This window comes from Tachypleus tridentatus, chromosome 3, assembly GCF_004210375.1.
Source record: "Tachypleus tridentatus isolate NWPU-2018 chromosome 3, ASM421037v1, whole genome shotgun sequence".
In the NCBI taxonomy this organism is placed as follows: Eukaryota; Metazoa; Arthropoda; class Merostomata; order Xiphosura; family Limulidae; genus Tachypleus; species Tachypleus tridentatus.
In genome coordinates, this window is record NC_134827.1 from 74,399,206 (window position 1) to 74,687,563 (window position 288,358).

The window sequence follows — 288,358 nt, forward strand, 5'->3', positions numbered from 1 at the left end:
AAGTTTATCATTGAAATGTTTGCCATCACAGTAATTTTAGTTCATCTTCTAGTCTGGGTTCAATCCAGAATTTTGAGCTTGTCACTGGACGCACATTTATGTATATTTAACTGTCCACAATAGAATTCCATGCTCCCGAGTTGTATTTGAAAGGCAAATATAAATTAAAGTACATAAGGAAATAATAAAAGCTTTCATTAATTGTATAGTCAGTACCACTGAGATGACAGTATATCATGTGTTGTTTTAAAGCTGTGATTAGTCCTAGAGAAATAATCAGTACGACTGAGATTACAATATATCATGTATTGTTTTTAGGTGGCAGTTGGGCCTAGAAGTATCACTTAGACTATTTACTTATTCGTCGTGCGTTAATTTTTCCATTTTTAGTTTCTAGTCATTCATCTTTCTAATGCAACTTTCAAGTGTTGATTTAACAATTTAGAATAAAGAAATTTATCATTGTAAACAAGTATATTTGAAGACGAAGTTATAAAATATAATTAGGTATTTTTTATTATGGATCGTGCTGTTTGTTTTTGTTGTATCCAAAAAAAGAAAATTGCCAATAAAAAAATCACAAAAGAGACAGTCGTGTTGTTTAAATCATTCGGAATGGGGCCCAGCATGATCAGGTGGGTTAAGATGTTCTACTCGTAATCTGAGAGTTGCGGGTTCGAATCCCCGTCGCACCAAACATGCTCGCCTTTTGAGCCTTGGGGACGTTATAATTTTACGGTCAATCCTACTATTCGTTGGTAAAAGAGTAGCCCAAGAGTTAACGGTGGGTGGTGATAACTAGCTGCCTTCCCTCTAGTCTTACACTGAAAAATTAGGGACAGCTAGCGAAGCTAGCCCAACTCTTGGGCTACTCTTTTACCACCGAATAATGAGATTGGCCGATACATTATAATGCCTCCACGGCTGAAAGGGCGATCATGTTTGGTACGATAGGGATTCGAACTAGCAACCCTCAGATTACAAGTCAATGCCTGAACTACCTGGCCATGCAGGGCCAGGAATAGTGGGATTGACAGTACGTTACAATATCCCCACGGCTGAAAAGGCGAGCGTGTTTGTTGAAGAGGGTTCGAACCCGCAACTCTTAGATTGTGTGAGTCGAGCGCCCTAGCCAACAAGCCATGTCGGGCCCTTATCGGAATGTATAAAAGCTTATAAAGCTAAGGAACCAGGTTTCGATACCCGTGGTGGGCAGAGAACAAATAGACTAATATGTATCTATGTACTTAACAACAAACAAACACATGGAAACTAATTATGTGTTGTATTTTTCCAGGTTAACATATTTATCTGTGAATATTAATAAATACGTTTTCTTTATAAAGCGTTATTGTCTGCGTTGTACTTTTTACAACAAACATGACCCAATTCCGTTGTCAGTAATTTTTGTGATTTAAAAAAAAAAATCGTTGTTTGAAAATTAACCATAGATAACAGTAAAATAGCCCTTTAAGGTTAGTCTAATATGATTTTTCAATCATTGTGCTATTTGACTTAAAAGATCATATATTTGTAGTTAGTCTTAATATTTTCAAAAATTTTAAGACTATAACATTTATTTCTGTTTTTTAACGCATTTTGATACTCCAGATATGAAATAAAGACAAGCTTTCTATTGTAGTTTTATCATATTAAATGAAAAATATTACTTTTTTAAGCATAGTGTGTCGGTGATGAAATATCGACATTTGTCGTTAGATGGAAATGAAATTGAACAAAATTAGTACATTAATCCGCAGCTATTTAAGAAAAAATTGGGAAGTTTAAAGGCCAGTAAAGCTCCTTGGCAGGTAATATATCCCCAAGGATTTTCAAGGAGATTAAGGATTAGAGCCACTGACTGCTTACTATTTTTTTTGTAAGTTCTTGAATAGTGGGGAGGTACCTGAGGATTGGCAGTTAGCTAATGTAACTCGTTTCTTCAAGGGAAGTGATAAAAATTGTCATAGTAATTATAGACTCATTAATCTTAAATCAGTTATGGGAAATGTTTGGAAAGTCATTTAACAAAGTTTATAATTTTACTGGATAGTCAGAATGGTTTCACAAAGAGAAAATCTTACCTTAAAAATATTTCGACATTTTTTCGAAAGGTTTCTGATTATGTAAGTGAGAATAAAGGTGTAACTCTAGTATATCTGGATTTTCAGAAAACACTTTAGAAGGTGACACATGAAAGATTTATAAAATGCCCCTAAAGCTATGGGGGATAAATTATCTAATTGTTTAAAAGGATGGTAGAATGGAAGAAAGCAGTGGGTTGTTATAAATGGATTTCAGTCAAACTGGATTAATGTCACAAGTGACGTACGTAACGGCTCAGCCTTAGGACCTTTTTTTTAATTATTTACATAAATGACACAGCGGAAGTAACTTATTAAATTACTTAATTTCACAGATGATATTAAGGTCTTGGATGTTGGTGGCTGTGCAGAGGATGCTGCTGATTTATAAAAGGACTTAAATCATTTAGTGAGTTTGATAAATAATTGACAGATTGGTTTTATTTATAATAAATGCATGATAATGTGTGGGCTATCATAATTATCATAATTTGAATTACAAGTATAATTTGGATAGGAATGAACTTAACAGTGTTATGAAAGAAAGGAATTGTAGTGTAATAGTTGATCAGTTTCTAAAGCCATCCAAACAGTGTGCTATTTGTTAGTGTTAGGTCAAATAGGATTTTATGTTATATCAGCAGTAATATTGAATACAAGTTTAAAGAGGTTATAGTTTTATTGTCACAAGGAATATCGTGTTTTGTCTCGGGCTCCTTATCTTAGGAAAGACATTGAACTGTTAGAAAGGGTTCAGAGAAGAGCTGCTAAAATAGTATCTGGGTTGGAGGGTTTGTCATACGAGAGTAGATTAAGGGTTCTTAATATAGTTTTCTCTTGAAAAAAGAAGAGTTAGAGGGGATCTGATTGAAGCGTTTGAGATTGTAGATTGAATTGATAGTGTTGACTAATTATCTTTTAATATTTAATAGTGAGAATAGTAGTAATACGGGACACAAATATAAATATGGCAGTTGTTTTAACAGAGTGTTTAGCCCTTGTAGTGGGTTGTCTTCTGATACTGTGGATGCAACAACTAATGTGAGTACAAGATAATGTTTGGTAACTGTATGAAATACAAAGACTGACGTTGGGGATTTTTAACTTTTATTTAATAGTTTTAGTTTAGTCTAGAGAATGGGACAACCCAAAAAACCAATAGGTCTTTTATTGCCTCTAATCATCGTGTTATATTGTTAATCTTAGTATCCAGAGATGGGGAGTGTATATTTTTAGATTGTTTGTTTGGTTTGAATTTCGCCCAAAGCTACACGAGGGCTATCTGCGCCAACCGTCCCTAATTTTGCAGTGTAAGATTAGAGGGAAAGCAGCTGGTCATCACCACCTACCGTCAACTCTTGGGCTACTCTTTCACCAACGAATATTGGGATTGACCGTCACATTATGACGACTTACGATTACGAGTCGAGTGCCTTAACTATCTGGCCATGCCGGGGCTTATTTTTAGATATAGATTATTCTTAACGTAACAGAATGTATTATCTTTAAAAGCATATTTCATATCGATCAAAGACAAAAAAGAAGGGAACCGACATATAACTTATCTTTCATGTTATAGTTTAAAGGCCACACATTCTAACTACGTTAGTTTGTTCAGTGTTTTGAACAGGAAGTTATTATCAAGAGAAAAATATTTTGCTTTTATAGTCTAAAAAATATCTGTTTCTATTTTGGCTGTTTATTTGTTACCGTGGAAATGTTGTCTACATGATACTTTCATTATCCTTGTTTTTTACAGTGTTGGAGTTGTGTGTCGATTTTTAGTGGCAGTTAACTCGTAGTGCTTAGAAATCTCGTCATCATTTCTCGTCAAATGTTTTTTACGTAATCAAAATGTTGTAAAAATAATTTTGCCATAAATCTTTATTTTTTTCTCTTCGTAGAAAGATGTACTGACCTAAAAACTGTCAATAAACGAATAGTAGTAATCTAGTAAACGTTTTGTACTCGTATGAATAAAGAAATCATCCACTGAAAACGTTTTGTTTAGTGGCTGACATTCAACTTTCTGAATTTATTTCAGTTAAAACAAAATCGGAGGCTGATATAAATCCAAATTGACCCCGTAGTTAAGACACTCGACACATATTCTGAGGGTCGCAGGTTCGAATCCCCGTCGCACCAAAGTTACTCGACCTTTCAACGGTGGGAGCGTTATAAAATGATAGTCAATCCCACTATTCGTTGGTAAAAGAGTGCTCCAGCAATTGGCGGTGGGTAATGATGACTAGCTGTCTTCCCTCTATCCTTACACAGCTAAATTAAAGACGGCTAGCGCAGATAGCCCTCGTGTAGCTTTGCGCGAAATTAAAAAAAAAAACTACGTTAGAAATGGTAATTATTAAATTACTCCAAAATAGTTCTTTTTAACGCCTTCTTTACTTTTAGTTTTAGGATTAGCGTAATGTTTATATAGCTTTCACAGATATCTATATTAGTAGACAAAACGTATGTGTTTAGTAAAACTATGATGACAAGAACAACATTATTTGACCTTATTTAACTTTACTGAAGATAATACGATGAAGCGGATGATAAAGTTAATAGACTTTGAACAATGTCAGTATTTATATATATATATTTTCGGCTAGAATGTAGTCTCACGTTTCAGTATTTGTTATTAAATGTTAAAGTGAGGCTCTGTTAAGCCTAAGTTCAAGCATGTTCTCTTGACTACACATTCTGCGAAAACGTATTATTGTAGAGATACCACTAACCAATTCATCACTTCACAGTTCTACGCGAAATCCAACGGCTTGCGTTTCCGTTTCTTATATCCGTCACTCAGCTTCAGCCGAGACACGCAGAGCGACTTCATATACTCTCGATAAAATATCTGACGTAAAGTCCGGAATTTATCCGGAAATCAACATAATGAAAGTACTAAACCTAACAAATCACAATAACTTCTCACATTACCGCTAGAGGGTTCCTGCAGACTGAAATGACTTTAAGCTTCTTTGTTTCTTTCAGATTTTCGCACAAATATACGAATTTTATCTCCGCATAACAATCTGTAATATGGAACTGATAGATTATGATGAAAGGAAGCTAGTCAACAACATCTACAGATCTTGGTTTGATCTTGTCTATCTGTGAACTGGAACTGATAGACTGTGATGAAAGGAAGCTAGTCAACAATATCTAGAAATCTTGGTCTGATCTTGTATATCTGTGAACTGGAACTGATAGACTGTGATGAAAGGAAGCTAGTCAACAATATCTAGAAATCTTGGTCTGATCTTCTCTGTCTGTAAACTGGAACTGATAGACTGTGATGGAAGGAAGCTAGTCAACAACATCTACAGATCTTGGTTTAATCTTGTCTATCTGTGAACTGGAACTGATAGACTGTGATGAAAGGAAGCTAGTCAACAATATCTAGAAATCTTGGTGTGATCTTCTCTGTCTGTAAACTGGAACTAATAGACAGTAATGAAAGGAAGCTAGTCAATAACATCTACAAATTTTGGTTTGATCTTGCCAGCCTGAATAACTGAAATTGAATTCCATTATAACAGTAAACCCGCCAGTTTTGAGGGCAAGGAGAGGCGAACTGTAAAACTATAGTTTACAGTCCGGGTACCATATCCTCTTGGCTACGTGTAGTTTGGCGTTAGCATATTTCAAAAACGAATCTAAACACGAGATCCAAAACTCGACGATCGTTCGACATCAGTCTTCAGCTTTGCTTATTTCAGTATTAATGTGAAATCATAAAAACAAGGACTAGATAGAGACTGAAATCTAAGGTAAGAACTTGTCTTTAATTGGAAACAAATATTAACATAGTATGACTGACGTCTCTCGCACTGCAGGCTCTGTGTCGCGAAACGTATTTCGGATGTAAAGAGTTTAATTTTATAATTTTAAAAAGTGTTTTTTTTTGTTTTATTAATTAACCAGAAACGATGTAAGTTTTAGGGGAATATTTCGGAAATTTGCTCACTTTGAAAGTGGAAATTAGAAAAATATTTCCTCAGGCAAAGCAAACGTCAAGATATACTTTTATTTGCTATTGCACATGTCGAAATATACAGTCATGTGAAAAAGTTAGGTCACCCTATGAAAGCCTGTGTATTTTTGTGACATTTTTGGACATATAGATATTTAATCTCAATTTTAACAATACTGAGAGATTATAGGAATATAACTAAACAATTAAAACTGAAGAAAAGACTTTTCAAGATCTTTTGTAAATGTAATTCTACAAATATGCATATTTTAACTGAGGAAAAAGTTAGGACACCCTACCCCCTAATAGCTAGTGTTACCCCCTTTGGCTGAAATAACTGCAGTGAGACGCTTCTTGTAGCCATCTACCAGTCTCTGACATAGGTCTGAAGAAAGTTTGCCCCACTCCTCAATGCAGAATTCTGTCAGCTGTGAGATGTTTGAGGGGTTTCTTGTATATACAGCCCGTTTCAAGTCACCCCACAGCATCTAAATGGGATTAAGATCTGGGCTTTGACTCGGCCATTCCAGGACTCTCCATTTCTTAGTTTTCAACCAGTCCTTGGTGGATTTTTTGGTATGTTTTGGGTCATTGTCGTGTTGCAGGGTCCACTTCCGCTTCAGCTTTAATTTTCTTACAGATGGTCTCACATGATCCTCAAGCACCCTCTGATACACAGTAGAATTCATGGTGGATTCTATGATTGTGAGCTGTCCAGGTCCTGCTGCAGCAAAGCAGCCCCAAACCATGACACTTCCACCTCCATGCTTCACAGTTGGTATGAGGTTTTTTTCCTGGAATGCTGTATTTGGTTTACGCCAAACATGTCCTTTGTTTCGGTGTCCAAATATTTCAGTTTTGGACTCATCTTTCGAAAGAGCATTATTCCAGAGGTCCTAGTATTTTTCTACATTCTCTCTAGCAAACTTCAGTCTGACCTTGATGTTTTGCTTAGAGAGCAAAGGTTTCCTCCTTGCACACCTCCCATGCAAGTTAAACTTGTGCAGTCTCTTTCTGATTGTAGAGGCATGCACTTTTCACATGTCAAATGTTAGGGTGTTTTGAGACCTCTTTTAGGATCTTGCGGTCTGCTCTCGGGGTGAACTTGCTTGGACGACCAGACCTGGGCGTGTTTGCAGTTATTTTGAAAGCCCTCCACTTGTTGACTATTTTCCAGACAGTAGAATGGCTGATTTCAAAATCTTTTGGGATCTTTTTAAATCCCTTACCAGACTCATAAGCTGCTACAATTTTCTTTCTGAAGGCCTCAGACAGCTTTTTTGCTCTCACCATGGTGCTCACTCTCACTTCAACAGTCAGGAGCCCACCAAACTAAATATCTGAGGTTTAAATAGGGAAAGCCTCATTCAAAATGCTGAGTAACGATCTTCTAATCATGTGCACCTGGTGTGATACACCTGTGTGTGAGTTGAGCCATTTTAAGTGGGTATAAATGTGGGGGTGTTCTAACTTTTTCCTCTATTAGAATATGCATTTTTGTAGAATTACATTTACAAAAGATCTTGAAAAGTCTTTTCTTCAGTTGTAATTGTTTAATTATATTCCTATAATCTCTCAGTATTGTTAAAATTGAGATTAAATATCTATATATCCAAAAATATTACAAAAATACACAGGCTTTTATAGGGTGTTTTAACTTTTTCACATGACTGTATCTACTCAGTAAATAACGAGGCTTAACAACAACTAGTAAGAACGAAGGGATAGGAGTAATATTGTGAAACTCCATGAGTGGAAACAAAGAATGTGCTATATATAGTACGAGAAACACACAACATATGCATTATCCAACACGGACGAAGTTTATCGCCAAATATCATAACTTACATTTGTTCATAAAGTAACAAAGAAGGCAGCTAAAAGAGAAATTAATGTTCCTTTTGGTACGTTTAGTGATTAACAATACTTACTAAGTTAGAAGGAATTTGATGTGAACCGTCTGGTTGATATGTTATTATTTTCTCGTCTGCTACGTAATAATAGAATAACTTAATCTCTTCTTCGTTAAAAAATTTTAATAGGTTTAACGTAGAGTCATCTCTATATTCGAACCTTCTAAAACTCTACACAGGTATCCAGAAATGACGTCAATTATCAATGACTCGACAGTTAAATGCTCAGTTTTTGCCAGCTTCGTCTAAAGATGTTCAGTCTGGTTTCAGTCTGGTTGAGTTTGTTATACTCCATCTTAGATTCTTTATAAATAAAAATCAACAGTTATAAGCATTTCACGACCTTATATCGAAACACCTTAAAAATATTCATTCCATTTGGTAAAAAGAAATACTTTAATCTTAATTGTCTTCTTAGTGTGGAGTTACGCAAGAGCCTATCTGCACTCTCTTCAACACGGGAAAGTGAGCCCTAGATTTCAGCGTCATAGGTCGGTAATTTACTGTTAACCCACCAGGGGCAAAAAAACCCATTAAACTAAAGTGGTCACATCAACAACTCGCGTTATCCAGCAGTGTATTAGAAACACTTTTAAACTAACCACTAAACGATGTAGTTAAAAGATACACAAAGAACGCAGCTCTATAAATGTTTTCTACAATTCTTTAGCTTGATGGATTAACAAAACAGGTCCGCAAAGAAAATAGAAACCCATTTTGGTTTTTTAAGTGTCTTCTTTCTTTAAACTAATAAATTATTTGATTTTCCCTCCATTAACGTAAATAAACGATTTATTTAAAAAAATATTTTTATTACATCTTGAAAATTGTGTATTTTATCTACTAAAATGTATAGAAGTTTCTGAAGAAGTCGAAACACTTGAAATAAAATAACCAATATTTTTCATTTTAGCTGAAGATAAAAGGTATTAAAATTTCATATTAATGACCAAGTTATTGTACCAAGCCGATTTCTAAATTCCAACTTAATGTTTCTTGGAACAAAAATCAAAGGGCTTTGGATTAATTTCATACAATGTAGTACAGTAGAAATATAAAACATATAAGGACGGTTGAGCGGGTCATATTAAAAATATTTTGAATAAGTAAATTGCTGTTAGAACATCCCCTTCCTACTAAAATTATTCTACAGTCAGATGATAAAGATTTGTTCAAATTGAAGATGCCTCCACAGCATATCTTTATGCTGGGAACTCGCAACTTCCTGCATTAACTGAATTTAGGAATTCAAGCAAGGACGTGTGGTATGCTTTAAATATCACAGACTTACCATGAGCCTTTTGTATTCGAAAGTACGATGCAGGACTATATACAGTATGCACTATCGTCAGATAAAGTATGAACAGACATAAAATTTAACGACGTGGCAAGAACCTAAATTCTTTTTAATATAGTGTTCTTAACCTCTATAAAAACAAAACGATTTATGTATTTTAAATCACGGACTGAACAGTTGTAAGATCAATACTAAATTTTTTCTCTATGGTTTTGTGAACATGAATTTCAATTCTGTTATCGCTGTACGAAAAATACAGTTTGTTAATAATAATATTCAATTTTGAAGAAAACTCTAACCAAGGATTAGTGCCTAAGAATATTAAAATTCATATTAAACAGCTAGGCGCGAGTTGTTTTAATTAAAAGGGCTGTTTGGCCTCGTTTTCGTGATTGGTGCAAGAAATGAATTCTGTAGCCTTTTCCATTGGTCTTGTACATATTAAACAAATGAAGCAGTGAATTATGGTCCTTGAATTCGCAAATAAAACATATAGAACGTGTAGTAAACCAAATTCTCTTAATTAAAATACGAAAACTACAGTGTAATGCTAAATTGAAATTCGCCTCCCTTTAATGAAATTATATAGATCTCAAGGATGAAGTAAACAGCTAAGGTTTCATCTTCTCTAAATAAAAACAGGAGCACTCATCTTCACAGTATCGAGTTGTATTATTAGATTTTGCGTCTAAAAATTATAATTTATTGAAACTTCCATCACTTAATTTCAAGAATAATTAGTATGATATAATATCGTGTGATTATTTGTTTGTGACTATATGTTCATAAAAAACCTTTTTTTTCCAAGAGCTGTTACTAAGATGTGATATACATTTGTTTATTTAAAGACACTCAACACGTTATTTGTATAAATATTTCCGAGAGGCGATAGGATACTTCGCTAGTTTTTAGATATTTTAGAGTATTGGAATATATCGTAAATGAACAGCGTCTGATTTGTTTGTTATTAAAGAAAAGTCCACCGGCGAGACAGCGGATTTACAACGTTGAAATTGGGTGTTCGATTCCTCTGTAGAAACAGCCTAATGTGGCTTTCTTATAAGAAAACATACATCCACGTTAAACAAAATCTAAACAATGACTTATCTGTGCTGTGCTCACCACAAGTATGGAAACCCAGTACTTGGCGCTTTATACTAACTACCTTCTGACATTATTTTGAAGATTTAGTAAATATAAAATTACAGTGTTTTAATGATTTAGTAAATATAAAATTACAGTGTTTTAATGATTTAGTAAATACGAACTTACAGTATTTTAAAAAATTAGTAAATTTAAATTTACAGTTTTTAATGATATAGTAAATATAAAATTATAGTATTTTAATGATTTTACAAATATATAATTACAGTATTTTAAAGAGTTAGTAAATATAAAATTACAGAATTTCATGATGTGGTAAATATAAAATTACAGTGTTTTAATGATTTAGTAAATTCAAAATTACGCTGGCTAAATGCTATAGTAAATATAAAATTGGAGTATTTTAATGCTATATTAAATATATATTGCAGTATTTTAATGATTTAGTAAATATAAAATTGGAGTATTTTAATGCTATATTAAATATATATTGCAGTATTTTAATGATTTAGTAAATATAAAATTGGAGTATTTTAATGCTATATTAAATATATATTGCAGTATTTTAATGATTTAGTAAATATAAAACTACAGTTTTTAATGATTTGGTAAATAAAAATTACAGCATTTTAAAGGTTTAGTAAATATAACATGAGAGTAATTTTTGTGATTCAGTAAATATAAAATTACAGTAATTTTATGATTCATTAAATATAAAGTAAGAAAAATTTTATAATTCACTAAATATAAAATTACAGTATTTAATGATTCATTGAATATAAAATTACAATATTTTAACGATATAGTAAATATAAAATTACAGTATCTTAATGATATAGTAAAATATAGTGAATTTTAGGTTTTCACAAATGTTTTCTGAAAGACAGTTAATAATTACAACAATAATGATGTTGAATTTTAGGTTTTCACACTGATTTGTTGAAAGAGTGTTAATAATTAAAACAATAACAATGCTAAATTTTATGTTTCAATACTGATTTGGTGAATGTCTGTTAATAATTTCAACAATAATAATGTTAAATTTTAGGTTATTACACTGGTTTAGTGAATGACTATTAATAATTACAAGAATAATTATGTTAAATTTTTGGTTTTCACACTGGTTTAGTAAAAAACAGTTAATAATTACAACAAATATATGTGTTAGTTGTTAGGTTTTCACACTGGTTTGGTGAAGACTGTTAACAATTAACACAATAACAAAGCTAATTTTTAGGTTTTAACACTGATTTGGTGAAAGACTATTAATACTTTCAACAATAATGATGTGAGTTTGAAGGTTTTAGCATTGTTTTGTGGAAAGACCGCTAATAATTACAGCAGTGATGTTAATTGTTTATTTCATCGATGGTTTGGTAAAAGATTTTTAATAATTACAACAAGAATGACGCTAATGTTTACGGATATCAATCGTTTATTGCAAAACTGTTAATATATACAACAATAATGATGTAGAATTGATGATTTTCACACTAATGTGATGAAAGACTGTTAATTATTACAGCAGTGATGTTTATTGTTAGTTTCATCGCTACTTTGGTGAAAGATTTTTATTAATTACAACAATAAAGATGTTATTTCTTAAGTTTTCACATTGGTTTTTATTAAGGAATGTTAATAATTACAGAAATAATTATGTTTAATTTTAGGTTTTCACCCTGGTTTGGTGAAACAGTGTTAATAATTAGAAGAATAATGATTAATTTTAGGTTTTCACACAGATTTGGTGAAAGACTGTTAATAATTAAAACAATAATAATGTCAAATTTTAGGTTATCACACTGGTTTAGTGAATGACTATCAATAGTTACAAGAATAATGATGTTGAATTTTAGGTTTTTACCCTGGTTTGGTGAAAGACTGTTAATACTTTTAACAACAATCACTTAAATTTCTAGGTTTTATCACTTCTTTCATTAAAGACTGTTAATTATTACAAAAATAATGACGTTAATTTTAAGGGATATCACTCGTTTATTGCAAGATTGTAAATATATACAACAATAATGATGGTGAATTTTTGATGTTCACTAATTTGTTGAAAGACTGTTAGTAATTACAAGAATAATGATCTTGAATTTTAGGTTTTGACATTGTTTTTGTGAAAGACTGCTAATAATTACAGGAATAATGATGTTATTTGTTAGTTTTAACGCTGGTTTGGTGAAAAATTGTTAATAATTATAATAATAATGATGTTAGTTCTTAAATTTTTACACTAGTTTTTGAATGAGTGTTAATAATTACAAAAGTAATGACTTTATATTTTCGTGAAAGACTGTTAGTAATTATAACAATAACGATGTTGAATCTTAGGTTTTCACACTGGTTTGGTGAACGATTGTTAATGATTTCAATAATAATAATGTCAATTTGTAGGTTTTAACACTGGTTTCGTGAGAGATTGTTAAAAATTACAACAATAATTTTGTTCGTTGTTGGGTTTCACACTGATCTGGTGAAAGAATGTTAATAGTTACAAGAATAATGGTGTTAATTGTTAGTTTTAATGCTCGTTTTGTGAGAGATTGTTAATAATTACCACAATAATTATTTTTAATGTAAGGTTTTCCCACTGGTTTGGTGAAAGGCTCTTAATAATTACAACAGTAATGATGTTGAATTTTAGGTTTTCACACTGGTTTTGGAATGACTGTTAATAATTACAAGAATAATAACATTAATTTTAAGGGTATTTCTCTTTTCGTGAAAGTCTGTCAATAATTACAACAATAATAATATTGAATTTTAGGTTTTGACACTTGTTTCTTGAAATAAATAATAATTAAAACAATAATGATGTTGAATTTTATGTTTTCACACTGGTTTGGTGAAAGATTGTTAATAATTACAACAATAATAATGCTTAATTTTAGGTTTTTACACTGGTTCGGTGAAAGACTGTTAATAATTACAACAATAATGATATTAGTGTTTAGGTTTTCACACTGGTTCAGTGAAAGACTTAATAATTACAACAATAATGATATTAGTGTTTAGGTTTTCACACTTGTCTGTTGAATGACTTAATTATTGCAACAGTAATGATGTTGAATTTTTGGTTTTCACTCTGGTTTTGGAATGACTGTTAATAATTACAAAAATAAAACCGTTAATTTTTTGTTTTGACACTGATTTTGTGAAAGAAATAATAATTAAAACAATAACGATGTTGAATTTTTGTTTTTTACACTGTTTTGTTGGAAGAATTGTTAATTTAAAAAATAATGATCTCGAATTTTAGGTTTTCACACTGCTTTGGTGAAAGACTGTCAATGATTACGACAATAATGATGTTAGTTGTTAGATTTTCACACTGGTTTGATAAAGACTGTTAATAATTAAAACAATAACAAAGCTGATTTTTAGGTTTGAACACTGATTTGGTGAAAGACTGCTAATAATTACAGCAGTGATGTTAATTGGTAGTTTTATCGTTGGTTTGGTGAAAGATTGTTAATAATTACAATATTAACGGTATTTTTTAGGTTTTAATCACTCGTTTCGTAAAAGACTGCTACTAATTACAACAATAATAATGCTGAATTTTAGGTTTTTGCATTGGTTTAGTCAAAGACTTAGTAATTATAGCAACAATGATGTTGAATATTAGATTTTCACACTGCTTTGACGTAAGATTGTTAATAATTACAACAATAATGATGTTGAATTTTTGATTTTTACACTGGTTTAGTCAAAGATTGTTAATACAATAATAATGAAGTTGAATTTTAGCTTTTCATACTGGTTTTGTGAAAGACTATTAATAATTATAACAATTATGATGTTGAATTTTAGGTTTTCACTGGTTTGGTGAAAGACATTTAATAATTAAAACAATAGAAGGCTAATTTTTACGTTTTAACACTGGTTTTGTGAAAGACTGTTAATAATTTCAATAATAATGATGTCAATTTAGAGGTTCTAACACTGATGAAAGACTGCTAATAATTACAGCAATAACGATGTGAATTGTTAGATTTCACACTGAATTGGTGAATTATTGTTAATAATTACAACAGTAACGATGTTAACTTTTAGGTTTTCACACTGGTTTGGTGAAAGACTGTTAATAATTTCAACAATAATGATGACAATTTGTATGTTATAACACTGTTTTTGTGAAAGACTGCTAATAATTACAGGAATAATGATGTTATTTGTTAATTTTAACGTTGGATTGGTGAAAGATTGTTAATAATTATAACAATAATGATGTTAGTTCTTAATTTTTTACACTAGTTTTTGAATGAGTGTTAATAATTACAAAAATAATGACTTTATATTTTCGTGAAAGACTGATAGTAATTATAACAAAACCGATGTTCAATCTTAGGTTTTCACACTGGTTTGGTGAAAGACTTAATAATTAGAACAATAATGATTATTTTAGGTTTTCACACTGATTTGCTGAAAGACTGTTAATAATTAAAACAATAAGAAAGCTAATTTTTAGGTTTTAACATTGGTTTCGTGAACGATTGTTAATGATTTCAATAATATTAATGTCAATTTGTAGGTTTTAACACTGGTTTCGTGAGAGATTGTTAAAAATTACAACAATAATTTTGTTCGTTGTTGGGTTTCACACTGATCTGGTGAAAGAATGTTAATAGTTACAACAATAATGGTGTTAATTGTTAGTTTTAATGCTCGTTTTGTGAGAGATTGTTAATAATTACCACAATAATTATTTTTAATGTAAGGTTTTCCCACTGGTTTGGTGAAAGGCTCTTAATAATTACAACAGTAATGATGTTGAATTTTAGGTTTTCACACTGGTTTTGGAATGACTGTTAATAATTACAAGAATAATAACGTTAATTTTAAGGGTATTTCTCTTTTCGTGAAAGTCTGTCAATAATTACAACAATAATAATATTGAATTTTAGGTTTTGACACTTGTTTCTTGAAATAAATAATAATTAAAACAATAATGATGTTGATTTTTTGTTTTTCACAATGGTTTGGTGAAAGGCTATTAATAATTTCTACAGTAATGATGTCAATTTCTAGGTTTTAACTATTTGGGTGAAAGACTGCTAATAATTACAGCAGTGATGTTTATTGTTGGTTTTATCGCTGGTTTGGTCAAAAATTGTTAATAATTACAAAATTAATGATGTTAATTTTTAGAGGTATCATTCGTTTATTGCAAGACTGTTAATATATACAATAATAACTATGTTGAATTTTATGTTTTCACACCGCTTTTGGAATGTCTGTTAATAATTACAATAATAATGACGTTAATTTTAGGGGTATCACTCGTTTCGTGAAAGACTATTAATAATTTTAGGTTTTCACACTGGTTTGGTGAAAGACTGTTAATAATTACAACAATAATAATGCTTAATTTTAGGTTTTTACACTGGTTCGGTGAAAAACTGTTAATAATTACAACAATAATGATATTAGTGTTTAGGTTTTCACACTGGTTTGTTGAATGACTTAATTATTGCAACAGTAATGATGTTGAAATTTTGGTTTTCACTCTGATTTTGGAATGACTGTTAATAATTACAAAAATAAAAACGTTAATTTTTTGTTTTGACACTGATTTCGTGAAAGAAATAATAATTAAAACGATAACGATGTTGAATTTTTGTTGGAATAATTATTAATTTCAAAAATAATTATCTCGAATTTTAGGTTTTCACACTGGTTTGATGAAGACTGTTCATAATTAAAACAATAACAAAGCTGATTTTTAGGTTTGAACACTGACTTGGTGAAAGACTACGAATAATTACAGCAGTGATGTTAATTGTTAGTTTTATCGTTGGTTTGGTGAAAGATTGTGAATAATTACAACAATATTAACGGTAATTTTTAGCTTTTAATCACTCGTTTCGTAAAAGACTGCTACTAATTACAACACTAATAATGCTGAATTTTAGGTTTTTGCATTGGTTTAGTCAAAGATTGTTAATACAATAATAATGAAGTTGAATTTTAGCTTTTCATACTGGTTTGGTGAAAGACTATTAATAATTATAACAATTATGATGTTGAATTTTAGGTTTTCACTGGTTTGGTGAAAGACTATTAATAATTATAACAATTATGATGTTGAATTTTAGGTTTTCACTGGTTTGGTGAAAGACTATTAATAATTATAACAATTATGATGTTGAATTTTAGGTTTTCACTGGTTTGGTGAAAGACATTTAATAATTAAAACAATAGAAGGCTAATTTTTACGTTTTAACACTGGTTTTGTGAAAGACTGTTAATAATTTCAATAATAATGATGTCAATTTAGAGGTTCTAACACTGACGAAAGACTGCTAATAATTACAGCAATAACGATGTGAATTGTTAGATTTCACACTGAATTGGTGAATTATTGTTAATAATTACAACAGTAACGATGTTAATTTTTAGGTTTTCACACTGGTTTGGTGAAAGACTGTTAATAATTACAAGAATAATAACGTTAATTTTTAGGGTTATCACTTATTTCGTTCAAGACTGTTAGTATTTACAACAATAATACTGTTGAATTTTAGGTTTTGTCTCTGGTTTGGAGAAAGACTTGATAATACAATAATAATGACGTTGAGTTTTTGGTTTTCACACTGGTTTGTGAAAACTTAATAATTACAACAATAATGATGTTAGTTGTTAGGTTTTCACACTGTTTGGTGAAAGACTGTTAATAATTAATACAATTATAATGTTAAATTTTAAGTTTCTGATAGTAGTATTTAAGTATATAAGGAATTATCTAGAAGACAATATAAAAGTTCTGAAGAACAAACACTTTATGGAAAACGAAATAGTTAAATATTTCTGTGTTTTAAAAGAAAGATCTGCCAGCGAGGAAAATGGGATAGCTAACTTAACATTGTTGTGTAAGAAAAAGCGAGTCTCTTTAAAGAGGAAAATGAAACAGTTAAACAATGTTATATACATACAGGAAATAGTTCTACTGAAGGGGAAAGGAAACAATTACAACTCTGTTGTATATATACATGAAACGGTCCACTAAAGAAGTCGCTATAACAACGATAATTCATAAGTAACTTCCAGAACAAGTACAATAATATCTATTGGTTTCGTTAATTTTTCCACAAACAACTATCAAAGTATGATCTAGAAAATACTTTGTACAATATCTTCTACCTTAGCTACTTATTGTGACTCACTTATTATTTGTACCAAAACTAATGTTTTCGAAATAATATTAAAAGCCTACATCTTAATAACATATGGGAAATATACGAAACTTGGTTTCATGGTTTTTAAACAACTGATACACAAGGTTTTCTAGCCTGCAAAAACAGTAGAAATACACTAAAACATATAATACAAAGACCAATAAAAATATATTAAAATCTTACACTATAGTTTCAATACAACTAGCACGCTTTTTTTATTTCTTCTTCAAATATGCCAAGTTAAAACAATTTTGGTTTCTGACATCATTATTCGTACCTTCAAAACTTTTATTTCAGGAAGCCTCTAATTCGAATCTTTGTTTATTTGTTCCCCAGTGGTACAGCGGAAAGTTTACAGACTTACAACGCTGAAACACAGAGGTTCGATTCCCCGAGGTGGACACATCAATGATGCTTTGCTCTAAATTAAAACAAATATTTTTTATGCTTCATAAAAGCTTCTTTGTCTAGAATATAATTATTATAACAGCTACACGTGTTCGGAGTTTAAAACATTTGAGTTAATTTGTTCTCTTCAGATGAAACTGAATACCAATCGAAAAGGTCAAGAATCAAGGACATTAATTCCAACGCGCTGTTCATTCATTGCACCTACTACTTGTTTTTGTGTTTTTAAATCAATCAGTTTTACAGCTGAATAGATCTCATTAGGAGATAAACGTTAAGTGTCCACTGATACATCTTACAATAAAACTTGTTATATGTTTCGAAATGATTTCTGTTCACGAACATCGTGCTACTACATTAAGAGTAAGAACTCTTTTTTTGTTGTTGTTGTTCAATTAAAGGTCGAATATTTATTATTTAATATAACCGACTAGTTTCTACAGCGTTAGTTTAGGCTGAATGACACTATAAATTCTTATTAGCCCTGATGATAGTAACTGTTATAACCGATTATAACAGTCACCGTTATCAGGGATAATTCGGTTATAATCAGTTTTATCTCGTCAAGCGAAGAAATCGTCGGTTTCGTGCGTGTTTTTCTCTTAATATTTCAGAATAGCGAGGAATTCTTGTAATATTTCGCAAAACTTTTATGAACACAGTGAGTTTACCATTTTTCTTATCACAAGAGTATTTAATATTCTGTTGTACTTATATATTCAGTACTTTCAACCCTAAAATCAGCTTATGAGACCCACATGGGCTATGTGGTTAGGTAAGAAATCTCCATGGTTCAGGCATTATAATCCCTAATTTAAAACTAGTGACCAGAAGGAGTGTAGCCTGTCAGTGTATAGCATCCTTATTCTTTTAACAATAGTTACATGAACAGGATGATACTGGTTTTGTTCAAGAAACATACCCTGTTGACCTCATCCAGTTTTTTCGCTTTTAGCATCAGACATTAATATCCTCAATTCGTCACACAACAATTCGAGGACAAGTAAAAACAGAAACATAGAACGTCAGGGATAACATTCATTAATTATTTCTATACATATGGCGCATTTATTTTAATCTTAGAATTAAAGAGGGGTTTTACGACTCTTCTCTTTACGTTTGGTTCGGCATTCTTTTGTTTGTATTCACTTGATTTTAAAGTAGATGTCAGGGTTCCATGACAGTTTATGCATCCTTACTCTAAACTGTGTTTCTCGCTTCTTTCCTGTGGTATCAAAATGTGTTTTGTCAGAAGAAAGTAATGCCACAACAAACGAACTTCTTATGAAGCACAACTAATCGATCAAAAGAGTCAATCGTGTAACACCGCTGGGGACGACGTCATATTGGTGACTGACATTTTTAGCCCAAAGTTTACACGTAATGCTGATTGCCACCCCAGTTTTTGGTTGGCGAAACCGTATTACTACTAGAGGCGGCATGTAATCAGGATGACTCGTGTATGGGAAAAAGTTGACAGGAAAACCTTGTTCTGGCATGAAGAGAACTGGGCCCATATTCTCCTTATCTATATCCGTGTCACCCTGACAGTCAATGAAGGCGAAGGCGGGGTTGTATCCGTAGCGAAGCTCCTTTGGCAAGTACCTGTTCATTTCTAGATCTCTGGTATTGTATGGTTGAGGCTTCCAACCTGTGATGTTTGGAAACTGAAGAAAAATGCACGGAGTCCCATCCTGATATCCATAAAAGTTATTTGCTCGACAATCCGGCGATATCTGGCTGGTGTCGAAATAGCACGCGTAGCCATCCGGAGGTAGCTGTCCAAAGCATTCCGTTCTATTTCGATCGATATTAAGTTTCGAGTCATAATTAGACATTAAGCTACTAAGTTCATTGACAAGAATTGGCCAAGCAGCTCCTTCGTGGGGAAGGCTTCCGTGCCGAAACTGGATCAACTGATAGGGTCCTTTTGGTCGTGGAAGAACCATCATCAGACGTGGAGTGGTGTCCTGATACGTCTCTGGTGAGTCTTTCATCGCCAGAAGTGTGATGATCAAAACGACGGTGATCAGTAGAATGGCCAACATGACAGCTATCCACCACATCACCCTTGGTTTAGCCAACCAGGACCGAAACCCTTTAACTCTACCTTCTTTACCAGGTCTGGAGGCTTTGTCTCTTTCTTTAGCTTCAATCGCAGAAGCTACATTAATATTTTCAACCTTAAAAGGAACTTCTTCTGTGGTTTCATCTTCCTTTTTTCCATCCATATTTTCCATTACAAATGCTTCTCTGTTCTCTTGTCTACTTGTATCAGTCATTGTAGGTAAAAGTTGGATTCGGAGTTGTACCAGAAGAAGTACAAAAAATTCTTCTTTCCCTTGTCTTAAATCTTTTTTGAAGAGAAAGTGTCTTCCTTCCTGTAAATAAGAAAGAGAAATGTTAGATGGTCTATGGAGTAAATTATAAGCTCATAGTCGGTTAATTGGATTGTGTTTTGTTTTGAATTTCGCACAAAGTTACTCGAGGGCTAGCCGTCCATAATCATCACCCACCGCCAACTCTTGGGCTACTCTTTTACCAACGAATAGTGGGATTGACCGTCACATTATAACGCCCCCACGGCTGAAAGGGCGAACATGTTTGATGCGACCGGGATTCGAACCCCTTAACACACTTGGCCATGCCGGGCTTAATTCGATTGTGTTTCATGTGTACATTTAATTTATCCTTACCAATAAAACCATTCTTGTAGTTTTATCTCGTGATAAATGGTAACTTAATTATTCCAAAGTATTAATTGGTTTGGTTTGAATTTCACGCCAAGCCACTCGAAGACTATCTGCGCTAGCCATACCTAATTTAGCAGTGATAGACTAAACCAGTGATTCTTAACCTTCTTGAAGGTACTGAACCCCGGAAGTTTCGTACTTGCATTCACTGAACCCTTCGTAATTGGAAAAATTCAAAACATAAGTAGATATTTTATTAGTGCACAAAATGAACCATGCATCAGTTGCACACAGTATCACTGTGTTCAAAGAACAAAACCAACAAAACATGAATTTCAACACAAAAACATATCTCAATGAATATTTACTGCAAATCAATGTGACTTTTGCTGTTGCCTTTCAAAGACAAGTTCAGAAATGTGCATCTTCACCTTGGCAAGTGCCACTCTCATATCATTTTCGCAACAAAGTGTGTTCCTTTTCTTCGTTTTTATGTCTACCATCCTCGAAAAGGATTGCTCGCAAAGATACGTTGTAACAAATGGTATGAGTATCTCAAGGGCTTTCTTAGCAATAGGAGGGTGCGCTACGATTTGGTGACACCAAAACGTTGAGAGCGTTGTTGTTCTGAAAAGTTGCTGTTGAACCTGGCTCTGCTGAAGTTCAATGATTTCGTCGAGGTATTCATCATTGACATTTGCTGTCGCAATACTAGACGTCAACGGCTGTCTCACCCATACTGGATATGACTCTCTGGTGGGGAAGTATCCGTCGAGAGACTTTGCGAGCTCATCTAAGTGCATGGCAATTGCTTGCTTGAGTTCCACGGGTACAGAAATGTCTCCGATTTCAGGCACATCTTCGATCTTACTTACACAGTCGTCCAGCAGAGGAAAGTTTGTAAAGTTATCATTCTCTGTTCGTCGTTTCCATAACGGTAGCTTTTTTTGAAAAGCCTTCAGATTTTCTTCCGCTTTGATGATGTTGACTCCACCACCCTGCATCTGTTGATTGAGAGCATGGAAGATATCGGCCATGTACGCCAAAATGAGAATGAATTCAGATTTTTCGAAGCAATCTGCATGACAATGTTGGTGCTCTCGCAAAAACAGGGCTAATTCCACACGCATGGCAAAAACAAGATTCATCACCTTTCCCCTGGATAACCACCGAACGTTAGAATGGCACAGAAGTACCTCGAATTCAGAGCCCATTTCATTACACAGCGTTTTGAAGATGCAGTGCTTCAGGGCACTATTTCGCACAAAGTTCACACATTCCACTACAATTTTTAATACTTCTGCCAGTTTTGAAGGCAAGGTTTTTGTTGCCAACGCATGCCTGTGCAAAACACAGTGCGTTACAATGATGTGTGGTGCATCTGCTTTCACCAGCGCACCAAAACCAGTTTCGTCTCAGCATGACTGGAGCTCCGTCCGAACAAACTGCAGAAACTATATCCCACGAAAGATCGTTGTCTCTGCAGAAGTCATCCACAAGTTTCTTCACGTCTGCTGCCTTAGTTGTTGTTGTGAGAGGCTTACAAAATAAAAAATATTTTATCTCGTCGTTCTTCACATAGCACACGAATACAACAAGCTGGCTCAGATTGGAAATGTCGGTGGTCTCGTCGAGTTGAAGGCTGAATTTTGCTCGGCTTGAAATCAGATCTGCAACTACTTGAACCAAGATGTCATCGCTCATGTCATCTATTCTACTGCTGATGGTGTCATTTGAAAGAGGAATTTGGGATAACTTATTTTAGCAGCTTTTCCCAGCATGATATTCGCCATCTTCAATGCAGCTGGTTTTACGAGTACTTCTCCAATGGTGTGTGGTTTGCCCTGCTTTGCGATCAAGTACGCAACTTCGTATGATGCTGTGAGAATCGGTTTGTCGATGGGTACAAAGCCGAGAACAGGCAAAGTAGCCTTTTCATCGAACCTGGCTCTCTTTACCTTGAATTCAGCAAGCGTTGTGTTCTTGTATTTCCCATCTCCATGCAGCTTTAGGGAGTGTTCTCTTAGTTTTGCCAGTGCTAGACTAGAATTGCTCAACTTGGCATTGCGAATCACGCATTGAGGACGCTGACTCCCATCATGTTCCGTTATACACGTGAATCCATATTGTACGTATTTGTCCGACAACTTTCTCTCGACATAGTTAGTATGAAGATATTGAAAGATGACGAAAAATATTACGAATGACGCACGATTACTACAGTCACAAGTCGACTGCTTAGCGCACGAAGTTCCCTGCAGCACAGATGTCAAGGTCAAGTGATGTGACGTGATCAACCGCAGCCAATGATGGCCAAGTTGAGCATGACGTCACGACTTATACGAATGGAACAAACGGAATGGACACACACAGTGTGTGTCTTGACCTCCGCCAAACACCTGAGACTGACTCACCGAACCCCTGAGGTTCGATTGAACCCAGGTTAAGAATCACTGGACTAGAGGAAAGGCAGCTAGTCAACACCACCCATCGTCAACTCTTTTACCAAGAAATAGTAGGATCGACTGACACGTTATAATGCCTCACAATTAAAAGGTTGAGCATATTCGGTAATTATGATTCGTACCTACGATTTATGAGTCAAGCTCCCCTTAACCATTAGTCCAGAAGTATTAATAAGAATTCTTTTGTTTTTGATATTTGATCAATAGGAGAATTTCTCTTATTTTTATAAATGCTCGTCTGCTATTTCTTGGATGTGAGATACTCGAATCTCGCAGTGGTCGACGGTAGTATCACCGATTTACCAGGCTTAAATATGAGGTTCGATTTCCCACGGTGGACACAGCAGATAGCTCAATGTGGCTTTGCTCTGAAACCAGCAACCAATTTCTTCGAATCCGAGAAATTCCTTGATTGTGGATCCACTGAAAACATTTCTGCACCACGACTGTGACATCCTTCTCTTTATTTCTTGTTTTGGAAAATAATTTATGTATCAAATTTATTGTTGTCGCTGGTTTGTACTTATAACGTAAGAAAAGTTCAAAGAGGAAAAGAAATCCCCTAAATTTACTGCGATTAATGTTGGCGTGACTAATTAATTTTAGAATAAGCCTCATTTGTAAATTGGTTAAATAGAACAATAAGCGAGAAAACAGTTCGAGAGTTTGTTTTTTTGCCAGACCTCGATACGAAGTCGTCCTTCATCACACGCTTGTAATTCGTGAAAAGGCTCAGATAACCAAATCTCCTCTCGTGTTTCACTTAATCGCTCTGTTTAAATAAAAAAACAAACAAGTATCAGCCTGCGACATCTTAAAGTATAAAACGATGTTAAATCTGAACAAATTCTGTTTAAAAAATAGAAAAAGAAAGAAAAACGTTTACTGTATAAACATGTTGTCTCTCTGACATTTCTGAACTCTACAGTAGTTTCATATTCACCGATCCGTGTTCGCTTGACTAGTACAAACTCAGTCAGTGTAAATATTCAGTGTTACAATATACTTTAGTACGAACTCAGTCAGTGCGAATATTCTGTGTTATATTATACTTTAGTAATGAACTCAGTCAGTGTAAATATTCTGTGTTATATTATACTTTAGTAATGAACTCAGTCAGTGTGAATATTCTGTTATGTCAGTGTAAATGTTTTGTGCCATAGCATACCTTAAAACTCAATACTGTCAACAAATGAGTTGTTTTTTTTTCTGTCTTTTCTACACTACTCTAATAATAACAGCATATTATTAAAAACTGAACGTTATACGGTATACCTGAAAAATCGAAATATTTTTCTGGAATATATTTAGCACTTTCTTAGGTTTGAATATACATTAAGTTAAAATGATTTTAAACAGCCTTAGTTGTAAACATTACATCACTTAACAGACTTCTGAAGTATTCTGAAACTGCTTAAGTCATTTCAAAATTTAAATCACATTAGACCACCAGTAAGATTATTTTAATTGGAAGATTCATATACCTAATCACGTTTACACTGGTCAACTATCCATTTTATTCATTAATGAGAATCTAAATTAAAAGTAATAACTTTTTAGACATTTGAATTCGACATATTACTAAGAGTGTCATGCTGTTTCGAAACCTAAATTTAAAAAGTGACTGTAAAGTAGTCGTTAAATGTATTTACATATTATTTCAAATATTGAGTTAATTTGCGGAACTTTGTTTTCGCACTGCTGGTGATGTACCTGTGAAAGACGAAAAACAAAAACTTCTGTTATTGAAATACAAGCAGTTTAACTACTCTAATCAAATAGTGATATGTGGTCATTACTTTTATTGCGAACCTTCGGTCCCAAGGTACGGAGTGTAGTTTTAAGGCAACGAAACGTACTCCAAGCACGATAAGGAGAGCAACATTAAATTCCATTTACTACAGGTTGTGTCATAATAATAAATAACTGATGATAGCAATGTTAACTGTTACAAAAGCTAAGCGCAAGCACTACATTAAATTAACGACAGTTAATTAACACAAGTTAGGCCTAAAATGACGAGAGTGAAGTTAATCTAAACATGAGCTAAGCCTAAGTAATACATTAAACTAACGAGAGGAGTGTTAATCTGTGTATATTAGTTAAACCTAAATACTGCAAGTTGAAAAGAGGAATATTAATCTATATATCAGTTAAGCGTAAGTAATACAATAAATTTACGAGAGGAATGTTAATCCATAAATGACTTAAGCCTAAATACTACATTAAACTAACGAGATAGAAAGTTTAATCTATATATTGTGAGTTAAGCCTATTTTGAGCTTGCTGATTTTTTAATAGACACAATATTGAGGCTAGGGATAAAACGTAAGTTTATATATATTATTAAATTAAATTAAAACTAAAGTATAATTTTTAGAAACTAACACTTCCACGTAGTTACTGTTACTATACTTTTGTTGTTACCATAGTACTGATGTTTTATAACCCGTATTGAAAATATGCTTCCAACATGCAATGTTCTGGCAGACATAATTTGTGTCCAGCGATCCAGTATACATTTGAAATGTTTGCTTTTCTCTGTGGCTGAAGTAAACTAGACAAAAAAAAACGTAACAGCTGCATCCGGTTTTCGTTTGAAAATAAGAAAGGTTTGTCTTTGTTACTTAAAGACTTTAAGCGAGCGAAATGAATCTATCATGCCAGTGACATGGCCTTAGCAATTTTACTCTTAGTCCAATAATTTTTCTCTTACGCACAGGAATTATTTTGTTTCTTTGTTGTAAAGCAAAGCTACCTTGGACTACATGCTGTGTCCACCACTAAGAACCGAATCCAAGAGTTTAACGTTATATGTCAGAAAACGTATCACTGTTTCACTGAGACATCCCGGAATGAGTTAAATCATTACGTATTTTCATAACTTTGCTACTGGTTAAATTATTTTGCCATAAGGTATGGAAAATGACACTCCATACACATGTCCAATCTGACCTCTCCACTCTCACAGCTGTAGATTAATCTGACTAATTGTCCGGTGTGATCCCTCTTCTCCCACAGCTGTCTGTTAATCTTACAAGTCTCCAGTGTGACCTATCCTCTCTCACAGCTGTATATAAATTTGATAAGTTTCTGGTCTGAACTCTTCTCTTACAACTATTAATCTTACAAGTGTCCAGTGTGACTCCTCCTTTCTCACACCTATTAATTTGACAAGTTCTAGTAGGACCTCCTCTTCTCCAACAGCTGTCTATTGATCTGACAAGTGTCCAGTCCGTTCCCCTAATAAATCAAACTCGGACAACAAACAAAAGAAAGACAGGAACAAATTGTAACAAAGCATTCATTCACTGTGAATATTTCGGCTAATATACCTTATTTACAGTCCAGCCTGCGATCCTACTTAATCATACTTATCACACAATATTATGTTAAGCTTAATATATCTTTAACATCACTTAATCTAGTCCCTTACGGATTTTCAAATTTAAAAGAGTGTAACTATAACTATTTCAACTCCTAACATAATGTCGTGTGACACGTATGATTTATTATACTTATACTTCACCACCTTGTAAGAGGCATTCCCACCATTCACAAATGTTGTAACAAATTGTGTTTGTTGTACCTCAGCCGGCCTGATGAGCTCTGGACTGAACAAACTGCGTCCTCGGCAATGAATGAAATACTGTTATTATACACTTCTAATTATTGAAAATCTCTAAGGGGCTAGATTAAGAATGTAATGTTAGTTCAGTAACAGGCCTAACATAATGCCGAGCGACAAGTAAAATTAATTATAATCATACGTCGGTCTATAATTATGTTATCATTTAACTGTTCATTGAGGTTCGAAAAGAAGAGCACTTATTTAAAACTACCGCATCGAACAAACACAAATCAAATTTTTTATTTACCCTCAGATTTCAGACAAAATCAGAATCCATTTCAGCACAGAGTATTACGTGAATAAAAACCTCTAATTAATATTAATTAATCAAGTGTGAGAAACATCCCACAGATGATTCGCCTTTCCTCAAAAGGTTCGAACACAGATCAAAGTAATACGAATTGTTAGGTGTAGACGTGTACAACATTACCTTAGTAAATGTATTATTAAATTGTTACGACCGTTCGCTATTCGTTTACCAAAGAAAGGTTTTAAGTAGATACATGGGAATTTGAAATATGTTTTACTAAAGATATCTTCTAAACTAACTTAAAAGAGTGAAATTCGATTACATGAGGTATACGTAGATGAACAGGCTTTATATATTAGGGATGTACATAAAACAGACAGCTTTATGTACATTTATCATGCAGTAAGTGTGATGAAAAATTGCATGTCTAAAAGAAAGACATTCTCTGTTAAACATCATTCACAAAGATTCCACTTATCTGACTTAATCGAGTGAATGACAGAGTAGTAAAGGACAACCTATAAAAGTGATAAAATCTATAAAGCAATGTATATGATGACTTTTTTAAAAATATTTGAGTAAAATCTCATTCTAATTTGTTTAACCTTTATGAGAGGTTAAAGTTCACTACAGAGAATAGATCATCATTACGCATGAACAACCTACAACAGATCTTAGAAATTCCTACATTGATTCAAAATATTAACTGCAAAGGTTTTGAAATGATGAGTTGTAAAAACATACGTAATACAATAAGCCTAACATGGCTAACACATACGTAATACAATAAGCCTAACATGGCTAACACATTTATACGTAATACAATAAGCCTAACATGGCTAACACATTTGTTAAGATGTTAATTTCTTCTCTTCGCCAAGAGGTGAATTTCATTGGGGAAAAGATGTAAAAACCTAATTTGTTCTGTAGTCAGTACTGTTTACAGTCACAGTATGACTGAATAGTTAATAACCTAAAGACTTACTAAAGTAAATGATCAGTACTGTTTACAGTCACAGTATGACTGAATAGTTAATAACCTAAAGACTTACTAAAGTAAATGATCAGTACTGTTTACAGTCACAGTATGACTGAATAGTTAATAACCTAAAGACTTACTAAAGTAAATGATCAGTACTGTTTACAGTCACAGTATGACTGAATAGTTAATAACCTAAAGACTTACTAAAGTAAATGATCAGTACTGTTTACAGTCACAGTATGACTGAATAGTTAATAACCTAAAGACTTACTAAAGTAAATGATCAGTACTGTTTACAGTCACAGTATGACTGAATAGTTAATAACCTAAAGACTTACTAAAGTAAATGATCAGTACTGTTTACAGTCACAGTATGACTGATTAGTTAATAACCTAAAGACTTACTAAAGTAAAGAATCAGTACTGTTAACAGTCAGTGAAACTGACTGATTAGTTAATAACCTAAAGACTCACTAAAGTAAAGGATCAGTACTGTTTACAGTCACAGTGAAACTGACTGATTAGTTAATAACCTAAAGACTTACTAAAGAAAAGGATCAGTACTGTTTACAGTCACAGTGAAACTGACTGATAAGTTAATAACCTAAAGACTAACTAAAGAAAAGGATCAGTACTGTTTACAGTCACAGTGAAATTGACTGATTAGTTAATAACCTAAAGACTAACTAAAGAAAGAATCAGTACTGTTTACAGTCACAGTGTGACTGATTAGTTAATAACCTAAAGACTTACTAAAGTAGAGGATCAGTACTGTTTACAGTCACAATGAAACTGACTGATTAGTTAATAACCTAAAGACTTACTAAAGTAGAGGATCAGTACTGTTTACAGTCACAGTGAAACTGACTGATTAGTTAATAACCTAAAGACTTACTAAAGTAGAGGATCAGTACTGTTTACAGTCACAATGAAACTGACTGATTAGTTAATAACCTAAAGACTTACTAAAGAAAAGGATCACTACTGTTTACAGTCACAGTGAAACTGACTGATTAGTTAATAACCTAAAGACTTACTAAAGAAAAGGATCAGTACTGTTTACAGTCACAGTGAAACTGACTGATAAGTTAATAACCTAAAGACTAACTAAAGAAAAGGATCAGTATTGTTTACAGTCACAGTGAAACTGACTGATTAGTTAATAACCTAAAGACTAACTAAAGAAAAGGATCAGTACTGTTTACAGTCACAGTGAAATTGACTGATTAGTTAATAACCTAAAGACTTACTAAAGTAAATGATCAGTACTGTTTACAGTCACAGTATGACTGAATAGTTAATAACCTGAAGACTTACTAAAGTAAATGATCAGTACTGTTTACAGTCACAGTGTGACTGATTAGTTAATAACCTAAAGACTTACTAAAGTAAAGAATCAGTACTGTTAACAGTCAGTGAAACTGACTGATTAGTTAATAACCTAAAGACTCACTAAAGTAAAGGATCAGTACTGTTTACAGTCACAGTGAAACTGACTGATTAGTTAATAACCTAAAGACTTACTAAAGAAAAGGATCAGTACTGTTTACAGTCACAGTAAAACTGACTGATAAGTTAATAACCTAAAGACTAACTAAAGAAAAGGATCAGTATTGTTTACAGACACAGTGAAACTGACTGATTAGTTAATAACCTAATGACTAACTAAAGAAAAGGATCAGTACTGTTTACAGTCACAGTGAAATTGATTGATTAGTTAATAACCTAAAGACTAACTAAAGAAAGAATCAGTACTGTTTACAGTCACAGTGTGACTGATTAGTTAATAACCTAAAGACTTACTAAAGTAGAGGATCAGTACTGTTTACAGTCACAATGAAACTGACTGATTAGTTAATAACCTAAAGACTTACTAAAGTAGAGGATCAGTACTGTTTACAGTCACAGTGAAACTGACTGATTAGTTAATAACCTAAAGACTTACTAAAGAAAAGGATCAGTACTGTTTACAGTCACAGTGAAATTGATTGATTAGTTAATAACCTAAAGACTAACTAAAGAAAGAATCAGTACTGTTTACAGTCACAGTGTGACTGATTAGTTAATAACCTAAAGACTTACTAAAGTAGAGGATCAGTACTGTTTACAGTCACAATGAAACTGACTGATTAGTTAATAACCTAAAGACTTACTAAAGTAGAGGATCAGTACTGTTTACAGTCACAGTGAAACTGACTGATTAGTTAATAACCTAAAGACTTACTAAAGTAGAGGATCAGTACTGTTTACAGTCACAGTGTGACTATTAAGGGCGAATTGCATCACTTCAATCTGTAGTGTTTGTTTAGTTTGTTGTAGATGCACCATGTGTTTCGTTTGTCCGAGGTGTATACCATGTGTTTGATTTATTCTAGGTTTTGTGTTTATCAGAGCTCAAATTCCGGTTTCGATACTAGCGGTGGTTAGATTTGTGCTTAATAACAAACGAACTATTATTCTTTCTGAAACAAAACTTTTCAGAATGAACGAAAACCATTCGTTGTATAATCCCCGTGACATAACGAGAATTATTTCTTTACCCGAAATCATACAAGTTGAAAATTAATTCAGCTGCTGACATTTATTTTGAACACCTGAAGAAACCCCATTTTAAACGAAACAAGACTGCAAATAGCTAGTTGCACGTGGGCTAGTCAGCTCTAATTTTCATCTGATGGACCAGAGGAGTAGTCAAAAGCACTCGCTATCAGTTCTTGGACTACTCTAATAAAATAGTAGGATTTGACCGTCACTCTTATAACGCTCCCACAACCTCCTAATGCGGAGTGCGATTTTTTTTATTCTTTTTTGCTAAAACAGAACGCGAACCATGGATTTTCGGATCTACATTACGGTAAACTAAACATAAGCTACAACTGGCCCAATGACCACAGTAAAACAAAAACAAACATACTGATAGTTAGAAGCACGTGTTCCAGGATTTAGTTTCATTCTTTCACATAAATGATTATTATCGTTCAGTAAAATAATATTTCTTCCTGAAACACTAAAAATTGTTTGAAGTTCCACCAGACTTTTAACGTCTGAATGTGTGTTGAACTTAGTGTGTAGCTTTAACAGAACATTGGAAACTAGTGTGTGTGTTGTGTAAGGTAAGAAACGTCGCCTTTCGGCGTATCGTTGCCAGAACTTCATTCGCTTTAGCAGTATTTACAAAACCAGTAAGAAAGCCCTAAAATAACGCCATCTTATGGCCTTTTACCTAGAAAGAAAAAGCATCCTACAAAACTGCAAGAGTAATAAAGGTGGCAAGAACATTTCTTCCAGAAGAAAGCAAGTAATTGCCAAACATTGATTGGTTAGATCTCCAATATATATACATATCTTAATCTAAGAGCTTCAAACTTGGTTTGGGGACATTCTTGCTATAATTAAAAGTTTTTTGGTTGCTTAACAGAAGAATTCTTATCAACACGTTTTTAACTTCTTACATTTTCTAGAAAGTTACTAGTAAAGATAAACTACGTAGCAAAGATTCTTTAAAACGTATAGCAAAGTCTTCACAACTTACCACAGTATTAAGACTTGGAACACAAACAGCGTAATTTACATATCCGAAACTTCCGACAGACAACGTAACATCACTTCAAATCTTATTATATTCTCTTTATCGTAGTTTATCTAACACAGTACTATTTAAAACCGTAACTTTAGTTATAAAAGTCTTCGTTTAAAAATAACCAACCGTTTCTACACTTGGTGAATTCAAAGCATATTATTTAAATGCGTTTGTTCTATTTTTAAACAACGGAATACATCTGAGTTAAGTTATTATAAAACAAAAACAAATATCTGCAGATTCCTTGATGATTCATCATTAAGGGCTTTGGTCTTCAAGCTGTATATAAATTATATAAAAGACAGTATTAAAATTGTATTTGTATTAAACAACGGCGTATTACAACGTCATTAAGAATTCACTGAAATATACCTTATATAAAAATATGGTTGACATACTTTAATCGTGCTGGATTTATACTTTATGAGGAAGTTTTTGTTGCTTTTAATACGAAGCGTGTTCAGAAAGGTTTCTTTTGTTTTTTGAATATCGCGCAAAGCTATACGAGAGTTATCTGCGCTAGTCTTCCCTAATTTAGCAATGTAAGACTAGAGGGAAGACAGCTAGTCATCACCACCCACAACCAACTCTTGGGCTACTCTTTTACCAACGAATAGTGGGATTGACCGTAACCTTATAGCGCCCCCACGGCTGAAAGTGCGAGCATGTTTGGTGCGACGGGGATTTGAACCCGCGACGCTCAAATTACGAGTGGAACGCATTAACGCACCTGACGATGCCGGGCCGATGTTCAGAAAGAAACATGAGTATATTTTCCGTTGGCCAATAGTATAATATTACAACCAAATAAACTTGCGTCAAAAGTGTTAAAGGTATGTCTAACAAACACCCTAAGGAGACAAAAAAAAAACATAGAAGACTCAGGTTGAATATTAGAACATACACTTTCTCAAAGATTTATCTCACTTGAAGTTGCAAAGTGTAATTGTTATGATTGCCATCTCGTGCAAACGAAATACGTAAGGTGTCGGTAGTAACAAACATATATTTTGTCCTACTAAATTTTATTCAGTATGATTCATAATTACAAGACAAAGTTTCTCTAACTACATTATTAAGTTAAAACAATGAACATCAAAGAGTTTCAGGTAATTTTTATTTTATATTCCATAGTATACTGTAGAAGAAAGATAAATATATTGACAGCTCTTTTCTGTTAACACAAGTATAAATAATTGTTTCACGATTAACTACATTATAAATTTTTATCAGGTTTCCATTAAGTCGTCTTTTCACAGCAGCTCGAAGGATAATCGGTACCTCACACACGTCATGCGATTATGACGAAGACGAGCCTTTATACTGACGGATCAAAAGACCACGTCAAAGACTCTGTTGTTGTTTGAGAAATAAATTTGTTTTAATCTCGTTCCTGGCTTATAAAGTCACGTTGTTTGATAATTTATCGCATAACTACACGAGTCATATCTGTGCATGACCGTCCTTAGTTTTGAAATGATACATTAGAGGAAAGGTAAGTAATCAACCTCATTAGTTGGATAATCTTGTCTTACGAAGCAGTGAGATTTGACTGTCTCTCCTATAGCACACTCACACAATAAAAGTATATTAGTTAGTATTTACCGCAAAGGTACCGCAAACCCTGAACCCTCGGATTCACAGTCTAAGCAGGTTAAACTATGGGGCGCACTCGATTCAATGCTTTTTTTCTCTTTGACAAGAGTGATGTAGACATGTACTAAGTCACTGTTTCATTCCTAAGTATCTGTGGAACTGTTATTTGTTTATTAACCTTTATTATTAAACTTCCCTCACCTCACATTTATTTCCTACATCTGAAGCACTCCACTAGTAACAGTAATCCAGTTTCACAAGACTTCATTATTAGCAATCAAATTAACTAGAGTTTCACAAACCCTCATTCTTTCCTCGATCTTTTGGCTGGTGTGGCTTACTGGTTAAAGCTATTGCTTCAAAACTGAAGGGTTCGGAGTTCGACACGTGATGTCTTGACCACACTGTGCACTATTATCTCTAGTGCATTATAATACTAAGAGTCATTCCCGGTACTGAACTTTACAATTTTGGAAGAAAAAAAAGCTCTTGCGGTGAAAGGAACCGTTGCTTTTCTGCTTTGCGTTTATTAGATTTAACGAATAGAAATAGCTGTTACTTTAAGTATAGTGACATTAACAAATAGTAAGAGTTATCAATTTACGTTTAGTGGCATTAACAAATAGTAAGAGTTGTTACTTTAAGTTTAGTTGCATTAACAAATTGTAACAGTTGTTACTTTAAGTTTAGTGGCATTAACAAGTAAGAATAGCTGTTACTTTAAGTTTAGTTGCATTAACAAATAGTAACAGTTGTTACTTTAAGTTTAGTGGCATTAACAAATAGTAACAGTTGTTACTTTAAGTTTAGTGGCATTAACAAGTAAGAATAGCTGTTACTTTAAGTTTAGTTGCATTAACAAATAGTAACAGTTGTTACTTTAAGTTTAGTGGCATTAACAAGTAAGAATAGCTGTTACTTTAAGTTGAGTGGCATTAACAAACAGGAATAGCTAGTATATATGTAAAAACGGCTGGTATGGGTTGAAAAAAAATTTTTATGCAGATGAGCGAACAACGTTTCGACCTACTTCGGTCATCGTCAGGTTCACAAAGAAAGAAAGAGGTAACTGACCGATAGCTGATCACATGTTTGAAGGGGGTTGTGTAACTGAGTGTAGGAATGTGGAGGGCATGCTTAGAAGTTTGATTATATTTATTAATATAGGTATAAAGGTGTTTCTTTGTATTGGTTTATTTTGGGCTTGAGTTGATGTATGAGTAAGGCTTCTTTAATTTTGTGTTTGTTTATGTTTGTTTCTTTATTTAGTATTTGGGTGTTTTTTGTATGGTTATGTTGTGTTTATTTGTTTTACAGTGTTCGAAAACGTGTGAAGGTGACTTTTTGTGTTCTTTGAATCTGGTTTCCATTTCTTTATAAATAATGTTGGTGAGGTGTTTGTCAGTGTAGCTTTTACATGGTATAGACTTTAGTTTTGTGCCTAGTTTTTGAATAAATTTGATATTAACTGGAATGTCATATTTTGTTACTAGTTTTTGCCAAATGTTGATTACTTTTCTGCTGATGTCGGGAGTATATGGTATGCACCATTATATGGTTTCGTGATTTTTTTAATTCGTGAGATATATTTACTTTTGTTGGTTGATTTTCCTTTCTGTCTAGGTGTGTGCGTATAATGTTTTCACGGTTTGTGGAGGAAACTTATTGAGGTTGAGGAAGTATTGTTTTATTTTGTCTAATTCGTCGTTAATTTTATCTGGTGAGCATAGTTTTATGGCTGTGTTTATTTGGTTTTTTAGTATGTTGAGTTTTTGTTTTGTTTCATGTGCTGAGTCCCAAGGAATGTATAGTCCAGTATGGGTAATTTTTTGGTGGATTTCTGTTTTGAATTGTGTGTCGGTTCTTGTAATTTTGAGGTTTAGAAATGATATTTGATTGCTTTCTTCCTGTTCACGTGTGAAGTTAATGTTGGGATAAGTTCGCTTCTCTACATAAAAATATTTTTCAACCCATACTAGCCGTTTTTACATGTATATTATTCTCTACAAGTGGGTTTTCTCGTCATCACGGATTAGGACAAGCTGGTACTTTAAGTTTTACCACACGTCTATCGCCCTCTTTTTCCCCACTTTTCGTCTTTTAATTTTTATTCTTCCCCTCTTCGTGTTTATTACAACTTTTTACGTTCTAAGATCGAGATACGTACAGAAAGTCTGAAAGAAGTAAACACTTCAAGGTGTTATAGTGCTGGTTCGTCATAGCCAGGAAGTTAGGGCGCTCAACTCGTAATCCGAGGGTCGTGGGTTCGAATTCCCGTCACATCTAATATGTGCGCCCTTTCAACCATAGGGGTTATAATTTTGCAATCAATCCTACTATTCGTTGGTGAAGGAATAGCCCAAGATTTGGCTGTGGGTGGTGAAGACTAGCTGCCTTCCCTCTAGTCTTACACTGCTAAATGAGTGACGGCAAGCGCAGATATTCCTCGTGTAGCTTTGCGAGAAATTCAAAAACAAAACAAGGTATTGTGTTCCATTATCTGCTCGAACAAGTCAAGGAAGTATATAATATATCATTTGCTAGATGGGATTATATAAAGACCAAACCATTTGCATATATCAACCGTTTTCCCCAAAGACTTGAACATATGAAAGAAGGTCAAAGTCTGCGTTCACAGACAAGAATCGAACTTGATTCATCCAATAATATCGAAATAAATTAAATCGTAAACGAGTTCACTAAAACCACTGATTATTTAGATTAAAAACAAAATAAAGAAACGTTCTTTTAGCTCCTGGAAAAAAGGAACTGCTAATTATTGGGCTTATAATCCGGGAATTTTTATCCTTAGATTTTACCATTTTCTTCATCAAACTAAAAGTAAGGTGGCACACTTTTCAGCTGTTGTTGTAAATCTAATGGTTCATGGTACGCGGTCCGTGACCTGAAAAATGCTCTGCGCACTTTGGAACTGAGGGTGTGCTATAAAATGAGTGATATCTCACTGTTCGAGTAGAATAGTGTAGGAGTTGGGGTGGTTGAAGTCGATTAGCTGTCTTCGGCCCTAGATTATCAGGTTAGTTCTCTTTCCTACAAGTTTATCAGTTCAAAATGTAATCGTCTGTGAAAATTCAGTCCTAACGAACATGTTTCAGGAGTGGTTAAGGCTGTTGCCTGTGTCTGAAGTGGGGAGACTTTTACACCGGGTCCTTTTTCAGAGCAACTTACGTCCCATATCCCCCGAGTTGCATGACATGACACCCTCTGTTGAAGACAATTGTGTATTTAAACTCTCTGTCCAATAAAATTTTGTAATATATTATTCAACGTATGTTGAAAAACAGTATTAAATTTCTCTGTTGAAGGAAACTATATAAATGATAATTTATCAAATGTTGGAAAACAGCGTTAAAAATTTCTCTGTTGAAGGAAACTATATAAATGATAATTTATCAAATGTTGGAAAACAGGGTTAAAATTCTCTGTCGAATAAAACCGTGAAAACAGTTTAACATCTGTTAAAATACGCGGTGAAAACATTCTTTCAAAATTACTTTTGAAATTCTATCTTCATTTTTCTCATCTCTAATTTGATTTGCTATCTATCATTATCAAACAACTAACCATCTTTGCATTGTTCAGTACTTCAACGTATCAAACAACTAGCCATCATTTCTTTGTTCAGTACTTTAACTTATCAAACAACTAGCCATCATTACTTTATTCAGTACTTCAACTTATCAAACAACTAGCCATCATTACTTTATTCAGTACTTTAACGTATGAAAGAACTAACCATCATTACAAAAATTTACTAGTTATTTTTGAGATATTCTAAGCCATTAATACGGCCATTATTACTTTGCTCAGTACTTTAACTTATCAAACAACTAGCCATTATTACTTTGTTAAGTATATCAACTTATCAAACTGTTCACACTGTGTTGATGTATGAAATATTTTCACATTTTATTGACGTTAAAATTTCACACGAGTTAGTGTTTGGAAGCTGCATTCACAATGTGTTAGTGTTTAAAGGTTACTCACTCCACATGATTAGATTTACATCATACCATTTTTAGGTGTAAATTGTTTAACAACAGGAAACAAATTCCCACATCAGACTTGGTATCGGTTGAAGATTATATGCTGGAGTATTTTTACAGAATTAGTTTGACAACTAAAAGATTTCCATATCACACAAACATTGTTAGGTTTTCCTGACATTCAACATTGTACAGTTGGTGCTGCTCTATTCTAAAACCAATTACTCTAGCATCTGAACCAACGGCACCTCAAATTTGGTTGTGACTCCCAAATTAATAAACACATGTTAAACAAACCAAGTGAACGCACGAACTTCGTTATCATAAATTTACATATCCGAGAAAGTATATATATTTAACCCGTTCTACAGAATAGCAATGAGACAGCTTCTTCTATAAAATAACTTTATTTATTTCGACTTAAAAGTCCTGAGGCACTATGGACTTGTTATCGTTCTAATAGGAACCCATCTTTTTGTGAAGGCCTTTAAATACTGCTGTTGAAGTATCTGATATTTCTGTGTCCTTAATTATTCTATTTCCCCATTAAACAATTTGTTTTCATTTTTATCTGTACTATGTTGATGGATAACGTCTACAATACTGTTTGATATTATATATTACTGTATTAATGGATAAAGTCTACAATATTGTTTGATATTATACAATACTGTACTGTTGGAAATTATATAATACTATATTGATGGATAACGTCTACAGTATCGTTTGATATTATTTTCAGTGCTGTTTGATATACAGAGAGAATGAGTGTAATAAAACGTTAAACTTTATTGGCTGTTGTAGTCTGATAATAATTGTTCTTAAAATCTGGGATTTTTTCGTATAAATCAGTTTAGGATCGGTCAGGAAATTTAATCTTTACTGTGTTCGCAAATCATAACTGAGGTGAGAACGTTAAACGGAACTCATAAAAAAATAAAACATTATCTTTGACTAAAAACGCACGAACTTTAGAGCATCGAGAGTGGTAAACTTTCTTTTCTTATTGATTTACGATTTCAGGGTTGAAATCCAGCCAGTTGTCAAATAACGAGGTCGTCATTTACCTTGGTGTACAGGAGAGAGAAAAAATACGACTTTATTGTATAGTTCATTGGCCAGTGCGACGCTACGATAAATCTGGCAACCAAGCTTTCTTCAGGATCAATGATAACCCTGTCGTCTCTTTTCTCAGAATAGTACATTGGTGAAACAATATTGGACGAATGATCGTGTTATGAGCGTTGCTGGTGGTACACAGATAGATTGTATCGTATAATAAAGGTTTGGTAACTAAAATGGCTAACTATTCTCACAGGGTATACATCCTCATGTCTTATAGCTCTGGAAGGTATACATCCTTACGTCTTATAGCTCTGAAAGGTATACATCTTCACGTCTTATAGCTCTGGAATGTTTAACTCTTAAGTGGTATAGGTCCTCAAGTGTTTTATAACTTGAAATCATATGCCCCATGAATCATAACTCATGAGGGTATATATTTTAATGTGTTACTCAAACGTATAACGCTACGGCGCTAACAAACAATCAGTAACTTGAAATTTGTATACTCATTTTAAACCAGTTATACTGAAACAAATGGCTTAGTAATCAAATTGTTTCAGTATAACAATGACTTCATGAACAGCAACAACAAAATGTACTTTGTTAACTAGAAGTTTCCTCCCATTTGACTGGAAATAAAAAGTTCCAGCATGAAAATAAACTGAACCTATAGAAGTTACCAGGTGCCAGCATGGAAATACATTGAACCTGTAGAACTTACCAGGTGCCAGCATCAAAATAAACTAAACCTATAGAAGTTACCAGGTGCCAGCATCAAGGTAAACTGAACCTATAGAAGTTACGAGTTGCCAGAAGCAATTTACTTTGAAAAAATTGAAAACCAAATATGGATATTACTCGGACAACAAACAGGATTCGTGAATAAATTTAGTTTTACCATTTTCAGAATTTCACGACTTGGGTTAGAGTGAAACGTTTGAAATTTATATAGATGTTATAGCGTTGATCCAGTAACATTTCTTTTTAAACGCTGTACAATTTTAATTCTATCTATTACTTACAATAGAAAGATATTAGTGAAAAACTGTAGATTTTCAACGAAAATAGATTTTTCGCTGGCAAGAAACAATTACTAAGATTAAATATGGGGAACTTTATATTAAGCCAAAATAATATTAATCATACCAAGCGTTTCAAGTACCGTAATTTAATACAGTGAAAATACCGTGCGTGCGTTAATGGTCCTAACGAAACCTCAAAAACGTGTTGTTTTCTCAATTTTCTCATAGCTTAAGAAGGTAACAGACGTTCTTAAAAATTATCCAATACCTCTTTTTTTAAAACTTCAATATCCTTCACTAATTAGAAACTTATAGCAACAATTTTGTTTTCGACAAGTAATGCTTCAAAAGTGATTAATTCCTTTCAGTGGGGTCGCTCAATTATAATGGAATGCTCAATGTTTTCACCACCATGGAAGAGATTAAACTTTAGAATTAATGGCGAAACGAAAAAAAATATATATTTTATCAAGGAGCGGTCGACGAAAGTTTTTGAACAGAATATCTATAACTTCGAAAGTTCGAGCAATTTTGTTTTGAAGCTGCATATTTATGTTTACAAAATATAAGTATCACGTACATTAAACATTACAATCATACGATGGATAAATACGGTTTTTAAAGACCAAGGAATAATATGCCATTGTCACAAAAAATATCTTTGTTAATTACATCATTAGTACAGTAATTTATTTTTTCTGCGTTTTCTTTAAAGTGTGTTTCAGATCTCTTTCATGTGACGTTTCAGACTAAAAATGCATAAATTTTAATAAGTTCAAATCAGGCAAAGGCTATCGCAGAAAAAAACATTAATTACGTTCAAGAAATTACTGGAAATATTCGGAGTGTTCTTTTAAACATAAAACCTTCTTTTCGTTTTATGGTTTATTAGAAACGGTGCTAACACAACACAGGAAGAGATGAGAAACTTCATATTTATAAGGATATCTGTCTTCGGGAAGGTGATATAACTACCACTACATTAATCAACCTAAAGATATCCACAAAGTAGCAAATCTTATAGAGGAAGGTTAAATAACCACCAATACATTAATCCACCCCTACAGATCCTCACGCTAACAAGTCATTTATATATATAGGAAGCTGATATAACTACCACTACATTAATCTATCTAAAGATATCGACACAGTAACATATCTTATATAGGAATGTGATATAACTACCACCACATTAATCTACCTAACAGATCCACACACTAACAAGTCTTACATAGGAATGTGATATAACTACCACCACATTAATCTACCTAAACAGATCCACACACTAACAAGTCTTACATAGGAAGGTGGTATAACTACTACTACATTAATCTACCTAACAGATCCACACACTAACAAGTCTTACATAGGAAGGTGGTATAACTACTACGACATTAATCTACCTAACAGATCCACACAGTAAGAAGTCTTACATAGGAAGGTGGTATAACTACTACTATATTAATCTACCTAACAGGTCCACACACTAACAAGTCTTACATATGAAGATGGTATAACTACTACTACATTAATCTACCTAAACAGATCCACACACTAACAAGTCTTACATAGGAAGGTGGTATAACTACTACTACATTAATCTACCTAACAGTAAGAAATCTTATATAAGAAGGTGGTATAACTACCACTACATTAATCTGTTGCGTTTTCTCACAAATACATCTTTCTAATCACGTAATGGTTTCCAACCTCTGATTACGGTAAAGACTATGGCAATTTAGAACACTTCCTCAAACATTTATTTTTTTTAACAGATGACCTTGTTAATAACCTCAGTAGTGACTACAACTCCCTCTGTAATTTTATGTGTTTAAGTAATTTTACAAGATTCAATAGATAAATTTATTTATTTATTTTATTCGTTTTGAATTTCGCACAAAGCTACTCGAGGGCTATCTGTGCTAGCCGTCCCTAATTTAGCAGTGTAAAACTAGAGGAAAGGCAGTTAATCATCACCACTCACCATTAACTCTTAGGCTACTCTTTTACCAACGAATAGTGGGATTGGTCGTAACATTATAACACCCCCACGGTTGAAAGGGTGAGCATGTTTGGTGTGACGAGGATTCGAACCCACAACCCTCAGATGAGAAATCGCACGCCTTAATACGCTTGGCCATACCGGCCAATAGAAAAGAAATATTGGTTACTTGATAAAAAAGAAATATACTGCTTACTTGATAAAAGAGATTGGTTACTTGATAAAAAAAAAAAAGAAAGGCTGGTTAGTTGATATGAAGAAAGAATATGGTTACTTGACAAAAACGAAAGATACTGGTTAATTGATAAGAAAAAGAAAGAGACTGGTTACTGGATAAAAAGAGACAGGCTACTTGATAAAATACAATGGCTACTTGACAAAAAAGAGAGATACTGTTTACTTAATAAAAAAAAGATATTGGTTAATAAATAGAAATGAACAATACTGGTTACTTGATAAGTAGAAAAGATACTGGTTTACTTGATAAAAAGAAAGAGACTGGCTACTTGATAAAGAGAAAGATATTGGTTACTTGATAAAATGAAAGAGACTAGCTATTTGACAAAAAGAGACTGTTTACTTAATAAAAGAAACTGGCTACTTTACAAAAAGAAAAGAAACTGGCTACTTGATAAAAAGAATGAGACTAGCTAATTCATAAAAAGAAAGAGACGGGATACTTGATAAAAATAAAGAAACTGGTTACTTGTAAAAATAAAGAAACTGGTTACTTGATAAATATGGACAGATTACTTGGTAAAAAGAATGAGATAGGTGTGAGGGCTGCGTACCACGTGGTCTAGCATTTGGATGGTGACCTGACGCTTGAGAGTTAGCGACCGTTATACCTGTGGCAGTTGATGTTATTATCCTGTTAATAGTAGTAGTGTAGGCGGCAAGAGTTAAGGCACTCGATTCGTAATCTGACAGTCGCGGGTTCGAATCGCCATCACACCAAACACGCTCCTCCTTTCAACCGTGCGGGCGTTATAATGTGCAATCAATCCCACTATTCAAAGGTAAAAGAGTATCTTAAGAGTTGGTGGTGAGTGGCTAGCTGCCTTCCCTCTAGTCTTACATTGTTAAATTAGGGACGGCTAGCGCAGATAGTTATAACAATAGTTATATATATATACCTCTTTACACCAAAAGTAGATGTTTTTTATGCTAGATTGTAACACAAATAAAGAATTTTTTTTTCTTATTGTCAGGAGAGATGTCAAATGTTAATTGTTTGAATTCTATCGGGAGGGTTATGTTGCAAAACAGAACGACAGAATCGATTAAACAAACTTCCACGTACACTGGTTATTCAGCCAATGTATGTTAAATTGCGATAACAATTCTGCGAACGCGTCTTTTAGAAATGTTACTTTCCCTCCCCTTTTTTGAAGTATAAAATACAACAATTTATTCAGACTCTCAGTCTCGTCAAAGGTAGGTCGACAGAAAAAAGTTTTGAAGGGCGAGTCAAGAAATTGGCTCATCGAGTTAATCAGGTTTTGTTTTAGAGTGGAAATTTACCATACAATAGGCAATGATAACAAAAAAAAAAACACATAGGATGAGATGTCTAAGTTAAGTTCACAGACACCACATAAAAACTATTTTGACATGTAGATCTGTCTTGTTCTGTTTTCTTTTGAAACTGATTGACCTCGGAAAATGTATAAAGCAAATATACATGTAGTTTAGTTGTTTGTTTATTTTGAAGTTAAGCAGTGGGCTATCTGTGCTATGCCCACCACGCATATCTAAACCCGGTTTCTAGTGTGTGGTTCCGTAGACACACCACTGTGCCATTGAGAGGCTTTTACATGTAGTAAATGAATCATATGATATTTGGTGTAAAACTATATTTTTAAAGTATTCACAATAATTGATAACAGATTATTCCTCATATAACAAAAAAAAAGATGAAATTGGTGAGTTAACAGAAACTTTAGATTTTATAACGCTATAGTTCGAGGTGCGATCTATGCGAGCAGACGAGGCAAGTGTAACTTTACATAAAGAAAATGCATCATTCTGACGAATATGGTTCTCATGATTTATTTATGTATTTCTATAGACTGTATAACAAACGAAATTGTTTTTACCAAACTACTCATCGGTTAAGCTGTTGGCAATTTCAGTATTCCGCTGTGCAATTTAATACGTTATAATAAAGTGTAATGGATTTACTATTACATAGTTAATTTAATTGTTTGTTTGTTTCAGTTAAATATATATTTAGAAATCCACGTAACTTATACTGTTAAACGTCCAATGCGAAATTATCGTTTATTCCCTAAATTTCCTAAGGTTCTCGAGTGTGAGAATCAACAATATATATATTTTTGAAAGTACTAGCGTATTGTTGGGCCAACTGAAATTTCGAAGACCTTGCCTGTTAAATCGACGCCGATAGACAATATCATATTGTTGGTTTGTTGCAGTTGGTATACATTAAACCTCGGAAGCTATAATAGTGATTAACGCTTAATAATCTGGAAACTATAGATATTTAACCAGGAACGTTTATATATTTCAAACATTACAAACTGGTTAACTTCAGTGAAGTCATATCGGACATCAGTATTTTAAGAAAACGTATCTCAGAACGGCTGGTATGGGTATTAACACTTTTCCTAATAAACAGAGAATAATGTTTCTTAGGTTATCTTCAGGTTAACAAAGAGAGTTTTTACGAAAACACTGTATAACCTCAGTGGTGAAAAGTCAGCTTGTAAACGGCGTGAGACCAGCGACTAATATAGAGCTAGCTAGCTTCCTGTTTAGTAAATTGTACCTACGTTAACTCGGAATTAATTCGCTCACCGTTAACCCTCGATAATATATCAAGGAAGTTCCAAACCGAAAAGAGGAATTAAAATTGTCTGTGAGTTTGTTAACCTTTTATATGAAAATCATTGTCTGTAATAACCGTTATTATAAATTGTATTATTATTTGTACATTAAAATATATTTGTATTAAGAAAGAAGACCAATCTTATTGACACACATCACAAATTTTTAAGTTTAATAAACTTTTGCATTAAAATTTAGCTCATTTTGAGGCTATTTAAAATCGTAATGCATAACAAAAGGTGCAGTGATTGCTACAATGTTGCTGATTTCGGAAGTGTGAATAAAGATATACAAGGACTATTGGTACTAGTTGTTTGTAATTTGTAACTCTTAGACTAGAAGAAAAGCAGCTATTCAACAGCACTTACCGCCAACTATTGGAATAATCCGATCGAGTAGTGGAATTTGACTGCCACTCTTATAACATACTCACGGCCCAAATATGTGTAGCTCGTTTTTCTTTCAACATTGAAACGCGAACAATGAATCTTCGAATTCACGAATGGCCACATTAGCCACTAGCACAGGTTCTATGCAATAAATCAGTGGCATTCAAAATGTATTACACGCTAATTAACGCATGTCACATACCACCTCCACAGAGATTCTAAGGTAACCTACCAGGTTTGGTGATAATCGTTACAGCAGTTCATTTGTTATTAAGAGTACCCACGTACACGGCAAGTGCCAATGACAGAAATGCTTTACTGTGGCTTTAGCTCAAAATTATGTGCCACTACGTTACAGTTTAGTAGACTCTAATCTGGCCATGTTGGAAATGATGTCGTTCATGTCGAAAAGAATATTAAATATCACGAAATATTAGCTCCATACTCCACAATATCCAATTTAAGCCCTCTTCCATCGTCATATTTTCTTTTAAACGTCTAAAACAAAAACTAGAAAGTAAATAAAAACAAACATTTATCGAGCTAAAAATAATTAGCCGATATAAATTCACCATGTTGTAATTATCTCATCGATTCACCTATATCTTACTATTGAAGCCCATCGCACCGAATTAAAGTTCCAACTTTGGTTTTATACTTTTAGGTGTGAATTAAATATTTTGCATTCAATAAGAATAATTGTTTCGCTCTTGGTCGAGAAATTCATGTTTAATCCAGATAAGGAAATAAACATTTATTTCTTTTAATCGATGACACTGTTAATAACCTCAGTAGTGAGTACAGCTCCCTCTGAAATTTTATGTATTTGAATAATTTAACAAGATTCAATAGATAAATAATAATCCAAGGATACCTAAGGTTTATATACACTTCTGGCTAAAATCTCAATAAAATACTAATGCTTGAATACAAATTTCGTTACGTGTTTACCGATTAACGCTTCGTTTCAGTATGGTCTTAAACTTTTGACCAGCTAATATTTAGGCTAATTTCATAGTGTTTACATTTTCCCTATTAAATGCTAAAAAAGGCAAAGGCTAAAAAGTTTAAACGTGGCAGAATTGTCAAACTACAAAAGCGAGGTCTCTCTCAACGTGCCATCGCGGGTGAGATTGGGCGTAGTAAAACTGCTGTTGCAATTTTCTTAAAAGACCCTGAGAGATATCGAACGAGAATTTCAAGTGGTCGCCCCAAGAAAATTTCGCCGGCGTTGAGCAGGAGGATTCGACGGGTTGTTCGGCAAGACACAAGCCGATCATCGTACTAGATTAAGGCCCAAACGGACGCAGAATGCAGCTCAAGAACAATAAGATGGCATCTACAAGAGAAAGGCTTTAAAAACCGTAAACATCTTCAAAGGCCACGCCTCCTTCCACACCACGAACCAGTTCAGTTAAAGTTTTTTTTTCCCCCTTTTATTATTTTCATCTTTCGAATATCGACTCAAATAAGTGGTTGAGTCAAACAACGCAAAATGCACATTTTTTCTCCATGTTCATTGGCCTTAAGATTTTGGCCAGCAGTGTATATCCTATAGATGCTCACTGCTTGAAAGTAGCCTACGTCTTACCCTATCTTACTGACATGCCCAGGTGGTTAAGGCACTTGACCCGTAATCTGAGGGTTGCGAGTTGGAATACCCGTCACAACAAACATGCTTTCAGCCGTGGGGTCGTTTCAATGTGACGATCAATCCAACTATTCGTTGGTAAAAGAGTAGCTCAACAGTTGGTGGTGGGTTGTGATGACTAGCTGCCTTCTCTCTAGTCTTACACTGCTAAATTACGGACGGCTAGCGCATATAGTCCTCTGGTAGCTTTGTGCGAAATTCAGAATAAATGAAACCATACCTTACAAACACTAATTAATTCTAGAATATTAAGGGATTATCTGACTTCTATAGTTGATTATCAGCTGAAGTTATCTTAATGCTTATCTTTGTCTAACACATACTCATTAAACCAAGGAAATGTAGGGTTTACCTTCATTCTGTAGATGCTAATTAAAGATAACTTAAGGCTTAAATATATTTTACAGATATTTGGTAATCCAAGGAAACTTAGGGTTTACTTTATCCTTAACCCAACTTCCTAGAGATTTATATACATTATTAAAACAAACAAACTACTGAGCAAAGGTATTGGTTTGAGATTTAGCTGTAACTACAATTATTCATTTATCAAAGGTTATCTTATATCTAACGTTTGTCCCGAGTGTCTCTAAATATTATGACTCCATATCTTAGAGATGAAAGGTGGGTTTAGTTAAACTTTATCCACGTTTAAAGATAGTCATTAACCCATTAAAAATGGGAGATTAATTAAATCATAGCTGGGTTCTGATGACAACTTCTAAACGTTAGACGTCATTAAAAAGCAAGAAATAATTATTAGTAATTAAATACGTCAATTGAAAGGTATCACTGTTTCTTAACACGAAATGTGAGATGTTTATCGATTGATTGTTTAAATTCGAGTCTGTTGCTACCTCAGGGCAGTACGTCATTAAATGTTTCGTGATGTTGTCTGCTGAAATACTTTACTGTATCATCGTTTTTGCAACAGGAAATCTGCAAAAGGAAGCCAATGTTTTAACGCGCACATATAGAAAGGCAACTTTAGAATGTGAAATGTACGAAGTTCCTCAGTGCTGTGTCTGACAATAAACTGCTGGTATTCTGTTAATAACTCTATGGTATTACATTCTGTGAAGTGTAGGAAATGCTCGTTGTAAGATTTCAGTTGATGCTAGGGTACGGGCAATGGCGTATGTAGTAAGGTTTAAGGGAGATTACCCGTTTCCAGAATAAACCAAAATATACACGTATTTGAATAACCGATAATTATTTCCATACGATTAATGACCAACATAACACCATGTTCCTTATTATAATGATTAAGATATTGATGGTTGATGAGCACACTATTAAGGAATTATTTTTATCATTAGAACAAGGCCTTTAAGGCACTAAACTATCACACTTGTCTTGGAAGGGGACTCAGCCCGCTTTCTCATTTTCTGTGACTGCACCCATAACTTTTTCTTTATTTAAATGTTGTTAAGCACAAACCAATACAGTGAGTTATCTGTGCTGTACTTGTCCACCACGTGTATCGAAACCCAATTTTTAGTGTTATGAGCCTTTAGACTTACTGCTAAATCACTGTGGGGGAGATCGCCTCCCGCAACCTAAAAGTAATAGAAATACGAACCATTAAGCAATTGTCTACCTGCGGTAACATATTTTCACTGTTGTTTTTTACAGTTTCAGAAAGTTTACTGTTAAACTTAATCAAATCCACGTTGACATTGTTGTTTTGGTTACTATGTGTGTTCGTTATTTGCGGAAAGCTACACAAGGGCTAATTGCACTAGCTTGGAAATATTATCATATTTTACAAGGTTAAGTGATTTGTTTGTTTTTACAGTAGAGGCCAGGTGGTTAGGGGACGCTCGACTCGTAATTCGAGGGTCGCGGGTTCGAATCCCCGTCACACCAAACATGCTGGCCCTTTCAGCCGTGGGGTCGTATAACGTGAAAGCTGTCCCACTATTCGTTGATAAAAAAGTAGCCCAAGAGTGGGCGGAGGGGGGTGGTGATGAGGAGTAGTTGTCTTCCATCTAGTCGTTCACTACGAAATTAGGGACGGCTAGCGCAGATAGCCCTAGTGTAGCTTTGCGCAAAATTCAAAAACCGAATAGGTTTCAGACAGTTCCCAATAACGTTCCTATCCATTGCAAGCTGAAAGTACTTTTGTTTTTCCAGGTACTGTACCAGTTACTGTTCTTAACTCTTGCACAATGAAATTCTTGTTGCTGTTTTTTCAGACACTCTTCTCACGTTCAAATGTATTTCTTTTATTTTCTATCATATCCTTCTCTTCTGAATTTCTTGCTTCTTACAATTTATTTTTTTAATTTAAAACAATTTTCGTTTTAAAATCTCATCCATTTTACGTTGATGAGTGTTTCTCCATTTTTCAGAAAAAGCAAAAACAAAAAATGTTTCTTTTTCTGCAACATTTACGATCCAAATACTACTCACGAATATCTAGGCCCAAGACGGCTAATGTTCCTTTGTACCCAGGGAAATACCGAACTCTTTATGTGATGAATAAGATTTTTATGTTTTTATTTTTTTCAAACACGCTTAGCGCACAATCTTAATTTACCTTTGTTGTTTGTTTACCGTACTGACTAGTTTCAGTTTAGTTACCGCTGGTAGTTATTCAAGCATCCATATATATACACTGCTGGCCAAAATCTTAAGGCCAATGAACATAAAGAAAAAAAATATGCATTTTGCGTTGTTAGACTCAACCACTTATTTGAATCTATATTAGTCATCACATTTTTTATAGTTAACTTTACACTTGTATTTTTTATTCTTTACGTAACTTAGAATCAGATTTTGTCTATCTCATTTAGGCCTTGCTTTAATTTCAAATATTATTTATCTATCAAATGTTTTTACAGTTCACTATGCATTTCTGTTTGTTGTTCCTTACTTATCTTAGAAGTATAGATTTTTTGCGCCTTAAAATTATTCCTAGTTACGTTTCGTAATTTGATTCTACTGATCATCAAATGTGTTTATAGTTGCTGTACATTTTTTACTTGTTGTTCCCACCTGAACTTAGATTAGAATTAGTTGTAACTATTTTAGGCCTAGTTACTTTTTTAAATTGAGTCTTTATTGTTATCAAATGATTTGCTGGTTAGCGAAACTTTTTGTTAGTTGATCATTAGTTAACTCAGGATATAACTTAACATTTTTTTCAGTCTAGTCATTTGACAAAACTAAACTAATTTGGCTTGCAAATTTTAGAATTTGTATTTTTAGACTAATTCTATTTATACTTTTAATTCTTATCTATATTTCTGTGCGTTTTAAATGTGATTAAATTTATATATCTAATAGATTTTGAAGACAAATTAAATAAATGTTTCAATGAAAATATGAATATATTCTTTCTTCTCTTTTAATTATGATACTTTAAATTCCAGGTTAAAATATTTCACAGTAGTATTTTTATAATGTTTGCATTATAACCTCGTTACTTGTTTTTAAAAATATTTGTAGACGCTTCAATGTTGCGACTACAAAATCAGACACGTGTATTTTTCTGGAAAAGATAAACAGATACTTTTATTTAACGTCTAAGTTACAACCTTAGCTGTTTTCGTATGCTTTTTACCTTCACTAAAGCACTAATTCTGTAATTTTACTTTAAAAATGGAGTTGTTCCTCGAATCTATGAGCATTGTTAAATCTTCGAATCTTACGACTAGCAACACCAGGCATTTTTTGTTTGTTTGTTATTAAGCACAATGCTACACGATTGCCTTTCTGTGGTCTGCCCATATCGAAACCTGATTTCTAGCGTTGTAAGTCCGGATACATGCAGCTGTGCGACTGGGGGGCGCCAGGTAATTAGTTGCATTCTCTTGTATACATTTGTATGAGAAAACACAATCTAAAGCGGTCTTTTTTCTTTGTTGTTCTTCAAGCCCTTAATTATAACATTCTTGATGTTTTAACCGTGCGCTCACCGTGCCAAAACAACCAGTTCGTTTTTGTTCTTTTTACTTGTCTTTCTGTTTGAGGCAAGACGAGAAGCTTGCATTCCCTAAAGTGATTCTCTGGTATCCGTTAAAATCCGGAAGAGAAAGAAAGAAAAAGAAACAATAAGTAAAATAAGAAATGATGTAACGAGGTATCTGTGTCAGTTGTGAAATGAAAACTTTACATACGTCACAAACAATCAAGGAATTCCATCTTTTAAACCAGCTAATTTTATTTCTTTGTTTAATACACATGATTAACTGGATACCAATTTTTTTCCATACTTAAACATTCCTAATAAACTGAATTATCACGTTTCAAATCTGGAAATTAACTTTCAAAATATGAGATAATAGTACAAAAAATCAGGTTGACGTGAACTTTATTACTGCTACAATGATCCACTTTCTGGTTTATTAACCCGTGGATAATTAGTTTTGACTTATTTCCCTTTCTCGTAAGGAAATTAAAACAATATCGTTTCACGAAAGAACTCATCACACGCCTTAACATTGGAACTCTGGCCTCTTCTCTCACTGTGATAATTTGGTTCCGCTTTTCGACTAGTTAAATCAATAAAAGTATCACATAGATATATTACTCTGATATTGATCAGAACAATATTGGTAACGTGCTTTTATTGTAATAAAGTTATTTCATGTGGTTTATATTAATGAAATCATCAGCTTTTACAAGCTATGATTTCAATTAAGAATTAGGGCGATTAGCAAGGCACAATGTAATTTATTATTTTATCTCAATCAGTAAATTGTTTTTGTTTATGAATTTCGCGCAAAGCTACACGAGGGCTATCTGCACTAGCCGTCCCTAATATAGCAGTGTAAGACTAGAGGGAAGGCAGCTAGTTATCACAACCCACCGCCATCTCTTGAGCTACTCTTTTACCAACGAAGAGTGGGATTGACCGTAACATTATATTGTACCCACGGCTGAAAGGGCGAGCATTTTTGGTGTGACGAAAATTCGAACCCGCAACCCTCGGATTACGAGTCCAGTGCCTTAACCACCTGGTTATGCCGGGCCTCAATCAGTAAATTAATCAAAACAACACGTTTTCTGTAAATACGCCTATTTATCATTTAGATTGTAACGTAGTGGAAAGATTTGTTTAAGATACTTGACGAAATTAGTGATCTGGCAAAACATTGTGGTCAGGGCACTCAGCTCGCAATCTCTGGATCAAATGTTCGAATCAGGTCACTGAACGTGCTCTCCTTTTCAACAATGGGGGCGTTAATATAAACGGTTAATTCTACTATTAGTTGGTAAGAGAAAAGCCCAAGAATTAGAGGTGTGTGATGTTGACTAGCTGCTTTCCTTGCAGTCTATCACTTCCAAAGTCCAAACGGCTATTGTAAATAGCCCTCGAGAAGCTGTGTGCGAAATTTAATAAACAAAAGAAATCATTTAAAAATACATCAACTGTAAATTCCTGGAGGTGTGACTTATAAGTTCTTACAAATAGATTTTCAAGCAAAAAAATATCAACTTTTATTTACTAGAGTAAAAATGTAACAGCTGTTGATGGGAAAATCCTCACACACAAAATGTAATGGTTGCCATCTCTGTTCAAACCTATTTATTAAAGTATGTCTTCGAAAGTTATGAACTGGGGAAAATATATTAAACCAAACAGTTTAAATACATCAAAAGTTGTAGAAAAACCGCTTATACGCCTACAAGATACAAGGCAGATGTTAATCCATTTTAAGAGAAAGAAAATATCCATATGCACCATATTTCAGGACTATTTGTGATATTACTGTAACCAAGGCTGATAAAAATTAATATTGAGTTATATTCTATATGAATGTAAATATCTCTCCATGCACAACTGTAGTAGCAACTGAAATAGCTTTCGACGTTTCCTTCAAGAACAAAGCCACAGTTTTATGTAAATAGAAGAAAGAAAGTTTTATTATGAATGTAACATAATCACGTATGTGTTGTCGCTACCTTGAAACCAATGTTTGGCAGTCATGTAATTAACGTTTAATTATAAATATAACGTTATGTATGTGTTGTCGCTACCCTAAAACCAATATTTTGAAATTATGTGATTAACGTTTTACAATTAAAGTGTAATGTAACTTGATATATTTTTAAATGAGGTTATATATTTATTTATTATAAACTTTATATGTATACATTTTCTTCTGAAATGAAACGTTTCTTTCTTCAATTGTACTTTTCCCTATTTTTCTTCACAATAACCAAAATGTTTGGCCTGAGCTTCTATCTCAAGTACTACACTACTTGAAAACCACTTTTTGACCGAAGTAATTTATTCCTAATTCCAAAGCATCACCTAAAAGATCTAAACATATTCTAGCCAATAATACTAATTGATATATTTAATTCCTAACTCCAAAGCATCACCTAAAAATACTACAGCCAATATTACTCATTGGTGTATATAATTTCTAACTTCGAACCATCGCCTAAAAGGAAAACTAAGAAAAAAAATGTTCTTAGTCAGTTTTTTTAATTGATGTATTTTAAAAGAATTTTCAAAAACATTTCAAACGTTGACCAATTATACTGCTTATAGTTAAAGAAAAGTATTTAGAAATCTAATAGAAAAGCAATAATTCTATTACGTTCTTGTTTACATATTGTTTAACGGCACAAATGAATACTTAGTTGTGTTTGTTTTGTTTTTTGGAATTTCGCACAAAGCTACTCGAGAGCTATCTGTGCTAGCCGTCCCTAATTTTGCAGTGTAAGACTAGAGGGAAGGTAGCTAGTCATCACCACCCACCGCCAACTCTTGGGCTACTCTTTTACCAACGAACAGTGGGATTGACCGTCACATTATACGCCCCCACGGCTGGGAGGGCAAGCATGTTTAGTGCGACACGGGCGCGAACTCGCGACCCTCGGACTACGAGTCGCACGCCTTACGCGCTTGGCCATGCCAGGCCTACTTAGTTGTGAGGTAAAGGTATTTTAAAGAAAGGATTGTTTGTTTTGTTTTGAGTTTCGCGCGAAGCTACTCGAGGGCTATCTGCGCTAGCCGTTCCTAATTTAGCAGTGTAAGACTAGAAGGAAGGCAGCTAGTCATCACCACCCACCGCCAACTCTTGGGGTACTCTTTTACCAACGAATAGTGGGATTCACCGTCACTTATAACGCCCCCACGGCTGAAAGGGCGAGCATGTTTGGTGCGACCAGGATTCGAACCCGCGACCCTCGGATTACGAGTCACACCGGGCCTAAATAATGTTAACTAGCTCCTTTCCTTCTTTATGGTATCTCACTTTAAAAATAGAGACTGCAAGCTCACACAGTAATGACCACACAAACTTCATCTTTTTGTAATTACCGAAAAACCTTTTAAAGAATTATAATTAAATTAGGTAGATTGATATATAATAAAATAAAGAGACAGGGGCTAAAGGTAAGTTGTTTATGTCAAGGTAGTAGCGCTACCTCGACATTTCACTTGCTTCTCAGCCAACACAAACTTATTTCGTTTTACCACAACTTTCTATCGGTCATCTCATTAACATCATCATAAGCCCATTGTGAAGTTTTGTGCTTAACTCTAAACAAACAAACATTATTTGTAGTGAAATCATTGTAAACTACTGTTTGTCTGAGAATAACACATTTTCAATAGTTATGTCACATCAGAAGTTCTGCACACAATCAAATCTTTGTAAAAGTAATACTCTAAATACAAATATATATATACCGTGTTTCTCCGATAATAAGACCTACCCATAAAATAAGACCTAGTGTGATTTTTGGGGATAGTTTTAATTTTAGCCCTACCCTTAAAATAAGCCCTAGTTAAGAGTGGCAGGAAGAGGAAAGAAATAAAAAAAATAATTTATTAATTAGTTTAATAGTTAGTTAATTAGTTTGTTTAAGTATTAATCAAATTGAGTTTCTGAATGTTTTTCGTAATTTCTATTTATTTAGAGGTCTTATAATTTTTAATTTGTAACTTCATTTTTTTAATATATCAAAATAAGACATCCCCCGAAAATAAGCCCTAGTGTCATATTTTGGAGTGAAAATTAATATAAGCCCTGTCTTATTTTCGGAGAAACACGGTAGAAAGAAAGAAATACAGTGGAGCGCCGTTAAGCCGCGGTATTTGTGGGGTCAACCTGCTTAACCGCGGCTTAAGTGGTCCGCGGCTTAAACCTTTGTGACTGAAAAGTCGAAGTCGCCAACGGCTTTGCCTGGGAGCCTCATGCGGGCTCTTGCGTGATCATTATAATATTAATGTATAGACTATTCAGATACAATTGATAAGTGCCGTTTTAACACAAACGACCAATGCATTGCGATGGTTCGCTTTTCCCCTTTTTAATAAATAAAATATACAACACAATTTTGACAAGGAGAGTGTGAGAAACTTTAAAAACCAGGTAGTAGATTTAATACATCAAAAATTGTGGGACAAGACTTGCTACAGCGGCTTAAGCAATTTTGCGGTTTACTAATCCGCGGCTTAATGGCGCTCCACTGTACATAGCTCAATAACCTTCCATTACAATTATTGCTAACAGGAGATTTAGATCAGCACCATTATTTTTTTTTTATGATGGTCAACTTATTTAACTTTGGAGTTTTAAATTTGGATTCACAGATGGAATATCACAATCCGGATTCACAGATGGAATATCACAATCCTTTTTTCTGGATGCTACTATCATAAGCTTTAATCTGTTATGACTATAAATGAACGACTAGGAATTATAATAACTTCATTAAATTATGATATTTATTATTTCCTTTTATGGCAATACATCTTTAAGCAAAGAATTATAAATCATGAGGTTTAAAGAAATATCCATGTCTTTTTTCACAAAATAAAATAATTTGATCAAATAACACAATTTTAAGAAATAATTTCATAAGAAAAAACAAAGGCCCGGCGAAATTATGTTATTTCTTTTTGGCTTTTTAAAAACTCATTTTTCCTATAATTAATGCAATATGATACGTCATTATTCTAGTTACAATGGCTTCAAAGTATACTTATATAGAAAACGTTCCTCTAATAATTATGAAACTGTTCCATTTCCTGTTTAATCGGAAGTTTCCGCTCGATACATAGACCAGAGCCATTGTCATCAACAAAGGTGGTGTAATAACATGTCTTGTTAATTTCTATTACGTTATTGTAATTTAATTCAAATAACTTCTACTATCGACTGCTAAGTCTACACATCTACAAATGCATAAAAAGCACGCATGTTAGACTCACAAGGAAAAGAAAATCCACTCAAGAAGGCCCATTTGTAAATCTTTTTGTTAGTATTTTCTATCCCAACCTACAACAGAAATGCTTAGTGTATTGTATCCAAACCTTCTGTAGAATACTACATACCTGTACCTAAAAGTCGATTTATTGTTTTTATATTTCACATAACATCATAATGTTAGTGTAAGTTATCTGATATTCCTTCAAAGCTATTAAGCACAGGGTGAAATAAGAATTACCAGTCAATAACAGATGAATATTAGATGGATGTAACATGTAGAAATTCAACGATTTGTACACAATACAATTAGTGTCTTTTGGAAGTTAACCCCTATATTATCTATGTGAAGGATTAAAAAGAAAATAATAAAAAATATAATATTAAAATTTATTATTATACAAATTCTTAAAATAATTACCTTAAAACATACGAAGGTTTATTTAACGCGAGGTAGCCCGGCATGGCCAAGCGTGTTAAGGCGTTTGACTCGTAATTTGAGGGTCGTGGGTTCGAATCCCGGTCGCACCAAACATACTCGCCATTTCAGCCGTGAGGACGTCATAATGTTACGGTCAATCCCACTATTCATTGGTAAAAGAATAGCCCAAGAGTTAGCGGTGGGTGGTGATGACTAGCTGCCTTCCCTCTAGTCTTATACTGCTAAATTAAGGACGGCTAACGCAGATAGCCCTCGAGTAGCTTTGCGCGAAATTCAAAAGAACAAAGCAACGTTTTAGATGTATATGTTTTATTTGAAAAATTCTGCATTTCTATTGTTAAACTTTTATACGTACCTAGTGGAAGTTGTGTATTAGTCTATGCAAATATTTTGCTAATCACTACGCATCATGTATAGAGAATTTATTTATACAGAAACTATAAATGTTCACGATATTCTCCAGCAACTCTTCATGACAATTTCCAGCTACGAACTTAACACTTTAGATTTCGAATTAATGCGATCAAATAGCCATTAGCTGCAGTAACTCATCATGAACCATATCAGCTTTTAACTAGCTGTGTTTACCATCATTACAATGTATAAAGTTAGCCACATTAGAATAATAAAAATACCAGTAAACAAAGTAAATAAAATATTAGGAATTTAAAATCTGCAACTAGGGATCATAAAACAATTAAGAAAACAAGTCCGGAGATATTGTGAACATTATTTAATCAAACTACAAATCTCTATTTCTGACTCCACGAAATGTAATTTTAGATAACAGCATGAAGCGAAAATAAGAGTTTGTAATTTGAGTAAATAATGTCTATAGTATCTCCGACTTTACTTCTTTTAAATACTTTGTATACACTTTAAAATTACCAAATTTTTGTCTAACTTGTATTAAAATGTTTACCAGTTAGTGCATAGTTGTTTGTTTGTTTGTTTGTTTTTTAATTTTGCGCAAACCTACACGAGGGCTATCTGCGCTACCCGTCCTTGATTTAGCAGTGTAAGACTAGAGGGAAGGCAGCTAGTCATCACCACCCACCGCCAGCTCTTGGGCTACTTTTTTACCAACGAATAGTGGGATTCACTGCACAATTATAACGCCCTCACGGCTGAAATGGCGAGCATGTTTGATGTCACGGGGATTCGAACCCGCGACCCTCGGATTAAGAGTTGAGTGCCTTAACTACCTGGTCATGCCGGGCGCAGTGTACAGTGTTTCATGGAACACAAGATTCGGTTGGAGAATATTTAATATTATTAATGTTTCGGCCAAGTCAAATTTTCGTCCTTGTTAGAAGCAAGAACTCTGAGGAAATATTTTTCCCTTCATATCATATTCTAGGGATATTTTAGACAATATTGAAGAGTGAAAATTCACCATCAAACGACACACTCTATTCACACAGCATTCGGTTTTTTAACGGTAAGTTTACGGTGTAACGGATTTAATATTATTCTAATACCTACCTATTTAGAAAATTCTGTAACTTATATTTTTAAATGTATACTGCCTGTTCTCTAAATGTAGAGGATCTCAAGAGTAAGAATCAATAATATATGTTTTACAAAAGTACTAGCGTACCTTCGAGTATTGTTGCCAACTGAACTTTCTAGAGCCTCACCTTAAGAATTATAATTCGACACGCCAAGAGACAGTTTTGAGAATATTGTTGGTCTGCTACAGTTAGTTAGTTTAAGCCTCGGAAGCTATAATGTGATAATCGCTTATTAATCGGGAAACTACCGTATTGGACAGGGAATATTTATATATTTCAAAGGTTTCGAACCCTTCAACTTCAGAGAATTAACTTCTGACGTTAGTATTTCTACGAGGACATTAGATATTTAACTCGGTAAAAAGTACGCTTACAAACGGTGTTAGACCAACAAGAATAGAGCTAGCTAGCATTCCCGTGAAGTGAAGTGTATCTGTGTATCAACATAAAATTAATTTGCTCGTCGTGGATCTGGACCGTCGATAAGATATTCAGTCCAACACCAAACAGAGGAGTACAGTTTTAATTGTTTTTGTATATAAATAGCACTATGTAACACAAACTTTGTTCCTGGATAGTAAGTGTTACTTCTTAATTGCTTATGTTGTAAAAGTACAGAAAATGGCCATTATTCCCTTCAAAATTTGCTTTTGTGACCTGGATAATTAAATTTAGAAATTATCCTATTTTCTATGCAAAAACGAGCAAATTTGCACATTTTCATTTTCATAAGGTTTGAATAAAGCAACATATGAATCAAAATTTACATGTGGTTATACTAAAGTTATAAAAAATGTTTAGAAGTGAGTAGTTTTTCGAGATTTGCGACTGCAATGTAAATCACGTTCACGTATCAGCCCCCAAATATAGTCTCCAATCATGTCTTTGTTATACACTCCCAGATCATAAAAGCAAAGTTTGAAATGAAAAGTAGGTCTTTTCATTTACTTTAGGCATTTGGGAAATAACACTTTCTGCCCAGGAACAATAAAAAGTAACAATTTTGTTACAAAGTGTAATTATTTGTAATAGCTGTTGTTGTTTTGAATTAAGCACAAAGCTACACAATGGGCTATCTGTGCTTTGCCCACCACGGGTATCGAAACCCGGATTTTAGCGTTGTAAGTACGCAGAAATGCGGCTGAGCCACTGGGGGGCGAATAGCCATTATTATAAATTGTATTGTTGTTTGTACATTAAAATATATTTGTGTTAAGAAACAAAAGCTGTGTATATCAGCAAATATAATAAATTTAATACATAACAACATTTAGTTAATTTCTAAATTCAAATTTCTGGTTATTTAAAATCCTAATACGTAACATAATCAATCGGAGATTCGTCCGAGATAAATTATAATACGTAACTTAATAGCGCACTTACACCGCAACAATTCGGTGTTCCAATCTCCGCAGTGTGCAAATAGTGTAGTTTTGCACTATTAAGAAAAGGACAACAACAGTTCGCCCAGAAACACGTATGATTCTACAGAGTCACAAGCAACTCAATATATTTCTCACAATGCCTCAAAGCAACAATGTTTTCCTATTTATCATAACCCTACAGTTACGACTGAAAACGCAAGATATATAATCGAATTTTACTGATTTGTAAAATGAGGAAAAGAAAGTTAATTTAAATTGATTTGCTTGGAATTTTTCAAACAGAATTCGCAACAACAATTAATTAAAAACATGATTGAACATTAAGGTTAAATACAAAATATGGTTTGGGAAACCCCAATATAAGATTTATCTTTTCCAACGGTTCGACATGGCCAGGTGGTTAAGGCACTCAACTCGTAATCTGAAGGTCGCGGGGTCCGAATCTCTGTCACACCAAACATGTTTGCCCTTGCAGCCGTGGGGGCATTATAATGTAATGGTCAATCCCAGAGCGTAAAAGGACGTGAACCAAAGAATCTCATCTCGACAGCCCTGCAGGAAAACACTCGGCCCTTACCTATAATTAAAATTAGGATATTCTAAATTAAACTTAAATATAATCCCAAAAATTCTCTTGCACCTAATGTTCAACACGGTAGTTGTCATTAAATAACAACTATGACGCACTTATTATTAACCAGCTAACTGAAAACTGTTCAGTGTTTTACCATTTTATATTCATATGACCCCTTGTGGCTCAGTGGCGAGTCAGTAGGATTATAATGCTAAACTTTTGACTTCACCCGTTGTGAACAAAGCACAGAATGGTCATTGTGTAGAATAGTGCTTTAAAATAAACAAAAAACGGAGCTAAACAACTCGATATTAACAGTTTAAGCCTAGATTCTTGGCGCTAAGTCACAGGGAAAGACTGTCATTTTTTAAAACTATTTATTACTAAAATTTCGCAGGAAATGACGCAGGATTTGAGTTTAGGTCGAAATTTCACAGATGTTGTCAGTTGGTTCTACTAATATTAGTAGCTATAACGATACATTATTATATCTACACTATCTTATTTCACTGACTTTCTTTTGGAATCAGTAACATTTTTATTGTGCTGGTTCTTTCCTCTCCACGTCCGGTACCATTTTTTCACAAAATGCGTTTGATGTTTCAAGAGAAATATTAGACCTGAAGCAAAGTACTCAACAAAAAACTCCAAACCAACAAACCGATCAACTTAACAAAAACGTGAGAATTTGTTTGTCAGTTTCAAATTTGTTTTGTACAAACTGGCATGAAAACTATTTGCGCATAGCCATCTCTAACAAATCGGATATACTACTGTTAACAGTACACACTGCCACCTTTCGGACTACAACTTCCTGATGGAATAGTGGTGGTACTTAACCATCAATCAACTGGCACACCCACAGTCAAAAATATAGAGCGTGTCTTTGCAGCAGTCACAAGTCTTGGCCACACCCGCCCATATATTGTAACGTAACAAGATAATCCCAGGTACTATTATTTTTTGGAAACATTTTCTTTTTTCGTATTGATTTTTGTGAACTATTTCCTACTCTTATTGCATTACTTCTTTTACGTTCTGTTCCGAACTTTGTTATTTTATAATGAATAACTTCAGAAAGGAAAAGTTTCAAAACAAATATTTAATGAGAATATTTTCACGGGTTTAGATACTAGAGAAGATAAGAGAACTAATGAAACCTAATCCATCTGTTACATTAATAGTCCAAAAGAGTCAAATATACGACGTCCATACTTATCTACAACTATTTTTTCTTTTATCCGTTAGGGAAATCAAACTTAGGTACAACAGGCCTTAGGCGATGTAGTAGCGTTAACAGTTATCCCTAAAATTATTAGACGTTCGAGTCTCCCAGACCGATATTTCTTTTCGTCTAAACTTTTATTACTACATTTGTGTGTGTGTTTGTGAGACAGTGTAATACTATACAACAATATTATCTAGGTGTCTATATCACATCTAAACTTCACTTATCAACAATATATTGAAATGAAAACTGGCAATTTTCTTTCAGAGATTTCCACACAAAAAATCTCGTTAGCAGAGGATTATGGCGGATAACAGCCTAAGACACTTTTGTGAAGTACTGATATTTACTCTGATATCTTGCGGCTATTTCCAAACATGGTGTTTTCGGGCATCGTTCTGCGTATTGTTGGTAGGCGGAAAACCACTCAACAGATTGCCTGTCTCTTCTTTGTCTGCCACGGTATTGAAACCGGAGAGCCATTTCAATGTACATTTGATTTCTTTTTCCTCGTATTTACTAAGTGTTTCAATGAAAGAAATTATTATTTACTGAAATATTTCTCGTTTTGTTTTACAGTAAAACTAGAACTTTTAAATACGCGGAATACAAGATTAAAGTCACCATTACAGATTAAAAATTAAACCACAGAAAGTGTGTATTCTTAGAGCAAAGCCACATCGGGTTATCTGCTAAGTCCACCGAGATGAATCAAACCTCTGATTTTAGCGTTGTAAATCCACACTTACCGGTGACCACAGAATGTAGAGAAATATTTTGAAGCATGTTATTAGTAACCTACTAACAGGAAATTGGTAACATTGAAACAGATCAAAGTTAAGAAAAAAGCCACCCTAACACTCCAGATAGATATAAAATAATATATATATATATTAAATTTAAACCAACGTTTCGCTTTTACGGTTTCTTTAGGGTTAACTTTTATATTTATTTGGAGTGTAAAGGTCGTTTCTCTTTAACTGTTATCGAACTCTGTAAATCTATGCTACAAATATTGAAATAGATCAAATAGCACAAAAATTATTTTAAGAATCCTTGTTCCCAGAATTATTTGTATATGAACAATATCGACCGGCAGAAAAAAATTAACAAAGCATTGTAACAATGCTAGTTACTATTACAATACAAGAATTCAGTTGTAGGGTCATACCAACAATGCTCATTTCTAATACTGTTTCTAACGTCTTTCTCTTACTACCATACTTATTATTACAATACAAGGATTCAGTTGAAGAGCTCTGTCAACAATGCTGGTTTCTAATAATGTTTTTGAACGTATTTCTCTTATTATAATAAATACTATAGCAATACTGAGATCAAGAATTCGCACTACTCCCTATTACTTTCCTAATAGCTTAGACACTTAATAACATTCATCACCAATGTGTCATTATTCTATACGCCCAGAGAAGTGAAACGAAACTTAGAAAAAAAAGTCCTGTCGTTATTGTTTTCTAAACTGAGCTAAGCCTAGTGGTTAGTGTGACAGGACCATGGATCGTCGGATTCACTGTTCAAGTCCCTCTTCCACAAAAGTACGTGATTGCGCCTTGACAGTGACGATGAAAATATTCCTACTATTCATAATAGAATTGTCCAATAGATGTCAACGAATGGTGTTAACTAGGTGCTTTCCCTTTATGAACTAGTTCAAAGCCAAGGACATAGGATTCTAAAGCAGTCGTTATCCGTAGGTAACATACACAGTTTTGTTTGTTCGTAGCGAAGTACAAACTTTAGAATGAGCTATCTGTGCTCTATCCACCAGAGGTATCGCATATCGGTTTTTAACGTTATAAGTATTGCAAATTTGCAGACTTGCCCCTCAGCAACTGTAGGATATTTAGCATACAATTATATATTTTAATGCATATTTCCTTATCGGTGATATTTTGGTTAGTGGCACATAATGAAGGTAAATAAATACTATGAAAGAGAAAATATTTAGCTTGGCCCATATTAATTTATAGTTTATTAAGGTTTCTCATATTTTTCTCATGTCATTTCTTAAACAATATAAACTATGTATATGCAGTGCCACCTGTTGTTTATATTATCATTCTTCACCTTGTATTAGCATTCAGGAAGTGACATGTTTTCCAACTGAAATACAAATATATAAACTGTAAAGACAAAAAAATGTTCTTTCTCTTCAGTTGCTACCCATTTATCATAAGCTATCTTAACCACGAACATATTGTCGTTTTAACAAGTGCATAATGCTACAGATTTCGGACTTTTATTTATTTTAAAATTTTTCCAAGAGATTCATACCTTCTCTCCCACTTACATTAAAATTGTTTCACATGCAAAAATCAACAATTTTGTTAACTGCTCACACTAAATATCAACTCTATTTGCTTTTCCACAAACAGCAAAACAATTGTTTGTTTATTTTTTCGGGCAGCATGGCTCGAAATAAACTACGCATACATATATTTCATGTTTTTATCGTTCCTGTATCACCATTCGACTGTTCTTTCAGGTAACGACGGATATTATTCGAAAGATGACGTCACACACCTTTGTACAAATGACAAGAGGATAGCGGATAATCACGGTTGCTATGGTAACAGTGCATCTAGTAATACTCGACTGAATTTGAACAGAAACAGTTGCTATTAGAACACTGTATATAAAAATACATTGTGATGCTCTTAATGTAACTATAATTGTACACGGTTTGGCTAAAGACAGATATAGTTATTCAACAGTGACAGTTCACAATAAATATTATAGGAAATATAATTAATTAATAGATTTATGACAACGTAATTAGCGTCATTAAACTTAGTATTGCCCTAAATTCAATCGTGATAAAATATACATCTGTTGTGTTGTCTCATCTGTAGGTAAACAATATCCAAGGCAGATATAATCTAGCCACCTACTGGTGAATCACAGAGACTAATGAGTGAGAATCATTCGTTGGTTGCTCGTCTTCCATCAACACTCTGTTAGCTTCCTCTTCAACCTTACCAAAATACATTACACTGAAACCTTCCCAGTAAAACCAAGATATGAAAACAATAAATTTCCAAACTGATACTAGGTACACTTGGAGCAGGGGTGTACGACATAGAAAACGATGAAATCGTCAACAGATGATAATCTTAGAATAATATTTAAAGGAAATACTGAAATCGTCAACAGAAGATAACCTTACAATAATGTTTAAAGGAAATACTGAAATCGTCAACAGAAGATAACCTTACAATGATGTTTAAAGGAAATACTGAAATCGTCAACAGAAGATAACCTTACAATAATGTTTAAAGGAAATACTGAAATCGTCAACAGAAGATAACCTTACAATGATGTTTAAAGGAAATACTTAAATCATCAACAGAAGATAACCTTACAATAATATTTGAAGGAAATACTGAACTCGTCAACAGCGAATAACTATACAATAATCTTTAAAGAAAACAAAGAAATCGACAATAGAGAGTAACGCCCAATAACCTTTAAAGGAATGAATGACATCGACAACAGAGGATAACGCACAATAATATTTAAAGAAAAAGAAATCGACAACAGAGGATAACGCCCAATAACCTTTAAAGAAAAGAATGAAATCAACAACAGAGAGTTACGCCCAATAACCTTTAAAGAAAAGAATGAAATCAACAACAGAGAGTTACGCCCATTAATGTTGAAAAGAAACACTAAATCATTAGCAGGTTAATTTAGAATAACCATTTATGGAGATGTTGAGTAAAATCTCTGATCATTCAACCTCTTTCAACGACTGCTTCCAGAACTTCGACTCTCTTCAGATAGTTTCTGTAATTGACTTTGTTTTTTTTCAGTGACGTCTACAGTTGGCTAATGACAAGTTGCACTCATTGTTTGTCTTTTTTACATGCTAGTAGTTAACGGTATATAGCACATAGGGCAACATTTTCTTGGAAACTTTTATCCGTTCCTAGTGTTACAACGCTCCAAAAGAATTTCAGTCTGTTTCTTAGAGAGAAACAGTTTTATGACATATCATGCATAATTTATCAGCAGGGGAAAACTACTGCTAACAGCTTTTTTGTATTTTTTTCTACAGTATTTTTATTGAGAAAATTACGTAAATCGATTTTGCAAATGTTTTTGGTGGAAACGTTGATTTGAATATCAAACGGGAAAAAGCAGTTCATACGTCCAAATAGATGTCAAAACCACTGATATGAACGTCATCAAAACATAGCAATGTAAAATTGAAAAACATTTACGATTTGAATACCTTCTAATAAAAATAGCAATGCTCAAATTTTCATAAAGCAGGGGAGACAGTGAATGTACAGTTCAAATCCTACCCTAGTTTATATCTTCAGAAGATGAGAAATCCCATAGACCAGAGGGTAACACATATATGTATGAATTTTTATTGTAAAAAAAAACACAACATTAAAATCTTATTCGAAATGTACATGCCTGCCATGTAGCTTATGTGCTTTTCCATTTAAGTAAGATAAAATAAATAATGAAATAAAACTTTATTAAAACAATAACAAAAAGTAATGAAAAAAAAACAAGTATTGGACATACTGTTGAAATATGTTCACCATCTTTCTGAGTAGGCCATCCTCTTTCAACTTTAAATCTCAGAAAATAACAAACTAAGAAACTCTTTCTTTATCCTTTCGAATTTAAATATTTAAGGATAACAAAATCTGGAAGACATATCGTATTAAACACTTTTATCAGAATTTAACAAAAAATGGTGTTTAATTGAAAATTAAATTACACATATCTCAGATATGGCGCTATCATTTTCTATTACTTTATTTTTATATACACATGGGTAATAAATAATAGGTAAATATGTATTATGTATGTTACTTTATAACACACAAATATCACGTAATCATTTTTACCGTTATTCAAAGTCCCCAGATGGGACAGTGGACTTACAGTACAATCTGAAATATATAAACTTTGTTCAAATCAATGATTATGTGATTTGTGTTAAAAACAACAACATTTAATCATTGCTTCAGCTATCGGTTAATTTTCTTTTCTTTATTTGAAATATCTTTGTTTTGTGTAAGTGTAGACGTAAATTTGCACAATGTGCTGTCTACGGTTTGCCTCCTGCGGAAATCAATATATTAGCGTTGAAAGCTCTCACACGTGTAACTCAGAGAGAAGAAAAATATGATGGTTCTATAATGAGAAATTATTTAAAAAAACAAAACGGATTCCAACCATTTCCACCTGTAGGTTCCAAAACGTCTTACCCTACAAGTTGTTGCCCTTATTTAAGTCAATCCCCTCGAGTCTTATTATGATATCAGTTTACACTAAGCCAATCTTTATTAACCTCGTTATGACGTCAGTCCTCGTTAAACAAAGCCCGATGAGTATTATTAAGCCATTTTAAATATTCTAATATATGCAAATTATCAATTTTTTATTCAAGAAATTCAGGTATAACGACATGAATAGTGTTGTTAGCTAGAAGACTGGAAACAGTGTATATAAATATATAAGCCTTTTCTTCCACAACCTGTAATAGAAACACACACGTGTTGCAATAATTATCATAACAATACCTACTTCAGGGCGTTAAACCATTTTCGTCACATATACATAAACTCGTTAATGGATGATGTTAATGGAAATTAACAATATTTGGTAAAACGTGCACAAAACTCGAAATTATTCAAAATAATGCGACATTCATTAAGTACATGGATTAAAAAATCACTCCTTTCTATTTAACATTTTAGCATTTTTAAAACCGGTGGTTTCTTTTACTTACTTGAAGATTTCTGTTACACTTCGTAAACCATTGCATTTCTGAAAATTATTTATTTTTCCACAGTGCCTCCTGGTGGTTCATCGTAAGAATTGGAGCTTTATAATATTAAAATTCAAGCTATTTTTAATAAGTCAATTAAAGTGTTAAATCTCAAACACTGAGCCTATTCTGAAAAACAAAGGGGATGTTATCTCTACGTCATATTGTTTCTGATAAACATAAAGACTCTCGTACAAGCTGATTTCTACACATTTTTGAATAAAAGAAGAATATGATGCTGAAACGTAACTTACCGGTTTCTGGTTAAACAAACTCCTACCGGTTTCTAGTAAGATAAACCGTAACAAGTTTTTGGTTAAACAAGCTGAAAAAAACTGTTATCGGTTTCTAGTAAGGTAAGCCGTTACCGGTTTCTGGTTAAATAAATTGCTACCAGTTGCTAGTAAGGTAAGCCGTTACCGGTCTCTGGTTAAATAATCTATTACCAGTTACTAGTAGGGTAAACCGTCACCTGTTTCTGGTTAAACAAACTGTTACCACTTTCTACTAAGGTAAAACGTCACCAGTTTCTGGATAAACAAACTGTTATCGGTTTCTAGTAATGTAAACCGCCACTGGTTTCTGGTTAAATAACCTGTTACCAGTTTCTAATAAGATAATCCGTCATCTATTTCTGGTGAAATAAAGTGCTACCAGTTTATGGTGAGATAAACTGCTTGATACCAAGATTGGTAGATAGGAATCAAACAACGATTCTGGCTTTCGCAAATGTTGAACTATAGAGGGAATAACAATCGCAGGTTTCCCTGTAGGGAAGGCACTCGTAAAAACTGTTTATTTCAAACAAGAGAATTGCTATTACAAATAATGAAGACACTACTGACAGCAGGAAGTAAGAACCCAGAGCGACACGAGGAAACATCCTACTGACACCCTAAATCGACTTCTTGTATTCTATAACCTTTTAACGTTTGGAATTATTTTAATGTGAACATTTGTTTAGATACATGTCTTGTATCTCCTAATAAACTTAGTATATCTATCGTACTTCCTTTTAATTTTCAACATGGGTACTTGAGAAACGCCAAGTGCGTAGGTAAGATCGTTTTTGAAGTATTAACGCGAGGGCGTGTTAACTTGAGGGCGTATCCGCATCCACTCGTTACAGACAACGTTGATAAGGATTGCAAAAAAAAAAAATCTTAAAAATAAAACTTTGCGAGTATCACATTGAAGGCTGTACAACTGAAGGATTATTCCGTTTAATTATTATTGAATATAAATAATATCATAATGGAAAAACTACAATTCAGAATAAAATAGTGTAGCGTTTCTTGAGGACCTCATTTCTAGTTATAACAGTGTCACAAAACTTAAAAATGTTTCCTTATTGGATGGTGTTTAGCTACGAGCCTGATTACTTCGTATATCAAGGTGAACTTGTTAAAAACAAAGATTTGTTTGTTTGTTTTGAATTTCGCGCAAAGCTATACGAGAGCTGTATGCGCTAGCCGTTCCGAATTTAGCAGTGTAAGACTAGAGAGAAGGCAACTAGTCATCACCGCCCACCACCAACTTTTGGGCTATTTTTTTTCTAATGGATAGTGGGATTGGCTGTCACATTATAACGCCCCCACATTTAAAAGGGCGGACATGTTTGGTGTAACGGGAGACTCGAATCCGCGACACTTAGATTACGAATCGAGCATACAAACCACCTAATCATAAAAATTTGTAAGATATATTTATAGTTTTCGTTTGATACAAGGCACTTATAAGTAACATCAGGATAAGAAGTTAATTACTAATGCAATATATTGAAGTCATGTCTACTTCAATACTTGTTTTCAAGCTTACCAGCGACACGTGAGCAAAGGTCAGAGACTCCAAGGTTATGGTATAACCATCCTTAATTTACAACTACTGACAAAGAGGGAAGACAACCATAAAACAGCAACCACCATCTACATGATTACTCTTTAACATAAAAATTGGTTTGACTCTCACTTTCATATCGTACCCAAATCGGAGCGTATTCAGTCTACCACGACAACACCTAGACCAAGGGGACCAATAACATGAAAGAAAGAAGAACAAAGACGTAGACCTGAATATCACCGTGAACTGATGTTTAAGATGTCTAAAAGGACGAAAAAAGAAAAGTGTTTCGGAACGTTGCGCGCGACTGTAAACGTACCTTGGACTATAAGTATGTTCTTTACATGTTTAAATGTATGGAATGGAAATGTCTGGTGTCGAGAGTTGTCTTTATTAAACCAACGTACTCGGAGAATTTTTTTTTCTGTTATTTCAAATAACTTACGTCGTCGTCTCGGCTTTTCGCAATTAATGACTTCGACTTACCAGAAAAGAACACATCGTTACCTAGATGCGATAAAATTAATTACCCCAATCACATGGATTCACGTAATCTTTCACAATTCTACACAGTGGAAATGAAGACGATTTCTGTCACACTAGTAAACCATATTAGAAGATTATTGGTTGGAACTGATACATTGATGCGTAATCATACTTATGGAAGCCAAAGCTGTATGTTTTATGGATACTTGCTAAATTGTAAAATTTATACACTTTATTAAATGTTATTTTTATAAAATCTGAGGGAAGCTGATGAGATCTACGAATTTTGTTGCGCTCTTCTTTCCTTATATTCCAGTGAAAAGTTTGGTACAAACATTCCAAATACAAGTATTAAAAAAATTACTGTAAACTTTTATCTAACCTATATAAAAAAGCTCCGTGTGTCATGTCACGCTCAACTTCTCTTGATTTCTCGATTATCGTCAGCTTGAGAATAATTCACTTTTTCTCCACAAGATGGCTCTTTCTAAAAACACAGTCTTGAAAACTACGTTATTCTTCTCTGTGTCGTTCCAATTTAAGTATATGTACTGCTAAAGTACAGGGTATACAGAAAGTCACTGTGCAGTTTTGTAATCATATTTTATTCAGTCTATTTCAAGCCAATAGCGGTATTTAAAAACAAAATAAGAAGGATCCAGGCCTGTATTGATGCCACCGGGGGTCACTTTTAACATTGTTTATAATTGTCATTCATATTTATCTCTTGTATTCTATATTAAAACATGTCTGTTAATAAATATATAAGTGCACAGTGACTTTCCGAACACCCTGTATATGTACTGATTATGCTGTTCAAGAAACAAAAATCAACTACGCCAGTTATACCGCTGGTAATTGTCGACGGTCTACCGTCCATCGCCCAAGCTAAGCCAGGGGTGACCATTGAACCTTCCAGGACCAGAATCCTACACCGGGGCGGAATTTTCATCCAGCCCGCTACTCCCGCTGATGAAGTTTATCTATGTCAACCATGAAACACTGATATCAAAGTAAGTTGTTCCCCAACCAAAAGTCCTGTCAGCCTTTACTCAGTATTCCTTAGGGGCGTCGACCCAACCATACAACCATAAGAAATCAAATAAGCCATAGAATCTCAAATTCAGGCCAAGTTACATGTTGTATATCGAATTTTCTCCAGGAACACCAACCTACCAACGTACTTCATGAAGATAGTGACAACGTTGATGTACAGTGCTGACTGTATTTTACGTGACGGGTGTTACTATCACATATTTCACTTTAGAGCCGAACGCCCGCATCGCTAACCCTTCAACTCATGGACAAACAAAGTGCCCAGACAACAGAGACAATCAAACTTTCAACGGAAAACTACAGAAATACCGCCGAGTCCAGAACCAGCCAGAAAAAACACGAATGCAGATTTAGGCAACTCAACTCCGAAGACGACAACTCTCACTGTTAACAACATGTCAAGACTTAACAATCCAAGGAAGACAAGTGATAGTTCCTGCCAGACCTCAGTTCCAGTTTCACGTAATACAACCACCAGCCAGACTCATACCATTCACATGACAACTATCGACGCGTCAGTTCAAATAGAGAAACAAAGTATCCCAGACAAATGAAGAACAATTCACTGAAGACGAACAGTCAGTCAATTCTCCACCAAGCTCACGTTTTTCTCCATCACCACTGGGCATCAGGTGTGAACGCAAGTTCAACCTGAAGTTCCTACCTGTTATACAAGACCGCAGCTAGTAGTTTTCCTAGTTACCAGATAACCAGCTACATGTATACCATTGCTACAATCCATCAGTTTTCTTTTTATTTCAAAATGTTTCAAAAGCCATAATTTTCTTCCCAGCTACTTCCGGGCACGGTCTGGTTAGATTTTTCTGCGCCCAGGCTGTGAAAGTGGGTTTTCTCGGGGCACTCCCTTTCCCTCCCACACCTAAAACTCTGGCATTGGATCTCTAGATCTCAGCCAAGGCAACATTCTTGCCTAGTCCTGAAAAGAGCCTTTTAAGTCAATCTTAAGTCAATGTTTAGTAATCGCCAGCCGTCAGGTTATTCTGACCACGGGCTCTGGCCTGGCTTACTTCTCTTATGCCGCCCTCACCCAGGTCTCCCTCCACACAAGTCACTTTCATATCCCCCACCCCACTTCTTCACCTTAAATAAGCTAAAACAAAATAAAGACAAACTCCCACGTAAAGTTCAATAATCCTCTCATAAGAGGGGACGAAGAGGGGCCACAACGTTTCTGACGTTGGAGGGAGAATTCTTCAGACTTCTCTAAACTAAACCCCTGCCAAGTTCGTTTGCGTAACTAGGTTATTGTCCCCACGGTGGTACAGCGGTAAATCTTCATACTTCAACGCTAAAATCCGCGATTCGATTCCCCTTGCTGAACTCATTGATAATATTATTATTTTCTTAGAGTATAAAAGTTGCTTCTTCTTCTACCCTCCCCCCCCCACAAAAATCTAACGTTTAAGTCACGTAAGGAAGATAAAACTCCCTTCTTAGTAAAAACAAACGAAAACTTGTGACAAACGTTTCTGGCGATACGTAAGTTCATTTAGTTAACCCTCTTGTTTCTATATCTACAGCTTTCATTCAATGAAGTTCCACTGTCAACTGAAAATGTACGTTTACTCTCCTTCACCCTAAATCGCACGTCCTCACCCAGTGTGGCAAGTAGAAAGTGCCAAGAAATCCAAGAGTTTACGTGGACATCTGAATAAGATAGGTGGGCAACTTTTCCCACATTTTCAGTGAGGGCTATTAATGGTTTGTCCTTCGACTTTGTTTAGAAGCTTCTTTTTGGTGTGACGGTACCCCAAAATCTGTTTGAAAAGATGGTCACCAAAATCTTTCTTAGTATTTCTAATGTTGGTCCTATTAGCTTAACAGTAACATAAATTGATTTTTCAGTCTGGATTCTTTATTTTTTACCATAATAATATCACTTCTAACACCCGTGTTGTAAATGTTGCTATTACTGGACGCTTTTTTGAGAACTTTCAGAAAAAAAAAAAAGTAAAACGTCCAGTCTGCTTAATACGAACGAAGGTGTTTTATTTCTTCGACTACAAGTTCTTTTCGACCATAAATAACTGTAAACCATTCACTTAGTTGTTAATTTATACTGTATCTCTGTTTCTTCGTCACAACACAGTGTTGTTCAAACGTAAAGTAACGGACAAACACACAATTAATTGCACTCTAGTTTTGTTTCGATTGAATCGAGTTCTTGTTTTATTTGTTTTTGAATTTTTTTCGCGAAGCTAATTTTGAACTGACAGACTAGAAGGAAAGCTGTTCGTCAATAGCACCCAACGCTAACTCTTAGACTATCCTCGTTTAACCGAACAGATGGATTAGAATGCCACTTTTAAAAGGTACCCATTGCCCCCTTCCCTCCCTCCCTCTCCCCCGAGGACGGAGCGCGATTATTTTCTTTGAAAACGATTGACCCATAGCACCATAGTCCGGCTCGTTAACAACTGGTTCGACTCCAAGTTTTTCCTAAACTTTAAATAAATTTCAGTCATTAAGCTACGCGATCTTTGCCTGGCATTAACTCTCTTACCGGTAAAACAACAATATTAAACTCTTAAAAACACAGTCTACAAACATATTATAAACTCAGAACGTATTTGAACTCCTATTTATTTAATAAAAATTATGTTGAAAAAAGCGTTAAAAAATAAGAATAATCTATATTAATTCTGTCATTTTATCTCCCACAAAAGTCGTATTCACCGATGTCCAATTCTTCGCCCGCCAGCGACAGACAGTGTTTGAACACATAAACAATGTTAAAGAACCTCGAGAGAGAAATATATGTCACTGTGGTTTTCGCGAACTAAGAGGAAACCCTCTCGGTTTTCCATGGTCTTTCTACACTATCACTAACATGGTCAGGAGCTTACGCAGGGAGTTTGTTTTTGGTTTTGAATTCGCGCAAAACCATACAAAGGCTATCTGCGCTAGCCGTCCCTAATTTTGCAGTGTAAGGCTAGAGGAAAGATAACTAGTCATCACCATCCACCGCCAACTCTTGGGCTACTCTTTACCAACGAAAGGGCGAGCATGTTTGGCGCGACGGGGATTCGAACCCGCGACCCTCGGATTACGAGTCGAATGCCTTAACCCATCTGGCCACTCTGGGCCCATACGATGCGAAGGAAATTCGAACTCGCGACCCTCGGATTACGAGTCGAACGCCTTAACCCACCTGGTCATGCCTGGCCTATACTCGGGGAGTAAATAGAAAAGTATCTGCAACGTTTTCTCGTCGGCGAAATGAAAGATAAAAACAAAAATCGTGGTTTATGTTTAGTTTTTAGGAGCTTAGAAATATGTTTTTCTCCGTATATATATATATATATATACTATTTGATTCTATATTTCAAATTCGGTCACACTAAACGTTTTACTTTAGTTTCGTATGAGATCAATAGTTCAGTATCGTTTTGTTTAAAAGTCCCTGCACTTCATTTTACTTTCAATGTTTCCAAACTTGTTATCAGATAACGTTTGAAATAAGATGAATGAATTTTGGTTTCAAGCTTTTATACATGTATGAAGATTGTGTGAACCATTGATTTCAGATAAGGTTTTGAATGATTTAATTGTACTAAGTCATTAAAGTTGGGTTGAGCTAAATCATTTCAAATATTGAACAAGTTAGATTGAGTTAAACCTGATGACGAGAAACTCACTTGAAATAAAAATGTATCTCAGAAAGACTGGTATGAGTATTAGCACTTTTATTGATAAGGGTAGAACAATGTTTCGACCTTCCTTGGTCATCTTCAGGTCGAAACGTTGATCTCTTCTTTTCAAGAAAAGTGTTAATACCCATACCAGCCGTTCTGAGATACATTCTGAGTTAATCCTACTTTGATTTTGAATAAATTGGATTGAACTCAGTTTGCAAACTACAATAAATTCTATGAATTATTTCAACTAAAACCTTGAATAAACTGAATTGAATAGTGCCAACAAATATATTGAATAAATTAACGGAGCTAAGTCGATTATCGAATACGATAGAATGATAAATTGTTCTAATATCTTGAATAAGTCTTGGATCATATAGTGTGTCACCAGGAAAAAGTGGTAGAATTAACTTGTTAAAAATAACGTACTGACAGGTATTTCATTTAAAAACTGTATTTTTTGTTAACTTAATCTATATTAACAAGTTTAGGATATATCGGACAAAGCATCGTCTCTTTCTCTAAAGACTAGAATTCATAGATTCTCGTAACATGTCATGCCGTCTGATATTAACTATACTTTCCTTTAATAATCTACGAAACACTAAGACTACATGACTACACAGAGAGGATTATAAAGTAACCAAATAACGATGATAATTCATTTCTTATAATTGAAATAAGTTAATACAGCAGCAAACAGGAATTCTTTTACCAGAAGAAATGCTCGAAGCACAAAGGCATTATTTTACATTTCTCATTATTTTACATTTCTCATTATTTTACATTTCTCATTATTTTACATTTCTCAGCCGACCTTTCTTGCATTATTTTACATTTCTCATTATTTTACATTTCTCATTATTTTACATTTCTCATTATTTTACATTTCTCATTATTTTACATTTCTCATTATTTTACATTTCTCAGCCGACCTTTCTTGCATTATTTTACATTTCTCATTATTTTACATTTCTCATTATTTTACATTTCTCATTATTTTACATTTCTCATTATTTTACATTTCTCAGCCGACCTTTCTTGCATTATTTTACATTTCTCATTATTTTACATTTCTCATTATTTTACATTTCTCATTATTTTACATTTCTCAGCCGACCTTTCTTGCATTATTTTACATTTCTCATTATTTTACATTTCTCATTATTTTACATTTCTCATTATTTTACATTTCTCATTATTTTACATTTCTCAGCCGACCTTTCTTGAACTTGAAAAAAAACAAAAAACGTTTCTAATTTATGTAATTCTCAAGATGCCTGACTGTATGATTATACATTTTAATAAACGGACTTTCTGTGTTTTGATCTATGAACATCACTATTTAACAGTATTTTGATTAATAAGTTATGTTCCACACAATCATTTGGTTCAAGAAAGTGTGAAGTCCAACACGAAACCATCCACCACGTTTATATACCATAGTTAACTTACATTGTTCGGAAAACCAGCTCCCATGTTTAGGTACCAAGGTTAAATAGTCAGTCAAAACCGTTTCCCCGAACGATGGATTTATATGGCCTGTTTACTTCATAATAATCGATGCACGACATTCAGACAAACGCACGTTTTTGTAAAGCTTAAATGATATTATCGCCTGTTGCAAACCTGAAGTTTTCGTTTGTTTTTAACTTTCTACTGTAATAATTCTTAAACCCAAACTAACGCAGAACTGATTACGTTGGTGAAAAAAACTAGCAGAAAATCGTAAAAACCAAACCAAAAAATTTTTGCGCTACGAAACAACTCGACTTTCTGCACTGTTTCGTTAGTGCTTTGAGGCCAGATGAAGCCTACTTGTTTGCATACAAGACTGTGAATTAGAGAGTTCATGTTCGCGTCCCGTAGCCGCGGCAACAACAAAATAAAACCTAAAACGTGCTCCGTACTTTGTGGAAGTGGGTACGTGATAACAGTGACAATAAAATTACTTCAAAATTAGGAACGACTAATATAAGTAACCCTTACGTAGCTGTGCGCGAATTTCTGAAACAACCAATCAAAGAATTTACTGTTCTAGCCAGTGAGTGTCTATCATTTTGAGTAAGACCTTTTGAAATATGTTGTAAACTGAATTAGTTGTAAAGCGCAGAACGCAAGGAATATGAATAAAATAATATATATATAATATAATATATAATATAATAATATTATATATTATATTATGAAATATTACATGTTTCAGTTATAAAGTATTAAACTTCAAGATTAACTGGTTTATTTCTTTACTGTCAATGCGCTCTCTGCTGTGTCCAACGCAGGGAATGGAATCCCAGATTTTAGCTTTGTAGGTCCGTAGACTTACCGCTGTCCAGCTGAGGGTTGGTAATTAACTAGAAACCTTAGTCAAACAAAAAGTGTGATCAAGTATTAGTTATATACTAAAAATTATAAAACTAAGACTTAAACGCATTCACGTATTTATCTAGAATGTTATAACATATATCGTTCATCAGGTGTTTCTGAAATAATCAATATTCAATACTTATAAACGAATCAACAAACAATTGTCAAAAATACCTAACGACTACCAAAGCAAAATTAACAGACTCTCAAATAATAATTTGCGATACAAACATACGGCTTGTTTTTAAGTAATACATTTCAGAATCATCACACACTATTCCAGACAAGTCAACAGTCATAAGGAACACTGAGAAGAGTTAGCTTTAAGTTAACCAAAGCACATAACCCAACATCATCACAGTAATCCAGTCTGTCTCACAGCAAGTACTAATTTTGTAGTAAGCTCAGGACATTTCGATCTCGCAGAGTTTCTAGTTCTCTGATAGGCTTAGGATAAATATTTTCACAGGGAATTTGTTTATGTGATAGGTTGCGGAAAATCTAGCTTGTTTCTAGTTATTTTATAGGCTAAAAGTTGAAAGAATTTTTCTCCATTGTTTTAGAATTATCTTAGAAATCTTATTTGATTCTCCATCAACGTTAGTGTTAACAACTGTCGAGTCCTCAAGAGTTTGTGATACATTTCTTTGTCTGTGAGAAATTGTTGGCACTTAAAGAAAATGTGAACTGTGATACCAGACTTACACTGAGTAAGAAACACCTCGCTTCTCTCAGTCATCGCCCAACTAAGATACAAGAATTGGGGCGTGAAGAGTTCCTTCGTGAAAAAAAAAAAAACAGATTACACCATTTACTCAATTCGATATTTGTGGGCTCAGCCGTAAACAGTCTTTACGACACGATAACCAGGTCTGTTGTGTTTTGTTATAGTAATACTAACAGAGCTTTAAGGGCCTCAGAGATTAGAATCTACCAATATAAGACGGATTAAAACAATGGAGTGAAACGTCCATACTTCGTTTCTAGTAAAATATAAAAAAAAAATACAACAATGAAATAAAACTACATTACAGAAACGAACCGGTCTCAATTTTTTTTTTTAAATATGAGTTTCATTTGACAATATTTTTTCACACATATTAACAAAACTGTTCACATTACTAATACATTACCAATAATATGTTATGAAATAATTCAAACTGTTTTTAATGGAACGTGGGTACAACTTTATGAAGAACAATCATTTGGATACAATGAATGATACAGGCTTACCGAAAGATAAATAAAAAAATGGATACAATGAATAATACATCCTCGCTGAAAGCTAAATCAAACAAATGAATACAGTGATAATACAGGCTCATGAAAAGCTCAAGCAAACCAATAGATACAGAAAATAATACAGCCTCATTAAAAGCTCAAGCAAACAAATGGATACAGAAAATAATACAGCCTCATTAAAAGCTCAAACAAATGGATACAGATAATAATACAGCCTTACTGGAAGCTTAATCAAATAAGTAGATACAGTGAATAATACAGCCTCATTAAAAGTTAAATCAAACAAATGGATACAGTGAATAATACAGCCTTACTGAAAGCTAAATCAAACAAATAGATACAGTGAATAATACAGCCTCATTAAAAGCTAAATCAAACAAATGGTTACAGTGACAAATACAGCCTCATTAAAAGTCAAGCCAAAGAAATGGATACAGTGAATGATACAGCCTTACGGAAAGCTAAATCAAACAAATAGATACAGCGAATAATAAGCCTTATTGAAAATTAAATTATTAGCACCATCTTTCACATTTTCTAAATGCTTTTGGTTTTCATAGTTACTTTACACATTTAAAATATTAGGTTGAGGAATAATTCGTGAGCGTTTTTTAAATAATTTCATTCAAGCATTACATGCAAGACTATACAATACTTCAATGCATGAACACATTACACCCAAAACATTTATTATGATACTTTATTTCATGTAATACCTAGGTATATAGTATGCATTGTTGTAAACGAAATTGCAAGAAATTAAATGCGAAAAGCAGATGGTGTCGAAAATGCTCGATTTTGTCCACTTGACATTCCATTTAATGAGCTGAAAATGAAAGCAAAAATTAAAGACATATGAAAATCAAACACACCATCTATTAGAGCAAAAAATTATCTACGAAATGACATGAAATATTTTGCGAAAGCGTTTCATTTATGAATATATTTTTTTAACTTGAAAAAACGCTCACGAATTATTCCTCAACCCAATAGTATCATATTATGGTTTTCATAGAACAAATTATCCATTTATAGCCTAATGTTTGTTTTTACATTTATGCTTAAAGTATGATGTTCCAAAATTATTTACTTGAATAAACATTTCCGACAGCCGTGCCCAGTGGTTCAACAGTAAATTTGGAGACTCATGAAGCTAAAAGTCGGTTGATCTCCGTGGTGGATGCAGAAAAGATAGTCAATTGTGCAGCTTTACACTTAAGAACCAATAAACAAACACTTTCATAGATCGCAGCCTTGGGAAAGGTTTGCAATCCATTTTGGCGGAAGAAAAATGTATCTGATTCTAAAGATAGCTTTAGTGAAGGTGTTTATTTTTGGTTTTAGAGTTTTTCTCATCATTTTTATTTTGGCACAAAGAAACTATTCCTTGGGGGGTAGCAAACGTATTGACCAACTGCTGTTAAATCCAATCAATGAGTCAATTATAAAAGTAAAATCGTTGAAATTCACTTTCATGTACTATAAATAGATTATCTAGAAAACACTGATGGTCTCTTTCTCTTACCATTACATCTCGTTCTGTTAAAATAACCTAAATAAACCAATTCAGTTTTTTTTTTTTTAAATATTATCTCGATGTTAAAGTTTCCTTTTCTGTAACATATTACATAAGGAAATGGAAAATAAGATTACATGCTCTATAAATAAAATGATAGCCTTACTCCTGTATCTACACAATTATATTAAGAATAATAATACCAAGATGGAAGTCGTGAGGTATGTGCTTTGAAAAGAATGGGTGACATACCTTGGATCTAACTTAAAATATAAATAAGAGAGATAAATTAAAGTGGATTGTTGAATGATGTCCGTTTAAAACTGAGCGTATGTTACAAAAACGTGGTGTTACAAAACAAGAGTCAGCTTATTACAGTCTAAAAGAGGGACATCTTTCAGGATTGACGTTCCATACGAATAAATAAATACGTGTGAAATCTAATTGAGAAAGGCCAGTGAAGAAGGTGTGAATGTGGGAAGGAGATGGTTAAAAGTAAACAACCCCTAAAGCTGAAAACGTTTTATTGGTTGATTGTTTAGTTCAAAGCAACATTGGGCTAAATTAGGAGAGGATTAAACTTTGGATTTTAGCGTCGTAAGTCTGCTGACTCGCCGAGGGAGGTAAAAGTCGAAAAGGCGTCAGATGTCACAGCTTATAAAAAAATAATACCAAAACATTTACTAAAAGCTATCATGTTTTCTATAAGAAAATTCTATACTGAAAACTACTCGATAGATTCTAACGGTAAACAAAGCGATTTTTTGTAATCATCTCCTTTAACAAAAGCTACCAGACTGCAACTTTACGATGTTTTAGGAGTAATTTTGAACTTATCGCTATCTTTCGTGATGATTTTGATCAGAGCATCGAACAATCCAAAGAACCATTTTAATTAAAGGCGATTAAATATTAGTTAAATTATCGATAGAAATTCTTATCTATCGGTTGGTTCTCTTTGATTCTTCAGTGTTAACTGTGTTTAAACCTACAGAAATAGTTCAGACTGTATCCAAACCTGTATCTGAGACAATGTTTAAACTTGTAAAAATATCTGAGATTGTGCTGAAACCTAAAGAAATAACCGAGGTTGTGTTTAAACCTGTAGAAATAGCTGACATTGTACTTCAGTCTATGGAAATAGCTCAGGTTGTATTAAAACCTGTATAAACAGCTGAAATTTTACTTAAACTTAGAGAATTATCTGAGATTGTGTCGAAACCTATAGAAATAGCCAATACTTTGTTTAAGCCTATAGGAAATCTGAGACTGTGTTTAAACCTTCAAAAATAGTTCAGACTGTGTTCAAACCTGTATCTGAGACAATGTTTAAATCTACAGAAATATCTGAGACTAAGTTTAAGCTTATATAAATATCTGAGATTGTCTTTAAACCTATAAAAATAGCTGAGACTATGTTTAAACTTACAGAAATAACTGAGACTGTGATTAAACTAATAGAAGTATTTGATGTTGTGTTTAAATCTATCAGAATAGCTGATACTGTGCTTCAATCTGTAGAAATAGCTCAGGCTGTGTTAAAACCTGTATAAATAGCTGAAATTGTGTTTAAACTTACAGAATTATCTGAGATTACGTTGAAACCTATAGATTTAGCTGAGTTTGTGTTTAAAGCAATCGAAATACCAAAAACACGTTGTTTTAAGCCTATAGAAATATCTCAAATTGTATTGAAACTTAAAGAAATAACTGAAACTGTGTATGAATTTATAAAAATGGCTGACATTGTGTTTAAACCCACCCATATAGCTAAGGCAGTGTTTAAACCTACCAAATACATAACATAACATAGAAAATATTAAAACAAGATACCCTATAGTATATTTAGGATTTTCAATCCACTAAGCTCCCCCGAGTGGCATAGCGGTATGTCTGCATACTTACGATGCCAAAAACCGGTTTTTTATACTCCTGGTGGGCACAACACAGATATGTGTAGCTCTGTGCTTAACTTCAAAAATAAACTTACCCAACCAATCCACCAAATTAAAAGACGTAAAAGAAATTCAAAGCCAGTCAATAGTTATAAAGCCTTCCCTTAAACTTACTACATCTCAAGGAAACTTATTTCAGAAGCCAAATACCCTGGTAAAAAAACAAACCTTCCAAAGTTAATATTTTTGTGTCCCCTAGTTCTACCACTCTCTTTCAATTAAAAAAAAAACAACATCACTATATCCAATCACTTATCTATTTCTCAGGAGATAATTATCGTTGCATCATTTCAAATTTTACTTTTTTTTAACTTGTAATACAATAAAACATTATTTCTACAATACGGCCTGAATACAGTTACAGATAAACTGGTTGATAGATGACAACTGAGTCTTGTCATCTTTGGTTCGATGACGTCGTTTGTGTGTGTGGCAAATACATGTCGTAGGTTTTGGACAAAATGAACAGGTTTTTAGAATACCACAGAGTTAGAAATGTGATGTTTCATACACGCACAAAAAACAACTAAGTCTTGTGTCATAAACTTCGTTTGTAACGTAGCATCCTCTAGCAATAAATACTTTCCTATAGACTTAAAAATTTGAACTAAACCTTGAAAAACCACAGATGAATTAGTACATTTTTCAAATAAATTATTTGATGGGTGCGAATTGATAAATCTCCGAATTTCAGAGTCGGGAAGTGAGATTCGTATCCTTGCGATATCACAGAATATTCCTCGCACTTTAAGGTGTGGGTATGTTGTAAAAGCGACAGTCAGTCCCTTAGCTTGGATGGCAAGTAACAGAACGCTAATGAATAGCTGGCAGTAATTCAAAATTATGGACAGCCACAGATAGCTTTAATAGCCTTGCCATAAACAGAAATACAAACTACTTAACATGTGTTTTTAAAATTTTACTTTGTATTGAATCATCACCTATTTCTAGAGAGCACATTCTAAATATATCACTGTTATTCAATTAATACACCAACATTCCAAATTTAACTATTTTATATAACAACAGCTACTAATTGATTATTATTTCAATACTTCGTCTACCGCCTATAAGCACATTCTATTTGTTATTTATATCTTTTTTATAAATCAAGCTACCACATTGTAAAGTTAACTCAGTGTACAACTGTTTCCATTAAAGTTTATAACTCGTTTTTTGTTGTTCTTGTTTTTTGGTAGAATTTACAAATTCAAAGGTTTAGCTATCATTATTTTAAAAATGGTACTCGTTAAAGCACTTGTTGAATTCAATCAAAGAGACGTTGAGAATAATAAAAGTTAGCCATATAATGTATATGATACCACCCAGACTTTTTTGTTCTGTATACGAAATTAGCCAGATGCTCTTGTCCTGTAGACGATATTACTCAGATGTCCATGTTTTGTAGACGATATTAACCAGATGTCCTTCTTTTGTATACGATATTAACCAAATATCCGTGTTCTGCAGACGATACCGAAAAAATGACAACCAGATATCCTTGTCTCTTAAACAATACCACAAAGGATGCCAGCTCTATGTCCTTGTCGTGTGCATGATTTCATAATGGTACCAAGCAGATGTTTTAGTTCTGCATATGAAACTAAACAAATGTTTTTGTCCTAAAGATGATAATAAACATGTTCTTTTTGTGCATATAATTCTGGCCAAATATGTCCTGCAGAAAGCATCAAACAAATGCCCTCATCAAAGAGGTGACCCAATCAGACGTTCTTGTCTTGTATACGATACTGACCATCCGCCATTGTTCTGTAGATAACAACGATATGTTCTTCATATCAACCATTCGCCATTGTTCTGTAGACGATAACGATATGTTCTTCATATCAACCAGCCATCATTGTTCTGTAGATAATAACAGTATGTTCTTGATATCAACTAGCTGCCATTGTTCTGTAGATAATAACAACTATATGTTCTTGAACTGCAGATGATATCAACATATATCTTTGTCTTGCAGGTAATACAACAGATATTTTTGTATTTTAGGAGGTATCCACCACATGTCTTTTTATCTTTTAATAGGTTTAAACATGTAATAAATGGAGCATGAAAAATAATAAGAAACTGCTTTTTTACCACTTATATTTCCGGACCCATCAGTGGCACAGTGGTATATATGCGGACTTATAATTCTTGAAACCGGGCTTCGATACTTTCCAATTTTCCAACTCATTTAGATGTCTCAAATGCATTGCGTACTGATGCAGCTTGTTATATTTATGTCTTTACGTATCCTGAAATTAAGAAATTGAAAATGGAATACCAATTACTATAATTTTTAAGATTACAAGATATTTAAGATATAAATAACATTTTTGAAACTATGTAGACACTTAAGTTCTGCGACAGCAGAAACTGATACAATCTTCTAAAAGACGATTACACGATGTCACCATTCTTGATTCTCTTTTGACCTAAGTGTTTAACCTAAGACTGTTTAGAGAAACTGCCTAACACAGGGTCCTTTAGGGAAGATTAAGTCTGATTCAAAGCCCTTTACGGAAGGTTATGTCCGACTCAAGGATCTTTAGTAAAGGCTATGCCTGACCTGTCTGTTCAATTTATGGTCTACTGAATTGTTTCTATAGTATTATTAAACGTGAATACAGAATGCATGTGTGAAACCCACGAAGACTCTCGTGGCTTTGTATATTTAACACTAGAGGGCGCTAAAAGAAAGTCATAGATTACTTCATGTAACGAAATTATGAAGACATCTTATTTGTTGAATCAAACTGTAACAATTAACTTAGAAAGAAGATTAATGTACAGTGGCAAAAATAAATCTGACAATTGTTTCTAAAACACGGTCATCCTTTACCACTAGCTTCTGGTAGCTCCATGAATAAATGTGTTGTTATATCTCGTACTTAGCAGACATTTTGGAAATATAAATGGTTCAGTAGATCGGTGCCGTGAGTTGTTTGTGGAGGAAGAAGTGTTGAGGTTATTAAGTCTTCCTACTAAACTTAGTTATGATATATTATTTAACAGTAATAGCAATACTTCAAAGGCAGGTTCGATTCTCCGTATCCAATAATGCTTGTTCTTTAGGGTCGCTGGAAGGGCTAGGCACACCAATGTAAAAAGTATTGGCTACTACAAACTACCCGAGCGGACGACCTCAAAATCAGATGACGTTAAGGTCGAATGAAGAAAAAAAAACAAAAGTACCATTTATATTAGATGTTGAAATTCGTGTTTCTTCATGAATAAGAACTTATAACATGAATTGTATCAAATGAAAACTGCTCGAACAATATGTAATTAAACCATACAGGTAAGAAGGTTGAATAGTTACTGCATTACGACCTGTAGTGTGTCAGAAATAGCTCCGTAGAGAAAACCAGAACAAAATATGGGTACAGAACTGCTCTATAGAGGAAATCAAAACACAGAATGGTTACAACGCTTCTCTCTAGAGGGAGAAAGAACAGTGACTGTATAATTGCGTAAAGCTGTTATAAGAACAATATATAAGAAAACAGTTATTATATTGTTGTATAAGGCTGTTATAAGAACAATATATAATAAAACAGTAACTGTATTATTGTGTAAGACTGTTACAAGGACAATATATAATAAAACAGTTGCTATATTGTTGTTTAAGGCTGTAACAAGATGACACATTTAGAATGTTTATTGTTGCCTTTATCCCTCATTCTGATGTATCCTAACTTGACAGTGACAATAGGAAGAGAAGGACACACGCCTTTAAAGTACTTGTTTGGTTTATAAAAACAAAAACAAAATCTCAATTAAACGGCCATTATTTACGGTGAGAAATAAAATAAACTTCTTCTTCATTTCGTTCGAGCTAGAAATTATTTTTGTCGTATTTGCGAACTGAACATGTTTCCAAACTTACTTCTTAAGTAGTCCCTAAGATTACACTATGTAACACTACTTTTGTTCCTGGATAGTATGTGTTATTTCTTAATTGCTTATTTGTAAAAGTACAGAAAATGGTCATTATTCCCTTCAAACTTTGCTTTTATGACCTGAAATTTAGAAATTAACCTATTTCATATGTAAAAACGGACATATTTACACAATTTCATTTACGTAAGATCTGAATAAACAACATATGAATCAAGATTTACATGTATTTACACTAAAGTTATACAAAAATATTTAGAAGTGAGTAGTTTTTTTAGATCTGTGACTGTAATGTAAATAACTTTCACATATCAGATCCCAAATATAGTCTCCCATCATGTTTTCGTTATACACTCCCAGGTCACAAAAGCAAAGTTTGAAGAGAAAAACAGGTCTTTTCCATTTACTTTAGACATAAGTAATTGGGAAATAACACTTTGTGTCCAGGAACAAGAAAAAGTAAAAATTTTGTTACTCCCCTGTCTTGAAGAGTGCATCAGAATTATCGTGTTCTTTATGGGTTTCTTCATTAAACAAAACTGAATTAATCACCTTTAAAACTTGAATTCGATGGTGTAAAAGCAAAGAAACAATAAATTAGCAAGCGTTTAGGTACTAGGTGAAAGAGTGAATATGAAAGCGATATAATCAACATAGCTCTCTGGAAGCTGTGACTTTCATCCTTTACTTCCATCAAGATGATAGAGAATATTACTAGCCTGAAAAAAATCATTTATATTGAATAAAACTTAACTTTAACGTGAAGCGAAACGAAGCGGTATCAAGGGCAGAGGTGACGTCACGTGCTCCAAAATGAGTCAGCACATAGTACTAACTTTTTATACGCACAAGTCCTGTGTATACGCACAAACACATATATATATTAATGATAAACCTGTAAACTCCCTCTAGACGCTAGAATGTTTTTCCTTTGATGTAGTTTCAAACACTTATCTATCAACAGAGTAGTAAAGTCTGCGGATATTGATTTGTAACGTACAAAATGGAGAACTGCATTAAAGTAGAAGGGATCAAAAGAACCTTGGTGATATAAGAGCAGACGATATGATCAAGTGAGGGAAACATTATAATGCTATACGTCTGCGAACTTACAACTTTAGAAACCGAGTTTTGATACCCATTGTGCTTAATTCCAAACAATCGATAAACTTACCCTTTACGTTATAAACAGATTACACGAATTAATTAGATGTCGCTGTGCGTATAAACAAATTCAATAAGCGTTCCTGTGTTCACTTGAGCAACTCAACATTTTTTTCTTCTATATAAAAATGTATATATATATATTTCATACTTTAAACTAAATAATTATATATAACTATGCTTCACAATATACTTTATACCTTCCCCTTTTCCGCCAATCGAATTCCTTTTACTAGGGTAAGGATTTAATTGTTTCTACCCCATAAGGTATATTTATGATATTGTGTTCTCAGAGAGGGGGGTATAGTTTTAAAAATGAAAATTTTACTATAAACATGACACACGATCTCTATTTCAATGTAAATTTAATAGTTTATGACGGAAAGTATCCACGACCACTCATAGTTCCAGTGTTCATAGAGAAAACTAGAAAGCCTAAGCTGAATTTTTTTATTCATTCTACTCGTATCTGAAAGTTCTTTCTAATTAAAGTTATAATTTTCCAAACTTAAGGTCCTGACTGTCTTAAATTAAATACGTTTAATTATTCGAAGTATGACACATTAAAAAAAGTTTGTTTTTCGAATTCCGTGCAAACTACACGAAGGCTATGCGAGCAGCCGCCCTTAATTTAGCAGAGTAAGACTAAAGGGAAGGCAACTAGTCATCATCACCCACCGCCAACTCTTGGGTTACTCTTTTACCAACGAATATTGGGATCGATCGCACATTATAATGTTCCCACAGCTGAAAAGGCGAGCATGTTTGGTGTGACAGGAATCGAGCACCTTTGGTGTCAGGAGTTGGCTTAGTGCGTCTAACAGATCTCGAAACATAAGCACATATACAAAGATTTAATGATGTACTAAACTGACAATATGTTGGTTTATTGCTTTTAACAGATTTAGAAACACAATAACAAAGATTTTCTGATGTACTAAACTAGAACAGAAACTTAATTCAACCCATTCAACAGTTCACCATTATCTGAAGCAGCTTGGAAAGGTGTAAAAACTTGGAAAATTGGTCCCCCATGATTTGACAGAAGCCAACATTAGTGCAAGAGTGGACATTTGCACTTCTCTACACTCTCGCGAATGTAACTCACCTTTTTTGGATAGGTTAGTGAGTGGAGATGATAAAAATAGAAATTTTATAAAAATGTTAAACGCTGCAGACTATAGCTCAGTGTAAGTAAACTAGCTAAAGCAGAGCCCAAAATGGACCTCCACCCTAAGAAAGTCTTGTTAAGTGTTTGGTGGGATATTGTTGGTGTGATCCACTTTATATTGCTGCCACTCAATGTAACGATTACATCAAACTTTTACTGTCAACAGTTAGAGCGCTTGAATGTTGCAAAGAAAGAAAAGAGACCTGCTTTGATCAATCGTAAAGGTGTTGCGTTACACCAGGATAATGCATGGCTCCATACAGCAAAGATCACATCTTAAAAGACTGAAGAGCTATGATGGGAAAAACTTCCAGATCCTCCTTATTCTCCAGACCTTGCCCAACTGATTATCATATATTCCGAAGTTTGCAGAACTATCTTGATAGAAAAGAGCTTGGAACACATGAAGATGTGTTCTACCCTCTCTACATTCTTTTCCTCCAAACCCCAAGAATGTTATAGAAGTGGCATTCAGAAGCTTGTGAATCGTTGGCAGGAAGTAATTAATAATAATGGAAGATAAATTGCTAATTAAATAACATTAAAGCGTTTGAAATCCTTTCTCTTTTTCTGAACCTAAAATCGGACATTACTTAAGGAATGGCTTGATAGTTTCAGCTCCGCAGTTCGACTCGTTTCCAGATGTTCTATTCGTTTAATTGCCAGGTGGATAGGGCGCTTGACTCGTAATCTGAGAGTTACGGGTTCTAATACCCGACACACCAAACACTCTCACCTTTTCAGCGGTGGGGACGTTAAAATGTTATAGTCATCCAATTTCTTTGCAAAAGAGTAGCCCAAAAATGTTGATGGGTTGTGATGACTAGTTGCCTTTCCTCTAGTCTTACACTACAAAATTAGGGACGACTAGCGCAGATAGCCCTCGTGTAGCTTGTTTGTTTGTTTGTTTTTTGGAATTTCGCACAAAGCTACTCGAGGGCTATCTGTGCTAGCCGTCCCTAATTTAGCAGTGTAAGACTAGAGGGAAGGCAGCTAGTCATCACCACCCACCGCCAACTCTTGGGCTACTCTTTTACCAACGAATAGTGGGATTGCCCTCGTGTAGCTTTCCGCGAAATTAAACAAATAAATAAATAATTTTTAGAGCATTAACGTGTTATATGCCACGTCCGCAGGGACGTTTTAGAAGTTTATTAGAAGCGAATTCAAAACATAGCTGAAATGAGCGTGAAATGGACAAAAAAGCGATTGAAAAACAAAATATCGGGATATTTTGATCATTCAAATTACTGAGATTATCATGAAGTAATTCTAGAAAGTGATTTTTTTTTACATCAACGTCACATCAGACCATTTGCTGTCTCCATGGAGGAAAATCGTACGCTCAGTTTTAGCGTTGTAACTCCGAAGACTTACTACTGTCCGACCTTGTGATAGTTCTAGTGAGGGCCACAAGTTAGACTACAAAATTGAACAGAACTTTTGAAACTATTTTATACACAATTAAAAAAGCATAAACAGATACAAATCAGGAAATGATATCAGGTACAGAAACCATCTGAAATAGAAGAGAGACCAGTCAATATAAAAAAAGATCACTATGAAAACTAGTTAGGATTCGAGAAATATCATAAGAGGTTAGAAGTATATCATCACATAAACAAGTTAAGATGATAGAGACACCAGTAAAGGTTAAAATGATATCATTACATAAACTAGTTACGATGATAGAGAGACTAGTAAAGATGAAAGTATATCATTACATTAACTAGTTAAAATAAATAAGACACCAGTAACGGTTAAAAGGATATCATTACATAAGCTAGTTAAGATGACAGACAGACCAGTAAAGGTTAAAAGGATTTCATTACATAAACTAGTTAAGGTGATAGAGAGACCAGTAAAGGTTTGAGGGGTGTCAATACATAAACTAGTTAAGATAATAGAGAGACCAGGAAAGGTTTGACGGATATCATTACATAAACTAGTTAAGATGATAAAGATACCAGTATAGGTTTGACGAATATCATTACCTAAACTAGTTAAGGTCATAGAGAGACCAGTAAAGGTTTGAGGGGTGTCAATACATAAACTAGTTAAGATGATAGAGAGACCAGTTAAAACGCGAACTAATATTAAAATGAAAACACAAACCAATTTCGGCATAAAATGTGGATTAAAAATATTCGAGTGCTTTAATTTTGTGAAAGTACTAAAATTTGTGTTGAATACGAGCATTTCAAACTGTTGACTAAAACACAACGCGTGAAAAATCTGTCTATATTTATTTATCCTTTCTTAGAAATTCCATGGGAAAATATAAAAACAAAGGAGAAAGAGAGATAAAACTGTAAATATCTTTACTTTTTTCTCTCAATTACAACGAATTGAGAAATATGTCACGTAGGATGCTAGGTAGATGTCATGGTATGAAAAATGTTTTTACTTTGTTCAATAAACGGATATTAAAACAGCAGTCACTCTTTAAGTGTATATTTCGAAGCGCCTGAAGTCTTTTCCGGTGGTTCGTGATTTAGTGCAACGTATCTTTAGGTATAACGAACACCCGTCTAAGTATTTCTTACAATAAATAGGTTTAGAAGATCTTTCGCTTTCAACATACTTCATAAACGCTGAGCGCACACTTGCGAAAGAACACGCTCAGTGTATGGTGTTTCTTTTACTTAACTGTCCTTTAAACCTTTACCATTTGCTAAGATTAGGGCATAACCTGCTTATGATGCTTTATTCACCATTCCTTGATGGGTTTATGAGTTGTAGTTAGTTGTATTCATAAGGCAGCTGGAAGGGTATTAAAACTTTAATTAACATGAAGTACAGAACAAAGTTTCGACATTCTTAGTTCATCTTAGGTTAACAAAGAGTTAGGTTTAGAGTACAGGTTAACTATACTTTATTTTAATTAAAGTTTTAATACCCATACCAACCACCTTATGAATATTATTTTACTTCAGGTGGGTTTCTCGTCATCATGATTAACTGAACACAAGTTCAGCAACGCAATAAGTATTTTAAGGTTAATATTATTCTATAACGTTTCTTCGATATCCATTACCCTGCAGAAAATGTTCTTTCTAATACATCGAATAAATAGAACAAAGTGGAACTATTCCCTCATTTGACAGAGTCAAATGTGATCATACATATCTTAGAAACCGTTCTTGTTAACCCAAAGTGAAACCATTAAGTTCACTCTGTAAGATACCTGTTCGTCCGTAATTTTTCTCCATAGGAAACACTCGTATAATGCCAAATGATACGTGTTAGTAGGGTATTAATATGGTGTATTTAACTAGATACTACATTGAGGGCTTATAACACTAAAACCAGGGATTATTCGATCTCTCTGGTGTGTAAAGCGCAGATATCTCCACTGAATAGGTCTGGGTTTAACAACAAAACAAACAAGAATCAACTAATGAGTATACAATAATATCTTCTTAAACAGTCAAAAACTAATATGATCAACAGAGGAATAAAATAACGTAATATTAAAGAATAAACAACTAATATGATCAACGGAGGGATACAATAACGTAATATTACAGAATAAACAACTAATATGATCAACAGAGAGATACAATAACATAATATTTAAGAATAAACAACTGATATGATCAACAGAAGGATACAATAGCGTACTATTAAAGAATAAACATCTAATATGATTAACGGAGGGATACAATAATGTAATATTAAAGAATAAATAACTGATATGATCAACAGAGGGACACAATAATGTAATATTAAATAACAAACAACTTATATGATCAACAGAGGGATACAATAATATAATATTTAATAATAAACAACTAATATGATCAACAGAGGGATGCAATAACGTAATATTAAAGAATAAACAACTGATATGATCAACAGAGTGATACAGTTATGTAATATTAAATAATACATAACTCTTATGATCAACAGAAGGATACAATAATGTAATATTAAAGAATAAAAAACTGATATGATCAACAGAGGGATACAATAGAGTAAGATTAAAGAAAAAGCAACTGATATGATCAACAAAGGGATACAATAATGAAATATTAAATGATAACTTACTGATAGATCAACAGAAGAATACAATAATGTAATTTTAAACAAGCTATAACCCATTATAAAGAATCGAGTAATACAATAATGTGATATTAAAAAATCAAGAACCCATTATAATCAACTGGAGAATGCAATAACATAATTTTGAACAGCCAAAACCCATTACAATTCACTGAGAAACACAATACAAATGTGTAACACTTCTCTTCAACCAAATTACTTGCCAAAAAAACACACAAAGTGCAACTAATTTATAACTGAAGATATGTCAGTCCCAACGACACGATCTTATTTAAAACGTTTTAAGTTGAGAACTTTAAATCTCATGCTAATAAACAATAATTCCAACCGATAATCATGTGGAGTGTGTGCACGTAATAAAGTGAACAGTTTCTACATATTATCTGTATTCGCAACTACAAAAATATAGCTGTGTTCCAGTATCAAATGATCCATGAAGTAATAAACAAGCATGAGAAAATGTATTAGAATTAGATAAATTTATCACAGTAAAAACTGTTATTTTAATAAATCTAACTCACAGCTTTAAAGCATGTTTCATGATGTGTTTTCATTTTTTTTATTATTTCACTTTTTCTAAATAATCGTCTCATCTGTAGTTACTCTTAAAGTTGTATTCAGCCGATCTTTTAATTCATACAAACGCCACTGGGTGGAATATATTTGGTTATTTGTTTTTGAAATTTCGCGCAAAGCTACAATAGGGTTCTCTGCGCTAGCTTTCTCTAATTTAGCGTGTAAGAGTAGAGGGAAAGCAGCTACTCATCACCACCCACCGCCAACTCTTGGGCTACTCTTTTACCAGCGCATAGTGAAATTGATCGCACATTACAACACCCCCACGGCTGAAAGCATGTTGGGTGTGAAGGGAATTCGAACCTTTGACCTTCAAATTACCAGTCAAGTGCCTGAACCACGTGGCCATGCCGGGCCGGAATATATACTCTTCAAAAAAAGAAACGCAAAAGGCAAAATATGAGACACATTGTTAACAAGTTTATTCCGGATAGTTCTGTATGACATGTGTGAAACTTTGCACATTCACTGCTGAACATCCAAAGTCTGCAAAGGCAAAGTCCACGCTCACTAGGTGAAGTTTAACGTCACTCAACGTCAATAACGAGTATGCCCCCCCGTGAGCATCAATAACTGCTTGGCATCTCCTGCCCATGGAAGCGATGACGAATCACATCCTGTGGAATGGCTGTCCACTCAGCCTGCAAAGCTGCTGCAAGCTGAGGTAGAGTCTGCGGTTGAGGTTGTCGCCGTCGCAGACGTCGGTCCAACTCATCCCAAAGATGTTCGATGGGGTTTAAATCTGGTGATCTGGATGGCCAGGGAAGAACGTTGATGTTGTGGTGTCTCAAGAAGACAGTGGTGAGTCGGGCTGTGTGAGGACGGGCGTTGTCATGTTGAAAAACATCGTTGACCTTCACCATGATGGGTTGCACATTGGGCCTAAGAATCTCGTCGACGGTTGCGTACGGTCTGATCGGAAATCGTACGCAGCCCTGGAATGGTTGAGGCAGTAGACGTCGCAGTGGTGGTCCTATCCCGAAGGTGACGTAACCGGATGTAGCGATCTTGTGCGGGCGTGGTCACACGAGGTCTGCCAGATCGTGGATGGTCACGAGTTGATCCATGTTGTTGGTGACGGTTCCATAGCCTTATGATGGTGCTTGTGTGGAGATTCACAGCTCTGGCAACATCTGATCGAAATTCGCCTGCTTCCAAGTGACCAATGACGTTGTTGCGTTGTGCTTCAGCCTGTCTTGGCGTAACTGTATTGCGTGTCGGTGGCTTAACACTGAGCTATGGAAAGCGAGAACTCGTCACTTTTATAGGGATGTTGCACATGTTGCACTTGAAGAACATGCAGATCTCTCAAACACATTTATTGGACACGCATGCGTTTTGGCGAAAAATCCGATATTTTCCTCCGTTTTCAAAGTGCACAACTTTTATTGTCATTTTGGTTTGACAATCAGTGCCTTAACACGTAACATCACATACTCTGAGCTTGTAACGTTATTACATATATTTCTCTTTGAAGTAACAAAAATATCCCTTTTGCGTTTCTTGTTTTGAAGAGTATATTTAGGGCCTGACATGGCCTAGCGCGTTAAGGCGTGCGCTTCGTAATCTGAGGATCGCGGGTTCGCGCCCGAGTCGCGCTAAACATGCTCGCCCTCCCAGCCGTGGGGGCGTTATAATGTGACGGTCAATCCCACTTTTCGTTGGTAAAAAAGTAGCCCAAGAGTTGGCGGTGGGTGGTGATGACTAGCTGCCTTCCCTCTAGTCTTACACTGCTAAATTAGGGACGGCTAGCACAGATAGCCCTCAAGTAGCTTTGTGCGAAATTCCAAAAAACAAACAAACAAACAAGAGTATATTTAGAGCTAATATTATATATGTAAAAACGGCTAGTATGAGTAGAGAAAGTATTATGTAGAGGAGCGAATAATGTTCCAAACTTATTATTTTGTGTGATTCATGACTGAAGCATTATCGCTGGAATTATCTCATAATCAACGCTGGAAATTGTGCATAGATCTATTAGGTTTCATCAGAAGTAGACTTCGCGTATGAAAAACTAAGTATGTAAGATTGATCCTCAAAAGACTGATCTTCCGTTTAGTTTCTATTCATATCAAACAGAGTATAATACCAAGTTTCCTCTTCAGTCTGGTCTGTAATACCATCATACAGCAAGTGCACTACCATGATTTGTCTTCCATCTAGACCATAATACCATCATACAGTGAGTACAATACCATGTTTTGTCTTCCATCTAGACCATAATACTATCATACAGTGAGTACACTACTATGAATCGTCTTCCATCTAGATCGTTATACCATCATACAGTGAGTGCACTACCGTAATTCGTCTTCCATCTACACAGTAATACTATCACACAGTGAATGTTCAAAAATTTGTTTTTCATTCGGTATTTAAAAAAACTCATCTATTTTTGTGCATTCATTGTTTCAACCGGATACTGCATGGAGTGTGATTTCGTAATGCACTCTGAGCAGAAGGTATAGAGCTTGTTTAGTGCTTTCTAGTTTTGAACAACAGGCCTTTCGATCCGCAGCCCAGAAAAGTAATGACCACTCACAACTACACAAAACACCTAAGTAATGCTTACTCCTCATAAAGAAACAAAAACGATACCATACATCTAAACTGGTCCATTAGTTCTTGGCTGATGGCCCCCGTCTTATTGGCGTGGAAGTGCTACAAGGTCATGTTGAATATAGACTGCAGCAGTGTTAATGTGTTTCTAACGTTCGTTTCTTCCAAGTTCAAGCAATGGGGTGAAATACTCTACGATTATATAGTATATATATTATAGACTGCTCTCATTAATACATATGAATATGTACATAACTTGTTCCTAACTGAACAAATCGGTCATACAAACGTACACTACAATCCAGCACTTGTGACGACAGATTTCTTTTTAACTACTTGTAATTTTAACGTCTGGCGTATATAATGGTGTAATTTAAATTTCATGTAATAAATCCCTCCAGACTACGTGGACTCTTTTCGCTTTCCCCAACGGGACAGCAGTAAGTCTACAAATATATAACGTTAAAATTTGGTGTTCGGTATCCTTGGTCAAAGCAGAAGATAGTTCAATGTGGCTTTTCTCTAAAATAAACAAACAAACAATTCTGCACACAGGAGAATATTTTAAGTTGCAAATTCAACTCAATAAAATAAAAACAAAAATTTTAAACAAACGTTTTGAAAAATACTTCGATAATGAACGTGCGTCCGGTTTTAGTTATACTGATATGTATGTACGTGTCCAATTCACGATTGGACTAATTCTTATACCCGTGTCTGATGTGTCGCAAATATCATTTAATAGAAAATGTTCAGATCTTTGGAAACATTTTGTGACAAAAACCATGGATCTTCTGATCCACAGTCTAGGACACTAACCACTAGACTAACCCTGGTTCTATTTGAAAACAAAACAAATATAGTGAAGAAAACAAAACAATACCTGTGTTGTTCAATATACATAAGCTGAAAATAATAATAATTCATTAGTCAAACTGTCAACGGAAATGTTGTGTAATAACTTCATGTTGAAACCAGGTTTCAATATTCTAGATGAGCAGAGTAAAGAATGACCTTCGTGTAGCCTTGGGCTTAATAGCGAACAAACAACAAAAACTCCGTGTTTCTGTTAAGACCTAGAACACGTTTAAAGCCATATATGTATATAAAAGAAACAATTTAACCAGTAACAAGCAAACAGTTAATATCTTGAGATATCACTTCTCCAGGAATCACACGACACACGGTGTACTTATTAAATGGACAGAGTCAAACGTTCTATTGAATTATTCTAGTGTTAACTCAAGTGAGATATTTCATGAAATATAAATATTCTCCTTTCAAAACTTTTTCTAATGTTTACTCTTAGAAAATGTTCGTATGTACCGCTCGTTTATTGTTGTTGTTTTTATAAAGCGAAAATAAACAAAAAAAAAGTATGTTATAACATCCTATCGGTAGAACTGCCTTTATAGTTTAATTCTATTCGATCGTTTTGAAATTCAATTTATTAAACGTCATTTACTGAAGAGAGACTTGCTTGTTGTTTTTTCAACTTAAGGCTACACAACAAGCTGTCTGTGCAACGGCTACCGCGGAAATGAAACCTTAGATTTTAGCATTGAAAGTCCGTAAATGACCCACTGGGGAACTTCCTCTTATATGTAACAAAGAATATTTTTGTTGTTGTTGTTTTTCAACTTAAGGCTACACCACAAGCTGATTGTGATATGGCTACCGCGGGGATCGAGACTCGGTTTTTAGCACTGAAAATCTGTATACGTACTAATGATACACTGGGAAACTTCCTTTTATAGATATTGTAGAATCACTAAGTATATATTTTTAAATTCTTAAAACCGAAATATTTAAAATACATAAGTACAGTTTGTTTAGAAGAACGCAGGCAACAACATTAAATTAACAGAATCGAGAAAGCGCAACGTTACTCGCATAATGCAAACTTTGCGAAACTGTTGACAAATAAAAAAACTACAAAACATCTTTTGTGTAAAATGCTGACATTGTTTTTATTACAATTCAAAATAGAATTAAACTGATATTTCAATTAATCATTGTAGTTATTCTGAAAAGACAAAGAGGGCGTTTTACTTTCATGTCTGAAAAGGTATAAAGTATTTAATAATCGAATGTTTTACAGCTTAAAATTATCTGTCTGTCTGTTTATTGATCTATCTTTATTAATTTGTCTGACTGTTTATGTATCTGATTATCTATCTATCTCTCTTTCTATCTATGTATCTAATCGCTTGTCTATATTTCTTAGTTTTGTGTCCATCTTTCTTTTATATCTAACTGTCTATCACTCTTTATAAATGTATTCTTATCTATCTATCTAAACAGCTTTCTGCTTATCTGTCTCACTGTCGGGATGTACGTCTATCTCTCTAACCATTTCTTTACTTGTTTATCTTTTCTTCCTTCTAAATTTGTTATTCTATTTCTCTATCTGTCTATCATATTTTTCTTCTACATTTTCTCTATTTTTCTGTTTCTCTGTGTTTATCTTCCTGTACTAATTTATTTGTAAACATATTTTTGCCCATCTATTTAGGGCCTGGCATGGCCTGGTGGTGAAGGTACTCAACTCCTAATCCGAGAGTCGCAGGTTCGAATCCCCATCACACCAAACATGCTCGCCCTTTCAGTCGTGAGAGAGTTATATGTGACGGTCAATCCCACTATTCTTCGGTAAAAGAGTAGCCAAAGCGTTGGCGGTGGGTGGTGACGACTAGCTGCCTTCCCTCTAGTCTTACACTCCTAAATTAGATACGGCTAGCGCAGATAGCCCTCGAGTAGCTTTGCGCGAAATTCAAAACAAACCAAACCCACTTATTTAATTGTTTATCTGTCTATCTTCTTTCTAAATATTTGTTATTCTATTTCTCTACATGTCTATCAATGTTTTATTTCTAAATTTCTTTCTGTCCATCTTTCACTCTGTCTATCTCCACCTGTCTTCCTACCTATCTCTGTCTCACTGTCTGTTTCTATGTGTGTCCGCCTAACTATCCGTCTATCCGTTTTGTTGCTCAATATTTTTCGTACATTTTTCTTCCTATCTGTCTGTCTAACTAGTTATCTCCCTCTCTTTCTATCTAATTGTATTCTATCTATCTATTTCTACTAAAATCCATCAACTATCTGGTTGGCGAACGTTACACAGCGATAACAGTACAGACTCAACAAAGTAATGGGAGTTGTCATTTGTAGACTGCATGAACAAGTATGGTGTGCAACTGATTTATAGATACAGGCTCAGGTTTATTCTCGTCTCGAGTGTTCTGATCTGAGTTTATATCTGTGCAGACAAAAGAGTAAAACAAAGTTATTGTAATGCATTTTGAACAGTGCATTGCACAATGGTGATCATTGGATTATAGTCTTGAAATAATTCTGTTCGTGGGCGTGAATATGCAGCAGCGAGTAGCAGACATGACTACCAACAACACTTCGCTCTTCCAAATAAATCAGACCTAATCTCTGCCTCTGAAATATTTCCCACACCATTGTACCATCTCCAGCATATTTACGCTATCAGAATAAAATATGTAAATCGTACCACTTGCTTTAATATATTCATTGTTAATAGTTTCTTTTCTAAGCACCAATGACTCTATAGCAGTAGTGTATGGACAAATAAAACTCCTTCTACGACACAGTGTGAAAAAAAAAAAAATACTATTCGTGACAATCTCTTGGAACCTGCATGCAAGCAGACAATGTCTTTAATTACAAAGCTCCGCCTTCTCTAAAGTGTGAAATGTTTCACCTTTCACCTCTTTAGAAGCAAAAGAAATTATACCTGCGCTAGTCAGTGAAGATGTCTCGTGGAAAGTTTTTACCTAGATTGGTCGAAACGTAGAGGAATGACTAGCCAAAAGCTGTTATTCCGCGAAACAGTTTCATCTTTGGTCCCTTTAAAGTCGTAAATATCGTAAATCGTCTCTTGTAGTGATGACCGTCGCAAGGTATCCTGTGGCGAAGACTTTTACTGAGTGGTCTCTGAGGACTGTCGCAAGGTATACTTTGGTGAAGACTTCTACAGGGTGGCCAAAATATAAAAGAATGGCAGACCCGAAGCCCTAACGTTGTGAAATATTTTTACCTTTGATCCCTGTCAATTCGAAAAGAAAGCAAAAGGCACGAATATGACACCTGTCTGTTGAAATTGTAGCAAGCTGAGCACGTCAAACAATGTGTTATTTCCAATGTTCACGTTTGATCCTTAAAAGTGGAATAAAGATACTCTAAGGTATTAAAATACTATGTATCCCTCACTACGAAGGGGAGGGAAAACAGTTTGCTTTTTCTTGGGCTAAACTTGTAGTCAAGGTTTAATGATACTATTAGAATGACTTTACTAAAAACCACAGTTTCTCACGCTGTTACGAATATATAAACATTTACAGTGACCGGATGTACGTCCAGATGGTTCACGTATTACGCACAATAAATTTTTAAAGCTTTTATCATATATTTAAGTGTCACATCAACACACTGTTTCCATATATAACTCGCTCACTAAATAAGGCTTACTTTCAACACACTGGGTTATTTTAAAAGCATCTATAAATCGGAAAGCTAAACATATATTCACGCTTCAACGTCAGGCAATACGTCAGCCACATCTCACGGTGGACCGCACTGGTTAAGATGCATATAAGATTAAATATCTACCTATTCACAGGATCGGACATTGACGATTGTGTCGCTTGTTTGAGACACACCCTTCAAGAGAGTCGCTTATAATCGTCAATAACTTACAGAGTACAAAAACCAAACCTCTCTTCTTTAAAATATCTCAAGAAAGACATCAAATGCCTCAAATATTAATAAATGAATAACATTAAACATTAAAAAGGATAAGAATTAATGTATTTTAACACAAAGATTTTATTATATATTAATATATGAGCTCACTAAATATTAAACAGAGATGGTGTTGGTTATTAACTACTACATAACGAATTTAATTACCATTAACAAAAAGGTTTAATACTAACAACGAGATTTAATAGATATTAAAAAAGTTCTGGTTCAATTTTAAACAATTATCTGTTCACATTATTAAAGGTATTGTGTCAAACACTACAAAAGTAATTTATTTAAAAAGGTGTTTAAATAAATACCTTTTATGTTTCAATATGGTTCAACTTGTAACATTATCAGACACTAACTTTTGTCTACTGTTCAACTTGTAACATTATCAGACACTAACTTTTGTCTACTGTTCAACTTGTAACATTATCAGACACTAACCTTTGTCTACTGTTCAACTTGTAACATTATCGGACACTAACCTTTGTCTACTGTTCAACTTGTAACATTATCGGACACTAACCTTTGTCTGTTGTTCAGTGATTCCCAAAATTTGCTAGAAACACAAGTTACAGACGACACCTCTCTAGTATATATACATATAATTTCGTTTGCAACCTGGACTTAAGTTCCAGAACTGCAAACATATTATTTCTAAAGCTCCCCTGAATAGCAACGGCAACAATGGCAAGTCTGAAGGCTTATGACTCTAAGATTCGGGTTTCAGTATCCGTCTTGGTTTGTTTGTTTGTTTTGGAATTTCGCACAAAGCTACTCGAGGGCTATCTGTGCTAGCCGTCCCTAATTTAGCAGTGTAAGACTAGAGGGAAGGCAGCTAGTCATCACCACCCACCGCCAACTCTTGGGCTACTCTTTTACCAACGAAAAGTGGGATTGACCGCAACATTATAACGCCCCCACGGCTGGGAGGGCGAGCATGTTTGGCGCGACTCGGGCGCGAACCCGCGACCCTCAGATTACGAAGTACACGCCTTAACGCGCTGGGCCATGCCGGGCCCGATCCGTCTTGGGTGCAAACAAATAGCCTATTGAGTAGCTTTGTGCTTCATAACAAACGACAGCTTATTCTGACTTGAGGGTTTATAACGCTAAACCTCAAAGTTCGATTCTTGTGCTAAGCACAGTGCAGATAGCCTGTTGTTTAGGTTTGTCCTAAAACAAACAAATCTCCAACCGGGAGAGAGTTCATGTGTGTTAAAAGAGGACTTAGTAAGAGGTAAAATTTTTACGTGAACAACAACTATGTGCTTAAACACCGAAAACACGAAAAAAAGTTCATGAGTTTTGTTGAACGTACGTACAATTACTATTAAGAATTGAAACTTCACGAAGAAACTAGCATATTCTGTTTGCATTTGCTACAATGTGTCACATTAACGTCGTAAAGTATGCACACTCTAGTCCACATTAATTAAATTGGCAATTTAAAAGTAGTAAGACATTTTCTTTAACTAGGGATTTGAAAATTAACGCATCTCACAAAACGCTCCACGAAAACACGTTACAGATTACCATAAAGTAAAATACATATATTTTCTTATAAATATATTTTCACTTTAGTTACAGATTACCACAAACTGTGACTTCGATTTTTAATAAATATTTATGCCATACTTTCATCTCTGTTATAAATTACCATAAACTATGACATCGATTTTCCAATAAATGTAACTGTGATATTTTCACCGTTGTTATGATTACCATAAGCTATGACATCGATCTTGTAATAAATATTTATATGCCATATTTCACCTACTTTTATTTTTATTTCTCTCAGCTCTGAAAAAGACTTTATAAAAACCACATATTCCATATTTTTGTTTTTTATAGATTCTTATGAACTCTCATAACAATTTTTCTAATTTTCTATACTTTAATCTTTGTTATAGTCTATTACGAACTCTCACAACGCTTTTCTTACATTTCATATCTTCATCCTTGTTATGTGTAACTATCAATTCAGGAATCTAATATTTGTTATGGATTACTATTACTTAGACAACGCTTTTCTCATAATAATCTCTATTTTTATCAACTCGTTATTGAGATAAGTTGCATTTGACAAGTACACCGAGTGTGCTCTGTCTAACAACCAGTATAAACATTGTTACTTTAACCCACAATTTATGTTGCAACAACTTTCTGGAAAAGACAACGAGATTAATTTTATATCACACATACTGACAACATTTTCACAGGTTTCTCAACCAAATTTACGCAATTAAACAAGTCAGTGGTCTAACAGAAGTACATTAGGGAATTTGAAATTCAGTGATTTCAGTTTACTTGATTTCGAGATGGGACTGGAAGCTCTAAGCCTTCATTAAATTGAAATCCTTAATTATTATTCTATTAACTGTAGCAGGAAATATGGCCAGCATCAATACAATTAGATTTTTGTATAATTGGAAGGTTCTCTTTCGTTACCTTAACCTTTTTAAAATGAGAACGTTTCTCTGGATTGGCTTAAGATGTGGTTGTGGAACTTCTTGCTGTTTTCCTAAACGCTCTTCACGAGTTTTATGGTTCTCGTGGAATTAATTGTAAGCTCCTTTATTTTACAGGTTCCATCCTTTTGTTCTATATCGTTTGACATTCTTACTATTTTAATGTTATTCCTATGGTAGAACTGTGACATGCGTCTAACTTTGGTAGTATCCAGATCGAATGGTCGATATTTCATAATGGTCTAAAAAATGTAACATATTAAACATGTCTGTCGACACATACTGCTTTATTATTATACAAGCAGATCATTCGTACATACTAAAGGTTTTATGCAAATAAGTACGTAAAATTTATATACATTCGTCATAAACTATAAAAATTAATTAAACAAAGGGTATTTTAGTTTGTTTTGAATTTTGCTCACAGCTACACAAGAGCTATCTGCGCTATCCGTCCCTAATTTAGCAGTATAAGACTAGAGGGAAGGCAGCCAGTCATCACCACCCACCGCCAACTCTTGGGCTACTCTTTTAACACAAAATAGTGGGATTTTCTGTAACATTATAACGCTCACATAGCTGAAAGGCCATGCATGTTTGGTGTGACGGGGATAAAAACTCGCGACCCTCAGATTACGAATCAAGTGCCTTAACCACCTGGCCATGCCAGACCTATAACGGACATAAAACGTGTTATAAGAATTATGTTAACTACAGATGTTTTGTTTTCCACTATATTCCTTTTAATACAACAATTACGGAATCAAAACGAAAACAGGTAATAGATGTAACAGACCTGCTTAAGCGAATGGTATCGTACACTTACAACAAGTGGATCAATTTTAAACGAACAAGCACAAGCATATAGAATAAAACTTTGTTTTACTATATAATAAAATACACTCCGTCATTACAAGCACTTCCAAGATAGTAAAACACAAGAAAGTATTCAGTACAGAAACGTTGTTTAGAAGAAAAAATTTATACGTCCAAATATATACGTTTTACTCTCAATGTTCGTCGATGTCATCTTTGATCCGAAATGTTTCGTCGTATCCGACTCAAAATACTGCTTATCTAATTTTATTTTTCCTATGCGTTTCTTAACCCCTTGGAGCAGAGCACAGGCAGTCCTTTGTGCTTAATAGCAATCTATGTTTTTAGTTGTATTGCCTGTTTGTTTTTGACGTAATGTATCGAAGTCTGGAAGTTTTGAATAATACTTCTGTAGGCAAGAGTAGATGGCGCTGTTGGTTGGTTATTGAGTCCATCAGTTAGTCCAACGCTGTAAAGTTTGTGTATTCATTAAAGTACTAAATATAAGTATCGTATTTCGTGAAACTTAACATGTGGAATTGTATTCATTTGTGACATCAGACTGAATCCTTAGTTCGTAAAACCGAACAGACAAAATCTGTACCACTTGTACCACGTGTGTTCGTTCTTCTTAGCAACTACGGAATTGTGTTTGTACCCCATAGTTTATAGATTTTTTTCGTTTGTAATTCTTATCCAAAGTTTTTATTTGTATTTACAATAACAAACATGCTCGTTTTTAACTTTCTGAGGTTTCATCGAATAAATTTGTTTCCACTTGATGATTTCGTATGTCTTTTTGTTTTGTTTGCCCTGTAATTTATTTTGTGAACTTACAATTCCATAAGTTTCTTCGAAGGTTGTAGCTAGAAGGTCAATATCTATTTCACGTTTCTCTAAACGTGGTATCCCTAGTTTTTTGTCGTAATAATACTGCGTTAGTAATTTATAAATCTCAGCTTTAAGTTCCTAAATTATTGTTTTTTTCTATCTCAAAATATTCATTGATTGTTTGGAATTAAGTACAAAGCTACAAAATAGGCTAGCGGTTCTCTGCCCACAAGGGGTATCGAAACCCGGTTTCTAGTGGTGTAAGCCGCCAGACATACCGTCATACCACTGGAGGTCACCTCAATCGAACATTTTAGTTACTAACCCTACTCGTGTATTTGTAAACATCTGTTCTATAAGTTTTTGTGTTAAAATGATTACCATATTGTAAACATAACTCCATTAGTCTATTTCTAGGTAGTTATTTTTATTAAGCTGTTTATAAAAACAAGTTTCACAGTTCTGTTGCGTCATATATCTCTAATATTATGTTTAATACTCCACAGACCCAATAAACTTATTGACATAAATATTTACGTCGATATGCCTAACAGTTCAAATATTAATACACTCGTGTTTCTTAAAAGTTTCATAAAAACGTATTTTCTTGTTAATATTAATGATCTTACATAATAGCAGCTCTTATTACGATCTATTAAATTCAACTTCCGTTTGCGTTTAACATTGTGACAACATTACTTCGGCACTACATGACAGTGATGGTTGTTTAAAACAGAAAATAAAACAAAAACGAATGAATATGCTGTAAAAATACAAGGAAGATAAAGCAAGTGTGGTGAGCTCTTATATTATCGTGGCAAAGAGCGAGAAACGACTTATTTTCTATATTTTTGTTCTATTTTGAATAAACTGTTTATATCTTATAAAACGTTTTTAGCTAGCTATACATATCGTGAATTCTGTCTTTTTTTTTTTTCCTGTGTGATAGAGTCCCACTAAAACACCATAAAACAATACAAGCTTACCTTAAGAAGCAAGTTCATGTACCGATATGTTTCATAACTTACAATGTTACTACCTCACTTAATGATTGATGCAAGTGCGTCAATCTATTTAAGGTCTTCTTTGGACAACACTTTCTTATATAATGAATGACCCGTCTAAAACAACACCGCTGCGATAAAATTGTAGCTGTACTTACTGTTAAATATATTTTGATGTATGTTGAAATATATAGACCTGTTTTTATATGGAACCACTCACCTGCTAGGGTAATTGAAGCTCGATGGTTGCTACGGTAACACCTCAATCTTCAGATGGAGACGAACACTGAAAAAATCGAGCACCTCCGCGGCTCCCGAGCTCTATACTTACTTCGTAGACGCGCAGCATAAGAGAAACGCTAAACCGCATCCATACGAGACGACGAAAGGCTCAGACAAGAACGCCACCTCTTTCTCGAGTACGTCACTATGTTAGATGTCGAAACCGTTTTACAAATACACAGTGAACAGGAAGAGGGTGAACCCAGACCTCTCTCTAAAGCTTAAGCCTAATCTTTCCAGGCATTCCTCTTCACAGATTTTTTTTTTCTTATCATTATACCCTTAGTGACTGCAACTCGTAGGTATTTCGATATCTGAAACTTGGATGTATCGTTTACGTACTTACAGACATACGGACACATTTTTCTTAGTTTGATGATATAAAACTGTCAACAGTAATACGAACAAAATAACGTTACAGTAAAAATACTTTAATTTCGCTGCAAAAATAATAACACAAAATAAAACGACAAATTTAATTTTAAAAATTATAACAAATAACGATGAACAAAATATTAATTTGAAGGACTAGATACAAAATATTAAAGCTAAGCGAAACATTACATTGAAACATGAAATATAAAAGAATGAGATAAAAAATCTGAAGTTTTAAAAATGTAAAAAAATGCGTAAGTAAAAAGATGCGGTTTTACGTCTATTGGATAAAATATTAGATTGAAAGAGAAAACATAAATATAATAGCACTGTTTATTGTATGTCCATGTAACTACTTCGTATGATGTAGGTTTATTAGGTTCACTCTGAGGTACGTACAAGTTTCCAGTTTGATGTTTTACAGTTTTATTAAAATGTTTACGTTTTTTATCACTACCTCACCTACTGCTGATAGATCTTTACCAAATTTCTCATGACGATATATGCAAAGTTGTGGTTTCACATGTTGTGATTTGCAAAGCAACTTTTCGTGTGTGTTTTTTGTTGTTGTTGTTGTTTTACAATTCCATATAAGGAAAACAACTTTTCTTTCCCTGAGACAAACTTTCATCAATCATGAATTTACATAACTTCCGTCCAGTGTGGCTACTCCATCCAGCTTGTATAAAATCTTAATAGAAGATCAAATATTGAATTGGAGTATCAAAGATATACAAGTAAACAAAAACATTAACTGCGAACTCAAACAACTGAAAAGAGTTTAAAACATCTAGAAACTTCAGTAACATCTGCATGTATACAAACAAACATTAGACTCAAATATTTAATTCCTTGTTCTCCATCATGTACAAAGGTACAAAATGTTTTTAACATCATCAGTCTTTAGATTTCCGCTGAGCCGCTAGAGGGCTTGAGTGAAGGAATAAATACAAAATATTAACGAAACATTGAATTGGAATTGGAAACATGCGAAGTAGTTAAGAAACAAGTCGGAGAAGCTCAGGCTTAATGAATGTAAAAAATGCCAAAATTTCACAAATAAAAAGATACAGAAATATGTGTGTGAGCTTTTTTTTTTTTTCCGATGTTAATTACACTCATAGTTAAAGACACTTTATAGAATCAGTTTTCTGTTTATAATTCTATAGCTAGTTGTTTATTTCTGTAATTTGAAAACGCGGGTTGCCCTTGTGATAGAACGTTAGGTTTCTGAGTGAGGCCCAACATGGAGAGGTCCTCAGGACGCCCGACTCGTAATCTGAGGGTCACGAATTCGAATTCTCGTTACATCATACATGCTCGCCCTTTCAGCTGTGGGGCGTTACATTTCAAAATCAATCCCTTTATTCGTTGGTAAAAAAAATAGCCCAAGAGTTGGCGGTGGGTGGCAATGACTACATGCTTTCCCTCTAATCTTTACTGCTAAATTAAATTTGCGCGAAATTCACAACAAACTTCGACGACACTTAGGCCTAAACTTTCACCTATGTCATTAATTTTTCATCTACACCTGAAAATCAACTACATTAAATAATTTATTATTATTATTATTTATCGATAGCCAAGATCAAAATAATTATAGTTACATACTGTTTGTTTTTAGCTCAGGAACTCTTACTTTTTCACTTAAGTGTGTGTGTGTTTTCATATAGCAAAGCCATATCGGGCTATCTACTGAGCCCACCGAGGGGATCAAACCCCTAATTTTAGCGTTGTAAATTCAGAGACATACCACTGTACTAGCGGGGGGCTTTTTCACTTCAAATTATAATCTTACCCATTCGGGCGCAATCAACGCAGCATGGAGACCCTATTTTCCAACCACTCTGCACAGGTTAAAAACAACTTCAATTTTTATGTTATTTAATTTATTTTAATTGTATGCAATTCTTTATTGTCATTATTCTTCTGTGTCCTTTTACGACAAAGTTTTAATGTAAATAAAAAAGCCTAATATTGATATTCGTTTCGATGTCTTCTTGGAAGGTAGTATTTTAACCTTTAACGAATAGGCCTAACTATCAGCATAAACTCTGGTCAATTTTGTATTAAATACAATGCTACACAATTGGCTAATTACTCATGGTGCATCCTTCGAGAGCCCATTAGTATGAAATAAATCACTGGAAAAAAAAAAAAAAAGTTTAAATCCGCGTCACTGGAAATGTGATTTCTAAGAAATTAATACTATGTAACGCTACCTGCACGTCACTACGCTAACAAGACTAACAAGCATAAGCCTAATTCAGCAGTTTTTGCTATTAGTATTACAATTATGAAACGTATTATCAATATAATAAAAATAAACCGAAACATGCTACTTACCTTTAAATTTTAAATGATCCAAACGTACTAGTAACTTTTTTTCTTTTATTATATAATTTTAATTCCTAAAGTGTGTCATTATTAACATCTTAATTAAAGTTAAAAACGACTTACGGTGTACCAGCAATCTCTTCTATGGCCTGGAATAGCCAGATGTAAATCAATCAATATTGGCCCGGCATGGCCAAGTGTGTTAAGGCGTTCGACTCGTAATCCGAGGGTCGCTGGTTCGAATCCTGTTCGCATTAAACATGCTCGCACACTCAGCCGTGGGGGTGTTATAATGTGACGGTCAATCCCACTATTCGTTGGTAAAAGAGTAGCTCAAGAGTTGGCGGTGGTTGATGATGACTAGCTGTCTTCTCTCTAGTCTTACATTGCTAAATTAGGGACGGCTAGCGCAGATAGCTCTCGAGTAGCTTTGCACGAAATTCAAAAACAAACAAAAAATCAACCAGTAACGAATTATTCCCTAACTTTTCACATCGGTAGCATTACAAGACAATAAATAATTTTTAATAAAATGGTAGAAGGTAAGTAAACTGAACCCAAGTTGACAATTGTATTCTAACATTTTTAGGATATTATAAAGAATATTAATTGCAATTTAAATGAAAAAATATTGAGAGCTCAGAACGTCTTCTCTCTCTGATTATGTTGTTAGAATTACAGAGGTAGTAAAGTATCGATGTGTAACAAAATACATTTAGTAGATTAGTTCATCGAAATCTGTCTTACCACTATACATTACATAGATGGATGATACCAGGTTCTATCACAGGCCGTGTAAAACTGCAACACCAGGAGACAATTGCTGCACAATTGAGATTATTTTGTTCGTTTGTTTTGAATTCCACGCAAAACTGCTAGGCAACTATCCGTATTAGTAGTTCCTAGTTTAACAGTGATATACAAGAGGTAATGTAGCTAGTGAACACCATCCGCCCCCAACTCTTGGGCTACTCTTTTTACCAACGAATAGAGGGATTTAAAATCACATTATATCGCCTTACGAAGTGAGGACGAATATGTTTGATGAGATGGATATTCAAACTCATGACACGTAGATTGCGAGTCGAGCTCCCTAACCACCTAGACATGGTTATTAAAAGTATCTTATTATTAGAAAATAAAGAGTTCACTCTTATTTCTGTGGGTAAAGCACTTTCTTTACGTGAGACTTACACCTGGTGTGATTGCTTTTGTTCTTAAAAAGTAACTTGCTAAGGATAAGTATTTTTATTTCCTAACTTGAAAATGAAATTGACTAAAACCACAAAATTAAACCAAATATTCTGTCCTTTTATATATATATATATATAACATGCTTTTCATTATAGACTATCTTTGTGAAAATCGCTCCCGTGATTATCCTGGGCTTGCTCGTGGACTCGATCGAATCTGTGATCGTTAAGAAAGTGCTTTATGAACAAAGTTAAAGAGTTACCTCTCTAGTAAACACCTATTAAGACACCTTAACGATTCAAACTGTTTTTTTGTTTTGTTTTAATTTCGCGCAAAACAACACGAGGGATAGCCGTCCCTAATTCAGCAGTGTAAAGACTAGAGGGAAGGCAGCTAGTCATCACCACCCATGTCTCTGCTATATATTTTTATTTAACAAACACGAGTTACAAGTTGACTATTGCAATATCCTCAAAAAAGTTATTAATTTTTATTTAGTACAAAAACGCATCAGTGGCTATCTTCTCACTGCGGGGAATATAACCCCTGATTTTAACGTGAACTTACCGCTGACCCGTAACTTAACCCGTGGAGTGTTATAATGTGACAGTTAATCCCACTATTGTTCGGTAAAAGAGTAGCCCAAAAATTGGCGGTGGGGTGGTGATAACTTGTAGCCTTTCCTCTAGTTTTAAACTGCTAAATAAAAGACTGGTAGCGCGGATAGCCCTCGTGTAGCTATGTGCGAAATTTAAAAAAAAAAAAAAAAAAAAAAAAAGACCTATAGTAATAACGTATGCCCCTGTGTGTTTCTTTTGCAATATCTGTTTATTGAATATTTGTGGGAGCTTCTCACTATCAAATTAAATGTACAAGTTGCGATAATCTAACGTGAACCTTTAGGCACTTAGTGATTTAAAGTGAGGTTCAGAAAGCGTCTGTTTATATGTTATAAAGTAGTTTCCGATGAGCATTAACAAAATAATATAAAACTGTAACGCAGCTGAAGAAAAATCAATCAATGATTTTAAACTAGTAGTAATTAATCATAACCATTTCAAGCCTGTATTAGGCCGGCTGTGGCCTATGACCTGTAGTTTGCGTAACCGACTACTTTTCAGATGATCTGGGAATTGAACGCATTATAGGATTAAGATTAAATCCCGTTTTCGACTCAAAAAGCCGATATAGCCCTTGAAATGGCCAGATCCACCGATAGAGGGAGGGAGAAAAGGGGCAACTGCCCAGGAGCTTGGGCGAATAAAATCTGGTCACACATTAAAGCTTGCAAAACACCTTTGGGCTACATCTTCATTCAATCATAGAAAGCAGTTTGGCTTTTCTTTAGATGTAGAACTCGGAATAGTAATTTGAGTAATAATTTAATACATATTCCTTATTTTATAGATTTAATAGATATTTGCTGTTATTTTACGAACGTTTTTACGCTTATACTATGAATTAAAAATGGCTGCTTTTATAATATGACCTTATTTTGAGTGCGCTGCTCTCCTAATTCAATATTTTTTTTAATAGGTTCTTTAAAATGTTAAAAAAAAAGATAGAGATAAAAGGACCAGTGCTGTCTCTCGACACGTTTAAAGACGGTACTCTTCCCTCTGGTCAATATTTAAAAACTACAGATGGTTAGACGTCAATCATAGAGGTTTCTGACCTGATTCTTTGGTCTGTGAGATTAAACGTTTAAGTTCCTGTAAAACAAGTTTCCTTGGAGTTCATTCTTAAGATAATTAAAATATTTCTGAATATTTCCAGTAAATTAAGCTGGTTGTGGAATTTTCAAGGAAATCAAACCGATTAAGCTACTTGATTTTCCATCTTCAAATAAGATTTCAGAGTAACAAAATTTGAAAACACGAAATAAAAAAGGCTATGATTCGTACCTTTTATTCATATTTACTAAGACTGGCTTCTTTATCTTACCATCTGAATAAAACACTCGTTTACATGAAAATGTAGGGATCGTCTTTGCTGCCACTTATGAACCAAGTTCTTCTGAAACAAGTGACCATTCACAATTGTTTTTCCCATCATACGTTTTTTAGCGCAACATATGACTTATCTGATCCTGAACATCTATATAAATATAATAGTACTGTCTGATGTCTGTTGTATATCCATGTAACTACTTCGCAGGGTGTAAACGGATCTTCACCAGAATTGATATGGAGGCTCATTAAGACCATGTGGAGTTACGTATTTTAGTTTGTTTTGAATTTTGCTCAAAGCTACACAAGGGCTATCTGCGCTATCCGTCCCTAATTTAGCAGTATAAGACTAGAGAGAAGGCAGCCAGTCATCACCACCCACCGCCAATTCTTGGGTTACTCTTTTACCGAAGAATAGTGGGATTGACCGTCACATTATAATGCCCCCACGGCTGAAAGGGCGAACATGTTTGGTGTGACGGGGATTCGAATCTGCAACCCTCTGATTACGAGCCGAATGCCTTAACCACCTGGCAATGTCGGGCCCTGTAAATAGTAATTCAGGGAACTTTGAATTTGCACTTCACTTCAGTGAGCATTCGAAATAGCTACTTAATAAACAGATAAATGGGTTTAAAAACAGGCGGGTAAGGGTAAAGTGTTAGAATATTTTGTTTAATGTTTATCTGGCTTTTTTTTCGTTCTTAAAGTGTATTTCACTATTTTAAGCGTTATCTGTTTTTGTTTGTTTTCTTTTGTGTAGAAAATCCATTAATATAACAATTACAAATTAAAATTATTTGTAATGTCGCACCATTTGTAGACTTTCTCAACAAAGAATTTTATACTAAAAAGAAAAAACTTCGAGTGTTTAGAAATATGAATAAAATCTACAGCTCAAGTTGTAACAGGATTTATTTCTTGATTCGTTCGTTTGTGAAACGCTTTAAACTCTCTCTCGCTCTTTTCTACGCCCCCCGCTAGTACAGCGGTATGTCTCCGGAAGTTACAACGCGAAAATCAGGGGTTCGATTTCCCTTGGTGGGTTCAGCAGATAGCCCGATGTGGTTTTGCTGTAAGAAAACACAAACACTCTTTTCTATTTTTCTGACTCAAGCCAAGTTTACGTGTTGTAGACTGTATTGAAAACTGCCAAGGGCAAAGAGAGATCCATCAATTATAGGAAGACCATATAAGTTTCTAGTTCACTCTTTCAAGTGAAAGATGCTGATAACTTAAGTCCTATGCATATAGAAAACCTGGTTCTTAGTTTACATTTTAAGTTTGAAAATTAGATTTTAATGTATAAGCTACTTTAAATGAACAATCTACCCTTACCGATGTGAGAAGTAACATCTGCAATCAAAAAAAAAAAAATAAAAAATTAAGATTATAACTAGAGTGAACTATTAATGGTAACCTTTAAGAATTTGTTTTTGTTTTTGTAGTTAGTCACAAAGCTACACAAAAGGCTATCTGTGCTGTGACCATCATGGGTATCGAAAACCGGTTTCTAGCGTTGTAAATCCATATACTTCATGATGACGAGAAATTCACTTGAAGTAAAAATGTATCTCAGAATGGCTGGTATGGGTATTAACATTTTTACTAATAAAGCAGAGAACAATGTTTCGACCTTCTTAGGTCATCTTCAGGTCAACAAAGCGAAAGTTTGACCTAAGAAAGTCGAAACGTCGTTCTCTGTTTTCTTAGCAAAAGTGTTTTGTTTGTTTGCTTTTTAATTTCGCGCAAAGGTACACGAGAACTCTCTGCGCTAGCTGTCCTTAATTTAGCAGTGCAAGACTAGAGGGAAAGCAGCTAGTTATCATCATCTACCTCCAATGCTTGGGATACTCTTTAATCAACGAATAGTGGGATTAACCATAACATTATAACACCCCCACGGCCGAAAGGATGAGCATGTTTGATGTGGATAGGATTCGAACTCGCGACCCTCAGATTACGAGTCGAGTGTCATAAGTACTTGGCCATGCTGGGCCATAAAAGTGTTAACACCCATACCAGCCGTTATGAGGTAAAATCCATAGACTTATTGTTGTCGGTAGACTCAGTAGATAGCCCGATGTTGCTTTACTCAAACAAAACACACACACACTTACTGTTGTACCACTGGGGAAAATAATTCGCACATGTATATCTTTATTTATAATAGAAAACAATAAGTGATGTTTTTATTCACGAGAAAAAAGCTTTTTTTTCTTTTAATATATATCTTAAATTAACAATGAACTGATATATTTAAAAACTAAGACCGATAAGTAAAACGATAAAATATTGGTAATTGAGTTGTTGTTTTCTTTTGTTGTTAAAATAACTTAATTTTAAAACTCTTTGTATGTATGTGTAGCAAACGTTTACTTTCCTTTACTTTATGTCAATTAGTCCACAAGTGTATGTCTACGGACTTACAATGTTAGGAAACGAGCTTCAATACTCGTGATGGGCAGACGACATATAGCTCATTGTGTAACTTGTTGCTTAACAACAAAAAATTCATTCTAGCTTAAAAAAAAACTCAATTTTAGAAAAAAATATTAATTTAACTCGTTTAGTGTGCATGCGTGTGTGTGTTTTTCTTATAGCAAAATCACGTTGGGGGAATTAATTCGTTTATTTATTCACGTTTCTTTTAATATAAAATGTCAATACTAGTGTTCTTAAGTTTTGTTTTTATTTTGTTACTTTTATTTTATTCTTGTGTTGTTTTTGTTTTTTTATAATTTTAGCGAATTATTCCCTGCTGGTATCAGGTGACGCCTATGACGTAATTATAAATTTTGTTTAATTTGGTTTCTGAATTTCTCGCAAAGATAAACCAGGGCTATTTGAGTTAGCTGTCCCTAATTTAGTAGTGTAAAAAGGCAGCTAGGCATCCCCACCCATCACCAACTCTTACATTACACTTTTACCAACGAATGATGGAATTGACTGTCACATTAGAACGCCACCATGGCTGAAAGGGCGAGAATGTTTGGTTTGATAGGGATTCAAACTCACAACCTTTAGATTACAAGTCTAGTGCTCTAATCCATTGGCCATGCTAGAGCCTCTAGGAATGTCACTTGTAGTTGTTTATGAAGCAAATGAAACAATGGACCAGCAAGTGCTATCAAATATCGATCCATCATGATATACTCTGCAGTTTGCATGTTATTGGTAAAAGATCTTACTGCCAAAAAGATAATGATCCCAAACTCTCTTCCAACCTGTGCAGAAATTACGTCACATTTATTTTTACTTTCCTTCTTCGGCACTCTTCTTCTTTATTTTCTTTTTCAAAAATAAAATATTTATTTTTCTCTTTTATATAAAAAAGGAGGGAGTAGGGTGTACTTAAATTATGGACAAAAGTTCGATTGTAGCTATATTGTTGAAAGTGGTCTACATGTGCCTATCATCTGATGGTGAAAAGACGAAGTTTTATTCACGTTTCAAAATATAACATATTGACTTACGTCCATAGTTAAGCAAATATTTCCGAATATCTCTTACTACTTATTTTATTTTAAATCTCTTATATACAGATGTTAAATATTTATCAACAAAATAATATAACCTGGGAATTTTAAAACCTGGAAATAGGAATCATAAAAAAGTAAGGAAACAAGGCTGTAGATACTGCAGATATCATTTATTTAAACTACAACCTCCTAACTTGGCTCCATGCCGTTACTCAGAATTACATTTTATGAAGTTAAAATATAGATTGTAGTTTGAGTAAATAATGTCTATAGTATGTCAAACCTTGTTTTCTCTTTTTCTATGCTTCCTATTTGCAGATTTTTAAATTCCCAATTTTTGCTTATTTTGTTTGCTGGCTTTTGTATTATGCTATGGGCAGACGATTACTTGATATGGTAGCTAATTTCATACCGTGTAATGATGATAAACATAACTAGTAACTAGTTGATATGGTTTATGATGATTTAATGTAGCTATTGACTGTTTGATCGCCTTAATTCGTTATGTAAAATATTGAGCTGCAGCTTGAGATTTTCATGGAGAGTGTTTTGAGGATGTAGTGAGCATTTAGTTTCTATGTAACTAAATCCTCTTTCTATATATAATTCAACGTAATGGCCAAATATATGTCTCGGCTAACACACAACTTCCTCTAGGTACGTATAAAAGTTTAACAATAGAAAAGCAGTATTTTCAATTAAAACATATACATCTAAAATACCGTTTTAAATAAACCTTCGCGTGTTTTAACATAATTATTCTACGAATCTGTATAATAAAAATTAGTAATATGTGTGTTGACTTTCTAATTCCTGCATTTCATACATAATATAAGGGTTTGCTCCCTAAAGACATCAAATGTATAGTGTACAAAGCACTAAGTATCTACATGCTACAGTAATCTAATTATTTGCTGGTAATTTCTGTTTCGCTAATCCAATCCGATCTTGGAAGGTATTTAAGTTTGAAAACCCAGGGGTGGCCAGAAATGTATTAACTTTTTTTTCGTATCTAAAAATATATATGCATCAGATGCTGTAAGAAAGTTAACTTCAAAGGACAATGTTATTTTGATTACGTAAAATATGAAAGAAACAAATCGACTGTTCAATACACCAAGTACCTTCCAGTATCTTATTTAGTATTCTACAAAAGGCTTGAGTACAATATACCAAGTAGTTTTTGTAACGCTAAAACTCACGGTTAAATTCACCCGACGGACTGAACCAAGATAGCCCATTGTGAAGCTTCGCCCTACAGTGCAAACAAACATCCTGGCTGGTAGATATCCTAGAAATACAAAAAGTAAAATAAAATAACTGCTTCTTCCTTTACAAATCTTTATTTGTATTTACCTCTAATTACATTTTCTATTTGATAAAAAATAAATTACAGTGATAATTAAATTACTTAAATTCACAGAATATATTAATGTCTTGAGTGTTGCCAGCTGTGAAGAGGATGTTGCTGATTTATTAAAGCATTTAGATAATTTAGTGAGTTGGGTAAATAAATGGCAGATTGGTTTCATTTATAATAAAAGCAAGATAAAGTATGTGGGTTAGCATAACTTAAATTATAGCATAATTTGGACAGTAATAACTTTACTGTGTTATGAAAGAAAAGGATTTTGGTGTAACTGTTGATTAGTCTCTAAAGCCATCCCAGCAGCGTGTTGTTGCTTGTGGTAGAGTTGTTCCTGAACATTATGTTGTTTTGATATATATCTAAATGTGTTGTCTAGACTCTAGAAACTGGGCTTAGATACCCGTGGTGTGCAGAGCACAGATAGCTTTTTATGTAGCTTTGTGCTTAAAAACAAAACAACAACAAACAAGTATACTCTACAGCTCTTGATAGGACTTCACATTCCAAATTATGTTGATTTACAATTTAAAACTTCTTATGGAGAAAAATAGTCTTATTAACTGTTGTTCGGAATTTTTATAATAAATCTAAGCAAGCAGAAGGGCAGTGTTTAAATACATAAATATATATACACCCACACAAACAGTGATGATGTGACGTCATTTAGCTTTTGGTTCTGTTCGCGGTTGCCCTAGGTTCTATATGTCTCTTAGGTTTTACAAAAAATTAAACTACACGTGAGGTGTGGGGTTTCTAGCTTAAAGTTATTGGAAGTGTAGAATGCCTTCCGTTTCTGCCAAACTCGAAAAACAAGCCTCAATTGAGGCTTCGGATCCTGTCAAACAAATTGTCACCGTACTGGAAAAGAAAGTTCGAAATTTAGAGAAGAGAAAGGTTGTTTGTTTTTGGATTTTTTTTTTCTATCAGTTTTACTTTTCCTAAGCGTTGTTTGGGGTGATGTGCTTAGGAGTAAGCCTAATATTAGGCCTAACGTTACTTTTGAGTTTCTTGATGTTGGCGAGCTATAGGTTGTGCAGTTACTGAGTTAGTGTTAGGTGAACAAAGACTTTTCACAAAAAAAGTAATGTGAACTATAAGATCCGTATATCTATGTACGTTAAACGAAACATTAATGTCGACTCCATAGAGTTCGTTATTATTAATAATACTATTTTTATTAATAATATTACAATAGTGCTATTACCATTACAGTAGTGATCACATTTCTTCAGAGGAGTGACTATCCTGTCGTTTGATGTCTTTAGAATTTATTAGATATACGATTTACATGTAACTTATTAGCTTGAAAAGCTACCTATAGTATAACATATAACCCTGTTTAATAAATTTATGGATGGAGTACCTTTTTATCTATTCTAAGGTATTAGCCAAATACAAAAAGTATTTTATAAATGCATGTCCTAATGGACTGTTTTAAACACAACTCTTGACAGTTTTCTTCTAACCTAATTATTTTTTGTAATTTTTATATTTTTAATTAGTTAAGCTGATATACTTATCAGTATATAAGTGTTAGTAAAATAATGTCTTTGCTTCAGAATTGAGGTATTTTTGTTCTTGGAAGCCAGTGTTTATTAATTCTGAGTATTTCACACATGGTTGGTCAAAAAATAATTTGCGTACTTTTCAAATATGTATTTTAAAATACCAAAGATAGTTTGAACAGTGAAACAGAATGCCACAAAATTGCTATAATTTTTTCTGGCTTTTTAACTGACTTCTAAAAAGATTTTAAAAAATTTGTTACTTACCAAGACACCAACTTTTGTCTTTATTCAATAAAATCTGTTTGGCAAATGGTGCCTTTTACTAAATAAATTAAAGATGTTTTAATCATATATTTCATGAAATAACCTTTTAATTGGTTATAAAGTAGAATGAGTTGGGAAAAACTTCTGTGGTGGGTGTAACAAATTTATTTTTTGATATCTCAGAAAATAAAAAATTGTTGTTCTTTTAAATTCTGGACTACCAATATCTATATTTCGTGTATCTATTTGTTGGAAATTTTGAGGTCTGAGAAGTGAATAGAGTCTGAAATGAAGAATTTGGAGCAGAAAGGCATCATGGGATGCCTAGAAGTGGAGAATGAGAAATTAAATATTTTTTATTATTGAGATAGGAAAAGTTGTTTTCAAGTTTGTAACATAAGCTACATTTTGATGCTAATTTTATTGATCTAAGTTGATTAATAAAGTTATACATTTTTAATGTAATTATGTGGAATCTATAATATGAACTGTTTAATTTCCACCTGTGTATTTGAGCTTAAAGCTTTCTGTATGGTACTAGTTCAGCTGTTAAAATAAGTAACATGTTTAGATTAAAAATAGTTTATTATATTTAAGACAGTTGAGAATATCAGATTTGTCTTCCACTAGTCAACACTGTTTCACAAAGTTACAATGTTCACTGAAGAATTTCATAAATTAATGATCTTCTTTAAAAATAGAAGTTTATGTGTAAAAAGGTTAGTTGTAATTAAAGCCTTGATGAATAATGTTCTTTATTAGATGTTGGAATCACCATTTACAGATTTACATAATACAGTGTTAAATAAAACTTGTTTTAATAGGAAGTATGGTGTGATGCTAATATACTTGTCATTGGTTTTACCTGTATTACATTCTACAATATGAAAGACATAACTTGCAAAGTCAATCAGCCTATTAGATCCAACTTCCTTATTATTTTATTGATTTTAATTAAGTACAATGGCAGGGATTGAAATATTACATTTCTAAGGAATTTAAGTTTCCTTGATTGGTTCTACTCCATGTGATTTGTCTGGAGGTTTGTGTTACAAAGAGAATGTGTCTAAAGAACAAAGGGATTGTTCAAATGATTTATTATAATTTTCTATGAAGATTTGCTTTTAGTTACCTGAAACCTAGAAGTAGATGTTAAAACTAAACTATGGAATAGTTCAGTATCTGAATTTCACAGTATTCATTATTGTTTCAAGAATGTAGTATGAAATTTAATGGATTAACATAACACCATAAAATTTGTGTAAAGGTATAGTTCAATATTAAAATCACTTATAATAATGACCTGTTGTTTGAAATATCTGATAAAGATGTCATTATCTGTGAATATTTGACACATGCTTGAAGATTCAAGGTTTAATTTTTGTTTCTATTTACACATAGGGAAAGTTGGATGGCTACAGAAGTGAACTCAACAAAGGAAAAGAGTTGAATGACGATCAACTGGTGGGTACAATTTTTTTTTTTTTTCTCTTGCATTGTTATTGATAACTTGTGTACCTTGTAGTGGAAATGTTCAGTATACTTTGCATGTATATTGCTTGCAATATCTCATATATTGATTTGATACATAAAATACCACAAATGTGTGTATATAGGCACAGATGCGCACATGTCATAGTTAATGTAGAAAAACAGAAGTACATGGTCCAGTAAGGTGTGGTCAAAGATATTGTGCTCATTTGTTTAACAAGCCACTTTGATTACACTGATTTGAATAAAGCCTGGATATAAATTTATTTCAATCATACAGTAGTGCAAAATGTGTATAGAAGTTTCTCCTTTTCATAAAAAAGTTCCTTCTGGTTGAACCTAACCACATTTTGTAAAGGACTGAAGAGAGAATAATCAACATTCATCTAAAATAAAAGTAAAATAAATGTAGGTTAACTAGTAGGTATAACTAGTAGGTGTAAAAAAGGCTTAAAAATATTCTTGCTTTTGATGTGTAGTATGTGAAAAAATAAAGCAGCAGATGATAAAATTAAAGGTCATTTGGAGCTTTAGGAATATATTAGATGTTATTATTGATAAATGCAAGTTGAAAAAGTTACCACCTCTCAAGTTGAACACTGTTTATTCAAATGTCCATAATGTTCTTTTGATATTGGTTAACTCATTTTTCTTTTCCACTTTCTCATTCAAATTTAGTTGTTTTTTTTTCACAAGGATGATTTCATCCTGCTACTAATTTTATATTTCCATCTTATCACTCCATTTTCAGAATGCCATTCGGAAGTATGAGCAAGTTTTAGAAGTGCTAGATTTAACAAAAGAACTCCAGAAGAATTTTCACACTATAATTCAAGATGTAAGTATGGGGTTGTATGAATTACTGCTTTAATGAAGAGAATAATTAAGGCTCTTGAACAAAAATTTGGTTTCAGTTTCATTCCATTATCAACATGTTCCATTATTTTGTCAAAAATTAGTTTTGTTATTAACTGACTTGAGATATTTAGATGTATTTTCTTTCATTATATACCCATATTACAAATGACTCGTGAAGTAGCACGAGTCACTGTAAGGATTTACCTTCAGTAGTGGGTTGAAAAGGAGCCATAATAGATGACTCATTCATTATTAAAGATGGGATTTTGACCAAAGATAATGTTTTATGTTTTGTTGAGATCTCCATAAAAGATGCAGTGTTTTGTTGTTTGTTGGGACCTCAACAAAAGATGTAGCATTTTGTATTTTGCTAAACATCAATACTAAGTTTTCATACTTTGTTTTAATAAAGTTCTCTGCTTTTATTTTGTTCATTTGTCTAATAGTGACATGAAATTTTTAACTTGTTTATACTAATGTAGGAAAATATTTGAAAAAAATCTTTAACCACAGTGAGTGCAGTTTTTAATAATCGTGAGAAGAGAAGGGGGATGAGACTTCGAGATACTTTATACTAATTTATTTTTATTGAAATTATAGAACAATTGTTGAGTTTCTCTGTGTTATTTTCTTATTGTCATTTTTGTTTGACAAGAAGTAATACCATTTAGTTTTTGACAACTGAGAGTAACATTATGGTAAAAATAATGCAAGTACATTGTAGGAAAAAGAAAAATGTAGGGATGTGAAATTATTAAAACACAGAGATAATAATTGAAACTAGTATTTTTCTTCAAGCCAATGTGATAGTAGTTTTAATTTCAAATGACACTTGCATAGCATTGTGGTTTTGTTGTTTTTTCTGTGGTGCCGAGAAAACTCGCTTTGAGAGAAAATTATTTATTTTGAAGCAGCTGGTATGGGTAGAGAAGGCACTAATGGAGGAGCGAACAACATTTTGTGAACCTGACAATGATCGAAGAAGGTTAAAACATTGTTTGCTTCTCTATTAGTGTCTTTTCTACCCATACCAGCCATTTTTAAATATATAATTGTTGTCTTTTGTTGTGTTTTTTTTTTTCAAACAAGTTAATCCTTTTTAATTAATCTGTGCTGGCTTTTTTGCCTAAAACAGCAACTTGCATTAAAGTAATCTAAAACTTCAAAAACTGATTAACATAATAAATATTTATGTATGGGTGGGTAAATGATATCATTTAATTATAACAAATGAGAAATATTCAATATTAGCACCTGTTGTTGTCCATGTCCATTAGTACAGAACACAATTGATTACAGGGTTCTAGGAGTGCTTAATACTAAATATGCAGTGACATGTTAGATTTTTTATCTTTATTCTAGTGTTTCAGTTTTGAAAAAATTATTCCTATTTAATCCATCATGTTTTTCGTTTTATTTTCAACAAAAATCTCATAACAGAAAAACTGAATTTTAATCAGATTTAGATATTCTTAGTGAATAAATTTTCTTAGGCTGCTAAGCATCAGAAGAAAATGGCAAAAAGAGAGCAGTTGGAGAGACAACAACAGGACATGCAGAGGATAAAAGATATCCTTCTCTGCCAGGACATTCTAAACAGAATGGATACTGATGGTGTTCGAAGTGACTTCATAGCAGGTTCAAATGGAGCTATTGTAAGCAAAATAATTTCATATAATTTGTAAAAATGTTATATATTGTTTTTATTCAATATGTTTATTTTTAGTGTCTATACACAAGGTGAAAAGCTTAATTTTAAATGTTTTGAGGTTTCTTATTTAAATATCGGAACCTTTTCCAGATTGGTGAGTTTTCAGTTGTTTTATTACTTTTTGGTTTTTCTATTCTCATAGTAGAAATACATAACTGCATTGCATGAAACTTAATAAACAGCTTACTAAAATGGTAATCTAGTTCCAAGTTTTTAAAAATTGTATTATTTTTTTATTTTTTACTTTGTATAATTTCCAAAGATTTGAACATTGTTTGAAAAAAAAACATTAAAAATAAATTTATTTTAAAATAAGTTATTTACCAATGGTTGAGAGTTCATATTTATATATAGAGAGTCATTTTGGTATTGATTGATATTCATTAATGGATTTATTTTAATAATTTATTTTGCCAACTGTTGTAGTCACCAGTTGTGGCTATAAATAATGAGAAACATTGAAAACTGATAAAGGTCTTTCAGTGACCTTCAAACTGACCTGTCACAGTGGCATCAGGTTGGGCTAGGTTAACAGTATTTTTGCTTACTATATTCTTGGTTGAAGTTAGTTTATATCCAGTAAATATAATTTCTGTTATGTGTGCTATTTGAGTATGATAAATTTAATACAGTAAAACCTGTTTAAGGCAGAATCGCACGGGACCGAGTAAAATTTCTGGCATAAGCAGGTTTTCCAGCTTAGACAGTGAATGTGAATTTCCTTAATTATATATAATTTTTGAGAGGAACGTTATACTTACTTAACTCAAGGGAAGTAAGACGTTTGTGAATGAAGCTATTATACTGTTTGTGCTAAATTTATTAGAATAATAACAAAAATAGATGTTCATGATATACATAAGCACCCAAAATCTTAATCAAATTTATTTGAAGAGTGTCCAGTTTCAACTGTTTCAATGGGCTTTCTCATGCGGTTAAAAGAGAATACCAATTCTACACCCTTTTCATGAAGTTCATTTTCCCCTTCATTTTTGCATACAGTTTAATAGCGTTAATATAACTTAACACTTGCGATGAACTAGAAATTTCTATTTCCTCACTGTCTTTTACATTTTATTCATCTTCTGAATTTCTCACACTGTTACCATCTTGTGATTCTATTATAGATTTTAAATCAGTTTAGTCTGTTTCTATTAAACCATTCTTGTCAACATTCACAAAACTTTCCATGTTCACAGAATCATTTGCGTCGATCTTCTCAGAATTTGGATTTCACTAGAATCATCACAACAAACAACTTTTCCACAATCTCTGCTATTATCAAGAATAAATCCACAGTTTTAAAAGCACTTTATTATGCATTCATTTTTTACACATTTGATTGAATGACTTAAAATGCAATTGCATCTCGCACGTCAATTTTCATGGCCATTTCAGATGCTCTCTTACAGTTGTGCATGTTTGCAATAATATGCTGAAGCATCAGTTTTTTCTATTTCAATTTTATACACTGTATAATTCATTATCTAGTGGCTGTAGAACTGATGTTGTACATGGAGGTAAAAAGACTAAACAAACATTTGAAAGTTGAACTTTTGGGTGACAAGTTACGTTATCTAGGAGAAGTAGAATATTCCAATTTTCTTGTTCCATTCTTTTGTTTAATTTAACTGCAAAAATAATGATGACAGAAAAAGAAAATATATTTAACCAATACTTACTGTAACAAAATATTGAAGAATTTATTAATATTTAAAGAAATTATTAATCAAATAAGAAATTAATATTTAATCATAAACATTTTTTCTGCTTTACTCAGGTTCTAATACTACTTGTTGATAGATGAGGTAGGTTAAAGATAGTTCTCCATCTGCATTACACAGGTTCTGCCATATAGAGGGTGTTTTATGAGAGAAATCTCAAGATAATGTTGCAAAATGTTTATTTCCGGCTTGTGCAGATTTTACTATAACACACAAGTATGGTAAACTTTGGTAAAGAATGAGTACGGTAAACTTGATAATGTACGTGCGTGGTAAGAATGATAATATGTAAGAATTGGAATTGCTGAAATATTTTGCTGCCACCTACCACACTCTCTAAGCTTAACTATTTCATTCATAGAATAAAATTTCCAGAGGTTTCAAACAATTATAACTTAACATTTTTGGGAATGACAGAAAGAAAACAAGAAACTATAGAAGATTTACCATCTCTGGTTTTTTGTTTGCAGAGCTAACTCTGATGCAAATTAATCTCACACCACTTTATTTACTCTACACCAGGGGTCACCAAACTACGGCCCTCAAGGTCATTTTGTCCGGTCTGCCAGCAGCTAGCTGCTTGGTAATAAAAAATGACATTTCATCAAATGTCCGACTGTCATAACAAATTAAATCACACTGATGGTTGTTTTAAGCTGGTAAACATGAGACGTTGTGATAAAAAGAAACAAGGCTGTCACGCGCATTTTTAACCAATAGGAAAATTCTTCTTTCATCCTTGCTGTCCGTTTATTCATATCGAGGCACGTATCTATGAAAGCATTAGGATTTTGAAAACATGTACAGACTTAACCCTCGTCCTATCGACTCTTCTTGTAAATTCAGCGGCCTAGGGTAACCACTTCAGCAAGCTCATTTCTCTTAGTAGTTGGGCTATGCACTTTTCGTAATTCGTTCTTAGGTAAGTATCATGGTAAACATATGTTTCAGTATATTTTATTTGTGCGTTCTTGGACCAGTACAATACTTTTCTCACAGCGTTCTGCATTTTTCATTTTCAGATCCTGTTTATTTTTCACCTATTGTTATAGCTTCTTTTAAAAAAAGAAAAGTGGACTCTGAGTGTCGTGCTTTCAAAGAAGAATGGGAAGAAAAGTACTTCTTTATGGAAACAAAAAACCAGAAAGCTACTTGTGTGATATGCACCGAAGTGTTGCCATTTTGAAAGAGTACAATCTCTGGGGTCACTATGAAACAAAACATCTATCATCATATTTAAAATTTTCAGGAAAGTTCTGTTTTGAGAAATTTTAATCTATGAAACGTGTATTTGAATCTCAAAAGAATCTCTTCACGAGAAAGTTTGCTGAAAATGAATCTTTCACTTGTACAAGTTACAAAATAGTGCATAGGATGGCAGAGCAAAGAAAACCTTTTACTGACAGCAACCTCATCAAAGAGTGTATGATGGAAGTAGCAAATGAGCTGTGTCCTGAAAAAGCCAATTTCTTTGAAAGTATCAGCCTTTCAGCAGCTTCAGTTGTACGGAGAGCAGAAGAACTTGAAGAGAACATTGCATTACAGATATGCCAAAAAGCTAGAAACTTTCTATGGTATTTTCTGGCACTGGATGAGTCTATCGATCTCTCGAGTACATTACAACTTCTTGTGTTCATTTGTGGAGTTAATTTGGACTTTCAGATCACGGAAGAGTTAGTATCAGTTTGCAGCACGCACGGAAGAACAAGTGGAGAAGACATTTTTATGGAAGTGCATAAAACTTTGCATGACTATAACCTTCAGTGGAATCAGCTTAGAGGTGTAACAGTTGATGGAGGAAAAAAACATGGATGGAGTAAAGAAGGGTCTGGTGGGGCTGATCAGGAAACAGCTGGAAGATCTTCAACTCCCAAGCACTTTGTTCGTACACTGCATCATATATCAGCAAGCACAATGTGGAAAAGACTTAGATATTTCTTGTGTACTGAAATCAGTCATTTCTGCAGTGAACTTCATTCGGGGTCATGCACTTAATCATCGCCAGTTCAAGGCGTTTCTTGAAAAAATTGATTCAGATTTCTATGACCTGCCTTATCACATGGCAGTGAGGTGGCTCAGCTGCGGTAAAGTCTTGTCTCATTTTTATAAGCTGAGAAGAGAAATAGATATATTTCTTATTGAGAAATATAGAGCTTATCCACTTCTGTCAGATCTAACCTGGTTGTCAAAGTTGTCATTTTTAGTTGACATCACATCCCACATGAATGAATTGAACTTGAAACTTCAGGGGAAGAATAACCTTGTATGTGATCTCTATAGAATCATTAAAGGATTTTAGAGAAAGTTGTCATTGTTTGAAGCACATTTAGAAGGAGGAAACCTCTCATTTTCAGTGTTTCAATGAGTTTCATGGTGGAATCACAGAAGATGTCAACCTGGAGTTTCAGAAAAAGATTATTTGTGATTTAAATAATCATTTTTAGAGAGATTTTCAGATCTCGACAGAATCGAAAGTGACATTCTCCTTTTTCAGAATTTTTTTTATTGTGTCATTGATGACGTGCCAGTAGAACTTCAGCTGGAGGTCATCGATTTGCAAGGAAATGACTTGTTGAAAGCAAAACACAGAGATGGGCAACTTGTTAAATTTTACAGTTGCATACCTGAAGATGATTTTCCAAAGCTGAAGCAGTTTGCATCTGGTATGGCATCAGTGTTCAGAACAATTTATGTCTGTCAAGAAACATTTTCAAAAATGAGGTATATAAAGTCGGTACATCAATCAAGGTTGACTGATGAACATTTGAAAGCAATTCTAATGATTGGATGCAGCAATTCAAAACCGAACATTGAAGATATTTTGAAAGCCAAATGCCAATGTCATAAATCTCACTGACATTTTTGTGGCTTAGTGAAATTCAGATATGTACTCACTGTGCGATGTGACAACTGTTTTTGCTAATGTCACCTTCTTTGATAATCTTTTGGTAAATAAAAATGTTGGTTGTATTTCTGTTTGTTTTTTATTATATGTGTGTATTGCATGCTACTCCCACATGGCTAATGTGGCATCCTAAACTTAGTGTTAAGTCTTTTACTGAGAGCTTTCGTTCTAGCTTATGGGTATTGAACATAATGATCATGAGGCCCGCGCTTCTCATTCCCCAAGTACTCTGGCCCCCTGTGAAAAAAGTTTGGTGACCCTGTTCTACACTGACTTAAATAGTTTATAATCTTCTGTTTTCAGTAGTATTTAAGTTTTGTCTATGGCTATTCTTAAAACCATTCCATTAATAAATTTTCAGAACACATGCTGTGATTTTGCAAACGGATGTGATTGATATGTACTTATGAACTCAGATAAAGAGAAGGAAGAACCACATTAGAAACAAAAGCATGAGAATTATATTCTTAACTAATATAAACCTATACTTTGCTAAGGTAGACATTTTTTTTCTCAAATTGATAAGTGCATTGTACTCTTAAGTGCTCTACAGAACTGTGATATCATAGTCTTAAAATTATTATTTGCAAATAACACTAAACAAGTATTAAGAAATGACAATGAGAATTTTGAAATTTGGTAAACAGGTTTGTTCTCGGCGAGTGAAAGATACTCGCTAATAAAGATAGTTTTATACACATATATATGAGAGAGATAGTTCCTTACTATATAAAAGATAATGAAGTAACATACTTTGTGTGTTTAAGCCTCCATGAAATGTGAAAGTTTCGTATAAATTTCTGTAAGTAGCTACATTGTTTTTATATTGTTTTTTCTTTCATACAGACACTAACGGAAGATGGCCTTAACAACATTGATGAGCTTTATAAGCTTTTGTCACCAGAGAGAGGGTCAGAAGAAGAGTGAAAGATACTCGCTAATAAAGATAGTTTTATACACATATATATGAGAGAGATAGTTCCTTACTATGTAAAAGATAATGAAGTAACATACTTTGTGTGTTTAAGCCTCCATGAAATGTGAAAGTTTCGTATAAATTTCTGTAAGTAGCTACATTGTTTTTTCTTTCATACAGACACTAACGGAAGATGACCTTAACAACATTGATGAGCTTTATAAGCTTTTGTCACCAGAGAGAGGGTCAGAAGAAGAGGTCATTCCATTTGAAGAGCAGTTGAACACATGTAGTGAACATATGCTCTGTCTGATTGAAGGGAAAAACAAAGAAATTCTAGGAACAACATGTATCCTTAATCAACTATTCAGTTTTCATGTGGTGAATGTTTAGTGTTGGGTATTAAATGGAAACATTTTGTATAAATTTAAGATTCATAGCACAGCACAATGTTGACTTACTTTGTCTTGTGGTAACAGTCATTATTATGTGACTTATTTGTTAAATTTTTTTTAAACTTACACACACACTGACCTGAAGACAAAAGGCAGAAGACTTTTGAAACATTGTCCTCAACACTTGTGTCTCCATGATAGGCAGTTGCTGTCCATTCTACAAAGTTTTATTATTGGAGCAGGAAATTTGGTTTGTTTTTATGTATGTCTATTTTTGTAAACTTGAGCTGCTGGATCTTTTATGTAACTTGTTTCATTGTACATCAGATTAAACAAACTTTGCTGTAGCAGCATTTTGTTTTGGTTATTTTCAGTTGTAACACATTCATAAAGTGATAATAAAAGTTTGTTTGTTTGTTTTTAATATAAAACACAAACTAATATCACAGTTCTTGTATTGTTTTTGATTGTGGAAATATTTGTACTCTGTAAAGATCAGTTTGTAAAGGAACAAACAACTATAAGATATGCTGTAAAAGCTGTAAGTTTATTGCTATTTCTACAGGATAAAGATTTAACAACTGAAGGATATGTTGAAAAAAGGCTAAACGTTTCTTACTATTTATACAGGATAGTGTTTTTTTTCCTTTCAGGGAAGGCTAAGAGTTGATTCTTCTATAGAGGGTAATGTTTGATTGCTTTTAGGATTGTCTATAGACTGACTGCTCTTTAAACAGGATAGTGTGTGATTGTTTAAGGCTGGACTGATGTCGACTGTAAGATGATTGCTGTTTACATATTTTGAATGTTGACTTTTTTTTATTTTTATAATGTAATGTTTTATTTTTTGTATCTAATATATTCTGTATATGTGGGGATAATCACTGCTATCTCTAGATTTTCTTTCTCACAGAGAAAATGCTTATATTGCAAGAAATACACTAGATAGGAATGCAGTGTTGACTTAATTCATATAGCTTGGTATAATTACACTGGTTTACAAAAAAATATTTTTTGTCTGAGGCAAGAATGTGAATAGGTGTTTTTTACTAATTTGGGTGTGCTGAATTCAAATTTATAAACAGTTTTGCTCTATCACCTCTAGTTTTCTGGCTTTTAAATAGTCTCATTTTAGTATATACAGAGTATATACGTGCTTATTTCAACAGTTGCAGCAGCTTATTACAGATAAAACAGGATAGATAAAGAACTTTGACGGAATAAATATACTTGGATGACACAATGTACACAATTCATAGTACCGCAGACAGTTAGAAGTGTGTTTTCTTAGATGATCTGGTGTATTTTGCCTCCGGTATGTCACGCAAGAGCATCCAGCAGAAGTCTCCCATTATGCTGGGGTCCCACTTGCCTTGGTAGTTGCTCTCCATCTTCGTAATATCTTGGTGGAATCTTTCTCTGTGCTCATCACTCACTGCTCCAAGGTTTGGAGGGAAGAAGTTAAGGTGGGAATGGAGAAAATGAATTTTGAGTGACATTCGGCATCCCATATCCTCATAAGTCTAGCAACTTCTCAATACAGGCTTGGTAATTTGGTATGCGTGTGTTACCAAGGAAGCCACTACAGACTGACTTAAATGCTTCCCATGCTCTCAGTTCCTTTAAGGTAAGAAGCTCCTCAAAATCAGTATCCTTCAGCACTTCTCGGATTTGAGGTCCGACAAAGATGCCCTCTTTGATCTTAGCAGCACTGAGCCTGGGAACACAGTAGACAAGTGTTGGAAGGCAGCACCATTTTTGTCCATGGCCTTCACGAAATTCTTCATCAAACCAAGCTTGATGTGAAGAGGAGGAAGAAGCACCTTCTTCATGTCAACCAGAGGATTCTCCTTGACGCTGTGTTCGCCAGGAACGAAAGTGCTTCTAGACCCCCAGTCTTTCTGCTTCTAATGCTGGAATACAGCCCGACTATCCCAGAGACAGAGAAAGCAACAGTACTTTGTGAAGCCCGCTTACATACCCATAAGAAGACCAATGACCTTGAGGTCCCTACACAGACTCCACTGGTACTGCTTGTACTTAACAGCTTCTAAAAGAAGCTCCATATTGTCATAGGACTCCTTTAGATGGACAGAGTGTGCAGTGGGAATGCTGGGATATTTATTCCCGTTGTGCAGAAGCACAGCCTTGAGACTTCGCTTGGAAGAGTCTATGAAAAGATGCCAGTCTGAAGGATTATGTGGCAAACCAAGGAAAGTGAACAAGCCAGGTACATTTGTGCAGTAGCACAACTTGTTTTCCATGTCGAAAAATGAAGCAAGGTCTTTGTTCCGATTCCTGAAACTGGTGATCCTTACATCTTCCTGGACTAGGTTCCACTGTTTAAGCCGAGAAGCCAAGAGCTCTGACTGCTGTTTTAACAGATACAAATCACGAGCAAGGTCATTCAGGTCTTTTTGCGTGATCCAGTGTGGCTCGTTGCCACTTGTTCCTGAATAAGAAGAGTCAATATCTTCGGAAGAGATTGATTTGGCAGAATCTTCCCTTGGAGGTATTTCTTCATCTGATGAGGAAAGAAGATCCTTATTTACTGGAGGTGTTGGGACAGGAAGATCATCTGAATGGGGAACGGGTCTCATAGCAGATGGAAGGTTGGGATATTTGATCTTTTTTCTAGAAGATGCATTGAAACCAGTTATATTTGTTAGACAAAAATAATAATCATCTGCATGGCTTCGTGGCTCTCTCAAACCATCGGACTGCAAAGTTGAAAGCCGCTTTCTTGCCATTAAACCAAGCAGTTAGTCCATTGTAGCAGGGTTTACAACAGATGTGTGGAGCCCAAGATTTGTCCTGATCACCAATTTTACAGTCAAAATAATGAAAGTAGGCAGTTCTGAGGAGGGAAGTGATGGTTCGATGCTGTGGAACTGTCGTGAAGTCCCCACACACGTAGCAGAAAGAATTGGCCTTGTTGAGGCATCCTCGGTGTTTTGACGAGCTTGAAGCCATTGGAGAATCTGAAAAAAAACAAAGTAAAATTAAATCATATGTAAGGCAATAATAATTATGTGCGTCGTTGGAAATTGTAATACAAATATATACCCAAAAGATTGTGTAACACAATTGTCGAGGGACACCAACCTCCTGCGCTGACTGCCAGTGCACAACTGACTGTTGATTGAGAGGTGTTGGCTACGCTTAACTGCCAAAATCCGTCTTGATATATAGCTATATATATATATAATGTAATGCTATCACTTACATTTATTGCATAATAACTAAAAAAGAAGACATAAGTCACACAATATTAGAAATTAACCCTGAATGCATATACGCCTTTATGTACAGTATGTGTACAAAATGTACAGTATGCATATCTAAAAAAACTAGAGGTGATGAGTAAAAACGGATTTCAAATCTGAATTCAGCACCCCCAAATTAGGTTAAAACAGCTATTTTTGTGCTTGCCTCAATTTCTTTGTAAACCAGTGTTATGTGACTTTTCATTTTGTGAAATTTTTAGAATTTAGTTGTGCAACATTTTTTGAAAAAAACACATTAGAATACTTTCTTTTGTTCTCTGATAGCTTGGTGGTAAGAGTGAATGAGGGCTTTTAACAATAAAAAATGTGGTTTTGATACCTGTCGTAGGCAGAGCATGGTCTATTGCATAGCTGTGTGCTCAAGAAAGAAAATAAGTCGTCACTTTGTCTTAAACTTTTAATTTATTTATTGTTGATTAGAAAGCTCAATTTCACATATCTAATCAAGTTCAACTTAGAAATTATTTTCTGATTCCTGTATTTGCTACTTCTGGCTATAAATTGTTAAAACTCCCACTTAAAGGAACAAAGATTTATTGGAAACCTATGATTTGACCCATCTCACAATGGCATTAGATCAGGGAAGGTGACATGTCTGTGAATGGAAATAACTTAAAACAGCTATAAGAAATTTTTGGATCTTTTAATTTGTTCCTAAATCTTTTAAACTTCACATCTAATTCCATTGTTGTTTGCAAAAGTTATATCTAATCATATTTTCATTAAACCATAAATTACTTCTTACACCACTTTCTTCACTTTACATTAATATCATTGTTTTATTAGTCCTTCTATTTACTGGTATTTAAACTTTGCCAGTAATTGTTTTGAAAGGTGTTCTTTATTCATGGTTTTCCCACCTTTTTCATAACTTAATGATAGTGAGACAGTGAAGAAAGAACCATGATACAAACAATATCTGGATAACTTGGTACTTTATAGTTAGATAAAATCCTATTATACATTGGAATGTGTTAAAAATATAAAACTCGAGTCTGTTACTTATAGCTGAGAGTCCTCAAAGTTAGGCAGAAATATGAATTTGAACATTTTTTAGATTTTATTTGTGAAGAAGGTACAATAATTATTTGTGCCTAAATTTTGAAATTTGGTAAGCATTTGTACATTAAACTTCTGAAAAGTGAACATGTTTTGTGTTGGGAATAAAAGTTGCAAGAAAATATTCTGATCACAATCTTAAGTTTCCTTAACAGCGTGTGTAGATAAAAACTTAAAAGATCTCTTATTGAGGATCAGTGAATCGGGCTACTTCGATCACACAGCAATCAATGGATCGGGCTACTTCATTCACAAAACTGAAGAGGCTGTTCAAGAAAGTGAGGAAAATCAAGAAAACATAAATCCTGAAGAGTACAAGTCTGGTCAAACCAGTAACAATGTTGGAGAAACCTATCCAGGGTTGGAGCTGAGAACAGAAGTTTTGGGAGAAAACCATCAGGTAGGGAGAAAGCCTATTGATTTTACATACATGATGTTCTTGTGCATTTTTGAAGGGTATAAAAATTTTGGGAATTTAATTTCGGTAATAAGAGTCGGTAACTGTCAATTTTATTGAAGATGGTAAAAGTCAGGGATAATTAACATTTGATAACATTTGATTATTATTTTTATTTGTGAAGAAATATTAGTAAACAATATTTTTCTGTAACTCTACAATTTGTTAAGAAGTAATTTATATTGTACTCTACATATGTAGTTTGACACTGTAACATTATACAATAGTCTACATGTATAGATTGACACTAACTGACCACTATAGCACTTTCACTTTTGTCATTCAGGGAAGTTATTTTGACATACTGATTCATTCTGGCTAGCCCTTACTTTGTTCTGTTGAACACCATAGATCAGTTGTAACCAGACATTTTTGGACCCTGAACAAATTTTACAAACATTCACTCTGCAGAGGTTCCATATAATGTAATGGACTTTAGGTCTGCCTAACCTTTTCGTTGTACACACCCTTGAAGAAGAAATTTGTTATTCATGATTGCTATTCCATCAAAATCAAGTATTATTATAACATAGATAGTTGAAAAATATATTTTAAAATTAATTAGTAGAACATGAATGAAGTACAATCCTCTTCACAGCTAGCAACACCCAAGACCTCAATATCATCAACATATTTAAGTAACTTTTTGACCATTCCTTCATCTGTCATTGATGTAAATCTAAAAGAGCAATGGTCAGAAGACTGAGCCCTGAGGTACTTCACTTGTGACATTAATCCAGTTTGCCTGAAATCCATTTGTAATGACCCTACAATTCTTTCCAGCTACATTTCTATCCAATTTGCTAACTTATTTCCCACACCATCTAGATATAATTTTTTTTATAAGCATTTTATATGGTACTTGTCAAATGCTTTCTGAAAATCCAGATACATCAAATCTACACCCTTACCCTCATCTGCATAATCAATGTCCTTTTCAGATAACATCAAAAGATTTTTAAGGCAAGGTTTCCTCTTGGTGAAACCATGTTAACTATTCAATAATATTCTTAACTGTGTTAAATGAGTTTGGAAAGCATTTTATAACATACTTTCCAAAACTTATTTCTTATGCTTCTAGCATTACAACAGTAACAATTAAACCTATCCGTATAACTAGCACTATACTCATTTCATGTACCAAACTTTTCTCTGCCTCTTATTCATTTTACGTTATATTATACCCTGCCCTTACCACTGTCTAGTCCTAATTTGAAACTTTTCTTACAGTTGAGTTAATAGCCTTGGCTAACAAGCCAGGCATTATACTACTTGAATGTAAACCATCTATTCTAAAAAGCTCCTTTCTTTTACAGAACTGATCCTATAAGTCCAACCAACCTATCTGCTTGTGCGTACGTACTAACATAAGTCTAGCATTTACCCAAAGTAACCTACTTATAACTTCATCCCCACAGTTACTTGACAAATTAAGTTATGGCTTTTTTTTTTAAATGCCTTTATCACAGTACTAATACCCATACCAACTGTCTTGAGAATACAGTTAGCTTCTGTGACCTACCTTTCCCTACATCATTAGCCCTTATGTGTGCCACCAGAACTGCATCTTTGCTAGTCCCCTTTATTATATTTTCTGCTCAGTCAATTATATTTTCCACCTAGTTAGCATAATCTAATTCTTTCTCCCCCTATTTACTCCACATGCCTCTTTTAAGTATGATTCATATGCATTTGAATGGAACTTCTTGAGTGTGTTATCATGCTTGAATTACTTTTTTTCTTAATTCAAGTCCAACGAGGAGAAGAAATTACATTATCAGGTGTCTCAAGTACTTTTCATTGAAAAGATTGGAGTTAACAATGAATAGAAAATGTTTTTGCTGCAGAAAGAGCAATATCTGTTTGGCCACATATGTAGAAATATCTAAAAACAGTCCAAGTATAAAAATCTGACAACTCGTCCTTTAAAACTGTTACAGAATTTGGTAATACTCCACTAGTTATTTCAAACCTATGTGCTTTATTTTAATAACAAAGTTTATAATAAAAATAACAAATTTTGAGTGTGTATCAAATTCATTGTTTGTTGCTGCTCTTTCTCTACTGGTGTCCTTAGGGTAATAAGAAATCTATTTAAATGGACTGTACGGTTGAAATAATAACATTTTTGTTTTTTCTTTAACCAGATTCAAAACTAAATGTTGGACTTGAAACCTTCATAAAATCATAAAAAAAAGCAAAATAAAGTTAGTGAAGGAAAAATTATGGATATCAAGGTAGCTTATGAAAGGTCTCTAGGAGTGACTGATAAACTGTTCACTCAGTTATTTAATACTTAAGGATACATATCATCTCCCTGTGACCAAGATTAATAGTTTCATATTGTGTTATGATATTTGAAAGTGTGTTGGAGAACAAAAATTATGAAGGATGTTTGGTTGTTACACTGATTAGTGATATGTCAATGATCAGTCTTGAAGATGATAAGAACAAAGTTGACAAGTGTTCTCAGAGTAAGGGCCACTTACCTGAGATCACAAAGCCAATTTTACCAATGAGTTACAGTTATTAGGTTTCTTTTCTGGCTGACTTTTCCCCATTACTCTTTTTTCTTTTCTTTTTTATCAGGAAGTACAATATTTTTTCTGTGTATAAGATTCACCGCTATTTTCAAAGCTATCTTCAGGAAAGAATATTTTTCACAGTTATCATTTATTTACTTGTTGAACATCACCATAATATTTTATTATTCTTTAGAATACTTTAACATGTGTGGGGAAAAAAGTGTATCTTATACACTGACAAATATGGTAATGAAATCTGACAACCTGAGAACTCTCATAAGCTAAATCTTTGTCTCTTACAAGGAGAATTTCTCTACCTTACAAACCCCTCAGTGTGGATTCCTGTACGTGGTGAGGGGACCTCCCAGGGAAGGTTCTGTTCTATCTGGTTACCTTCTCTGGGATCTAAACATCCACCCACGTGTTTGCCGTGCGTGGCGACCCGTGAAGGGGAGGAGAGGATCCTGGTGGTTGAGGGGTCCAACCCTAACACACCACTTTGGCCTCGAATTCCAGTAGAAGGGCGGCCTTTGGGTGGCCCCCCTTGGGTCAATCGGCTGGTCCACTTGGGCTAGAGTCAACCAAGTACCAGTGTTGGAAGTTCTTAACGGGTGGTGTAGACATTGTGCCTGATGCTGGTGTTTGGGTATAGTGCTCACAAAACCCTGGCGTTGCAGCATTGTCCTTGCATGACTTTGTAGTGCGTCCCCTTGTAGGGCTCCATGGTGGGTGGGGTCAGTGGGTACCGAAATTTTTTTCTTTTTCCTATGGATCCTCCAAAAAATTTAAATAAAATTGTAAAACAACAGTCAATGGGTAAGCGACCACATCTTGAATACTCAGAACAGCAATCTTCAACATCAGTAACACACGTACTTCATTTTCTTATATTACATTCTCTTTTGGAAAAACCTTTAGGGCAAATGTTCCCTTTTTTTATTCAAAAGGGACTAGAGGGACTTGCTGGCTCTCCAAAGTCAGTAAAGAAACTTCGATCTGGTGTCATATTGGTTGAAACATTCACATCCCAACACAGTGAACTCCTCTTGAATTCAAAGGCAATTGGGGATATACCTATTGAGGTTACACCCCATGCTACCTTGAATTCTTCACGAGGAGTTATTGTTGAAAGGGATTTGAAGAACGTTTCCGAGTCAGAGATTCTCGCTGGTCACTCCACTCAAGGAGTTTCTGCAGTGAGGCGCATCTCCACTCGCAAAGATGGAGTTACACTGCCAACAAATACCCTCGTTTTAACATTTACTTCACCACGTGCACCTGCCACCATCAAGGCAGGTTATCTCATTTGCAGGGTTCGGCCATACATACCAAACCCTCTTCGATGTTTCAGAGATTCGGCCACTCAAAGACATCTTGTCGTGGTTCCCTGACACGTGCTCGTTGTGGAGGCAAGGACCACGATGCCTATGACTGTGACATGAACCCACATTGCGTAAACTGCAATGGTTCTCACCCCCTCTTACTTTCATTCTTGCCCAAAATGGTTGGAGGAAAAAGAGGTGCAGCGTTTGAAAACAACACATAACATTAGTTATCCTGAGGCTCGGAAATTGCTGTCCACAACTACAGTGGGAGTGCAGACAGATCTCTCTGTGCCTCCAAGAGAATCGTTTTCAAAACAAATGAAAAGCCTTTTGACCTCCCTGGTTAAAAAGGTTGATGAATCGACTTCCACACCCATCTCTGTTCCTCCCATACCTTCCAACAAACCTCAAGATCCACGTGCTTCAGTTTCAAATACAGGCATTTCTTCTGATACATCTTTTTCTCCCACCACAAGAGACAAAACAATTATTCGTTCGTGTCCTCAGTCACTGGATTCCCCTTCCAATAAGAAAAACCTGCCCACCCGACCCAGAGCGGGATCCATGGAGATTGATAGACCTCCTCCGACTAAAGACAGTAAAGAAAAAATACGTGGTCGTAAACCGAAGGGTTCTCCAGCCACTTCACCTACCCGTTCTTAAAAATGACCACCTTGATACAATGGAACTGTCGAGGTTTACGTTCTAATCTGGATGATATCAAAATGCTGATTGCTTCCTACCATCCTCTTTGTTATTCTTTACAAGAAACATTTCTCAAAACTGCTGATACTGTCTGCATTCGGCAGTTTTCTCTGTACCGAAATGACAGGTTGTGTGATGGTCGAGTACATGGAGGGGTGGCACTGTTGGTTGATCAACACGTGCCCACCCTGTCTTTGTCACTCAACACACCCTTGGAGGCTGTAGCCATCCGTGTTTCCTTGGGTCATACCATCACTGTTTGTTCTCTGTACCTGTCCCCTGGAGAGACATATGATCAATCAGATCTTGATGCTCTCGTTGAACAGTTGCCATCTCCATTTCTAATCCTAGGGATTTTAATGGACATCATCCCCTCTGGGGAAGTGCTATTATTGATGGGAGGGGCCGATCTGTAGAGCGGATGCTCTCTGATCACAATCTTTCTCTTTCCAATACTGGTTCTTCCACTTACTTTCATGCACCTAGTCAGTCCTTTACCACTATTGATCTCTCAATTTGCTCCCCTTCATTATTCTCCCATTTTTCATGGAGGGTTGACAGTAAGCAGTGATCATTTTCCGATCCTTTTGAGAGAGACTGGCCGTGGTCGATGCCACCCTACCCGCGTGCCCCGGTGAAAGCTGGATCAGGCAGACTGGTCCACTTTCACTGCTCTCGCAGAACTTAATCCTGCCATTGTAAATCAGCCATCAATAGACGACTGTGTAGCAGCGGTAACTGACTGTATTACACATGCAGCTGCCCAGTGTATTCCTAAAACCTCGAAACGTTTTCCACGAAATCCTCGTCCGTGGTGGAATCCTGCTTGCCACTTAGCAAGGAAGGCTCAAAAGCGGGCCTGGGATACTTTTCGTAGATATCCCACACTTTCAAACCCTTGGTTGCTTTCCAACGGGCCCGTGCACATGCTAGGTGGGTAAGACGCCAAAGCCAGAAGGAATCGTGGATTAAGTTCACAACCAGCATATCTCCTATCACCAGTTCCAAGATCATATGGGTCAGGATTTGAAAGGTTAATGGGCACTACAATTCTGTCCCCCTCTCGATCTTATTCTCTGATGGTCAGGAGGTGACTGATGTTCGGATCATCGCTAACACTCTAGGTGAAAGCTTTTGCCGGGTATCTAGCACTTTTGCTTGTTCCTCCACCTTCCTGGCCATCGAGAGCGATCACCTCTTTCCTTTCGAACTGACTGTTTCTTTGACTATAATTGTCCCTTAACCCTGGTGGAACTAAAAATGGCCCTTCATCGGTCTGCCAGTACGTCTGTTGGACCTGATGATATTCATTATGACATGCTGCACCATCTTTCTCCTGCTTCTCTTGATGTCCTTCTGATTGTTTTCAACCGGATCTGGCAGGAGAATGTTTTTCCTGATGCCTGGCGCCAGGCTATTATTTTACCTTTCTCTAAGCCAGGGAAAGATCCCAAGATTCCTTCAAACTACCGTCCAATTGCTTTGACAAGCTGTCTCTGTAAGACATTAGAAAGGATGGTTAATGCTCATCTTGTTTGGTTCCTTGAATCAAACAACCTCCTCTTGGCCACCCAGTGTGGGTTCCGTCGACAGTACTCCACCACAGACCACCTAATTCGTCTTGAAACATCTATCAGAGAAGCCTTTCTCAACTGCCAACATCTTGTATCAATATTCTTTGACATAGAAGGCTTACGACACAACATGGAGGTATGGCGTTTTGCGAGACCTCCATACATATGGGTTACATGGCCATCTACCCATGTTTATTAAAAAATTTTTAATGGACAGGAGATTCCAAGTTCGTGTGGGTTTGACACTTTCCCGTTCTTTTGTACAGGAACTTGGAGTCCCTCAAGGCTGCATATTGAGTGTTACACTCTTCAGTATAAAGATAAATGCCATCACTGAACAACTCCCTCTCACTGTTGCGAATGGGCTGTATGTCGACGACTTTCACATCTCATGTCAGTCGTCAAACATGAGATATATTGAGCGGCAGCTACAAACTGCCCTCAATTGTGTACAGAAGTGGACTCTGGCGAACGGCTTTAATTTCTCTCTCTCCAAAACTGTATGCATGCACTTTTGCCGTCGACGGGGTATTCACCCTGATCCTGAACTTCATATCGGTGAAGTTTTGCTGCCAGTGGTCCCAGAGACCAAGTTCTTGGGGCTTATCTTTGATCGTAAACTGACCTTATTACCACACTTAAAGCAACTTCTGGTCAAATGCACAAGAGCACTGAACATCCTCCGTGTTCTCTCTTCTACCAGTTGGGGGGCAGATTGCTGTTCAATGTTAAAGGTATATCGTGGTCTTATTAGATCGAAACTCGATTATGAATCAATGGTCTATGGCTCTGCCAGACCCTCGGGCCTTAAAGATGCTGGACCCCATTCATCACCAAGGACTTCGACTCTGCACTGGGGCTTTCCGTACCTCTCCAGTTCAAAGTATATACATTGAATCTCATGAACCTTTTCTACACCTTCGCCGTTTGCAACTATCTTTACAATATACTTCGAAACTTCATTCCTTACCAAAGCATCCCACCTGGAAATGTGTTTTCCTTCCTCGGTGGGCAGTACTTTTTCAGAACAGATGATCTGTCATTGCTCCATTTAGCCTTCGCATTCGGACACAATTGGATGAATTGGGTCTGTCCTTGGATAACATTGCAGATTCCACAGGTCAGCCCATCCCACCATGGCTTATTACAGCCCCCAAATGTGACCTTTCTTTCAGTCACCTAAAAAAGGCAGATACTCCAGATTGGAATTACCGTCTTTTATTCAATGAATATCTTTCAAACAATCATTCAGTTCCCACTTATACAGATGGTTCCAAATCAGGTAACTCAGTGGGCTCTGCTATGGTTTGCTATGGGTCAGTAGTTGCGGGCAGAATCCCTTCTACAGCTTCTGTGTTCACAGCTGAACTGTATGCCATATCTCTTGCCCTGGATCATATTGCAGCTGAGCAGTACTCCAACTGCACTATTTATACTGATTCGCTTAGTTCTATACTTGCCTTGGAATCGCTACACGTTAGCTCACATCCTATTCTCGCTGATATTCGAAACCGACTGGCCCATTTCTCATTAGTAGCTACTTCAGTCCAGTTTTTCTGGATACCAGGCCATGTTGGTATTCGCAGGAACGAGCTTGCAGACATGGCAGCTAAATATGTCTGCTTCAGCACCATCACTCCTATGCCTATTCCGTATATGGACTATGGTGTTATCTTCAAGGCTCGGCTCCGTGCCAGCTGGCAGTCCACTTGGAGTGAGCAATGCGACAACAAACTTTTTAAAATCAAACCCAAAATTGGACTTTGGCCATCTAGCTTCCGTAAAGTTCGGAAGGAGGAACTTGTTCTCACTAGGCTACGCATTGGTCACAGTTTTTTAACTCATCATTTTCTTTTATCTGGAACTGATACACCAATGTGTAGTTTGTGTAACACTCAAATCACTATCAGCCACGTTTTACTTTCTTGCCATCGTTACAATTCTCAACGAGGGCAATATTTTAAACATATTTTTTCCCAGGGTCAGTCTGTAACATTGGACAGATTTATTGGTGATGGTGACTCTGTCCACCTTGATAATGTTTTTAATTTTTTAATGGCCATTAATCTTTTTAATCTCATTTAAGTGTTGCATATTTATTCATTACACCTTTTTAATTGTGGTTCCTTTTTTACAGTTTTAATCTCTCTCATTCAATTTGACATTGGACAATGGCCAGAACATTAAATAACTCGACACCAGGACTGGAAAGGCCAACTTCAGGTGACTAACACTACTGTTTGAACTACTCATTAGTCGTCCTGGCGAGTTGTTATTATACTTTTGCTGCATATCATTTCACACTTTTACTACTTTACTTTTTAGTACTGGCCATATTGACTCATAACCCAGAACCAGGACTGGAAAGACCAACTTCAGGTGACTGACGGTGGTTTTTATACTTACCTGTTAGTCTTCCTGGCGGGTTATGATCATTACCATTCTGCTACAGGTAGTCCTTTACAACTTTGTTGACTGGATGTCAACATTGGTTTTTACGCCATTTTCGGTTTTAATTGCCGTTTTGCTTTTATCTTCAATTACTTTTACAAATTTTACTCCATTTACTTGACTTTTATCTTTTTACTGGACATTTGGCTATTCATTATTATGATTTTGCGGAGTGTCTTTTAAAACTTTTATTCTTTTACATTTTGATACTGGTTGCTATGACACATAACCCGGAACCAGGACTGGAAAGACCAACTTCAGGTGACTGACGGTGGTTCTTGAATTTACCTATTAGTCTTCCTGGCAGGTTATGATCATTACCTTTTTGCTAGAGTAAATACCTTACAACTTCTTATACTCTGCCTTCTATCTTAACATTGTAGACTAGGTGTCAACATTGATTTTATACTTTTTGTTTTACCTTCATTTCCATTTATGTCTATTACTATATTTATTTATTTATTTTTATTTTACATTTTTACCGAATGTCTGGCGCAGATAGCCTCGCTGCTTTGTGCCATAAAACACTAAATCAATCAAATCAATCAATCAAACCTTACAAACATTCTTGGGTTGTGTATCACTATAATGAGATTTCTTGTTCTGTATTATTGTTTTTGTTTAGTAAATTTAAAGAGTTGTTGTACATAAGGACTAAAATCTTCCATTGCATGAAACATTTGTTATGGGTTTTAAAAAATATTTAAGTGTTGAAAGTGTTTTTAAGTAAGAGGAATTTCAAAATATTAACTTTAGTCCAGTGAAGAGTATACTGATAACATTTTCAATACCAACTGAATTCCTTATGTCTGTCTAGGAACTCGGGAGTTTGGAATCTTAATTAAATACACATAATTGTTTTTTATGATGGTGTATCATAATTAGTAAGCTAGTCTATGGTCATGTTCGTATATTATGTTTAATATTATCTTAGAAGTAATAAAATTTACCTTAGCCATTTCTGTCATTGTAAACCAGTGTTTCCCAACTGTTTTCACTGCAAAGCCCCCTTCAGTAAATGTGTGCTCATGTCTACTTCTAATAACTTGTTAAACTGTTAAGATACTTTATTAAAATGAAAATTGTAATAGTCAATTCTTATGGTTTGATTTTAACAAATATAACTAAAACCATCAAAACGTTTCTGTCCATTCCCATGCTGCTCCCTCAAAGTTTACTGCCCCTCTGAATTTTAAAAATGCACACCAGGGGGCAGTACTACCCTGGTTAAGAAACACTGTTGTAATCTGTGACATTGTGGCTGTAAATTGGGTAATTTTACACAGTTTTATTGACTTGAAATTTCAGGTTCAACATGATCACCCCCAACAAGAGGTTAAGACTGGAGATGCTTCAGGCCAGGTTGTGTATTTGACTGACACTACTCCTGTACCACCAACTAAACCTCTGCCTGAAGTTCTTTCTGGACAAGGAAACTTCAACTTTCTTCAAGAGTCTCAGATTGATCTTGAATGTAGGTTTATTGGATGTTCTAATTTGACTATTTTATAATATGAATTAGATCGGCTGTACTTACAAGTTAAGGACAAAAGAAGCCCTGCTCATCCATTGAAGCTATCCTCTCCACTCTAATAAACTCTAAAATGAGAACAAAACATCAGAGAGAGGTGTAATGACTATCCTCATTTACAGTTCACCCATTTTGTTTTAAAATAACTTAGACATTTTCTACTTGAAAAGTGAATTATGAATATTAACTAAAGAGTCACATTGCCACCATTTTATTTAACTTAAAAATATGAAGTTTTCCCTCTTTGGACATGCATAAATCAGATAAATTTATAATTAATTACAAAATACTTGCTTGGTTTATTATTGCCAAAAAGGTGATGTTTTTGTAGAAAACATACTATGAGTGCAATTGATACGAGTAAAGTTTAATTTAAACCCTAATCCCCATTACACCAAACATGCTCACCCTTTCAGCTGTGATGGTTAATTACACTATTTATTGGTAGCCCAAGAGTTGGTAATGAATAGTGATTATTGCCTGCATTCCCCTTAGTTTTACACTGCTATATTAGGGACAGCTAGTGAAGATAATCCTCGTGTAGCTTTGCGAGAAATTGAAAAACAAAGTACCTATTTACCCTCAAGTCTCATTCTGTGTTTGAAGTCGCAAATCATCTGTTCTACGTACATGTACAAATCAGTACCTTTTTCAGGATAAGAAAGGAATCACTGGGACCCCAAAACAGAAGAGATATGTTCATTTGTTTGAAAAAGTCACTTACTTACTTGGATAAAAATTTTGTTGAAATGATGAAGTTTTGATCCATTCTGTAATAATGTATATAGTAATTTATGCTGTTTTTATAAGTACAATAAGCTTTAGTTTTGTTCAGCCAGTACTGTAAAATAATCATTGTTAGTATTCAGATATTTTGAAGATGGTTGGTTTTAAAAAGGGTGATTTTTATGGAAACTATTTAGTTTTGTCACAGTCTTTACTCTTAAGTATTCTCATACTTAATTATAATTATCTATTTATTAATTTTTTCTTTTACTCTGTTTGAAATGAATAACATTTAATAAATAATGATTTCAGTCACCAGACAGTTTCCTGTTATGCCAACTGAAATGAACTTGTTATGATGTGATTTTATTTGATGAACGTAATCAAAAATCTTGTTTACAGATATTTCAACTGAAAAAAAAACTTATGTCCATTAAAAGTTCTAAATAAGATAGCTTTACTAAGTTATCTCTAGCCTTGTGGCTTTTGTTTCTTGCAATATGCTATTCCTCTTTCTAGGTATGTTTCTTATACTCAATGGTGGCAAAACAGTCTTTGAACTATTTGCTTTTGTTATTTTTGTTTTTGTGTAAGCTCATCTTATCTAAAATCTTTCCACTGAAGTCACTCTATATACCTTTCGACAGATATAATGTATAAAACAAAGAGAAAATAACATTAATATATTCTGTAAATTATTAGCTCATTACAGTTCATAATTCAGTAATTTTAAAGCTTATTTATTGTTTATTTTTAGTAGTTATTAATATGAAAATCAGTTAAACACACACATTTTAAACTTTTAATTAAAATTAAAAACTATTTTTTCTATAATCATGTTTAGAAATTAAATATATTTCTAACAGGATACAATGTTTTAAAAAGGTATTTATACAGTTATATCACTTGGATTTTTACTTGTTTTGGACATCAACATGATGAAACATTGGTTCAGTAACATGTTTGTTTAATAAGAGTTGCAGGCAATGTTTACACGATGAAAACAAATCTTTAAAGTCAAGACCCATTGTTAGTTCATCTGGATAAAGATATTATCTTAGAAATAATCGGTTACTGGATGGATTGTTGTAAAGTCCAGCTGTTTTGATTGCAGAAAGCCTTTAAAAAAACAAACACACACATTAACACTTGGTTTCATACTGATTTTCCATCAATATAAACCTGTGGTAAAGTTTAAAGCTATATTTCTTTTGTTTTCATTATACTTTTTTTAAATGATGGGAAATAAAATTTTGATCCAAACATGCTGTATCTTTAAATAATGTATTTTAGCACCACATATGGATCCAGCAGTTGTTGCTGCCCACCCAATGGCTCCAGCACAAACTATGGTCTACCATCCTTCTCAGTACCCAGCAGGGACTACAGCACTGCACACTTTAGACAACCATCAAGCACAGAGTCATATACCACAAGATGAAAATGCAGCAATGATCCAGGTTACGCAGCTACAACATGGCCAAGTTGGTCAGGTTTTTCTTTCAGAAATTGACCCATCGCAACCCATCCCCACACAAACGTTTACAAACCAGAACTACCCATCAATACAAAACGTGCTCCACCCGGCCGGAGGAGCTTCAGCGTACTCTGCTTATGTCCCTGTCACTCTCACCCATGAACAGCAAGCAGCCAGGATGGCCATGGCACCTCACAACCTCTCGGCCAGTACTACTCTATCTCCCTCACTGACAACAGAACCCAGCAGTTTAAAACACCCAGGCCTTATCTCTAACGTGAGCAGTCAGCAAGACACAAAAAATCTATATTCTCATATAGATGACTATAAGGTAAATGTTTTGGTATTTAATAGCTCAAAGTTTTTTTATGGATATAAATAAATTTAAACATGTTTTTTTAAAGGTACATAAGTGTGGAAAAACTCTACTTGACAGTTATAGTACACTGAGGTAACTTTTAACTTTTATTTTGAACATTAAAAAATGTCTGTAGAAATAGTTAGAAAATTGATTTTTTTTAACAAAATACTTTTCTACAAATTAAATTGTAACTACAAGATAAGTACAGTTTGGAACCTCAGATTTGATGTGATAATGTTTAGTTCAGATGTAATGCGATCAACTCTTGCTTGTATCATTTTTACAGAACAGGTTTTGCTACCTGGAATTTTTAAACTAACCTGATTATAAATGTAATATGAATAGTGTGGAAAACTCAAGTAAAATGCAGGTTAAAAGGTTTTAAATCTTCTGAGTCCATTGCTTGTACTGTGCAAACATTTGGGATATTCAGAACTAGTAATCTGTGAATGAAATAAGTTGTTTTACAACCTGAGCTGAACAATCAGTTAGTTAGGTCGCTGCATCCCAAACTGTGATCAACTCATTATGCCCAAGATGAGTAAGAATAAAAATTTTCATCCACCAGACAAATGTTATGCTAGAAACATTTAAACTTGTAACTTTTTATCCAAAATAAATCAAATAGCCACTCTTGTAGCTGTCCATTTCTTTCTGTAGTACAATTAATCTAATAATTAATTGTTGGGATGGGTTTATTTTCTTTTTTGTTATGTACATGAAATGTTTAATGAACCAAGACATATTGTCACGTAATTACATACTCTTGATTTAATAACTAGTGGTTAGGGAAGTGTGACATACTTGAAATGTTTAATAAACCAGGCCTGGTGGGTTAAGGCGTTTGTCTTGTAATCTGAGGGTCGTGGGTTCGAATCCACGCCACACCAAACATGCTCACTCTTTCAGCCATGGGGGTGTTATAAAGTGACGATCAATCCCACTATTTGTTGGTAAAAGAGTAGTCCAAGAGTTGACAGTGGGTGGTGATGACTAGCTGCCTTCCCTCTAGTGTTACACTGCCAAATTAGGGACAAATAGTGCAGGATAGCCCTTGAGTAGCTTTGCACGAAATTCAGAAAACAAACAAATAATGTTTAATGAACCAAGACATATTGTCACATAATTACGTAAACATGATTTAATAATTAGTGGTTAAAGGAGTGCTGAAATGTTTAGTGAGTGAAGACGTCACGTAAGTTACATAAACATGATCTAGTAATTAGTGGTTAGAGGAGTGTGGGTGTTACGTATTTGAAACGTTTAATGAGTGATGAAGACATTATGTAAGCAAGCAGAGAAGAACATGAGACAACCAAATTATACAAAAAATGGTTGAAGTTGAAGTTTCAGTGATGTTGAGAAACCCCACTTGTAGAGAAAAATATATATGTAAAAATGGCTCGTTTGGGTTGAGAAAATTTTTTACGTAGAGGAGCGAACAACGTTTCTACCTTCTTCAGTCATGTCAGGCTCACAAAGTTATCTCTTTCTTTCTGTCATCGAAGGTTGAAACATTGTTCACTCCTGTACGTAAAGAAGCTTAAGTTTATTAATCTACTTCCAACAGTAAAACTAAAGAAGTTTTAGTCCACTGTTACACCACTAAACTTACACTGGAACTGGTTGTGTTTTCATTGTTTCGGACTAGTGTATTTAACAGTTGTTGGTGAATTACATCTAGTTGTATTTTTCTGTACAAAACAAGTTGATTTTCACAGGAAACCTGATTATGATTTTCTGATATTTTAGACCACTTCTGTTGGAGAGGATCACCTGGAAGAATCACAGTTTTTATCAACTGGAGAGACCCAAGGTGAGTTCACTGTTTTTACTTAGCTAACAGTTAAAGGGTGACCTATGGGAGCAGTAAGTACAGGACATACCTCTGCTACACATTGTTGATCATATTTGGCTGAAAAGATAGGAAGTGTTTCCTCAAGTCTGTAACTATCAAAAGACACAGACCATTTCAGGCAAAATAAAGTCTGGTAATTTTTGTATGAATTATAGGACAGAAAGGGTATTTTAAAAACTTTGAAAATAAATTAATGGAATTCACCTAACTTTAAGAGTGAATTATGTGTATAAAAAATATTTCAACTATCTGGTTGTTTTATTTGTAGTGTGTCAGTACATAGGCACACGGTAAGTACTACTAACAAATTACTGTAGAACATCTCCACGTTAAAAGTTCCATTCCAACAGCAGCCACTAAACATGTACTACATTGTTGTAAATATCTTACAAAGAACACAAACTCTCATGGAGAAAAGCTGATATCTGAAATTAAGATTGTTTTGGTAAAGCTTTGAATCTTGTATATGGTATTCTAGTTAGTTTGTATTTTCTTTGCTTTTTTTCCCACACCGGAACTCATACAAAATTACCATTAACTGTTTTGTTTTTTACTAAGACAATACAGAAATAGAAAAAATTGCTTATACCTTATTACCAGGATATATTAAAATTCTCTTGTACTTTCCAGCTCATAATTTCATAATATAGATTTGTTTTTGTTGTTTTTTTCAGAAACTCCTAATTATTCACAACTACAGAGCTCCAACTTTGGACAGTCTCGAGGAAATTTCAGTCGTGGGAGTCAGAGAGGAAGAGGACGTGGCAGTTCTGTGAATGGTTTCAGTAGAAATAGCGGTAGTGGCCGTGGAAATTACGCTAGTGGGCGGGGTGAATATCTAGTGTCTACTTCTATCGTGGTTTTACATATAAATTATACAAGAGCAGTAGCTCAAATGTTGTAAAAGGGAATACATTTTTTTTGGTTGATGATAGATGTTAGTCATGGAATATTAATAACCAATTTTAATCTTTGTATGCAGTTAAAGTTGTCAGTAATAAGTTTATTATTGTTACTGTAAGTGGCACTGTTTATCTGAACTTTCAGACTTACTTTTTGCTAACTTTAGTTAGGGGAAAATATGTTGTCTTCATCCATGTCTGTGTTTTATACAGGTGGCTACCAAGGTTATTACGGTAATCGTGAAAACCATGGAAGTAGCATCAGGCGAGGAGGAGGAAGACAGCGTGGTGAATATAAACCTCATAAGCCCTTCTCACATTGACATGAATAGTTTTAAATTAAAAGCTTCATACAAGTACTAAGTGATCTTTTTTTTTTCTTCACAGTAAATTTAATAACTTGTATCATGATATATTTTGAGCTTGTTACATGGTTTAGGTTTACTTCTCATAGACTGAAATATTATGATACTAGAGTCCTGTACCAGTGTTTGAAAGTACTCGTAAATGTAGTAATGTTTAATCTATCGTTACATAGTCATGACATGAACAAATCTAGTATGTTGTTAAGTAACACAAGAGTACAACTGTTATAAAAATAACATGGCTAGTGTGTCAACGAAGTATATTTTGTTCATTTTTCCTTTCTTGTTTGTACTTCATTAAGGTCTTGCACCGACGTCAGAAAAGGCAAGTAGACTACAGTTTACTCAGTTATATTTGATGACAAATTCTTAAAGTGAAGAATTACACATTGATTCTCTAATGTAAAGTTATCCAACTGTAAATCAGCTATTTAAGTAATGTGTATAGATATGTATTTTGAGAAACTGAAAAGCCTTAGAATTTTGGATCTTCCTTCACAGGCATTGTTGATGCCTTTCACATTATGCAAAGTTTTATTGATATGGTTTGTTAGAAGGGAATTTTTGATGTCCAAGATGATGCTTTTGAATGAAACAAAGTCTGTGATGTCACGTTCAAGACCTCTATAAGTTTGTAAAGTGTAAAAGATATTAACACTTTGAATTCCACCTGCATCAAGTTTTTACATTAAACATTTTATCATAGTGATGCTACAAGTCAGTAGTATGAAATTCAAATATTTTCTAAGCTCAGACAAATTTTTATCAATTTTTATAAAGACAATATTTCTAGTTTTTATAGAACAAAATGCTTCTAGAATATCCTACTATGTGATATTTGTACACGCATTTAACACCGAAGCCATTGTTTCCACAAATCTGAACATTTTGCCTCTATGCGTTTGAAACATGAACCTATTTTGTTTGTGAATGTTTTCCTGTACAGTTAAGTCTCCTGGTCAGGAGAGCTTAAAAAAATGTGTAGGGTATGTTTTTAGGGTAGGAGAACTATGTTATATTGTATTTATTGTACTCCTTTAGTTCGAGGTGGACAAAGTGCAAGAGGCAACCCACGTGGAGGGTTCATGTCAAGAGATCAGTAAGTTATGTTTTCCTGACCTGCATTTCAGAAAGTGGACATTTAACAGAATATAAGAGCTCATGAACATGGCAGAAGTATTATAAAGACAGACTGAGATTTTTTTCTACCCTTGGTAAAGTTGCCGTCTACTTTTTTCAGAACCCTCTTGAATGTCCACAAGCTTTGGGAAGGTACTTTCACTTGGTAGTAGTAAACAGGAGCAAACTGTGTGTGTCTGTTTAGAATACTAGAAGGTTCTCAAATCAGCTACTCCTCATAGAACTTTTCAGGGACCAGCTGTGATATTATGGAGTACATTTACATCACCGAAACAGGAAGCTAGTCCTTATCAGGAAGTTCTGAAAGCTTGTGGATTGATTAATGAGAGTTAACAAGATTGTCTTTCACAACAACCATCTATCTTTCCAAATGTTTAGTGTTTAAAATAACTTAAATATTCTCTTTCTTTGTATTTGTGTGACTAAAATGTGGTATTACATGAGTAACATGCTTGTTATCCATGTCTTCATGATACAATTGTTCTGAACTTGCCTACAGTGCCTCTGTGGTACCCATACCTGAACACTAGTCTTCTGCTTTACAGTGTAATATTTATTTAATATTTACTCTGTCCAGTAGTCATACTATTTCATCGACAACCGAGTGTACTATCCACACTTCAGTTCTTTATTAGAACAAAGTTTATTTAGTTGCAGATGAAATGAAGTATTCTGATAAGCAGAGTTTTGTTTTTAATGTCTCTTATTCAGAAACTTGTACTTGATTTATTAATGTACCTTGTGCATAACTGATTTTACATCATTACTGTTCAAACTATGTTTAAGGTTAAATAAACACGGATTACAGGTGTCTATATAAACAAGAACACTGCTACGTCAGTCAACAGTTATGACAACTACCTCATGGTACAGAAATACTGTTTTTCAGAATAGTTGCAATTTCCAATCATTATATATAGATAAGTGTACATAAGTGATGGAAATATTATGAAAAATATTCATTTTATTAGTAATCTCTGATCAGACAAACTCCAGATAAAACTGAAACCTGTTACTGTACTTTAAGTTAACATAATTTCTGCTGTCATCACTGCCTTTAGACTAAACTAACTTCACTTTTATTACTAGTCAAAATGTTCCAAGCCTAGATTTTGAGTTTTTAAAAAAAATTCTATTGGTATTGTATTAAACTAAGAGTTTATATCAATGTTCAATCTGTCCTGCCAAGTTTTACTAAACTCACAAAAAAAGTGATAGTGGTACAGCAGAATCAGTGTTTAATGAGAACTACAACAAACTTATTAAAGTGGGTGTGTGGAAACAACATCATTTATGTGGATGAAAGAATAATTTATGTAAGTTTCATTTTCAGTGGAAACCTTTTTAGAAACTGTGGTACTATTACAACAACTCTGTGTCAGAACTTTACACCACGTATTTATTGAGCACATTTTAAGAACCTGGTCAACAGGAATTTATATTTGTTTGGAATTTCATGCAAAGCTACCCTAAGGCTATGTGCTAGCTGTCCCTAATTTAGCAGTGTAAGACTAGAAGGAAGGCAGCTAGTCATCACCACACCTACTACCAATGAATAGAGGGATTGACCATGGCTGAAAGTACAAGCATGTTGGGTTTAACTGGGATTCAAACTCACAACCCTAACCACTTGTTCATTCCAGAGGCTGCAGGAGTGTCACTTGAAGTCTTTTATGAAGCACATGGAATAATGGACCACTACACGTACTATCGGATACTGATCTATCATGGTATATTCTGTAGTTTGCATGTTATTGGTAAACGATTTTACTATCAAAAATATAATGACACTAAACTCTCTTCCAACCTGTGCAGAAATTACATTACTAAGAAAGAAGCTGCTGGGGTCATTCAAATGATACAATGGCCCTACAGATCTGGAATTTGACAAATCGAAAGTTACTTCTAAAGAAACTTTATGGGAGTGTATTAGAAACATTTGGAGTAAAATCCCAAAGGAAACAAAGTCTGATTATATATGATACAACAATATCTGAAAAAAACTTTCCAGCTATTAAAAGTAATAGGGGGACATATACTTCCACAAAATTTGTTGTACTAAATATGAATAAAATTGATCTTTCACCTGTGATTTACCTTCCAGTGAAACCTGTGTCCCAACACTATAGCACAATATCTCAATTACAGAAAGATGTTTTGATATACAGTTCTTATGAACCTGATGAAATTGTTACATCAGTTATCTTCTGCATTCAGAACTGTCACAATTAAATGTCTGAATAACTTAATATGGACTTCTCGGTAAACATTAATAAAAATCAAAACTACAAAATAAATAGTTATGGCTTAAAAAGTTCTTCACAGTAAAAATGTATCTACTTGATAATGGCCACACCAGTCATCAAAAAGTTGTACTTTTTCTAGAAACTGATCGTACTTACTGTAAATAGTAATAGAAAATACTGTTACATTTATTAAACCCTATGACCCATGACCTTCACAAATAATCAGGTCTAGGAATTTCTAGATAGCACCTTTTATATACTTTCATTCAAAATCCATTAATTTGAACTCGAAATATCACATCTCCAAATCAGCATGCCCTGCTTTTCGTTGTAGTGGTGGTATAGCAACAGTCAGTAACTATCTCACAAATGGATTTAACACGTTCAAACCCTGAACAGAATATCGAAACATCATTTCTTGTAACAAGTACAAATACTTTGTCAACTCTGATGTGTTAATTTGGCTGACAGTCAATAGATTATTTCACTCAACTCCATTACTGTGATATAAATATGCATTGTTTATCTTTCAGCGTTGATTGTTATTACAGAACACAAGTTATACTTACAGCAATATCATGAACTTTTCTTACCTTCATATAACATATCCTACCAGACACTTTTTACATGTGGAACAATTAATGCTGTACTTTGATTGGACTGTGTATTTATTGCATGAAAGAAATGAATCTATTTAATGTGATAATATAAACTGTTCACTTTATTTTCAGAATATTCTGATAAAATGCACAACTCGAAATATTTATACACATAAGCTGAAGTCTCATATTACTGTATAAATTATACACAACGTAACATGCAAATAATGATAGCATGTACGAATACTACATCTATAAACATAATTCTGTTTGTAGTAGGAAGGCCCATTACCTAAACATAACTAAGCATAAACGTATCAGCAATGTTGTTGTTTTTTTATTTAGAGAAAAACATTTCATTCAATATTACACATTGTACAATTTGAAAAGACTAAAAAAAAGGGGGACAACATTGCAGCTCGTGATAAGTTTTTTTTCCAAGTGTATTATATGAATACGTGTTTCCTTTCATGGCAGTTTGATACTTTAAGTGGAATTCAAACATACAGATTCATTACATTTACCCACATGTACAAGTTCTTACACATTTGACTTTTTTTAAACTTATTACAAACAAACACTTCTACTTTACAAATAGGTCATTGAACTTAAAAAAATTAAGTCATTTTTGAAAGGGTTAATAAAAATCCAACTACACCCATGCTAGAAAAACGTTAAAAGTAATATATGTAAAAACTACAGTCTTTGTAGACAACTGTAAGAATTTTAAAACCTAAACCATATAGTAACAGCTTGGTGTGCCACAAATACAATGAAAAAAGTGCTACCACCTAATGCATGACAAAGGCTTCTTAGAATACGTACATATATAATTACTTTCACAACAATTTTCTATGTACAAAATCACCATACTGATGACTGCAATAAACAGCCTTATTCACAATGAATACCTTGTTTAACTCGATTCAGTGTAAAAATTTAACATCTATAGCACTGTAACAACTGACAAATGTTTCTTTACTGCTCGAGTTTTAACCGACTTATGTCTAACATAATTAAGAGGCTTATCTTACCAAACCTAATCATTCTTCACAGTATCAGTTCCAACCACACTTTGAATTATAAAATAAAATAAAAAGCATTCCTGTCCTTTTATAGAAATATTTTTCGAAATGTAACTTTTGTTTCCCATCCAATATTACAGTGTTCTAATAATATACTGAAGTAAACAAACAAAAATATATCAAGGAAATGGCCCAACATTTATTTTGGCTAAATCATATTAAATGTTCCAAAGGTAATCATGTTTTTATTTTTGATGTTGCAATAGCAGTATTTCAGGATTAGCAACAATAAAAGAAAAAGTTGAGCACAATACAGACACAGTTATAGTAGGGATACAACTTATTAGTTCTACATATTACCCAGTAAACCATAACCACATCCAGAGATGAAACCACAACCCTGTCTTTTCTCAATTTTTTTTTACACTGAGTTATTAATTTATCCTGTTTCAGACATTTACAGTATCAAATTCACATGGTAACAAAGAAAAAGGACATTTCAAATCCAGTTTCTATTGTTCTTATTTACTACAATGGAAATTTCAGAATTTTTGCTTGTATCAACATACTGTATTAACTTTCATTTTCTATCTTATGGAAACCAAACGAACTCTTCTAGAACACTTAAGTTTCTTTGGCACTTACTTTATACTTTGCAATAACTGAGGTTTCAAGAAGAAACACACAAGAAACCTATTTCTCGGTTTATTTGTTGTGAAGTTCCTCTTGACTTATTTTCTAAAAAAATTTTAGGGTACATATAAAACTAAAATGTGACAGATGAACGTTTTCCTGTGTAAATTAAACCATTTCTTATTAAACTGTTTTTTTAAAAATACCAATTTCTTTCACTATTACCATTAACTGATTATAAAAATTGACATTAAAATTATAAAAAATCATAATATTTTGCTATATGAGAAAATACAATTATTGGAAGTTATATAATTAAAACTGTGGTAAACTCTTACACTTCTGAAAGGTTACTCTAAACTGAGTTGTGTCCTCATGGGAATGTCACAACAGGGTATCACCTAACCTGTGAAGATTTCTTCTCAGAAGTATTGAATAATCCACATGGAAGTGTTGAAACTACCTTCCTAATTTGTGTTCGAAAAATATGGTTTATTTTTTGTGATTAAGAACTATTGGTCTACCTAAGATGCAGAACAGACTACTGGTTTACCTCAAGTGTAGTACAGACTTTACTGGTCTACCTCAGGTGTAGTACAAATGTTAGTCTACCAATACTAGTCTCTAGTACCCATTACACAAACATCCCAGTAAATACGTAGTTTTACAATAAAAAACAAACAATGATTGTCTATTTTTAAATATGCAGTCAATAACAGTTGTACTTTGAAACCTCTTGAAATATGCACAAAAGAAATCTTGAGATATTCATACAAACTTAACATAAAGACAAATAAGGATGTTAGAGAACAGAAAATGCTGTAGAGAGCCTTAAAGTAACCACAATTCTCATAACTGAAATATTGTAGTTTAGACAGGAAATAATAAAATTATATTTATAGTTTCTATTGCTGTTAATTTAACACTTACATAACAAGCTTTCTCTGCTTTGGCCACCATGGGTAATAAAACCAGATATTTAGCTTTATAAGCCCTCAGACCTTATTCAGTTTCATGTAATAACTTGTATGTGCACATGAAACTGTTTAGTGATGTTAAACACTCAGCAGTGAGCACGATGTTGATACCATCAACATGTTAAAACGTTAACAGTTCACACCAAAACACTATCAGATAGCAGGATAACTGCTAATAAAATGACAAAAAGATTTTTTTTATTAACCAAACCTTTACACTGGTAAGCTGGTGATATCTAGTGTTACTCCTTAACCAAAAGAAGAGAAGAGAAAAATTGGATTGTGATCATTCAAAGAATTTCACTAGAATTTAACTCAGTGGTATGACGTAATACTGACACGAGCCATACACATTCAAGTCATTACATCAGTGTACAAAAAATTTTTTTTAACATTTTCTTTTGGTAATAAAAAAAAACACTACAAAGAACACTTTAATTCTTGTCACTTTCATACCCACCATAAAAAATGTAGTTTTATACAAAGCACTGTTATGCTAGCAGATAAGAAATAAACTAAACATTTTAACATTAAATGCATATCCAACAGTTTCAAGAATAACCCTCACAGCTTAACTTTCTAAATTGTGTGTTTCACTAATAAATAAATCAAATACTAGGGGAAAAAAACGAAAAACGACTCAAGGACAAAAAAAACAACAACATACAATAGGATTTCTTCTCACTGCTAGCACATCAAGCCTTTTAAGTTTTGAATTAAGAGGGAACTAAAACTACAGATAAAACTTTTCCAACTGTGCTTTTATTTCTAAACTTGGAAAACAAACTGTACTTCCACTGTTTTGACTATTTTGTTTCTGAGGTAAATATATTTCCAGCAGGAACTGTACAGTGTAAAGTATAATTTAGTACTTTTCTGATATTTGTATATGAAATATTTTGTTTTACTAAATATTGCATCATTTATGTTTGGTAGGTAACTGTTTACTAGTCCACACTTCACTGTATCAGCATTTTGGGAAATAACAAAACATTCTAAAATTAGTCAAACAAATTTGGCTAAGAACTTGTGCGTTGAATAAATTTCTATTTTCTGTACCTGAAACAAAAAAAACATTATAAATTATTACATCCTACAGCACAGGTTTTACAGGAATTTCCAAATGCCAGCATTTTAACTCCCTAATAGCTACCAAGCCTCAGTAAAAAGTGTTGGCATCATACCACATCAAAACATAAAGTAATATTACAGTAGGGATCCCAACCTGTAGAAAAATGCATCTAACCATAGCTTCTCCAAAGCCAAAAAAACAACTATTAATTAAGAAATCTGCAGAGAAAAATCTTCAGTACATTCCTGGCTGTACAGATGGTATAGTTCAATGAGACTGTACATTAAAAAAATTATATGGAGACAGTTCTTACTGTCATCTCCTCCAATCACACTCATTCCACATCTCCACGACTTCAGTGAACATCTGAAATATAATAAATACTGGCAGTGAGAACACGAAACAAGGAAGTCAAGCAAAAGTAACATAAATACTACTAAAAAAAAGTATGAAAGAAAGACAGCCATAGTGTTGTAAAATCAGAAAACACAAAGAAACTGTTGCAATGGAAAAGGATGCATCATTTTGGCTCCTTCCACGTGATTAGTACTATCTCTTTCTTCACAGACTGTTAAGCCAATACATAATTCTTAATTTTTTAAATAATAATCAGGATCAATTCTGAGTTGTGGCTCTCAGAACTTGATAAATATAACATATTAACAAAAACTGAATGCTACTACCGACAACTGTCTTCTCAAAACAAGAAATAAAACATTTATTAACAAGAGATGTCCACAAAGGATTCTCATCCAAAACATTAATGATATATATTTTCCTTTAACAAAATTTTGTATTAAAAAAAATTAGTTATGTACACACACATGAAAAATAACCTCAAAAATTTACAAAGTTAAATAATAAAACCTAAACAAAATTAGAATTATGGACTTTTTACATTCAAAGGGTGAGTGAATGTGGATATTTATACATTAACCAAATTCACCTTTGAAAGAAAACAAGCATTTTAAACCACATCATGTATACGAGGTCTGTTCAAAAAATACGCGGACTGACGTCATAAAACAAAATGTACTTTATTTAGAAGTTACAGGTCTGAGACCCCTTCAAAGTACTCTTCTCCCCAATGCACACATCCCAACGGTGTTTCCACTTGTTGAAACAGTCCTGGTACGCTTCTTTTGTAATGTCCTCCAGCTCCTTCGTCGCATTTGCCTTAATCTCGGGAATCGTCTCAAATCTTCTTCCTTTCAAGAGTCTTTTGAGTTTGGGGAACAGGAAAAAATCGCAAGGAGCAAGGTCAGGTGAGTAGGGGGGGTGGGGAAGAACAGTGATCGAATGTTTGGCCAAAAACTCACGAGTTCTGAGGGCTGAATTTCGAAGCAACGTGGTCCATCTTCAATTTTTCGGTCAAAATCTCGTAACATGATCCAACTGATATCCCACACTCTTCAGCAAGCTCCCTGACGGTCAGACGCCGATTTGCCCCGCACCAGGGTGTTGATTTTGTCGACGTGTGGGTCGTCAGTTGACGTGAAAGGACGTCTAGGACGTTCATCATCTTCAATGGACTGTCGACCATCCTTAAAACGTTCATGCCACTTGAAACATGCCGTACACTTCATAGCAACATCACCGTAAGCCGTGTTAAGCATAGCAAAAGTTTCAGTCGCAGATGTTTCAAGTTTAACACAAAATTTCACAGCAAGTCGTTGCTCCTTCAGGTCATTCATTCTGAAATCCGCCAAACGAAAAAATCACACTTCACTTAAAACCGCGTAGCTAATACACAAATGAAGATATCTGCAATCGGGAAATGGCGTCGTAATCAGCTGATCTGTGCGAACCTAGTGACACCAAGCGGATTCCCCTGGAACCAACTGGAGCCGCGCAATTAAAACAGTCCGCGTATTTTTTGAACAGCCCTCGTTATAAACACTAACATGAAATAATACTTTAACGTGATTAACTACACTACACTGTTTGATTCTTCTTTCACATTTAAATAAAATTACAAAACCTGATTAAAGAAACAGCATCTAACTACAGTAGCACACTAATTCTCATTACTAAATATTCAAATAAAGTCTTACTTTAAAAGTAATGAATATTAACACATCAACCAACAACACTGTTGCCCAAGATATACAATCACTATGGTCAGTACATAACAAAATTCTACAATACATACATCTGTTTGTATGAATAATGACAACTAGTTTATTGTTAACATTTGTTTCAAAAAAACAAAGTTACTTCTGCTAGTTCCACTTGAGAAAAGAAAAGGATAGCTTACAAAACAGAACTGATTCTAAGAATAAATATATACATCTTACACTGTTGACCCAAAATAAGGTACTGATTCTACAAGACTAAATATATGTATTTTACCCTGTTGATCCAAAAGAAGGTACTGATTCTAAGACTCAACATATCTGTCTTACCCTGTTGACCCAAAAGAAGGTACTGATTCTATAAAACTATATATCTTACCCTGTTGACCCAAAAGAAAGTAATGATTCTAAGACTAAATATATACATCTTACCCTGTTGATCCAAAAGAAAGTACTGATTCTATGAAACTAAATGTATATATCTTACCCTGTTGACCCAAGAATTATCTTCTAGACATTCCTCCAGAATAAGGTGAGATTCCTTATTATCATCACCCCCACGTACAGCACTGACCTAAGTGTTGAAAAATAAAACTTTCAAATTATTTTCATATCTATTAACTTGAGCTTCTACCATAATTCATTATACTTTGGCAGATTACTCATTTAACAAGCTCAAAAACTACAATAACTTTACTATAAACATAACATTATGGATTCTTCTTATTTTCAAAGCAAAAATATAAAAAGTATTGTAAATAATTTTGAAAAAAAGTAAGGAAAAAGGGTATAAATATACAGGAAAGTCAGCCCTCTGATGTCTGAAAATTTACCATGCTAGTGTATAGTCATATTTTGATATCTTACAGTGAGATTAACTGTCAAATGACCAGTTAGATACTACCATACCAGTACAAAGTAATTACAAGCAACCAATACAAGATTTGAGCCATCTCGACCAACAGTACTGAGTATCTGTGTGTAACTGATGGCACCAGGACTGTTGATATGTCAAAGCAGATTCTGATCCATCATTCCATTTTCTGAGGAGCAAAACTCACTAGATGAAGATTCATCTTTTTGCAAATAACTGTAGTAAAATGATAAAGATGACAACAGAACACACACAGCTGTAACTGGATATGAACAAGATTCCTCTACAAAATGTCCTAAACAGCTGAAAAGGTAAATAAAAAAAAGCAGCCAAACAACTTTGCTGAACTGTTAAAAGTAACAGAAGGAACAACAGTAATCCTCAACTGTATGTCAGAGTGAAAACAATATGTACTGCTCTGTGTAAAACAGAGTTCACAAGTTAAATATCAGTACACTGTAGAAAATATTCTTTTTCGTACTTAACATTTCATTTAAATTCACCATCTAGTCACCACTACTTACTGTTTGTGATATTACATTTATTTTATTCAAAGTTCAAAATTACAAATTAATTTGTGATGTAGGGCCATAACATTTTGTTTTATATGCTGTGTCCTCTACTGTGGACTGAAGTCTTGCCTACTCGATACTCAGTTGGGTCAATAAACTAGTAATATATGATAGTCTCTTAAAAATTTTACCTTTAATGAAAATAAATCTGTAATATCACCACAAAACTAATTGTATACAAGTCAGTAATTATTTTGGTAGAGTGCCATGATATTATTCATATACCTAAAGTAATTTAAGTTACTAGATAACTTAAAAATACCATAAATGCTTGTTTCTGCTGTACGTAAATTGGATGTGTTTAAGAATTACTTCCATTACTGTATACATTCAACAACTAGAAAAATGCGAGTTGCCTGAGAAATTATACAGTTTTTATTGACAATATATTCTGTGGAAAAATTGTCTCTTTGGAAATCTAATTTCTTTGGGATAAGTAGTTACTAAGTTATTATCACTGTAGCTCAGATATATTTTTATAACAACCATATACAATACTGAAATATTTTTAATATATAATGTTATGATACAAAATCAAAATTCTACCACTGTCTCCAGTTTACTAAGTTTAACTAAACAAAACAAGTTGTGAATGTTATTACTTTAGAAACTATAGCCAGAATAAAACCTTGGTAAATTAAGTGAAAGTCTGGATCTCTGCAAAGTATCTTTCAAAAGAGAAATAAAATTGTCAAATATTTCAGACAAAATATTGAGCTTAACCTTGCATACTTCCAAGATAACTAACAATATATACCTTGTTTGATAATACAAGTTTTTAAAACCTGTTTATTTCATGACTGGACAAAACAGTCAGAATTAAATATCACTTGGCAAAAACATTTTTAAGCTAAGCTGTACCATCCGTCCTTATGCAATAATATAGTACACTATGAAGCCTGACAAATAATAAAACAAAGTCTTGGCTATACAAAGCTGTAAGCTGTACATATATACCACTTAATCTGAATCAACTTGTATACCTCATACTTTTCACTATTTTAACCCTTTAGCTGCAGTATTCAAATATATTTAAATAAACATTTGTATCCACTGACTGCAAAATGTGGATTTACCCCATGGCTACAACAACAAAAAGTTTCCCTCTACTGTGTCATGTGAGAATACCCTTCTACACTTGAAACATTTGGCAAAATACTCATGCAAGCTGCCATCTGTGTTATGTGCTGTGAAACGTGGATGTTCATATTCCTCATTACTAAACTGCTAACTTTGCTGGAACACATATAGAATCTGTAAAAAGACAACTTCTTCATGTCTTGGATATTGTCACTTGAATAATGTGTTTCATATATTGTAAGATTTTGGTCTTTACTGTCTTAGTTTAGCTTTTTTTATGCTATTTACCCAAGGTTTTGTTCAACTCATCATTATTACATATAGAAAATACAGCTTTTTTCAATATTGAAAAACTAATACAAAAGGTCAAATTCATACTTTTGTTTTAGAGTGGATAACTGACACTTTATTAGGAATTATTAAATTTATTAAATTTAATCGTACAGTGAAAGAGTTAATATGGAAGCTCATACCTTCAGTCGACACTTCAGGAAGAAATTGTACTTTTGATGGTGGAGTCGGCTGAAAAGTGTAACTTTCTGAGAGCAGGATGTGCAGACAGAAAACTGGTTAACTTTGGGCTTCATGTTATCAGGATTAATTCGGTGACCAAGAGTGGTCTGATCGTAGACCTGTCCGTAAAACTGGACCAATTGGTCGCTCGACACATTCTGGCAGACCTTTTAAAGCAACATATCTTTTATAACAATAACAATAAAAACACTAACTAAAGAAGAAAGAATGATGATGCATTCTAAAAAATACAAATACACATGTTAAAATTAAACCTCAGCCAAACCTCTGTGGTGGGGGAGGAACAACAGCTAATACCAAGAAAAACAAACTTCTTATTTGAAATCCATAAAAAAACTTCAATAGATAAATGTTAATTAACGTTATACTAGTGGTGCTTTTCTTAAATTGTAAAGCACGAGCTGCACAATGAACTGTGCCAACCACAAAAATCAAACCCCAAATTTTAGTATTACAAGTCCTCAAACTTGCAGCTGAGTTACCAGAGGCCACTGATGTTTCAATACCTATATCAGAATGACTTGACAAAGACATTTTTCTGACAAACAAACTTTACAGACTGGATTTTCATATTTAATAACATTTTATACAAAAATTAAACTGGCTTTGAGTTATAATTTTTTAATTACTAATGCATAATAATAATAATAATAAACACAGAAAATAGGCCTTTTCTTGACAACTAATAATTTGGTACCTTCCAGTTCGTGCACCTCAATTTCTGTTTAATCTTTTGAGGGGAGTAATACCCCTTCCTTATCTTGTGTGCTTGAAGCCACACCTAAATTCAGATAGTTCCCATATCCATTATTGTTAAGTGAACTGTATCTCCTAGATTAAGATTCTTCACAATATAAGGTCAGAATATGGAAGAAACAATTAACTTAAAAACAGATAATGCACAAACTCATACATGTGGATGATCTAAGACATAAAAGTATTTCAAAATTGGTTCAAATCAACTGATGATAAAAATTTGCCAAATCACATACAAACATCAACTCTAATGGGTAACCCTAAAGAGGGTTTACATTTAACAAATGTTTTTAAATTTTTATTTTTGTGAGGGGACAAGTTAATATCTGTAGTTCTGTATAAATACTCCTCCTGTATGGATTTCATAACCTGCAAGATGGTTGTCAAAACGAAGTGTTTTAAAAAATAGATAAAGATATCTTGTTACCTGACACTTAACCAACTCAGCATCTTTTCGAGGCATTACATTAACACAAGGGTACATTTCAGCACACTGCAGCAGTTCTGGCTCCAAAGATGCCTGCTGGAATAACAGTTTCTTCTTATCTGACGTTATTCTCTCTATTCCCTTTACGTGGGAGAGGAAGTACTCATCTGAAAACAAATAAATAATATTCTGATTCTGGGCTGGCACTAATATCTTACATGAAGAAAACATTTTCTTCAGTGGGAAAAAATTCTATAATAAAAGCTTTGATCATGAGACAAATTTCTCAAATGAAACCAAAAACATTTTCCAAAAAGTTAAGAGAAAAACAAAACAAAAACACCAAATTGTTTTTAGTATGTTCAATGTTATATTTACTTCCCTTGAATAATTCAAAATAATAAACCACAATCCCCTATATTAGTAAAGTGTATCGCCATTGGAACATCGCTAAAGCACTACCTAACGTAGCTTCACACGCACACACTACCTAACGTAGCTTCACACACACCAGCATTAAAAAGATAAGAGTTGGTCTGTTACCATTTGCAAACTGGTCAACTGTCCTAAGCTTGAAGTGTCCATCTACAAACTATCTGTAACATCACTCAAAATCATGCCCAAAATGCCATGCTACATTTACTAAACAAGTCGAAACTAATGAACCTTACCTTCCCACAAGACCTAAATAAATACCATCTTCGACCAAGAAAGTGGGATAAAAAAACAACTCACGACTGCAAATTATTTCATTTCTTAGATCAATTAAGAAATTTTTAGTGTTTCATCAATTCCTATAATAAGTTGCTAGTGAGATAAGAGCATTCAAAGCAAACATGGACTAACATATGCGTTTCATGTAGGTAATCCTAATATAGAAAGTTTTCTATGGTTTGTTACTAATGATGAGATGACAGTAAATTTGCAATATGAACCAAGCAACCAGAGTTCCATCTGAACTACAATTAAATTATAAATAATTGTTTTCTCGATGACGAGAAACCCACTTGAAATAAAAATGTATCTCAGTATGGCTGGTATGGGTATTAACACTTTTACTGATAAGGAGAGAACATTCCAACCTTCCTAGATCATCTTCAGGAAGGTCGAAACATTGTTCTCTCCTTATCAGTAAAAGTGTTAATACCCATACCAGCTGTTCTGAGATACATATAATTGTTTTGTCAGTCAAAAACCACACCTGTGTTGAAGAAAAAGAGAAAGACTCTATTGTGCTCAACACCACAATATGCATTAGATGTATCAATATATTCTGCTGTTATGATATTTTCAAGTGCCTTTACAACAAAAGGAACCTTTTTAAGCACTTTCAAGAATGTTTATGCACCCTAAGCATGAACTTAGCCACATACATATGATATACTTGTTTCCTTATTTTTAATATAAAAATATGCAAAAATTAACAAGGATTGTGTTTGCTTTGTTTTTTTTAAAGCACAAAACTTTTAAAAGTCTATCTGTAGTGTTACCTACCATGGGTATTGAAAAAGTTTCTAGCATTATAAGCCTACTTGGAACTTGCTGCCAAGCAACTGATGGGCATAAAATAAACAAATATCTGTACAGAACTGGCCTAATTCATATAGTGAGATTTAACCATCACTGTTATACCGTACCCAAAGCCCCACAAAGTGTCTCTGCAGTAACTGGAAGCTAGCCACTAACCCTTATATTCACATACCATGTACAAAACAACACTAGGACAAGCCTATTCTTTTACAATATACAACTTGTTATATAACATCTGAACAAATTCATACACTTACCACTTTCTTTAATGATTTCTGAAATAAAGTTTGGATCAAGAACTTGGCTAATTAAAGTCTGAAGAAATACTTCAAAGTTCTCCCTTTGAGGATGGGTGTTCTCATCTTTTGTTAACTTGACAATGTCACCATTTCTGTGAGAAATGAGGTTGATATTTTATTAAAATAATGAACATTTAGACCAGTGGTTCCCAACCTTTTTTTATGCTCCACACCTCTAAAAATTTTTAATATGTTCTTGTACCCCTCACAGTAGTTATTTATTTAAGAATAAAGGTGAAGGTGGCCAAAAGAAATGTTATCTCGCACCCCTTGGGGGTGTGAGACCCCTGGTTGGGAACCACTGATTTAGACCAATATTAACATCCTTCAAACATGCATATATCTTCACATCAATATTAGCACTATTCAATTTCACACACTAATTTTTTCCAGTGTACGATGCTTATTGCACCTCTTCCACTTTGTTGAAAGGAAAAAACAATATTTACAACACTGAATTAACTAAATAATATTCAGAGATTTAGTAACTCAATAGTTAATCATTTACTCTTGCCTGACTTGAATTTTCTATACTGACCAAACAATTTCCTAAACTTTCAAACCACCCTCTAGCAAAACATTGTCTTAAGATAAAATTAAAATACAAACCTACAAAAAATACTTTTCAAATAATATTTTGCAATTGTTATTAATATTTAACAACACCTAATAAATGGAATAATTATAATACTAAGACTGTAATTTGTTCTCTCACAATTTCCTTAATAAATCTATTATTATTTCTTCTATTCTTTATTACGAATTGATCTCACGAGAAAAATTTAACTGGAAACTAATACTTCTGAAAATCTTTCCCAGAGTTACAGATTGTGTGGGTTAAATAAAATCTGCATTCTTATACTTCATGCTTACATCTCCTTATCTTCTTCTTTCTTCTGAACATGAAGAAGCTCCACGACAGTGTTGTCACGACTGTTTGAATGAACACGAACTGTGGCCGACAGGTATTTACCTCTCTCTGTCAGGTTCCAGGCCGTATACTAGAACATTCCACAATAATCTCTGGTCAGGTTTACTCCTTAAACTGTTTCTTCAAGATACAGATAACATGTGAAACTAGTATCTAAACATCAAATTAAAATACTGTTACTATCACAGAATTTCAAATAAACATAAAACCATTCAGCCAAAGAAGTACCAGAGAGAATTCTGGTTAACTACGATGGACCTGATTGATACAATACCTATTAGCCAGAGAAACACTGTGGCAAAAACCTGTAGATACCAGAATAAAGTGAGATAACTGGAAGTGGAAATATTTGATTGTCATAGTTGCTAAATATCATAAAAAGAAACAATAACTATGTCTTAACCTTTAGCACTAATTATTCAACTCCACTGCAGTTACTGTTTCATTAAATGAATATACTATAAATCATTCTTTTTGAATAGCTTTAAGACTAGGAACTTTGGGCTTATGTTCATAAAATTTATATATTAAAAATTCAAAGACTACAGATTCAAGACCTAAACTACCACCAATTCATTAATGTTACATATCCAAGCATGGCTCAGGATTCTAGCTACTCCATGCTAAACCATTCTTTAAGATCTAAGCACATCAATCAAGTACTTTTATTGGCTAGCTTATGAACACAGACTAATCTTCAAGTTCCCATGCAAGAAGTTAAAACAATATATGAGTGTTTTCAAAAACAATGAATATATATTAACCAGCAGTATAATAAATTATTTCACCTAAACATACGTTCAAGAATTTTTCTTTGTTCTTAAAATATGTAATACAAATTAAATACAAGACTAACCATGCAACAGAATCAATTTTTTCCCTCAAAAAAATAAAATTAAAAAAATTAAAAATTGAATTCATAAACCAAAACTTACTGACAAGTTTAGGAAACTTCTGATTTAAGAAAACTTTCTTAATATCCCATTCTTGAAAATCAGTTAAGAAAACTAATGTAAATATACATAATTACAAAACTAGGCCTGGCAACCTCTGATAGTGGTACATTTAACATTCATCTAAATACCTACAAAGAAATGGGTTTTGTTTGTTTCATAACAAGTTAGGAAACCACAAATTACTAAATACACAAGAAATCAAAATGCCAACATGTTGATATTCTCTAAGACTTTCACGTGTTTTTTGTGAAAAATTAAAGGTTTTACTTCCAATAAACTTAGCTGGTTTAGTATAAATACCAAAGAAATCAAAATTTTTCAAACAACTGTATTTTAAAATTCTCATCAGTGACATTTTCCTTCATACATCTTACAAACAGATGACTTGGTCATGAATGTGTGTGGCACAATGCTGTAAGCTATCTTCACTAAAGAAAAATAATGTGTTCTCCGTTGTCAAGTTGTACACTTGTACACATTTAATCATGGTCCCATTATTAACACATCGTGAGTTGCCAAATACACATTTAATGATGATCCCTTTACTAACACAAGGTGAGTTGACATGTACACATTTAATGATGGTCCCATTACTAACACATGGTGAGTCGTCAAGTTGTACACACATACACATTTAATGATGGTCCCATCACTAACAAATGGCGAGTTGTCAAATTAGGCACATGTGCACATTTAGTGATGGTCTCATTACAAACACATGGTAAGTTGTACACATGTACACATTTAACGATGGGCCCAGAACTAACACATGGTGAGTTGTACACATGTACACAATTAACAATGGCCCCATTTCTAACATATGGTGAGCTGTCAAGTACAAATTTAATGATAATCCCTTTACTAACACATGATGAGTTGGCACATACACATTTAATGGTAGGCCCAGTACTAACACATGGTGAGTTGTACACATTTAATGATGGGCCCAGTACTAACAAGTGGCAAGTTGTACACCTGTACACATTTAACGATGGTCCCAGTACTAACACATGGTGAGTTGTACACCTGTACACATTTAACGATGGTCCCAGTACTAACACATGGTGAGTTGTCACGTACACATTTAACGATGGTCCCATTACTAACACATGGTGAGTTGTCACGTACACATTTAACGATGGTCCCATTACTAACACATGGTGAGTTGTCACGTACACATTTAACGATGGTCCCATTACTAACACATGGTGAGTTGTCACGTACACATTTAACGATGGTCCCATTACTAACACATCGTGAGTTGACACGTACACATTTAATGATGGTCCCATTCCTAACACATGGTAAGCTGTTAAGTTGTGCACACGTACACATTTAACAATGGCCACATTTCTAACATATGGTGAGTTGTCAAGTACAAATTTAATGATGATCCCTTTACTAACACATGATGAGTTGGCACATACACATTTAATGGTAGGCCCAGTACTAACACATATTGAGTTGTACACGCGTACACATTTAACAATGGCCCCATTTCTAACATATGGTGAGTTGTACACATGTACACATTTTACAATGGCCCCATTTCTAACATATGGTGAGTTGGCACATACACAGTTAATGGTAGGCCCAGTACTAACACGTGGCAAGTTGTCAAGTTGTACACCTGTACACATTTAACGATGGTACCATTACTAACACATGGTGAGTTGTCACGTACACATTTAACGATGGTCCCATTACTAACACGTCGTGAGTTGACACGTACACATTTAATGATGGTCCCATTCCTAACACACGGTAAGCTGTTAAGTTGTGCACACGTACACATTTAATGGTGGGCCCATTACTAACACATGGTGAGTTGTCATGTACACATTTAATGATGGTCCTATTACTAACACATTTTGAGTTCTCAAGTTGTGCACATGCACACATTTAATGATGGTCCTATTACTAACACATGGTGAGTTGTCAAATTAGGCACATGTACACATTTAGTGATGGTCTCATTACTAACACATGGCAAGTTGTCAAGTTGTGCACATGTACACATTTAATGATGGTCCCATTACTCACACGTGTCAAGTTGTGCACCTGTACACATTTAATGATGATCCCAATACTAACACATGGTGAGTTGTCACGTACAAATTTAATGATGGTCCGATTACTAACACATGGTAAGTTGTCACATACACATTTAATGATGGTTCCATTACTAACACATGGTGAGTCATCACATACACATTTAATGATGGTCCTATTACTAACACATTTTGAGTTCTCAAGTTGTGCACATGTACACATTTAGTGATGGGCTCATTACTAACACATGGCAAGTTGTCAAGTTGTACACAGGTACACATTTAATGATGGTCCCATTACTAACATATGGTGAGCTGTGCCTAAAGCATAAATAAAATTTCTTCAAATGTCAAGCACTTACACTGAAGTTTAAATATAACTAAGTATTGTTCAAAAGAGAACTTTGAATAAATTCACTTACAGAAGAAGAATTTCGGTACAGGACTTTTCCATCAGCTTCATATGCTTCAAACCTCTGAAGCAAGGACTTCCCTTCTATTCTCCACAATGGAGGATGTTTATCTATTTCATAACCACTTGATAAGATGAAGTCCCCAGGCTACAAGAGAAAGAAATGATATATATTAGAGAGTTGTTTATCCCTTTCTCAAATGCATTATAATATTTGCAATCTAACAAAACCATCAAGCAGTGGCTCAGAAGGTGGATGAGGGCCAAAAGTAACAGCTTCTAATAAATACACACCATATATACAACAGAAAAATCTGAAGTCACATAGCTCCTATACTGTACAATGTTGTATATATTCCTAGAACATGAGACTTGAATAACTCATGAGCTGACACCTTATCATGGGGTGTCATCTTGTGCACTCCTCTCATGTCATTTGGAATTCCTCTTTTATAATAGTTGATTTGAAAACTTCTCTTTGAAAGTCACATGAGTTTTAATTTTAAGAAATCTTGGCATTATACACATATTTAAAGATTCAACAACCTGTTACAGCAAGGACAGTAACAGATGTCCACTGTTCTTACATTACTGGAGTATACCAATATTTACTGTAAGTAAACACAATACACATTATTTCCAAAAGACTCGCACCTACTTCTTGCAATGTAGTTGCTTTCCCTCTCATCATCAGATCAAATTGAGTTACCATAGTAAAGCCAAGATTAGTAGTTTGGTGAACTGAACTTGAGATCTTCAAATAATGAAGCCTCGTAAAACATAAATATCCTGAGATGCAAAAAAAAGACTACATTGAACTATTTGAGTTCCAAAATATCCAATCCCAAAACGTTCATTGATAATATTTTGAAGATTTTATGTGTCATTCAAACTAAATGGTTTTGAATGAATCACAATTTTAAAGATTTAGTCACATTCAAAAGTTAAATACTTTCAACAGAATAAGGTCAGTTCTAGAAAAATAGGGAATGCTGTTCAAATAGGATATCTCTTTATCATCTTATCTAACAGTTCATGTACAGCCCTTTCATTTTTTACAGCTCTGATTTTTCACATTTCTGCTGCCTAAGTGTTAAACCTAAATGTACTTAATACATACACACACACAGAAAATCTAACTACACTCAAATACCATCTAATTAAAAAAAAACAGAACTTGCTGGTTCACATAATATTACTTCAGTGATTTACAAACAGAAATTCATAAAAACATATATCTGAAACCATTAATTTTGAAAGATAAACATTATTTTAATTCATATGGATTATTTAAATTTCCTTTTCAATTTTTAACTATTACACACAGGCATAATTTTTACAGGCATATGTAATTTCAGAAGTAATTCAAGCACTTACTTCAAATGTATAAACACTTACTGAAATACATAAAAAGCAAAAAGCAGTATAATTTTTCACTTACTCGATACAAGCACTCTCTCACTTCCTGTTGCTTACTACGACGAGAATATCTCGAGCTGTGCCTTATCTGTTGTTCTACTTTTTCTTCACTAAGTTTTGTCTCAGTTTCTGAAAACGTGCGTTTACCATCATGAGCGTCCAGGTCAATATCATTCTTACACAGCACTGATCGCCGCCCAGGCCGTCTTCCCATCCCTCTTCTTCCCCTACCCCGTCCCCGATTTCCTCTTCCATGATACTAAAACACACAGAAACATATATAAATAACTATTTTTTGAATACTCTTTTATTATAAAGAATTGAACCACAGATATTTTTTATACTCACTAAAGCAATTAAAGATGAACAAAATTCATAGTCAAGAATTATTTTCTCAAAATTTCTCTGTCAAATACCAAAATTGATACATGTATAAAGAAAGTATAATTTCTGCACTTACAAAACTATAATAGTATTAACTTGACACAACAACAAGGGATTATTTACTAGTGTTCAAGCTATAGCATTAATTTCTGAGCTTTCAGAAAAAAACCAAAATATTCAACACAGAAGGCTGAAAACTTCGAAGAACTAAAGCACTAACATTTCAGAGAAAAAACAGGTCGTTTTTAGCCTTTGTTGGTAAAAAAAAAGTGAAAATACAGTTGATTAAAAATCTGAATTTCAGCTGCATTTGCCTTACAATTGAGGAAATAAACCTACAATGGCAAGAAGTGTGTAATAAACAATTCTCTGGTGTTAACATTATCACCTTGTGGCTGTTACTCAAAATTTTGAAAGGAACATCAGGACTACATTACCAGTGTCAAGGCAAGACACGCAGTTGAAGTTAAGAAACAACACATAAGCCCTCCATAATAAAGATGAAACTAGGATATAACAGTAAGGTTCTTGATAATAAAGATGAAATTAGGAAACACATAAGCCCTCATTATAAAAGTTGAAACTACGATATGGCAAGAAGGTCCTTGGATAATAAAGATGAAATTAGGATATGACAACAAGGTCCTTTATTATAAAGATAAAATTAGAATATGACAATAAAGTCCTTTATTATAAAGATAAAATTAGGATATGACAAGAAGGTCCTTTGTAATAAAAGTTGGAAGTAAGATATGACAATAAGGTCCTTGATAATAAAAATAAAAGTAGGATATGACAGTAAGGTCCACGATGGCAAAAATAAAATTAGGATACAACAGTAAGGTCCTTGATAATAAATGACTTAAGACACAGAGGTTGATACACAAAAAGCTAACACTGAATTTAAACAAAATTATAAAAGAAAATGGAATGAGAGGCTGAAAGGAAGAAGAAAGATCTGTATCCAGATAAAATGAACAATCTACAACAGAATAATGTTATGAAGCTTTAACCACACAGAAGATACAGAAAAGAACAAAGCATACTGTAAAACAGGACTTGACAAATAGTGGGTACAATAGCTATTAAAAATTTTATTTATTCATGCATATATGCTACATAGAACTCAAATCTCGAAGAGTTCTGGACTCTTTTGAGGGAAGTACAGAAGTATTTTGGCATTCTTCGAGTTCTAAATCAAACTTTGTTCTAGCATTTTAATGGTGGATCCAGCACTTTGTTTTTTCAGTATTGATGTGCTGTTGTTACATAACATGTTACTAATTTTGCACCATTTTATTTTTCTTTCTCTCAATACAACCAATTCGTGTGCAAGTTTAGACTCAGATGAGGCAATATTATCAAGTGGTTGTTGATACCATGTGATTGTCAGCATACACTCATTGCTTTGAAAGTAAATAAATATGGTCCCCACTTCCTGATACAAACACTAGTGAATTTATTTTAGGCTCATCATTATATAGTGATTAACAGATTAAACATATCCTGAAACAACATGCTTAGCCTACTGATATAGCTGTGATTATTTTTACTTTGTTTTCATTCATTACAAGTTACAGTTTAGTCTATTTTAATAATCACATATACTGAAGTGGTATAATGTGGTATCTTGTATAATACAATTTAATAATGAACCCTTTGTTTTTAGTGTAAAACCATGTCTGTGCTAGAATCACACAACTGAATCCAAAAACGTTCTGTAACTTTTTTTATATATATCTGATCTGGCACCTTGACCTGAAAATATCTGTCAAGGCCTGCTGTAAAAACATAAAGAATCCTGTTCTAAGTAGAATAAATGTAAATATGATTTTAAAGAGAAAAGAAAAACAGCCTAAACCACTGCCAAAATTAAAATTCAGAAGCAGGTTTCAAATCTGAACTACCTGGACAAGGTCATAATCAAAACAACTGGTGCATGTGTGTTTTTTTTATTGCAAAGCCACATCAGGCAAATGAACCCGATTTGAGCGTTGTAAATCCGTAGACTTAACACTGTACCAGCAGGGAACCAAAACAACTGGTAGGACATGAAATCAGGTATTAATAAGCACTCATCTTTAGAAAAAATAAAACTGAAGACATGTAATAGCTAACAAAAAGCACAAAACCATTTTAAACAAAATAAACAAATCAGATGAGAGTAATGTTTATCCTTCTCAAGTTTTTCTGTTTTAATTCTGGATTTACAAACTTTTGCACATCTTTTTAAGCTTTCTTGTACAAATATATATTTTATTCTAAGTTTAGTTGTCTAATATACTCTTACTGTTCCATAGTCTGGTAATAAGTTAAAGCAAATAAAGTAATAATTAGAAGTACATAATAACCTTTATGTAAAATAATTCTACCATCCACTCAGGCAACAATAAATGTCAGTCGAGATAATTCTACCATCTAGTCAGGTAACAACAAATGTCAGTCCTGAGATAATTCTACCATCTAGTCAGGTAACAACAAATGTCAGTCTTGAGATAATTCTACCATCTAGTCAGGTAACAACAAATGTCAGTCCTGAGATAATTGTACACATAGTAAGGTAACAACAAAACTCAGTCTTGAGATATTTTAAACGTAAGTTTGAGCTGACCAGACCAGCTTACTCTAGCAGATGGCATCCAGATAGGATCAGAATCTGAATCATCCTGGTCTTCCCCTTTACCTGTTGTAGTTTTTGGATCTCCAGGATCTGTACTGTTTTTCTCATCTATAATAAACAAATATAATACTAATCCAAACATCATCAGTTAAGGAAAGTCCAGCCAAAGGCAACTAGACACTGGAACCTAAAAGAACTGTTAGTCAAATTTTTCCATTATCATTAAATTTAAAAACAAAATGTCATGCAACATAAAAAAAAAGACTAATTTAGCTTATAATGGAAGAGGCAGTTTAAACCTTCAGTGTTGTCGAGAAAACCCACTTGTAGAGAAAAATATACACAACCGAAGAAGGTCGAAACGTTGTTTGCTCCTCTACGTAAAAAATTTTCTCAACAAGATTACAAAAAATATATTACTCATACTGGGAAAAGCCCTTGTTATCTTGTTTTTCAGGTAAAAACTTGTGTTTATATTGCTCATTACACTCTGATTTTAATTAAAATTTATTATTTAATATACTTGGCAAAGAAACAAACCTAACACTTATTCATTAAGTTTAAAAGGTAAAAAATGCTATGAAAATATTTTCAAAAATATATATACAGATTTTAAAACTGTGAACTATCACATGCAACTTATCCACACATCCCTTCTAACTAAAAATAATCTATGATGGAAAGTCAAAATCTTAATGCTTCAGTCTTAATAATGAAGTTAAATACTTTTAGGAACTGGAATTAGCATGATTTTATTTCTAATCAAAATTTTGCAGGTTTGAAGCTTGCTCATGCCTACTCTTTGTCCTTGAACAGAACATTTCCCATATGGGCTTCAGTCTACCTCACAGTAAAACAGTTACTATCATAAAAAGGTGGTAACTTGCAACAGACTGGCACCACTTTCAGGAGAAAATATGTCACAATTGTCATCAACTGTTGGATCTAGTGTTCATTCATGGACACCCTAATTTTTTATCAACTAGATATTTTCAATAAGATAAAGATTAACTGACATAGAACTATTTTAAAATGGAAGTGTTTCCAAATCCAACTACATTAATTATAAAACAAATTAAATAGGGTAGTAATTACTAGCATTCATAGTTGCACTTTTTTAATTTTCTAATTATTTAATGGAACCATGGTAGTGTATAAAACATCAAGTCTAAACTCTTTGTACAAATTTAACCTTGGACTTTAATGAAAACTGATATATGCACTTACCTACAGATTTTAATATCAAATATTTAAGACTGAAAACATTTTCATGTATATTACCATTATATATAATAATTCTCCATGTATACAATGCTTTTTATTTGCTAAGTATTTTATGGTGGAAAACAAATTCACAAATTCACTTTGAATATGAAATTACTATTAAATTCAGTGACCCTTTGCTATAAATATTTCTTTGCCAGAACACTGATTTCAGTTGGATATTATTTTCAATTACACCAGTTTATCACATCTAAATAACTGGGTATTAAACCCAATTGTCTTTAGAGAAAACAAATTTATGTTCTACAAAAGAAAAAATATACGTAGAACCAATGCAAGGATTTAAAAAAAAATGCATGCAGAACCCTATCTGCATGACTAAGACCTTTAAAAGTCAGTCACACAAGTTTTGACCTAGAAGACTTCTTGCGACATTAAATACACTTCTCAAAGTCGAACATACCTCCACTATTACCCCTACATAACTGATTTTATCTGTACAAGTATGAGAAATTTGTCAAAATTCATGAAGTAGATATAGCCTGTATCCTGTATCTAGTGGAAAGTATACATATCAGAAAGATGTACCTATAGAATTATGAGTGTGACAGTAAAAAATTCTGTAAAAATAAGTAACAAAAGATGCAGTCTAATGCTAGGAAGAAACAATAACAAAGCTTGGAAACAACAAGGGACCTGTTGGTCTATCTTGGCTGTCCTATCCTCTGAGCAAAACTAAAACTATTAAATATATGTACAAATAATTTAAAGCTAACCCTTATCATTCATATATCTTTCTTTTAAGCTCACTCAAATTTACTGCCGAAACAATATCCCAAGGTGTCCCATTTCATACACCAAACACCCTCTCTGAAAAACAAAACTGTCTTAGCTGAAGTTGGTTTCTCCTTTGCCCAAATCTATAATTGTCTCCAACTTCTGTACTTTCTGTTGTTAAGTACTAAAAATGTTGATACACCAAAATTATCAACCCCTTTAACAATCTTAAGCACTTCAATCAGATCCTTTTTTTTTTCTTTCAAGAGAAAATTATTTTAAGAATATTAATCTCTACTCATCTAACACACCCTCCAGCTCAGGTACTATTTTAGTAGTTCTCCTCTGAACCCTTTCCAACAGTTCAATGTCTTTTCTAAGATAAGGAGCCTGAGACTGAACATGATATTACAAGTGTGGCCTAACCAGTAACCTATACAATAAAATTATAACCTCTTTAAATTTGTCTTCAATATTTCTATGCATATAACCTAAAATCCTATTTCCCCTACCACTAACAATAGCACACTGCTTGGATGGCTTTAGAAACTGATCAACCAATACATCAAGATTGCTTTCTTTCATAACACTGTTAAGGTTATTCCCATACAAAATATATGTATAATAAAATTATGATAACCCAGATTCATTATTTTACATTTATTATAATTAAAACTAAAGTGCCATTTATTCATGCAACTCACTAAATGATATAAATCCTTGTGTAAACCAGTAACATCATATTCATAGCTAATAGAACTAAAGACATTAATATCATCTGTTAATTTAAGTATTTTATTGACCATTCCATCATCTGTGTTATTGGTGTAAACCAAAAAGATCAATGGTCTTAAGACTTAGCCATGAGGCACCCCACTTGTGACATTAATCCAGTTTGATTGGACTGTATATATAACAACTCTCTGCTGTCTTCCATCACACCACTCTTCTATCCAATTAGGTAACTTATCCTCCACACCTACAGAAATAAGTTTCTCTGTAAGCCTTCATGTGTCACTTTGTCAAAAACTTTCTGAAAATCCAGATACACCAAATCTACACTCTTACGGTCATCTACAGGAGTGACAGTAACTAATTTCCAATCTGTTAGTACTTGTCCACTGTTCAAGGACTTACAAAAAACAAATATTGTAACAAATGGCTCACATATCCAATTCTTGACCTCTTTAAAACCTCCCAGGATCTGTATGATTCTCTAAACTTCCCAATTTTTATTTTAACAAGCTTAGAATTTATATGACTGTCTTGTTCAACTGTCTTCATCTATCAGTTGTTCAAGATGAGGACTACTAAAGTCTTCATAAGTAAAAAGTGAAGAAAAAGCAGAATTTAATAACCTAACCATTTCCTAATCATAAGATAGTAGCCTTCCTGTATCATCCCTGAATAGTCCTATACCCATCCTAACATTTTTACTCCTAATGCACCTAAAAATATTTACTGTTGATTTTTATGTTTCCAGCTAATTTTGTTTCATACATCCTTTTGGTTATCCTAATTTCTTGTATTACCAACTTTCTTGATCTTTTATAATCTTCTGTGTTCTGTAATGCCAATCAATTTAAATTTTTAAATTTGTGATGTCATAATCTACAACTGATATCAAGTTATATCAGGTAGATTCGTTGTAGTGTATTTACATACAACTGATAAAGTTATATCAGGTGGATTTATTGTAGTGTATTTAATTTCAGTTAACTCATTTATATGCATTTCAATAATTTAAATAACAAAAATACATATTTGCCCATATATTATGAATGTTAATGTTCAGTCCAAAGATAACCTTATATCTCTGCAAAGAAAATATGAACCAAAATATATAATAAAAGATTATTTACAAGTTTCCATACTCACCCTGTGGTCCATCTGCCAAAGATTGTTGAACCAAAGTTTTTTTTTCAGTACTATGTAGACAGTGATTTTCCCTAGGAACATTTGCTTCTCCACCTGGTATGTTACCATAAACCATTGGTCTTGGTTTGGGAGGTCTTCCACGTTTTCTTCTGACAGTAGAATTAAAAAATTGATACTTTCGTCCAACTACTCGTGTATTTGAAATTGGCCCTCTTCCACGAGAGACTGTAAAATGCTTTGAGAGATAGTTTAAATCTTTTCCTCTTTTTTTTTCAGTAAAACCTAAAGATTGTTTTTTCATAGAAGACTGTACACAACTTGCTGCTTGTGTTTTCCCAACAAAATTACCAGATGCCAATGAAGTACAGTACTGGTTAATTTTTAGTGAATGTGAAGTGCTTTCTGTTTCATTTGAGAGGTGACGAAGTGCTTGTGCTACAGAACTGGCAATGCCTTGACTGGCATTATCCTCTTCATCTGATGAAAAAGATGGAGCTTCTGGATTTGGAACAACCATTTTCTGGAGATCTGAGCTGTCAAAAGACAAAGAAGAATCTCCGGCTAGGTTACCTGTGACTGGAGACAAGCTTCTGTCTTTTCCACTTGATTCATTTTTTCTTGAAACAGAAAGTCCTGATTCATAAACAGAAAATTGTTCTCCAGCTGTATTTGATGAGAAAGAACTATTCAGAGAACGTCCTCTTCCCCTTGCTCTCCGTCCTCGTCCTCTTCCACATGCAATTCCTCTTTTTCCAAAAGAAGCACTTCCAGGGATGTCTTCTGTTTTATCTGTAAGAAAACTAAGGAAACTTTTAAAAAAACCACCAAATGCACCAGGTTTTCCAGAGTCTGATTTTTTATCTGTTTTCATTGGAAAGTCAAGAAATCCCAAATCATCTGTAATACTTGGGAGTGACTTGTTAATCTTATCTTCATCCACTGTTGATGTTTGAAGAGATGAAGTCAAATTAACTGAAAATGGTTCATACCTAGTTTCAGAAGATCCCTCACAATGGTTTATATTTTTTTGAAAGGACTTACTAAGTTCACTGGTTTCTAAGCTCCAATCCTGGCAAATGTCATGGCAATCTACATTATCACTGCTTTTTTTGACAGAATGAACACGAAAAGATGGAAGAGTCAAGCCAGAAGAGTCCTGTGCTGAAGTCTTTTTACCATCATTTCTAAAGCCATTTGAAGTCTTCATTTCTATGCCTACACCTCTGTCATCAATGGAAAAGGCATCCTTTTGAAAGCCAAATGATGGGATGTCAACAGAAGACGAATGGAGAACTGCATCACTGCATGATGTGCTGATTGAAGGTTTTCCAAAAGAAGAACTTAAATCAAAACTATTGGAATTAAAGAGACTTTCACTAATTCCTGCATGTCCTGCTCCATGTTGGAGAACTGGAAGAGAATCATCAATCCTACCAGATGAAATGGACGTCTGGTTATTCTGTTCTGATGCTTCCAGTGCAGAAGCAAGCTCATCTATTGACACACGAAGTGCTTCTTGGTCAGCTTCCCTTTGTAAAGTAGACATTGTAACATCCATGGGTACTGACTGAGCTCCTTGGCCACTAAAACTGAAACTGTTACGCTGATCAGTATTGGGATTTAGAGATGCCGGGATCCCTTGAAAAGTATCTTTTGAAAAATGGACTACATTATCTTCAAAAGCTGATACAGGAATGTCCAAATTTGACTGTTGGTAAGAGCTACCAAACTGTATTGGCAAATTATTCATACTAGAGGATGAATGATGTTGAGGTAAATGATCAGTTGGTCTTTTTTGCTGTGATATTGACACTGTTGTGTCAGAAGTCTGCAGAAAAGGGTTTTCACTGATACCATTCTGTGTAATTAAACCATTTAAAGACCTTTGAGTATGTGTCCAACTTTTCTGTGCTTCTTTCAGCTGCATGTAATCTTCTGAGGTTAGTTCCCATGCAGGGCTTTTTTTAGTTTTGCGTTTTTTGAAATTTTTTCTACCTTTTGGTCTTCCTCTTTTGCCAGGTTTTCTTTCAAAACCTGTCACCTGAAAATTATCTGGTTGATTGGTAACTGGCTCAAGTGCCTCATCAAAATCATAAACTTTCATCCTTTCTTCGGCTGACATCATGTTAGTAAATTGATGCATGTGTGGGCGAAGTGGCTGTGGTCCATTCAACATCGAATTCATCTGGATACTTGCTGACTGTGTTCTTGTTTCATCCATTCCAAGAGCACTATTCATGGAACACAGAGGAGAATCTTGATCCTCTGTGTGTACATTTCTGTGTACCATATTGTGATCTTCTTCCATTAGATTTCTGGAAGCACCAACACCAATCTGGCTATCAGAACCAAGAGGAGTACTAACAACATCAAGAACACAGTTTTCTTCCACATTATGAGAATGCATCTGATTCTGTAGCTGATCAAAGAATGCCTGTTCACTCATATCCAGATGGTTGCTTTCAACTGAAGATTGAGAAATAGCTGTATGCTCTCCATTATAATGAGATTTTGGAGAGGAAGAAGGATCACTTTGAGCTGAAAAGTTGGTCTGATTTGAAGATATGGTGCCAGCTTGAGTAATAACAGAAGAGTATATGGCAGTGGCATCCTCATGACTAGAAACAAAAGAATTTGGAATATAGGCTTGCCCAACAGACACTGAAGGAGAAGGGTGAACCGGAGTTGGTGCTTGCGTTGGTGTGCTCATGGGCGGATATGTTGATTGCATAACAGGTGAAGTATTTTGTGGACTATAGTCTTGTGTTGCTGAACCTGAAGAACAATGGCTTTTAGATGAAGGAGGTGCAGATGATGCAAAAGGTGAATGTTCTTGCATGTTATTCCCAAAATTAAAAATGTGCTCTTCATTAAAGTTTGGGCTATTTCCAAGCTGATGTTTTGAAGAGTTTGATGAATGAATGCTCTGAACATTTTGAGGCATAAGTGTTTCTCCATTACCATTCGTTTCTTCTGAGCCAGACCCATTAGTTACAGGGCCTTGTCTCTGAGTCTGTATATGGTGAAATTGAGGGCTAACAATTACACTTGTTGTTGGTAAGAATGACTCTTTATCAGTTGTACCATCTGTCATTTTTTGTTCCGATTGCGTATCATATCCATTTTGTTTTTCCATATGAAGATCTAAAGGAGCATACGTAGAATTGGAGTAAGATGGCTGAGAAACTAAATTATGAGATGCTGGAATCATTGAACTTGATGAATAAGCACGAAAATCTGGTTTAGAAGCATATAATTCTGCTACACTATTCAAGTACGAATCTGCCTGTCTTGTTAGGGGAGAAGAGTAGGTATTCTGGGAATCCACTAATGAGGAGGAAGGACGAGCTGGTGAAGGCAAAATATTCCTATACGTCTGAACTAAGTCTTGATCATTCAGTTGTCCTCCAATGGATCCTCGGGGAGACTTGTTCACTTGAGACTGAAGTTTGTCTGTACTGTTCTCAACTGCAAGAGATCTTGACATAACTGTTTCTGAGGAGAAAGATCCAAAAGGATTTCCAGCAGGACTAACAATATTTGAATGTCTCCATGAAGCAGCAGCTACATGTGGATTAAACAGTGCTCCAGATCCAATTCCAGTAGTTCCTGTCATAGATGCTGCCATGTTGGCACCAGCACCCATGTGATTTGGAGTCATTCCACGATGAGCAAACCCTCCTCGAAGATCACTCAAGTCTGGTTCTTTGTGAGCTGCTTTCAAAAACCCTGTTCCTGTTGGCAGTCCAGTAAAATGGCCCTTTGCTGCAGCAGACTGAAATTGAGCAGAAAGAAGGTTATGTTCGTATCCAGAAGACAAAATATTGGCAGAATTGAATGACGCTTCAACATGATTAGGTGGTTGTGGTGGGTTTAATCCTGGATGAGGTGCTAGAAGAAAAGGGTGGGGAGTTGTTCCTGCACTGTAACCTCCAACATGATCTTGACGTGATAACGTAGATGACAATCCGAATTCACTCAGTTGAGCTTGTTGTGAGAAAGATGCAGCAGAAGTCACAGTACTGCCTAGTCTAGAGTAATGTTGTGTATAGGCAGACCAGGTAGATGGGTCCATTATGTCCTAAAGATGATCCAAAACCTCCGATTCTTCACTGGGGACCTAGAAATAAACATTATCATTTAAGATAATGGAGCCTGGAATTTTTTAACACAACCATGTCTATTGTACAAACTAATAAAAGGAGAAATATTTATTATTTTAGTAGAACAATAATACATCAAGGACTTGCATTTGGTAAATATGTCAATTACACATTTGCAAGTATTGGAACATCATTCTAAAAATCTCATATTCACATTGCTTCAACTATTAACCATGTTTCTGTGTAATGTAAAATACAAGTTACCAGCAATTAAGCATGATGAACAACATTATCACACAAACTATTTCAGAAATTTAAATTTGCCTTAATATATATTTTCAACTTTTTTGTTAAGATTGCTGTCCTATAATTACAAATATTACATATTAATATAACATACAGATAATTTTAAGGAATTCAGCAACTTGACAATTTTAAATTATGCCTATCTTTTCTTTACAAAATCTTAAACTTGTGTTCTCTCATTCTGTTTTACCCAGGACATAGGACAACAAAATCAAAGGCTTTCATCCAATCAATCACAAGAATAATATTGTAAATCCACACAAGATCACCTCTTAACCTTATTTTCTCATGATAAAGTGTGATAGACATTAACCTTGCCCCATAGAATTACCTCTCCAACTCTATAATCATAAAAGTAGTTCTCTGAATCTTTTCCAACAAGTATTTTTTTCAATATAAAGAGATCAAATCAGGTCTAATCAATCATTTTTGGGAGAAAACAACTCTTAAGTTGTAATTAATGCATGTAAATACAGTTAATATTTACTAAAATTCTATTACCTTTGTTACTAGCAACAGAAAACAGATGTAATGGCTTAAATGCCCTAGCTAGCACATTATACAACAGATTTCCTTACTAACATTCCTACATCAAAGACAGTGCAAGTAAGTTTGGGTGGCAATGGGAAAAAAAAACCCATGATCTTCAAATCAAAAAGTACTCACAAATTCATCCAAATCACTAGACCAAATCAGCCAACTCAACCTCAACAAACTTGAAGTAAAAACAGACTTTTAGTGCTAAACTCAGGTTTTGATACAATTGATTTCATCAACTACATATCAGAGCAATAACAATCATGAAAACTAAACAGTTTGTCACAATTACAATTAAAATATAAATATTTTATGAAAACAGTCAACTAATTAGAAATAATGCTTCCAGTTATTCAATTAATTAAAATTAGTATTTCCAATTACTACTATTATTTATTATTCTATCCAACAATGAAATAATCATTATTATGAATAAATTGATTGTTGCAAAAATAATTAACTGAAATTACCATTTCCAATTATTAATATTGCTGAACTACCTAAGCTAGAAGAATATTACCATTTTACTCACCTGTGATTAAGTAGAAATCTACATAATGAATTGCATGAGCATTGATGATTACCAGAACAAATGTAGCTGAATGCAACATTTCTACAACAATAAGCAACTGGTTTAAATGACATAACACTTTTAGTAATTAAATCCATTATCTTTGATAGAGATGGGTTGAACAAGTAACAAACATTTCATTACAATTTTAATATACCAACAAACAAGCATAAGGTTTGCTAACTGTGTTCATCAATTTTAATCAAATGGTAATTATATTAGGTAAGCTTAAAAAAATTACCGTTTATGGCATATGCTTATACTATTCAAACAACACAAGCTAAACAACTACTTAATTATTAAATTAATTTCACTGCAACTGTAGTATGGTTTAACTAAAAACATTATAACTTCAATGATGATGAAAACGTTATTTGATTAACACTATCTCAGAATGGCTGGTATGGGTGTTAACACTTTTACTGATAAGGAGAGAACAATGTTTCGATGTTCCTAGGTCATCCTCAGATTAAGTAAGAGAGAGTGTTTGAATGTGATCATTGACGGATACGTCTTAGGGATGAGAGTATAAACACATACTGGATTGTAGGGGGTGTTGCAGGTGGATATTAGGTTATTAATTAGTATAGGTATAAAGGTGATTAACACTAGATCAGCGAGGGATTACTGTAATTTTTAAAACAGAGCCTTGAATACAGAACCATAGTCCATGTATGGGACAGGCACAGCAGTGATAGTGCCAAAGCAGATAGACTAAGCTGCAGTGTCAGCGAGTTTATTCCCACGAATACCAACATGGCCCAGTATCCAGAAAAACTGGATAAAAGTACATGTTAAAAAGAAATGGGCCACTCAGTTTTGAATATCAGTGAGAACAGGATGTGAACCAACGTGAAGCAGTTCCAGGACCAGTAGAGAACTATGCAAGTCAGTATAAATCATGCAGTTCAAGTACTGCTTAGCTTCTATGTGATCCAGGGCAAGAGAAATGGCATACAGTTCAGCAGTAAACACAGAAGCTGTAGAGGAGATTCTGCAAGCAACCACCAAACCACAAAAAACCATGGCAGAACCCACACAGTCACTTGATTTCGAACCACGTGTATAAATAGGAATGGAAGGATGGTTCGAAAGATGTTCAGCAAATAGCAGAGAGTAATTCCAATCAGGAATGTCTACTTTTCTCAGATGACTTATGGATAGGTCATGATTGGGGACTGTAAGAAGCCATGGTGGGATGGACTGACCAGCAGATGCAGCAATGTTATCCAAGGACAAACCCAATTCATCTAACTGCACCTGAATACGAAGACCAAAATGAGCAATGGCAGACTACCTGGTCTGAAAAAGCATGGCCCATCAAGGAAGGAAAATACAACCCCAGGTGGGATGCTTTTGTAAGGAACAAAGTTTCGAAGCATATAGTAAAGACAGTTGCAAATGGCAGAGGTGCAAGGAAGGTTCATGAGACTATGTATAAGCTCTGAACTGGGAAGATGCAGAAAGCCTCAGTGCAGAGCCAAAGTCCTTGATGATGAATAGGGTCTAGCATCTTTAAGACAGATGGTCTGGCAGAGCCATAGACCAGTGATACATAGTCGAGTTTCAATCGAATAAGAGCACGATATATTTTTAGCATATAATGTCGATCCACTCCCCAAGTGGTGGTAGAGAGGTCATGGAGGATGTTCAATGCTCTTGTACATTTGACCCGTAGCTGCTTGATGTGTGGTATAAAGGTTAGCTTACGGTCAAAGATAAGCCTCAATAACTTAGTCTCAGATGCAGCACAACTTCACCGATATGGAGTTCAGGATCATGAATACCCCGTTGGTGGCAAAAGTGCATGCAAATGGTTATAGAAAGAGAGAAGGTAAAGTCATTTGCTGTGGTCCATTTCAATAAACAATTGAGGGCATTCTGTAGCTGCCACTCAATATACCTCATGTTCGACGACTGACATGAGATGTGAAAATCGTCGACATAGAGCCCGTTTGCAACAGTGAGAGGTAGTTGTTCAGTGATATTAATTTTTATACTGAAAAGTGTGACGCTCTTTACACAGCCCTGAGAGACTCCAAAGAATGGGAAAATGTCGAACCCACACAAACTTGGAATCTCCTGTCCATTAAAAACTTTATAATAAAAATGGTCAAATGGCCACGTAACCCATATATATGGAGGTCTCGCAAAATGCTATACCTCCATGTTGTATCATAAGCCTTCTCAATGTCAAAGAATACTGATACAAGATGTTGTATGAGAAAAACTTCTCTGATGTTTCCAGTTGAATCTGGCATTCAAAAGGTGTTTCTTACATGATATGAAGAGAATATGCGTGTTTTCTTATAGCAGAGCAGCATCAGGCTATCTGCTGAGTCCACAAAGGGGAATCAAAGGTAATTTAAATATTAGATTGTACTTGTACAGTGGAAACATGTACATCATTGTAAGGATTGCTGTTTTCACTGGTTAATCAAACATAGTTGATCTACAGTAACCGATTAATCAACTTACTTCAAGTTAGTCACATGGCTACAGTTCTAAACTTGCTCCATCAGACTTACATTTGGAAGAAAATTAAAATATTCCATGCAATACAGTTTTGTTTATACACTGCTGGCCATAATCTTAAGGCCAATGAACATAAAGAAAAAATATGCATTTTGCATTGTTAGACTCAACCACTTATTTGTGTAGAGTTTCAAAAGATGAAAATAAAAAACTTCTTCAGCATTTACTATGGAAAATGTGAACACTATGAAATTAGCCTAAATACTAGCTGGTCAAAAGTTTAAGACCATACTGAAACAAAGCGTTAATCGGTAAACACATAACAAAATTTAGTCATTTGTGTTCAAGCATTAGCATTGTCAACATTTCCTGTGTTACACTGGGAAAAACATGGCAAAAGGTAAAAAGTTGACAGAGTTTAAACTTTGTCCTACCCTGTTTAGGACTTCTTTTTGATATGGTCTTAAAGTTTTGACCAGCTAGTATTTAGACTAATTTCATAGTGTTCACATTTTCCTTATTAAATGCTAAAAAAGTTTTATTTTTATTTTCCCTTTTCTTATTTTGATCTTTCGAAGCTTTACTCAAATAAGTGGTTGAGTCTAACAATGCAAAATGCATATTTTTTCTTTACGTTCATTGACCTTAAAATTTTGGCAGACAGTGTATCTTAAAAACACATTTTCAAATGAGATCCCCCTCTTTGAGCACCCTTAACAATAAACATCTTTATTCTGTCTTTATTCTTGTGCAACACTAACTATTACATAAATAATAAACTCATACATACTTATGTCTAATTATGGCTCCAGAAGCTACGGTAAATGTAATCCTTTAAGAAATAAACATAATTTAGATTTATTATACTATTTCTTATTTATATCACTAGAACTTTTCAAACCTTTGTAATATTTTCACTATGTTAGATCTATTATCTGAATGAAACAAGCTTGATTTTCACACAGCCATAGTATTTCAGAAATTTCACTTTATATAAATATATATAACTGATTGTGTCCTATCATATTTAACATCAAATATGCACTGCTATGATTAAAAAAAATATATTAATTCCTTTAGCTGACAGAACTACTCAAATCATACATCTGAAATCCTGTCAATAACAAATCTATTAAAAACACAAGCTGAGTATCGTACCATATAATATTTAAAAAGCTACTTTGATTTCATTTTAAAGGCACCTGGTCCATTTGGACCAGCATTTCTCAACATTCTTCATGTTACAGAATAACTTGTAGCCTCTAAACCGATATATACCACTAAACATGCAAGCACAATAAAAACCTCTAAACCGATATATACCACTAAACATGCAAGCACAATAAAAACCTCTAAACCGATATATACCACTAAACATGCAAGCACAATAAAAACCTCTAAACCGATATATACCACTAAACATGCAAGCACAATAAAAACCTCTAAACCGATATATACCACTAAACATGCAAGCACAATAAAAACCATTATAATTTACCCATCACTATTCTCTCTTTTTTTTTTTAAATCGCACAGACTAACAAGGTTGTTGTAACAGACCTGTGTCTGTGAAACAATGATCTAGGACATCCCATTTTCCACTAATAACTTACTATGAACTACACTTAGAAACACCTTTTGTCTAAACTATGCATTAAATCTCATTCCACTTTGATGCTTCTACCCCTTCTTAAAGTAAAATATTTTACAAAATGTTGAACTATACAAAATTGATAACAGTAAAAATCTTTATGAAAATACACTGGAAAATTTCTCCCTTTTGACATTTTGCTGAACCTAAATGTAAATTAATAATATTAAAATCTTATAAATGGACTCTACAAAATGATACAAAAAATAAACCAAAAACTATTAATCAGTAAGCTTTTAACTTATACACTAATCAGACATTAAAAAGTTATATATAATTAGTTAAATTATTTTATTCCAATAATTAGGTATTACAGAATTTAATATTCATACACAACTAAATTGATTTAACTTTTGATTATGATTTCTCTAGTGTATTCTTTTATCTATAGGTAGATAAACATGTTTCCCAAATCAGGTAAAACTCAATAGCTAGTTTAATAGTGGTTAAGTTTATTCTGAACCAGTTGTTTCCAAAATCTACCTTCAATTTAATTCACACCAAAATTAATTATGATAGCACCAATTTGTTAACAATTTAGATTTTAGTAAATACCTGTTATAAAAACAACAGAAAAACACAAAAAATTAAGTGTCAGTATCTTTCATACTGTTACTAGCGTCAGCAATACCCATAAATTAGTATAAATTACGTCATTTAACAATACGACTTTATAAAAGTTGTAATACACCTCAACACTACTTTGTTACTTGAAACTAAAACAGTAATTTCTTGTCAACATACATCAAGCTTTTAAATACTGGACACTGACCTACATAAGTTGTACCTAATGTAACTAACTGCACGCACAGTATCCATTACTACAACAGAAACGTATTATACTAGGCTAATTTCAACTAAATTAAAGTTTGAAAACAGGTCAAAATTCTCGGATCTTGTTCAACTTTTAAGTTGAATTCTATGCTCAGCCTATACTATAGAGTAAATATTCGTATCATATTTTACACTAAACAACATTAAGAAAACACAGTGACGTATCCAGAAACCAAACAAATGATCACACTTAAAAAAATCAAATACCCTAATCTTTCATGAGCTGAAGGCCAACTTTCTCATGTAACACTGCCAATTTTAAGATTCATCCTCCATCTTAGACTGAACGTTTTTATCCTCCCATACTCCCTCGCGCACAATCATAATAATTTTTCACACTTACGCTCACAGAGGTCGTTTTCATTTATCTTGTAGCCTTTTTTTTTTCTCATATTCTGGTTATAAAATCACTTTTGTACACCTTCTAATGCTTAAGGATTCGAAGACAAATGTATCATGCGTTCCAATGTTTATGTTTCATGTGTTAATAATATTCAGTACAATAAAGAATTTAATAATATAGCCATCTCATAATCATCAGATAAAAGCCTTCCTTTATCACACCTCAAAGGTCCTCCCACCATCCTAACGTTGTGTTTACTCTTACTCTTTAGAGTGTTTACTTTTTAAAGGAAGCTTTACTGTTAATGTTTGTATTTTCAGCCAACCTTTCTTTATACCTATACTTTTAAATGCCTTAACTTCCTGTTTGACAAACTTTCTTGATATTCTATAATCTTCTAAATCTTTCACCAGTCATTTTTTAAAGATTTGTGATGGTTTTTTTCAAAAATTTTATCCCTTATGCCCATTGTGAGCGAACCTGGTTTTTTACTTGCAGCCATCCTTTTCTTTTTATAATAAATAAGTTTATCTTGAATATTTATCTTTAAAAACTTTCCACATTTGATCAGTATTTCCAAATAGCTCAACTGCCCTATTCTATTATGGCATAGCAGTACGTCTGTAGAGTTACTACGCTAAAAATCAGGTTTCGATATCTGTAGTGGACAGAGCACATATAGGCCATTGTATAGCTTTGTGCTTAACTTCAAAACAGACAAACAACTATGAGGAATAATTTTTGTCACATCCATTCAAAAATTGCTTTTTTGGAATCGTAACCAAAATATCCTTATTCGTGATCTCCATATTCAGCAAAACATCGAACTTAATAAAAAAATGATCACTTGTACAAATATGTTCTCCAATTTCCACTCTCTCAAAGTCATTTCTGTATTAAAAATCAACAACAATACAAAACAACATTGGTTCTAGAAAATTACTTTTCGGTCATAACCTTGCAGCTCCATCAGCTCTAGAGCTTCTACTAAAATTGTACTCCCTCTAACTGAAAACATCACTTTAAATATGAGAAAAAATGGCACGTCATTATTAAAATTGAGTTTCACAACTTGTGACTGTTAGAGCACGAATAACCTATTGTATTACTTTGTGTCAAAAAAGAACCAACCAATTTAACAAACAAACCAATATCCCCTTGCTGATAAAGTGTAAGGAGTATAATTACTTAAGTATGTCATCGAACTAACTTTCTTGTCTACTGCAGATTGAGTGAAAATAATAAAATCTTCTTCATCTGGAATGTTCTTCATCTCATGGATTGTTATAACAGTCTTGTTCGTATTGTCATGAACTATGTCTGAAACAAGTATATCCTTGCATCAAAATTTATCGTTGGCAGTCAAATATACGAATGTCTTAAGGACTAAGTCGGATGGTTATAGAACTGCACAGAAAGATAATGAAGTTATACATTTCAAACGTACTATTTTAATATCAAGATTTTCATCATCTGGCAACAAACGAAAAAATATATATGATCGAAGAATAATTGTTTTTTATCGTTTCATTGATATCACCGTTTCAGTCCTAATAAGTGAATTTTTCGAGTGACTAATTTCAGGCAAAGACAATATATCATAGGTGCTCAAAGCGTTATACACTTCTCATAGAATAAATATATATTTCAATTACTGGTTTGGGCCTAAAATATTCATCGGAAACTTTATATAAAAATCTAATTTATTACCAAATATGTTTTGTTTTTTTTTCCCAGAATTCTGCAAAATGCTTAATTGTATCAGAACTACATGTTCACATTGTTTAATGTTACATAGGTCAAGCCACTGAAAATTGACCGGTTTTGGAAACAGCATGTAGCATCTTTTTCTCAGTTAATAAAGACGTGTTCACATCAATGATTTAGAATTTCTAAGACGAGAATATTCTCAATACTTTATTTCATTTGAAAGCAAAGTAATGTGGATCAACTTGGTGCACCAACATCATCAAGAAAGAGATTTGGAATAGGGAAGTTTATGGATCTATAGTGTTAAAATTTGTAGCTCGATACCCAGTGTTGACAGACTGCTGATATCCAGTTGTATGGCTTTGCGTCAAAATAGAACTGAATCTCCTCGTGACTCAACGTTACGTCTGAGACTTATAAAAATCTGGTTTCGATACCCGAGGTGGGAAGAGCACATAAAAAACAAAGAACTAAAATGTTTGTCCGTTTATTTAAGCACAAAGCTACATAATAGACTATCTGTGCTATGCCTACCACGAGTATAAAAACCCGATTTTTGGCGAGTGGAAAGCCCTTAAAATTACAACTGAGACATAAGGGAAGCAACTAAAATTTCAAAATAATATTTCAAACTGATTTATTTGTAAACCACTAGATGGAAAAACAGTCAACGGTAAATATTATAAGATGTTTGTTTTAAATTAAGCACAAAGCTACACAATGGACTATCTGTGCTCTGCTCACTACGTGGTATCGAAACACGGTTGTTAGTGTGTAGGTCTGCAGACATACCACTGTGCCACTGGGGGACGAATATTATAAACATGAGAATAAAGTTAAATTTCTCAAATACTGCTGCTATATAAACCTACTTCTAATTCAAAAATCTCTTATTCTTTCGACCTCTTGCGAGTTAGCGGTAAACTTGGGAGCTTACACGTTAAAAACTGCACAAACAGACAAACAAATCTTCTATTTGCATAATGTTTAAATGAATTCAAATCAAAAATTGTCATAACATTGTTTCTCTACTGATCGAGTTGCTGTTTTAATATATATAACAATGTGTTTGGTGAACGTAAAAAACCTAAAAGTATTATAATTTCACAAATGATTTGATTTATTAAAATAATCAGATTGTGTTACACTATGCTTTGGGTAAAATAAAAAAAATAAAAATAATTTTATTATTTGAGTAACTTCTTCACGAAGATGAGTTGGTAAAAAGAGTAGCTCAAAAGTTGGCGGTAGGTGGTAATGACTAACTGCCTTTCCTCTAGTCTTATCCTGCTAAATCAGGGACGGCTAGCGCAGATAATCTTCGTGTAGTTTTGCGCGAAATTCAAAAACAAACAAACAAAATATTAAAAAGGTATGATATGTGATAAATATGTATATGATGATGCTGTAGAAATAATATATTTCTACGTTTAGTAAATATTTCGTTTGATTTAAATTTAACTTAAAAGTAAATTAAGAACCATATAAAAAGATTCTGGTATTATAAATAAGTCTCCTGCCCTACCATTAATAAACATATATAATGTTTTTAAAACTATAAAAACACATATAGCATCTGTAATAGCTTATGACAACTGTTAACATGCACATAGTATTTTTAACAACTGATAAATATATAGATAATCTTTAACAAACCCTAACAACTAAGAGAATACATAATTGTTTAAATAGTTTTTTAACAACTGGGTAAATCTGCGTATTATTTTTTGCAACGCTGAAAATACAAGCAGCATTTTAACAACTTGTAAAACATGTACAAAGAAAAAGGCATTACCACTTTCTGATGTATTAGCCGACGACACTTATAATTTAAGTTTCGTTTCTCTTCGTTGTAAATGTTTTGAAATTACTTTAAAAACTCTAAAATTCCTGGGATTTTATTTACTATTATGCTAAACAGATGACAGTACGAAACAATAGAGTAATGCTATATACAAATAACATGCTCCGAATGATCCATAGCAATCAATAATGCCATCTAGTGAGCACTTTGTTTATGTAATATTTTTAAACTTTATTTTTCATATTCTTCCAGTCACAGCAAGCTACCAGCTTAGATCTAAAATACAAATAAAAACTTTCACAGTAATGAGCAAACTTAATTAAATATAATGTTTCTACATCCCTAGTTATAAATATTAGAATGCTTTGTTTTGTCAGTTGGTTACTCTCTTCGCTAAAGATACTTTCGGCCATATACCCAGCGATATATGAGAAGGTTCGGTCACAGCTTTGAAGATTTAGGTTACTTCAAAAACTATTTATTATACTATCAATGCAAAATATTCTCTATACTAAAAGTTTTATAATAAAAAATGACGTTTATTTGAAGCTAATCAAAAAGTAACACAATGGGCTAATTATTCTCTGCCTACTAGGGGTATCAAATATTTGTTTGTTTTTTTAAATTTCGCGCTACATGAGGACTATGTGCGCTAGCAGTCCCTAATTTAAGAGTGTAAGACTAATGGGAAGGTTGCTTGTCATCACCACCCACTGCCAACTCTTGGGCTACTCTTTTACCTACGAATACTGGGATTGACCATAACATTATAACGCCTCCATGGTTGATGTGACGGGGATTTGAACCTGCACCCCTCAGGCAACGAGTCGAGTGTCTTGCCTACCTCGCCATGGGAGTTCACGAGAGGGGTGTCGAAATCCGAATTTTAACAATGTAATTCCTTCCCCAGGCATGAAAGGCAAAAACAGTAAAAGTGGGTTTATTAATATTTTAACCAATGCCTGTAAAGAAATTAAAGAAAGAATGGGTTATACGTTACGGAACACACAAACCTCAGCTTTCAACTTGAAGTATTGAAAGATGTAATGTTTGTTAGGAAGAAATTTAGAGAAATTTATTACTCCATATAAAGTACTGATAAGATAGTCGTTATTTGTCACTTATCACCTTTGTAGAGCTTTTTATTGGATCAACGATAAGTCTGTAGGCTTATGACGCTAAACATCGGGTTTCGATACCCGTGATGGGCAAAAAAGAAAGACAACTAGCTCATTTTGAAGCTCTCTTAATACATTTTCATCGATAAGTGAAGAAATATGCTATTGTTATGATTACGTATAGATCGACAATAATTTAATAATAATTTAACTGAAGTAAAGGTTTAGTTTTTAACTATCCGCCAGAAAAATACAGTAAAAGAAACAAACACCAGGAAGAGTGTTTGTGTGTTTTTCTTATAGTAAAGCCACATCAAGCTATCTGCTGAGCCCGCCGAGGGAAAAACACCAGGATGAAAACGTCAAGATTGTTCATTATTATTTTTACAGTTGAAAATAATTAAACGCTCTCTTTGTTTTTAAGCCTAAACACCTAATTCATCACGTCTAATTTTGATCATTTTTATCTTGTTTCCTGTGTAAAGTTCGAAAAAAACTTGAAAAACGTTATTAAGACTTTAACATAGTAATAAATTCGACAAGATTCAGTCAACATAACGACAATTCATATATTATTATGAATAAGAAATAGAAGGAATTATCGTATATTATAACAATCCTACGGTAGAAAATTCAAGCACGTTCGGCAACGCGTTTCGATCCTACGACTCGCGCATAAAGAGCTGAATGACCAAATTACTAGACTTTACTAGGCCTAGACAAGACTGAACATTATTAAGAAACTATTACAATAAATCTCTTCCATTATAAAAACCACATATACCACCGCGCTCGTTTCTTCCTTTGCATAATTTTCTTTTTTTAATTTCAGGTTATGTAATATTTCATTGCTTTGTTTTTCTAAACCGTATTTTGTATCTTTTCATCTTTTCAAATTATGAGATCCAGCAGCATTAATGTGTGTTTTAATTCATATACATCAGCATCTTGAAAAGAAAAACTAAGCATGTAATAAATAAACATTAATTAGTAAGATAATTTAAGCCTTTCTTGAGTTACAGTTTTGCAGGACAGGTATCACTGTAGTCGTCTTTCATTAAATGCTCGTCAAAGAGGGGAGGGGGAATCTTGAACTAAAACTGATCAGACTATTTAGTTTTTCATTTTCTCAAAGAGAGTTCCACATCATTTTGCTTACTCCCTATTGGTTTAGACACTAATGAACCGTTGAAATATCCCACCAGTCACGTAATAATATTACATGACGTTTGATTTAATAGACAAGATCATTCGTGGTGTTGTTTTTGTAAATGTCCGTGCAACAGTGAACAGAAATCTCAAGTTTCTTACTTTTGTAAAATTTATCTTTGAGTTTTTTCGATTGGCCTGGCATGGCCAAGTGTGTTAAGGCGTGCGTAATCTGAGGGTCGCGGGTTCGCATCCCGGTCGCGCCAAACATGCTCGCCTTTTCAGCCATGGGGGCGTTATAATGTTACGGTCAATCCCACTATTCGTTGGTAAAGGAGTAGCCCAAGAGTTGGCGGTGGGTGGTGATGACTAGCTGCCTTCCCTCTAGTCTTACACTGCTAAATTAGAGACGGCTAGCACAGATAACCCTCGAGTAGCTTTGTGCGAAATTCCAAAACAAACAAACAATTTTTCGATTTTTCCAAATAAATAAACTAGAAAAACATTCAAAAATATATCAAGAGTAAAACAAAAAACAAAAGCTTAAAATACATAATATTTCATTTAATTTGTAGAGTAAAACAATCTGTTTTTATCACGCTCAGATGTTTTTCGCAATATTTACATCTTTCTTTTCTTTTGCTCTCGTAAGAGAACAGTAGAATAAATCTCGCTTAGAATACCGTGCCAAGAGATATATTAGAGCGCCTTCTGTCGCTAGGTGTTTCGTAACATAGGTTAGTGGGTTTCAAACTTTATTTAGTGTCGCACCAAACTCAGCATTACTTTTCTTGGGTCCCGTTCTCCTTTATACTAGATAATTTTCACAAGACAAAAATGAATCAAATACAATACTTTGTTTATCGCTCTTTAATCAGTCTTTTCTTAAGTTTTACCAGGAAATTTTAAAGTTTCTTGTTGTTGTTGTTTTATGTTCTTCATCATTGTTATTTTGTGGGTTCTCCTGGCAAAGGTCACGTTTCACAGTTTGGAAACCACTGTCATAGGTGATAACTTTCCAAGTCCACGAGCAGGTCTTGTTTTTAGACTCTGAGGTAATACGTGTGTTTATATGTTATTTTGTCTTGGGTGAGAGTGAAGCCCTGACTTGTTACCATTTTTACTTGACAACGCTAGCCTGTGGCTTGTTTTAGCTAAACATATAAACTGTTTAAGTTATACAATGATAAAACCATTACCATACAATGATAAGCGGTTGGATTAAACCTTTTTGTCACTCACGGTGAAGAGAAACTGAAGTTTTTGACCATCTTGAGTCATCTTTGAGGCCTCAAACTTTCTTTCTTTTTCTACCCTTCCAATAATCCCCCACACACATTGGTACAGTTGTATGTCTGCGGATTTACAACATTAGAAACTGGGTTTCGAAACCCGTGATAAGCAGAAAACAGATAGCCCTTTGTATAGCTTTGTGTTTAACTGCAAACACACATAGGTCAAAGTTAGGGGCAATTATAAGTCGATAGCTCTTTGTATAGTTTCACTCAAATATCTAAAATAAACATTTGTGAAGATCTGACAACTTAAACAATTTCTAAAGGGTACTTATTTCTACAAAAAACAACATTAGCAGCAAATTTTTAAGATATGTCAGTTATACAGAATTAATTAGGTGTTTATGGTCATCTCTCGTTGAAATATTAGCTCGAAACTTTGCAGTAGTTCACTTTACTTTCTTCCTGTTTTCGCAGACGGTTCATCGAAGGTCAGTGGTTTTAAAAGCTTGTTCACGTCTTCTCGTTAGCGTTTCTGTTCGCTCTCGTCCATTTCTGTTTTGATTTGATTTACTTCTTTCTTCGGCAAATAAAACACATCTTAAATCAAACAGGTAAAAACAAACTCCACTCTTTACTAGCTCTGAGCGGTTCCTTACCACCGTCCTAGCAAACGTACCCTCCTGTCAAGACTTCTTTCGTCTTCGATTATAAGTGTGCCACTGAGCTTAATGAGCAGTTGTGTCTGCTGTTGGCGGCACTTTTAGACCGACTTCGTAATTCAAAATGAACCGCTCAACCGATTCGGTACACTCGTTTGACCTTTCTGAAGCTGAATCTCTACTACCAAAGGGGAGTATTACCATTATTCACAAATTCACTAGTTACTGTCAGTAGATTTCCCAGCACAAAGCTCGTGCATCTTTGTAGCCGCGTTTTGAGGGCGGCGACAAAGCCAAGGTGGTCGGTAATGACACTGTGATGAACATTTTTTCCAAGTTCGCAAAATATTCGTAAACGTGGGCGTGAAAGGAATCACGTTCTATTAGTATTTAACCTTAGATGTAATACTTAGCCTTGCGTGTTCAACCTTGATCGTCTTGGAAATTTGTAGAACAAATTAATTGCTTCCCAATACTCATCTAGGGGCAAATTTTGCGCAAAGTTACACGATGGCTATTTGTACTAGCTCTCCGTAATTCAGCAGTGTAAGACCAGAGGGAGGCAACTAGTCATCACCACCCATTGCCAACGCTTGGATTATTCTTTTACCAACGGATAATGTAATTAGCCGTCACAATATAACGCCCCCACGGCTGAAACGGAGAGAATGTTTGGTGTAACGGGGATTCGATCCCGTTACCCTCAGATTACAACTTCAACCATAAGTTTAAAGTACAGTGTAATAGTAATTGACGCATGCGTACATTGGCTACCAGATGGTGAGTTTTGCAGAGAATTAACTAGTTTAGTGTTTATCCATTACAAATAAAACTAGAAGTTTTTAAAGAAAGTAGCAATATCAAAACTTGTGTTAGAGAGAAACTACGATTATAAAGAAATTGTTAATACAGTTAAGATTCTTTTTACAAACCTTTTTTTAAGAGGCATGAGAAAACCAAATGTTTCAGAATAAAGCTCACGATAAGATATACAATATATTTTTCAATTTTACAGCAATATAAGAAATATACAATGTTTGATGAACAGTACAGTAGGATGTAAGGTCATTCCAACTTTATGTAAAAGATAAGCTGTTTGTTTGTTTTGAATTTCGCACAAAGCTACTCGAGGGCTATCTGTGCTAGCCGTCCCTAATTTAGCAGTGTAAGACTAGAGGGAAGGCAACTAGTCATTACCACTCACCGCCAACTCTTGGGCTACTCTTTTACCAACGAATAGTGGGATTGACCGTCATATTATAATGCCCCCACGGCTGAAAGGGCGAGAATGTTTGGCGCGACGGGGATGCGAACCCGCGATCCTCAGATTACGAGTCGCACGCCTTAACACGCTTGGCCATGCCGGGCGAAAAGATAAGCTATTCGATCGGCAAGCTAGATGAAGCCACCTCTGGATTTTATTAAGGCGGAGTATTTTTTTAGAGCTAAGCTAAACTTAAAGAGACATAATATTATTATTAATGCTCTAGTGGCTAACAGTTTTAAAAAAATTACTACCGGAAAACGGTTCTAGTTTTACTTGTGTAGTCTGAACTTGTATTTATTTTACATTCTTTATAGAAATGATGAATTACTCTTTTTCTGGCCCGGCATAGTTAGGTGGGTAAGGCACTCGACTCATAACATAACAGTCATGGATTCAAATTCCCGTCACATCAAACATATTCGCTCTGTGGCCCGTAGGGGCGTCATAATGTGATGGTCAATTCTACTATGCATTGATAAAAGATTAACCCAAGAATTGGTGGTGGTTGGTAACAAGTAGCTAACTATCTTCCCTTTAGCTTTATACTGCTAAATTAGGGACGGCTAGAGCAGATATTCCTCGTATAGCTTTGCGAGAAAGTAAAAAACAAACAGCTACTCGTTTCTTGGGAAAAGACTGGATCAGAGAAGAAAGAAAACAAAAACGTGTACTATTGTGTTTCCCTGTTCTCGTCATAATAGTACTTCTTGTTCTTCTGTAATAAACATATTTTAAAGAATCACCTTGGTTCAGTAAAAAATGATGTGAAACTACTTATTTGTTTGTTAGAGAGAGTGAATCATATTTCTGTCTCTTACTTTTGTTCAATTCTCTGTAAGCTTTATTCAGTTAATAAAACCACAAATGACGTATAATTATGTTTTCTACATAGGTGCATTAACGAATATAGTACAAATCTAAAAATACTAAACTATTGGTTTATAAAGCAACAGAGAGCAGATAAATCTGATAATAGTAACTTATATGCACGTGCATTAACAAAGATAATACAAACCTAACAACATTAAACTATTGGTACATACAGGAACAGAGAGCAGATAAACCTGATAATAGTAAATATCTACTTCAATCAAATGAAAAATACACCTGTTTGAATCCTGTTGTTTAAATAGATTAACCAGATGAAAGAAAAATAGAGGGCGTCTTTGTTTCCTTTCTTCGAAAACTTTCTTTTAGTTGAAGTTAATTACACTTTTTCTGCTCCGTTTGATTTTTTTTGATTTCGACTACTGATGTTATTTTAGGTTTGATACGGGGTGAAGCTTTAGTCTGTTTTATTTTTCATCCTGGTGTTACTTGGCTGCCTGACGTAAGATTTAAGCCAATTATTTACGATTTTGAACGTCGTATGGAAAAATTTAATTACCTGTACATAAATTATGCACAATTAGTCCTACCACATTCCTTTCTCCATGGTGGTTCAGCGGTAATCTCAAGAATGTATGTAGTCAATATTTCAATATGATCCCAGGATGTGAGTAAAATAATTGTGCAACTTTTTGCTGGATAACAAACTAAGGATTTCTCTCTACCTTTGCTTTTATATTTTACATCAAAAATTATATATCACTTAACCATGTAAATTTTCATTACACTTCACCCAGCAAGTTATCTTTGTTCATCGTATTACTTAGCAAGTTTTCTTTCATTACCACTTCACACAGCAAGTTATCTTTGTTCATCGTATCACTTAGCAAGTTTTCTTTCATTACTACTTCACCTAGTAAGTTTTCTCTGTTCATCATATCACTTAGCAAGTTTTCTCTCATTACCACTTCACCCAGCAAGTTTTCTTTGTTCATCATATCACTTAGCAAGTTTTCTCTCATTACCACTTCACCCAGCAAGTTTTCTTTGTTCATCGTATCACTTAGCAAGTTTTCTTTCATTACTACTTCACCTAGTAAGTTTTCTCTGTTCATCATATCACTTAGCAAGTTTTCTCTCTTTACCACTTCACCCAGCAAGTTTTCTTTGTTCATCATATCACTTAGCAACTTTTCTCTCATTACCACTTCACCCAGCAAGTTTTCTCTGTTCATCGTATCACTTAGCAAGTTTTCTTTCATTATCAATTCACACGATAAGTTTTCTTTCATTACCGCTTAACTCGGTAAGCTTTCTTGTTTTTTAATTGCCCAACAGCTTACTGTTTATCTAAAAGTAAACACAATTTCTTTTTGTTTTCGAGGTACATAGGCATACGTTCCACACACACACACACTTATCTATTCTTTCACGGTCCCGGCATGGCCAAGCGTATTAAGACGTGCGACTCGTAATCTGAGGGTCGCGGTTTCGCATCCCGGCCGCGCCAAACATGCTCGCCCTTTCAGCCGTGGGGGCATTATAATGTGACGGTCAATCCCACTATTCGTTGGTAAAAGAGTAGCCCAAGAGTTGGCGGTGGGTGGTGATGACTAGCTGCCTTCCCTCTAATCTTACACTGCTAAATTAGGGACGGCTAGCACAGATAGCCCTCGAGTAGCTTTATGCGAAATTCAAAAACAAACAAACTGTTCTTTCACGTAGCACTGCGAGCTCTTTACATATAGGTCGATGGTTGTGTACAGTAGATTTCGATCAGAGCTTTCAAAATGTGTTCTTGCTGAAAATGTAAACACGAAACTATTCTCTGATAAGACCAAACGACATTATTTTGTCAGAAGCTAAAGGTAAAAGACCGTGTAATTCTTCCAATTGTCACTTCTTAGTTCATTTGAGCCTCCTGACTTATTGGCCATGCGCTATTGTTACCTCTAATTTAGCTTAAGTTAGATCAATAATAAAACAGTTATAATTAAAATTGTTGTTTTTCTTTTATTTCTTTTCTTAAGACGTAAATGAGTTTGGTTCTAATGGTAGATTGGCAATTAGAATAATGTCGAAAATCAAAATGGGACTTTAGAAGATCCATTACGTCATTTCTAGTAGTCATATACCTGAGTTTACAACAAACTTCACGAACACTTGGAAAGCCACTATACATCTCATCAAGGCAAATGACGTCGCAAAAATCTTCAGGAATAACTAAAATGAAAAGGTTATAATATGATTTTGTACAACCCCCAGTGGTAGCACCAAAATATGATTCAGTCATTCTTATTGGTTTGAGTCAAACTATTTCCATCTGAAACCTTAAAAAAGTACGTTTTGATTGGTGTAGAAGCAGCAAATATGGCTACATCATAAGAAGATTCGATTACAATAAAAAAGTGAGGTAATGAGGGAATGTTGTTATTTCTGGTAGCGTGGAAGAGTTACCTTAAAAATAAGGATAACATTATTTTTCTTTCTTGATCATTTTAGTTCAGAACATATTAAAGTTTTCCGTATGTGGGTCCATTTAGAATGATAATGTTTTGGTATAAAATAGGCTTAGTTCCTACTGTTGCCTGTGTCTGTTGCATATAATTTTTATAAGATTATTTGTCCCATAAGTTAGCTATTCTGAACCATTCTTGATTGTTGTAGTTAAACAATGAGCTCGTTAAAAAGTGGTAAAAATAATTTAAAAATGTTTGAATTTATGGTCTGACTAATTGAACTGTTTGATAAGAAAAAGACTTTCAGTTGCGAATCTTGTGTTTTAACAAAAATATAGACATTAGTTAGTGGACATTGATGTTCTGACAAAAATATAGACATTAGTTAGTGGATATTGGTGTCCTAACAAAAATATAGACATTAGTTAGTGGACATTGGTGTTTTAAAATATTGACATTAATTTGTGCATATTGGTATCCTGACAAAAATATAGACATTAATTAGTGGATATTGCTGCCCTAACAAAAATATAGACATTAGTTAGTGGATATTGGTGTCCTGACAAAATTATATACATATTCGTAGATATTGGTGTCCTGACAAAAATATAGACATTAAGTAGTGGATATTGGTGTCCTGAAATGTATATAGATATTAAGTAGTGTGTATTGGTGTCTTGACAGAAAGATAGATATTTCTTAGAAAACATTGGTGTCCTGACAAAAAAGAAAGACCCTAGCGAGTGTTGGTGTTCTAGTTAAAAGAAAGACATCCTAACACGTATCAATGGCCTGGCAAAAAGAAAATACATATTAAATAGCAAGTATTGTTACCCTGGTATTGACATGGTTTACCCATTTAGCAGTATATATATTTGGATAACCAGTGTCCATTCTTAAAGGGGTTATTGTCCTATTTCTTCGTCATCATAATTTCACTGTCTCTTATGTCGTATGATGAAAGCTGGTTCCATTGACCTTGGTAAGTGTTCTACATCAAAGTCCATAATTATGTCAATATGTCATCCAGAAGTCTTCCCTTGGAACTACTGCAAGATTTCTAATTGTATCCATCATGATGTTTCCCCATTCTATAAATGTACGGCCATCAGAAAGTTCACGCTGTTCACCTTTTTTTTCAGACACGAGCCTGATGACCTGACTTTTGTTATAAACATGGTGGTTTGAAGAGTAGTACAACTGACACTAAATCATTATTTGGTGAATTACACTACTGACAATAAATAATTTATAGCACATTATACAATTAACATTAAATCATTAATTGATACATTATAAATAAACACTAAATCATTCATTGATAGATTATAACACTGACACTAAATCTTTCATAATTACTTTATGCATCTTACTATAAGTCATTTATAGTACATTATACAACTGATACTAATTACTTATAGTGCATTTTTGATCTGATACTACATCATTTATAGTACATTTTACAACTGAGACTAGATCATTAATTAGTTTATTAAACTGACAAAAATCATTTATAGTACACTATACAACTGTCACTAAATAAATTGCAGTACATTGTGCAGACAATATTAATTTATTTGTAAATACATTATACAGATGGCAATAAATCATTTATAAGTACAGTATACAACTGACACTAAATCACTCGTAGTACATTATATAAATGACACTAAGTTTTTTGATGCACGTTTTAAGATGCACTAAGTTGCATCACACAACTGACACTAAAGTATTTGCAGTACATTGTACATATGACACTAAGTCATTTATATGTACATTATAAAACTGAAAATAAATAATTTATACCACATTATACAACTCACACTAAATCATTCATAGATATATTGTAAACTGACACTAAATCATTCATCAGTACATTAAACAACTGACACTTAGACTATCATAAGTACATGATAAATCTCACACTAATTCCTTTATAGACAGATACACTATACAACTGATAACAAATCATTTATAGCACAATATACAACTCACACTAAATCCTTTATACATATAATATACACCTTAAAGTAAATCATTTATACCAAATTGTACAACTGACACTAATTCGTTCATACATGCATTATAGAGCTAACAATAAATCATTTGTAGGTTTATTGTACAGCTGACACTAAATCATTCATAGTTACTTTTTACATCTTACTCTAAGTCATTTATAGTACCTTATACAACTGACCCCAAATTATTTTGAGAAAATTTTACACCTGACACTAAATTACTTTTAGTGCAGTACACAACTGACAATAAATCATTTATAGGTACATTATATAACTGATAGTCATTTATATATTACACCTTGGCAATTATATATAGTATATTATAGGCAATAAATCATTTATAGAACATTATAATCCGACTAAATAATTTATAGATATATAACTGACACAAAGTCATTTATTGGTACATTAAACAACTGACACTTAGTCATTCTTGGGTACATTATACAATTTATACTAATTCACTTATACATAAATTATACAGCTGGCAATAAGTCGTAAGTATATTATACAAATGACACTAAATCATTCATAATTGCATTATATAACTAATTGATTCTAAATAATTTATAGTACATTGTACATATGACACTAGTTCATTTATAAGTACATTATAAAACTGAAAATAAATCATTTATACATAGCACATTATACAACTGATAATAAATCATTTTCATATCCATTACAAACTTACATTAAATCATTCATTGGTACATTATACCACTGACACTAAATCATTTAAAGAAGATTATACAATTGACATTAAATCATTTGTAGATATATATTTAACACTTAATCATTTATATATATATTATACAACTGACACTAAATCATTGGTAGTAAATTGTAAAAATGACAAATCGTCTATAGTACATTATACAAGTGACACTAGTTTATTCATACATACATTATACAACTGTCAATAAATCATTTATCGATATATTATACAACTGAAACTAATTCATATATAGATATAAGGTATAACTCAAATTAAATTATTTATATATCATTATACAAGAGATTGTCATTATTTAGGTAAATCATACAACGTACACTAATTCATTTATAAATACATTATACAAGAGATTGTCATTATTTAGGTAAATCATACAACGTACACTAATTCATTTATAAATACATTATACAACTGACACTAAATTATTCATAGGTATATTATACAGCTGACATTTTATCATTCATAGTTACCATATACACCTAAGTAAAATCATTTATAGTATATTATACAAGTGACACTTAATCATTTATAGGACATTATACTATTGACACTGATTCAGATATAGATACATGTACAACTGATATTAAATCATTTATAGAACATTGTACAACAGTCACATTGTCAGCTGTAGTACATTATACGATTGACACTAAGTCATCTATAGTGCATTATACCTTACATTTAAGTATGAAATTATTTCAAAGCCATATGTGTATATAATAAATTAGTAATTATCATATGAAAAGCAAATGTGGCTAAAACCGATAGTCACATTAAAATTATAATGTATTATTTATAACTACAAGTTATAAGATTGATATTTGAAATTATCCTTAAACACCTAGTGTTACTTGACATTTTCGTACTTAATTTAATAAAGACAGTATGTTAATGTACACTTTATAACAGTAAAAGTAAAAATAAAATAGAATGAAGAGATATGTAACTCTAAGAACACTGACAGAGTTCGTCTCCTACAAGATAACTGTCTAAGTAGTTCACAAGGTTAAGATGTTTCACACCTTATTAATATTAATAGTTCAGTAATTAAACCTTCTTTATCAGGTTGCTCAGTCAGATAAGTCTTAATAGCAACTTCCAACCCAGTTCCTCTTTCTATGGCTTTATTTACACCAGCTGAACCACTAAAACAAAGAAATGTCATCAGAATCTGTAATGTACTTGTTTATAATGACATTACCAGATTCTAGAGATAAAATTATTATGCTTTAAAAAACAAATGAACAATGGAAAATCACCTGTTTAAAATATTTGTACAATAATAAAACTGTATGCATATCTTATTATACAGGAAACACAATATCATACATAACTAAATGCCTCTCATTATATGAAGACTACCATAAAGTATCAATAAAAAATAAACAGCAAGTTATATTGACACATGTAAGCACCACTTTTTAAAATAACATTAATAACTTTTTGAAAGTGTGCTCAGCTGTTACAATCGAGATGTACAAGTAATGTGATGAGTTTAGAATCTTTTCAGTTAATTATTCATGAGTGAATCACTTCATTGAAGCAAATGTATGTTTTTAAGTATATGAGTATCAATGACACTATTGATTATTCTGCTCTATAAATCTTGTAAATTTGTGTGTGATCAAATGTGCTTTAAAATGTCACAACACAATGATGTCTTTATACACTGTTATTTTATTCTTCATAATTTGCCAAATACTCTCTTTTAATCAAAATCTGCAATTATTCACTTTCAAAATTTTAACTTTCTGAACTTTGCAACTATTTTTGCTGTGACTAAAATAGTTATTTTTGAACACAAACTTTTGTTGACGTAAAATGAAGGCGCTATATTTGTGTTAGGTGGATCAAACTGCTCACTTATAACTCTGTATTTTCTTTATTCCTTGGTAGATCAGAAAATGGGAAGATATTGCTAATGTTGAGCATTTCTATATTTCTTGATTTAAGTCACATTTTCAATACATGAAGAATATCATTCTACAGACTGGTTAACCAGCACATACATTTTTTCTCTACATTACATATAGTGTAATAATGTTATGAAAGTTATAATTCTCTGTACTCAAAATGTATTTCCATGCTGTACTTACCTCCTTCCATATAAATAGCTATTGTTATCCATTATTGCTCTTTATATGCAAAACATTTTTCCACACATAACAAAAGTTTTCTGCTTCCCCTCAAATGGAAATCACTCTGGTGGTTAGGGGGTCCGACTCGTAATCTAAGGTTTGCAGGTTCAAATCCTAGTCACACCGAAAATGCTTCCCCTTTCAATCATGGGGGCGTTATTATATGATGGTCAATCCCACTATTCATTGGTAAAAGAGTAGTCAAAGAGTTGGCGGTGAGTGGAGATGACTAGTTGCCTCTTCTCTGGTCCCATACTGCTAAATTAGAGATGGCTAGCTTTGTGCAAAATTCAAAAACAAACAAACATTCCAGTGTGTGCCCTTGCAAGTTATCAAGAGGCAACTCTCAACCAGTGAGAGTGCCACATACTCTAGTTACACATTCGATTTCCTCTATTCAATTCAACCGGACTATCACTTGGAATTTTACCAGAAATTGAAAGAATCGGTTTTCCACGTGAAGGAAAGATGGAATTTGTAGGTATTTATCGGAAATAAATCTTTAGTATATGAAAATTATACCTGCATTCACATAAATAGCTATAATGAGCCTGACTAAACTGGAGTATGGTAGTCAAGGTAAACCACATCCCCAAAAGTATAGCACATTGGGAGTTAAATTTCATTAACCAGTCCACTCGAGCTGTCGTCTCCTGGAGCAACTGAAGTTTATGATGGATTGACTCCTGTTCAGAATGAATTAATAGTAGCCGGTTATCCATATAATAATAAAAATGCATCCCAAGAGCATGGCGATGATGAGAAAAAGATAAAAATATTTAACAGAAATATACAGGACCAAACAAAGCGTGAAGGGGAGTTTGTAAGATTGATAACTCATCCCTTGATGGGCAGACGAAAAATACGGTCACGACTGCAGAGCTATTGGAATAAGTATGAAAGTATTCGTGACATCCATCTTGGTCATTCATATACCTGGAGTAAAAACCCACTTGAGAGTAAGAAACAATTTTATGATAAAACGAGGGAAACTGAGAAGTTGATTGAGGTAAAACAAATCTATAACAGGCTGGCAGTCTTTACTTTTGTTCGAGAAAACTAATACCGTGGAATAAAACTGAGATAAGTCATAGATTCAATGGCCTGTCGGTGATAGGGTCCTAAGGCTGAGAGAAGGAAATGAGTACCTTTGATAAAGGAAGTTGGGAAAGAGATTGTAGTAAAGATCCATCTGATAGAATCCAAAAATCCCACTCATCTGTGGCAAAACATCACCACAAGGGAAAATATTCTCACAATCAAGCTTGCACCAACCACTATTCAGTGAGTAGTCACCGATACTCTTAACGTTGTGCGAATCTACATGAGATAAAATGATGAAATACAGAACCTCTGGAAAAAAAAACAGGTAAGCATTGATAACGACTAAAACAGGAAATGGGAACAGGGGCTTGCCACGGTTTTACTACAACAAACAATTTGCAAAGGTATAAATGGTAAATAATTCCTCACGTGATTTAAAAGTGTCATGAACATGGTTGATACATGCCACTAAAGAGAGAGGCAAGGTATAATTCTCTGAGATAAGTTGGTGGCAAAGTACCCTGGGACAAGGGCACACTGAAACCGAGAAGATCCCAACAACCGAGAAACCACGTTTGCAAGTCAAGAGTCGAGGATGACAGATGACACTGTCACTTGATGAACCCTCAAGATTTTGGTGCATACATAGCCTGGGAAAAATGACGTATTGTAGATAAATACCGTCAGAATGTAGTAAAGTTAAGACGAGTGTGTGAAAACTGGCTATGGTGTAAACACTGCAGAAAATCAGGGAATGCTCAAAATTGAGAAAAGCAATGTGATTAGTAGCCCATGAAAGGAAAGACATGCTGGCACTCTCAACCAATTGGGAAGTAAAATGTTCTACTAAAAATATAATAACCAGAGAAGATAGGGAGAGTAAACAATAATGAAAAGGAGGTCAGGGGTAGTAAGAAATCGAGGAAATGGATAAAACACCACAAATCTGAGAAATCATGTCTAAATACGTCATTGAGGACTAGCTGATTCCATAGATGGAGCGTAAGAAGGCACGGCAAGATTCAGGGTTAGAAAAATGCTATCAAAATCTTCGTTAAATCGAACACGTTTGACATGTTCTTGGGGAAGCGGGATAAAGTTCAGGAGAAGGTGACAGTGGTTGGCCCATACAGTAATCTATGGCAAATAATCATAGATAAATCCAACGACGGGTGATCCCACCTGTTACCAATGAAAACGCGTTTTGTAGGAGATGTGATACTCGAAATGGTAAAATTAACCTCGACATTCGTGGTAAATAGTGAATCGAACAAATTGTTTTATAGATGAGTACAAACGTGCGAAAAACAAACAAACAAGAAAATAATAAAGATTGGATTAACAATAATAAAAGCGATTAATAAAAAACTACCACTTCAATAGTATAACTATTTAAGTTATAATTAGAAAGCACACTAAAGAAAAAATCAACCGTTTAAACAAGAACTCTGCCAAAAACGAAATTATAGTCCAGTGAAATTGAATGAAGGGATCATATGTGTGACAAGAATATGTGGCACTCTTATTGGTGGAGGGTTTTCGTCTGGTAATTTGCATGAAAGACTCATTGGGATGAATAATTTCCAATGGAGGGGCGGTAGGACACTTGTGGTATGCGTAAAAAACTATTTTGCTTGTGGAGGGCAGCTCTGAATGAGTATAGGAAAGGAGGTAATATACGAAAACAATTCATTGGAATAAATAAAATATGTATACATTTGTAATAATGAAGTCATTATGCCAATAAAATAAATAAACTGGTAGTTTTCAGTTTCAGCTAGTAAATTTCTCATTCCTACTAATATGTTTACAACTCGTATTTTTTTCTTCTACCCAAGGAAGAAGTGAAATACTGTCCAAGTTGGAAGTATTATGCAGAAAGTGTAAAGACATCTTGCTCCACATTTCAGTAGCCAGTGTATGAGATTTACTTAACCCTTGTTTGAAACTTCAGCAGGATAATAATCCAGAACTTAGGTTTCCTCTGAATGAAATTATTTGAAAGAGAAGGAAAGAAATTGGGATGTAAAATTTACAAAGTGATTAGCTTAATGTCATACTTACTTAGTTGAAAAGTTTTTAAAAACTAATGAACGTAAAACAAAAATAAACAAAATACCAGCATACAAAAAACAGTTAACTGATTATTGAAGTAATATACTTAACGTAATACCTGCTTATTAATTAGTATTTTATTCCAAAAATGAACTTTTTATTTCTAATATTTTACCACTTAGTACAAATTTATATTTAAATCACTATATCATTCTTTTGCAACTTTTCACAAAATGTTAAGTGCTTATTCTTTGGATTCAGTCTTCTGAACAACTCACATACAGAATCTCAAACCAAAGAGTGTCTACCATAGAGAATTTAACACTTTTCTTTAAGTTTTAAATGCAGAAAAAGCTCCTGGTGTACATATCACATTTAAACTTACCCTTGGCCAATCTGTTTTATCACAGTATATTTTTCATAGGAATCGCCCATTGAACAATACTTTTTAACTTTTTCATAATTTTCTCATCCGTTATTTTATTTTACTTTGACAAAACATTATAAAACAACAATTATTGTACCATGCAAACATGCGTTTGTCAACAAATATTACTTGTAGTGATTGCTTTATAGAACATTCGACATTGCACTGTTAAATTTATGAACAAAGTTGTATCTACTTAAACAAAAGACCAATGTTATGTTTCACAGGCGAAAAAGATTCATTATGAAAAACGCTCGTTAATCAGGACCGTATACACATTTACAATTATTTAATATGTTTCATCGTGTTTTACAAGTATAAAAATTTGTTGTAATTTTCTACCATTTATTAAATGTTATACAAGAAATTATTATTTAGTATTTTAAATTCCTCATGTAACTTTTTGCAGTAGACTTTTAGTAAAAATTAATATGTTTTCCATAGAAATTGTCATAAATAAATATTTTTTGTTGTTTTAACAGGAGACGAGAGAAGTTGCCACGACGTATTATGGATATATCTTACATTACTGAACGTAACATAAATGAGATGATACTGTCAACAAGTTTAATGTCCGAAATTTTCAACTTTGTTGTAACTGCTGTATATATTTTAAATTATTGCTGAGATTTTGAATTAGTTGGTTTTAGAGTGATTTTGTTCCAATTCTGCCTCATCACTACAAGTCACCCATAATGATAAGAGGCTGCCTTGGCCCGCCATGGCCAAGCGCGTAAGGCGTGCGATTCGTAATTCGATGGTCGCGGGTTCGCGCCCGCGTCGCGCTAACATGCTCGCCCTCCCAGCCGTGGGGTCGTATAATGTGATGGTCACTCCCACTTTTCGTTGGTAAAAGAGTAGCCCAAGAGTTGGCGGTGGGTGGTGATGACTAGCTGCCTTCCCTCTAGTCTTACACTGCTAAATTAGGGCTAAAATAGCCCTCGAGTAGCTTTGTGCGAAATTCCAAAAAAACAAACCAAAACAAAATAAGATGCTAAATGTTGGTCACCATCATCATTTTTCCAAGTACCAGCTTTACTACGATTATTTTCAAGTTACGTTTATGTTTAACTAATAAATGTTTATATAATAACTAGCAGGTGCTCGTTGAAACAATTCAAATGTTGCACAGTTGGCAAAAATGTTTTGGTTTTGAAGCAATGAGTGCATGCAGCACAATAGAGTGCTCAAGTTCACTAAGTAGTGTAGAGTTTCCAGCTGGATTCTGCTGTTTCTTGTCATTTTACTGCGCGCAAGAAGAGACCTCTACCGAGGTGAGAATTTTTTGACAGTTGTCGTTTGTATAAGAAGTTTCAAAGGGGTGGTATTCAATTCAATTTATTCGACATGATACAATAACATAATGCATGAATATAATACCAACATGAAAAAAATAACATCTTTAAACTGTTACTTTCATTTGGTCGTCGAAGTAAGTCCTCTTTATCTATTGTTATTTGTTTCATAAAATTTCCTCATAAAACGAAACATTTTTAATAGGATTTTTTTTTTCAGATTGATTGCCTCCAAGTGGAACAGTGGTAAGTCTTCAGATTCATAATGCTAAAATCAGGGATTTGATTTCTCTCGGTGGACACAGCAGATAGCGTGATGTGGGTATGCTGTAAGAAAACAAACAGATTGAACATTCATCCTATATAAAGATTGGTAGATTAACTCTGATATCTATAAGAACATTTAGAAATTACAAATAAAGTGAATAATTTTCCTTTAATATGCTCTTGAAAACAAGCATTTTGATATATAATGTTTTCTACGATTAACTTTTCAAAAGACACAGATCGTGACAGACAGACAGGCACTTCATTGTTATATATAGAGAGAGATTGATTGGGATATCATCAACCTGTCAAAAATGTGTGGAAAAAAGTTATTACGTCATTGGTAAAACCTTGTGGAAATATTGTGCATTTTTGCCTCTAGTGAACTTACTTTATTAATTACTCATTGAAACTTTATCAGTAGCAGGTCCCGATAGAGACATTTATGTTAGGAGACTGATTTGTCTCATACAAGTGTCGGCTCTTTGATTGCTAAGATTTGTTTTGCGTTTGAAATTGGTTCTATGGCAGATCGTAAACGCTGTAGAAAAATTCTATTACAACATACGAAGTTTTCTTTGTCAAGCACGTAGTTCTTTCATAATCTGAAATATTTAAAACACTTAATTACAAAAGGCCGCGCAACCGTAACAATGCAACATGAGCCAAAGATGGATTGATTTCAGCGGTGCACATCTCTAAAAGTTCTAACGGCACGAGTTAACAAACATAGTGGTCTTGTGTGGCTTTTGCAACATTTTGTGACCCTCCAGTAGTCCTCACATAATTAACCTCATTTAGTCACAATAACAATATTGTTTTCCAGTACTGCATTAGGAGGTCTGGTTAATTATAGTAGACAGTTGAACTCAATGAACCCAAAAATTCTTGTTTTAATTATATTCTCTATCTCTGTCAAACAAAAATTGTTAGTTTGATCATACACCATGAAGTCCTTCATGCATATCATAAAAATAACTCTTGAATATTTACTTATTTGATTTAGTGGATTCAGCTCCTCTGCAGCTCCTCATTAGAAGTGCTTGGATTCTATCCCTAAAGCTATTGTTACTTTAAGATCTATATATGAAGTGTCTTTTTACTTTGGTTGTACTTTAGAACTCTCATATTACAAATAATATTTATATATATATATATATTATTTTTCATCTCATGTGCTTCACTACAATGCTTCTAATCTCAGTAGCATTCCTGTATTTTAGTTCAACACATGGCTCGGCATGGCTAGGTGATTAGGGCGCTTAACTCGCAATTTAAATGTTGCGGGTTGGAATCTCTGTTTACCGAACATGCTCACCCTTTCAGTCGTTGAGGTATGTAATGTTATGGTGAATTCCACTATTCACTGTTAAAAGAGTAGCCCAAGAGTTGACGGTGGAGGGTGATAACTAGCTTCCTTCTCTCTAGTCTTCCACTGTTACGTTAGAGACCGCTAGCAAAGATAGCCCACTTGTTACTTTGCGCTAATTTCAAAACAAACCAAACGGTTCTACATTACAGTTTTAACAATATAATATTTTTCCATTTTCAGTAAAAATCTTCTGTGTTGCAGTTCTTCACTACAATTCCAACATTATTATCCTTTTACGGCCTCAGTAGCAATATTTTCTCTCAGTTCTACATCACAGTTCTAACAATATTATATTTTTTCAGCCTCAGTAGGAATTTTGTTTTTCAGTTTTACATCAGAACCAATTTACAGAAGAAACATTATTATCTACTTCCAATCTAAATATACTATTACTAAGTTCTCAATTTATAAATGTATTCCTACGCCTATAACTTGGATTCGTAGAGAAACTGGACTGTCTAACTATTTCATTGATGGTTAATTCGATTCCGAACAAACAGTAGGCCAGTGTGCCCCGTGTCGTAATGAATTTTGCATTCTTGCATAAGTTATAAGATTTTCTAATATATACACAAAGTTAAAATGAAGTTGGCTGTTCTTTGTAAATTTGAAGAAAGAGTACTGGAATGTAAATATTTCATATTATTATGGGTAATATTAGTATAGGATGGAGGCTAAGAGGAGTTAAGTGAGCTAATTATAAAGTTAATACGCAAAGCGCCATAAAGTTTAGTGGTGGATAAGTGCATAATAATTTACGCATGCGTAATAATGATGGTTTACTCATGCTAAAATTGCCAGCCTTAAATAATTAAAGTAGTTAAACCAGCTCAAATGTTACACAGTTAAATTGATAGCGATACAAAATTATATAATCAGGACTCTAGCTAACATGTAGTTTGATAATGTTACGAAGTTTTAATGAACAGCTGTGTTTTTTAAGGGTTTTCTAAATGTCAATGTGTTTGATTGTTTTTCAGGAGGTGTGCAATCAATAGTAAGGTGTTTTATTACCAACCTCTTCACTTCGTTATCCAAACTTTTTAATTTCACTTGTAAGTGAGCTAACAAAAACGGTGTCGACTCTTTTGGATTTTCACATAGTTTTCGATCACTGAGGTACACCTTTGAACCCTAGTAGACAACAGCAGTTGATTTATCAGATTTTCATATTTTAAAAGCTTCATGGCTTTGACAGTTACAAGTGGCAACAGCTGTAGAAAGTTTAGGAAAGATAGCTTGCCACATTGATCAAATTCGACCTTCATAAAATATGAAAATATCTTCGTATGTCCGTGGTTATCAACAGGCTCAAACCAGTGTAGCAAAACAATGAGGAATAATATTCTACATATATCTTCCAAGTTTCATCAGAATTTGATCATCTTGGACTGAGTTATAAAGCAAAAATAGTGTAAAACATCTATCCCCATGTTAACGGATATGGCTGTAACCCTGACCCTCCAAAATCCAGTCACTTCTAAGTTAGATCATAGTCTAAAGTATACCAATTCTCGTCCATATCCATTCCGCCGTTTATGATAAATTCTGCTGACAAACACACACACAAATAAACACACTGGGATGAAAACATACACGTCATCATCTTCAATGGCAGATGTAATGATTGGTTTAAAACCAAGGAAGTTACTTTCTATTTTCGGAGCAAATGGAATTCTGTAACGTTTCTTGTGCACAGGAAAATTTTTTATTCACAGTTTTGACTGAGGATTTATACAAACTGTCAGTACATGGTAAATGTCAACAATGTGGAATGTCTATAACAAACCAGTATTCTACTCTTCCGGCTATTTCCACATATTTAGCTGCTGCTTCATCAGTCTTTTTGACATAGAAACAGTGTTTAATATTGAAAGCACACAAAGTTTGGATGACTTGTGACAGGCTGGGTGCACGTAGTCAGACTCGTTAGTTTTCATAATCCAGTCGAAGTTAAAGAGCTTGTACAAAAACTGTTAAACGGGACACAGATAAGTTCTATATAACCACCTTTACTTGGTTAGAAATATTTAACGTGGGTAGATATTGTTCTATACTTAAAGAGAAACTATTTGTTTGTTAGATTGTTTAATAACGTTTACCAGATATAATAGTGTTATTGTTTGTTTGAGGAAATTTCGTCCAAAGCAACACGAGTGCTATCCACGCCAGTCGTCTCTAATTTAGTAGTTTAAGACTAGAGAGAAGGCAGCTGGGTATCACCACACACCACCAACTCTTGGGCTAGTCTTTTACCAAAAAATATTGGGATTGATCGTTACATTATAACGCCAACACGGCTGAAAGGATGAACATTTTTGATGTGATGGGGATTCGAATCCATCCCCCTCATATTACGAATTGAACGCTTTAACCATCATGCTATGCTGGGCCATTAGGCCTAGAATCTAGATCTAATTCTTTAACAGGGCAACGCTTGAATTCTAACCTTACGGTAAATCTACATTTATATTTTATAAATCATATACCAGTAAATGTATTTTAATGCATGATTCCGTCCAAATAATCACATTTTTTTATGAAACAAGCACCACCTACAGGCCGCTATATATACTTACAGTTTCTGAAATATAATGTGTTGATGATATATGTATAATTAATGTGTTAAAATGAGTCACCACACACAGTTTAGAACAAAAGTTTATTTTCGTATTAGTTAACTACTGATCCTGATTTACAGTAAAATGGTAAAACATTAGGACTAACATGGTTGTTAAATTCCAAGTAGTTCACACAGTAACAAAGGTTTATGTATTAATGCTATATTTCAGTACTAGCCTAAATATATATAATAATAACTGTGGCCTATTGTTTTAGGTGGGATTGTTTGGTCTGTATCAAAAATTGTTTCCTGTTCTTGAAGCTTTTGTGGTTTTGGTATTAATATTCATGATGTACTCCGATGACACAGCAGTATGTCTTTAGATTTAAATCTCTAAAATCAGGGGTTAAATTCCCTTCAGTAGAGACAGCAGATAACCAAATATTCATGATGATTTCATTCTCGGAAAGAAAATACGTTCATTTAAGTTTTATTTGACTTTGTTTTGATGAAGATAAAAATGAAACAACACAAAGAGTTACCTGTGCTCTGCCCGCCAAGCTTCTTGAAACCCGGATTCTATCGTTTTAATTTCGCAGACATAACACTGTGTCACTAGGGGATTTGACTTTGTCCACTTAAATTATTGTCGTAATGCATTGTTCTATTAATAAAAATAGGTATGAAAATAGCGTTATGGTTTAGTTTACCTTTTATCTTTCTGTCGTTTGGTTTTCATTTTCTAGGTAAAAAACGTTGAATTTGAGTGTGTATGTTGTATGAAACTGACACAAGCTTGCCCTAACAATAACGTTCACATATCAATGCTGTGCAATATTATTAAAATTAGTTAGTCACGTGAGAAGTAATTTGTAAATCCGCTACAGTAGTTGGAAGAGTCAAATCATATTATTGTTAGTAGAAACAACAATAAGGGTTGGAAGAGTGAAGTGTTGTTGTAAGTATGTATAACAGTGAGTGGTTAGAAGTGTCAAGTTATGTTGTACAAGTAAAGAATATTCCAACATTTGACTTTACTACATTATTCTCCACAATTCTATTAAAAGCTTCAATTTTCCTTATAAATTCATTAATTGAACAATTGTGTTATTTTTTTCATAGTACCAGAAGAAAGAAAATTTAACTCTAAAACCATAAAGGATATATTAAATGTCGGTGTTTATAATAATTATATGTTTTTTCAGTAACCAGGAATTTAAACAAGTAATAAGAGTTTCATTGGGTGCTAACTATTCTACTTGTATTGCAAATTTATATAGTTATTTTTATGAGAAAAGGTTTATTGAACAATACATAAATCCAGGCATTTTTGCTTTAACTTACATATATGATTTAATTAGCATAAAAAATCCTGAGATAAACAATGTTATTAACACTATTTATACAATAGAATAAGAAATTGAAAATACATCAATATCTAACGTAAAGACACATTATTTAGATTTAGAAAGTAAAATAATTTATAATGATATCAATCTAAAATATTTTGATGAAAAGAAAATGTTTTGCTTTTTAAATATATAGTTTACCCCTTTTTTAATGGTAATGTACCATACTCTTTTGTTATAACCATTATAACTTCACAATTATTACGAGTTCGTAAAATTTGTAAAAATTACATTTTATTATTAATGTTGAATTATTGACGCAAAAATTAATATTTAATGATTTCAATAAAGAAATTAAATAAAATTATTAAAATATTTTGTGATGAATATAAGAATGCATTATATAAATATAAAGAAGTAAAAATTAAGGAAATTTTACTGAAACTTTCTCATAAGTATTTTTAGTTATTAATAAGGTCATTTATACAACTTCGACCTACTTTGATGCGGATTAACACATTATCACCTACAAATGCTTGTTGAGTGTGTGTTTTGGGCCTGGCATGGCCTAGCGCGTAAGGCGTGCGACTCGTAATCCGAGGGTCGCGGGTTCGCGCCCGCGTCGCGCCAAACATGCTCGACCTCCCAGCCGTGGGGGCGTTATAAGTGACGGTCAATCCCACTATTCGTTGGTAAAAGAGTAGCCCAAGAGTTGGCGATGGGTGGTGATGACTAGCTGCCTTCCCTCTAGTCTTACACTGCAAAATTAAGGACGGCTAGTACAGATTGCCCTCGAGTAGCTTTGTGCGAAATTCCAAAAACCAAACCAAGTGTGTGTTTTTCTTATTGCAAAACTACATCAGGCTATCTGCTGAGCTCACCGAGGAAAATCGAACCCCTGATATTAGCGTTGTAAACTTACCGCTGTATTACCGGGAACGCTACATTATAGTATGAAAATTGGTGGTTACAGTAGATGGTGGTTCAGAGTTATATCAGTTATTTCTGTAACTGGTTGCGTCCCTTCGCTCTGGTATGATTTGTCTACTAGGCTACTAATTAGTTCCTTACCATCATATTTGGGTCTGGAATGCCAATTTCAGGAGGTAAGTTTATCTTACCCCCAAATTGTGATATATTATTATTTTGATTTCTTCTTCTTTACTATGGAGAGCAGTCACTTTCCCACAATTGTTTGCTGGTAGTAAAGGGTGATATAGATGTGGGACATTATGGGCTCGAACACCCACATTTCTCTTTCCTAATTTCAATTTATTTTAATATTTTTAATGTTTATGAATTTCTTCGTATGAGACTGGTGAGAAGATGTTAAGACTGACAGACAGTGCTTCCAACTACAATGTGGGTTCTACGTCATCAGTCACTTTCAAAATCTAGGGTACATTTTATATTCCACATTATAGCCTGTATCCTGGGGATCCTTTTAATTGGTGCAGCGTCTTTGATTTTTGTTCGGATTTATTTCTGTTTGTTACAAACATACGTTATACAATATATTAATTATAGAAATGTAAACTAATGTGTTATCAATAAGTGTTATACATATAAACGTTATAAATGCAAAACTATGCCATGCAAATTAAATATAGAACTGTTTATTTACTTTTGTTTAAAGTTAGCTACACAAATACACAATGGGCTATCTGTAGCTGCCCATCACGCCTATCTAAACTTATTTTCTAACATTATAAGTCCACAGAAATATAGAAGTGAAAGCCATAATCATATCATATTACATATTAAATGTATTAGTAACACAATCTGCATATAGGAACATCCATCCCTCTTTATAAAACAAATATAATGTAATTAAATTTATCAGTTGAAATTGAAAAAGGTTAACATGTGTTTGTAGCCCTATGGAAGTATATATCAACACTGTTGTCCTGTAGAAACACCATCCACCTTTGTAAGACGTAAGTTGTTACTACTTGTTTCAGTCTCATTGAATCATTGTTTAAGTAACACATTAACATATGTCTGCATAAAACATAATGGCGTTTTATATAAGTAAAAAATAACCCATTTAAAAATGTAAAATATGCCATATATCTGAACTCTTATTTTATAATAGAGTAAAACTACATTTATTAAAATCATCGTGTGTTGTTATTTTCAATCAGAAGAGCCATTTAAAATGACACTAAAAGCGAAAACTATAAATCTAGTGTTATAATATGAAAATAGCAATGTTGACACTTTGTCTTGTGGTGATGGCATCACTTTTAGCAGCACGCTCTCTGGCATTAGTGACATAATCATAATATGCTGCTTGATAACATCCTCATTTTGGAAAAAAACATTGGCTTTCATATTAATTTTATTTTAAAAAAATTGATATTAAATTTGATTATTACTCAAACTTGTATATTAAATAATTTAATTTTGCATATCACATACATATCCATCATCTAATTAGTTTATTAATATTTAATTAAATAAAATATTACTTAAATATTAATTACACATTTGCACATCACCATATATTAATCACATTATTAATTAATCTTTAATTAATAAATCTCCCCCAGTAACACCTCGACCACCTTCCTTCCTGATATTGTCTTTCGGCAGATAGTACATGGCCAGCAAGATCTTCTCACATTTCTAATGACTCCTGGCCAATGGAGATTACTGGCGGTTCTATCTGCTAGCTTCTTTGCTCCTAGATGTCCTTGCACAATCAATTCGTGAATCAGTCTCATAATTTGAGTCCTGTATTCTGTTGTTATGATTTGCTACACTTCCCCCGTATAACTGCTCTGTTTGGTTTGGTACCGCAATTCCTTCTAATACTCTGCTCTATAAGTACCTTATCTCCTTGTCTTCTGCTCGATTTTCTCCCAGGTATTGTCCCAAAGTTTTTGCAGTGGAGGGACCTTCTTTTATGATTCATTCAGTTCCTACAAACCTACATTCGGGATATCTCTTTTTGACATTTGTAAGGTCTTGATGTCTTGCTTGCTCTTCTTTTCTTGACCACTAGTGGTGACCACCGATGCTTCATCAATCTTCTTTCTGTCTGGTATCTCAATTTCTACTAGCTGGTATATTTCAAATAATTTGGTCAAATATTGGTGTTTTATACTTGTTGTCTCCAGGTCGCCCACATAATATGGTGCATTTATATTTATTTTCTTAAGAGAAACTTCCTCATTGTTCCATCAATAAGCACACACACACCTGTAGTTTGCCTGTCATTTGATCATAAGATAGTAGATTGGTTCTCACTACTGCAAACAATTTCTTGTAGGCTCCTCACTCTTTTGCTCTCAACATCTTCTTAAGTTACTGGGATGTTGTGATTTGTTTGTACTTCTGAATATCTGTAACATGCTCCAATCACTAGTGGCACTGTTGATCCATTTCTTAACTTAAGCCGTTTGTTAATCGTGCACTGATTAATCATGGAAATGGAACTTCCTTCTCATAGTAAATCTGGCGTCTTTGATTCTGTTTCTTTTGGCAGCGGCATCTACTGTATGCTGACAGTCAATCTTTTCTAGTTTCTTAGCAACATCATCTTTAGAAGTTGCTATAGCTGCTTTATACTGAGATTTCTGCTGTTGCTTGTTGGTAATAAGACTTCCATTTCTTCGCAATGTTCCATACTTTATAATAAATTTAACATTTATTTACCCATTTGTCTGTTAACCCCATGTCACCTTTGGTAGACGCCTGTTTCTAGTCAACTACCAGCTGTTTTTGAAATAATAATCTCTTCAAAATAAGACAAACATATGTTCTAAAATTATTTAATCTATGAAATATCACAGTTGTGTCGTAAACTCAAAATAATTTTCTTTTCTTTTCAAAGATCCACTTAGGCTGATTCAATTACTTTAGGATATAATTGACAATATAAACTATTTTTCTCTAGTCTTATCACAATACTAACTGTGAATTATTCACTTGTAGTAAGTACCACAGTTGTCATAACTTTAAAAAGTTGTCTGTTTCTCATCAATATCCAAAGAGAATGGTTCAATGGTTTAATGGTTTTTACAATACAAATTATTATCTTTATTAAACTTTGAAACTTACATTATCGTATCTCCCGATATGGTTAATTATTCTAACACCAGCTAACTTCACGTTTTCTTTTGTTAACTAACTTTCTGAGAGAACTACAATTTTTCTCAATCGAACTTACAGTTGGTTGGTAGCCGATATATTTATACATTTTTCATTGAGCTCTCAAACTTTCTGTAAACTACGCAGTGACGTTTGAGTGTAACAATACACACTTGAGGTAACATAAAAAATATAGAAGAACCGAATAATTGACTCACATAACTCTTACCACGTTATACAACCAAACTTGAATAATCACTTTCAACACTCTTGCTATGAAACTTAAAAAAAAAAGATAAATATTAGCTTACCAAATAAACTGAATAATAACTCTTCAACTAAACAGTCTTATATATCCACAAAATTGTAATTACTAATTTGAAATAATTCTTTCCCCAACTTGCGTGTTTAGAGTAACTTTGCAATTTATATAGTAAAAAATAATCACTTTATGTGAAACAAACATGGGTATTTAACGCGGTAAAACCAGCAAATTTTAAATACTCTATAACTTTTTATTTTCTATTTACATAGATTTTATTTTAAGTTTTTCATCGATGCGAAGTTTGTGAAAATTCGGGATAAGAAAACCTAAATCGAATTCCACTATCTCTTATTAGTGAAGAAAATCGTCCGATCGTAGAAGTTCTTCTATTGTTGTCTTGCATCTGGCCTTCTAATTCAGTTAAACACTAGTCAGAATCTTCTTGTGGATCTAAACATGTTTCAGGAGCTTACGTTTCTGAATTTGGCGATGTAGTCTAGTCCTCGGAACACTCTGATTCTGATTATTTAATTTCGAGAAACAAATCCCGTAGTTCTTTGAAGTACTTATATTTATTAAGTACTCATCGGCTTATATTTCTTATGTTTGTTATGACGCTTGCAATGTGAAGGTACCTCCTTCTGTTCAGTTAATAAAGCTTCTGATATATATGGGTTAATTGGTTGATATTTATGGGTCTTTGTTGGTATAGAAGATTTTGTATGAGATTCTTCAAGACTAGTGATCATGTTTGTTATTTTATTTGAGACATTGCCATTTTGGATATCGTTCTTATAGGTAAAAACATTCGCCTTTGTTTCTTTCTAAAAATAACAAGAATCAGGATAAGTTGATGTTAGGTATCATTACATGGAAATTACCTCTTGAAAACTAATACAATGAAACTACCGATAACTGGGCTATATCAATTAAAATACGTTTTCGAACAACATTTTTATTGAAATATCCAAATTTTAAGCAAACTAATTGGCTCTATAAATTGATTTCTAATAAGTAAAGAGGATTTGTTTTGTTGTTTTGGATTTCGCGCAAAGCTACACGAGGGCAATCTGCGCTAGCCTTCCCTAATTTTACAGTGTAAAACTAGAGAGAAGGCAGCTAGTTATCACCACCCACCGCCCACTCTTTTACTAACGAATAGTGGGAGTGACCGTCACATTATAAAGCCTCCACGGCTGAATGGGCGAGCATCTTCGGTGCAACTGGGATTCGAACCCGCGACCCTCAGATAAGGAGTCGAACGCCTTAACCCATCTGGCTCTGCCGGGCCGGTGAAAAAAATGGAAGGGAATGTTTATCTTATGCATATCGGAATATTTACAACTTTATTAATGCTTTGGGGAAAACTCTGTAGAAAGTATCATATTTCTCTAGTACTAAACAGAACAGAATGTAAACAATTACTAACAATCGTTATCAGAAATTTGAGAAGTTCAAAAATAATCAAACTGGAAAAGAAATTGAAATAAAAAAAGACGTTGGTACTTACAACTATTCTTTTGAGAATGATAAATTCCGTGATGTATATTTTAGTATGGTTGCTGCAAATATCGAGAAAATTGTGAGGCGATTATTTCACTCTACGTTTATTAGTTTGTTTTTAATCACAAAATTTCAAAACGGACTATCTGTGTCTTCTAACCACGAGCATTAAAACCATACTTTTAGAATTGTAAGTATTCGGTCTTATTACTGGGCTCCACCAGATGTCCTTAATCTGTGGGTGCCTTTGTATTTTAATATTCGAATATTTTAAAGTTTGTTTGGAAGCAGTTTAACATCGAGATGGCGCTGCGACATTCATCAATATCGATTTGAATTGAAGCCCTCCGCTAGTACAGCTGTATGTCTTCGGATTTACAACGCTAAAATCAGAGGTTCGATTCCCCTCGGTGGGCTGAGCAGATAGCCCGATGTGGCTTTGCTATTAGACAAAACAGAATAATGCACTAAACAATGAATTGAAGCTCAAGAAGAATACGAACACGATAATAATGATGCTTTATAAAAAGTGAAATGAAATACATTTTTAAACTCTATGTGGTGCGTAAATGAGTCCAGTGTTTTCAATTAGAAAGTTTCTAGCATAAATGTAGATTCGTTAGAGAATTTCTGCTGTTTAAAAATTTGGCATGACGAAAGGGGTGTTTAAACATCAAATAAGATACATCAAAGCTCTACAGTTATCTAAGCAAAGACAATTTGGCTAATATCGGTTTACTAAACAGCAAACGAAAATAAGCAAATATAAATGTCCCGGCATGGCCAGGTGGTTAAGGTGCACGATACGTAATCCGAAGGTCGTGGGTTCGAATCATCGTCACACCGACGTGTAGCTTTGCGCAAAATTAAAAAACAAACAATATATAATATGATTTTGTATATAATATTTTCCCAGTGTTTCACCTGTATGCTACATTAGATCTGTTGTACGGTGTTAATTTCGAACGTTCTGTGTTTGATATTCCTTGTAATATCAATCATTCTATTCCTTTAAATCTTAAAATTACCAGATGAAGGTCGTCCCAGTCCGAAACGTCTGGTCTGCTGGTTTAAAGGTAAGTACAAAGCTACACAATAGGTAAACTCTGCTCTGCTCATCACGGGCATCGAAACCCAATTTGTAGCTAATATCTATTTTGCGTTAACTGTTTTTCGTGTTATGAGTTTGTTTTTATTTTTTTTTTTCATTTTCGACCACTCAAGCATTAATTAATCGAGTTATCAAAGTTCTATGGTTAGCTTCAATTGGTTTCACTTTGGAACTAACTTACCTCTGGAAATTAGTTCTGGACACTTGTCCTGTTAAATTTATGTTCTTTGTTATACTGAATTCCATTTTACCTTTGTTCAAATCCTTTATAAGATTTTTCTGTTTTGTGTGTGTGCTTTTATAGCAAAGCCACATTGGGCTATCTGCTGAACTCACCGAGAGGAATCGAACCTCTCATTTTAGCGTTGTGAATCCGTTGACTTACTGCTGTACTAGTGGGGGACATTTTGCTTTTGATATACTTTACTACAAACATAAACCCAATATGTTTTCTTATTATCGTGAATATACCTTATTAAATAATCTCAGGTAATTATACATATTAATTTACTTACGTTACAAATTATTTGGAGCTAATAAATCAAATTATTTTGCTGGTGGTCGTTTTAATGACTGGGAGCATACAGAACAGCTTTGTACATGTATGAAAATAGCGAAAATCATCGAAATGTAATGGTTTTATTGACAATTTGTACCCAAGGAAACAAGGTTGACACTGACCTGGTCGAACAGTATGCTGTATACGATAAAAGTATTCTACAATGATTACTAGTTCTTATAAATTTTTCTAATCAAGTGTGAATTTTCATTTCAAGCAAGATTATCGGATCGTCTAACATTAATAATTACTTGGTTGTACTACAATTATTAGCTCGCTACGATACATTTCTTTCACAACACACCTATCGTATTTGTCATCAACTATTTTAGAATATTTTTACTTCTCTATTTGGAAAATATTTGTTAGAGAATACATTGAATGAATTAAAATGTTCAAAATTCATCCAGCTCTCTGTTAATTCTCTCATTACCAGATATGTTCTACCCAGTGGGCCTGTTGAACCTTCATAAAATTTATAAATTATGATACTCATTCTGAAAGCAATGACTAGAGATGAAAGCTATAAAAAAAGTTTGTGATATTGAAGAAGTAATTGAAAAACTATGCCATTTTTACAATTTTTTACAAACTAATATAGTATTAAAGGAACCAATTAAAACTGTTCAAGGATTCGATGTATGTACAGCCTTTTTAATTACACGATTTGAGAGACTCATTTCCCAGTGCTGATGTTGTTTTACGTTTGTCTTATGGTGTGAAACAGCTCATGAGAACGTTCATTTTCTGAAACTAATAATGTATCAAAACCATCTTAATATACTCTCACTTCTGTTGTCCTTCAAACTATAAAGTTTAATGACATTATTTCTGACTTTGCTAAAAGGAAAGTTAGAAAAAAGTTTTTGTTTGGTTTTAGTTAGTTAGTGAGTATTTTACTTTTTTAGTTTAGTTGAAGCACTTGTTGCCATTAAATTAATTTACAGTATTTTCACGTTCATTTTCTGCAACTTGCTAAAACACAATTTCACGTGTCAATGTGAATTGTATATACTTGTATTTATTGGGATGGGTCTACATGCCATTCTATCGACCCATGTCCCATCTCAGTCACGTCCGGTTCTTGTTTCTGCTATGTTTCTATAGACATCACTTATCCGTTGAAAAAAAGTTTCGTCCTCTCACTTTCTGTAGACTTTATCAGTCTAGAGTTTTCACTAAAAGATGTTTCATCCTGTACATTTCTTTTGACTTCATATGTTTTCGTATTTTACGTTTTGTAGACTTCGTCCATCTACAGTTTCAGTCAAAGATATTTACCAGGGTTTTAATTAAATGTAGGTAGGGAAAAGGAGAAGAAGTTGGATTATTCTACAGTAGGTAACTGTAACTTGTTGGCGATAAATTCGACCATAAACGGATTGCACATACTCCACTTGTTGATCTCAACACCAAATAATTCTCTTTTCCTTTACAAAAGACTATTTCAGAAAATGTCAAGATTAGAGAGATTTAAAATATTAATTTAAACTGTTTCACTGAGTGTTTTATTTGCTCAAAACGAAATGTGATAGAAGATCCATAAAAAAGCAGTTTCAAAAATTTATAACACCAAAATGGATCTGTTCACGGGACGTTATACAATAAAGTTTGAACCCTTAGAAACCACAGTAACTAAGCATCTTCTTAACCGTAAAGAGCAATATGAGATAAAGTAAATAGAGATACTTATTGTGCAGAAACAGATAGACAGGCTAATAAATATACAAGACATACACAGAGACAGAGAACTGTATCGATAAAGAGACAGCTAAATGTGTTGTGTAAACAGAGAGAGGAAGTCAACGAAAGACAGTCGTACAAGATAGACAGAGAACTTTCCTGATAAGGAGACGGCCATATATGTTGTATAAACATAGAAATGGAGTGAACGAGAGTTAGAGAACTCTATTATTTGACAGAGGGCCAGTCAAGTATGTTGTTTAAACAGATATGGAATAAAAGAAAGACTGACATACAAAGTAAATAGAGAACTGTACTGACAGAGTTTTTTTTTTTTTTAACTAAACACAAAACTATACAAAGGGCTATCTGTATTCTGTCTGCCATGAGTATCCAAGTCAATTTCTAGCATTGTAAGTCTGCAGACATGCCGCTGTGCCACTGGGGGGCGTACTGATAAAAAGACGGCCATATACATGTATATTGTATAAACGGAGAAATGGAATGAAAGAAGGACAAATATTCAAAATAGATATAAAGACAAAGAACTGTACTGACAGAGAAAGATAGCCAAATATGTTCTATAAATAAAAATATGGAGTGAGAGACAGATAGACTTACAAGATATATATAATCACTCGGAATGTGAGTTACTGTATAATGGCAGATGGAGGGTTATTACGGAGATTATTTAATGTGACGGTAGATGGAGAGTTATGTAGAGCAGTTATTTAAAATGTATATAAAGGAAGATGAGAAGTTATGTGCAGCGATTAATTAAAGTGTATCGCGAGGGATGAATGAGATAATACAAAATGTATCATGTGTAATGTTAAATTCATAATAACATACTGTAGTTATTTAAAGTGTATTCGGTTTGATATAAGACTGGGATTTATTTACAGAGATTATTCAACGATTTTATAATATGTAATAGAATACAAAGAATTGTGTGCACTTATTATTATAAGAGTATCGTGTGTGATGGAAAGATCTGTATAGTGATTATATTATGTAATGTGTATATCGTGTGATGGATTGTTTGTTTGTTTTTTGAATTTCGCGAAAAGCTACTCGAGGGCTATCTGCACTAGCCGTCCTTAATTTAGCAGTGTAAGACTAGAGGGAAGGCAGCTAGTCATCACCACCCACCGCCAACTCGTGTGCTACTCTTTTATCAATAATGAGATTGATTGACACATTATAATGCGCCTACGGCTGAAAAGGAGAGTATGTTTGGTGCGACCGGGATTCGAAACCGCGACCCTCAGATGTGATGGAAGATGGAGAGATCTGTACAGTGATTGTATTACATAATGTGTATAGAAAGTTACGTACAGTGATTTTTACTGGTACCAGATTATGCTGAATACATATATTTTAATATTGGAAGTATGTAAACTTGGGGCTTATCCAGCACACTACTACTTACGTGTAGTAACACGTTACCGTTTGTAATTAAACGTTTTGTTTTCATGTAGACCAACCCTCCAAATACCTCTATTTTGGTAGACAGGTTAGTGATGTCATAGAATATTACAATAATTTTTATACACACGGTCAGTAAATATAAGTAAAAATAGAATAACGAACTTTGCTATCCATTTACAATATACTCCAATTAAAATAAAATTAACCACCTTAATCATCGCTGAATTCGCAGAATATTCAGTATTTTGATAATTCAGAATAATTCGGCTTTTCCTGCAAAAGAACGTTACATGTTTGAGTATTAAGATTTTCAAAGTTAATGTTAAAGTAGGTATACAAATATTTTCTTTAAGAAGTAACATTCAGTCAAATATTCCACTAACAAGAAAAGCCTAAGAGTGTGGTTGTAGGTAGTGGTGACTGGCAACTCTTCTCTCAAGTCTGTCAATTAAAAAACAACTAAACAAGTCTTATGCAGACATATATATATTCTGCCATCTATCGACACATGTTTCACTGTTATTTTGCATAAAAAGTAAAATATACCATTAGTGGGAAGCGAAATAAAGTGAAATTTAAAAACGTTAAGACAAAATTGTTTCAGTTTAAATGCAAAACATTTAATCTATCTTTGATTTCAAAACCAGTTAATCACTTAAATAATTTTTACTCCTCCCTAAAATAAAATAAAAATGCTTAATTAATCAAGATTAAATAACATCTAAACTAGCGCTGCTTTGATATCTAGTAAGGAATCTGTTAGACTAAATAATTAAATTCAAAATACAACAACAACAACTTATACACTAGATAAATTCTGACTTTAATATGACATCATCATCAATTCAAAATTGTTGTTACTGTAATTTAAATTAACAATTACCTACCTTCTTTTTGCAGGATTATGGCATGATAATTGTCGCGATAATTCTGTTTTCCCCATAATTAATTAACCTGAAAATAATAAATTAAACGCATATTCATTTCATCTTTGTTTAGATCTGTACTCACTTGATATATTAATAAACTAGATGCTTGGTGAAGGGTCCTCTAACGTGTTTTCTTTCAAGAGCAAATAAAAACAAGTTCATATGCCATGCTGTATTGTATCCTATAGATTGTATAATTATTCTCGTGATTCATGGCGAGTGCACTTTTTACTAACGTCACGATAGTACAAATAGCAACGTTAAGCGTCTCTTATGTGATATCATTTTATTGTCTACTAAGTGATAGACAGACAACACATTATTGTGTATTGGTGCAAATAGTTAAAACAGGTGATTTCTACAGGCGGTCTTGGTCATCTTTTACTGTAATAATAATAATAAAAGAAATGCTGTTCCGATACAAACAAGAGATTGCTTACCTTTGCTGTTTCTCATCCTCCCTTGAGCAATAAAAATCCCATAAGGTTTATTAAGAGGTTTTATCACCTCTATTCTCCGTATTCCATCCGGTTGAAGCTCATTCAGCCAAGAAGATCATTGTAAGAAACATAAATATCACAACATGGTTGTTAAAAGAGGTCCCACGAACCTATGTGAGATACAAACTTCATACAATTTAAAGTTTACTATAAAAGGTATTTTAAATTAAAAACAGTTGCATTTTCACCTCTAATGAACCCACTTCTTTCAAACAGATCTTTACTGAGATTGGAAGTTAACAATAATTTCTACTTACTATATTATACATGGACGGGCTGATATTCATTGTGAAAAGTTACGTTCCTCGGTGTCTAACATTCGAGCCACAATGCAGCTAAATACAGGAAGTAATTTCAGTTTTGCCCGCGTTATAGGAATAACAGCCAGTCCCATTATTCAATTCCAAGAATTGGATAAAGTTTCTTATAGCGGTGAGTACTGCCGAGTGGTTGGTCAGTTGTTTAGAATTAGAAACGTTAAGGTGATCCTGACTTGAAATTTCGTCTATCTGAGCATGGTACACCTATCAATTGAAAATATCGGTATGAAGCTACTGAGGGACTTTCAAGTAGAGCTGAAAAATTATGAACGTTCCATCTGTAACCAGAGAATATTCGTGTTGAAATGTACGAGTCTGATACAAATAAAAAAAAGCCTACTAAACATCTATTGGATGTTCAAGTTATTCACCATCTAGACATTTAGTCTCTTTAGTTGTTCATTTGGATAACTAGTGCCCGAAAACAATACCTGGACCATTTTGTGGATTAGATAATGATTATTATATTAAGAACCCTTTTCAGTACCAACTTGGCCACTGGTAAATTATTGTAATTTCACCAGGTAAAATACAGCTAAATAGTCAATATAACTTCCACTAGTATGAGAAAAATAAACAAAAGGCACACAACGTTCTCCACAAAGGTACTTATCCTCAGTGTGCACATTCGTACAGTGTAAACATGTTAAGAAAGAAATGAGATGCACACAAACCTGTGTATGCTAGGGTGATCCAAACATATGTGACGATGATAAGGTACCCAACACTTACAGTGATACACATCAAAAGTTGGAACGCAGCGAGGACACTAATAATGACTATATCTATACATTATAATTCTAAAATGTTTATTCAAATATCTTGTACGTGGGATCAGAAAAATTACACTTCGCTCGCTTTTTAGAGATAGAGATTGTTTAACAATTAACGTTACGTGCTACTCTTCTGTTTTTTGTAGCTTGTAAATCTCATAGGCTACTCTTCTAGTTGCATAGACACAAAACTTACATTATCTTCTTTTTATGTAAACTCTTTGATAAATAATAAATCAATAAAACCGTTTACCACACATACTCCACCAACCCATGGTCCTGTGAAGTATTTAGTTAACAATAACTCCTTGGGCGATAATGCAAATACAGCCAGTTATTTCCAGTTATTGAACTGTAAAATAAAAATAATATTTCAATAATACACTATATTTGGTAAAAATCATACGGGGTAAAGGTTTTACTAACTGATTGCTGATTTTTTAATGAAATTTGAATCATGTATGAGGGATGTGTTCAAATGTATAAGAATTTTGACCGTTTTACACACAAATGTACTCGATTTATTTTGAATCAGTAACTTTTTCTGATTTCTTACCACGTTTTCGTTTATAGCGTGTGTCTTTAAACTGTGGTGACTAAGACACAACATTCAGTTTCCTGAATTCTGTTTCTAACAAAAACTTCTGCGACTTTCTGGTGTATTCCAGGCCAAAAGAATTAAAATACCTGATCCTTTTTCGAATTGCTTTTTCGAATAATATTAGCCGTCCGTAATTTTGTAGTGTAAGACTAGAGGGAAGGCAGCTAGTCGTCACCACCCACCGCCAACTCTTGGGCTACTCTTTTACCAACGAATAGTGGGATTGACCGTAACATTATAATGTACCCACGGCTGAAAGGGCGAGCATATTTGGTGCGACCGGGATTTGAACCCGCGACCCTCGGATTACGAGTCGAACTCCTTAACACGCTTACGCTTGGCCATGCCGGGTCCATGGGGCTTGGCCGCGATAAATTGTAATACGTAATAATTCTGAAATACTGCCCCCTTAAAATTGAATAAAACTGCTAATTTCAATGCTGATTTGGGCACCCTGAAGGGCCTCAGGTTGATGCTGTTTAATGTCTGAGCTGATTTTTGTTTGTTTTTCTAATTTTTTATTTCATATATATTTTATTAATTTTAAAATTATTTCAGTTATTTCAAAACCATTATAAATATCTGAACACATTTTATTCATAGATAATATGTGATTCTTTCTTTTTCTGTTTTTGTCTGATAATGAGAGTAGTTGCTTCTTTTATATAAAACATTGTCAAATTATCCTGTTCCATAGTAGAATCCTTATAATACCACTAAAATCTAATAATGTTTATCCAAATTCTTCCTTGTTAAACATTTCTTAAGCACTCTTTATAGAAATATTTTTTCAAACACCTTTGTAGTTTATATGCCATATTAAATTGATATTTACATATAAAATGTACATTTCATACTTTATGGTAACACCTGTTCAATTGATATTTTTATAATTTGTATATTTTACTAATGTGTGTTTTTTTATTGGTGTCTTCATTGAGTAAATGTCGATTTAATAGAGACACGCAAAATGTGTCGTAGAGAAAGGCTCCAGATCATTTGGTGAGAGGGTCTTATGCGAGACCAACCTACCCACCTTCATACACATAATATTTTTTTGAAATAATACTCTTGTTTGTTAGAAATTATTCTGATTCACTTTAGAAGTCCTGGTATGTAATCGACTCAATGTCATGTTCACTTGTAAATCAAATGTCATGCAGCGAATCACTTTTATATCTTACACACAGCCGACTAGGATCACCCAACAACCATTATTAAAATATTAGGACATTATCTTAGAGGTGCTATTTCTGAAGTGTGACATTCTTGTAGCACAAAGGGATCCCAAACTGTTAACAAAGGACGTAAGTTTATAAATATTAATATATGTGTTTATGTTCATAAAGAAGGTCAAACGATATTGCCGAAAGTTTCGGCTTCAGAAAGACAGAAATTCTTAAAATATATTTGAACTGTAAACATTCAATTAAAGCTTCAACGACTAATTTTATCATATGGCTTTTACGTGTTGTCTTCGTACCGTAACTCACTGTGCTACTATAAAATGTTAAAATGATCACCAAAACAGTATATCCCTACACCTTGTGTTTCAGAGGATAAGTGACTCGTCTCAATCCGACATGCAGTATATCAACATTATGAGGGAATGAAGTCACTTTATGTCTGACATATAATATAGCTACTTTTGTTGTGTGATAACATACACATTAATACATTTATTAAATCTTTTGTTTTTAATCACGGTGTATATATATATAATCCAAAGAAAGTTGTCATCTGTGATAATAATTTGATTACATCTTAAATTTGCCCTAACAGTAGATTCAAATAACAGTTTCCCGGTCATTATTTACTTGATAGGCCTTACATTTTCTTTTTTGGTTATAACTGCTTCGTATTGCTTGTTCCATACATTTTGTCACTTTATCTGCTGACGTCTTCAAGAAAAAATTCTTTAAGAGAAATACCTTCTGTGTTGCTGCAGTCAAAATTCAATTTCGGGTTTTCTGATAAGAAAGTTTGGTATCCTATCCAATAGTCCAGTGCATTACCATTACGGTTTGAAGCAACAAAACGTATGAATGTCAGTTTTAAAGAGAATTGACTCCAGTGATTTTTATGCTACGTTCAACGAGTGCATGTTGTCAGTTAGACTGATGTGGAAAACTTCTCTTTCTTTTTCTCGTTTTTTGCTCACGTCCTATTGTTTTAATATTTTTACAATTTTCTTTTAATGCAGTATTTGTATCAGTATGTTTTTTTTTTCTCTTTTAATATCTAACGTTTTACAAATATTATTCATTCTATAGATTAGGTAGTCTATAATGTTGATGTTTACACATTTGAGGTGATCTGCTATACCCATGGATATAACTTTCAGACTACATTTAACAACATTTTGACAGGATCTCACGTTACTTTCATGTTAAACAAAACAGGCTTAAGTATTCATACTTGACCTTCTGTACGGGTAAAAATGCATATATACTTTATGAGATACATCTTTATAAGAGAAATTCAGATACCTATTCATGAAATAATGATTGAATGTTGGAAGTACATTACGCGTATTCACACAGTTATCATTGGACTTTTTATTTAATCAGGGCCTCAATTTAATGTTGTACTAAAAATAAAGAGTAAATATTGGTTATTAAAGTCAATAATAAAACAGGTAGAGTTTTACTTGTAACGTTTAAAAATATTTAACATAATTACAATATTTAATTTTAATGTATTTAATTCCTTAATTAAGGTTCAGTGAGAGAAAGTTAACTGTTTGAATAAATACTTGCTTAGTGACTAAAGATAAATAACCGTGCCAGTGTTTATGTCTCCTTGTTCTTAAGTTATAAGTAGGTTGCTGAAGGTTTGGATTTATGTTTGTTATTTTTATCATTTGCTTTTTTAATTTTATAGAGTTCTTATTTTTAACAAGCACAATCAACAAAGTAATGGACATTAATGCGAGTTCATTAATATCAGTTGCAGTAACATTGTGGCTGTTAAACAATAACAATAACCTGTCATTATTAATTTTCAGGTAAGACTGATACTAACATTTCACTTAACCTCTAAGACGCGTTTCGTACACGAGTTTCTGCTTTAATCAGCTGAGAAGTTAGCGTTACAATCCCTTGTTATATCATACGTAAAAACAAATTGACAACTATGAAATTTTTTGTTTGTTTGTTGTTAAACACAAAGCTACACAAAGAGTTATCTATGTAGTGCCAACCACAGGTTGCGAAACGAGGTCTTCAGCAGTATTCGTCCGCAGACATACCGCTGTGACACTAGTACCGCAATTTTTTGAGCACTTTAGATGCTAATTCATCATCGACGATTTTTAGGCAAATGTACATAGTGGCACTCACATGTTCTCCAAGTAGCTATCCCTAATTTAACAATGAAAGATTAGGGGGAAGACAACTAGTCGAAGCCATACATCACTAATTCCTAAAATACTCTTTTACTAAGAAACAATGGGGTTAACTATCACATTAAAAAGCCCCCACAGGCCATGATAAAACTGTATAAATATATATTTTAAGTGTGAGTTCACCAAAAAAATGCAACCGTTTTAAAAGTGACTTTCGTAAATGTTACAGAAAATTTAAATACAGAATTGTTTTCTTTATTTATGATTTTGCTCCTCCATAACAGTCCAACAGTATGATTGACGGATTAGAACAGTAAAACCCAGAGTTCAGTCTCTGTGGTGAGGATGTGAGAACAGTAAAGATAAGCTGTTCAAGCTTTGTATTTAACAGTTATATGCTTTTGGGATGTATTTCAAGATTTTCTTCTTATTATTGCTGTTCGTGTGATATCTAATGGCTTTATACATACGTGTTCAAATATATTCATTGCTATATTTACTTAATAAAGAGGGTTGAGTAAGTTATATTAAAATGATTTGAATATGCAAATCAGCAAGTCTCTTGACAATCACAGTTAATACAAGTGGAGCAAAGAGTATCCGTTAACGTTATTTGGCATGTTACGTAGTGTGCAGGTAGTGTAGTACCACCGAAAATTAATCATGTTTGTGAATATTATTAAAATAAAAACTTTTTAAAATGCAAAATATCAATACATTCAGATCATAAAGATATTTGTTGCACTTAAGGTCATTGGAAAACAAAGGAATATTAATCAATTTGAGATACTGAGACTATCCAGAAAGAGACCTGTAACAAGTTGTATGTATACTTATCCTATTGTAAGCAGAGTATGAAGTATTGAGACAGGTGAGAATTCACGTACAAAATTTTTGTTAACATGTCCCAGGTGAAACGTTTCTATAATCATGACCACTTTATAAATTATTTTTTCTCTTAATAACATGTAAAAGTAATAAAATATATTTAATATAAAATAATGTTTTTTCTTTATGTAATTTCTTGGGAACTATATTTTTAATGCTTGTTCCATTAAAACGTATTTTCTTTTCTAAAATCTGTGAAGGACCTGGGACCAAGCTATGTCACTAAAATGATTTAAAACTTTTTTTGTAATACAGCATGTATACATCGTCTACTGAGTAAAACATCCAAAGCATGAATGATTTAAATACAATTAAACATGATAAGTTTTATAACACTTGGTTGTACAAAGTGCACCATTCTAATGTTGGAAAACGTCAAGGCGGTTAATATAAATGCCTTCGGCTGTTTGTTTTTATTATTGTGTACAAATATTGTATTACTGTTGAAATGGCATTTCCATTAAAAAGAATTATATATATAATTATCATAAAAATTAAGTTTGGTAAATAGTTCTAGCTTGAATAGCAAAAGGGATTATTTGTATCACCCTTGATTTAAAATAGTTCAAACGCGCGATATATTCTTGCCATTTGAAAATAGGTTTTACAGAATCTATGTATTTATACAGCTTTAACCAGATATCAACGTTTAATAGTATTCATGTTAGTTACTTTCTTTGTACTTTTTGATATACGTTGACAGGAGATTACTAATACGGTGCAGATGGAAGTAATGATTCAGAATTATAAAAAGACTTGTACAACAAATAATATTTTGTGAATTCTCACAGTTTGATTTCTTTTAGGATTCTCATGTTAATCAACATATTAATGTTAATATTAACATAATGAACAAATAACTCTGTATGGGAAAATCACACAACTCATTTTTACACAAGCCACTTCTACATTTTCATTCAACTATCACATACCACCAGCATCTCGAGAATGAAATGAACATTTATGTTATTCCATATAAAGGAATACAAGCCAAATTTATTTCTGGACACAGCTCTTACGGATTTCTGAACAATCATACTGCAGAAACAAACATTGGGATATTATCATCTTCCTACATTACGTGGATTATGGAAAGCTGTCGAGATAATGTGGTAAGGAGTGGTGTACCTTGTATATAATAACTTCACAACAATGTTTTTTTTTTCCAATAAAAGGGATATTGTTAAGTAAGGGTCCAAAATAGTTTTAATATGACATAATCAAGGTTAATTTACAACTCATCAAGAGGTAAAATATACGTTGTACGCTGTTCAGTTATGTTCATACACTGCAGTTATTGTATTTAAAAGGGCTTTAGTGAACCATTTGATGAAAACTTCCGAGTCATATTTAATTTGTGTTATATTCTGTGAAGTAGTGCTCATGTAGCAGAAAGACTTTGCATAAGCCGAATTAGTTGTACATTAAATTTATTTGACCCCTGAGCTTACATCTGATTGAATACAAAATGACAGTCCTCAACAGTAGCATCCAACTCAAATGTGATACTCTGGCAATGATGAAGTATGGCTCAGCCATTCAAAGGTGAGTACCTTTCATTATACAGTAACTCAAAATACAAAAAGTAGTTGGTTACGGATGGTGTTATCTTGACTAATTAATAGGTTTTGATCAGTTTCACTTTAGCTTATTCAACACTCACAACATTATACATGTCTGTGAATTACGTTTGAGTAGAGTGTTTGTTGCATTTGAAAATAATGAATTATGGACGAAGAAATTCGAAGCACTGCTGTTACTAGAGTATAAAGATTTTTTTTATCTGACGGTCAGTAACGAGTGTCCGATAATCCCTAGATTCTCTAAACAATGGTGCAGAGTGCAAACTTTGAAATTTGAGAACTATCTGACTTGTATAAACATTAACAGATATATTCAGTCTACTTGTAATGTGAAAGTGCCGTTTTATCTTGTACTTCTGAGACCACGGAAATCAATGTAAAATACACTTTGTCACGTGAGCACGCAGTCAGAATCTCTGTCTATCTTGCAACTCGGGATTGTCATTTTAATGACAGGTTGACAAAATGAACTTAAATCTAAAATTTAATCACTATCTTGGTCGAGTGGGTAAATATGCAAAGAAGAAATCTTCACTGTACATAAATTGGTTTCACTTTTCAAAGTTGACAACTTTGCTTTTATATAAAAAGGCCATGGAAAAATCTTGAATTTCTTTCAGGTTTATACGTGTTAACAAATTTTAAAGGTGAAAAAATTACGAAACTTTGGTATGTGCTACTTTTAAATGTTCGTAAAGATTTGTCATTTCGAACCACTAATCTAGTCAGGACTGCAGCAAGTAATAAATATCTTTTCTTGAACAAATTTGAATCATCAGCATCAGAAATTCCGCTAGATGTCTAAAGGAAATATCCAGATCCAGAACTTAAGGCTACAGTTTTCTGAGCGTATAGGAAAGCGAAGAGCTTTCGGCAGTGTAGGTGAATATTGTGTTAAGTAAGCTAACTATTTTTATCAAATCGTACAAAATGTGAAGGTAAATCATTGTACGTTGAATAATGTTCATCTAAAGGCATGGATCTGTAAAGAAAATATTCTTTATTTTAAAGAGATTCTATGAATAAGAAATAAGTTTTTATTCGAATTTAGAAATAATGCATAATTTACTTTTGTACTTCAACTAAAAAGTAACACAACTTTCTTCAGACATCATTTATATTCGTTTGAATTTTGAGAATAAACAGACATGTAACCCTAAAAAATATCAATTTCAGACAAAACGTTCTTGAATAAAAATAGGCACAGTTTCAAACTTAGTACGTAAACCCAAAAATAATTATTTTGATAGATATATACATGAGTGTAAGTGTTACAGTGTTTATTTATTAAGACACATTTGTGGAGCACTTCATTATTTGTGTGCAAAAAATTGACAAACCATGCATCAGTCGAAATGGTTAAGTCGAAAATCTAAAGGCTGATAACACTAAAAGTCTGTTTTTGAAGAAGATGGTGGGCAAAGCACAGACAGACCATTTTATAGTTTTGTGTTTATTGAAAACAACACTAATCACGTAACCTGTTCGTTGCATCGGCTACAACAGAGTATGTACAAAAACATAAAATATTGGGTTGAGGAATAATTCGTGAGCGTTTTTTCAAGTTAAAAAATATATTCATAAATGAAACGCTTTCGCAAAATATTTCATGTCATTTGGTAGATAATTGTTTGCTCTAATAGAAGGTGTGTTTGATTTTCATATGTCTTTAATTTTTGCTTTCATTTTCAGCTCATTAAATGGAATGTCAAGTGGACAAAATCGAGCATTTTCGACACCATCTGCTTTTCGCATTTAATTTCTTGCAATTTCGTTTACAACAATGCATACTATATACCTATGTATTACATGAAATAAAGTATCATAATAAATTTTTTGGGTGTAATGTGTTCATGCATTGAAGTATTGTATAGTCTTGCATGTAATGCTTGAATGAAATTATTTAAAAACGCTCACGAATTATTCCTCAACCTAATATTATGAGTAAAAGTTGTCATTGTTGGCTTACGTATGATACCCGTGAAACATTGGAAAATACATAGAGTAAACAAATATAATGAATTATGGAACAGCGATGAAGGTCCAGCATATTTCTTTGTCAGAATATGTCGAGATTTCTCATAAAATTTTGTTTCATCTGTGATAGAGTTATTAGACATGGTAAGGCAATGTTAATAAATGTTAGAAGTGTAAAAACTCAACATGGTATTGACATTCCCTAATTTGGAATTTAGCTTAGGATAATCATTAGAAGTACGTGAATGTTATTCTTAATTCAAATGTTCGTTGATATGTACATCTTCTAAAAGACAGAAGTAAATTATTTGATTTTTACTTTTCTTTAATCCTACTTTACTGATGCTGTAAATTGGTTATCAACTACGTCTGCGGAATTGATTGGCTGTAATGTGAGATTCGATTTTTGATTTATGTTTTCTGTATGTACTCTATTCCAGTTGACAGATTATTTCGTAGTTCATCAGAAATTGATGGTAACTCATGCTCTATTGAAATATAGTTAAACGTTTTTGATTTGGTTTCAACTCTTCTAAAGAAACACATCTGCTAGATCGCAACGAGATGCTGAACAAGATTTTCCTTTCGTCTTTAATATTTTTGGCTTGTAAGAAACATGTTTTGCTCTCTAGGTTTTGACCCTTTTTAACTAGCTTCTGTTTGGCAAGAACTTGATTAAATCTACCCAATATAAAACTATGTTAGTTTTCTAATGCTTATGATTTTCTGATGATCATATCCGTGGCTTAAAATATTAGACTAATTTGGTCATTCTTTGCTCTGATAAGAAGAGCGTTCAGAATGTGTATTTAATAATTCTACATGATCAAGTGATAGGTCGTTTTTATCTTTGGATATTTTATGTGCATTTTTAAAGCTTTCAGGTTGGTTCGAGGTCATTGGTTTTGTGTGATCTAGTGAAACAAATATAAATATAAATTTAACCAACACTCTGTTTAAATGATAATTTGAAGTTAAGCAAAATCTACACAAAGGGCTGTCTGAGCTTTGCTTATCACGGGTATCGAAATCAGGTTTCTAACGTTGTAAGTTCCCAGATATGCCGTTTCTTTTATTACTGTATTTTACAGGTTTCGAAACTTGAAAGATCACTGTTCAGGAAATAATCTTACTGAAAATCTTTAAAAGAAAAACATAGAACTTCTGCTTTTCAACTACATATAATTTTTTTAAAATAATTACGTATGCTTTTCAAATGTACAAATACATAATAAAGTCCATGCACAAGTTTAGTACATTACAAATGTTCAAAAATAAACTTACTGAATACACTTTATTTTTTAAATCAAAATATTATTCTGAACATACTCTTTTTTCCTAATTATAATAGAAATGTAACATAGTTATTTCACAATTTTGTAGTTTTACTTACCATTTGTTTTTTAATTATTAATAAATGTTTTCATCATTTCACAATTCTTACCGACTTTACACAACCAATTGTTTTTTCTGCACTCTTACTACAAATTATTTAAAATGGCGCCAAAAATTTGCAAAATATTTTTCGAAAAAAAAATATTTTGTGATATATATAACGTTCTGAAATAGGTAAAACATTAAAATACAGTTCTTTTAGAACTTTAAATGTTTTCAAGATTCGTTTAAAAACTGTTTACTGCTGTATAGTGGATTTTCTTCTGAGAATCTAGCATGTAATTTATGTAAATGTATCAATAATTTCAAATTATGTTTGTTTGTTTTGAATTTCGCGCAAAGCTACTCAAGGGCTATCTGCGCTGGCCATCCCTAATATAGCGATGTAAGACTAGAGGGAAGGCAGCTAGTCATCACCACCCTCCGCCAACTCTTAGGCTACTTTTTGACCAATGAATAGTAGGATTGACCGTCACATTATAACGCCTCCACGGCTGAAAGGGCGTGCATTTTCTGTGCGACGGGGAATCGAAGTTTAAATCATGTAATTTAGGTTTAATTAAAATCCTAAAACACGTAATATATATTTCAAGGTGAGCAAATTATGATCATATGTAGTCAACTGGTGAAATGGATAATTTAAGAAAAAAAAATAATTTTACATTAATTTCATATTAGATAATTTGTAAATAGCCCATTATATGCCAGTAATTTTTTTTTAATGTATCTTGATAAAATATAAAATTCTAACACAGTCATATTTTCATTTCTTCCCCTTTTGAGAATTTAATGTAAAACATCAAATTACTTTTGGAAAATATTTTATAATTGTTTTTTGGAATCCCAGTGATAAAGCAGTATTTCTGCGTATTTACGATGCTATATATATCTGGTTTCGATACACGTGGTCGGCAAAGCAGAGTTTAAACATTTGTGTAGATTTGTGCTTAAGTTCAAAAATAAATCACTCGATTAAGTTTTGTTGAAATTTTAAATAGCTAGTAGTAAGAGGGTAAAAGACACTGTTTGTATAAAACCAGTAGAAACTGTGAAAACAGTTAATAAGACTTACAGAGAAGAAAAGGCCCGGCATGGCAAGGTAGTTAAGCCACACGACTCGGTCGCGGGTATGAATCCTCGTCGCACCAAACATGCTCGCCCTTTCAGTCTTGGGGGCGTTATAGTGTGGTGGTCAATCCAACTATTCGTTGGTAAAAGAGTAGCCTAAGAGTTGGCGGAGGGTGGTGATGACTAGCTGCCTTCCCTCTAGTCTTACGCTGCTAAATTAGGAACGGCCAGCGCAGATAGCCCTCGTGTAGCTTTGCTCGAAATTCAAAACAAACCAGAGAAGAAAAAGTAGGTAAAGTATTAAATTACAGGATAAATAAATTACATTTATATTATATTATTATAATTATGGGGAAAAGAATGATTAAAATAACATCTTAATTTAAAAAGGAAAGTATATTGGATAATTATATTTATTTTAACATCTGTAATGTACTTAGTTTATATACGGACTGTATTAATTTTGTATATTTATTTCAGATTATTTATGTTTAGTTCAAAAACAGTAATTGTATTGTTGTTTGTCATAAGTTCTCAGTAAAACTATTTCCTGAAGAATAACAATTAATATCAAAATACCAGAAGAAGAAATTAATACAAGAAGAAACAAAGAGTCAGATATTGTAGTGTTTTACTAGATATACCAGTAATTTATTTTCCTAAAATAATGTTGGCTTCACAAAATAATCAATATCTTTAAGTGGGAGGAGAAACACTCGTGATTAAGTTGGGAATACATTAAACTCATGCCATTTTAATGAATCAGTGTAGTTTCTTTGTATTTTCTCAAAGCAATATTTAATGTAAATATCAATCTGTCCTGGATATAAATCTATAATGTTGGGTCATTTTTAGAATTTAAGGGTGCGTTGATGAATATATAAAAATGAAGAAGAATAATTATTATTGTTGAATTATTTTCAAAGCTAATGAAGTTTATCAATATTAATTTACGTCCAACTTAAATTTAAAGCTAAATGCACTTTAGGTAAGTGACAACCGGAAAGAAAAACCGTTAATCATCTGGTTCATCATTACTTTTAATGTAGGATTAACGATTGACATAATACAAACTCTAGTTACCATCCTGAAACTGAGTTAAATTTCGTATATCTGAGACTGTAAAACATTTTAGTCTCTTTTACTTGTTACTAAAATATAATAGATACGTACATTAATCAACTAATTCATTAAAGTCATGGAGAGACATTTGAAATTCTTTCAGAACAACGGATTAATATTCGGTCTGAAAGTGTGTTATAAGAACGACAGTGAAATCCTATAATTCGATTATAGTAGCTCAATCATTTGCGGCGGGTATTTTTGGCTAGCTATTGCTTTTGTTACTATTGTTGAATTTCGTACAAAGCTAAAGTTATCTCCGCTATTCGTTTCTAATTTTGAAATGCCAAAACTAGTAGACATGGGTTACTCTTGAGTAACGAAGAGTCATATTGATCGTCGTTGTTCGATGATGGGGTTCTACCTCGTGTTTGTAGTGCACTAATCATCAGCACACGCCAGACAAACTCTTGTACAGAGTTGTACGTAAACCACAAACACAATTCAGAAAAAAATGAAACAATAGAAATTCGGTTTTACAGAAAGTAATAACAATTTTCGCTTTCAAACTAAGTTTCTCTTCCAGTACCTCAGTGGTAAATCTGAAGGCTTATAACGTTGAAACTGAGTTTTATAACCGGTAACCCATTAGTTACCAGTTAGCCCATTTGTAGCTTTATGTTTCACAACAAACAAAAGTAAAACTACATTTCTGTGTTAATTGTATAATTTTCAAACATAAATATTGTTTAACAGCACCTTAAACTACATGTTTTTAACACTCATGTCGTATGTTCTTGAAACATTTTATGTTGTGGCTTCTGTTGGAGTTTTTTCTTCAATTTCATCGAGTTTTACATTAGAACATTAAATTTGTGGGCATTCCATATAATCCTGGTTTATTCCTCTCCGCTTCAAAACTATAATACTAAAAGAAAAAGATATAATTTTGCTGAATATGTTTTTAGATATACATTTATATTAAAAGTAAGATTAATGGTACACTATACAACTGACACTAACTCATTTATAGTTACATTATAAAACCGATTCAAAATCATTTACAGTACATTATAAAACTAACTTTATATCACTTATACATACATTGTAACAATGACACTAAACCATTGGCATTAAATTGTAAAACTGATACTACATCATTTATAGTACATTATACAATTGACAATGAATTAATAATTTGTACATTAAACAACTGACACTTAGTAATTTATGGGTACATTATTTAACTTACACTAATTAATTTATGCATACATTATACAGCAAACAATAAATAATTTATACTACATTATACAACACTAAATCATGTATGGGTACATTATACAACTCACAATAATTAATTTATGCATACATTATAGAGTTGTCAATAAATAATTTATAGCATGTTATATAACTGACACTAAATAATTCACAATTGCATTATATAACTGATTCAAAATCATTTATGGTACATTATAGAAACGACACTAAAACATTTATTGATGCATTATATATCTGACAATAAATCTTTCATAGCAGATTATGAAACTTATCGAAATCATACATAGATGTATTATATAAGTGACACTAAATCATTCACAGTACATTATACAATATACACTAAATCATTTATAGCACATTATACAGCTGAAAATAAGCCATTTTTCGTACTTATACAACTGACATTAAATCATTTACAGATACATTATACAACATACAGTAAATCGTTTATAGGACATTATATAACTAACACTAAATGATTCATAGTAAATTACACAACTGATACAAAATCAATTATAATTGCATTATATAACTAACAGTAAATTTTGTTCCTAAATAGTATGTGTTATTTCTTAATTGCTTATGTTGTAAAAGTACAAAACATGGCCATTATTTTCTTCAAACTTTGCTTTTGTGACCTAATGAATAATGAAATTTAGAAATTAACCTATTTCTAATAAAACAACATATGAATCAAGATTTACATGTATTTATAATAAAGTTATACAAAAATGAACAAAAATGTTTAGAAGTCAGCTTCTAAATATAGCCAGTCTCCCATCATGTTTTCGTTACACGCTTCCAGGTCACAAAAGCAAAGTATAAAGAGAAAAATTGATCTTTTCCATTTACTTTAGGCAAAAGCAATTGGGAAATAACACATTCTGCCCAGGAACAAGAAAAAGTAAAAAAAATTGTTATATAGTGTTATGCAACTGAAAATAAGTCATTTGTAGCACATTATACAAGCGACTGTTAATTATTTTTATATACACTATACAAGTGTAACTTGGCCCGGCATGGCCAAGTGTTCGACTCGTAATTCTAGGGTCGCGGGTTCGATTCCCGGTAGCATCAAACATGCTCGCCCTTTTAACCGTGAGGACATTTGTAACTGATGGTTAATCCCACTATTCGTTGGTAAACAGTAGTCCAATAGTTGGCGGTGGGTGGTGATGACTAGCTGCCTTCCCTCTAGTCTTACACTGCTAAATTAGGGACGGCTAGCGCAGATAGCCCTTGAGTAGCTCTGCGCGAAATTGAAAAACAAGTGTAACTGAATGATTGGCAGTAAATTGTGAAATTGCTATTAAATCATTAATTGGTACTTTAAACAACTGACACTTAGCCATTTATGGGTACATTATAAAACTGATTCTAAATCACTTATAGTACATCATACAAACGACACTATATCATTCATACATGCATTATACAACTATCATTAAATGCTTTGCAGTACATTGTACAGACGACACTAATTCATTTATAGGTACATTATAGAGCTAACACTAAATCATTTATGGTACATTATGCAAGTTACAATAAATCATTGATACATATATTATGCAACTGACAACAAATAATTCCTAGTACATTATGCAACTGATTCATATTTACATTATAAAGCTGATTCAAAATCTTTTGTAGTACGTTATAGAACTAACTTTATGTCATTTATATATACATCATACAACTGACACTAAACCATTAATAATTACATTATATAACTGATTCTAAATATTTCACAGTAAATTGTACAACTGATACAAATCATTCATAGGTGCATAAATAACACTAAATCATTTATAGATACATTATACAACTGAAAACAAGTTATTTTTGCACATTATACAATTGAAAACAAGTCATTTTTGCACATTATACAACTGGCACTAAACCATTTATAGATACGTTATACAACATACAGTAAATCATTTACACAACTAACATTAAATGATTAATGGTACATTATACAACTGACTCTGAATGATTCATAATTGCGTTATAAAACTGACACTAAATTATTTATAGATACATTATACAACTGAAAATGAGTCATTTCTAGCACATTATACAACTGACACTCAATAATTTATTTATACATTACACAAATGACACTAAATTATTGACAGTATGTTTCAAATCCCACATTAAATCATTGTCAGTAAATTGTAAAATTGGCACTAAATCATTATTTGGTACCTTAAACAACTAACACTTAGTCATTTATGGGTACATTATACAACTGATACTAATTCATTTATGCATGCATTATACAGCTGAAGGTAAATCATTTATAGGTATATTATGCAACTCTAAATGATTAATGGTACATATACAACTGATTCTAAATCATTTATATTACATTATACAAGTGATACTAAATCATTCAAAATTGCTTTATACGACACTATATCATTCAGATATGTACTGAACAACTAACACTAAATTATTTGTGGTACATGGCATAAACGACACTAAATCATTTATAGGTACATTATAGAGCTAATACTAAACCATTCATGGTACTTTATGAAACTTACACTAAATTATTTATAGATACATTATAAAATTAATTCAAAATAATTTACAGTATATTATACAAATAACTCTATATGATTTATATATACATTAAAACAATGTCACTAAATCATTGGCAGTAATTGTGAAACTGACACTACAACACTAGCACTTTATACAACTGACACTCAGTCATTTATATATAGAAGTGACATTATATGATTAGCAGTAAATTGTAAAACTGGCAATAAATCATTAATTGGTTCATTAAACAACTGACACTAAGTCATTCATGGGCACATTATACAACTGACACTAATTCATTTATGCATACATTCTTCAGCTGACATTAAATCATTTATAGGTGTATTATACAGCTTGCACTAAATCATTCATGGTATATTATACAACTCAAAGTAAGTTATCTATAACACATTATAGAATTGATACTATATCATTTATATATATTGATACTATATCATTTATATATACACTATACAATTCACAATAAATCATTTATAAAATATTATACAATTGACACTAAATCATTTATAAAATATTATACAATTGACACTAAATCATTATGAAAATGAGACAAGTTATTCATTGGTGTATTATAGAAGTGACACTAAATAATCTGGAGTAAATTGTAAAACTGACACTACATCATTTATAGTGCATTATATAACTGACACTAATCATTACTGGTAAATTAAACCACTGACAATAAATCATTTATAGCACATTATACAACTGACATTAAATCATTAATAGATGCATTATAAACAAACAATAAATCATTCATCGGTACATTATAACACTGACACTAAATCTTTCATAATTACTTTATACATCTTACTATAAGTCATTTATAGTACATTTTACAACTAACACTAAATCATTAATTAGTTTATTAAACTGACAAAAATCATTTATAGCACACTATACAACTGTCACTAAATACATTGCGGTACATTGTACAGACGATACTAATTTATTTATATATGCATCACACAACTGACACTAAATCATTTGCAGTACATTGTACATACGACACTAAGTAATCTATATGTACATTATAAAACTGAAAATAAATAATTTATACCACATTATACAACTCACACTAAATCATTCATAAATATAATGTAAACTGTCACTAAATCATTCATCGGTACATTAAACAATTGACACTTAGACATTCATAAGTACATGATAAACCTCGCACTAATTCCTTTATAGACAGATACACTATACAACTGATAACAAATCATTTATAGCACAATATACAACTCACACTAAATCCTTTATACATATATTATACACCTTAAAGTAAATCATTTATACCAAATTGTACAACTGACACTAATTCGTTCATACATGCATTATAGAGCTAACAATAAATCATTTATAGGTATATTGTACAACTGCCATTAAATTATTCATGATACATTATACCACTGACACTAAATCATTCATAACTACATTATCTAACTGGTTCTAAATCATTTATAGATAAATTATACAATTGAAAATAAATCATTTATAGTACCTTATACAACTGACCCCAAATTATTTCGAGAAAATTATACACCTGACACTAAATCACTTTTATTCCAAACATCTAGTAACTGAGAACGTTAGGGTTAGTTACTCAGAGTGTAAACTGACAAATTACAAAACTGAAACAGTACACATCTGATATGAATGATATGAGTTGAACAAGCCCGTTCTTAAAAAGCTATGGTAATCAAAGCAATAAATAAGAAGTAAAATGCTTAATTTTGATTGGTGTATTTTGAAACACATAAACATATTTAGGGTATGAAATAACGTTATCTTTATATTCAGGTATTTATTTTACTCTTCTAGAGTATGTACAGATAGGAAAAGGATTTAAACGAATGCAGGTTCGAAACTTTTGTTTTTGTAGCTCGATGGGAAAGAGGTAAGTTTACCCACTTACACCACTGTAATTCGAGGTTCGATTCTTCGAAGCGGACACAGTTAAACAAACGAAACATTTCAAATTATATGAACTTTGTTAGAACCAAGTAAATCAGAGACATTAATCAGACAAAGCATTAATTAATTAATTTCAGAACAATTAAACTATTGCCTGTATTTGTATTGCTTGCAACGCAAAATGTTTTGTTTACATTTTTTAAACTGCTTATGGCACAGTTAAATAAAAATATATGTATTTTTTACATAAAAATATCTCATTCATGAAATGTGTTATAAAACAATAACCTACAGAATAAGAGAAATTATTTTTATTAATCGATTTCTTCAAATCTCTACCAAGTGTGAAAACACAAACAACTTTCTGTGATCATTCTCCTCTCAAGATATAAGAATATTTCATATAATAACAGACGCCCTGCAAACCACCTTCCTATATTGACGTGTGTTGCATTTTTCTGTCTTTATTTTCTAGTAGAATCTACAGAGACCCAGGGGAACGTTGTTTCCATTTCAACTAAACCTATCGACCAAACCGTACCACACAGAAGATTGTAGAATCAATTGAGCCTCGGGAATTGTCTATCAGTTGTTTCATAGATAGTGGTTTATTTGAAACCGTGTTTTTCACTTATTTCCACCTACGATAGGTGTAAGAATGACAGAGTGTAGTTGCTAATAAATATACCACCAATAACGTTATCAAAACCAACTTCTCTTTTTGATATTCGTCAGTATTTCTAGTATAAGTGTCGTATCAGTAATCGACACTTCACGTTCAAGAGCTTCCACGTTGGCGATAAATAGTTTATAATTACCACGTTTATGAAAAAAGAAATTAAAAAAGGGGAATAGAAATCTTAACGAAATACAGAATTAAGATAGCCTAAAGTGAAATGGTATCGAGAAAAAAAAGAAGTAAAAACGCAAGCTCAAAGTCTGAGAAATGTTGTATCTCATCAAGACGGCTGGTATGGGTATTAACACTGCTATAATTTGTATCTTATCAGGACAGTTGGTATGGGTATTAACACTGCTATATTTTGTATCTCATCAAGACGGCTGGTATGGGTATTAACACTGCTATATTTTGTACCTTATCAGGACAGCTGGTATGTGTATTAACACTGCTATATTTTGGTAAATTTTGTTGGCGTAATTTCCTCATGCTGCAAATCCCTCTTGTAGCTCTTCTAGAAATTACTTAATGGAATCGAAATAGGAACTTGTCGAAACATGAATCAACATATAAACCGGTTTAAACCATGTTTCGGGGGTTCTGTGCTAAGTTCCTTCATCACACAGGACGAGCACGTCTAAATAGAATCTCTTATCTTTCAACAGACGAGTTATTGTTGGGATCAAATAGTTCCTTAATCAGTGAATTGGTTGAAAGACAAAAACTGATTTAAAACGATATTTTTATTTCCCTCGGATTTTGATCCGTAATGGACAAACTAAGATAAAAGTGAAAAATAAAACATCTATAGTTAACTTGTACTTCGTTGTCACTATTACATGACATGAACAATTTGAACGTAGCTACAAAGTGTTTATAACATGTTCTCTGGTAAATTGAACTGCTTCTATAGACTTCAGTTTTACTATAATGATAGAAACTGAGTCTCAATACCCATTTTGAGCACAAAACAAAGCCTGAGGTGTAATTTTTGCTTAACAAAACTTTGACGTTGAAATGCATATTTAAGTCGACTTCTTTCATTTACCAAACCTAGAAAACCACTGGTTCTCAAATGTCATCCTGAGAAGAAATTCATAAAACACAATCTCCATGTCAGATGCAATGTCCAAGTGTCCCTCAGTGGGTTAGTAGTAATGACAGTCTTACAAAACTATTACAACGTGCGTGACTCGTAATCTGAGGGTCGCGGATTCGAATCTCCGTTACAACAAACATTCTCGACCTTTCAGTCGTGGAGCCGTTATAATGTGACAGTCAATCCGATTAATCGTTGGTAAAAGTTGGCGGTGGGTGGTGGTGAGTAGCTGCTGTCCCTCTAGTCTTACATTGCTAAATTAGGGACGTCTAGCTCACATAGCCCTCGTGTAGCTTTGCGCGAAATTAAAAAAACAACAACTTACAATCGATTCTCCTCGAAGGACGAAGTTCAGATTGTGTAGCTTTGTTAATTGCAATCGAATCCTTAATTTTATTGTTATAATTGTTATAAACAAAACAACGAGAAAATAAAATAAATAAATTAAATCAATTCTCAGTAATTCTGTAGGTTTTGACATTTAGTGCTAGGCCTACCTACAGTCTTCTGTTTTCTCTTGGTTGTGCTGAGGTAAAAACGTTTCTGAAACATCTGCACTGAATGAGAAACAAACTGAATTGTGATTGGTTGTTAAAATTGAGACACAAACAATTGGGGTACCAAAAGCCAACCCTGCAGACGTTACCAATTATTCCAAATAACATTTACAGGAAATTAAAAACCCTCAACTCACACCAGTTTGCTCAGCACCACTTGAAATGCGATCAGACACAGAACGAAACTGATAGGTGTTTAAGAAATTTATCCGAGTAAAAAACAAACAAACATACATCTGGTTAATAAAGTTGTCACATTCCATAAAATCTTTATAAAAGTACCTACACAAACCTAACTAAGTTTATATTCTAAAATGGCTATGAAAGGTGAAATTCACGAATATTTCAATCATTTTAGTTCCAACTAATATCTTCGAAATATCTTGGCTAAAACCTTGAAATTCATCTCTCCTATTAATAAATAACCATATGAACATATGCCAGCAGACGTGAACATAACGCACTGTCTTTTTAAACGTGAGCCGACGTGGCCCAGTAGTAGCCTGTCTGAACTATGAATCAGTTGATCCAAGGGTTGAATCCTGTTGCCGCCAAATCCCACTCCACATTTTGAGACCATGAGACTACAATAGGAGTAAAAACCATACGCAACTATTCTATTAAAGTAGCCTAAAAGTTGGCGGTGGGCACTGTGATTACTTGTCTTCCTTCTAGTATATCTGTTCAAATTTAAGAATTCAAAGCTCCGATAGCCCTGGGGTAGTTTTGTGCACATTTCTAAACACATAAAGAAAACAATATAATATTATATAATTCAGTAAAGATTTCTCTAAGTTCTTTGTTTATTTTTTCTAATCATTTCTAAACATACATTTGTATGTTTATATTCTGTCTTCTATTGGTCCCCCGCTAGTACAGCGGTATGTCTCCGGATTTACAACGCTAAATCAGGGGTTCGATTCCCCGCGGTGGGCTCAGGAGATAGCCCGATGTGGCTTTGCTCTAAGAAAAACAGTATTCAGCGCTACGTCTACGGACATACAACGCTAGAATCCGGGTTCCTATCTCCCTGGTGGGCAGAGAACCGATAGCCCATTGTGTAGCTTTGGGCTTAGTTAGACACAAATAGATCTTTAATTATTTCTACTGTTCTTTCATTTACCAGTGTCACGCTCTGCCTACGGAACAGAGCGAATGGAAACCAATTTAAATAGTGAAGATAACCATTTTGCTTTTGATAATAACGGAGTAAAAGATGTTCGTGAATTCAAGGTAAGTGGACAAAGTTCGCTTTCTTTGGACACAAAGGTAATTTCAGTAATTTTGTACCTTAATTACATTTTTGCTCTATATTTATATGAAAGTACAACTGGTTCGTGGGGCTGCTTTGTCCTTCTGAACAAGAGGCTGTTCGACATGAGCGCCGCGGTGACATCAAACTCCGAAACCGAGCCCACTTAATACGAGCATACGGACCAGTAATAATAGGTGTTGCTTCGTCATGGCTCCTCCTACGTTGCACCATAATATAAACTGCGCTTGTGGTTGGTTGAAATGGAGAGAGTATTTCTTGCCAGAAATTTGTACGCATTCACACGAACCTAATTTTAGAAATCTTTGTATTTCTATATCACTTTCCAAAACAATTTCTGGTTTCATTAAAAAAAAATTCATAGCTATATTGTGCCAGAGCCAAGAAAACTAAATGCCACAAATATGATAGTTTTCAAAAATTGTTTGTGAAATTTGTTCTCGTGTTATAAATGAATAATAAGGCATCGTAACATATTTTTCAAATAACGTGAAACGAAATATAAGAGTGTGCTAGAATACTTATTAATGTTAGGCTTCACAAAGCTTACATACACAACGATGTGCAAGCGAAGTCGAAACGATGTTTTATGCTTTCTTCGAAAATATATACAAAATATAATTTCTCAAAGCCATGGCCTAGTTTTAAACCGATTGATTAGTAGAAAAGCAGTTGGTCCACAGCACCCACTACCAAATCTTGGACGGCTCCTGTTTTACCGAAAAGTGGGATTTTACTGTCACATTTATCATGCACCCAACGCCCTGACGCAGCAAAGGGTCGCGAACCACGAATCCTGGGATTAATGTTCCGGGCACTTTGACCAATAAGCCACACATAGCCAATTTCGGAAAGTACTTTGTATTCGATAACTTAAACCAGAGCGTTGTTTTGGTAAGTAAAACTTTAATTGGGTCTGGAAGAAAACGTTTCTATTGCAAAATACTTTAATGTGTCTCAAAACTGGTACAATAGAAACACCTTCTAGCGAACGGGTAATATTTGAAACAAACATATCACTTTTACTGGTGTTGGAAGAGAACAAAGTACCACATTATCGTGAAATTCATTCTTTGTTGGACTGCATGGTCATTGAATGTATAGAAAAATAATAGTTTATTTATTTCTTATATCTTGGTTTCAAGAATACATACCTTTAGTCCTCTGCTTGGACAGCGGTAAGTCTTCGGATTTACAACGCTAAAATCATGGGTTCGATTCCCCTTGGTAGGCACAGCACATCGCCTACTGTAGCTTTACTATGAGAAACCACACTTTCATACCTTTAATGCTAAATTTCTGTCTAATTTTGTTTCAGTAGTCCGTAATTTTAGTGTCCATATTTTTATTTCAAGAATCCACAACTCTAAATTTCAAAACTGACCGAGATCTGAATAAAACGTTATTAAATCGTTCTTTTTTTTTCAACTATTAAAGCTAAGACTTCATTAAATTAACGAGTCGACTCTTTTTACGCTTCAGTTAGCCTGACAAAATCCGGGTCATAATGCCAACTTTACGTCATATAAGGTTGTATTTAAATAAAGAAACCTTAGCACTTGGGAGGTAAAACTTCTTTCTTCAGAGGTGAGGTTGGCAGTTGGTATGACGTGTAGAATATTAAGAGTTATCGAAAGGATGTTGAGTGATGGATGTCAAGATATATTTGTACCAGGTTACCATCGAAACACAAATTGGGGAACTTTTAAATTATGATATAGTTGTTTGCAGCTGATCTCCATGGCAACACGAATGTTAAAATTAGTTACTGAATGGTTGTCGATTGATCACTATGTACCAGATCACTATGGCAACAGATGTGAAAGTTCTTAAGAGGATTTTGAGTGTTGTCATGGGTATATGCAGCAGATCACCATGGCAACGCGAAAGTGTTTAGGATGGCTTTTATTATCTATGTTAGTGTTCCTGTGATAAACATCTGCCTATTTAATCATCTTTATTTTCAAGAATGTTTATTTATTTTGCGCAAAAATAAACACAGAAGTTCGAGTTTATTTTTAGTGTATGCAGTTTCATTAATTCTATGTTACTGATTACAGACTCGTTCATTCTACAGTTTATAAGGCCACGTGGTTAGGGCACTTGAATCACAATTTGAGGGTCACGGATTCAAATTCTTACCACACCAAATATGTTAGTCCTTTCAGCCGTGAGAGCGTTATTGTGATAGGTCAATCCTACTATTCGTTGGTAAAGTAGTCCAACAGTTGGTGGTGGGTGGTGATGAGTAGCTGTCTTCCCTCTAGTTTTACACTGCTAAATTGAAATGGATGACGCAGATAGCCCTCTTGTAGTTTGGCGCGAAATTCGACAAACAAACAAACATACAGTTTATAAACTGTGCTTTTCATATATATATCGGGCGATTAATGCTTTTAGGAAAAATAGAAACCTGTTACATTTATAACAATATTGATATAAATTATGAACTTAAACAAAAGTGTATAGATTAAGATAAGCCGTGGGTATAGGGTTAAGTATAGTATAGACAAGCAAAGTTAAAAATTGTATTATACATAGACGAAACATCAAACTCTTTAAAGTGTGATGATGAACTGAGATTTGTTGTTGAGAAAGAACAACCAAAATATGGGATAAAAGTTGGGTTAAAATTAACAAAGAATGATTAACATATAAGTTACTGGATAGGAAAATTTATACGTGCTATATAAAAGGTTTTATTAATATTATTTGTCCAGTTTCAGTAACACTGTAAAGTTTCAACAATGTTATTTGTAAAGTTTAATAAGTCTATTTATAAAGTTTGAACAATGTTATTTGTAAAGTTTTATTAAAGCTATTTGTAAAGTTTCAACAATGTTATTTGTAAAGCTTTATAAATCTATTTATAAAGTTTCAACAATGCTTTTTGTAAAATTTTATTATAACTATTTATAAAGTTATTTTTATACAACCATTCATTTAATTTAATAAAACTACTCTTAAAATTAATTAATAGCATTTTTAAAGTTTCTATAATGTTGGAACTTAATTGTGTTTTTTTTTAAGTTGAGTTGACTTTAAATTCGACTGAATATCTGAGTTGTTAGACGTATACGAGGGCTGTTCAAAAAATACGCGGACTGTTTGAATTGCGCAGCTCCAGTTGGTTCCAGGGGAATCCGCTTTGTGTCGCTAGGTTCGCACAGATCAGCTGATTACGACGCCATTTCCCGATTGCAGATATCTTTATTTGTGTATTAGCTACGCGGTTTCAAGTGAAGTGCGATTTTTTCGTTTGGCGGATTTCAGAATGAATGACCTGAAGGAGCAACGACTTGCTGTGAAATTTTGTGTTAAACTTGGAAAATCTGCGACTGAAACTTTTGCTATGCTTAACACGGCTTACAGTGATGTTGCTATGAAGCGTACGGCATGTTCCAAACACTCGATCACTGTTCTTCCCCACCCCCCTACTCACCTGACCTTGCTCCTTGCGATGTTTTCTTGTTCCCCAAACTTAAAAGACCCTTGAAAGGAAGAAGATTTGAGACGATTCCCGAGATTAAGGCAAATGCGACGAAGGAGCTGGAGGACATCACAAAAGAAGCGTACCAGGACTGTTTCAACAAGTGGAAACACCGTTGGGATAAGTGTGTGCGTTGGAGAGGAGAGTACTTTGAAGGGGTCCCAGACCTGTAACTTCTAAATAAAGTACATTTTGTTTTATGACGTCAGTCCGCGTATTTTTTTAACAGACCTCGTATACTCAGATCTGCAGATTTCCTTTTCATTTTGAGACATCTAGTTGAAAAACAAAACGATAATAGTAATTAATTATCATTTTAAGACTCACTAAAATTATTTAACTGTGTTAAATCAAAACGCAAGACACGCGTGTGTTTGTGTTTTTCTTATAGCAAAGCCACAAAGGGATATCTGCTCAGCCCACAGAGGGGAATCGATCCCCTGATTTTAGCGTTGTAAATCCGGAGACATACCGCTGTACTAGCGGGGGACCACGAGACAAGTCTCAGCAAGTTACAGTTATTACAATTTTAATCAGTTGTAGAAAATACATTTCATTATACACTGAAATAAACTGTTTAATAAGGCTAGTTACAGTCCGATCATAATAAAGTTGTTAGTTTGCTGGAATGTGAATTTGAAGGTTCGTGGTTCGATATCTGTTGCCACTAAATAGTACTCGACATATTGGAACCGTTTCAATGATAAAAAAATGACAATCAATTCCACTATTCGAATAGAGTAATCCTACAGTTGGTTATTTGCTTTCCCTCTAGCCTAATTATGGATAGCTAATACAGATAAAACTTCGGTAACTTTGAGCGAATATCGAAACTAATAAGGTTGCCCCTGCTCTGTTGTTTATCTCATGATTTGAACGGTTTGGTTGTTTTTCCCATTTTATCATGATTTGAACGGGTTCTTTGTCTTTACCGTTTGCCTATGATTTGAATGGTTTAGTTTCCTATACCGTTTACGGGTTAGTTGTCTTTATCGTTTTTATCATGATTTGAATGATTTGGTTATTTTGACCGTTTATATCAAACGTAAAAAACTGTTTCATTTTAACTGAAGTAGAGGAAAACAAGGGTTAATTCCAACTAGTTTTATTACTTCAAGAGTTTATGCACTTTCAGATATACATAAAACTAACAGTAGTTTTAGACCAATAGTGTCGTATATAGGAATATCGTCATATCATATATCTGAAAAGCGTTCGGTTTTGAGAAATAAAAACAAACCAAACATTCAGTTAAAAATATACAATTAACTAAAGACGATTTGTTAATATATTTTGATGTACATCACTGTTTACAAAGAAAGGTGTTGTTAAGTGCTTTGAGAATAAATTGTTAGAAAAAGTCTCACCAGTTTATGTAACTTAATGTAACAAAGTGAAAGATCCATTATTTTAAGTTAACAATGTTGTACATAAAAAAATGAAGGATTGATTATGGGACGACACTTTCACTTGTTGTGTTACTTATGCTTGAAACGAAATACATGTGTGATAGAAAATGTAAGCCTTATATTTTAGATAAGATATGGAGATGATATATTCTTCGTGTGTAGATACGGTAATAAAGCATTATTTAGGTTCATGAATTATTTGAATAACATAAGACCATTATTTTGTAAACCTGTATATAGGTTGTATTACCTATATAACAACAACTGTATAAATAAGACAGGATTATGTCTTGTAACTCATTTCTGAAGATGACCTTGAGTCGACTATTTCGTGATATATTGAGCTTCATTAAAATGATTGTAATTCTCTATCTGTTTTAATACTGTATGCTATTTATTAGTTAAATTGATAGTCAATCCTCCAATTTGTCGGTGAAAGAGTAGCCCAAGAGTTGGCGGTGGGTGGTGTTGACTAGCCGCTTTCCCTCTAGTTTATCTATTGAATTAATGAACTTAATAGCATTGTACGGCCTCCTATGAATTTAAAGAAATATTAAAATTACATTTTCTATATAGTTCTTGCTTAAGGCGCTCGAGTCGTAATCTGAGGGTCACGGGTTCGAATCCTCGTCACACCAAAAATACTAGTTCTTTCAGCCATGGGGGTGCTATAGTGTGACGGTCAATTCCACTATACGTTAGTAAAAGAGTAGCCCAAGAGTTGGCGGTGGTTGGTGGTGCCTATCAGCCTTCCCCTAGTCTGACACTGCTGAAATAAGGACGGCTAGTACAGATAGCCCTCGTGTAGCATTGTGTGAAATTCAAAACAAATCGAATCGTACCAGTAAACTGCATTAGACCATGCCTGACTTGAAAATACGGAAACAAAATTACAGTTAAGATGGCGCTACTGTTTTACAAAGACGAAGATATCTTGAACACAAAATATTAATAATTTTATTGGGTTATGACAATGGTTTGATGTCTTAGCTTTTGTACATAGCCATTATAATACTGTAGTAGTTAATTATAAATCAAAGAAAATCCAGTGTTTTCCTTCTGCTTAAATAATTTCTGCCACACAGATGCAAATAGCAAAATAAAAATTTCTTTTATCGACTTACAAATAAATATATTTATGTATCAATTTCTTTCCTGTGTAGTTTGTTTTATGTTGTGTTAGTGCAAAGCTGCACATGGGGAATCAAACTTTGGATTTTAGCATTATAAAACCCGGAGAAAGTTTCTTTTGTGTGTGTGAGAAAATAAATTTGAATGGTTTACTTAAATTGAATTTGGAGATTGGAATATTTCATTTTTCAAACCTAGAAAAAATAACAAGAAAATAAACAACAGAATTCCTGTTGTTAAGCGATACCCCCTTAATCAAATTTTCTCATTAAATAGCCTTATGGTAGTAGAAAATCATGTCTATATACGTAAATAAAAATCTTTATATATATATATATATCAGAACAAATTCACGGATACACGTCTTCATATATATGATGATATTTCTATAGTTTATATGTTTAAAAGCAGTTCATGTTAAACCAAGCTATGAGGCTAAATTTCTTGAAGACTATTTTTTCTATTATTTGAACATTAAAATATTCTATAAGGGATGGCTCCCTCAGTGTTATCACTTCCCTTCGAGTCATCTATAAGGAATTGGATTTATAACGCTAAGAAAACAAAAAATACTGGATATGATATCTGCAGTCGGCACAAAACGGAGAGCCCGTTGTCTAGTTTCAAGTTTGAACACAAACGAAAAACAAAATTACTGTATACTCCCGAAGACGCAACACCTTGTAAAACGATTTATTACTCTCGAACTAGACCTCGGAACCAGGGGTACTCTAATATTATTGCTCCCCCTCTCAGTGTTTTGTTGATAACATTTTCTGTTCAGTCATTTTCTGTGTGTTCAGTTGACTTTGCCACCAAAAACTGAAGGAGACAGCAGTTCTAAATACTGTTTCATTACTGGTTGTTGTACGAAAGACGTATCATTTGTATGACTTAAGATTTTGTAGTACACAGTAAAAAGTTAATTTGTGATTTATATGTATAAAACAAGACTCATTACTGTGTGAAATTGTTGAATAATATTCAAAAGCGATTTTATTGATTGTCAGAAATTTTCTATTCATTTACAAATGAATACCATCAATACTCAGTGCTCCATGTATATAGTGACACAGCGTCTATACGTTTGTTATTTCAATACTATCCAGTTCCTGAGGAACATAAAATTTCAAACTCGCCCTTTATTTGATTAAAAACTGATCGACTTCTCCTTTTGCAGTGCTACCTGACAGCAGCTTTATTCATAAATCCATCACCTTCTTTCATATTGGATCCAAGACTATGTTTTCCAAATAAGTCAGATGTCTTTATTTTACTGATCCATCGAATGCAGTTCAACAAAATAACCTTAAAAAATACACCTATATAGATAGATGCAATAACAGGCTTGTACATAAATTACATGTTCAGGAGCAGTAAAGAGATGTCAGTTATTTCTACAGCTAATACTTCTATCTTAAGGAGTATCCTATATCAGCTCACCCTATGTGCACTTTTAAAATCATTCTCAAGAATTTTGTTTTTTGTTTTTATAATAATTAATTTTAAACTTGTGTCGTTAAAAACTTGGTTTCGATACCATCAATGGGCACAATATAGATAACTCAACTTTAGCTTTGTGCTTAAATAAAACAAAGAAGAAACAAAAACCTGTTGACAAATGTTTGTTGTTTCCTGTTAAGAACCACATAATGGACTGTCTTTGCCTCGCCCACTGTGTATCAGTGACAAAATCGCTATGAAATGCAATAGTAGGGGTATGCGCAATATCAGGTAAAGTACTCTAAAATATTATTTAGATTCATTATATCGAAACAATACTATATTTGTATTATACAGGCATTGACAATATTATTTCAATCCAATGTTGTATTGAACCTTAGAAAGTACGTGAAGGTATTGAAACTTGTTTCTATTACGTTATTGGTTTATTTCACTCAAACTCAATAACAATAAGCAAATTAAAAACAAACTCATAAGGGTTGAGTATTACGTTAAAACAATTTTAAATATGAAAATAATTAGATCATGTGACAACCACAGCCGTTATCATGTTGTAATGGAACGACGTCAATCAGAAATTGGATTGCGTTTAGAAAAAGTATGCAACAACCTTTTCCGACCCAAAATATTCGTGCACTTAGATTATAAAGATCTGTTCTGATCCGGCAGTTAAAATTTTGGAGACGAGAATATACTTTTACCGTAATGGTACTGAGAAACTTAAGAATATGGATCAACTTGGGATAACAGGAACATCTAGAAGTAGACCTGCAACAAGTCGTGCCCCAGAAGCGTTTAGTAAAATACGAATTTTTATAATAGGTGAGTGTCGAAAGTTGTCCACTTGTCCTAGGCAATATTATACAAACATAATCCAGTTAGATCTATGTTTGGAAACGGAATCATTAGGGTTTAGTGTCATCAGTATAAGGCTTCGAATCATATCTCCCGTTTAACTATTGCATACCAAGATCAGCTGGAGAACAAAACTGGAATTAATGGAATTACGTCCGAAAACATGCTGGTTGAGTCACCCGACGCAGCGCTCATACATTTTTCTGGGATAAGACTTTTGAAGTAGGGAATGGGAAACCGTCTTCTTCCATTTACTAAATGTATCATGGAAACTGCTCAGGAACGAGTGTACTTTTAACATGACGGAACATTTTGAAAAGGAATCTTCACTGCAGGTCCATTATTACAATGCACAACTAGATACAAATCAACAAGGCGAGGCGATATGGACTGTGCCAAAGTGGTGAGATTCCAAAACCCCTGAGAGACATACATGAACTGAGTAAATGTAATAATCAGAGAACAACTTTGATCATTTCTCAATAGCCCAACCGGAGCAAATTGAAATCCACCAGTTACAACTCCCCTAATGTGAATTTTATGTAATAAAGTTGAGATAAAACGTTTTTCAATGTGATAACAATAATATCGCCTATTATCGATCCAGTCAGGCTAATGAATGCTGGCTTAACACGTAAAAGCAGTTCTGGGGCACCGCGAAACAAACACGCCGTTGATTGTACTCCTCGGTGTTCACTTTTATTCAGTAAAATCATATCAGACTTGTGAAACGTGAGGAATGAGTCATTGTTTAATATGAATAGTTAGCTGATTTTTATATGTGTACTATTAGTCTGGACAGAAGTGACCAGAAATCTCTATTTAAACTGACATCTCAGTACTCGAAAATATCAGTTTCAAGTGAAACATTTAAACATAGACAGTTGTAACCTAACTACAATGCTAAATTTCCTTTCAACGTACATAATAAATCACCTACATAAGAATAGTATCTAAGACAACTAAGTTGGTCTCAAAGTGACCAGAAATCAATGGTATAAGGTTACAAATTGTCAGAAACTTCCTAAATCAAGCCGAAGTTGCTATAGAAAACATCCGTATCAAGATCCGGATTCTGGCGTTCTAAATCCATAAACTTACACTCGTGTGGTAATTAATTGAAACAAAACGGAAAATTACGATTTTTTTCAAATTTTTGCGTTTTATTCTGAGAATCCAAAAATTACTCACAAATTAATACATGATATGACCGCCTTTATTTTTCAGGAGATCATAAATCCGCTTTGGCATCGAGTCCACGAGTTGACTGCAATCTTTACTAATTTTGGATCGCGGTACCACACCTCAATTATGGCCTCAATTAGCTTATCTTTCGTAGTACAGTCTTTTCCCCGAAGTCATTCTTTATAAATCGTCCAAAGATTTTCAATAGGATTTAAGTCTGGAGAATTTCCAGGCCAGTCCAGCACCTTTATTCGCGTTGTAGTCATAAAATGCCAGATCCATCTGGAAATCTCTTTTTCAAATCTGGAACGACTCTTCTCTGCAAAACTTCGAAGTACTGTGGTCCTCGCATCATACCTTTTACGATATGTAAGCATCAGACACCATAGTAGCTGAAAAAGCCCCAAAACATCTTCTTCAAGGGATGTTTTACGAACTGATTGATGTGAAATTCTCAAAATTTTTCACCTGGAGATATGCGAACATGCAGACTTCTTTGACCCTGTACGAAGAAATGAATCTCGTCACTGAATAACACCTTCCTCTATTGTTCTTGCATCCAGTTCTTGTATTTCAGACCCCATTGATACCGTTTTTTCTTCATTGAGTTGGTAAGTAGTTGTTTTTTTACTGGTCTCCTTGCCCTTCTAACGCAATTTCGAATGAATATTTCTCAAAATTTCGTCATATATCCCAAAAATAGATCGACCGAACTGCAAAACACAGCTAATGACGCCGTTTGTGTGAAAAAAATGACTATTAAAGGAAATCAGCGGGTCCAGTGAGCCTCCACCGGCCACCATGCTGAAAACATTGTAAAATGACCATTTGTTTCAATTAATTTGCACAAGGGTGTACCACTGTTCCTTCAGGTGGCATTTGTTACGGTTAAGTTAAAACGTCAGCTCTCTCTACAAGAAAAGGATGCGTTTATTAACCAATAGTTAACTTAAAGTACCGGTTTTACAGAGACAACAAAATTAATAGGTTGTTAAAAATTATTTATTACTATAAATCAGTTAATAGTTGCATTATATCATGAATACTGCGTCACGTTAATATAAAAAAGTCATTTTAGGTGTTACATTTTATCATAATTACTACGCCACGTTAATATACAACGTAGCTATCACATTGTTTCAGAACTTAGAATGTTCAATTTTAACTACATTAACGGTAATGTACATGTAGCTGTAGTGAAATATATAAATTGTTATATCAAAGAGACCTAAAGTGCGGAAAAAGGTTGCGTTATTTATGCTGAGACAAAGGGGTGTCATTAACTGGATTGGATGTGCAGCTCGACTGAAGCAAGGTACTACTAGATTGACTTAATTAAACTTTTGTTAAATAATTCAGAGAAACGATGGGAAACAGAATCACAGAATCGTGACCAGGTTTATGAAATACACCCTTTTAATACAACAGATAAGTTACATATGTGACAAGAATTGGTAGCAAAGTCAAATTATTTCAATTAATATAAGCTTAAGTTAGTATAAGGTTAATACTAAGGCTACATCCTTAGATGTAAAAAAATCCTCTGGCTTTTATGAAATGTTATACGAGTACGTGACAGGTGTGTTCGTTCCTTCCTGTAGTTGGTATATCTCCCAACTAACCATTTTCGTTTCTGTTCTATGTTTCACATCTTCTATACTGCTAATAAATCTGCAGAGAAACCCCGAGTTGGTAAGTACTCCACCCAACGATCGATAATACAGTAGTACAACTGCAGCGAAACGTTTCGCCCCTTTGCCAAGAGGGCGTGACAGGTGCGTTACTCGCAGCAATGGTCCTCTGAGAAAATTGAATTTTTCTGTAATGTGTTTTCGTAACTTAATAGCATTGTACGGCATGCTACGTATTGACAGAAATATTAATTTTACATTTTCTATACAGCTCTTGGAAAAAAACCTAGTACAAAGACTGAGTATATTTTGTTAAATACATGGTACCAGGACTATGTGGCTCTTGTTAAATACTTGGTACCAAGACTATGTAGCTCTTGTTAAATACTTGGTACCAAGACTATGTAGCTCTTGTTAAATACCTGATACCAAGACAATGTAGCTCTTGTTAAATACCTGGTACCAGGACTATATAGTTCTTGTTAAACACCTGGTACCAAGACTATGTAGGTCTTGTTAAATACCTGGCACTAGGACCATGAAGCTCTTGTTATCTCCTGGTACCAGGACTATACTGCTTTTGTTAAATATCTGAAACAAGGACGATATAACTATTGTTAAATACCTGGTACCAGGACTATATAGTTCTTGTTAAACACTTGATACCAAGCCTATGTAGGTCTTGTTAAATACCTGGTACCAGGACTATGTAGGTCTTGTTAAATACCTGGTACCAAGACTATGTAGGTCTTGTTAAATACCTGGTACAAGAAATATGTAATTATTGTTACCAGGACTATGTAGCTGTTGTTAAACACCTTGTACCAGGACTATATAGCTCTTCTTAAATACCTGGTACCAGGACCATGTAAATATTCCTAAATACCTCGTAGCAAGACTATGCAACGTCTAATTACTGCTTTTTGTTCGCTAACGTTGAAGTGAGTTTGTTTCATTGCGATCTCTAGAAACAAGCGAGAAGATAATTCGTAAACCAAAAGTGACCGCTATTTACTTGTGTTCATTTTGTATTTGTATCCAACCAATTGATAATTACACACTTTATCTATTTGTCTTAGAGATACACACACATATCTCTCGGTAAACAATGTACGTCTGAGAGCATGTATCATTTACATTGTTAAAACTTAATAATATACAAGGCTTATTTCAGACTCTGGTGGAGAAGTTTTATTCTTAATCTGGGTAAACAATACACGTCTGAAGGAAATGTATCATTTACAGTGTTAAAACTTAGTTTAGATTTGATGGTTTATTATCCACATATTTTACTTTTTTCGTTTGGAAAATTTAATACGATAAAGGTATTCAGGATTTTAAATTAACATTTGTTTTTCAACTTAAATGTTGTGTTTGTTTTTTAGCGCAAAGCTACACAACTGGTCATCTTCATTGTGCCTCCAGCTGGTACTGAGTCCTGATTTTTGAGGTTATTTGACCTCTAGCTTATCCCTGAGCTACTTGGGGGGAGGGCACATAAAGTTCACAAGTACACAAATAAATAAATGTAAGGAATAACTGTGAACAAATCGATTGTCTTCATCTAGACTCCTCATCAGAAGGAGGTTAACCTGTATCTGGACTACCTCTTTGAATATGTGATAGATTATTTACTTCGAAGAGAAATTATATACATTGTCCGACGACTTCCGGTCTGCTGATCTTTCGTTAGTAATTCAAGGGGGTAGAAAAACATTAGCTAGCAAAATGGCGATAGATTTTGAGTTCAAAACAGATGATGAAAACGACCGATCAGTTGAAACAGCTGTTTAAAACTAAATTACAGACTGGTTCGTCATGCATGAAATTGGGTAACTACTTCAAGTCTTTCTTGTACTGTACATGTTGAACTTTTATGCTCGACCTAACGAAAACACCGCCCTCTGTTGAGAAAAATCATATGCCCAAGATGATTGTTTATGGGCGGGTCAGACCATCTGTGAGGATTCACGGTTTAGCAGACTGAGGAAATGGAAAGGATTTTCTAAGCTTCACAATGGTGTTGGTTAGAGTGTATAATACAAATATTTTTACTTATTATTTATCATTTATTATTTATTATTCTATTTGTTTTAGTTTTATTTCTATAACAATAATTACTTTCTTTTGTTAACTTAACATATGAATTTAAGATTAAACTAAGTTTACTGGTCGGAGCTCTTAAGATATTATTAGGTTTATGGCCAGAAATATCGTTAACAGTGAAAATATCCAACTGACGAAACAATGCCATATAACCATAATAAGAAATGTAGTCTGATATAGGTAGCTAGCATAATATTAATATTAATTTTCATCAACTCATGAGCTGCAACACCTTGTGGTTCGAACCTTGGACCTCCACAACCGCGGATCAAGTCACAAACATACATTTATAGCGAACTGAGATTAAAAACGACATTAGTTTTCGCGATTATTAGTATTATTTGTATAAAATCTCGCTACACTGCTGCAGCGTCTAATGGAATTGGCTATAGAGAGATTTCGCAAACAGCAATTATATATCACTAGCCGATTATCCGGGGCGCCATTGCATTAGATCCGCGTGTGACGTATTCATGACGTCATATATGCATTCTACGTGTTTATAAACAATTACATATCATATCCTGATAGCTCTTTGTACCAACAAAACAAAGTTGTGACTTAGGATAGTCGAGTGTTGTGTTGTTTATTAAAATGCCCCTACAGCGGAGCAGTAAGCTTGAAGAATAACGCTAAAATTCACGGTTCGATCTATGCAGTTCACATCTTATTGTGTGGCAGTACTATAAATGTAGTTCATCAGGTTTCTCAAGTTGTCGCTCTCATCATCTTCTAGAATTCGAACCTCTCCCCTGCCCCCCGTGAACAATCCTAATGTGTACTTGTCGATCCATTTATCTCTGTGATGTCAATTAATTTGTTTGTTTGAAGTTAAGAGCAAATCTTCACACCACGGTTATCGAAGCCCAGTTTCTTGCGTTGTAAGTCTGTACTATGCCACTGGGTGCTTGGTGTCCATTAAACGCTTGTATGAATTCATAAACAGCTAATAGAAAAAGGTCAACTCAGTAGTCGTTATTTGATCAGTTTAAAGGAGAAAAGAAATGTAAGACTGAAATATCACTTGCAAATACATAATACGACGTTGGATGTAGTAAAAAGTATTTCTGGAGACATTTTGAATTACATCAGCAGGAAAGAAGGGGGTACAAAGGCAATGTTACAGTTTATATCGATCAAACTAACCTCCTAGCTCATACAAGAGTTGTCCTGCAAGTATAGTGACAACAGAAAACGTAGATGTGGAAGAAGAAAAGGAAGAGCAGATGGAGAGTTATAAAGTGGTTCTAATTATATGTATTCATATCTTGTCAATTTCTCCTTCACTTACTGTGGATAGTATATTATATCCTATTACTTCATTCAAATTGTACAGTTCTTTAAAGAACCAGTTTCGTATTTTTTACAACTATTTTCAGCTCTTTTCACTTTTAAAAAAGTTCAGTTTAAATATAAAACATTGTTTGTTTGTCAGATGCTTCGAATATATAGAATCGCAATATATCCTGTAATCTCTGATTAGAATAATAAAGATATAAATAGATTATTTACATAGTATACAGACCCAATAGAATTCTAGTAGAAACTTGCATAAAAATCACGATAAACTAATAAAGTCTGTTATGTATTTTCATTTATTTAAAACGAATCTCCAGTTAATATGTTTGGTATTACGATTTCAAAGAGCAGGAAGATTTAGAAGATAATTGAATATCGATATTTATCAAATTAATGATATTTGCCAGCAATATTGATACGCAAAAGCTAAGATATTTTAATATGCAAACAATACAATTTATGATAACGGTAACACTGCACAACAAAGTTTTTGCTTCTTGAACACTGTTGGGTGTTCCTTATAGATTTTTGGCTGCTGATCACGAAAATTACATCCAAATTTGCCCATCATGTACTGTTTCATCGAAATCTTCAGTTTTGCTACAATGAAAAAACGATATTAGGGCAGCTGGAATCCGTCAATGCTTGCTGACTACTGTTGGACACTGTAACGTGATGCATCGGACATTGAATATAAACGAAAATCAGGAGCAAAACTCTCTTAATTATGTTGAACTTAATAGCGTATTAGAAATATAAACGCAATTAAATACTTTTGCCGGTAAACAGTTAACTGTCTATTTCTCAGAGTTCCTACGTGATGAAGCAAAACCAAAACTATGCTTGTGCATACCCTCCAGGTACCTGTCACAAAACTTTTCAGGAAGCAAAACTTTTCAAAAACATTGCTGTGCAGTGTTATTAGAAATAGTTATTACAAAAAATAATTTATATTTAAAATGTTTACAAACTCAAAAACAATACTGAGTCTTTTATCCGATCTGAAACTGAATATTTTATCGACGGTTTATGATGAGCGAATTAATTATTTGTTGATACACATGTACACTGCACATGACGGGAAGCTAGATATCTTCTTTACATGAGAATGTTTTTTCCCGACAAAATATTTAATATTCTCGTAGAAATACTAACGTTCGGACTTAATTCACTCAAGTTTGTAATATACAAAATCTATAAACGTATCAGGTCAAATATCTGTAGTTTTCCAATTAATAACTGCTTATCACAGTAAAAGCTTCCGAGATTTATAGTTTACTGACTGTAGCAGACCAACAGTATTAAACTATCTCTTAGCGCGTCGATTTATAAACTATAGGCGAGGTTCTCGAAAGCTCAGTTGGCAACAATTTAGAATATACACTGCTGGCCAAAATCTTAAGGCCAATGAACGTAGATAAAAATATGAATTTTGCGTTGTTAGACTCAACCACTTATTTGAGTAGAGCTTCGAAAGATGAAAATAACAAAAGGGTAAATGAAAATCATTTTTAGCATTTAATAGGGAAAATGTAAACACTATGAAATTAGCCTAAATATTAGCTGGTCAAAAGTTTAAGACCATACTGAAAAGAAGTGTTAATCGGTAAACACGTAACAAAATTTAGTCATTTGTGTTCAAACATTAGCATTGTCAACATCTCCCACTGACATCTCCTGAGTTACATTGGGTAAAAACATGGTAAAGGCTAAACATTTGACAGAATTTGAACGTGGCAGAATTGTCGAGCTGCAAAAGCAAGGTCTCTCTCAACGTGTCATCGCTGGTGAGATTTGGCGTAGTAAAACTGCTGTAGCAAATTTCTTAAAAGATCCTGAGGGATACGGAACGAGAATTTCAAGTGGTCGGCCCAAGAAAATTTCGCCGGCGTTAAGCAGGAGGATTTGACAGGTTGTCCGGCAAGACACAAGCCGATCGTCGTACCAGATTAAGGCCCTTACGGACGCAGAATGCAGCTCAAGAACAATAAGACGGCATCTACGAGAGAAAGGCTTTAAAAACCGTAAACGTCTTCAAAGGTCACACCTCCTTCCACACCACGAAACAGCTCGGTTAAACTTTGCTGAGAAGCACCAAACATGGGACGTAGAAAAGTAGACAAAGGTTTTGTTCTCTGATAAGAAAAAGTTAACTTGGATGGTTCAGATGGCTTCCAACGTTACTGGTACGATAAGGATATCCCACTGGAGACATTTTCTACACGACACAGTGAAAGAGGTTCCATCATGATCTGGAATGCTTTCTCCTTCCATGGAACAATGGAGCTTCAGGTTATACAGGGGCGTCAAACAGCAGGTGGCTACATTGGGATGTTGTTGAGAGCATGCCTATTGACTGAAGACCCTCGCTTGTGTGAAAATGACAGCAGGACAACGCTGCAATCCACAATGCCTGCAAGACAAAGGACTTATTCACGGTGAATAATGTGATTCTTTTGGACCATCCAGCTTGTACGGCTGAACTGAACCCCATTGAAAATGTTTGGGGTGGATGGCAAGGGAAGTCTATAGAAATAGACGTCAATTCCAAACATGAAGCCATTGTCACCACTTGGAATAACATTCCAGCCAGCCTTCTGCAAACGCTTATATCGACCACGCTAAAGCGAATGTTTGATGTTATTCGCAACAGCCGTGCAACTCACTACTGACACCTATTGTTGGGCATTTCCTACCATGTTTAGGACTTTTTGGTATGGTCTTAAACTTTTGACCCGCTAGTATTTAGGCTAATTTCATAGTGCTCACATTTTCCCTATTAAATGCTAAAAAAACTTTTTATTTTTATTTTCCCTTTTCTTATTTTCATCTTTCTAAGCTCTACTCAAATAAGTGGTTGAGTCTAACAACGCAAAATGCATATTTTTTCTTTATGTTCATTGGCCAGATTTTTGCCAGCAGTGTATATACAGTATATACACACTATTAATGTATACATTGTTACTAACTGTACGTATTGTGTACACACAGTATTAATTAATATATTGCTACCAACTATATATACAGTGTACACACAGTATTAATTTATACATTGTTACTAACTGTGTGTACACAGTACTCACAGTATCAGTGTGCATATTGTTACTAACTGTGTAAACTGTGTACACACAGTACTAATGAATATATGGTTACTTTATATACTGAGTACACACAGTATTAATCAATGTATTCTTACTAACTGTGTATACTGGGGCACACAGTGTCAATGTATATACTGTTACTCTATAAATACTGTGTAAGCACAGTATTGATATATATATTGTTACTATATATTTTGTGGGCACACAGCATTAAGGTACATATTATTGCTAACTATGTGCACTGTGTTTACACAGTATTAATATACATATTGTTAAAAATATACTATGTAAACGCAGTAGTAATGTATATCTTATTACTATATATACCGTGTACACACACTTCTAATGTAGTTATTGTCACTAACTATATATATTGTGCATTCACAGTATTAATGTATATGTTGTTACTAACTGTGTATACTGTATACACACAGTAGTTACGAACATATGCTACCAACTATATTTACTGTGCACACACAGTGTTAAGTTATATGTTGTTGCTAACTATATATACTGTGTACAATCAATATTAATGTATATACTGTTACAAACTGTACATATTGTGTACAGACACTATATATATTTTATTAACTATGTATACTATGTACACACAGTATTAATGTGTATATTGTTACAAACTATATACACTGTGTGCACAGTGCTAATGTATATATTGTTACTTACTATATATACTGTCTACACTCAGTATTAATGTATATATTGTTACTGACTATACATATTGTGTACAGAGAGTATTAAGATATATATTGTTATTAGTTATGTGTACTGTGTGCACACAGTACTAGTGTATATATTGTATAATGTGTATACTGTGTTTACACAGTATTAATGTACATATTGTTACAAAATATACTATGTAAACGCAGTAATTATGTATACCTTGTTACTATAAATACTGTCTACACACAGTATTAATGTATACATTGTTACTAACTGTGTATACTGTGCACACAAAGTATTAATGAATATATTGTTACTATGTATATTGTGTACACACAGTATTAATGTATATATTGTTACTAACTGTACATATTGTTTTATCGGTTGTTGTTTAAAGTGTTTTTCCGTTATTTATTGTTATTATCGGTTTCTGTTTAAAATATTTTTTCTCTTTATTGTTATTATTTGTTTTTATTTAAAATGTTTTTCCATTATTTATTGTTGTTATCTGTTTTTGTTTGAAGTGTTTTTTTCCGTTATTTATCTTTTTATCGGTAGTTTTTAAAGTGTTTTTCGGCTATTTATCTTTTTATCGGTTGTCGTTCAATGTGTTTTTCCGTTATTTATTGTTCTTATCGGTTGTTGTTTGTAATGTTTTTCTGTTATCTATTTTTATCGGTTATTATTTAAAGCGTTTTTCCTTTATTTGTTGTTGTTATCGGTTGTTGTTTAAAGCGTTTTTCCGTTATTTATTGTTCTTATCGGTTGCTGTTTAAAATAATTTTCGTTATTTATTTTTGTATCGGTCGTTATTTCAAGTGTTTTTCTGTTATTTATTGTTGTTATTTAAAGCGTTTTTCCTTTATTTATTGTTGTTATCGGTTGTTGTTTAAAGTGTTTTTCCATTGTTTATTCTTGTTATCAGTTGCTATTTAAAGTGTTTTTCCGTTAGTTATTGTTGTTATTAATTGTTGTTCTAAAGTGTTTTTCGTTATTCATTGCTGTTATGTAAAGGTATAGGTTTCAGGAGAGAAGATGAGAGTTATTGGATTTGGTGAAACTCTATTGTTTCAGTTATTTCGAATCTAGTAAGAAACTTAAGAATATCTTGTTTACATATGAGTAGAGAAAGAATAATTTGTTAAGTACGATGCACGAGAAGGGCACACAAAGAAAACATGGACAAGAAAGAGAACTAACTACTCTTCTCAGGCATTTGTGTTAGCTAAGTAAGAAAGACCCAAATGTATTGGAAAGACTATGAACAGGTCAAAATGAACAGAAACTGCACACATTGATCGCTTGCCTAATTGATGTTTGTCTGTTGTAAAGTTTGCGCAAAGGTTATCTGCGCTAGCCGTCCCTAATTTAGCAGTGTAGGACTAGAGGAAAGGCAACTAGTCATCACCACCCACCGCCAACTTTTGGGCTATTCTTTTACCAACGAATAGTGGGAATGATCGTCTCATTATAACTCCCCACGTCTGAAAGAATGGAGATGTTTGATGTGATGGGGATTCAAATTGACGACCATAAGATTACTAGTCGAGCATCCTAATCCTTTGGCCATGCCGGGCCAGCTTTACTAATTAATAGTGTGTAGGGTACACTAGAATTTCATATAAATTGTTAACAAATGAACGCTTAAATGAGTCACTTTTACACATATATATACTAAACAAATCAAAACAACCATCCAGTTAAAACCCTGATATAGATATTGGTACTTCGTATATGATAATATGGTTGTAACAATGACGAACCTCTCTAATGGTTAGATTAATTTATCTAAATCTCACGATGAAAGTTTAAGGCTGTCCTGCTATTTGTGCTTTCTTTTCCCCTCATTGTAGAATTAATCACGGTACATACGGGCAGTTTGTAACAACTTGTATTTAATTAGTGAATTAAACATTTCATTAATAATTTTGACACTACACGGGCTTCCCTCCATCTATTTGAAGGCAATTACTTCAGAAAGTTTGCCCCTCTGAAAGGGTATATTGATCAAGAAGTTATCGCTGTCGGAAAGGAAGGGATAATTTATAGTGTCCCCTCGAGTGAGCCAATGGCGTCTGGGTTATTTATTTATTTTTGTTATTAATTCTGTTAATCACTGGATGTAAGTTGGTAACAGGACGAAGTCCTTTTGTTGAGGATATGTACTCGATATTCCTTGTTGGCTATTGTCACAGTTGTTGTCGGTCTGTTGTTTCGTTTTCTATGAAATACACACACACACGCCTATTAAGAAAACCTTTTCGTATGAACGAAGCAGAACTCCTAACTAAGCCAGGAATTAGACAAGAGCGTCATTAAGCGAGAGTAACCTTTGCTCAACATATTTCAGTTAATTGTAATACGAACGTTTCTGAAACAGTGTTTGTTTGTTTGTATTTTTAATTTCTCGCAAAGCTACACAAGAGTCTTCTGCGCTAGCCGTCCCTAATTTAGATTGTAAGACTAGAGGGGAGGCAGCTAGTCATCATCACCCACCGTCAACTATTGGACTCTACTCTTTTATCAACGAATAGTGGGATTGACCGTCACATTATAACACCCCCATGGTTAAAAGGGCAAGCTTGTTTGGTGTGACGGGAATTCAAAGCCGCGATCGTCAGATTACGAGTCACGCGTCTTTGGCCATGCCAGACCTTAGAAGGCTAAAGAGGACGAAATATTCTACGTCTAGTTAACATACTGGAAGCTAAAACAAACTCACATGATCTGAAGATTTCCTCAACACGATTTTGGCAACAAACATATACAGCGGACAATCTGTGCACTGACCACCACAGGTATCGAAACCTTAACTTTAGTGTTGTAAGCTATGAGGTTTACAAATGAATCACGAGAGAAGCAGTTCGTGGCTTTATATCAAGTGCGTCGTTTCAAAGACGTAAAACACACGGTGTTTGTTTGCAGAGAAGCACAAAACTCACACAATGGGCTATTTGTGCTCTGACCACTATGGGTTTCGTAACCTCGTTTATAGCGTTATAAGTCCGCAGACATACCGCTCTGTTACGAAGAGAAAATGTTCCAAGCAAATTCACTGAATTCTGCTGAGCACGTGCCGCGTATGTAATAGTTTCTAAACCACGCAATGCACAAAAAATGACATTTCAGATGAAATATGTTTCATTGACTCGTGTACTCTTCTCTGTCAGTAAAAATATTTCGACAAGTTCTGGTTTGATATAATATTCATTTTAACAACTTCCCCGGTGTTGTACTGTAAAGCTATTTACTCACTCATATATTGTTTGCTTTAAAATATAACTGTATATACATACACTACTAAATGAAAAGAAAACTTTATGTCAATACGGAATGTTAATCGTAGCTTATACTAAATTACAAAACATTGAAACTAATTCAAACTGAGGACATATAACGTCAACAGTAGTTCATACAGTTCGTAATAGAGATCTAAATGGTATCTGACACTGAGGGTATGTGGTTAGTATGGGATAGGAGACGTAGGTGCTTTTCTATAGAACCGAAACAAACAACATGAGATTGTATAAACGAACTGGTTATAGTAGAAGTGTATTTCTATTTGGTCTGCGCTTTGATTATTCAAAGTGATATACAGTCAATATCCTTAAGGTTTAATTCTGGTAATCTTAGAGTTACTGATACTATAGCTAGTAAAAATATATAACGACGTTGTTTATCTTGCTGATACTATTACCAGTAAAATATATAAAAACGTTATGTAAGTTATCATATTTTACTTTCAGTAAAACTTCCCATATTGTTGATTTATTGCGACATACCAATGTTTCTCAAGATTAATGTTTCATTAAAAAAAAAATCGGTTTTGTCAGTTCTGAATTTAATATTTCTCCCTTACAAGGGTTAAACTAAACCATCCTTATAGCGTGGGTCATGGTTATCACTCACCAGACTTTTGTGTGGTCAAGTGGTTAATGTTTCCAGACTGTGGATCTGAGGGATCGTGGATCGTGGTCGGTTGACACAGAAAGGCGTTTTACATTTTAGGGTCGTAGGTACATTATAAAAGTAATAACCGTTAAACAAGTGATCAGAAGAAAGTATCCCTTGCGTTAGCGGTAGGTGCTCTAGTCCGATAGCCGTCCTTAAATATTCCATAAGAACTGAGAGAGATCGCCATAATATTCTATTTCTTCGATGGCTTTTCTAACAATGTAGTGGGTAAATTAACAAATAATCCTAGTGTATTACAACGCATTCAAATTATCAGATTCGTGATATGTTCAAAATAATATTATAGTTTCGTTTAAGGAGCCTCTGGTGGCTCAGTGCTAAGTCCGAAGGCTTATAATACCAAAAACCTTTGCGATGGGCAAAACACAGATATGTTACTGTGTGTCTTTGTGTTTGGCAAGAAATAAATCGTTTAATGAATTGTAAAAAAAAAAGAAAAAAGTTTTAAACAGATTTGTCTTCATAAGCGCAAAGCTTCAAAATCAGTTGTTTATGCTGTACCTACTTTGTGTACCAAAGTAATAGTTGTAACACTATGCAAGCCATAAAGTTTACCGAGGGGTGGGGAAGAAAGTGTAAGAAAAAAACCAGATTTGTTGTCTGCATAGAGTCTCAATAAAAAAGAAAAAGGCAGCTAGATTTGAACTAACAACTGGGTTAATAACATTTCTTTTATAAGAATTTCAAAAACAAAATAAAATGCAACAATGGATTTTCTCTTTCGTAATGGCAGAACTGGCGGGAAACTTCAAGATTCATTTTACTTCATTAGCGTGAAGCGCGTGCACAACCGAACGATTCGCCACGCTTGTTGAGATAAATGGCAGCCATTATGTTAGGACAGATGAAATGTAGACTTTTGTATGCAAAGTGTTATTCTGAAGAAGGTTAAAGTTCAGAGGTGAAACAGATAAAATGTACAGCACGCAGTCATAAGTAATCCCATACCGTCACGAAAATATCACATCTGCTGGTGCTCTTGTGAACATATTTTTGATACATGCCAAAGTTTTCAAATAACCTGAACATGAAACATAGTAATAATTACTCTTTTATTGGTTTCCTTTTTTCACGATTCTTGCGTCTCAATATTTTTAGTCGCATCACTGTATACCAAGTAAAAGCTGTTTAAAGAAAGCTTACATATATATATATAATTTTTATCTTCCTGATGTGCACAAGTTAATGTGAGTTAACCGTAGTTCTTATCTTACCGTAATATAAAAGTAAATGTGAGTTAACCGTAGTTCTTATCTTACCGTAATATAAGAGTAAATGTGAGTTAACCGTAGTTCTTATCTTACCGTAATATAAAAGTAAATGTGAGTTAATCCTGGTCCCTATCTTACTGACGTATAAAACTTGACCTGAGTTAAGCCTAATTATTATCCTACTGATGTACAAAACCTGATCTGAGTTAACCCTAGTTCTTATCTTACTCAAGTTACTGAAATACTTTAATAAGTGGCGTGTTTAAGATGAGCATATTTACAAATAACTGATCCGTATGTTGTGTCATTTCTCTATTACCGTCGCTAATTTAATTTTCAAACCTTTTATGTTCCATTATATGTATGTTTCTTTAAAAGTACATTATCCTATTGTGCAAGTTATACGTAAATAAATAATACAAACAAATATTTGAAAAACATACACCAAAAAAAATCGACATGAAGCAGAAAATACAGTACGATATTCGGGCTCTCGACAAGCAACCTGCGGATCCGATTCTCCGTCAGAGAATATTCTCGTATCTGAGTTAACCCTAGTTCTTATCTTACTCAAGTTACTGAAATACTTTAATAAGTGGCGTGTTTAAGATGAGTATATTTACAAATAACTGATCCGTATGTTGTGTCATTTCTCTATTACCGTCGCTAATTTAATTTTCAAACCTTTTATGTTCCATTATATGTATGTTTCTTTAAAAGTACATTATCCTATTGTGCAAGTTATACGTAAATAAATAATACAAACAAATATTTGAAAAACATACACCAAAAAAAATCGACATGAAGCAGAAAATACAGTACGATATTCGGGCTCTCGACAAGCAACTTGCGGATCCGATTCTCCGTCAGAGAATATTCTCGTATCTTCAGCCGCGAGGACATGATAATGTACGGTGGTTGGTGCAGGCTAGCTTCCACCGCTGAAGTCTATTTGTGCTAAATTAGAACTTGCTGAGCTATCGCGTAGCTTTGCGCTAAATTTAAAACAAACCAAACCAGTACAATGTTACAAGTACACTTTTCAATTTACAATACGATACAAAATATACACTTCCATATGTTGTTGTAAATATACTGTCCATTCAAGAACAGAGTACAGTAAATACACTGTGGTCCACTATAGTCGTGAAATAATAAAAAACACATTATATGTTTGTGGTTTCTATTCAGAACAGCTTAATGGCATCGCATTTATAATTTAGCTAAGATGATGGGTGTCCAAAACCAACTGTACATGTACTTCCAAGGTACAGTGGTAAGTCTTCAGATTTACAATTCTGAAAACCAGGGTTCGATTCCCCCTCGATGGACACAGCAGATAGCTCGAAGTAGCTTATTTAAATTACACAATATTATAATGAAGTTTATGGCATAATGTCACCGTATTTGTACTTCAGCTAAGAAAACACGATGTCCGCAGCCCGTTGTATTATCACATACAAGACTGCAACAAAACTGTACGAGTCTTAGTTTCAATTACAGCATCGAGTTGATAAACGTTGTCAATATCTGTAACGGTATAAACAGTATCGCCACATGCAGATCTACTGGGTTAATACGTAAACAGTCAGGTGAATTTAACACTATTATGTATCATAGACTATTATACGAATTATTTAGGTTGTGATTTTTATTAGGAAACTATAACACCTGTTCAGTAAAAAAAAAAAAAAAGACTTGGTATTAAATATACGAAAATAAGAAAACCCACTGGAAGGTTTAATAAAAACTGAAAATAAAAATACCTGGTGTATTTTCATGTGTGTATTTCTTCACTCCATATAAAAATGTCAGGTTTGTATTTGAGATATTAATCGTAGACCGAACAACACATCGGATAACGGTAATAACGTTTATTTAAGTTTTATGGTTTAATACTGTTTTCAAAATGTGGTTTAGTACGTTTTTCTTTCTGTTGCAGTTTGATATCTAGTACTTAGGATACCTTGTTACTTCATACCAAGGACTTATTACGTGAAAGATATAACTCATTCTAATCACACTAAAGATATCACATACCAGTTAGTAACAAAGATTTATTATTCGTGTCAAGGATGTCTTCATTACAGATATTTCATTCATTATACACATTGTACCACTTACACGACTCTGGGACTAAAACATTCAGTTGCATTAAGAACAACTACAAGATGAATGAATGGCTCACTCAGTTGAACCAGAAAACAGCTATAGTAGCAGAAATTTATTTTTTGAACCGTATAATTTAGGAACAGAATACAAGTAGAATCTGCCCTATTTTTTAATATATTAATATACAAATCCTAGAGAGAGAACGTTGTTTGATAGAAGTCTATAACTTTAATCGGACTCAGTATAGAGTTTGTACCGTGCGTTTTTGGCAACTAGTCCACACGTGATAAGCATATGCTGTATAACGAACCAATCAGTGACGTTTATCCTCTTTATCAAGATGACAGACAGTCTACGCCCTAACTCCACGTTTAGATTGTGTTATTTCGATGTCGTGTGATATTTCTTCAGTTGATATTAATCACTAAGCTTCTGGTGACATCGTCAAATGATATTTTCCATTTGTCTGTTTGACGTAATCACGTTGTATGATTTCATCATTGTAACAAGAACCGGTAAAAAAATTATAGTTTGATTTCATCATTGTGACAAGAACCGGTAAAAAAATTATAGTTTGATTTCATCATTGTGACAAGAACCGGTAAAAAAATTATAGTTTGATTTCATCGTTGTAACAAGAACCGGTAAACAATGATATGAATAACATTACCAAATCAAGAAATATTTAATTTCTTTAAAATACAAGCTAATTATTTTTCAATTAATACATCAAGGTGCTCCGAATGGCTCAGCGGTATGTCATACCGATTAATAAAAGGTTTTGATACTCGAAGTGAGCACAGCCCAGATAATCCATTGTGTAGCTTTGTGCTTAATAACAAACGAACAGATAGATACAAATATTGAATGCATTTGAGTCCCTTTACTAAAAATTAGAAGTAGACCTATTTTTACTTTGAAATGTTTTCTTAAGTCGGTCGAAAACTGTATCGCACTTTGATGAGTCAAACACCTAGCATAATCCCAGTCCAGTGGAATGTCCGTTATATCCGGTTTATAAGTAACGTTTGTTTTGATATTAAGCTTCGTATATACTCCAGCAATATTAAATCAAAAATTAGTTATAAGTTAAGTAAGAACGTTGAATGTATATACGCCTGCTACTGGACTGACGATAACACTGGTTACACGACTGAACCCGGTACATGTGATTCTCCTAATAATAACACTGGTTACACGACTGAACCCGGTACATGTGATTCTCCTAATAATAACACTGGTTACACGACTGAACCCGGTACATGTGATTCTCCTAATAATAACACTGGTTACACGACTGAACCCGGTACATGTGATTCTCCTAATAATAACACTGGTTACTCGACTGAACCCGGTACATGTGATTCTCCTAATAATAACACTGGTTACACGACTGAACCCGGTACATGTGATTCTCCTAATAATAACACTGGTTACACGACTGAACCCGGTACATGTGATTCTCCTAATAATAACACTGGTTACACGACTGAACCCGGTACATGTGATTCTCCTAATAATAACACTGGTTACACGACTGAACCCGGTACATGTGATTCTCCTAATAATAACACTGGTTACACGACTGAACCCGGTACATGTGATTCTCCTAATAATAACACTGGTTACTCGACTGAACCCGGTACATGTGATTCTCCTAATAATAACACTGGTTACACGACTGAACCCGGTACATGTGATTCTCCTAATAATAACACTGGTTACACGACTGAACCCGGTACATGTGATTCTCCTAATAATAACACTGGTTACACGACTGAACCCGGTACATGTGATTCTCCTAATAATAACACTGGTTACACGACTGAACCCGGTACATGTGATTCTCCTAATAATAACACTGGTTACACGACTGAACCCGGTACATGTGATTCTCCTAATAATAACACTGGTTACACGACTGAACCCGGTACATGTGATTCTCCTAATAATAACACTGGTTACACGACTGAACCCGGTACATGTGATTCTCCTAATAATAACACTGGTTACTCGACTGAACCCGGTACATGTGATTCTCCTAATAATAACACTGGTTACACGACTGAACCCGGTACATGTGATTCTCCTAATAATAACACTGGTTACACGACTGAACCCGGTACATGTGATTCTTCTAATAATAACACTGGTTACACGACTGAACCCGGTACATGTGATTCTCCTAATAATAACACTGGTTACACGACTGAACCCGGTACATGTGATTCTCCTAATAATAACACTGGTTACACGACTGAACCCGGTACATGTGATTCTCCTAATAATAACACTGGTTACTCGACTGAACCCGGTACATGTGATTCTCCTAATAATAACACTGGTTACTCGACTGAAGCTGGTACGTGTGGTTATACTAACAATAACACTGACCATGCGACTGAAGCTGATACATTAGATTGTGCTAACATTAACAGCGGCTACACCACTAAAACCGATACATGTTTTTGCTGTAGTAATACCATAAAGACTAAAGACCCTTATAAAATATTGCACAATTGAAAGATAGAATGATAAACTGACGTCCCCTATGAAGATCTAGTTTTCATAGGCACAACGCTGACCAGTCAGCGTTGTTAAAACTACCGCGACCAGGACAGATGGAATAGCTACACCAAGACAGATGGATCAACTATACCAGGACAGATGGAATAGCCACACCAGGACAGATAAATCAACTATACCAGGACAAATGGAGAAATTCCACCAGGGTCACTGATCACTTGTGGGTCCCAAGGGAAAAAATATTTTTAAATGTTTATACATTGTATATAGTTGTATTTAGTAGAGCACTATGGAGGGCAAACGCTATTCCACTGTCTCAGGCCCCGTTTGACCCAAATCCTACGTTGAGCGAGGCCTGGTAGTTGATGTTTCGGACAGTTGATTTCAGTTCCGTGGCTAGTGTCACGTAAGTATCAAAACAAAAATCGTGCTTTCCTCTTTTTGGACCATGGTGACTAATAAAAGTTTGTTTGTTTTGCAATTTGCTCAAAACTACACGAGGGCTATCTGCGCTAGCCGTTCCTAATTTAAGACTGTTACATTAGAAGGAAGGCAGTTAGTCATCACCATCCACAGCTAACTCTTAGGCTACTCTTTTACCAACAAATAAGTGGCTTGACTGTACCCTTATAACGCCCCTGACTGAAAGAGCGAATATGTTTGGTGTAACAGAGATTCAAACCTACGACTCTCAGGTTAAGAGGTAAGCGCCCTAACCACCTGGCCATGGCGGGCTGACTAATAAGAGTTAGAATCACACCCCACTATTCAGTCTAACAAGAGGGGTTGACTCGTTCTCTTTACTCTAGGCTACCAATTTAAACGTATATGCTTATAATATTTGTGTAACTGTGCACGAAATTCAAGGAACTTGATAGTTTGGCTTTGGAATTTCGCTCATTGTTTCTCAAGAGCTAACTACGTTAGCCGTCCCTAACTTAGGACTGATAGACTAGAAGGAATGCAGATAGACAACAGCGCCCACTGCCAGAACTTGGGCCAATCTTTTACCAATTAAAAGTGAGATTGACAGTCAAATTATAACGCCTTCACGGTGACGAGGTTGAACCTTGCGTCCCAACCACTGAACTTTTCAAGAAACACGCAAAATCAATGTAATTATCAGGAAACTAGTAATAAACTATGTAAAAAATAGTCCACCGATAGTATAGCGGAAGGTTTACGAAGATACAACAATACATTTCAGGGTTCGGTTCGTAGCAGCATACACAGCACATAACCAAAGAAGTTTAGCTCTAAAACAAACAAATACTATAAAAATGTAAATAATGCTTGGCTTAGACACTCACAAGTAATCAAACTTCATTTTCGGCTAAATTGGAGGTATGTTCAAAAACTTTCTTGAACAAGCCAAAGTCTCAAAGTGTTGATAACTCAAAAAAATTCAAATTATATTTAAGTTCTTATGTTATTGATGTGAGAAATTTTGTAATTCGAAGAAAAGAAATGAAGTAAACGCACTGGCATGTTTTTTTTTTAAATTATAAATAATAACTAAACATATCTTTTGAATAAATTTGACGTCACACATTACCGAACAATAAACAGAACTAAGCTTCTTTCGAAGTCTTTCGGAATGAAATAGGTGACACACAAAGAAAACCATGGTTTTATTCCAGATATGTACTGTTTTCGTGTTTTCCTATTTAGAATACATTTAACTCTCAGTTATGCCCATTAAGATATTATACTTAAACGTAATTGTTTCATGAATAGTCTGTTTAAGCTCTTTTGTTTTTGTAAACAAACACAAATGTAACGTAACGAACTGTCTGTGCTCTGTCCGCAAAGGGTATTTATTGTAGATGCTGTTAAAACTGTGAATATAAAACTGTGGATATATGTTCAACATGCATTACTATTAAAACTGTGAATATTTGTTTAACATTAGTTACTGTTAAAACTAAAACTGTTGATATATATATTTAATATGCATTACTGATAAAACTATGAATATTTGTTTTACTGGCATTGATGTCCAAACTGTGGATATTTGTTTAACAGGTATTACCGTTAAGACTGTGGATATTTGTTTAACAGGCTTTACTGTTAAAACTGTGGCTATCTGTTTAGCAGAGATTGTTGTTAAAACTGTGGATATTTGTTCAACATGCATTGATTTTGTAAATCTGGACACATCTATAAACATGTGCCACTGTTGCAACTGTGAAACAGCTGTTTATCGTGTATCAAGATTGTATCAGTAGAACAGTAGTTTGTCCAGAAATAAATTCACACAAACAAACAAACAAACAGAAAAACGTTGCTTTAAAAACTCGCTCCTAAAGCTATCAATAATTTATACAATGAAACATTTTAGGGCGTCAGTAATTTAGTAACTCAAAATTTGATAAATCGAATTAATCCTTTCAACTCTTTTACTAAGATCACATTATTGTATTTAAATGGTTAACTGAATAGTTTACATAACTTTGGAAAATAAAACTTTCTTTGTTCACGTGCTGAACCTATTAGAAAACGTTTGAGTTTCTCGCTGTTTTGAAGCCCATATGGGCTTGTTACAACACAATCTTAGTCGAGTTTGACAAACTGAAAGTTGATATACTCGTGTTTGAACTATTGAATTACAGCTAAGTAGGTATGCTCGTTATAGTAGGTAGTTATAGTGATTCGATGGTAGAAGAGTAGCCCAAGAGTTGATGGTGGGTGGTGATGACTAGCTGCCTTCTCTCTAGTCTTACACTAGTAAATTAGGGACGGCTAGCGCAGATAACCCTCGAGTAGCTTTGCGCGAAATTCAAAAGCAAACTTTTTTCATTATTTCATCTCCGATGTAACTCCAGTTTTTATAGGAAGGTATGATATTAAATTGAAAATTGTTGATTATAATATGTTTCACGCTCAAGTTATCATCTACGATCATGTAAGTTAATACATTAATTTATCATAATAAAGAAATATTAACTAATCTAACTGTTAAGGTCTCCACTAATGTTTGGTATTGACGAACACTAAGTTTTTTACTTTTAAAACATCTGCTTCAAAGTCTTAGTATTTTTATCAAAACCTTTGCATACGTTTGCTAATCAAGGGTCTAAGTTTTATTGTAGGACGTCTTCACTCAGACAGAACTTCTAATTAAGGATGTAAGTAGGTTTCTAAACCTCTGCATACGTTTGTTAATGAAGGGTCTACGTTGTATTATAGGACGTCTCAACTTTGAGGAGATCTTCAGAACGGAATGTAGTTATTTTAGCGAAACTTTGCTATGTCTGAGTGTGAAAAGAAAACTTCTCTACGAAACATTTTAAAATAGGTATATTATTTCTTCATTATAGTGAAAATATAGTTAATCCTAAATATAATATAACCTTTAAAAAGACAGACAAATAAAAACTTTATGTATTTATTTTTAGAAGATGACATTTTGAGCGAGAAATGTTTTGATGTTTATATTTTGTACTAATGACAGGGGCTGGGGGTTGGAAGGGCTACATGTATATCTAGAAAGCATTCGAAGCTCATAAACCAGCTGGTACCAGTAATAGGAGTGCGGAACGTTCTCTGTTTTCTTTCTCCCATCGCCTAATCACTCAGATTATTTGAAACATTAAATGACCACACACTAAATCTTTACATGGGGCACGCGCATGAGGTATTTAATGCGAAATGACCTTATGTAACATGTGGGATTAAGGCACACCCCTGCTTATGGTAAGGAACCAAATGTCTCAAAGTTATCTCTCCCCCCCCCTTCTTTCCCAACTTCCAGCTGTAAAACTACCGAAAGTTTTGTTTGTTATGAAAGTCTCCGGTGAAATCTCCGTTCGGTTTGTACTCACCGAATAGTAGACATCATCTGGAGGAATGGACCATGATTCTCTTTTCTTCGTGGCGTTTATTTTATCATTGCTATTCAAACAACATAAGAACGACGATGTAAACACACACACATACTGTTATTCAAACAACATAAGATGGACGATGTAAACACACACACATACTGTTATTCATATCCAAGGAAATAGCTAACTTACAGCATTGCTGAACAAATATTAGATGTCACGGGCCTCGCGACAGCAACGTCGTTACGTCGTGCTCACTTCTGAGGTCACATGCTCTATTTCGAGGCTTTCGTCAAAATGGAAGACGATGACGACAGTAGCGGGCACTAATTTCCTACATAATAACGTGCTAGGGCCCGACCTAATGGAGGAACTGCCGCGACACATCCAACGCCTCCCTTCTGAAGAGACGGGAATGCCGCTCTCTGACTGCTCATTACATGCACCGTTCTTACACATTTAGCACAGAGCGCTTTATTTCCAATCCATCCCATGGTAAGTCTCACTTAGATTATAGAGGAGAAAACCGTGAACATTTCCCAGAACTGGTTTTGTCTGTCAAAATTTGAATGGAATACAGAAAAGCATGCGAAAGTGTAAATTTCTGGTAACTGTTTACTCAGACACTCAACAACGTTGAACACGATTATTCTGTTGCGTTTTCTCAACTCCGGCTCATTAAATCAATTTCTTTGGACGTTTTCACACACATTGATGGGTTTGGTATAACAAAATGTTGGGAAAAATGAGAACAAAATAATTACTGTTACAATTTAATAAAACTGATACTATAAGTACGGTATACGAAACCAGGTCAGTTACCAGAATCAACAGTACAAGTCTAAATATGATATTTAAAAAAACAACAACATTTTTTATTAGTTTTAAAAGTGTATAAAACCTATTGTTCAACCAATTCAACAGTAACCGTGTGAGATCAAGCCTAGTGTATCCTAACCAATGAAGCAGTTTAAAGCACAGAAAAGACAGGGGGCCCCATGAGTGTGAAATCCGAACGCACACTCGCCAAGGGATCCTAAATATATTAAGACAATCGGTTCAGTCGTTCGCCAGTTACACCAAATAGCGGTTGAAAACACATATAACCAGTTAAACAGTACACAGCTTATATAACCAGTTCGTGCACCATTTTGGCTTTTATAGTTTTTAACACGTTTTCATTCCCAGATGTCACATGTTACTCGTATTAGTGATTTGTTTCCTGTAGCGTAAGGAGAAAAGAAACCCATATCTTAAACAGAACAAATAATATTAACACCAACTAGGAGAAACAAGGTAGTATTCTTGAAACAGACCAAGTTTAATTCTGTTTATAAACATTTAGCGCTAAGGAGTAATCCTATAATCTTGTAATAGTTAATCACTTGAGGGTTAACTGTAAATCCTGTAATAGGTAATCACGTGAGGGTTGACAATAAATCCTGTAATAGTTAATCACGTGAGGGTGGATTATAAATCCTGTAATAATTAATCACGTGAGGGTTGACTATAAATCCTATAATAGTTAATCACGTGAAGTTTAACTATAAATCCTGTAACAGTTTATCACATGAGAGTTAACTATAAATCCTGTAACAGTTTATCACGTGAGGGTTAACTACAAATCCTGTAACAGTTAATCACGTGAAGGTTAACTATAAATCCTGTAATAGTTAATCACGTGAGGATTAACTATAAATCCTATAATAGTTAATCACGTGAAGGTTAACTATAAATCCTGTAATAGTTACTCACTTGACGGTTAACTCTAATATCCTTCACTTGAAAGAGTTGCACAAAGAATTAACTTTATAAACATTCGTTTGAAACAGTTATATATAACCAGAATAACACTATCCGACAAAAATAATGTATTCAAATAAATAAACTAGATTGAGTGAACTACAAAGGAAAATTTATTATTGTGTAATTATATATTATACACCTGAATATGTGAATAATATTCTACTGAGAATCAGTTGTTTACAGTATATTTACAGAGAAAAGTTTCGCATTAACAGTTTTACAGTGTACTACAGTGAAATAAGGTAGCAGCTGTCTTACAAGATATCACTGATGGTCGTGTAATGACGTAAGTTGTTTTGGTTGTATAATGACTTAATGGTTATCTCATACCTATGTAACAACATATCCCATTAGAACATAAAAAAAGTAACATTTTTAAGGATTTTTAGTGAATTAATACACGATTACAGATAAAATAACAAATAGCTATCAAAGTTATTCACCTATGCGTCCGTTCTTCTGTTCATCTACCTGTATGATTTTTTATCAACTAATTCACGTGATATTATGTTATAATAGAAGATGAAAACACAACCATAATCCACATTTTATAAAATGATAATTTTATTTTTGTTCACATCCGACAAACATATTTTAATTCGCTCTTTTCTCTTTCTAAACTATTCACCAAGTGTTTCTTAAGATTTAACTGGTCCATATTTACCAGTAAAAACAGTTTATCCTCACCGCGTTTTACCCTCCCATAAATTAAATATCTCTCGGATAAACAAGCATTCTATTCACGGTGTGATTGATATCCTTAACATAGAAGTACAGAAAGATCTGTGAACTTTCGTTGCCTGTTTAAGTATCGTTTTAAACACCATTTTCTGACATGTAAGCACTCAAGGAAGTATTTTGTTTTATGTGTTTCAATATGTGACGAGTTACTTACTTAATATTAATTTGATCACTTAAGATCAGGGCAACGGTGTGTCCTAATAGGTGACATATTATGTACTTGGACATAATACAGACAATGTTAGAATAGGTGTAATAATATGATGACTTAGAACCAATAGCAAGTTTATTGTAATAGTGGTTACGTAAGATACTTGGGAATTTGTTTAAGCACAAAGCTTCACCTTGGCTATCTGTGTTCTGTCTGGCGGGTATGGAAACCCGATTTATAGTGTCTTATATCTGCAGGTTTGTCGCTAAGACATTATTATGTAATAGATATTTTGTTATTAGAAGAGAAAATAATAACTTGGATATTTAAGACAAAAAATGTTCTTTTTTTTTCTAAACAAACGTGAATATAAAATCACAAAATTACGAATAAAAATGCTTCAAATTAATTAAATTATTAAAGAACATTTTATACTTTCAATAAATATAAACATGTAAGTGAAGTTAATAATTATTTACTGAATTATTAAATTTATTAAAAACCGATCAACACGTTTTCATGATGTTTCTTTTTTTACTTTCAAACTACTTTAGTTTGTTTTTTATAGCAAAGCAGCATTGGGCTATCTGCTGTCGGGAGTCGAACCCCAGGTTTTAGAGTTGTAAATCCGTAAACTTACCGCTGTCTCATCAGGAGATTGTTAAGTACGTGTTTTAAACAGGAAGTAAATTGTGTTTGTTTCTTAAACTTCCTTAAAACAAAACAAATTAATTGTAATAAAACAGAACTGAATAATTATCAAAAGTAGGCTAAAACACAAAATATTTTGTAAATAATAACAAAATTGATGTTAAAAATTATTTCTTTTCAAACGTTTCCAACCTCATGAATTAAAATATATATAAGTATATTTTTATACGTATTGATTAAATAAATTTATTTGAACGTAGATCAAAAGTTGTCCAAGTGTTATTACAAAACAACTAACATCTATCTGTTTATGTACTGTAAAGTTTGTAGAATATTTATCTAAACCAGTTTGTATTTGGTACTAATTCTGTTTTCAGAACATTACTATTTAATTTGATATTTAGTTAGTTAGTTATCACCATTAGATTCCATCTAGGAACATAGGGCTGCAATCGCTTGCGGATTCTTCAACAAGTATTTAAGTGAGCAGGTTGTAAGCCCACTGCACCGAGCCGTCCCTAATTTTGCAGTGTAAGACTAGAGGGAGAGCAGCTAGTCATCACCACCCACCGCCAACTCTTGGGCTACTCTTTTACCAATGAATAGTGGGATTGACCGTCACATTATAACGCTCCCACAGCTGGGAGGGCGAGCATGTTTGGCGCGACGCGGGCGCGAACCCGCGACCCTCGGATTACGAGTCGCACGCCTTACGCGCTAGGCCATGCCAGGCCTCGATTTGATATTTACCTCAACCTTTTGATCACCATCGCCAAGTGATTAGGGCGATCGACTCGCAATCTGCGGGTCGCGGGCTTGAATCCCCACCATAGAAAACATGCTCGCCCTTTCAGTGGTAAGGGCTTCATAATATGACAGTCAATCTCACTATTCGTTGTTAAAAGAGTAGCCCAAGACCTTAGCCCTCGTGTAGCTTTACGAGATAATTCAACATAAACCAAACACACTTTTCGTAAGCTAAGCATATCATCAAATTTAAAAAGAAACGTTATCTAACGAAGCCTCTTATGCATAACAAATAAATCAACTGCGTTACTTAGATACCATCGTAAAGGAAACAGTCGGCTGTAATCACTGTAGATAGTAACTGATTATGTTCGGTCATCTTCGTAGATTTAGGTGGGCCATAAGTCCAACTTAAGCTTTATCAATTCGCAATAACGATTACAAGTTTAAAAATAAATTATTAAGAATATATCAAAATTATTTTAAACATCGTAATTAATAATGTTAATCAAATGAGGAAAAATGAAAGTAATATGTCACCACTTGGAAAACGCGCGAATATCATTGATTGTTTATTTCCTAACAATCACGTTGCTTAGCAATACACGATAAAGATTTTCCTTAGCAACCTTTCGGTAATAGATATCATAAAAATGCATCAAATATAAGAAATGTGGTTTGAGAAACAACTGAACATTATTTTAAAAAACAAAGAAAGTAACAACAGTCTATCAATGTATAATAACTAAGTTCTTTCACTGAATCCCAAATTGGATTACGTCTGATGCTAAGACGCAGTTAGTTTTAACATTAGTCTCTAATCAAATTAAGCTACTCAAAAATCAAACAGGAAATAATACAGGTAATGAAATAAACTGTTCTTAAATTTTAGTTCTAGAAATTAGGACACATTGTTTTATCAGTTTTATTGCCTCACTGTTTAACTACTGTAACTCTAATAAAATTTCACGAGACTCTAGTGGATAAGGGATATAGTATATAGATTTAAAACTAACACAAGCCAATAATGCGATTTTTCATAATGAAAATTTTAAAAATAATTAAAAAATATACACAATTGCTTCACAATGGGTTTCTAGTATTTACTCTTAGAAGTCAATAGATTTTTTTGAACTATGGAACTATGACCACAAGTTAATGTTTTCAGTTTCAAAATCACCTTTTTTTAAATGTGTTACTGATTTTCTATAAGACAGAGGGGGGTGGAGTATTTATAAATACCAATTTCTAAGAGTTAAATATTCTGACAAATGCCATTAATAACATGAACACTAAAGAAAGTATAGATAAAACTTGTTGGGGAATTGTTTATTTAGCTTTACATACACGTTTACTAATTATTCGGGCTTGGTATAGCTAGGTGATTAAGGTACTCGACTCGTAATCTGAGAGTCGTAGGTTCGAATCCCCGTCACACCAAACATGCTCGCTGTTTCAGCCGTGGTGGCGTTATAATGTGACGGTGAATCCCACTATTCGTTGGTAAAAGAGTAGCCCAAGAGTTGGCGGTTGGTGGTGATGACTAGCTGCATTCCCTCTAGTCTTACACTGCTGAGTTAAGGAGGGCTAACCTTCGTGAAGCTTTGTACAAAATTAAAATACAAACAAACTAACTAATTATTCATTCTTAACGTGTATACACTGCATTAAACCAGGCTTTGTTATAGTTTTGATATTAAAGAAATAAAGTTTAAGAACGTATAAGTAAAAGTAATATGTCAAAAACATACCCCCAACCACATCCAGTCCCCTATAAGAACTTTTAACTAACAACAGGATTCAGCAGGCTGGCTTGAATACCGCAGATATACTATAAGATGCTATTTATATACTATTAATTTCATGAACAACGACTTTTATGGTGTGAACCAGATTACGTAAGTGAATTGTAATTAGTATCAAGTTTGTTTACGGGGATTTACGATTAGCAACACAATATATGTAACAATATCATCATTAAATCTTTTTACTGTGGTTTGTAAGTCAGGCACAATACATGTAACAATATCATCATTAAATCTGTTTACTGTGGTTTGTAAAGTGTAAATCAAACACCAGACGTGTAATAATATCATAATTAAATTTGTCTATTGTGGTTTGTAAAGTGTAAATCAAACACCAGACGTGTAACATTATCATAATTAAAACCCCAAATAAAATTAAACCTTCAACAGCATAAGAAACGCTGTTCCTGGTCAGTTCATGTGTATTATACGGTTCACTTATAGTAGTTAGTTACTAAGACTAATCAGTAAATGTCTATTATACGGTTTACTTATAGCAGCTACTAAGGCTAATCAATACATGTATATTATACGGTTCACTTGTAGTAGTTAGTTACTAAGACTAATCAGTACACGAATATTATACGCTTTATTTATAGCAGTTACTAAGACTAATCAATACACGAATATTATACGCTTTATTTATAGCAGCTACTAAGACTAATCAATATATGTATGTATGTATATTATATACTTTATTTACAGCATTTAGTTATATTATATGGTTTACTTGTAATAGCTACTAAGACTAAACAATCCATATATATTATACGTTACATTTTTCCTCGTTTCACTATAAAAGAATCTAAAACAAAGCTTATGTTACTGTTATTTTTCAATTCGATGTCAACTTGTAATCTTCGTTTTTCTTCTAATTTTCTTCTATTTTTACATTTTGAAAACTTATCTTAACGTTAATTATTTTTTTATAAATATAATAACGATTACTCATTGGGCTCAACACACACTTCAATTGAAAGCAAACTCTACATGTTAATAAACTTATTCGTATCAGTTCTGTTTAACTTGATTTTTAAAAGTTCTCTAGTTATTTGTTTCTCCTTTATCTCCTCTCCTGAACGTTTTGTTTTCTCTACATCTCCTTCCTATTTTGTGAATTGTGAATTGGCATGTTAATGCTTGACATTAACACTGTATTAATGTATTTGAAGCGCTTATGTAAATTAACTGTAGACAAGAAAATCGAGAACACTTGTGTCAGTAGGTTTCTTTCAGGGTTCCTTACCACTAGTGTCAATTAGATTATATGAGTTGTGTCAGTAGTAGGGTCGTTCAGGATTCCTCACCAGCAGTCAGGGAAGTGTCAACTATAGAATATAAGCTGTGCCAGTAGGGTCCTTCAAAGTTTCTTATCAGTAGTCAAGAAAGTGTCAACTAGATAATAAGTTGTGTCAGTTGGATCGTTCAAGCTTCCTTTCCACTAGTCAGGGAAGTGTCAACTATAGTATAAATTATGTCGGTAGGGTCGTTCAAGGCTTCTTATAAGCGGTCAGAATTACACAAGAATTATATAACGACAAAAAGAACTTCTTGTAAAGAATTACACAACCTTACAATGTACTTCTTGTAAGGAATACATAAACTTACAATTATACTTCTTGTAAAGAATTACACAACCTTACAATGTACTTCTTGTAAGGAATACATAAACTTACAATTATACTTCTTGTAAAGAATTACACAACCTTACAATGTACTTCTTGTAAGGAATACATAAACTTACAATTATACTTCTTGTAAAGAATTACACAAATTTACAATGTTCTTCTTGTAAAGAATTACACAATCTTACGATGTCTTTCTTATAAGGAATACAAACCTCATAATGTATTTCTTGTAAGGAATACACAACTTTAAATACGGTAGTTGTAAATCAGAAAAGTGAAGCATTCCGTGAAACATAAAGCAGGGAGTAGCCAACTTGATCATTGTGGCTATAAGAAAAATTCAACTTTCTTTTCTTACTAAAACTATTTCAATGAAAGCTAGACTACACTCATAATTGTGTGACTTTATTTTTTCGATTACTGTCTGTTTGTGTGTAAGACTGAAACACAA

General features: G+C 33.7%; 3 protein-coding genes across 8 annotated transcripts; 1 reads left to right on the forward strand and 2 right to left on the reverse strand.

Moving 5' to 3' along the window:
• Positions 1-15,342: 15,342 nt before the first annotated feature.
• On the reverse strand, positions 15,343-104,148 carry LOC143247198 (sodium/potassium-transporting ATPase subunit beta-like). The gene is made up of 2 exons (XM_076494866.1): positions 103,966-104,148; positions 15,343-20,347 (listed from the first exon to the last, which is right to left on the reverse strand). Exon 2 carries the CDS (start codon positions 20,246-20,248, stop codon positions 19,262-19,264), a length of 987 nt encoding a protein of 328 aa, XP_076350981.1. The 5' UTR covers positions 20,249-20,347; positions 103,966-104,148; the 3' UTR covers positions 15,343-19,261.
• An 11,223-nt stretch (positions 104,149-115,371) lies between these two features.
• LOC143247201 (caprin-1-like) lies at positions 115,372-149,852 on the forward strand. Of its 6 annotated transcripts, none has more exons than XM_076494868.1 (14): positions 115,372-115,627; positions 117,907-117,969; positions 118,748-118,834; positions 120,348-120,509; positions 126,291-126,459; positions 131,016-131,251; positions 141,197-141,362; positions 143,439-143,953; positions 145,736-145,799; positions 146,516-146,671; positions 146,957-147,031; positions 147,411-147,433; positions 148,150-148,207; positions 149,582-149,852. In XM_076494868.1, the coding sequence occupies exons 1-14, from the start codon at positions 115,514-115,516 to the stop codon at positions 149,719-149,721; spliced, it is 2,028 nt and encodes a 675-aa protein (XP_076350983.1). In that variant the 5' UTR covers positions 115,372-115,513; the 3' UTR covers positions 149,722-149,852. The 6 variants fall into 6 exon arrangements, with proteins under 6 accessions (XP_076350983.1, XP_076350987.1, XP_076350985.1 ...); XM_076494872.1 differs by lacking the exon at positions 149,582-149,852 and adding an exon at positions 148,349-148,932; XM_076494870.1 differs by lacking the exon at positions 147,411-147,433 and having other exon boundaries at positions 149,582-149,802.
• Positions 149,853-151,194: 1,342 nt separating this feature from the next.
• On the reverse strand, positions 151,195-186,392 carry LOC143247199 (uncharacterized). The gene is made up of 11 exons (XM_076494867.1): positions 186,284-186,392; positions 175,600-179,719; positions 171,725-171,828; positions 168,739-168,975; positions 167,308-167,445; positions 163,821-163,948; positions 162,906-163,039; positions 161,119-161,285; positions 159,875-160,081; positions 157,363-157,449; positions 151,195-155,166 (listed from the first exon to the last, which is right to left on the reverse strand). The coding sequence occupies exons 2-11, from the start codon at positions 179,672-179,674 to the stop codon at positions 155,116-155,118; spliced, it is 5,328 nt and encodes a 1,775-aa protein (XP_076350982.1). The 5' UTR covers positions 179,675-179,719; positions 186,284-186,392; the 3' UTR covers positions 151,195-155,115.
• Positions 186,393-288,358: the final 101,966 nt, after the last annotated feature.

Bases quoted from the DNA above. Each gene is read 5' to 3' on its own strand.
- LOC143247198 (XM_076494866.1), bottom strand. From the start codon at position 20,248: ATGACTGATACAAGTAGACAAGAGAACAGAGAAGCATTTGTAATGGAA.
- LOC143247201 (XM_076494868.1), top strand. From the start codon at position 115,514: ATGCCTTCCGTTTCTGCCAAACTCGAAAAACAAGCCTCAATTGAGGCT. The intron at 143,954-145,735 runs GTAAATGTTTTG...CTGATATTTTAG, and splicing joins CTCATATAGATGACTATAAG to ACCACTTCTGTTGGAGAGGA. The intron at 146,672-146,956 runs GTGAATATCTAG...TGTTTTATACAG, and splicing joins AAATTACGCTAGTGGGCGGG to GTGGCTACCAAGGTTATTAC.
- LOC143247199 (XM_076494867.1), bottom strand. From the start codon at position 179,674: ATGGACCCATCTACCTGGTCTGCCTATACACAACATTACTCTAGACTA. The intron at 168,976-171,724 runs GTAAGCTGGTCT...TGTGTGTTTTAG, and splicing joins TCTGGATGCCATCTGCTAGA to TATCATGGAAGAGGAAATCG. The intron at 167,446-168,738 runs GTAAGTGAAAAA...TTTCTCTTGTAG, and splicing joins TGAGAGAGTGCTTGTATCGA to CCTGGGGACTTCATCTTATC.